Raw genomic sequence first — 288358 nt, 5'->3', positions numbered from 1 at the left:
GAGGCCAGCACCCTCCTCTCTACAACCTCCTTTCAGGTAGTTGTAGAGAGCAATGAGGTCTCCCCTCAGCCTCCTCTTCTCCAGGCTAAACAACCCCAGCTCTCTCAGCCGCTCCTCATAAGGCCTGTTCTCCAGCCCCTTCACCAGCTTTGTTGCTCTTCTCTGGACTCTCTCCAGAGCCTCAACATCCTTCTTGTGGTGAGGGGCCCAGAACTGAACACAGTATTCGAGGAGCGGTCTCACCAGTGCCGAGTACAGAGGGAGGATAACCTCCCTGGGCCTGCTGGTCACACCGTTTCTGATACAAGCCAAGATGCCATTGGCCTTCTTGGCCACCTGGGCACACTGCTGGCTCATATTCAGTCGGTTGTCAACCAACACCCCCAGGTCCCTCTCCTTTCTCTGCATCCATTCCTACAATTCCTTCACTTTCTTCTCATCTTTATCTGCAGTATTTGCAGTAAAATGATAGCTTGGATAGCCTTACAAATAAACTAAGGCAAGATGTTGTTTCAATGAACTACAGAAAAGTGAAGTTATTTGAAAAATATGAGAGAAATTCAGTAGGTTGGGGATGGTATATGTTCATTTTGCTAACATATTATGTGCTCAGTTAAGGATAAAAGAAAATTCATACTTTCTGCTATGTCAGCTGATATTTCTTGTATTAAAGGAACATAAATCAAGGTATACCACTCAGCATGTCTTGTACCTGAGACAACAAATGAAGAAGAAGAAAAATGTTGGTGAAGAAAGCTTGGGAAGGTATGGGATTAATTTCTTTCTTACAGATAATATTTTCCAAAATCTCAGTCTTAGGATCACATATTTCTCATGTAAATAAGTCACAGCACTGAAAGGTGAAAGGAGATACAGGTCTGGGGTTGCAACTGAAGACTCCCTGGAAAGAGCAATGCTGCCTTTATCTTCTACTATACGGCAGCTAGCTTGCTAAACGCAGTTGTAAGACAAATAATGCTAACAAATACTGTCACAGGCATTCTCTTCAGTGTCCTGAACTGAATTCAGAACAAGGAAAGGAAAGACTGTTTGCTCCAGAAAATTAATCCCTGGAAAGCTTAGCCTGTCTCCAGTGGAAAAATTCCTGGGGTGAAAATCCCTCCAGGTGGACAGCCAGCACAAAGGCCATATACCATTAAGCAGGAAAACCCCATTCTTCCACCACTGTCAGAGGCTTTACTCTTGCTTTGTGTTAGGTTTGAATATTCTTTCCACAGAGAAGACTGGCCCTCTAGGACTAAGCGGCCATTTCCTTTGCTGAGCACTGCTACACCACCAACAAATTTGAATTGAGGCTTCAAGCAAGCATGAGTGAAATTCTGGGAGAGGCATGGAGAGTGGAGGGAAAGGGGGACAGGCAGTGAGTTCCAGTGGAGGACCAGGAGGAATAAGATATCTGTGGTACATGCTCAATCCGTAAAATAAAAGCAGTAGTATCTTCCTGCAGTAAGTACATTGAGGCAGGCTGTCCATGTAAACACTAAGACTACTACTAGATATTACTCCTTCAGTAATTTCGTTCTACTCTCCCCTTTTTCTCAGTATGACAGTGACTGTAGCACAAGCCCAGTAACTGGATATTCTCATGCCTCAAATTGCCTTGTATTTAATTTTTATATCATTCTCAGAACCTATCACATATTTGTTTTGATTTATTCAATATTGATCCTTTCTCTGACTTTCGAGCAGCTATCACCTTCTCCGCCTGTTCCCAGGGAATCTGCCAAGCCAGCAGTTTGTGATTTTGTCATAATACATGTGTTTCGTTTTCCGAGTGACTGTCACAAGCTTCTGGATCTCACAAATGTTACATCCCCTCTTTTTATTCACATGTTCTGTATATTAAATACTCACAAAGATGGGCTTTTTGTGTGTGTGTGCAGAAGCAAGGCTTTTCATATCAGCTTGCAGGGTACAAATCTAAACCTGATTTAGTGGAGAAAGGAAATTGAATTTTGCTGGATTTGAATAAATGCTGCTATGCTGCTCTCTAAAATACAGTATGGACATGAGAGAAAGAAAACAAGAAAGCTGACAGAGATGAACCTAGAGCAACAATTTTTTAAGTGTCTAAGTGACTTGGGTATGTTTCACTTCATTAGTAGACACTTGTATTTTGCTTGCTCGTGGTACAACTCACCCAAGCACCTCCTTCACTTCAGGAGATTGGACTGAAATATTCTAAATTGAGTTCCCCAAAACTGTTCCTTATTGGTTCTGAATCTCGCAGCTGGTAATCATCTCCAGTGTGGCCATGAAAAGAAGGTCACATACCACCAGTCAAAGCTTTGTCCAGTTAGGAGCTAGCCCTTTCCAAGAGAGAATAAAGCAAAGGCCATGACAGATTATGATAAGAGGTGCTCAACCACCAGACCAAGCGAAGTACTCATTTCTCTCTATTCAGCTTCATCTGGAGTATCAGCTATGGGTTTGAAGTCAAAGAGGATGCCGAGAAACTGGAGAGGTCTCAGCAGAAGGCTGATCACTGGGGCCAAAGCACATGAATGCTGAGGAAAGATTGAAGCAGCTAGGCATATTTAAGGTGAAGAGTAGGCTAGGAAGGGGGGTTTCTAGTCAATATTTGAAGTGCAGTCACAAAGGCAATGGAGCTGCTCTTCTTGACAGTGACAGGCAGTAAAAGAAGGAGCAATAACAGGGAGCTGTAGCTCAGGAAACTCAGAACAGACATTAGGGAAAAGTTACTCACCAGAGGAGTAGAGCAGGAAAGGATTACATGAGAGCCGATACATCTGTCCATGGAGGATTTCAAAACTCATTGAGAAAAAAACCCACAAACCCAGAGCTGGTTTCCTTCCTTCCTTCCTTCCTTCCTTGTTTCCTTGTTTTCCGGTTTTCTTGTCTTCCGGTTTTCTTTCTTTCTTTCTAATTCTACATTCTGAGATTTTTGGGGTTTGTGCCTTTTCTCTCAGGAACATGCCACCCTGTGTAAACCCAAGATCTGCCTCCTTATCTCAAGTTTTTCCACTCGCGGCACCTTCAGAAATAATTGGTTAGTTAGAGGCATGTGGTTGTGTGCTGTGTCCATTTTGACAGTTTATGCTGTAGCACTCAGGGTAGCAAGGTGGAAGAATCTATCCTTTTCTATGGAGGGATATCTTTTTGTTTGTTTGTTGTACAACCCCAAGCAGCTTACAAAGCAAAAGATGGGTTTGCATGTGGGAATGAAGAGATGGGATAGACTTTTGTATGGATCCTTTTCAATAAACATTTCACTGCATTACCATTTATGCTATTGCGTCCAGTGTCACCAGGGAACGGTTCAGCATAAACACCTCCTGAGGAACTGTTCCAGAGCCTAATGCCAACCTGAGACAGCTGCTGATGCTGAACAACATCATCAAGGGCCCACTGTCCCTTCCTGCCACTCCTCCTCCTTCACTTCCAGTGAAAGAACTATGAAAAGACCAAGAGCTGGTGTACAGCCAACAAGAACTAAAGATCTTGCAGCTGGTTGTACCACCTGTGCCTTGTGAAATTCCAGCCAAAACAACGTCCCCTCCCTCCCCTCAGATAACCTCTTTATTAAAGAGCAGGGCATAACATTTGATAACTTTATAAGCGGGAGTGACAAGTGCACTGCAGCAGATACGGAAGGCAAATGCTCCTGCTATTGCTAGTGGCTATGGACAACTGACCGTCTTTTGTGGGTGTTCAGAGCCACGCTGGGTGAGCTGCCTGGTACGTTCAAATCCACACACAGTGTGTAAGCCACATTGTGCCAGATATATATATAGCTATTCAATGCCACCCTGTTGAGCCAGTGCCAGGGGAGATCACATGATGTTTGCTTTATCTGGGCTCGTTTGAGGGAGATGTACAGAATCCATGAGTGAAAGCACTGATACATGCTACTGTGGCACAAAGGGAAGAATCCTTCATTTAGGGCCGTAGAGTAAATCCAATGTTCTGGATTTCCCCATTAATATCAAAAGACATTATATGTACATATTCAGAGCACATTGTCTCAGGCCAAGTTATATCACGCAGCTCTGCGAGGGGAATTTTGCTTGAAGAATTATGTAAATGGTCAGTAGCCCTTAACTGATAACATCCATCAAGTGGCAAAATATTAGGCCTATTTGGTTTTACGTTATACTAGCAATTCATGTTTTGATCAATAATTTTATTTTCACTCAGATAGAAATGAGAGTACAGTTAAGATGGAAGTGATGCATCTTCACGCCATCTGATTCACATGTATGTTTCTATTTGTGTGTTTTCACACGTAGCATGAGCATATACTTTTTGCCTGCTTGTGTCCATGTAATTTAGATTCAATACTGATGGGTTCTAGAGGGAAAAAGACCCTAAACAACTATGTCTGGGTACAACCAGGGAATCGGTCATTGTCATTACAGTGCACACACTGGTGACACTAACAAGAGAGGCAAGACCTTACTTTTTGTAGACACTCCGTCTAAAGAGAGTCTCCCAATGCCAGTAGTAGCCCTGCCTTCAAACACGTAACTGGACATATCTGACTCTATTCAGTGAAGGGCAACAGCATTCATATACAGTGGCTTATTAGAAAATATCAGCATTACAGCTTTTTAATCCAATCAAAACATCTTGTACTAGGGTGATCCAGCTGGCAGACCATGGATCAATACCAAAGTTGTGGAATGGCTATTCCCAACCCACCATGGCTGCCTCAGCAGAGACCAAAAAAGGCTGCTAGAGCAGTGCTGAAAGCTGAGCACCTCTGCTGCATCTCTGCCCAGTCAAGGGTTTCTAGATATCACTTGGACAGATTGCTGTCTGGGGGGCATAGATGGAGGCCAGAAGTGTAGGCATCTCCTCTGCCTGACCCACAGCAGGGAAAGGTGGGCCAGGGGCAGGAACACCAGCTCCTCTACCCAGGAAGTTTGGTTTTGTCCTGTAAAAAGTAGATGGAAATCTGCTGTCTATTAGCATCCAATCTACTGTGGGTCACTCAATGTTGTACTAGAAGTACTGGGAACATTTTTAAAGAATCCTTGAAGATAGGAACTACTTGGCAAGAAGATTTAATTTTGTACAGTTGGTTCTCTCTACCAATTTCTGCCACAGAACACATACTCTCCGTTATTGACTCAACAGGGTGATACTGAGAGGAAATACACCATGACCTTCATCAAAATAAGAAGTACTGTTAATACAAGTCTGAATCTTTCTCTGCTTTTCTCAGAGTTAAGTGAGGTGCAGGACTCATCAATTTAAATGACTGGGTCAGCTTAATGTAATAAATCTATTAGTTCATATCATCATATATTTGATTTATACTACCCTAGACGATTACTAGCATGTCATTTCTTTGTTTAGGGATTTTTAATTTGAAAGTGTTCTAATCCTTAGTGTCAGCTGTTCCTGGTGGGTGATGACATATCTACTGTGAGTGAAACATTCTGATGACATATAGAGTGTAGGAATCAAATGTCATAAGCATAAATATTTAAGCAATAAGACATGACAGGTAGAGCATTTCTTGGCGATTATCACACACCTCGGGTGGTGTTATGATGAGGCATTTGTCCAAAGGCCAACTGACTTGAACACACTAAAAGTAGGATGATCGCTTGGAAATGTGCTGCTTGAAGTGTCTTATTGACATTTTTCCTTCTCTTGATAATTTCTTCATCTTCCAGTGGGAGGCCCAAGGAATTACCATTCCCTTCCTCTGAGATAGGGAAAGCTTACACCTTACAAAGAACTGAGCACCCGGAGCTACCCAGAAAGGGGATTTGAATGAAGATGGACCTAAGCCTTATTAAAAGACATGTGCTGCCCACATTTAAAGTTCAAGTGTGGTATTGAAATGGCAAGTCTGGCATTTCCTACTGTAATAAATGCTTCCTGAATCAAGCAGACATAGTCAGCATGGCAATGAGGAGATGAGCAATTTCTTTAGCAACATTCAAGCTACAGACAGTGCTTGAGGAGACAATACCATATCAGTTACTTTCTATAATTAATTGTTCTCCTTTAATAGCATTACATTTTCTGTGAATGATATGATTCCATGTTATAAAATATAGAGGTGTTGGACTTGAATGAAAGTAGCACACAAAATGCATACTTAATTTAAAGTACATGCCTTAATTTAAGGCATGGCTTTAATTCAACCCATTCAAGACTGCCAAAACCCAAACCGAGATAAACCAGCCTAGCTCCACTACAAGCAGCTAGACTAGTCATACCTCTAGAGCTCTAGTCTCTTGCGCTGTGGGACTAGATTTTTTTTTTCTGACTAAATTGGATTATGATAAAAAGAACATTATACACAAAAATAAATGTTGTGAACCTTCAGCACCTAGAAGTATTCTTTCCTATTTGCCTTCTGCATAAGAGAGGAGACAAATGGAGGAGTTTCCTAATTTGGCCAAGTCTATACCATCTCTAGTGATTTCTGCTGTGATCACAATACCTCAGCTTTTTGCAGAAGTACTTAGCCAAGCTTAATACAAGTAGGTGGAAGAATATCTATAAACATCTAGTGCACCTCACTGAGAGAAATTATGGGCCACATTCATGATATGAGATGATATTTGCAAACAGAATTTTAGGCAAAACTGACTTCCACAGCAGCTCAGTTCCTTGGCAATGTGTGAGCAGAGCCTGGTTTTAATTTCACAGATTTCAAAATCATGCTTAAATTTTTGTATTGGATCAAAAGGAAAATCCCACATTCTTTTATCGCCAAAGAGCTCACTGAAATAACAAGGAGTAGAGGTAGCAGCTATGGAAGCATTTGCCTGCTCCAGCAGAGACACTGATGTTTCTATGGATGACTTTCAGGCTAGTGTTAAGGTGAGTCCCAGTTTTCGTGAAGAAAGAGACATTCTTTCTGGTCTGTCTATAGACTGTCCCTTCCTCAGTTGTCGCTCCACTGCAGTTTCAGCACTCAAAGCTCGAGTTTGTTCCCCAGCGTGCCAGAAACATCAGTAGCACTCAGCCTTAGTGGCCTTTAACATTCAAATCACAGGAAGACCAACAGGACTATCTCATGCAAGAAAGTAACAGAAAAATGCAGAGATGGAAAAGACACCAGCAAAGTTTTCTTTGTGATCATTGTTTAACACTCTAAGTAATTAAATATTAATGAAAGTATGCTACTTCCATTTTGTGAGCAATTTAATTCAATTAAAAATAAATGGATCTCCTTGGCTCAGTGGATATACTGATATTCTGCACTGCCCTTAACTTAGTTTCAACAGCATTTAACTCCAGCACAGCACAAAGTACAGCAACTGAAATATAGCCCCCAGCTAACATTGTTAACTCCTTAAGTCCCAGTGGCACGATTCTGTCACCCTGCTGAACCAATACGGCCTCTCCCAGAGAGTATTGGCTGTGCTGTTTAACTTGCAAGAGCAGTAATTTTTACCCAGTGTGTTAGCGAAGATATCTTGCACTGGAGCACTGTTTTCTTGAATGGAAGTAATTTCAGAAAGACTTAGGAGGCCTGCATGGGTCTGAATCTACTAGTGTGCCGTGATCTGGTTAAGTAATATATCTAGTAACTTCATGTCACATAACGTAGAACTATTCTTTTATTGCACTGAAAGAGCTGTTTTAGATTCCCTCTGAGCCCATAGGCCATGTCTTTCTGATAATAAGAGTGTTATCAATGCTTTAATATTGAACTCAAATCTCTGCGTGAGAGAGCATCTAAGAGCTATTACTCAGTGCTGAAAGCAAAACCCAACTGTTCTGAATGGGGAGGAAAATGCCAATCTGTTGACAAAAAGTTAAACAGAGGTGAAATCTAAACTCTGGCCAACATTTTACAGCCTTAACGCATTGTTAACTTTTCATCTTATCTGTCAGGAGTAGGAAACTAATGTTTAAAAACAATGTATTGCTTTTACGGGCAAGGTCAGCATTTGTTAGATTTCAGGGTTATATCGAGCATAGTCAGCCAGTGCTACACAGAAAGAATTGCTCCAGCACCCACAGGCTGAGATCTTCCAAGAGTTAAAATGTACAAACCAATTTAATTTCTATTTTTCCATGCAGCCAACAGGACCTCTGCTCTGACATTTTTTTGTTCAGTGTCTGTTTTCGTGTGCGATAGTGCCAGTGGTGACTGGAGGTTAACATCCTCCAAAAGGTGCTGCTGAACAAACCCTAGGTCAAAGAAGTGGCTGCTGCATTTTGCTTTTGTGAGAGCTCGGGTTGAGGGTCACTCCGTTCTCTTCCAGGGGCGAGGTCCAGATTTGTGCGCCTGCCCCTTGGACAATGCCAGGCTTTGTTCAAGCAGCAAAGCATCCTTGCTCAGCCATGCAGTTCCCAAGGAGCTGCGTAGGTAAGATAATACAGGGGAAGTGGAACAGAGGGTCATTCTCTGCAAGAGAGAGACAGATCTCATTCAGAAAATGCAGCTCAAGGATGTTTTCCTTATATGCCTTTATGTTATACAATCCCACCTCATATGCTCAGAAAGCATTTGCTTCACGGGGCAACCATACAGACTAGCAGATCATGATGCCATTAGAAACAATCCATGTGCATGTCCACTGCACAGAAAACAGGCCAGCAAGAGAAAAAGAAATTAGTGTTATGCAAAACAAAAGAACTTCCAAAACACGTGCTGTGTATGCTGCCACATTCATGAATTTGTTTTCCTGACATATACAGCCTCTCTCTTTCCTTAGCAGTAAACATTCCAGTGGGCAACACTTGCAAGCCTTTCTGTGCAAGCAGTAAAAAACACCATGAATACCAGCATAGATGAATTTTCATTGAAAACCTAATAACAGAGAGGCATTTTTCAACACTCAGACAGAAACAAAATGTACTCACCATATCATTAAGAATATTTGTGGGTTATATGCAGATAAGCAAAATACCATTCAGTAAAAAAAAGGTGTAACAGCATGACATAGGTGATCAATCACACAGAAGAGATTATAAATTGCAAATACTAAAAAATGATCAGCTTTTGAACAAGTTGTACACACAACTTGGCTTACAAAACCCTAATACTTAAATACAAGCATAAAAGCCGAACAACAACAAAAAGCCACAAAAGGTCTCATTACATCAGCTAAAGGATTTGGGATAAATTATTTGACTAGCTCTAGGTAGGTATGTTTTGTACCTTCTGCCCCATGTGCTTGGAGACTTCCCAGCTTGTTTTAATCTCTCTAAGCAAATGAGAGCCCTCAAGGCTCATTAGGGCTATTTACACAGTTCTTAACTGGAAAAAATTAGATCTACAAAAATGAATAAATAAACAAACTGATGTGAGATACAAATGGGAAGTCATTTTTAAAATAGATTTCCAAGTTTGCTACCAACATGGACATCCCTGGGGCTACTTCAAAGAAATAGCTGTGGGGAGAAAAAGAAAGGAAAAGTGAAAAAAGAAGAAAAAAAATATGATGAAAAAAATTATAAGAGTTAAAACTAAGGTTCATGACAAACCAGAGATACCAGAGTCTGTAAAAAAACCCACAAAAATAGCTCAGAGAAGAAGGGAATCTCATAACCAAATGACTTGTGATTCAGTCTTTGCTCTCTGAGAGTGGCCAGTTTTCAGATCTTCTGCCCATTATTCATAAAATAAAGACAATGGCACCTTCTTTTTCCTCCAGGTTATTGGTTCTGTTTCTCTAAGTATGGGATAGCTCTCATTGTGTATGTGCAGTCCCATGATTATTAAGGAGGAGAGACTGAGACTCTTGTTTTATGAGACTAGAGGAGCATTTACAATCATATTGATCTCCCAGACATGCAGGTGCAACTACTCATGGCCAGTCAGTTCCTGCCATCCATATACATGTGTTCCTTTGAATAGCAGCTTGTACCTACCCACCCACCCCAAAATAACATCTATCTGATTAGCATAGCACCTGGACCATCCACATTTTCCAGTGCTAAACCACTTCCTGGAAAGCAGGCCGTGGTTTCTAGAAAGGAGAGGGGGAAAATGGATATTTCAATATAGGCTATAAATTACCAAGTGGCCAATACAACTGATGTGTATGAAAGGATTATCTTCCTCTTACCTTTCTCCTCAAATGCTGCGATTCCATCAGCAGAAAGAAGTTCATTCTTAGCCTAGTTCTCCTTCTAAGTGCATTGTATCTATCTGTGTCCCTGCCCTCTGCAGCCTTTTAGTACTTTCAAAGTTTGACTCTCTGCATTGACTCTGTATGTCCACATTCCCACATCCACCAGCACAGGCATCAGACATTAGATACCTCCCAGTACCCTACTAAAACCATTTCGGTTTTCCAGCAGTCCTTCACTTCAGTGACAGGATTGCTCATTTCTTCTGCTTAACTTCACAAAGCTTACGTAGCATATGCACTGATGAACTACCTATTTCTAGTCTTCTTTACTGCCACAGTAGGAACAACAGAAAAGGAAGCTTTTCAATCACCCTTCATGGCATTACCAGCCCAGCAGATAAAAGTTGCTCTAAAAGCAGAAGTTTAAACTGATCCCTTTACGCCTTTAGAAGGCAGAACTGGAGTATGACCTAGAAGGATGCATTTTGTGGTCACAGGCACCACAGCTGAAGTTCTCGCCTGCAGTGGTCTCAGATGCACAATCATCTTCACCTGAATCAAGAGGAATCACACATGAAAACCTAAATAAAAAGTCAGTCTTGCATCCATAGTGTGCACTCCGGATTGCATCCAAGATATATATACTGCTGAGCAAGGTGAAAGTTACAGCAGACTTGTAATCCCATCAAGCAGAGTTGAATAAGTGAAGAACGCTTACTGGGGACACTCAGTAATTCAAGTTTATACTCAAGTATTCTCCAGAACTGCAAAATTTAGGGTAAGCATCAGAAGCTCTTCCTTGAGAATTCACTCCATCTTCAATAGTGTTAAAAAAAAAAAAAATCACAGATTTCTAATAGCATGTGAATAATAGGATACAAATACCATAACATTGTTCAGCATTAACTATTAAACATGGCCTGCAGCTGTACCACCTGGGGCTCTGATCTTGACAGCTCTCACAAGTTACAGAAGATTTGAATCCAACCAGAACTTGGACAGAAATCCTCTAAGGAAAATGTAAATGCTACAGAAGAGACTTTTTCAATTCAGTAGGAGAAAATTACCTAAGGAATTTCTAGTGGTTGCAGGTTGTTGTAACTGATGGCTTTTGTAGGCTCTTCCATTGCTTGGGGCAAGGGTGTTACCTGCCACATTCATCCTCAGTTATAAAATGACTTTCTGCCTCTCTACATTCTCCTGCATGATTTCCACATGACATTGAACAGTCCAATGCTAAATTATCAGGTACTGTGTCTGTATGATCTCAAACAGTTGCTGCTTTTCACTCCAAAAGTAACTGCATCTCCACAGTGTAAAATCTAAGGTAAATTTCTTGGGATCCTTTGAGACAACATATGCATAAAGCAATACTGTTAATATACTACCAGAGCCCAAGTAACAATTATATGAAGCAAAGATGGCAAAACCTCTGCTTTTTTTTGTCATTTTGGGTTTTGCTCCTTTCACAGCAAAATCACAATTTGAACACACCTGCAGAGTTAGGTAAACGACTTCATATAATCTGACAACTGGAAGTGTTTTTCCCTCCCAAAAGCCCTTTCAAAAGCTTTTGAGCTTCAGATCTGTTCCCTGAAAGAGTTTTCAGCGTGAGAGGTGACAGTCAATTCATTGATAGCGATTACATTCTTTCTCCTGCTTCCCTTGCTTTCCCTGGGCTTGCGATGAAAACTCACTGCAACTGCTCCAAGGAAATTCTGTCATGTGCTAACATTTACCAGGTGACAACAAGGTCGGGTCAGGTGTTCAATACCCAGGTTTTGCATATAATTATCAGGTATAATTACAGGTAGCTGAGGCTCAGCACATTTAAAGAGGTTACAGTGAAGCAGCTCCCTTACTTGTCTGAGCATTTTCTTGGTAGGGTTTTTAAAAATGCAGGTGGAATTTTATTCCTAATCCTATGCTTCTTGCGGTCAAACTCAGGGGTTGCTTTTTTCACAACTAAAAAAAAATGTGAATAAGCAATGAGTGAATTTGTGAGCCCAGAAAAGTGATCGTCACTAATATTCCTGAATGATAAAATATGCTATGAGATTTTGATATCTGCCACCAGATTTCTTCTCTGATGTTAACAGATCAATCCCCATCCTCAAAATCTTCTTAAAACCTCAAACGAGTGCTGCTTTCAACTCTTGAAAGAAAAAACTATCCACTTTCTATTTTTTTCTTCTATGTCCAGAAAACAGTCCAACAGAAGCTTCTTAAATCAACGAGAAGCTTCACTTGGGATTAGAGTATCAGCCCATGGATCTGACCAGACTGGAGTTAAATTACATTTCAAAACAGCATTTTAGATACTACAATCACCATTTCTGAGTCTGTCTGTGTGGATTTCGTTCTGTTTGGTTTTCTTTTAAGCTCAAAACCTTGCCGTCGCCGCAAAGTTGCTGTCTTAAGTGTAAATCTAATCTAAATATTTTCCAATAGAAGGAAGAAGAAGAAGGGAAAAAAAGAAAGGGGAGGAAAAAAAAAAACCCACAACTTTCTAAATCGTGCTGGAAGCTTTGAAAACGATCCCGCGGGCAGGCTCTACCGCCGTGCTTTGCATTTGGCGGCGGGGCGGTGGGCACGGAATCCAGAGGCTCAGTGACACCCAGCGGCGGCGGAGAGCGCAGCGCCCGCTCCTGCTGCCCGGCCAGGGGCGCAGCGGCTCCCGGGAGGGTGAAGTTTCATTCCGCCTGACCCCCGGGCTTCCCGAAAGCCTGAAGCGTATTCCTCTGAAGGGTCGCTGTGGGAAGCCGTGCTGGGAGAGGAGAGCGCTGCCCTGCGATTTAAGGAAAAGGGTTTTTTTTCCCTTATCTCAGACACCTCTGCTATTCGCTTATAGCTCTCTCTGCTGCTGCAATATGAGCAGCTCTTACCAGGTGCTGAGCACTGGTCCCTCCCTCTCTAAGCAACATATTTTTTTGAAACCAGCATCACAGAATCACAGAACCACTAGGTTGGAAAAGACCCACCGGATCGTCGAGTCCAACCATTCCTATCAATCACTAACCCATGCCCCTCAGCACCTCGTCCACCTGTGCCTTACACACCTCCAGGGAAGGTGACTCAACCACCTCCCTGGGCAGCCTGTTCTAGTGCCCAATGACCCTTTCCGTGAAAAACTTTTTCCTGATGTCAAGCCTGAACCTCCCCTGGTGGAGCTTGTGGCCATTCCCCCTTATCCTGTCCCCTGTGACTTGGGAGAAGAGGCCAGCTCCCTCCTGTCCACAACCTCCTGTCAGGTAGTTGTAGAGAGCAATAACATCTCCTCTCAGCCTCCTCTTCTGCAGGCTAAACAACCCCAGCCCCCTCAGCCACTCCTTGTTTTTTTCATCTTGCAAAAAGTCTAACAGTAAAAACTACCCAGCCTTTCACATTCCACAAGAAATTATATGCACATCCCTCCCAAACAACAACCCAATATTTTCTGTTCTCAAGCCTCTATTTTAAAAGAGTTTGCTGCCCCAGAGAGAAGTAACCTTTTAAAAAAACACAAATCACATAAGCCGGCTTTCCACACAATAGAGGAATATACTCTGGAGCTGTAGAGATGTTCTTCTAATCACCTGGGCAGGCGTCCCTGTGATTATGAGAGCTACGGTATTTCAGGGAAACAGCTACTGATCATCTGAGGGAAAAAATAAGACTAGGACTCGGAAGAAGTGGTAAGAAAAACACAGGAGGAGGAGACCAAAAAGAGAAAAAAGTACTTTAAAATATACCAAGTATTCAGCCTCCATTTTTTTGAGTCCTACACAAAGGAGGCAAAATAGTTGCATGAAGAAGATAGTTGAAGTACCCACAAGAAGCCAAGTATCCAGTTCTTTAAAAGAAACTGTATAAATTTGTCTTAGCCTTTAGTGTCAAGTACCTGAGCTGCCCTGCTGAACTTCCTTAAGCTCTGAGGATGTCCCTCGTAAAGGAGCTGCAGGATTGGATGCCCAACCAAGCACGTTTGTACATCTCCAGCAAAGACAAAAGGCATCTCCAGTGCATAGATGGGTGTAACTCTGCTTTTGTCCAGGATTAACAGCTCACCTTTGCAAAGTGCATATAGCTCATAGCAGCAGTAAGAGAGAGCTTTATTTCTTTCACTACTAGCATTTTTGCTGTGCTCAAAACCACGTTTCTGAGTGCTTTACAGATACTAAAGGAACAGTGAAAATTCAGTCTCTCCACACAAAGTCTTATTTCTGTCCTCCAAATTTTTCAGTCTGTATTTTTTCCTGGAGCAGTACAAGGAGGAATTTCCTATCTTATTTTGAACTTGCGAGTGTTGGGTAGAAAAGACGTGGTTTTAATTTTGCTTGCAGTTTGTATGAACAAGATAAACACTAGCAGTGTGGGATGCTGGTTTAAAAACAGTTGTATGACTCTGAGTTGCAAGAGGTCTGTGGTCATGTATTTCTCTTCAATTGCCTATATGGTGGACAACTTAACAGTTGCTGGGTATTTCACAGAGCATGCTGGAGTGTCCTTAGAGTAAATGGAAATTCCCTGTTAACAGCTGGAGGTGCAAGGTGGCCGAGACAGGGTTGGTCTGGTCTAGTACAGTCCAAAAGACAACAGAAACATGAACTGCTCATAGTGTGCAATTGCTTTCCCTGCATAGGTTTTTGGTTTATTTTCAGATGTTACTGTCAACTTTTGCAATCTTAAAGGCAGGAGGTTTGTTCCTTCCACAAGAACTTGAGTGACAGCCCCACATGTGACACTCACATTTTGACAGAAAATTGCTTCAGACTCTCTTTAAGTGAGAGTCCCAGCAGTACAAGAGAATCTGGAGACAGATCAACGAAGAATTTTTGACAGAAAAGTAATCTAAAATATGTGGGATGTGGCCCTAAGTTACAAAGAATAAAATATTTTTTTCTTTTTTTTTTTTTTGGTGGAGAAAATAATTCTCTTGTTCTCTTCTTTAGCAATTTGCATTTGAATAGGTGGATCTGTTCTTTACATTACTTCTGAGAGCCTGCATTTCCCAAATTCCTATTACACCACTGGGCTTTCAGGGACAGGAGGGAAGCCAAAACATTTCAATCTAATGCAAACATGGATTACTGGAAGGATGTTCTCATTTTTTAAAAATGCACTGCGAGCAAGAGCCAGGTTTGATAGCACCTTCTCTGCAAGCCATTGCTTCCTTGGCTTGCTGCATGTAGAGAAAGAAAACCTCACTAAAGGGAAAGGGCAGAAGTTCCTGGAATGCCACAGCCTACAAAGAATGCTGAGGAAAGTGCTACCAGGCAGGCAAGCACACCCACAGCAGCTGCAAGGAAGGTTAGCACACTGTCTCCCAGTGAAATCAAGCGCACTGATTGCTGGAGGACCTTTCCCATCAGTGTCTAGTTAGTCAGCATCCTGTCTATATCTGTGGAAGGCCATCTCCAAGATAAAAGATCCAGCGCAAGAAAGGGATATATTTAAAATATCATATGTTTAGCAGAGCTGAGACTTCAGCTGCAACTGCCCCCAGGCAAATCCAAGTTTCCAAATGTTCCAGGTGTGGTTCCAGGAGGAATCTTCAGTTCCAGGAGGCATCTTGAGTTCCAGGAAGCAGATCTCTGTGTTAGCAAAACTGGTGTCCAAAGCACTTCTTCCTTAGAGTCTAGATGGAAACTTCATGTCAACCTGAACCATTCTTCCAGCCAATGAATACAACAAAGTCATGAGAAGTACTGATGAACTGATTGTTGCCACTGTGTGTGTATATATATGTACGTATAACATATGTACATATATAAAAATAAAAGTATATTGCCTCCACTTGTCCCTTCCCCTGTTCCCAAAATTTTGGGGAATCTGGGGAGGTAGTCAAACACAAAGTGAGAGATCTCAGAGCATGCTGCCAATGCTCCATCCCTGCAGAACTCATTACATGCCAGTTGCTGTACTTAGGGTGGATTGGGAGGGGGGTCTATTAGAGAGAAAAAGTACAGAGTAGAGTTAAGAAGCACTTTTTTTTTCTTCTAACTGCTGGCCTTTTATCTGTTCTCCTTCTCATGTTTCTGGGCTTTTATTTTTTTCTTCTTCCTTCTCCTTCATCCCATGGAAGTGGCACTGAATGCTGATGAGATAATAAATGGTTCAACCCCAGGCAATCATTTTAGGGTAATTAGTTCAGCTACTGAGCTTTGAAGAGTCATTTTTTTCACCTGCCCAGCCAAAAAACTTGGGTGGTTAGTTACCCCATCACCGCTGAATGGTGTTTGGGGAAGGGGCACTCAGAAATACAAGTACTTGAGCTCCTGGATACACCACGTAATCTCTAATTAAACCTAGCCCTGGCCTAGATATTTAATATTTTATTTACTTTTTATGAAATTCCTTACTTGTGCCAAAACCCAAACGTCACATCCCAATAGGACTAAATCTGGGATTTGTTGAGAGGTTCTCTACACAATCACGCCCAAGATCACAGATCAGCCAAACCAGTTGGAATAGCACTACCGTAGGGAACTTGGGGGGTGCCCTTTTTCTGTTTCAAAATAAACATTACAAAATTTCTGTTGGAAGGGAGAGAGGAAAATCATGGCATTTGGTGTAATGACGGGAGATCTTCCAGCTTTCCCCTTTCCCAGGATGCTCAGCTTCTTCACTCCTTCGAAGCCCGGCATACCAGTGTGCATGGGGTTGCACAGCCTGGGGCTGGGTTTTTGTGAGCACTGGGCTTTCCCAGCTCCCAGCCCTGTAATCAGAAGCCCATAAGCCCTAGGGCTGTTGACCACAGAGCAGGCTGCCTTGGAGCTGCAGGCTCCAACTCCAGAGAAGTCCAAGCGATGCAGAAGCAGGCCCTGGAAGCCCACCAGGTGAAGCGAGTGAAAGCCTTCCTGGCAGGCAGGGAACCTTTGCCTGCGTTTCACTGGCAGTTCTCCAAACTTGCCTAGTTCCAAGAAACATTCTGATTCCAACAATTTGGCATTTTCTGACAAAGATCTCTTCCATCTGGGAATTCCTGCTTGGCTCCAGTGTACCCTCAGAGCTGCAGAGGTGACCTCTGATAAAACGAGGGGAGGTTTGGGCTTCTGGATGTATAATTAGCTGCTTCGTGGCAGAACACGTGATAACCAGGTCTGTGGATAGGGAGAGGGAGTTCTGTGGAGGTGAATTGTGGGGTCTTTTGCCCTCCCTTCTGATGCTGGTGAGCATTACAGGCAGAACATAGGATTAAATAAACCAACTGTTTGTCTGCTTTGGTATTGGCAATTCATACTCATTAGATCCAAAAGTAAAGTCGAGCATCCTGGAAACACAGGATTTATCAGGCACTTCCGTACTTCACGAAGCAGCAAAGGAAGGATGCAGCCACATTTCTTCCCCCACACAGAGCTTCTTCAAGGGTTTAGTTTTAAATCTTCATTTTATAGTGCCACTCTTCTTTTTTTTCCTTTTTCTCCTCTTAAAGTCACCTTGGGTGACAGATGTTATCAGGCCTCAGAAGAGCCACTTGGATAAATTGGTAAATAATATTCATGAAATAGTACATGGTAGCATATCCTGCCTCTCTTTTATCCGTTCTAACAATACCAAATTCCTCATCCCTGAGACTCACATAAAGCCCATGACAGAGGGTTCACATTCAAACTCCAATCAGCAATTCACAAACTAACACAGAATGATCTAGCTGATTTCACTAGGGACCTCCATATGGTGATGAAATTTATTCTGAGCCATGTTTAGATTTTGTAGTTGTGGGCACCATACACTAACCCTGAGAGAAACTCAGATTTTTAAAGCTGAGCTGGGAATTTACCATTACAGATCCTACAGAAATAAATGGATGTCATTTGCCCTCAAAATCTCAGTCATCTTTGAAGCTGGACAGAGTCCTGTATCCTGCACATTTACTTCTCAACCAAAACAAGGATAACCTCCTTCAGCCTTCTGATCCTCCGGTTTACTACAATTTCCTAAGATGTACTTTTTTAGACAGTATTTTTGCTGTTACATCCTGGAGGTAGACATGTCTTCTCCAGTTGTAATATTTTTAACCTATAAATTTTTCATATTTCCCAATTCTTTGAAGCATATAGCAAATATATATTTTCATAGTATGGTATAGGTGTGAAGTCTGTGTGGCTTGCCTTCAAAAGAAAATAAAACTCCAGATACATTCTATTTTTTCTCCCTACAGTTTGAAAAATGGATTGATTTTTTTCTTTGGGACTAGGGTTGTTTTTTCTGTATTTTTCCCTTCAGACAGCATATTTTCCTGATGGAACTCCCCTCCCCCCAATACACAATGTGCTTTTCTGATTTACCAGCTCTAGCATTTTCTCAACAGTCATGTGAGCAAGAGCAAGGACAATATTTTTAGACACTAGAACTAAGCAGATGGCAAAGGATGTAGAAGATCAATAACTCTAGTTTTAGTAAAGTTTACAGCTCTGCTTATTTCAATGTATTTCAAAATGCAACAAGAAGAATATAAAACTTCACAGAATGAAATCAGAAAAATCTGCACTGGCCTGGGTGCCTTGTGCAAGAACATTTTCAAGCTGTTCTTTGAAAGCAAGCCATGCACTTGCTTCAGCTTTAATTGTGAACTTTCCTTTTGTTAATTTAATTGTACTTGTGTTGCTGTTTGGTTAAAGATCTTGGACACATGTGTGCTCATCTGACATTCTTCCAAGCATGTCTGCATGGTCAGACTTGAAAGGTTTCTGGGAGCTGAAAGTCATCCTGTCAGGAACCAGAAACAACACCATCTGCTTTAGGTGACTAAGCACACTTCACGAATAGCCATCTCCCTCCTTCTGGGCTCATGCCTCCACACTCTCTTGGGCTTTTCCAGTGGAGCAGCTGCCCTTCAGAGGAGCAGAAGAAAGGGAAACCATAAAAAAGTTCTGGTCACAACAGAGTTTTCAGTACCACTTCAGAAGCCTGAGGGCTTAACTGAAAACCTTATGGAATCAGGCAGTTGCTCAAAACCTGATTGGCACACTGCTGGAAGTGGGTTCTCCATGCCCAAAGTAGGGAGAAACCAGTGCCTTGTTTTGTGACCTTAAGTGAGTCCCTCCATCCTTCTGCGCCTTCACTTTCCAGCTGCAGAACAGGGTAGCACAACCTTATTTCTGTATTTCCTTTCCCTATACAAATGGTAAGGATGGCAGGGCAGGCACTGACCAATTGACCCATTGACCCATGACCCATGTGCCGTTATTTGCCTTCAAGCATTGTCCCGAATTAGGAAAGCTGGTCACTAGACCAACCATTGACAGAAGTTGGAGGGGGCAAACAAAATTTCCCCAAAGTCATTAAGACAGAGTTCACATTAGCAAGGGCGTTGCTGGACACTACCTGGCAGGGCTGTGGGACTACAGAGCAGGCACCTCCTACCCTTCAGCAGTATCTGCCGCAAGCTTGGTGTGAGAGATAAATGCTGGCAACAAAAAGGCTGGTAGGCAAGCACATCCTTCTGTAGCTTTTCATCCACATCTGCTGACCTTTTCAGCCCCATGGCTTCTGTTTGTTAACAGGAATGCTCTCATCATGCTGACCAGGAGCAACTGACTGGGAGCCCTTCATACATTTCCCTGAACTTGGAATGGAACAGTCACTAAAATTGGAGAATGAGGACAGGGCCAAAGAAGATGAAAACACACTTCGGTGCTTTATTTTCAACAGACATAAGACAGCTGAGGTTTACATGATATTTTTAGGTCTTGTGACATCCTCAAGCTCTTTGTGCTCGGTGCTGGCAAGTCAAGTGTCACACAGATGCCCCCATGTATCCAGGCAGGGCCAAGGGACTGGAAAGCCTGGGACCAGCAAGGCTTCTTGTACACATAGGAGGTCAGGATGAGACACAAGGGTCAGGGTGGCAATGCTCTTTTCACAGACACTCTGAAGAGTTACTGTGGAGTTTCCAGCTTCCAGCCAGATCATCACCACCCAAAGCGGGGCCCTGTTAAGTGTCTCTGTGCTGTCTCTAGCAGCTGTCCCTTCCACCTGAGCAGTGTGAGTCTTGGAGCTGGGCCAGCATCTACGTGTGGAAGCCGTTCCCTCCTCCAACCTTCTGGACCTTAGGCAAAAGAGCTACTAAATGAGCCATACTGACACCAATACTGCAATCAATTTGTTAATAAGGATCAGAGACAAACTGCTGCTGGGAGGAGGAGGAGACGGGAAAGGAGATCATTATTTTTAATTTAAATAAACCAATATGTTAATAGAGGAAAGGCTGCACCCCATACAAGGATGGAGGAAGGGGAGTATAGTTTGGTTGTTTAGTGGTTTGGGTTTTTTTAGGGGGAGGGGCGGGGGGGGATGCCATGTAGTTGTTCACTAGCCTGGATTTAAAAGAAAAAAAAATATTTAATACAAAAATACTGGGAGTAGACAACTTTAAAAGTCCAGTAATAGCAAATAACTAATTATACCCATCTGCGGCTCAGAAGCATGCCTGGCTCTTTTCTTTCTTTAAAACAAATTAAAGAAAAAGGAAACCTTGATTCCCAGGAGGGCTTATCTAAGGCCTCTCATCTCTAATACACATCTAAAGGGACAGGTAAAATATCTTTTATCACTTAAATCTCCCTGAAATTTAAGACCAGCTGGGAATTTTTTTATGTGGATATGATTCATTAAATTCATATCATTCCAAAGAAACCTTCCTGCCAGTTTATCTTTGCCACTGCAGTCATCTCTCCAGAAAAGCACAGTTTCCTGAATGTTGTCAACCTGGACAGCTTAATTTTTGGCTGAAGGTTAGATTTCATTTGGAAACTATGGAACTGGCCCCACATATTTCTTTTCAGAGAACTGGTATGTGCAAATAATTCTCGAAGACAACTTTTTCCCCTCTGCTGAGACAATAGGAAAATCCCACACCACCGTACTGATTCAAGCCATTAGGCTTCTCAGTCCTGAGAAGTGGGGAGTTTTATTTTCACAATACATTTCAATATTTACACATTGTACTCGGGTATTTAGCGTCTTTGATCAAATATAGGTACAAGAGCTCTGAAGGCTTGGCTCTGAGAGCTGGCTCGGAGAGCAGCCGCATCCAGCTTCCGCTGGGATCAAATGCAGTAAGTTTGTATTTCAGCAATCTTTAGAGCTGCTGTATAGTGGAGTGATGTACGAGCTGAAAAATAGAGGGCTGTGGCGGAGTTAATATCCTAGTCTAATGTGCAGCCGCTGAGACGATCTGAGCAACACTTCACAGAGTTCTAGCAGTGAGAAAAATGTATGTTTTACATAATGAGCTCCTTCACATATAGTGCCACAAAAGTTACTAGGGAGATGGTCCTTCTTAAGCGCAAAGGAAAACAAAGAGAAGTTCACGTGGCAAGATTGCTCCTTGCTGGCTCCGTCTCGCAGCCGATGTGGAGGGTGGAGAGGCACTTCCAAGGGCAATAGCTTGAAAAGCGGAGCTGAGCCATGGCACCCGGGTGGCGGGGAGTGAGAGGCTTTGGAAAGAGGTCAGGCAGAGGGCAGGGTGGATCGAGTTCAGGGGCGGCTGTGGAAGAAAGGACGCATGGCCCCGACAGATGCTAGTCGCGTTGTTTGGCGCACTGTCAGAGGGCACGTGAGTGCCATGGTGATGGGTGCGCTCTGACATCCCCAATAAAGGAGCTCCAAGATGCGGGGGGGAGGCTCTGGTGAAGAGGAAAGGGGTTGTATCGCAGCCTACGTGAGTACTTCAAATCAGAATGGACCTCGCACTCGTGAAATTAAAAATAACTACAAGCAATTGCATAGAATTAAACAACTCAGAACTCCCTGAATTTATCCCAGGGTAGGAGAGTAAACAGTTTTCACCTTGGGATTTTTCGTCTCTCTCACCCATTAAGCAGATGCACCTCTGCATTTTTAACATCTCTGTAGGAAATAGCTGAGAGTGGGAAACTGCCCCAGACTCCTCGTTTTGAATGCTCCTTTCCCCAATCAGGTACCTGGGCATACCCAGCTTTCATGTTTTTCTCAGTGAAAGTACTATTTGTCCCATTTCCTGTTTTGCTCTGGCAGAGCTCATGACTTCCCTGCATTTTAGTTCGACATATTAATCGAAGATTTACAGCTATATTTTTAAGGTTCATAAAATTCAACTCATGCAAATACCCTCTGTTAGTAAAGGCTATATTATCTCAGTTAGGTATAGATGCACTCCTTAATTTCAAATTAGATTTTCTATCACATTTCCAAAATCCACACAGACCTCCACTATCTTGAACACAGTGAACATGATTAAAAGTAGCAGCTCCTCTCGCCAGATTCCTGTGGGAGTATCAGATCTAAACTAGATTATTAGGCTAAACCCCTGCTTTTCGATTCAACCCAAGTTAGCACTCAGGATCCTCTGGTTACAATTTGAAGCTATCATCAGCATTTAGCACCCGACTTGTACAGGAATCACCAGTAAGAGCTCAAGCCACAGATTTACTTTGGCTTTGCAGCTCCTAAACACGAATCAGCTCTCTGCTGATCTCCAAATGCAGCCAGGAACACGAGCTAGCAACATTCACTAAATATTCATAATTTATTCTTTTTAAAAAGCTTGGCAAAACAAGAATAATTCTCCTACTAGAATAGTTCTCAAATTAAAAAATCTCTTTACTTATTCAATGACGGCTTTTGCTGTAGCACCTCATGCCTTCATCACAAAAACAGTTTTTACCAGCAGGCAGTATCTTGCTGCTGCCTTTAAACCAGCAATTAAAAAAACTAACATATAGTCCAGACAATAGCCAATTTATCTGCAGAAAGAGAATTTGCATTTTCCTTTATGTACCTTATGTTAAAGATACGCAGTACCGTACAATAATTATCACTATATAAACAAATTACAATTCTAAGGTCTTCAGAGCAGCGACCTTCCATTTTTATAGTGCACCTCCATAAAAGCTTCTAAGCTGTTTAAAATGTTTTGAGCCTCTTGTCCATAGCTTTTGACTACTCCTATGATATAATAACCTAGTGGTTACATATATACAATATACAATGTATAATTAGTATTAAAAATATATACAAATAAAATATACAATTAATGTGTACACTAAAATACATTTACTAAATATTAATTTATATAATATTGAATATTATGCCTTACATGTTATATTACATATTTTAAATGATATGTGATATATTGTATATCTCATAATTTTTTAATATATAAGTATATAAAGCCAGTATTTCACATGTCTCCACACACAATCAGACAGGTACATATATTCACCTGTATGTGTTGTGCATACATACATCAGCAGCATGCTATTAATGCATAAAAGCACTTGTGACTGCTGTTTGATAAGCATATGGTTTAAAGGAATTTCTTTAAGAATGGTCAGAAATTACATAAATAAAATAGATTGTGACAGTCTACACTGGTATCAGGTGTTTTCTCTTAAGAAAAGTACTACAGAAGATGTATTAGTAGCTGAACCTAATTATTGGTGGTGAAAGTAATTTCACATCAAACATCCTATTAACTAAAAGCCATACACAGAAATTATTGGCTGCTTGCACCAATCCCCATTATAAAAACCGGTGAAATCCCTTTGCAAAAAAAGGGAAGACTACAGCTTAAACCTTAAGTACTTCGATAAAAATATAAGATCAATTTCATCCCAAAGTACAAATCCCAATCTCCACCTAAAACTGCCTGACCCTAAAATATATTCAGAGCTTGTTCTAATCACAGGAGATATATTCTGAATAGGACAGCCCTCTATCATCTGCTAAGTCTCTTTAAGTCATCGTTTTCACTGTATCTGAAAAATTAATTCCTTTTCAGAAATATTCTCATCTTCTAGTAAAAGAAAAAAAAAGCTTTTTTGATGTAGAGTGACAGGATTATGAAGTGACCCTTCAGGTCAGAAGGAGACTTTTCCTTTTCTCATCAAGGAAATCAATTTCTAAGTCCAAGTCTCTTAAAATAATATATTCTTGTGGCACGCATACAGCTTTTTTTGATCTGCTATGAAAAGAATAAGAGGTAAAGAGGATCAGGGGTGGCGATGGAATATTATAATCTGCCACACTCACACATCAGCCTTTCACTAAGTAATTCCAGATAAATTGAGGATTTACATATTTAAGATTAAATGGGGAAAGAGTAGCGATGCATAAATAGAAGAATACAAAGATACAATTTAGGGAAGTTAACTCTTAAAAACTTAATGTTACTTGATGTTTGATACCCTTCCTCTGTCCCACCCCGTCTTTTTTAAATCACATAATGTTTATTAGGAAATAACCAGGATAATCTCTTTTAGATCAACTAAGCACAAGCACAGATGCCTTAGGGTTTCTGTCCTCCACCCCTCCCACCTTCACTACTGAAAAAATACCAATTACCATGACAAGAAACAGTTAAATGCCTCCAAAGACACATACACACAGCAGATGGAAAACAGGAGGAAACCAGCTGGAAGTGTGTTTCCCTTAGAACTGTTTTTAACAGCCTGTGCACAAATAATGTCTCACTAATACGCAGATAAAAATAAAACATAAATATTTAAAAGGTGACTGGTCAAAGCAACAAGATGGCATTTGATATGGGAACTTTCTCTTTTTCGTTACCTTCTGCGCCCATACTCCAGGTAACGATTCAGAAACATCCTGAACCAGGTCTCTGATTCAGGGAAGGTGACTTTAATGTGAAAGCTCTGGTAGTGTCTGTAACGTTTTTGTAATGGTATTTGGAAGGCACATGGGCTTGCCTGGCTTTTTGTTACTCACCTGTTCAGCCTTTGATTTTATGTTGCACTTACTGTATGGAGGGCTTCCCAATGCTGTCTCCCAGCACTGCCTGTCCCAGCTGAGCTCGAGGAGCAGTTGTTCACACCAGTAAAAAACAAAGAAGCCAATCCTTAACAAAATTCCTTCTGCTCTTGGCTGTTCAAGCAAAAGCATTTTGAAGGAACTTTTTTTCCAGAAAATACTAAGCACTTTGTGATAATCAGGTTATTTTTAAGATATCCAGCATAGCAATCTGAGATCCCGGTAATTCATGCTTACCATCAAACATCTTGGCCTGCCCACCTAGAGACCACTTAGCACCCATGCTCCCTTGTACCCTTGTGGCTTTGCTGTTAGGGAGATCAAAATCGGTGGAGATGTGGGGAGATGGAAATGCTCATGCCCCTTTCTAGCTGAAGCAATGCAAGAGAGGGCAGGAGAAAGCACAGGCATTGCTTGTAAGAAGTAAGAAGGACTTCCAGCACTATAACCAGGGCAAAGGCAGCTGCAGGGAACAGTGGAGATGGAAAGCCTACAGTTCTTCCCTAGGATTCCCCAAGTCAGAAGCATTTGTGATATATCCTGCTTGTACTGTCTTTGATCTTAACAAATGTATTATCAGCTAGAACAATTTTAAGCAGTGCAGGTGGGATTGCCATCACATATTTAGATCCTCTCCTTTACAGACCCTTCTCCAATGAATCTAATTGGGCAGCCCTCTTACACTCACCAGGAATTCCACAAAACAGATCCTTAGCTGGTGTTAATTGATCTAAGTCCATTTACATCGAAGAAGCTGCTCTAACATATATTGCCCAGAAATTTGATCCAGTTTCATTTCTCTGCATAATGTGGTCTCTTGGTGGAGGAGCAGATGTGTTCCTTCTGCTCTGGGTCTGAAGCTTTAAGTCACTGCGCACATTTTTGAGAATCCAAGAAATCTGGACTTTTTGAGCAAATAAATCCTGAACGTGATGACTTATGCAAGTGAAGGCAGTTGGAAGCACCAGAACATAATGGAGAAAAGTAACAATATATCATGCTGGTCTACCAAAAGCAGAAAGAACTAGAAAATCCATTCATGAGACATCTAGATAACAGGGGAAGGCAAACGAACGCATAAGCATCTGGAGGAAACTTGGCCTGAATGACATGAGGCCATCAAACATGCTCTCAAGACAACTGGTCAAACAAGTAATCAAGAGTGATTTGGCCCAAATAATGCTTTATTGATTTGTACCAGTAAAAGATGGTTGCATGTAGTCTGATTATTCAAGGTAAAACATAAGGCATTTTTGTTTTGTTTTTTGTTTGTTTGTTCATTAATTACTTTTTACAGCTATTTCACATGCCTTCAGAACAATGAGACATGAGTGAGCCTTGGCCAACACCATTTTCTGTTTAGGAATAAGCCTAGCCTGGTTGCAGAGGGCAGCTGTAACACAGGCAGTAGCAGTGAAGGCAGTGGGAGGTAAAAAAGGAGGATGGGTAATTGCTAGTCTGTGAGGCAAAGGTGGGGAGAGAATGGTCTTACTCAGGTGGCATCATGAAGGTCAGCAGCTAGGGATGAACACTTCTCAGAAGCTTTTCCTATTAAAATTCTGGCAGCACATCACTTGGTTTTACCAGAATATTAAACATAATTTCAAAGTTGTTTTTAGTGCTCAATTTCCTTGTTAAAAGTGAACAGAAAAAGAAGGATCTGTTTCCTCTGATGTTTCTTTCCCTTCATGAATGAACCATATTTTTGTCTGTTTTTATTTTTGTACTGCCATATTTACACCTAACACCTTCAAACACATATTATTTTAGAGATCTGATACCATCTAGTGTTATTGCTGGCTTTTCACATCTTACACTTATCAAGTAACCACAGTCAGCAATATGTCAGAGTTCATCACTATATCACGTCAGTGGTAAAATAAAACCTGCTTCCCACCCAATATCTATATTTACACACCCCACAGGTGGGTGGTGAAATTTACAGTTCATCTAGGAAATTTACTCTTCTTTAAACTCTGGAAATTAGTTTATCTGTATGTATACTTATCATTATCATGTAGTGCCTAGCCACTGATTTATTTCAGCCTCTGTAGCAAATAGGCTGGGATTATTAATAACAAACACACATATTTATAAATAGCCTGTATATAATCATTGGCACGCTAAGGTCAAGGGCACATTTACTTCAAAACAACCAATATTTCACTCTTTTTCAGTGAATCAGAGGAGATTTTAATTTGCAAATAGTAGTGACTGGTGTAAAGTCTTCCTAAATATTCATATTAAGCTGGTGCTGTCCAGGAGGGAGATGCTTATATGATTTCATACTAAAAGAGGACAAGATCAACAAGAAGAGCCAATCTCTGCTGGGCAACATAGTGTGTTCATCTGTTTGGGCACAATGAGCTTTAAAATACAAAGTGTTGCTGAGCTGAAAATATACAGAAATACAGTATATTCATAAAGGTAAAAAAGAAAGAAAGGAACAGTGTGGTTAGTAGTATAAAAGATGGTGGATTAGTATCCATGGAGACTCCTTTCTTTTCTTTATTCACCCAATATGTACAGGACGATTGGTGATTTCTATACAACATCCCAACACTGCCTTAATCTGGACAGAGCAAACACCTCTGTAGCTAAGAGGGTAATTTGGACTCCCATGTCCTTTAGCTCGAGGCCTCTTTTCCTGTGTAACTGGGATGGATGGCAGTTATGATAGTGATTTCTGCAGCAGGGTCAATTGCCTAATTTGGAGGTAGACTGGTCGACATCAATACTTTCAAGTCACTCAGCAACCTAGATACAGTGACTTATAGGAGGTTCATATCTATTGCTATTTAGTGATGGTAAATGGCATTAAATCCAGCTGGAGGCCAGTTACAAGTGGTGATCCCCAGGGCTCAGTGCTGGGTCCAGCCCTGTTCAATGTCTTTATCAATGACCTGGATGAAGGCATTGAGTGCACCCTTAGCAAGTTTGCAGACGACACTTAGCTGGGTGGAAGTGTTGATCTGCTGGAGGGTAGGGAGGCTCTGCAAAGGGATCTGAACAGGCTGGACCACTGGGCAGAGTCCAATGGCATGAGTTTTAACAAGGCCAAATGCCGGGTCCTGCACTTGGGGCACAACAATCCTGTGCAGTGCTACAGACTAGGAGAAGTCTGGCTGGAAAGCTGCCTGGAGGAGAAATACCTGGGGTTGTTGGTTGACAGCTGACTGAATATGAGCCAGCAGTGTGCCCAGGTGGCCAAGAAGGCCAATGGCATCCTGGCTTGTATCAGAAACGGTGTGACCAGCAGGTCCAGGGAGGTTATTCTCCCTCTGTACTCGGCACTGGTGAGACTGCTCCTCGAACACTGTGTTCAGTTCTGGGCCCCTCACCACAAGAAGGATGTTGAGGCTCTGGAGCGAGTCCAGAGAAGAGCAATGAAGCCGGTGAAGGGGCTGGAGAACAGGCCTTATGAGGAGCGGCTGAGAGAGCTGGGATTGTTTAGCCTGGGGAAGAGGAGGCTGAGGGGTGACCTCATTGCTCTCTATAACTACCTGAAAGGAGGTTGTGGAAAGGAGGGAGATGGCCTCTTCTCCCAAGTGACAGGGGACAGGACAAGAGGGAATGGCCTCAAGCTCCACCAGGGGAGATTTAGGCTGAACATTAGGAAAAAAATTTTGACAGAATGGGTCACTGGGTACTGGAACAGGCTGCCCAGGGAGGTGGTTGAGTCACCTTCCCTGGAGGTGTATAAGGCACGGGTGGTCGAGGTGCTAAGGGGCATGGTTTAGTGTTTGATAGGAATGGTTGGACTCGATGATCCGGTGGGTCTCTTCCAACCTGGTTATTCTATGATTCTATGATTCTGTGATTCTACCCCTTGCAAACAATTTCCTACCTCCAAAGGAAATTATTCTTTAATGATCAAGTGCTTCACTGGAATCAGGGGGAGGAGAGTTTATTATTTTGTAGCTTTGGGGAACATAAAATCAGGATACTTTTAAGCATTGTTTTTAACTTGCTTTCTTATGACTGCTCGCAGTGGGTAGTAAGTGCTTTTACATGCTGAAGGTGAAGTTTTCTGTGGTGTGTACACATAACAAAAGCCTGAGGGCTAAGAAACAGATACCTGCCTTCTAAGAACACTCTTCCAGGCAGCCATTTTATCATACAGGCCATATAAATGAGATCAGTTTAGCAGGAAATTCCCTTTTGTACCTCTAGTTAGAAGGTAAAGAATAAGGAAAAGAGGGAGAAAGCCTGTCTAGGACAAGACTGCCTCCAAAAAAAAAAATAATAAAAATGAGGTGTTGGCATATCAACGTTAATAAATTTTGATACTGGAGAAACAATTCAGCAGGCAGGAAGAGTTGCCTTATGCTTCTATTTCCTTCAAGATGTATGGTTAATTTATAACACAATCACTGAAAGTAAGCACATTTCATATGTGACTGTCCACACTTAGAACAAAATCGCGTTGAACACTAAGTTAGCTGAAGCATGTCTGCTGTGCTGCACCTCCCCGACATAGACCTGGACACATCCTCCAGACATTGCAGCACAGTCCATCAACAGCTTAATCAAAATTAAGGAGTTGTCAGAGCATACCACGAACTGCTCAGGTGTGGACACACCTGTTGTGAGAACAGGCATGATGGAGAGCTTCAACGGAAAATAACACACTACTAACTTCAGAGAGTTCAGCTCTCAGAAGCTTCAAAAAGGCTGGATCCAGCAGACAGGCTGTCCCAAGGCAAGAGGAGGGGAACACGTTTTTGGATACATTTGTATCTATCATGGAACCTGCAGCCCACTTTGGACCCTCCATCCAGAGCTGCACAAAATTACACTGGTACTACTTGCTTCCAGGGTCTTTAAGGGTTTGATCAACCCATTTATAGTGTAGTAACAGAGTATACAAAGGTTACAAAGACAAGAAAATGTCAATAACAGAGAGAGACAGTCACAGCCTCAGGGCCAACTGTTAATGAAAATTAGCAATGCATGTGCTTATGCCTATTATCCACAAACTGAATAACACTAGTATGTATGATATGACCTCAAACTTTAGTCCTCCACTCCTCAGCTTCATTTCTGCTCTAGTTTCCCCTGTTATTCCAGTTACATTTCTTTAGTCCACGTTGGGCATATCTCTACGGCTGTTCTTGTGCTGCTTCTGGCAGTGTACACGCAACAGTTCTGTTGGAATGTTTTCCAGAGGTAGGCTGCCTGAAAATAACAGAGGTGGTTTTTTCTTCTGTAGTAACATTTTTCAAGGGCTAAGAACTGGATTGGAGATCATCTTTTTTTGTTTCTCATGGAAAAAGATGTTGACAACTTCTATTTTGGAACAATACCTTATCAAAGAAAAAAGAAGAGAGGAGCTGTTTCACGCTCTTCGGAGCAAAAATGACTGAACTATCTCATATTTTTTATACTACTTAAATATTCTGTTTTCATTTATATGACAAGAGGACTCTGAGCAACCCCTCTCCTTTGACCTGACATTAATTTTTTTTTTTTAAGTGACACCTGTTCTGACTGAAGTCTTGAGGAATTCCAAATCACAGAGTTCTCTCCTGCGAATGTAAGGCTTCGATGTCACAAGCACATACAGCAACAAATATATGTATATGTCAACAACATACGTACATTTTCTTCACTCTCGTAGCACACATGGGCTTTCCAGCCACAAGTACTTTCTATGTTTAAATTAAACATATACTATATACTGAAATGCTTTCCTTGTGAAAGGTTGCTTGATGGACAGCAATAATTATGTGCTTTTACATAGTTTCAGAAGGTGCATAAAAGCCCCTCCCATGCCCTTTTTTTTTTTGAGAAAGCAAGAGCTTTTAAAGTATCCCTATTTTACTGGTGTTACGACACTAGCAGCTGAAATGTTCTTATCTCTTTGAGGTCCATCATGTCACCTATAGTTATTTGAAATGCTGTTCTTAATTCATTATACACAGAAATAAAGATATAAACCTAGTCCTACAGTCTTATTTTACATGACAGCTCTCAGTCACTTGGGAGGTATATACCACCAAACGGTATTTATTATCAGTCTATATTAAAAGCCTGTCCTGTACAAGTATGTGGATTAGAAAACGTGTTTTCTGTACATGCCTACAAACATACAGTCCAATCCATATTCCTTGCTCTAATACAGATCTAATAAAAAATGTTCACAAAATTCTTAAGGTTTGCTGCCTTTCAATTTCTCCCCCTCAGGTGCTTTCATCCCAGGAGACTGGTTGTTTTAAAAACAAATCTAACTATGAGTCTTGTTTTTCCTAGAAAATCTCCAGATAAGCACAAGGTGAAATGGCATTTTTTTTTTTCATCAAAGCTATTTCTTTATATCTTTGACATTGGTTTTGTTCTGTTAAATTAAAAGGGGAATTTGTAAATCTCTGAAACTGCAAAGAACTGAATTGCAGCTCTGTCTGGCAAAGGCCATGGTTTAAGGCAAAGCTTATTGCTGTGGAGTTGAACATGCAGGCTCCCAACTCACACAGCATGTAATGGGCTTTCCAACCCACTGCATTAACAGCTTATTTCTCTGTGTATAGGTGTGGCCACTCTAAAGCCCTGGAACAGTCCAGTAATGTTAAGTCATATGTTGTGTGGATAAGGTCAAGAGAGGAAAAGGGAAAATGTGCCATTTTCCATCACTTTCCACCATTTCCAAATTTAGAAGTGAGGCAAGGTATCTGGAAAAAAGGCATTACCTCCCTTGATTCCCTTCTACCATTAGACCATCATGCCTACAGTACCACAACTGTTATAGGCTTAGAAGTGACAGGAGTTTAATTACCCAGATATTCAGTGAGGGAATCTTCTGGACTGTTGAGCTGCATTCAGAAGACCTGCTCTAAATTAATTTGAGCTGTATGCAGCAGTTCCTCTGAGAGGCACTCTGCTTTGTTGAATTCATGTAGACTTCTTCTCTCTAAGGTAAGAAGCACAAGTGCATGTACTGGCAGAAACCACATGAAAGCTCAGAGTTGCTCAGGGCTTTCTTGACATGTTTGCATAATTGTGGTTTTTTAGACCAAAAGTGGAAGGTAAACTTCATTCATGCCTGACCTGCTGGCCTTCACAGCTGGAACATGTTGAGAATCACTTCTGGCACTGAAAAGGTTAATTGTCTCCTGCTGTGAGGTAGGAGTCTAGGAAAGGATACCACTTTTGGTGGGAATTATAGTAAATGAGGTTTTCTTTATAGCACTGCTCATTCTCAACATGTTGAAAGGGCATTAGTTCACAGTCACTTTCTCTGGAATTATCAAATCTGCTCAGGAAGCCTTCATTAGGATATTAAACAAGACTTAATAAGTGAAAGTGATTTGCATCACTGATAATCGTGCGCATTAATCAAGCAAGCTTCTGTCTCTCCCTCTGCAATATGTTTCATGTTCCATTGTAAAGCCTCTTTAATTCTGTAGGGCTTCTTAAAAGGGAAACGTTACATTTAGAAAGCCATTTTTAAAATGATTTATTTAGCAAAGATCACTATAAATAATGTTCAACTCACTCCTCAGCTTTAACCATCAATATAATTAATACTGAGGGGTTTGTATCAGGGATATGGACCAGCTGTGTTCCCATTTATCAGATATAGATTGCACTTACTCTAATAAATGTGTTTTCATTCTGAGTAACTTTTGAAACCAAATAACTGCATGTGACACTTTAATTAGAAGTTACAATTTTAGGCTAAGGCATGTATCTCTCATGCCATGGAGGACCATGCAAGCTTTCCCTACATCATCTCACACACTAGAGCCACACCTGCAGTTCTTAATGAAACTGTGTGGCAAATAATCTCCTGCTGTTAGGTAATTCCCAGGTAACTTTGCATGATCTACTTTTAGCAGGTAAAGCTTCTTCTCAGCAGCACAGCAAACTAGCACAGTGTAATTAATACCTTACACTTCTCCACTATCTTTATTCTGAGGATCCCACAATGTGTATAAACAGGTTTAATTTTCAGAATACCCCACAAGACAAGCTGTCTGCACGCAGGCTAACCAACACTCAGGGGATAAGTGTTTTTACACCAGCAAACTCTTGAGAGAACAAAATTATACCCTTAAAAAGTCTTACTCTGCTGCTCTTGCTACTAGCTGCACTATGCCAGTGTTAGCTACCCCCCTCTAAGAAACACCTCTAACAAACATCCCCTCCACAAACAACAGGAGGGCTCTGCACGCTCACAAGTGCCACCTGGATACTCCACAGCCATGGGAATATTTTTAACAAGAAAAATGATATTGATAGTACTATTCCTCACTAAATGTCTCAACAAGGATAGCCTTAAGGAAAATCTTGTCACAAGAATCAGCAGCCATTGTGAAAAATGTGGCAAACTGAAAGGCTAATTATTGTTTGTAGTGCATCAGGAAAGATTATGGCTATGGTCTGTAAATATACAATAGTGACCAACATTGTAGTCTAAGAAAGGAATAGTATTGGTGTCAGAATGAAGAAATGAATCACGGTATCTAAACAAACTCACCCACAGGGCTGACCTCTTATCCACCAAAATGAGTGAAAGCAAGGAAGTGATCATGCATTTGTTTAGGTCGCTAGATCAGAGCCTAAGCAATTAGGATCATGTTAGGCTCTTGTGATGCATCTATGCTTCCATTTCTGAAGAAGAAAGAGTGGTGGGAATTACTGGCGGGCAAGCAAGGTCTCGTTTTTCTGCAGGTCTGATGATTTAGTCCACTTCCCGGAAGGAGCAGCCATTGTTTCTCATTACTTGCTGCATGGACTTTTTGCAGTTGTCCTTACTGCATTTCATGCCATTTACATTCTCCTGAGACCTGAAAGCATCATTTAAGAAATCATCACTAAAATTAAGACCATAAGAGTATTTATTTTTTTGCTTTTAAGAAAATGCTGTTTCCTGAAGATCTTGTTTGCATTCACTCAGGCTGAGCACATGGCTTAAATGGAACTAAAGAGATGATGTTTCTGTAAAGTTGCGGAGACTCAATTCATTCTAATGGCCTGAAACATGAATTATGTGCCCTGCTTCACTACCTTCATAGTTCAGTAAGCTGCTATAGCTCAGATGGAAGAATTTATCTGAAGAGAGAAAGGTGTTCTCTGCTTACTGCTGATTTCCTTTTATTTGTGTCTGTGTGTTTGTGTGGTATTTTCCAGATATCAGGAGTTAAGCTTCATAGGTCTCTTTGAACAGTTTTCTTTGTTTTCTAGACAATATTTGAGAAGATCAACATCCAGTAATTCTCTTCAGCTTTCAGAAACGTGTTTTATGGTTGGATCATTCATGTGGGTGAGAAACTCTGCCTATGAGCTTTGAAATCAGTTACGTGGATTCACCCCTAATGATAACCAAATAGGAAAAATATTTCAGTGTCCACTAATAAGAGCACAAATGCAACCATATTTTTTCCTAACTGCTGGATAAAAGTTTAAAATTTTCAGAACAGGACCATAAAGTTTAAGCTCCCAAATCAATGCTTTGATGTTTACATGGACTTGGCCATTTCTTTTTCAAGTATGCTGGGAGTTGCGCTGGAGGTCAGTGCAGCAGCCTTGCCTGAACACAATCCATTACCCGCTGCAGTATCAGCAAACATGGAATGAAGGGACCCCTTCATTATCACACAGAAGGAAAACTTTGGCAGAGACTAAAAGAAGGTAATGAGTATATCTACAGTGAGCAAATATAGTGCTATATGAAGATACCCAAACTAGCTCTAATTGACCAAATGATGTTTCTCTATATGGCATCAAACTGTGCCATGTAAATACAGCCTAAACCTATGTTTATGGTTGTATGTTCCCAGGAGTTCTGGGTAAAGTTAGCTTTAGGGCCAAGATCCCTTCCATCTAGCTCTGACAACAGTAAGACTGGAGACAGTGCTAATGATACCCCTCTATCCTGAATTATTGTTGCCAACTGTATTAGTCTTACAGCCCCTACTCCTGGGATCGTATGATTTGCTGAGAATCTCTACTCTCATTTACTAATAAAAAGGTAATTTCCATCAATGATGCAGAAGGAAGCTTGGAAGCATGACCAGAATGTGTCCTAAAACCTCTCCTCTCCTGCCAAAAAATTCCTCAGAGGTAATAAAAGGAGCCTAAAAGGTATTATTTTTAATCTTCCGATATTTAAGCCAATGACATAATTCTCTGTGCTGCAGCATCTTATGGTTTTTGGGTACTCACAAGTATTAATAATGCAGCCTAAAACAGATATTTCTGAAAACACAGCATTAAATAGCATTGGGGAGAGGCACACAAGGCCTTCAAAATAGCATGGCAAGGCTGGGAAGGAAGGGAGGGGACAATGGACACACATGCTGTAGGAATATGACTAAATAAAACAGGCCCTAGATGCTTCCCTGTTTAGAGGCCAAGTGGAACAAAATGGCTGATGCCCATATACATCAATTTGCTTTCCCACAAAACAGGGTGGCTGCATTCTAATTGCCTACTGAGGCTAGTCCCTGGATAATGCTAGGGAACTGTGGCATCATCTGGGAGAGAGGTAATGGCTGTCAGCTAAATGACATCAAGAAGCCTGTTGACAGTTGAATCGTATAGATAGTCACAATTGTGTGCTTGAGCCCATGCCCAGCCCTGTTTTATTTACTTTCATACAAGCTTCCAGTATAATAAGAAGGGAGAGCTCCAGAGCTGCAGACTTGAGTAGCTGGGAAATGGGGAACATGCAGAAGCTCTCTGATCCACTGGTAGGCATGAGGGGGCTGCAGGATGATGTAAAGGCATAAGAGAAGCACAAAGTGAGTCAAGGTCTGGCAGGTGGTAAAAGGAAAGCATGAAGATCCAGGAGACAGCAAAATGTGCCTGCCACTTAAAACTAAACCGGAATGACTTTCTGAACAGGGAAGCATAACTGCCCTGTTCTTTTTGCTATCAAATGTTATTACATAGATTCAGTTTCCCACCACCTCCCTCTCTTAGCACTAGTAGAAGTTTTCTGATAAGGCCAGGCTGGAATATTACCCTGAAAGAATTCTGTACCAAGTTTTAATTTAATCTTTATACGACACATTGAACTATCAGGCAAGATGGTATCAATCAGCTGCTGCTAGGAGAAGAAAATCCACAAGCACACAAGAACTCACCTATAATGAGGTTATTGATTATAGGCTTAATTGGAGCAAATGCTGTTATAAAAGTTATGTGTATATCATTTTTCAGACAGAGAAAATTCTTGAGTAATATTGATGTCAAATACAGTTTTGTATGATTTTAAAATGGAGGAATATGTCCAAATATTGGGCCTGATTCTATCTGCATTGTCTCTGACATAGGTTTTCATGTCCTGAGATAAGGATTACACTAGAGACAAATACACCAGTTTGGAGAAAAATTGGGATGTGAAATTTTTGGGTGGGCTCATCTCACTACTTCAGGCCGTGTCTAGGAAACCTTTTTTATAACCATAGGGCACAAATACAGAGGGATCTAGTCGCAAACATTTTTATTTAGTGGAAAAAGTAAAGCAGAAAGCTCTGGTCTTTGAAACACAGGAGAATGCAAAGAAGTTGCTTGAGCTAATATAATCAAAGCACCTGAAGTCTTCCAGAAGCCTTGGACTTCACCCAATTTTAACTGTGAGGGCCAGAAGGTCAGATATAAGCTGCAATAATCACTTTCAGAAATTATAAGAACAGTTAGCAGTACTTCTCATAGGACACAAGTCTGATTCTAGTGATCATGATATTCAAATAATAAGAGGACATCCTTTCAAGATTTTGTGTAAGCATTCCTGTGGACACTCTCATCCATCAGCTTTCATACTGTTATGCATTAATTGATTTCTAATCTCTGATAGCCCAGTTGCACTGGGATTTGCTTCTGCAAACTGACTCCTCTCAGAAACCCCACTCCCCTCCCCAGAGGCACTTTCTGAAGCCTACAGAAGACAATAGCTTACTGGTAATTTCTATAATGATGTTCCAATGGTACTAAGATACTTGCTTTCTTGCTGGAAGCACTCGGATGACCTGTCAGTATCTGTTATGTTACGATGTCATATCATATTTTATGTGACACTGCCTACAGGGCTGCATACATGGAGTTTCATGAGCCCCTTTCCAGTGGTCATGAGTGGTGTTTGGAACAATAATATTTTTTACAACTTCTGGAGAAATACGAAATATTTTTGGTTTTAATATAATAAAACTGACCTCAAACAGAGACTTTGCCTGTTGGCCTGATGTATGGTGTATCATGAAAAGGACAAGAAATGTGCGTGCTGTCCTTCACAGTGAACTATCACAAGGATTCAGCAGCCACATAAAATTGGATTCTGGCAGAGTGATCAACTCATTTGTACTCATATTTTCTGTCATTTGCCTCGTGATCTGCTTAGCAATGTCCTCTTGGTGAACCTCACATTATATCATATATCTACAGGTCTTTATTTTTCGCAGTGGTATTACCAATCTCACATGCTGCAAATTCAGCATTGTGATGAAAAGTACTCAAGTAAGAGAAAAACACAGATTAACCAGTCAGTATAAATTAGTACACAACTGAAATAATTAATAGCAATGAGACTTCATCATAAAGGCAGTAAACTGAAGGAGAGTCACCATTATCCATTCTTCAAAGTAGGATTTAAGGTACACTAGTACAAGAGCAACTGCATCTTCCTGTTGGAGATGGACTATGTACAGAGAGGAAGAGAGAGGATGAAAGAGGAAGGAAGGAAGTACAACTGATGTTATTGGCTTTTTGTTTTGATATATCTGGCAATACATCCCATGCAAGGAAAGTTGAAATACCAGTAAAGACTAGACACGAATTACCAAGATTGTGGGAGACCAGAGTTAGAACTGCTTTCACACCTAACAAAAAAAAAATCTTAAATCCTTTCACAGATTGTTATTCTTTTACCCACATTTATAAAAAAGCTAATCACTTTTTTGTCCTTCAGAGGTGAGGATAACATCTAGTACATTCAGGCTGCAAAATGCCCATGAGGATGACAGAGCCAATGATGAAACCAAGGGGCTGTAAATCCTAAATCCTTGCTCTGACAAATAGTTAACACTTCTCCTCAAACGTGAGAAAGGATGATTTTTCTGGGTTATGTTATCTTTTAGGGCTACATGTTGTCTTATACCCAAGAAATTAGTTGCTCAAGCTCCAAGAGAATCAACAGGCTCCAGTATGCACACTGTCTGTGATAGCCTCCACCTCTGAAGAAAAATGTTCATTTCAAATATGATTTCATTACAAAAGCAACAGAAAAGACTCTTTTCTTAAATGAAGTCATAAAATGATTTTTACCACATCCTTCTGCATCTCCTTTTTTTATGGATCAGAATGACAGGAACCAGATGCTAAGCCAGAAAGGACATTGTTCCACCTGCAACATCTGGCCCCTTGGCGAGCCATATGGGAAGCTTCAAAGTTGCATCTCTGCCTCTCACGTGGTAAGGCTGCTGGCCGATTGCTTTATCTTCCTGGAGATAATTTTCCTTTGATTCACCTATAATTCTGAGGAACCAACGCATTTGTATCCATTTTGAATAAGGTTCTGTATAAATGCCATATTTGATCTCTAGGAAGGTTCTTTTATTTCCTTTCATATGTTCTTTACTTTAATTCGTGCACTGGCTTTACTGCTGCTCAGCTATATCATGGCTGATACCTGCACACACACCATAGCCTTTTTCCCCTACATGAAGTTAAATATCCAGGCTCTAAGCCATGTAAAACAAAGTAGAACTTAATTTTTTTTTCTTAATATCACTCTTCGCTGCAGTGAGGCATTTTTAAAGGAGAGCCAGCCTCCTGTTAATCGCTAACATTCCTGAATTTCCTCAATTCCTCAGTCCTCTTCTAGCAGTTTTTTTTCCAACTCTGTTTCTTGAGAGTATTAAATCAAGTAAGTTAAACATTTAAGTAACTTCCATATGAACCAGAAAAAACAAGATGACGGTAAGTTAATACTGGGCACCACTCTGCTCAGAACGAGCTGGTCTAGCAAGGTAACTAATTTCAGCTGTTTCCAAGCACTTTGATGTCTAAGTATGAAAAAGGCCTTGTCCCTACAAAACAGTGAGATAATCAAGATAGCAGAGAACTACACAAACCACGTATTGCACAACAGGTTTCTGGCTGGGCTCTCTAGAGGCTGCTGTGAAACACTCTGTTAATTAATAGGAAAGGAGTAATAATTCATTAGCATTCATTCATTTTGGATTTACATCCTGATTAGAAATGTATCCTGCCCTACAGCTATCAGTATCATTTTTCTCTGTGCTGAAATCTGGGAAAGAAAACACAGTTCCCACCTTCACTCTGCTATTCCCTTCCTCCACCTGCATCAGCCATCAGAGTGAAACCTGTTTTCCTAATTACTGTATCCCTGCTCTGAGGTAAGTCATATGCAGCCCATCTTAATGTGGGATAAGGTGAAGACTAAGAAATTTTTTTCCGTAAAGAGCCATTTTTTTTCAGGTTTTCTACCTGCTGCCAACCAAACCCTGGCAGCTACTTCAAAACAGCATAACCTGTATCAGCAGGGCGAGTCATTAATAAAAGCAATGAGCACTTTCCAGAATGTGGCCCAGAAGTATATGCTTCATCTATTTGCCTTAAAGACATTGGGTCAGGCGCTGTCTGGTGGTGGATGGACACAGACCTACTTCTTAACAAGTAAATCCCAAGAGAGAGGGAATTGCAGCTTTGCTTATGTCTAAGTACCAAGTTCAAGGATAAATGCCTTACTACCTACAGACAAAGTCTTGAAAAGTAAAACTAGTGGAGGTGAAATGAATGAGGATTCATTAGGTACAACTGGCAGAAGCATGACCCTCTATGTTCTAGTTTCAGAAAACTCAGCAGGAGTAAAGGAAGCCTACATTTTTCTGAATTTAAATTTATTTGAAAATATGGGCAGAAAAGTACCTGAAAATTGTTTTGCCTTTCTGAGTTTTAATGATAATTCCACTCTGAGTGAGAAAAGCTATATTTTCTCCAATTTAAAAATTTGTTGACATGAAAGTTTCTGGTCATGGCTATTACATTCAGTAACACAGGAAACTGCAACTGAAGTTAAGTCCCAGTTCTCCTAGGTACTGTACAAGCTCAAGGTAAGAGATGGTCTCTCATGCAAAAGACTAGGAATGAAAATGACATACAGAAGGTGGCAATGAAAAGAGAAGCACAGAGGTGAAGTGACTTCATAAGGTTACGCAGCAGAGCTAAGAGCAGAATACAACTCTACTTGTGCCTTCTTGAGTACCCACTAGAAGAGGCTATAGACATCTTTCAGTGTTTCCAGGCAGACCCTCAGCATTTGTTACCCTTGACTGGATGCCTCCACTTGGTCTTTCTGAAAAAAAAAAAAAGGTCCTTGGACTGTACTTTGCAGTGTTGCTACAGTAGTTTACAATTATAAACAGCTACAAGTGAGTTTGAGCTCATTCATTATTTTTATTTTACCCATTCTGAGCATTTATGTGGCTGGTTGTACAAGAATAGAATCCTATAGAATCCTACAATCTGTATGGACCACCTTTACAGTCTAACAATATGGCACCTATACCTGATAATCTCCGTCATGAGGCAGCCACAGTTAGTCTGTGGAGGAAGCACTTTGTCAGCATTTGCTTGACTCAAAAAGAAAATAAGAATCAAATATGATCTAAAAGTTCCATGGAAGTATATACATGCTTTTCTGTCTTAGCAGAAAAGCCAGCTAGAGGTACAACATCTCAAGCTTTCTCAGACAGACAGTAAAGAAGAACTTAACTCCATTCACTTCACACAACAGCATAGAGTAAAAGGGAACAGACCTATGCTGCCTTGCTAGCTATACAGATGCTCTTTTCCTCTTGTGCAGCTACCAAGATAATTCTACAATGTTGATCTTTACCTTCTGAATGGAAGTTCTTATCTTGTGTCCAAAAAGATGCAATCTTTCTTTCCGTATATATGATTTAATGATTTGTCCTTCCTCATTTACAGTAACACTGTAGTTTCTTAATGGTCAGAAACCTAGGGCCGGATTTACAAATGTCAAGAACCATGAAAAATCATTATTCCCTGTGAAGTGAACAAGATCTGTGTGTGTGCTCAGCACCTTTGAAAATCAGGTTCTCTTGTGCTTAGCTATCAAAATGATTGGCACCAGGCATATCCCTAGACAGTGCGATCTATGTAAAAGTATTCCTCCTTCAAAATCTTGTCTCTAATTCCAAATCACATTCCTTCAAAACCCTGTTAAATATATATTAAATTTCTACATAATCCAGTCTAGCTATTCTACAGAAGAGTTTAATTCACCCTGTTCATCCTGGTTAGGCTATTCATATTCTCCATTCAATTAGGCCAGCTCTAGTTTTGATCAACAGAACAAATATCATTTCCCAGACATGGTCTCAGGACATTCACCTTTTAATGTCTCCACTCAAACTCTGCCGTTTTGATGCTTTTTCTTATGTTCCCCAGACCTCTTCCTACATTTCATATCGTTTTCAAAGGATCTTTTTCTATGGCGCCCTGCGAGACTTTCCTCCACCGTCTCATGGAGCACCTCAAAAGTGAATGGTGATTTGCCTTATCCTCAGACATTATCCTTTACATGTACATTTGTGAAATCAACAGCATTCTCTTTATGAAGGCAATGACGCTATTCTTTCACCACCAGTACATCACTACACAGAAAGTGGAGGAGAACACACCTGGTGGTGCTAAGGGAGATATGGGCACTCTGGTGCTAGCTACTCCAGTTACCAGGCAATTGGGAATGAACTCTGTTCCCTCTAAGAGGGCTGAAGGCTCGGCAGCTCAGCTGAAGTGAATTTACACCAATGCATGCAGCATGGGGAATAAGAAGGAAGAGCTGGAAGCTGTTGTAGGGCAAGGAGCCTATGATGTCATTGCCCTCATGGGATGACTCATGTGGTGGGATGACTCATATAACTGGAGCGCAGCTATGGTGGGGTACAAACTCTTCAGGCGGGATAGGAAGGGTAGGAGAGGAGGTGGGGTAGACCTCTTTGTAAGGGAGGACTTGGACTCCATTGAGATAGATTGTGGCGATGAGGAGATTGAGTGCCTGTGGGTTAAAATCAGAGGAGCCCACCAGAAGGTAGATTTTGTGATGGGAGTCTGTTACAGACCACCCAGCCAAGGAGAAGCAGCTGATGAGCTCTTCCATAAACAGCTGGGGTTAATCTCTAGATCAATGCCTCTCACTCTTGTGGAAGGCTTCAATCTTCCTGATATCTGCTGGAAGTACAATAGAGCAGAAAGGAAGTAGTCTAGGAGGTTCCTGGAGTCCGTGGGAGACAACTTCCTTGCACAGCTGGTGAATGAACCAACAAGGCAGGGTGCCCTCCTGGACCTGCTGTTTGTGAACAGAGAAGGCCTTGTGGGGGACATGGCAGTAGGTGGACGCCTAGGACAAAGTGATCATGAGATGATAGGGTTTTGTGTTCTAGGAGAAGTGAAGAGGGTGGTTAGTAGGACAGCAGCATTAAATTTCCAGAGGGCAGACTTTGAACTCTTCAACCAACCAGAACTCTGCCAACCAGAAGGCTGGTTGGCAAAGTCTCATGGGAGACAGTACTTAAGGGCAAGGGAGCCCAGGAGGGCTGGGAGCTCTTCAGAAAGGAAATCCTAGCAGCTCAGGAGAAAGCCATCCCCATGTTCCAGAAAAAAAGCCGACAGGGGAGAAAACCAGCTTGGTTGAACAGAGAGATCTTGAGTGATATCAAGAAGAAGAGAAACGTTTATGGGCTCTGGAAGAGGGGACAGGCCTCTTGGGTGGACTACAGGAGGGAAGTGAGATTGTGTAGAGAAAAAATCAGAAGGGCTAAGGCTCAACTAGAAATCAGATTGGCAAAGTCTGTGAAAGATAACAAAAAATCTTTCTATAAATATATAAATAATAAAAGGAGGACTAGGGAGACCATACAGTCCCTATTGGATGCAGAAGGAACAACAGTGACAGGGCATGAGGAAAAGGCTGAGGTACTTAATGCCTTCTTTACCTCAGTCTTTAATTGTAAAGAAAGTCATTCCGTCTGTGTACAAACCCAGGAGCTAGAGGAGCAAAATGAGGCTCCCATGATCCAAGAGGAGGTGGTCAGAGCCTTGCTAGCCCAGCTAGACACCCACAAGTCTATGCGGCCGGATGGGATTCATCCAAGTGTATTGAAGGAGCTGGCGAATGTGCTGGCCAAACCCCTTTCCATCATCTTCCAAAAGTCCTGGAAGACTGGGGAAGTTCCACTGGACTGGAGGCTGGCTGAAGTTGTGCCCATCTACAAGAAGGGTCGCAGGGAGGATCCAGGGAACTACAGGCCTGTCAGTCTGACCTCAGTGCCAGGGAAAGTCATGGAGCAGGTGATCTTGAGTGCTATCATGAAGCATATGCAAGAGAACTGGGTGATCAGGCCCAGTCAACACGAGTTCACAAAAGGCAGGTCTTGCCAAACTAACCTGATTGCCTTCTATGTCAAAGTGACTCAGCTGCTGGATGAGGGAAAGGCTGTGGATGTGGTCTTCCTGGACTTCAATAAAGCCTTTGACAGAGTTTCTCACAGCATTCTGCTTCGGAAACTGTCAGCCTCTGGCCTGGACAGGCGCAAACTCTCCTGGGTGGAAAACTGGTTGGATGGCCGGGCCCAGAGAGTGGTGGGAAATGGTGTGAAATCCAGCTGGAGGCCAGTTACAAGTGGGGTTCCCCAGGGCTCAGTGCTGGGTCCAGCCCTGTTCAATGTCTTTATCAATGACCTGGATGAAGGCATTGAGTGCACCCTTAGCAAGTTTGCAGACGACACTAAGCTGGGTGGAAGTGTGGATCTGCTGGAGGGTAGGGAGGCTCTGCAAAGGGATCTGAACAGGCTGGAACACTGGGCTGAGCCCAATGGCATGAGGTTTAACAAGGCCAAGTGCATGGTAATGCACTTGGGGCACAACAATCCTGTGCAGTGCTACAGACTAGGAGAAGTCTGGCTGGAAAGCTGCCTGGAGGAAAGGGACCTGGGGGTGTTGGTTGACAGCAACTGAACATGAGCCAGCAGTGTGCCTAGGTGGCCAAGAAGGCCAATGGCATCTTGGCTTGTATCAGAAATGGTGTGACCAGCAGGTCCAGGGAAGTTATTCTCCCTCTGTACTTGGCACTGGTGAGACCGCTCCTCGAATACTGTGTTCAGTTCTGGGCCCCTCACCACAAGAAGGATGTTGAGGCTCTGGAGCGAGTCCAGAGAAGAGCAACAAAGCTGGTGAAGGGGCTGGAGAACAGGCCTTATGAGGAGCGGCTGAGAGAGCTGGGGTTGTTTAGCCTGGAGAAGAGGAGGCTGAGGGGAGACCTCATTGCTTGCTAGAACCACCTGAAAGGTGGTTGTAGAGAGGAGGGTGATGGCCTCTTCTCCCAAGTGATAGGGGACAGGACAAGAGGGAATGGCCTCAAGCTCCGCCAGGGGAGATTTAGGCTGAACATTAGGAAAAAAATTTTCACAGAAAGGGTCATTGGGCACTGGAACAGGCTGCCCACGGAGGTGGTTGTGTCACCTTCCCTGGAGGTGTTTAAGGCACGGGTGGACAAGGTGCTGAGGGGCATGGTTTAGTGTTTGATAGGAATGGTTGGACTCGATGATCCGGTGGGTCTCTTCCAACCTAGTTATTCTATGATTCTATGATTCTATAAAACACTATTAGTATTTCTTGTGTGTTTTAGGTCTTTCCCAGGAAAAACCAGATGACAGAAGGTGTCTCAACAGTGGTTAGGGAAGTCTCACTATTTTTGTTGAGCGTGCTTACATCAGACAGCTTTGCATGTGCACATCCACCCACAAGCATATATATTTTTATAGCAAATTCAGTCCATCTAGTAGATTAGATAGAAATCAAAGGGGCTGCACTACTCTGTGACACATTTACCAGATACTCAGGAGCAAAACTTGGCATTAACCTTCAATAAAAGAATAGATTATATTGCAAATAATAAGATGGCTAAATATAGGCATAGTCTATGAATTAAACGTTGTCTAACTTTGCATGATGCTAATTTATTTTGGCATATCTTGATGATTGTGCTATGGCTGTGTCCTTCTGAATGCTTTTCAATTGTCTAGTGGTTGTCCTTTATAATCCAGCTGCTGGCTACAGTAAAAATACAGTAATCTACGTCAACACTAGATACACAACTGTATACACAGTGCATACCAGACACGGATTATACTTTTGTGTGGTACAGGTAGACAGACAGGCATACATGTATGCAAGGCCTTATTAATTTCAACATAAATAAAGCAAAATTCCGTTTATGGAACTGATTAGAAATACTGTCAGCAGATTAAATGTTTGTGTATATTATGACTTGGGACAGAAGTTCTATTTGCATTTCCAAAACACAAAGCACTAGCATTCTCCATACAGAGAAATTTTATGTTATTCTTAGGAATAAGATAATTCTACAAGATTCTATATTTGGCCATCTTTAAAAATTAGAGGCCTCTGCCAAGATAAAAGCAACCTTTATTAGATGCTGTACAGCAACAGAAGGATGAACCACTGCTCCAAAGCAGTCTAATGTACAAAAGAGATAACAACAGGTAGAAGGCAAACTCTCAGACACAGGACTTGCCCGAAGTCCTAGGTGCATAGCAGGTATTCAGTTCCTGTCAAGTTCTGCTTGAAAACAAGATGAAATCAATACTGACCAAGAGATGGAGCAGCTGCTGGTGGGAAGGCAGCTATGGGAATAATTATTGATCACAGAGGCTGGTCAAAAAAAGAAAATTCAGAGGGGCAATATAGAGCTGATATGCCCCATTGCAGGTTGCAAGAAGTCCTGCACTGAGACAGGAGGATGTGCTGAACCTGCCCCTGGGTACAGGGAAACGGCACTTGTTCTATGGCAGAAATATCCCTGTGTGTACACATAGGGTATACATTCACCTACATGACGCCTGGCATCATGAGCACCTTGGTAGGTACACAGCACAATCATTTATAGCACAGCCAGTATCATATGGCATATGACTTTGTCCTCACATATTCATTTCAAATACAGGCACACTGTAAGCGCTGTGGTCCTTTTAGCCAGAAAGACTGTTTGATCCATAAACATGCTTTTTACTCTTTTGCTCCTCTTAGAAGCCCACCTGTGCCTCAGAACTAATTCTTGAGTGGGACTTTCAAATGCTCCAAGGGTGCTTGGTCCTCTCTCCGCTCCCAGAGCTTTACCGTATCTGTTCTTCTCTGCGTCAGGAAATGCACCTAAGGAAAATGTGCTGATACTTTCATACACAATATCATGCATATCACTGACATGAGGCTAACAGTTCTGCTAAGACACACATATGCAGTATCTCCTATGTTCCCTGTGTTCTAAAAAGATGGTCACCTGGAAGGAAGCTGCAAAATCAAGCAAGTAAAATATATTTACCATTTCTCACTGTTAGAGGACATATAGCACCCAAACTATTATAACCTGTAAAAGCTCCTGCACCAAGGCAGGCACAACATACCCTTGTTTATTGTCCTTCTCCGTAAATTCATTTATGCAAATACTGCTCAAGTTTCTCAGGTACCAATATTAATGGATCAATTCGTATAAATAACGGCTGGAGGCAGTTTTGGCTCTTTAAATTTTGTCTTTGGCACTACCATTTTTACTAAACTTTTCCTGTTATTTTCTTTCCAACTCAAAATATGGAATGTTTTGTCACTTTAAATCTGCAGGTGGGAACATTAGCCAGCTTTAGAACATGGAAATGTGCTTCTAAGCAAGTGGCAAACACTGCCTGAAACATGCAGCCCTCAAAGATCTGCTCAGTAAACTAGTATGATTTTATTTTAATAAAGAGATGAGCTTCCCTTTGCTCTCTCTCATGTAAAGCTCACTATGAAAGCCCGTTTCACAAGTTCACCCTCGTGTTTACCAAACCTGTATACCAAGAGCTCAGGGAAATAGAAGAAAATGCAGAAGTATATAAAATAATAAATATTGGAAATTATGTTTAATTCATACAGCAAATTACCAGAGATTACTTGTACAAGTAGCCTGCAATGTCCTTAAAAATATTCTTTAACTGAGGAAAAGTTTTCTGACCTTTGGAGGAAATGCTTGCTTCTAGCTATGACTAAAAAGAGATTTCCTTCTTTCTCTGTTGTGTTAAGAATCTTTTCTTCTTATAAAGAAGGCACCACAGTGGTTTATAACTGTCATAAAAGCCTGCAATCCTTTTGAGGTTAAGCTACTCAGCTATTCAACTTTTACTACAGAAACTTTGAAATTCAAAAAGAAAAAATAATGTAAGTTTTTGAAGGACATGTGTTGCTGTAGGTGATCCTGTTAATTAAAAGTGATTGCCTGCTAGGAAATCATACTTTAAAAAGTTTCATGAATTTATTAGAACCCTGAAGGTATCTTTGTATGCACAGGGCTTTACATGCCATTTATGCAATTTTGTTTCAGATCTGTTTAAAGCTTCACTGATGCTCCCAGAGCAGGGAACAGCACTGCCAGCATTTGTATGTATTTTGGCTAATTGAATTATGTGAAAATACATACTAATGAAGCTTTGCCAGTGATGTTTGCTGAGGATAGTTTAAGTGTCATTGTCTTCTATATTAGCAGTATCTTTCTGTTGCACATTTACCTTTCTGAAAAGCGCAGATTCCTATAGCTTTTTGTGCAGAGACTAAGTCCCGTTTTTTGCAGCGTTATTTGGAAAGTAGCCATGTGAATGTATATGTGAGTGTATGTCAATGGACATACAGCTTTTAAAAGAAAGAAAAAGAAGACAAATAGTAAATTATGATTTGAGATTAAAATATAGTTGTTCGTTATTAGCTATGAACAATTTTAAATGGAACATCTACTGCAGAAATTCATTTTTCCTGGTACTAGATTTACAATTTGTATTTTAATTGGTCATTAATTATCCATTTCTGCACAAATCCATCTGGCAATATTCTTATACAGACTTTTCCTCAGCAATGTTTGCTACCCCCTTGATGATGGTGTTTAAGAAATAAATGGCTGAGACAGAATAATTGTTTGTTGTGTGTGGTTTTTTTTAACCTGAACCATGGGAAATATCAAAGCTGAAGTATGCGAATCTATTGGATTTGAGGTGGGTGGGGATCCAAATCCCTATGCTTACCAACTGACTGCAGGTATCTCAAGTTTTCCACTACTTCACAAAAGCAATCAGCTAATTGCCTAATAAAAATTGCAATCGGGTATTTGCTGCTCACATTTTCTTTTTGAGGTCACAGACATTAGAAAACTCTCTCTCTCTCTTTTTTTTTTTTTCCTTTTCTATCATGTCATTTTTGTATTGCATAAACTAACTCAACATGTAGGCAGCACCCTGCCTTGGTGTAATATCAAATACTGAAATGTTAAAAGGAAATAAAAAATCCTCTGTGACTCTTACCAGCCAAGGAAAAAGAGGAGGCACAGTGCCCAGGGTAGAACGCTGAAATGTAGCTGAGTGCCCATGTCGAAGTCTGTAAGCAAGCTCCCCAGACACTGATCATTCGAAGTCAATCATGGCCATGATTGACTTCGAATGATCAGTGTTGGGGAGTTGTTAAGACTTGACTGGGCACTCAGTACCATTAGCGTTCACCTGGAGCCACTGTGCTCTCTTTTGCTGAGCTTTTCAGATTGACACTATTTTAATTAATATCCCAGCGCATCTATAGACAATGTGCATGATTTCAGGGGAAAAAAAAAAGCATATTAATAACAAGCAGGAGAAACTGTCACTTGGTATAACTCAATCCTCATTTTTAAAATTCCAGAGTTCTTTTAAATCATTGCTCTTTGCTTCATAAGGACTGGAATTAATTTTTTTCAAGCTGAGCTTCCCAGGCTATTTATGAAATTTAATGGCAGCATCTTTAGAAACTTAAATATTTAGGGTTTACATGTGGGTGTGTATGCATATGCCCTTCAGAATCAAAGTTACAGGCTTGGGACTTCTGTCTATATTTTATATTTTTAAAGTCAGAATCTGCATTTATCTGATACATCTGCCAGCTGCAGCATGGACAGTTTGTTATGTAATGTATGAATAAAGGATGCGTGCATTTGTGAATAACAAAGCCAAGAGTTAATAGTTTAGAGGGGAATATACAGTAAGAGAAGCAAATATGCGAGTTTCATCATTATTTTTAATACCAGTACCATCGATCTAGACTATAGTGTCTTTGAGGATTACATAAATGTGTCAGTTCATCTGAATGACTGAGAGAATAATGTATTAATGTGCATTTGATGTGCACATTTACGAATATGTATCTGCCAAGCCCAGTAAAAACATCTCCTCTACAGAGACTCTTTTTTTTTCAGAAATGATACCTCTCAAGGCATTAGAAACAAACAGGGCTTTTCCCTCAAGCTCTTATAGTCCCTCTTCACCTTCCAAAGAAATCAGATAAACATTATTGACATGTCAGCAAATTCATCATTAAATAATCTCTAACTTCCATCACTATAATAGCAAAGTGTTTCAGAAAACTTAAATGAAAGAAGCCTGCAGGTTAAAGGGAAGACTTTGTTCAGTCATGCAAGACATACATAATGTGGAAGAAAGCATCCAAAACCACCCTGAGCCTTTCAAAAAATCTAAAGCTTCTGACCAACAGAAAAGAAGTATATTTTGCATTTTGTCTTATTTATCTGTCATGTCTCTCTGCTCAGTACTAGCATCTTGTAACTGCTTCTGCAGCAGGAGTCCCAGCCAGTTCTACTACAAGTTTTCTGCCATCAGTACACACTCAAATACTCACCAGCTGTTTTGCTCTGAAAAGAAAAAAAAAAGACAACCTGGTGTTGTTACCAAATGCCAAGACCCTAGTTGAGATGCAGACAATGTCTCCAGGCTCCCATTATGTTGCTTCAGCCCTGAGCTCTGAAGAGTATCGATAAGGGGCACAAAATAAAACAGGGAAATCAAGAGACACTGAGTAATAGACCTTTGGATCTTTGCTATTGTTAGATTTACAAATAACACAAACTGATTTGGGTAGGGAAGGGAAATCAGTTTGCAGTTCAGCATTGGCCTTGGTACAATATAATTTCTCATATGTGGAAAAAAGCATATTTGAACACAGAGAGTCATCCTGGTACAATGAAAGTGAATAAATCATGGCTGCTGTATTAAAGGGTCAGCCTCTCCATACCCGTCTGAAAGGGTTAGCAGTGTTCATGCTAATGTAAAGCTTATCCACCTGAATGCATAGTGTATTATACGTGCATTGAAAGAGAATAGTTTTGTCCTGAGTATTTTCTGTCTTGCAAGATCCTTTTTCCTTTGTATGAGGCATTTTTCATCTCTCTTTATATTTTGCCTGCAGCCAGTAACATCTTACACTTTTGAACCCAAATGAAGATTTTCATAGAAATTCTGGATTTTGAACGAAAAGAATCTCCAGAAGCTGAAAGCCTGTTTTGTGTGGATGTCAGCTTGTGCACATTTGCATGCAATTGTTCAGCCTTCTAGAAAGAATGTATAGTTACATGCTCTTAAAAATATCACCAAATTCAAAACATTTTAAGCAAAGTACACTATGCTTAACTAAAAACTAAAAAGATTTCACCCTAAATGCTCATAACTGAAAGCCCTTTCCTGGAAGAGATGGTTGGCACTCATCCAGACAGAGGGCTTAGCAACCTTTGTCCCTGGGTACCGACTGTCTCTGAGGTATGTCTGGGACTGCTGTGCCTTATTCCCAAGTCCTTGCTACTTCACTACCCTTTACCCATTCCAACAAAACTGTGGAGGCATCGTAGTCCCACCTCCCTGTTCCACTGGTGCTTAGCTGCCGTTGTCCCCAGAGCAGTAGGCTTCCAAACGCAAACAAACTGGGACAATCATGAAGTCAGTATAGGTCAACTGGTTTAGATGAATTGTAGGCTCAGATGGACAAAATTGCATTGCTAAGATCAAATTTTCACCATTTCTGTACAAAAATGAAAGCTAAAAATAATGTATTCAAGGGAAAAAATGTGGTTTTGCCATCTTTGCATGACTCTGTACACACATGGGCTTATTGTGCCACTACTGAACCTGGAACTCAGTCTTCCAAACACATCCTTGGCTTCAAGTAGGATTGTTATCTGCCTGCTTTCCAATCACACTGCCCAGTTTGGCCTACACACATAGACTGATTTGTGTCTGCACAGCAGCCCTTTGTCTGAAGTGACTTGGGTTTTGTACTTCCAAGGTATCAGCCCTAAATGAAACAATAAATATTCTTCTGTGGCAACATTTTTCTCCTTAAGATGCAGCTTGCATCCCATTATTCTTAAGGTAGTCCACTGAAGCAGGCTATTGCTTTAAGGCAAAACCAAAAGAAAGCCAGCTCTGTATGTAGTTTCTGGGTAAAACACACCATAATTTCCCACCAGACTGATATTACAGTAGAGATTTAATCCTTTCCCGAAAGATCCATCTTTCTTGAGCCTCAGTTCCAACCACTGAAGTAAAGGATGGGTCATCCAGAATTTTTAAAAAAAGAAAAAAAACCAGACATGGCTCTTTGCAGCTTGCAGTCCTGATATAACAACCTCTCCAGCCTCTGGGGGATCAGGTAACAATGGGGTTTGATAATACTGCCGGAGTTTATTTGAGGGATGTTGACAAGCCTAATTGCTTGGCAGCTCAGAGCAGCTGTAGGGCCCCTGGCTGGTCTGAGGGGGAGCATTAACTCTTGGCTTGCCTACGGGGTTCCTCACGACAGCTGAAACATTGCCTAAGAGAGGGCTATGGTGACATCGAGCTGTAAGAAACACTCCTGCAAAGCCTTTGAGTCCAAAATGTGGGAAGTGACTAAGAACGATACTGAAAGGATGTTAATGGTACTAGAAGAATGAAAAATGGTTTTTAAAAGGACAGCAGATCCAGAAGTGGGCTTTCTGCATGAGTTCTCTGCACATTTAAAGTAATGTGCAGCACTGTCAGTTCTTGCCATAGAAGCTTTTTCCTGTGTTATCCAGATAGCTATTTGCCTGAACAGAAAGACCAACCAAGGCAAAAAAGCCATGACAAATCATTTCTCTGACAGAGACAATGAGTCAACTTCCCTCAGCAGTCACTCCATTATTTATTTTTACTTTTCACTTAACTTTGATTTTTAAAGCAAATGGGAAAAAAATGTATTTCGCATTCTACTGAGTAAAAGAAGTGAACGGGTAAACATAACCCAACACCAGAATTGCTGACTGTGATATAAAATATTGTGGATATTATAATTTGCATCATTTCCACTTTGTGTTGTACCCTAGTGGAAATGGATCATTTGCAAGTGTAGCAGCAAGTATACAGCTGTAACATGGCAAGGTAAAGTATCTGTGGCAGTTTCAACTGTGTATTTTCAGATAATTTTAGTGAAAGTGAAGTCTCCATTTTGCAGTACAGTAGAGATTTTGCAAACAATGTAGCTATCTGATGTGGAAAATAAAACGCACAATCATACAATTGTTTTGGAACACAATAAAACTGCAATTCTCATTATGCAGTGACCATTTAATACAGAAATCCCTGAATTATGTCTTAAAATTTTGGATTAGTTCTTGGCATTTCACCATTTCATGGCTTCTGCTAGCAGACGGTTGAATAGCTAGAATTTTAGCAGAAACCAAGAAACCTGCAACTCGTCACCATCACTGCCAAAAGATCTGCATGGTTCTAGCCACAGTGTCTTGCTTTTCTCAATTTTGTTTCAGTTGGGAAACAATCCTTAAAATCTGGCATGCAAGGGCAGCTCTAAGTCAGCCCACTTGGCACAACTACCCTAGGCCTGAAGGATGTCTAGGATTGCTATCATTCAGAGAGACCCCAGCTGTGGCATAAAGTGTTATGACTTCTCCTTGCCACATACATGTGCTATGCGTTTTTCTACCTGGCCCAAAACACATGTATCAATTTCCACTAAGTGTAAAACCGAAATATTTTCCTTCCCTTAATTATGAATTTCTTCTCCTTCATTTTATCCTTAATTATGTATACAAAACAGTGTTTTGAATCCATCCCTTCAACATTTCTTCATGAAATTAGGAGTTTCAAGTCTGTATCATACATATGTCCTGTACATAAGAAAGATTTTGTTTTACATCTTTTTACCAATACTGGGCCTTCAATGCTAGGATTTCTAACATCCCATGGGGATCTGTGAGATATTTTTAAGTAATGCCTAAGAAAAGTAAATATATTGCAAATAGTTGTATTTTCTTTGCAAGCATCTAAGCATTCACTAGAAAGAAATCCAAGGGTTACAAATTAGAAAATGCTGAGAGCTACTGCCTTAGTGTATTCTTTCTGGGAAAGTAATTCAGATACACTTGCTGAAAAGATGACTCCCTGAGCTCTTAGAACACTAAAAGTTTCCTTTGCTCGACTCATGTGATTTCTTTGTGTTTGACATTTGCCTTGGATCAGTGAATCCCACACAGTGCATCATTTCTGATAGGAATGGCCAGAAGTGTTTATATATCAATCCACACTGTCTGCTATTTAGGGAATATTTTGGCCATGCCTCTCTTTGGTGCAGACCTTTGGATTTTTCCTTTTTTCCTTCATTTTCTTGGCAATGGATGAACTCTGACTATGACAAAGCTATTTTTAGCTGTACATCAACACGTTAAAAACAAAGAAATTATTTCCAGTGCCCATATACAAGCTAATGTATAGGAGCAGACAAGATTTGAGATAACTAGCAGACTCTAGTTGCTTTTATAGGCTCTCATGGTGACAAGCTAACTGCTTATTTTCACTGAGTAAAGTAAGAAACATCTTCATATCTGTTTTAAATAGTCTCTCCTTTCATCTGTTCTATCAGAGAAGAATACTTTGTCTTTGTTTACTAGGTGTCTTGTCCTCTTAAAGTGCTGAAAGTATTGAGAAAAGCTAATCAGTTCCAGCACTTAAGATAAAGTAAATGGCACAATTACTCTCTGTATTAATGTACCTCAAGCTTATTAATTTTATTTTCTTTCAGCCTAGTGAAAAAGAGCACTGTAAAGTAAAAGGGGCACTGGATTCCCAATGAGTATTTTCTCATTCATTCAAATTTTTCTTTCACTTGGGACCGTTTTGCTTTTGATTTTTTTTTTTTTTTAATGCAGCTCTTAATTACAGGCAACCTTACAACATAAGACACTTAAAATGGAATTTATGCCAAGATAGTAGAGGACCACAAAACTCAATCTGCCAGCAGTGTCCATGTGGTATCTAATGCATAGAAAAAGCACACAGAGCGACATAGTGCTCTGAGGACTCAGACACACAGTGCACATTAAAAATAATGTCTGCTTATTTCAATTCCCTTTGACCATAAACAGTTTTGTTCTTAAGTGGCATGTTAAGGACAAAGAACTGCTTGAAACATTTCCAGGTAAATACTTTGAGGCAGCACTAATTTGAAACACCAGAGATCTGTTCAAAATAACCTGAACACCTGTGCAGAAATCCTACACCTGGCCCTTTCTTTTTACATGCCTCAGAGTCAGTTATTTGCAATTCTTCATGTCAGTCGATCCAACCAGAAGACAGGGAGAGTTCTAACAACTCCTACAACAGCCAGGGATTACTCCAGCCTTCATTTGCTGGTGCTTCTTAAGTACCTTAAAAGCACGTGGCTGAAGAAGAACTGGAATTTTATTCTGTCATTTACTCACCCTTTGGCCTTGAACACATTATTTAGGTTCCTTGTACCTTCAGTGAAACGGCTGGAGGCAAGAGGCTTCCAAGGGATGCACTGGCCACAGTCACCACTGAGAGCACGGACTCCTTCCGAAGTCAGGCAGTCCCTTATGGTTTCCCTCTGCAAACATGGGGAAAGAGAGAGTATAAGGGGGGACAGGATGGTCAGGCAAACCCTGTGATCTGCCTGCAATCCCTCCCATTTTCCGACTCTCCCAAGGCACTGTGTACTTCAGCACAAGGAGCTTGCTCCAAACAATATGATGCTGACTCACATTATCTTGGTGTCCCACAAGCACCAACACCCACTTAACTAAATACACTGGGGCCTGTGTTTATCACAGAAAGAAGGGTCTATCCATAAAAATAAATTAAAAAAATATGGAATATCACAAAAGGAGGGAGCTGGCCCGCTTGCCCCTGTGGCATATACAGGCATGCGGACCCTGGGGAGAAGTGTGCACCTGCCCACTCATTCCTGGTTGGTGGCATTTCTGAAATCATAGACTCAGAGTTGTTTGGTTGGAAATGACCTTTGAGATCATCGAGTCCAACCACGCCTGTCCACTACAAAACTATATATTTGAGCACCTCATCTATTCATCTTTTAAATACCTCCAGGGATGGTGATGGAACCACATCCCAGGGCAGCCTGTTCCAGTGGCCGATAACCCTTCCTGCGGAGATATTTTTCCTGATATCTAATCTAAACCTCACCTGGAAAAACTTGAGGCCATTTCCTCTCGTCCTATCACTTGTAATAATTCGTGCCGCAGCCAGCAGATGTCAGCAAGTGATAACGAAACGCGAGCCTCTCCTCGCAGGAGAGTGTGAATTTGGGGTTGCCCCCACCTGGCGTGCGCAGAGTTCTCCGGGTGCCCCTGCACATAAATATTCACGGAGAAAAGTGACCCACCTCCCCCAAATCCTCCCTGTGACACCCTGTGACACCCTGTTACCAAGGGGTGGCATGGGGCTGAGGAGTGCAGGGTGAAAGATGCAGCCAGTGAGGGATGCAAGAAGTAGGGTGCATTTCCATCATGATGCAGAACGGGAGCCATGCCCACCTGCAGTCACCTTCCAGCTGCTTTCTGTTTGCTCGACTCCCTCCTGAAATTGCTTGCTGTCTTTGAAATGAGGGGAGCCGCTGTGATGCCAGCCTAGGGACACCTGGGGAAGGGGGATGCTGCCCAATAGGACACAAAAGCCTGACCCAGTGAAGGCAACTTGGCTGCTACACCTCCACTAATCAATTAAATAATGTCCTGGGATGCATCAAGCATGGCATTGCCAGCTGGTCATGAGAGGTGATTGTCGCACTCTACTCTGCATTGGTGTGACCCCACCTTGAGTAAGGGTGTAGTTCTGGGTGCTGCAGTATAAACAGGATATAAAGCTACTGGAGAGTGTCCAGAGGACAGCCACAAAGTTGGTGAAGGGTTTATAGGGGAAGCTGCATGAGGCGTGGCTAAAGTCACTTGGTTTGTTCAGCCTGGAGAAGACGAGACTTAGGGGAGACCTTATTGTGGTCTACTGCTTCTTCACAAGGAGGAGCAGGCAGTGATCTCTTCTTTCTGGTGATCAATGATAGGACCCAAGGGAATGGCAGGAAGGTGTGCCAGGAGAGGTTTAGGTTGGATATTAGAAAAAGGTTCATCACCCAGAGGGTAGTGGAGCACTGGAACAGGATCCCCTGGGAAACAGTCATAGTGCCAAACCAGACAATATTCATGAAGCGTTTGTACAACACTCTCAGACACAGTGTGAATTCTGGGGTTGTCCTGTTAGACTCAATGTTCCTTGTGGGTCCTTTCCAACTGAGGACATTCTATGATTTATGACTCTATGACATACGTTCAAAGCACCAGTGCTTGGGAGCATTCACTGGCACCTCTCGTTGTGCAGTATACTCGTAGCCAATATGTCTCTGGACCTGCTGACAAACCACTGTTAATAACAACAAAAAAAACCACCTCCAAGTGTAAGGTCCTGTCCCAAAACTCTCACTGCATGGATTTAAGAATCACCTCAAGTGGCAAAAAAATCTCAGTAATCCCCACGTAACAGTGCTTATGTCAGTGTATCTTACTTTTGTACAGGTTTATATTTTAATACAGCCATAGGCAGAATAGGAAATGGGAATGCATTCAACTGAATAACATACTGACCCTCTGCAAAACATCAATATACCTGCTGTCACTTTTCAGAAACACTACTTAACAGAAGGAGTAAGTTTTGTATCTTGCTGTGGTTTTAGTGCCCTGAGGTAACTGCTGTCTACAACTACTTGAAATGAGGTGGTAGTGAGGGAGGGTGCTAGTCACTTCTCCCAAGTAACAAGTGGTAGTATGAGAAGAATTGGCCTAAAGTTGTGCCAGGGGAGGTTTAGATTGGATGCTAGGGAAAATTTCTTTACCGAAAGTGTGGTCAACCACTGAAACAGGCTGCCCAGAGAAGTGGAGAATTCTCTTCCCGGGAGGTGTTCAGAAAATGTGTAGATGTGGCATTTTGTGACATGGTTTAGTAGGCATGGGGATGTTGGGCTGCCGGTTGGACTGGATGATCTTAGAGGTCTTTTCCAATCTTAATGATTCAATGATTTGATGAGTAGTAAATGTGAGTAGGATATCAGAACAATGCCCTGCAAGTTATTTGCTGTTAACTCTATTCCAGCCTCACTAGCAGCAACTGGAAATCAATTTTATTTATTTTAATTATTTTATTAAATTCTAATTCTTTTTGCACTTCTGGATGAACAACTCATTCCCTCATCAAGGAAACTGAAGCTGTGTGAGCATTGACAAGGCATGTGGAAAATAGATGCACGTTTGCTGGGGTTTTGAAGTAAAACCTCACAACCAAGCTTGGAGTAATCTGTGTTTGCGCTGAACTCTGCAGGCCTACAGGAAAGCAAAATAAAATCCAATGTCCTAGAGCCTGCAGCTGAAGTTTCAGGTGAACTGCTAAAGCCTGGAGGCAGGCAGGTCAACACAAACCGAGAGACAGCAGTGAGTTTAAGTCTTCTTGGTGGCTCTTTGGAAAAATATCTACTTTTCTCACTTGGAGCCACACATAGTGTTATTACTCAGATTTCCAGACTTTACAGAAGAATTGGAAAGCATTTGATTAAAGCAATCAGATTACAGAAGCATTTGATTAAAAAGCAATGAAGGGAAATTTTTAATAGCAATAAAAGATATTCAAGTGGCATCATATAAGGGTCTGGCCTTGCATCTTTAAAATTGCCTAATTAGTTTTCCTCATATTGGACTTCCTTAAGTCTCAACTACCCACAAATAAATCTTTCTCACGTAGCTCAACTGTCTGATTTCAATGAGCCTGTGTGTGTGAGCTGGATAACTTATATTGTTGGCCCCAGTTTGAAACTCCTCATTTCAGGAGGTTTGGAATTATCTGAACCTGAAAATGGATTGGAACTTATGCAGAAAAATGGTATTTTTCATACAAGCATGCCAAAGGCTTTGCCAGTTCTGCCCCATCTGTCCAAACTGTCACCAAGCACAGAAAATACCATCCCCAAAGGAATCGCTCCTTGACATTTATGGGCTGCTAAAGTGAGGTAAGACCAAATCCTTCTGCCCAGGTCCTCTCAAGGGATTGTCCAGGCAGTAACCACTTCATCTATGCTTAAAGCAAAAAAGAAGGTGACTATGGATGAGAATTAAGAATGCTGAAATTCATCAATGCAAATTCTAAATGATGTCAAGAACTTATAGGAAATTCCCTGCTGTAAACCTGTGTATGGAAGGAGTACTTGGAAAGCGGGCAATGTGGCTGAAGGGGCTGGAGATCATCTAGCAATACATGTTGCATTGGATTTAAGTTCATTTGGATGGACAAGGAAGTCTAGAACACAGGCTGGGTTAAAGAAGTTCCAGGAAGATCTATAATTTCAGGGTTATAGGACATAAAAATATTGCTGAATAAAAGTTTAAAATCAATAAAAATAGGTTTAATGACCAACTTATGGCATTTTATATCTTATTGTTAATTGGGGTGGCTAATTCTTCAGGTCCCTATATGTGATAAAACACTAATAAAAATTAGCCAAAAATCAGAAGACATCACTAACATTAACTTTACTTCAACAAAATATGGCAGAGCAGGTTCTCACTAAGCCTGTTACATAACTTGATATTTTATTTTATGCTGAATTGCTATTGCTACAGTAACCCCAAGAAAACACAAACCCAAGGATGTTTGCACAGGTGCAGCTGTGTTTTCTCCCCAGGGCTGCGGCCCAAAGGTGTAGATGCAGGTGCTGGGGGCCAGCAGCGTCCAACAGCTGCAACGTGGCTCCCTGTCATCCGACTCTCTCACCCCCTGCCTCTTTCTTTCCTCTAAAAATACCTCTGTGATGTTGACTATTTATTACAAAACTTAGCAAGGTGGACTTAATGCTGTCAATGTGATTTTTTTCCATAGGGTTTCCATGTGTTTCAGCCTCAGTTCTTAGGTTCTTCTTTATTCACCCATCCAACTTATTTGCTGTAAGCTTAAATGACCACTTGCAAGATTAAAGCAGTTGTTTTGGTTGTGTGGATAAACAGAAAGGCATTTAAATGCATGCTTAAATGATTTGTAGGCCTGAGGCCTGGAAACCCCCCAATTTCTCCTCAGTGTGAAGGAAGAATCAACAAATTACTCAAGAAATTAGTCATGGAGTTCAGAGAATAACCTTCCCCTCCCTGAAAGGAAATTCAGAGAAAAGGAAATTAAAAAAATAAGAAGAAGAAAAACAAATTCATAACTCTCCTCTAGCACTTCATTTCCACAGAAAATGTCCCTGGTTTCCAGAAGAGTTTAATCTTTTTTCCAGGATCCACCAGAATAACAACCTTTCTCAAAACACCAGCACAGATACAATGTCAGATGTGATGTTCTGACAAAGCAGGAAACAACCCTTGCAGTCCAGCAGGAAGAAGGTCATATCATCTTGCTTCTCTTTCTGCTCGGAAAACCCAGTGCTGCTCTAAGCACTCTGTTTGGATGTGAAATTTTTCCTTGTCTCATGGCTGCTCTTCTCTCAGCATGATATGGACCTACCTCAAACAACAAAGCCCTGAGCCCAACGAACACCTGGCATGATACTGCAGAACGTCCATTTTGTTCTTTCTATACATTTCATTCTTAGCCGTCTCCCTGTTTTTTGGCTTAAATATCACATTCTCCCTCCTCTAATTACATATATAACCCCAAAAGATTAGTTAGTTACGTAATCCAGAATGTATCGGATGCATTGATTTTTCTTAGTGGTATGTTTCCCACAAGGAGGAAAAGCAGCACAGTGCTCGAAAGGCAACATTCAGCACTTTACAGTTCTTTCTAAGTTATTATTCTCTATTCACACTATTTAGGTCTTTCACGTTCTTTTCTTTGTGCTGTCAGACTGACTTAACTTTTGCTGACTGAATTAACTCTAATGGGAAGTTCTTTCAGTTGTTTTCATCACTCCTGCTTTATTTTTTTCTAGACAAAACAAGGGTACATGTCAGCTGTTGATGCACTGTTCCAAACAGCCTGTTATGTCCCAGAAAGCAGGCGTTCTGGCAATGTCCTTTTACCCATGGAAACAGAGTCACACATGGTTTTCTTCAAGTTTTTCCAAGGATTTCCAGGTGTCCGTTGTCACTTCTGTCCTTCTCACCTACCTCTGACCACACTGCAGTCATCCTGAGCCCAAACCCCAGTTCAGGAAGGTTCCTTCAGGAATCCCAATGCAATGTTTGAGAGCTGATGGCAAATAACTCAAGGTGCCATAAGGTTTGAAATATTTCACGAATGAAAGCAAATTTTAGTGAGAATCCTCCACAAGCATGAACGTCAAGAGGCTATCTTGGATGCAGTCCTGTCTTCCATCAGGCAGTATATGGTGCTACCACATTGATGGAGGTATTGGAGTTGTTCTTTTGATCTTGATACTGTATATTCCTTTCAGATTTTGCTTGATTTAAGCAGAAATCCAAATATCTGTTTGGCTATAGTACAGGTTCAACACATACTTCTGTGCCTAAAACAGTATGAAAAAATAGTCTTTGCGATACCTGGGATCTCACTGCAAGGAAATGCTTGAGGAATACTGATATTTAACAGGAGGCTGAGAATTCTAAAGAACTGGCCATGTGACCAGGCTGAAGTAAGGTCAAAGAGGAAAGACATTAGCAGTCTTTGAGACATTGAGGTTCGTATCATAAGCCTGAGATAAACTGGATTTTACCTAAAGATCTGAAGAAAAACCAAATAACTCCTTAGAATAAAGCTGCCTGTACTCTCTCTTCATCCCATGTCAAGCCTAATGAGTTCTGTAATTCCTTAACAGCTATTTTACCTGCTTTTTTAAAAAAATTATTCCGTATAATGTTGATATAACAAAGTAACATTGAAAATTTTGAAGCAAAGACAACTTTTATTGTATTATTGGTACAATCTCAGACAGCTCTAAAATCATTGAAGTTGTAGTGGGATATAAGTAGCTGCATCAGGCCATTACCATGCAGGTGTGTAATGATTACAAATGAAGGTAGAACATATCCATAAAAACAGAAAAATATGGATTACAGACTCATTCTTGTGGAGGGCACTCTCAGCTTCTACAAATTTCATTAAGGGCTAGATTGTGATACTCTTACCTATGTCAAGTGATGTCTTATTACTTTATTCCAACAGGATAACTCAAAGAATTAGGTATTATTCAACTTGAGAAAGATATCACAATCTAACCTTAAAAGCTGAGTGCCCTTAATGCATAATAGCACTGACTCATTGAGGAGAAAATTAATGTTAGATTTATGAGGTGAATAATATTCATTGTGTTCCATAAATGATATTTTCTACCAAAAAATCATGGTTAACTTCTATGCTACATCCTCTGGTGGGAGAGGAGAATAGCTCCACTTTCGCTGCCTAAGTGTCTGTTCCATTTAAAGGATATTAGCTAGCCAAATGAAAAATGCATGAATCAATCAACAACAAGGACCTTGGTCCCTGAATGAGACAATGCTGAGCTTTGAGATTTACGGTTTTGCTTCCAGAATTCTATTATTTGGAGGAACAACAACAATAACAATGGGAGATGACATCAGAACAGCGAGTGTTCTTCTTATTCTTTCTTTTCCTGTTGATCACAAGATGCTGACTTCTGTGTCATTCACACCTGCCAAATGAATAAACGTCTGGTGCTTTAAAATATTACAAAATGCATGCTCAGTGCAAAATAAAATAAAAATGTCTTGAATGGAAGGGCATTATTACTACTCACATTTTGCACTGCTACTTAGCTTATCCACAGGGCAATTATCTTTTGCTAAATTTTCCCTTGTATTTCTTCTGCAGGCAGAACTCCTTTTGATTTTTACACAGAGAAATGTATTGTTGGGAGTCATACTGCACTGACGTAGAGAGCAGACAAAGATTTCATTCTGACCGCTCGTGACTCTTGTTTTCCATTTCCCTGGGGAACTGCAGGAAACATAATAGAGTTGTTCCTTAACTTTATGATATTAATTTCATGATACCTACAATGGATGAAGTTCCTTCAGACATTGCCAGCCTGACAAGACCCACCTAAAAAGCTTAAACCCTTCTGCCACAGTGACTAAAGTGAGACAAGGTTACAAAGTGATAGATTTACTGGAGGAGGCAAGAAGAATTCACGTTCACATTGGCTGGACACGGGGACACTCTCACATGAAGTGATGCGCTTGTGACTATGCAGCTGTGGCATGTCCTTCCCTGTTCAGGTAGAAGTTGTGCTTCTTACTTGTGATAAGCAACTCCTGTTTCAACATCATCACACGCGGTACATGGAGAACCAGCAGAGCAAAGATGAGGCCTTTTCTAGAGTCCAAGTCCAGACCAACCTCTGTATTAAAAAAAAAAAATCAACCTAAAGCTCTTATGTCACCTTGAACAACACCAAAACACTCTGGTTACATGTATGTAGAGAGACAGGTGAAGATAGATAAAGACTGGATGGAAATACTAAGAGGATAACAAGTTCCACTTATAGATTGTTAGTAGCCATTTATAACACTAGTTCTGACATTCCATTCGGCATGCAGCCGTATGTATACATTTCTGATAGGAGAAACAGGCAAAGTAGCTTATTGTGAAAATATGCATATATTTGAAAGTGGCAGCAAAGATCAGAAGCAGATCCATCCTTAAGCTCTCTCCAGACTAGGGGATGTTTGGATTTAGGCTTTGTTTGGTGCCTTGCATGAATGGCTTCTCTCTGGGGCTGTATTCCTTCTGCAAACATCACAGCAAAGCTCAGCCAGCGAGGCAGGAAGGTAAAGTAAAAGGATATATCAGAAATAGGAATGTCCTCGCTCTCTTACTTCAGCAGGTTATCGAAACCCTTGATATAATCCTAAGACATGAAGATAACCAGGTAAACCTCTTTCCCCGATGACATGTTCCTCATTTGGAAAGACAGTGAGTTTAATACAGAATACATCGAGTTAGGGAGATAAAGCAAGAATTACATCACTTGAAATCTCCTCACTTTTCAGGAATGAATCAGCAACTGGTTATCTGCAATGAAAATGGCAGCAGGAATAAAGTCACAGCTGTGTATATGAATGTGTGTTTAGAAAAAATACATTTCAGTGTTAAACTGCAAAACCAATGATCTCGTTTAGCACGCTTGCAAACACACCTGCACAGAACATGGCTTACTTATTCTACTATCATAGAGAAATCATCTTCAAAGAAATTGGTACATGTGCTCGCCATGAGATAAAAATTATATTGGCCATATCCAATAGCAGGAGCAAAAAAATACACATAGATGTTAGACCCAAGATAAATGCAGTAATAGACCTGTTCATAAATCCATTACTTCTACACTACCAGTCGACATGTTGTTGTGAAAAAAAGTCAAAGCATTGATACTAAACTTCAGAGAACTAAACTTCAGCAGCAGAATGTATTGTGCTGTTTGCTCAGCGTTCTTCAGAGAAAACAGTGTGCTGCAGACACAATGCCATTCAGTTCGCAGTAAGAAATCCACTTCTCCTAGCAGAAACATAATTTAAAGCAAGACAGCTTCTTCCACAGATTACTTAAACATATATTTTAATCCCCTTTCAGCTTGAATACTTATATTACATTTGCATTTCCTTTCCTAGAAAACCTTTTGTTTACCATTTCAGAATACATTTTACAGGACTTATGATAAAGACTGTGAAGAGATAGCAACTGTCTTCAACACTTCTGACCTGGGAAAAGCCTGTGTGAGGGAAATAGTAAAGGTAAGCAGGTACTATGGTTTCCATTTTGGGAGAAATCCAGCCAGTTCTGAAACAGAATAAAAATCCTTCCCAAGTTTTCCTTGAAGTAAAATGCTAACAGAAAAAAAGCATTTAAGATTCACCCAAATGTTTTGCTTTAGCTTTGAAATTTTTGAAGTGTTTGAATTAAAATACATTTTGAAATAAAATTAAAAATGTAACACATTTATTTCACTAATGTTTTTCTTACATTTTTTTTGTAATCAGCTTTGAAGGTGTTAACATTTTCCATATACAGTTCTTGTTTATTTCTGAAAACTTTCAGACAGGCAGGGAAAATAACTAGGAACAGTTACCACGGAGCTTTTAAAATAAACCCCATTGCAGCAGGTAACTACACATAAAATAAACTTTCGCTACTTCCATTCTAACCTGGTCTCAGCACAAAGTTTCTTTACCTGTCTTCATTGCTCCAAAAATTCTTCCAGATAGGTAATCTGAAGGAAGGATCCATATGGTCCTGTTGATGATGCTCTTTTATTTATCAATATATTTCTACTGAAAATGTGAATTCAGTAGCCCCTGGCCAATGGAGAAATCTGGCAATCTGGCAATCTAAAGTTAGGTTTCCCCTTTTAGCAACTTATTGCATGAACTTATGATGCCTTTTGTTTTAGCTAAGAGCATCGCTCAATTTCCAGCATGTTTGCAGCTGCAGAAAACGTCTGGCAGCTAACATAGTAATGAGTCAGTATCTATTGAGATTCACTCATTACTATTAATTTTCCCATTGCTTCCAACTGATTCAGGAACTACTTATGGAAATCTTCTTCTTCTGTCTTACTGAAATCCAGTGCTGTCACTGTCAAACCTGCCAACAGGCGCAGCAATGCTACTGTGATAAAATAAGTCCAATTCTAGCCCAATCTTGCTTTCCTAGGGAAGAACAGAACTCATTAAATAATTATCAACTGTGACAAGAAAGTAGCTGGCCAAACACTTGCTGCTAATCTAGGCATGACAGCAGGACTATACCTTTCAAAGCAGTAATTAGCTAGATGAACAACAACATAAGTACCAGACAATGACACGGAAAGGACTGTCCCTAAAGGACAGATTCATTATACATAGGCTTTAGTGTTTGTATGACTTATGAATGCTATTTTGCACTATACAATTATACTACTTCTGCTGCCTTTCTCTTTGTTTTCTGCACAGTTCATGGTAGGAGACAGAGAGAAAATCTGGAGCTGAAGCCACAAAAGAACAGGTGATGGAAGCTCTGCAAGGATTCCTTAATGTTCATGAAACAAGGGTGGCTGCATAGATCTCGCAGTAGAACGACATCATCAGCCTGTACTCCCATCTTGTGGAATAAGAAATCTGGTACTTGTACCCTGCCCTCATTTTATGCTCTGACTGATATGTACCTAATATTTGTAAATTAAGGTCTAGTAATCCTGATGACTTTTTTTTCTCAACAGGGCAGTTGGTGTAAATTGGTGTAACGATATTGAAGCCAGTGGAATAGAGTGGATTTATCCATGGTATACACTAAACCAGCAGTCTGCACCAGTGCTAGAGGTGTTGTCCTATCAGCTAAAAGAAATCACAAGCCCAAGCAGCTTCCGTCGAATGTAAAATACAGAACTATGAATGCATCTAGAGCTGATACTGGAATTATACACAGCCAAACCTGTTTTCAACTGGACTGTTGAAGTGCTTAAAGTTAAGCAAACACATAAGTGTTTGCAGGATTAAAGCCTCCATTTGGAATGACAGAGTAAATCCAAATGGAGATGGATTAGCTGGCAGGGGGCAGGTGAGGTGGTCAAAGACACATGCAGTTCATCATATGGCTCTGTAATTTACTACATGATTATCACAACTACATATTTGGTGTGGGGATATAGATATACATGCACACATGTATACACAGAGCCAAACTTTTTTGGCGCAGAGGCTACACAGTCATTTCAAATTGAGACTCTGGGCTGTACTTGTTCCAGGACTGCTTGTCTGTTGCCAGCACACTGAAGCGCCTCAGGCTTCAGTCTGAGTCTTTGTTTGTTTGCCCATTAAAGTTCTTATCCCACACTCCCTTTTGGCAGAAAATTTTGTTATTTCTGCTTTATGCTGGCCTAGGCCCTTCTCTTGCCTCTGTTCCTATTAACCTATAGGAGTGACAGCCAGGAGCAAACTGAAGCAGCTGGTTGGAGACAGTACTATCAGACTGCGAAACAGCTGTTGTGCAGAGGAGCCACCCTCAAAAACTTCTATTACAGCACTGCTGGGCCATCTTTTGGCCATTGCAGACAGGGAATTGGGGAAAGAGACCACTTTCATTTGCAGACATTTAATTGCTGAAAAATGTAGGGGTGTGTGCAGCATCTTTATTGGATGTCACACAGAAGTAATGCTTTCCAGGTATTTTATTGGCACTTCATGTCATTCTGTTCTTACTGCCAGCATGCAGTGGCCCCATGTTGCAACTCAGTGTGAAACTGATTTCCAGTTTTTCTGTTTAAATTAATATTTACCAGTTGGTTATTTTTGGCAGACTTTTATTGGTAGCATTAACTCAAGATGAATAGCCAAATTCAGTTCTTGGTTACAGCAGTATGACATCTGGAGTTAACTCCACTTTTCCCAATGCCACAGAGAGTAGACATGGTCCGTTTCCTTTCTTTTTATAGCATGACACTTGCTATGTCCTTACTCATAAATAATAGCTGGGCTGCAGTTTTAACTTTGGAAAAGTTGGGATACAGCAATGAGAATAACTGATTTTTTTTGATTGGGCACTTATCTAAGATAATTACCGGTACCTGCATCTTAACCTTTGGGAGCCAGTCGCTTCAGAATACCATTACTTATGTGCAGAAAGAGCTCTTACAAATGCAGTATAAATTAGACCTTCGCTATCAACCAAAAAAAGAAAAAAATTGAGTACTTTTGTATCCATCATCAATCAGGTGGATTAATCACTTCAGAGTTATTTTAGCTATTTCTAAAGTAAAGATGTAACAGAATCATTGACCAGGGCAAAGAACTACATTGGAATTTGAATGGAATCATAGCAAGTGAGGTACTTGATGCAGCTGTGCAGAATTTGCTGCATGTCCAGCATGGTGGGAATGTATTGCCTCCACTTCTCTGTGAATATACAATAGTCCAGGTTGCTTACACTGAATCCACTTCATTAGATATTGATACAAGGAAGTACCTTAGCTATGTCTACAGAAAATCTATAAAACTGAATGACAACGTCTATATAATTGGCATGTGGGCCAAAGCACTGCAGAGTTTGAGTCACGTCAAGAGTTGTTCTTCAAACCACGTTCCTGTTTGTAATCCTGCATGTGGGAAACCGCTAAAAGAACAAAGTCAGCCACCAAGGCTGCCAAGCTAAGTTTGCTGTGACATTGATGAATATTCAAGCCAATGTCTTTCAAATGTTATTGTGAATCACCTTTCCCTCCTTCCTTCCCCTGCTTCAGTCATCTTGCTGGCTCAGAATATTCACCTTTGTCTCAGACCTCAGCTGTCTTCACTTTATTGCATATGATTGCTATTGTCTTTGTCTCTTTTATCCGCTTCACTGTGTCTCATTTTCCTAAAGTACCTGGCACCCACTTTTCCATAACACTGTTCCTTTGTTTCAGGAAAACATAATTTCAGGAGGCAGCAAAAATACTGTTCCAAAGGCCACAGGGTGACATCCTCTCTCACCTGATCTTTATTCATATTGGGGTTTAATGGCATTTTTTTTTTCCATTTCTCAAGCACCCCGTAACTCCCTTCCTCCCTGACAGGAAGGCACATTTTCTCACAAAAATGCTTTCCTATCAATATTCTCTTCTTCAGAAGTTTCAGAGGCCCTTCTGCTAAATGTTCATTTTTTCATGTGGATGGACCTGTTGATCTGGTTGTGGTTTATTACACTTCTGACATTTTTTTCTCCTTACTAAATTTTGAGGAACTTAGACCTTTTTGTCATTCTAACTTCTGTTGCACTGGCTTCAGCAGCAATCTTCCCAAACTCAGTTTTTAATTTTGTAGTAGGAACACTTGAGAAGTTTCAATATCTGAACTAGTTACCTTTCGAAAAGTAGTATTTTTAAAGTACAGCTAATCTTGTGTTAGTGCTTCCTATATAATCTACCTGCCCTGGACATCACCGACAAAAAAAAATGCAGCTTCTCTCATTTTTACCAAGTCAGGAAAGGACACTGTTAGGCAGTCCTTTATGTACACTTTCTTAGTTCCCTGATGCACTAAAAAAAGGCCCCTCAGTCCATTGAAAAAATACAAAACCTCAATTGCTGATGGAAGTGGTATGTGATTTTCTGTGTACATTTTACACCAGAAGGTACAGTGCCTATTGTACATCCCCATTTAAAGCTCAAACACAATGGCTCATGCAGGTGGATGGTGACCTCCCAATGAAGTAAGACACCATAGACTTCCACATGAATCTGCAGATTAATGAGACAGAGAAGTATCTTCTTTTTTACCCACAAAAGGCTACTCATGTATTCAGAATGTGTTGCAGACTAAAACCAAAGTTCAGTTCGCCACAGGAGTAGAGAAGAAACACACACAGGATACACCTCAGAAACAGCTCAGCGCTTATGAAAAACTCCTGTGGAATTTAACACAGAATTATAAGCTTTCTGCAGCTTTTTTTTTTTTTGTACCATCCTATAGCTCAGATACCTTTGCTATTAAATTCTATACAATGGCTGAAAAAAGTTCATATAAAAGGTGGAGTGCTCCATAGGTTTTAGAGTAATTTCCGTCATGTTCTGTTACATTTCTATAGGACCCCCTTTTTTCTATTCCAATTACGTTACCTAGAACTTTTCATAAAACTCCTACCTTATAGTAGGCCCTTTCCTTCTCTCTTCATTTTCCTTTAAGTATAACAAAATGTGTATAGAGATATACATTACAAAGTGTACTTCTTACAACTCCATTTTTTGGCTAGTAAGTTAAATAAACTAGTAAGCAAACTACCAAAACCAGACAAATATAAATAGCAGCTGTGTTCTCATCTTGATTAGGACAATAAAACAACACTAGTGCCTAAGAGGTGAAAAATTAAGCTTTCAACCTTTTTTATATTGTAATTTTGGAACAAGGCCCAGACTACTAACATTTACAGAAACCTTTATTTGTGACTGTCCTCTCAGGACATTGCGTGGTAAGATGAAGTAAGTTGTGCAAGGGTTAATTTACCTCTTTAGATAAATAAAAAAAATCTTCAGGAAGTGTTTGGCACATCATAATCCTACAGTTCTGGTGTAATTCTTACATATCCTCTTCCGGAATACAACAGCAGTTGCCTTAGGTGTTGATCCAAGAAATTCCATGAAAATGGACTGCTTAACATTTGCCGATGTACACAAAGATAGCGGGCATTTCAACCCTGACTAATCACATTTTAAGACACTTTTGTTGTCTTTTCTTTATTCCTCTCCTATCAGTCAAAATTTTCACAATTTGCTCTTAACTACCTCTTACCCTCTTATGACTACAGCCAGTGAGCTCCATTAGAGTCACTGTTTCTGTGTTCCCACCCCATTATCTCCTGAACAGGCTCTGGATCCACCTAGAGAAGGGTAGATTGTGGTGGGAATGTGGATGCTGGAGGTATGGACAAGCTGCTTACAGTCAGCCAAGACCCAGTGCCAGTGGGATGGTAATGCTGCCAGGCAAGTGGCTGTGGCAGCCTGATCACAAGTGACCCAAACACAGAGCAAGTTAGGTTAAAAAGAAATATTTAACTTATCTCAGCCGGGACTCAGATAGCAGGACTGTGCACAACCCCATGTCTGCCTCTTCCTCATTCCAGGGCTTGATGGGGAAAGCTGAAATAAAAGATTAATGACTTGATACCTTTAAAACTAGAAGGTGGTAACCATGGGTAGATAGCTCAGACTATTGTTTTAGCTAATAATCAGAAGACAACATGATTTAAAACAGACTGGAGAAATGGCAGTAATTCAAATAGATATTTTCATTTTAATGTTCACCTAGTTAACTACATTACAATGACACTGGATTTGCTAGTCCCTGTCTGTGATGGTCAAGGCTTCAAACATGAAGTTGTCTTCACAAAGGTTGCCCTGAGGGAAGAGGGTTGCAAGAAATCCTGTATGACCTTATTACAAGCAATACAAATTGCAGTGACCAAAGAAACTCTATCTAAGAAATAGCTTTCATTACTCAGTTTTTGCATTTTCAGAGGGAGGTAGTGATCAAAATAACAATTTTTATATCTATGAAGACAAATGTTGGGTATTATAAGAAATGTATAGAAGACTTAAAGCTGAAGTAATTGGACCAGTGAAGGTCTCCCATGGTCTACTTCTTTTTTTCAATGAATTTCATAGAGTAACCATGTTTTAATCTTAAAGATGCAGGAAATGGAAGCATAAAGCAAAGTGGCAGGCTTTAGCTTACCAATTTGAGACAAATATTTTTAGTCATTGATTCTTGACACAAGGGTTACACATGCCAGTTTTTGTGGCTTAAAGAGAAGGGATCCCAGAAAGGTTCATTGAAGACAAAATGTCTTTAAAAACGACTCCAAGAAAAAGAAACAAGTTACAGCAATCCTTCTTGAGTTGACAAACTTGATTTGTTAAGCAATTATTTTGTGTCAGTTTTGAACTCAATAAGAGTTTATTTAGCTCATGAGGATGCCTTTGATGGTGTAAAAAAATCTCTGAATACATGAATCACAATTCAATACCATCCAAAGCATCATCAGATGTCATCTAAAGGGGTAAGTTCAAACTCTCGAAGTGTTTATGTGGATAATGCATCCACTTAGTTTTATTATCAAATTTTTATTTCATTCCTGAGACTACAATACCTCGCCTTACTTCTGTCATGATTGCTTCTATGCATTGAGTTTCTGCATATTTTTGAGTATTTACTTTCCATTTTTTATGTAACTCCCTTGAGAAGCAGCTTTGCGTTGGCTCATTTTCTTTCTTTAAGAAAGTTTTGTCTCTGTAGATTTTTTTTGAAGATGTTTGGAATTCATGAGCTGTGATTTCAGCACTGTTTGCCAGACTGTTGTGAACAGTAGTGTTTCATTCGTGCCATGACTGCATTTGTTGAAATTGGTACTATGGATCCAGCTGAACATAACTTTCAACTGTTAATACCATAATCCTAATACATTGTCTGCTCTCTGTCTTTCCTTTGATCTTTTAAAATATTTCTTGAAGTGTAGACAAGCCTACTCCTCATCAAGCACTGCAGGAAAAGTACGATATTAATCTTTGAGGATGTTGGTTTCTGTTTCTAGTTTTCTAGTGTTTAGAGAGATCCTGAGTTTCTGTTAATACAGTCATTATCTGGGACAGAGTTTATGGTTGATATATGTGTCCATGCACTCCTGGTTTTAATTTTATTATTTTCATGAGACAGATTAAGAGAAATAGAAACAATATATTTCATATTTGCACCAAATTCCTGGGTGGATCTAAACCCAGCTATATGACCCAGATCTGTTGCTGAATAGCCTGGTTTTCTGTCATGTACTAGGATTTTCCAAATTCTTATCTTAATTTGCTTTCCCATCTAGTCAATTATATCTGCTATACTGGCCCCTCTACATGCATGGGTCCTACAGTCCGTGTGCCCCAACTACATGTATGGAGTCTGACAACTTCCAGTCCCCTGTAGCCCCCCTTTCTCACCATATTCACAGGCTTTTCAGTGACATAAGTCAGCAGGACTGCCACCGCTTGATGGTAAAAGTTCCCCTAGTTTTATCACAACTATTACTGCCATTGCTGTTCTCTTAACTCTGAACGCTAATCAGCACTGATAAAGGGCAAAGAAGTAACAAATATTTATCAAAAATGCACTTATTCTGGATATAAAATAGATTTACAATGCAAATCTGCACAGTGCTAAATAACTTAGATCCCTGATTTGTTCTGGATTGCTCCAAGTACATCCCCAAAACAGTACTGTGGGAGTTTTGCAGGCAGTTTGCTCCAGAAAGCATTCCCAAAGGCAGTATGGACATAACTGCATTGTGATACCTCCCTCCCCCATCCTTATGATGTTCAAGCCCTCCAAGTATTGCCCTGTGCTGTACCCTTGGGATTGCAGCATTCTTTTCAGTGGAACTAACACCGAAGGGGCTGCAGCCCAGGGGCTACATTATTTCATATATATTGAAAAATACCACAAATTAAGAGTGCTCTCCTCAGGCCAAAGGCTCATCACCCCAGGCCCAAAGGTGAGTCTGTGCGAAGCAACAGCCCAAGGGACACAGCCAATCTGCTGTGATGAGGATTAGATGCAGACAGTGGGGACAGGAGCTGGACCAAACTCACCAGCTCCAGGGTCTGTGCCCAGGTCCTCCCCTAGTAGCAGCGTAGACTCAGCCAGCAGCTGACAGCATAGCTCCCAAGCGCATTTTAGCTCCCAAGCACATGGTTGAGGTGCAACTTCTTGGTAAATAACTATTACGCTAAGTGTAAATGTGACACAGTAGCTGGCCTGATAACTATCTTCCTATTATTCTCAGAGGCACAAGCCTACAACCATTCAAAGCAAAAACTCCCAGGCTTTGACTGCAGTTTTCTCCCCTGCTAAGCAAAAAGGGATACCAAACCAGGAACACCACCAAAAATACTCTTGCAAGGAGTAAGAATTCCCCAGGTTATTGATTGTAATAAAAATACTCTACATTTGGCTTAATTTTCAAATGCACTCCATACCTGCAGCTCTTGTTGGTACCAAATGTAAACCTGGGAGAGCACTGAATTTCTGTATAAACACATCCGGAGGCTTTTTAGCTGCTGCTAGTGTGAGTGGGGTTGCTTACAAATAGTCAGTACTCTGATGGACCCGAGTTCATCTTTCAAGAAGTAAAAGTGCCTGTCATCTGATGATGGATAGCGCCTTTTCTTTTCTGTGTATTCTCAGCTTCCATCCATGTGGAAAACCAGTTAGAGAAGGAAAAGCAGACAAAGTGGCTGCAGAGGAATGACCAAATATGTGGATATAAATTAACCTGCAAAAAGACGGGCCCATCAGTCAACAGGAAACACCTGAAAGGGGAGTAAGAGGAAGCTGGTATCTTCAGTTTCCAGAATCCATCCACTCAATGCTTTTTAGAGCACTGGGTGCAGCCAAGTCACTCATGAAGTTAAACTGGGGCAAGACAGTAAGAACAATGTTAGTTATAATCAAAGAAACACCTGAAATCAGCAGAATTAACTTGTTTCTTCCCCTTCTCCTTCCAGCTATTACTTCATTTTGTAGGATGCAGAAATTAGAAGGAGGAATAGTGGCCTGCAGCAAAAGGAAGAAACGGGGGAATTATGATGCACAGAAAAACGGAGTTTAAGATATCTGCGTACCCAGCAGAGTAACGAAAAGAGGACAAAAGAGTATTTGTAGTACATTATACACAGAAGAAATCCCTGCAACTGAGTCAGCCAGTTACCAGACAAATGTGCTACAATATTTAATATCTAAGAAAGCCATATTCAATAAACATGTCTCTCCACAGTTTGGAAGAAGGAGGATAACAGCAATATCATATCAGGCAGCTGAAGCTTTTTTCAATCCATTAGTAACCAAATAGGATGTTAAACATCCACTTGTGATAAAAACTTGTAATTCATCAGGCCCAGATACGCTGTACCTGAGGATTTTCAAATAGTTAGTGGAAGAGATTCTTCCTTCAACACATTAATTTTTAATGGATCTTGAAATAATATAGAGATTCTAGAAGACTAGAAGAAGACTGATACTTTGCTGCTATTCAGCAAGGACGAACATGATGACCTTGGTAAATATAAGCCAGCTAACCTAACATCAAACTGGAGAGGAGGTGAAAGGGGAGCAAAATCACAGAATATGGGATTCAACTGATAACGAATGAAAGGATAGGAAGTAATTAATGCCAGTCAGCATGGTTTTATGGAAAATAGGTCTTGATAGACAAACCTGATTAGATTACAAATTTGGCTGAAAAGGTAACTGCTTCAATGTAATATACTGAAACATTTGTAAGGCATTTGATTTAATTTTGCAAAACATTCTGATTAAAAAATAATATTTTGCACTCTTGGTGAAATATCCACTAGCAGAACAGCAGTCTTAATAAGCAGCAAATCTCAAAAATGAGTTATCACTGGGAAGCCTTCACTGAATAAAACTATTTTTAGCAAGGCTTAGGCCTGGCATGAGCATTTTTTATTGCTGAGTTAAATATAAATTGCTGTTGATTGTACTGTTAATGTGATCTTCGCACATATAAATAGAAAACCAACCGATACGTATAAGGATATGATATAACATCTTTATACAGCATTTGTGTGGCTACTGAAATGCCACACAGTTTCAGTGATCGCACGTATAATGCAGCTGAAAAAAAATCAGAGGTTTGGAAAATAGCTGCAAAAATCATAGAACAGAAGAAAACCCCTTACCATTAGAACTTTGGAGAATATGGAGAGGTTGCTTGATTACAGTGTGTAAATACCTTCATCAGCAGAAAAGCAGCTCACCCACTTTCTTTTTCCAAGGACGAAAGAGGTGCACAGTCTTACGGCCCAGGTCACCCTGTAGGTTTTCTGTTTCCACATCAGTAGCAGGACAAGTTAAGCACAACCTGGTGGCGATGGGGTGTCCCTCATGTCAGGAGGGGTGCCTGACCTACTATACACAGCACCATTCATGCCGGTCTCTGCATCTGTGAAGGCTCCAAGACTTTTCTCTTGCCTGTAATCCCTCTCCAAGTAAAAGGGCAAATAAAATGACCCTGGATAACTCAGGAAATGTCCTGGCCAATTATCTTAGGGAGCCTCAAGGAGTTATCAGAGGATCAAAGACCCTTCTCTAGTCTTCAACGGAGAAAAGTTGCAGCTAGATGACAAAAGGAGAGGCAGGGAAAGTATGTGACAACTTAATGATGCTATAGTAGCACGGGGTAAGATCCTCAGCTTGAGTGAGCAGCTGCTGCTCCTTCAAAGTCAGTGAAGAGATGCTGATTTACACCAGTGGAGAATCTGACATCTTGTATTTTTTTATTTGTTTGAGTCCTGCCGTGGCTCCATAAGCAAAGGTTAATGCAGGTCTGCCAGGGGCAGGCTGGAGTTAACACAGAATGGCAGTTGTGAGGTTGCTGATTCTGATAAAAGCAAATTGTGAACTGCAAGCATCTGAGTGTTGAGTGTCACATTCACACCTAACAGCTGCCCTTGCCTGTTCCCCACAGTCATCCAGTTCTGTCATCATGATATGTTCCTGAAACCACATTTGTGCTGCTGTCACTTTTTGTCTTTGGAAATTTGTGTACAGGCTTTCTGTAATGACATACTAAAAATGCTTGTAAACTTCAAATGAGTGTATTAAAATATATTTAACCCAGGCAAATCACCTCCATATATTGGGCAGAAACTTGAGTCTTAACTTCTTCCAGGTCTGCACTCTCTCCTTTAAAGACCTGCAGTAGGGATGTTAATATTTATAAAGTTGTTGGAGGTATCTGATGGATGAGGGCAGAGAAGAGTTTCTTCCTTTCATGAAAAAAAAAAAAAAGGAACCATCTAGATCTCTGGGTCTTTCATTATCACAAATGCCGCTAAAGAGAAGAGACAGACGCCTCTAGGGGGTCACCTAGCTTCTCTGTTTCCATTAGTCCTCTTTATTTTGGAGCAGCCTGACTACCAATAGAGCCAGGGCGTGTCTAAAGCATTTTCGTCTGTGTATCAGTACTGGGCAATGTCAATACTGTCAACATGTCAACAATCCATGGCACAGATGTGGAAGATAACACAGGGACAGATTTTGAATGTCAAGCCCAGGCCCCTCCAGGGCTGGGAGCTAGGAGCACACTAGCCTAAGAGACACACTGTCGACATGCTGTGCTTGCAGTCCCTACTGAATTCTGAAGTCATTGTCATTCCTGAACTCTCACCATGCAGGTTATTTCCTAAAAGTGATTAACTGCACTTTTCCTCTTTGAAAGGCAGCACTTCCCAGCTCCTGCTGAGTTTTTACCTTCACACTTAATCCCTAGTTCACAAAGAATAATGTAGACTTGCTTAAAAGTTGCAAATCTCTGAACTCAAGCTACCCATAAATTGCCAAGATACCAGAAACAGCTGCCTAGCTACAGCAGGACAGAGTTTAGGGTGAGCCATGAAATCTGCCACAAAGTCTATTAAACAGGCTTACACTGAGTTTTTTGTTACTTAGACCACAGTGTTGTACATGCTCCCAGCTGCCCCAGCTACCCCGTACCTACACTGGCCAGCTGAAAGCAGCTTATGGTACCAAGAGTTTGGGGAAAAAAAATTTTAAAAAAGAAAAAAAAAAAGACAAGATGAGTGAAGCAGATCTCTCTGGAAATAATTACGTTAAATATAGAAAAGGTTATATATAGTTTCCTTTGTCCTTTCTCTCTCCACAGGCTGCTGGCCTATTATCATTCCTTGTACCTACCCTGTAGCTGATTTTATTGTTTATTCCTAGCTTACCCACAAGTGTGCTCGGGGCCTTGTGTCTTAGCGATCAGCTCCACACTCCCTTTCTAAGTTCAGAACCTTTCTGGCTGAAGTCTGCAGTGACACATAACTCAGAAAGACAGCTCTGGGCACAGGGTGCACAGCCATTCCTGGAGAGCAGAGTCTGTAGCTCAGCGGTACCATTTCTGGAAGATTAAGTGATTAAGCCTAACTAAAAGTGACTTAACAAGGATGGATCTTTTCCTGTCAAATACAAACACGCACAGTTTTCCATAGAGTGGCCCCAAGGTTGTGAATGAAGGTGAACAGCTCTGCTTTTAAAGATTCCTTAACTTAAAGAAATTTAAAGAGCAGGCACAATCACACTTTGTTCTGTGATTTTCTTAAACCTGCACCCTACTTCACACCCTTTCAGAAGCCATCATCTTTCATATTTAAAACAGACATAACAGAAGTTAAAAAAAGACAGAGGAGATGAGAAGTACAAGTCTCTGCAGATGTAAGCTATAATATAGCAAAGTGTCACTTCCACCCAATCCTGCCAGGTCCTCAACACATCCTGCGCGGTACAGACTTCTCCGCTTGTCTTATAAGCACTAGGGAATGAAAGCACTCCAGCCTTTTCCTAGTTGCTTGAAACTCCCTGATGTTGACTAATTATTCAGCAATTGCATGCATATTTATATGGGGAAAGCTGCGAGAATCCTCATAAATTGATTAACTACTCTGTGTTTTGCAATAAACAGTATTTATTTAGGCATTCAAACTGATTCATAAAAAAACATGTTCAGATTATCTAATGAACACAGGACAAAACCACATAAAATAGGGAGAGCCAAAAGAGCATGTTTTATTTATAGATTTTGTGCAAATATAGAAAAAGGGGGCAGGGTAAATACACTAGCGAAGTAGTTACAAAACTGTTTTCATTAATAAATTATCAAACCAGTTTCATTTCTTGAATGCATCCAAAGTAAGCTAAAAGCTATGGAGGCAGCTGGCTGAATTTCTCCTGGAGGGTTTGAATGGGGCTGCAGGCCGGTGCTGAATTTCACTCTTGTGAATACATTCACACATTATCCCTTGGAAATCACCATTTTTCAGGTGGAATAATGCCTATTTAGTAAATTATTATTATTGTTTTTAAAACTAAATGACTGTTTATTAAAAAAGAGAGATACTGGAGTTCAAATTTTTCCTTGTTACCTGAGGCACAGTCAAATCGTCAGCTGTTCAACAAGAGTAATAATGTGGGATAGAAATGTTTGACATCATCCCAGCTGATTCCCCAAAAAGAAGTCTCCTCACACCCTTCTCGTTGGTAAGCCCAACGATGATCTTAGAGAAACAAGGCATTGTTTAAAAGTAATCTTATAATGCTCATGAGTTGTTAGACCTCTTTCATTTGGACACAAATTCATCTGAGGCAGAAATTAAATTCTAACTTCATTAAAAAATGTAGGAATTTGTCATTGACTTCAATGTGACCAGGATTCCACTACTGGAGTATGTAACACTACCGTTTCTGATTTCAGCAGCATAGACTGAATAGTTTCATTTTACTAACATCAACAAGTACTAATGTAGAGAGAAAAAAGCTTAGAATTTTTCAAAATAGTTTCTAATGTTATAATGAGATCCAGCAGCTGAAAATGCAACTGGGTTATATTAAGGGTAGAAACTAGCTATACATGTTTTGTAGTGTAAAACCTCTTATTAAAGATATTTTAAAATCAAGATTGGCTGTTTCCTAAAAGTTTTGCTCTACTTTGAGAAGGAATTAGTTCAAGGAAGTCAATAGCTTGTGCAGTGTAAGAAGTCAGAGGTGTGTTTATGAGCTATAACTCCATTTGTCTATCTAGCACTGACCCATCAATTAATCAAACTGGACTGAATGTAAGGGCAGTTTCCTAATTAATGCTAATTCATTCATAAAGTGAATACATTATCGATCACTATTTTAAAATATACTTAGTTGTAGAAACGCCTATAATTAAGAGTCCAGACCTTTGAGCTAGACATCCACAATCTACACTGAACTGGGATACGAAGAGTAAATGGCAGTCACGTGCAAGATGCAGTAGTTTGTTAGTCAATTAGATACTACTTACAGTATTCTAACTGGATACACTAACTCCATCCCTGCTGTCCATAGATCTGCTGTGGGTCACAATTAACATTTAGCTCAGTGGCATATTTTTCAACGACTGAACTTAATGCCATTGCTCACTCTTTCCTTCTAAAAAGGTGAGTTTTAAACTAATTCAAATAATGCCAGTCCAGAAAGATACATTCTTTTTACAGTGGCTCAAATAGTCTCATCATGTTAAAAATACGCAATTGGATAGAAAATGTTAGTTATATGGAATAGCTTATTCTTAAAGGCCTGAGGATATGACTAGACCTTGTTTTCCCTTGCCAGCCTCCCTGGGGACCCGCACAACCTCTGCACTTGTCTCCTGCTGCTCCAGACCCGGAGCCTGGTTAACCCCCAAGCCATTCCCAGGACTGTTGATGGACCCATTTCTAGCACATGGCTTTGTTTGTCCATCTCCAACCCTGTGGGACCTTGCTGTAATGGGCAAGGAATCTGGCTTCAAAATAGGAAGAGACTGGGGTTTGAGGAGGTTGAATTATTGTCCTTAAACTAGAGTACTTCCAAATTCTGATTCTCAGGGTGGCCCCACAAATAATTGAGCTAACCCATCTAGGGAGCTGAAAATGGAAAATGTGAGGGGTCAGGGCAACACACCTATGCTGTAGCTCAGGTGGTGTGAAGAGTCAGCCCCAATGGAGCTAATCTGAGTGCTGACAGCAGAGGATGACCAGCAGCACCCACCCTGCTGGACATCCGTGATGGTGGGGAAAGTGCCTCACGCCTCCGTGTTGCTTTTCGCCCCCACCGTGACTGTCACTCTGTGTCTGCAATGAGGTGGTGTGGAATATGTTACATTTTTTGTTAATTAAAGTTTGCATGCTTATTTTATCCGCTGTTATTTTAGTGATTCTACTTTTACTTAATTGAAATTATCCAGAGAAACAGACTAGGTTAGAATATTAATACAGAATAGCTGGAAACCACTGCTGCTATTTTAATTTAGGATTAGATTCTCAGCTCAACAAAACAAGAGTATGTTTAGCAAAATAAATAGCTCCATCACACACTGCACTGTTACGAATATTAAAATCTAGTCCTTTCATCTTGATCCTACTGCATCAGGTTTTATTTTATTTTATTTTATTTTATTTTATTTTATTTTATTTTATTTTATTTTAGTTTAGTTTAGTTTAGTTTAGTTTGGTTTAGTTTAGTTTAGTTTAGTTTGGTTTAGTTTGGTTTAGTTTAGTTTATTTAGCAACATCCTCATAGCACGTTTGCAAACTAATTGATTATTTTAAGTGTGCTTCTTCAATGTATTTCTTCTCTTCCCACTTTAATAATTTATTCCTCGTGGATATTTTGAGCCTCGAGTTTCAACCGGTGTGTTTAGTCTAAAAGGACCCTACCAATGATTTACTGCACAAATAATTTAACACGAATTAAATACAGATACTAATAGCAGAGGTTACAGCCTTTGGAAGCTCAGATCAATCTACACTGCTCATGAACTACAAGTGGCACCAAAAACATTCTCATTCACTCCAACACTTTATTCATATTTCTGAAAGATATTTTCTCTTAGTGTTGTGTCAAGGTGTTGTACAACCAATCATTAAATGCAAAATACTTAGGCACAAAGCTGTAGTGGTTTTCTTAGTACAGACTGCTTTATTGGCTTCCCTTGGGTTGCGCTTGGATTTCAGTAATAGATTTATTACCAGTAACTCTAAAATAGGAATTCTTACTCCGCTTAAATTAGTATTTCCTTGCTCTCGGAGGTTTTATTGTATTTACAACAAATGGCTGTCACTGTCCTAATCAGACTTCTTGTTTGTTTCTTTGCTGATTGAGTGATGCATTATAAAAAGAAGCCCACCTCTTATGACCTATTTTCATTAATTCAATGGGATTTTTTTGACTCAGACTACAGGATATTACCCTGAAACACTAGGAGAGGACAGTTAGCTTTCCGGCCTCTGAGGTGTAACCTAAATCTGGCATCCACAAGACATGCACAGCAGCGCTGTGCTGGCCAAGGCCTTGGCCTGACTCCAGAGGTCCCTTCCCCTCCTGTTTTGGGATCTCCTGCCCACCACACCATCTTCACCTTGCATCCTTGCCCCAGATGGGTCACATAGGAGTCCCTCTGCCCTCACAGCTATGCTGTGGGTGCAGTTGATTGATAGCCTTTACAGATTTGTACCCATATATAATAATGATTGCTTAGAGTAATGTATATCCTTGCATGTTTGAGTTGTGTAAATCAAAAGAAAGGAGCACTTTGTGACTGGAAAGCCAGAATCAGAGGGCTGCACAACATCACCTTAACTACACATGCCCAACAGGCCAGTTTGACAAAAAGATACAAAAAGTGATTCCTGAATACCAACAGAGAGACCCTACCATTAGCGATGCCAAGCATAATGAATACACCATTTCTAAGATTAGTTCCGAAAAATAGTGTGAATATGTAAAAACCTTCCAAGAAATAAGATGCATATGCACATAATGAGAAGATAGAAAGCTCTAGTACTCGCATCTGGGCGTGCATGTCTTAGGAGGAGCTGATCCCCCATGCACCCAATGCAGAATAAAAGATTGCCTGCTTTCTAAATCTCCAAAAAGAGTCTTTGAGAGTTTTATTTTGACTGACTTCTATGGTAACACTGTAAGCCAGGATGGGCAGTGGGGAAACCGTTGAAACAGGTCCAGAGGAGGGTGACAAAGATGAGACAAGCTGAGAGAGTTGGGCTTGTTGAGCCTGGAGAAGAGAAGGCTCCAAGGAGACATTATAGCAGCCTTCCAGTACCTAAAGGGGCTATAGGAAAGCTGGGGAGAGACTTTTACCAGGGCATGTAGTGATAGGATGAGGGGGATGGCTTTAAATTGGAAGGGGGAAGATTTAGATTGGATATTAGGAAGAAATTCTTCACAATGAGGGTGGTGAGACACTGGAACAGGTTGCTCAGGGAAGTTGTGGATGACCCCTCCCTGGAAATATTCAAGGCCAGGCTGGATGGGGCCTTGAGTAGCCTGGGGTGGTGGGAGGTGTCCCTGCCTGTGGCAAGGGGTTGGAACTGGATAATCTTTAAGGTCCATTCCAACTCAAACCATTCTATGATTCTATGAAACCTAAATGGCACCATGAGCCAAGTTCTGCCCTAGTTACCAAGTGGGCTGTGACACCTGAAACCCCTGAATGGCAACCCCCCCACCCATGACTGAAGTGCTTTGTCTTGGGAGGCTTTGCTGTGACCCTGGAGAGGGGCTGTGAGGCTGGTGGGGCCTTCCCTGGGGCCCTCGCTGCTGGTGGAGATCGGTCTCAGGGAGGCTTCTACCCCACCTGCAAAAAGAATAATAAAAGAAGCAGTTGCTACTAGAAAAAGTGGAATACTTTGTTTTAAACTAAAGTAGAGTTAAGTAATCTAAGTAACCATCTAAGTAATTGTGTTTCTTAAAAGTTAAGACAGAATGTCCCTCTGATAGCATGTTTTCTTCCTCTGGTAGCACGTTTTCTTTTAGACAGTGTTTTTCCAGACACTTTATTCTTTGAAGATGGTAACACCTTGTGTGAAGTACAATCTGTGCTGAGCAGATGTCCCTTCTGTGATCATCTCTGTTTGGTGTTTCGTCATATCTTAGAGGCAACGTCAGGCAGGGAGCTGGAGCCAGCTCCAAATTAGTAAGTTTTGGCTGTTGTGAAGTTTCACAATAATATTAAAATTAGACGTTGGAAAGTAACAGAATATGGATAGGAGTTCTTGGAAAAATGATCCATGTAAGTGGTAGATATATTCTGTAACCACTTCTTGTCTCGCCACATGTGATTGATGGAGATTGCTCTTGCACATTGCCCAGGCCTGATAAAGGATGCTTGCTTCCTAAAACCCCAAAAGGAGTCTTAGAGAATTTTATTTACCAGAGAGATAAGAGCTATGCCTGGGCAGCCCCGTTCCCGCTGCCAGCCTGGGATGCTGGGCTATGGCTCGGTGCCGGGGTGTGGTAAGATGCCGCCACTTTTCCAGGCGAGCAGTGGGAAGATGATCTCAGCCGGGCAGTGGGTAGAAATATCTTTATCAATATCTTTATCAATGACCTAGATGAAGGCATTGAATGTACCTTTGGCAAGTTCACAGATGACACTTAGCTGGGTGGAAGTGTTGATCTGCTGGAGGGCAGGGAGGCTCTGCAAAGGGATCTGAACAGGCTGGACCGCTGGGCTGAGACCAATGGCATAAGGATTAACGAGGCCAAATGCCGGTCCTGCACTAGGGGCACAACAACCCTGTGCAGAGCTACAGACTAGGAGAAGAGTGGCTCGAGAGCTGCTTGGAGGAGAGGGACCTGGGGATGTTGATTGATAGCTGACTGAACATGAGCCAGCAGTGTGCCCAGGTGGCCAAGAAGGCCAATGGCATCTTGGCTTGTATTGGAAACGGCGTGACCAGCAGGTCCAGGGAGGTTATTCTCCCTCTGTACTCGGCACTGGTGAGACCGCTCCTTGAATCCTGTGTTCAGTTCTGGGCCCCTCACCACAAGAAGGATGTTGAGGCTCTGGAGTCCAGAGAAGAGCAACAAAGCTGGTGAAGGGGCTGGAGAACAAGTCTTATGAGGAGTGGCTGAGGGAACTGGCGTTGTTTAGCCTGGAGGAGGCTGAAGCGAGACCTTATTGCTCTCTACAACTACCTGAAAGGAGGCTGAATAGAGGAGGTAGATGGCCTCTTTCTCCCAAGTGACAAGGGATAGGACAATGGGGAATGGCCTCAAGCTGCATCAAGGGGGCATCAGACTGGGCATCAGGAAAAAAATTTTCACTGAGAGGGTCATCGGGCACCGGAACAGGCTGCCCAGGGAGGTGGTTGAGTCACCATTCCTGGAGGTGTTTAAAAGACTGGTAGACGAAGCGCTCAGGGACACGGTTTAGTGTCACATAGGAATGGTTGGACTCGACGATCCAGGAGATCTCCTCCAACCTGGTGATGCTACAACTCCACGGCTCCAATACTAGCAGACCGGGCCGCAGCCACACGAGCCCCGGGACGCGCAGCCGCCCTGCCTCCTCCCTCCCCGGCGGCTGCGCGGCGCGGCGGGGGCGCTCCCCGCACTCTCGGCGGGCGGGGCGAGCGCAGCGCGCTGGGACCCGGCGGGGAGGGAACCCGCCGGCCCCGGAGCCCCCTTAGCCGGGATGCGCTCAGAGGGGGAGCCGCAGCCTCCGGCCGGGCTGGAAAGGTTCGCCAGCGCCGGGAAGGGCCGGGGGCTGCGCGCACGGCGGCGTTTCGCCCTGGGGGAGCTGCTGTTCAGCTGCCCGCCCTACGCCGCCGTGCTGACCGCCAGCGAGCGCGGCGCGCACTGCGACGGCTGCTTCGCCAGGTACGGGCGGGGGCGGCGGCGGCGGCGGCGGGGGGGCGGGCGGCCCCGGGGCGGCGGTGGCTCGGCCCCCCCAACCCCCCCGCGTCCCGGGGTGGGCCGGCCGGCATCCCGCAGCCTCAGACCACCCCCACCCCCGGCCACTGCACCAGTCAGAAGGCGCGGGCCTCTCTTTCTGTCATCTGTTGATACGATTTGTGGACTATCTTGAGGCTTCACAACGTGGAACGCTTTGGTTGAAGCGGAAGCGTAGTTTCTTTTAAGCCGCTGTGGGTTTTGGAAGTTGGAATGTCCCTCTTAAAGCATGTGTTCTTCCTCTGGTAGCACGATCTCCTTAAAATGGTGTTTTTCAGACACTGTCCTTTCTTTGAAAATGAGAACACCTTGCATGAAGTACGATCTGTGCTGAGCAGGTGTCTCCTCCTCTGTAATTGCCTCTGTTTGGAGTTTTCATCTGTCTTAAAGCCAAGCAAAGAGCTGGAGGCATCCCCAGATTAGCAAGAGTTTTGTCTGTTGCAAAGTTTCATAACATTAAAATTAGACCTTGGAAAGTAATAGAATATGCATAAGATTTCTGGGGAATTGTATCCATGTGCATACAAGTGGGAAATATATTCTGTAACCAGCCTTTATCTCGCTGCATAGGATGGATGGAGACCATTCCCACATGTTGCCCAGGCCTGATAAAGGATGCTTGCTTTCTGAAACTCCAAAATGAGTCTTAGAGAGTTTTGTTTGCCGGCATTTTCAGTATCCCTGTCAGTAAAAGAAACAAACAAGAAGTCTGATTAGGACAGTGCTGATGTCAGCTGACATCCTGCAGTCTGAGCCCTCCCCTAAACCATTGCATCATTGAAGATGTGTCATAAGGCATGGGCCTCTCTTTTTATAGTCAGTCTGTTCATACAATTTGTGGAATATGTCGAGACTTAACTAAGTGAAATATTTTGATTTAAGCAAAAGTACAGTTTCATCTAAGCAGTTGTGGTTTTTGAAAGTTAGGCAGAATGTCCCTTTGATAGCATATGTTCTTCCTCTGGTAGCACGATCTCCTTAAAACGGTGTTTTTCAGACACTGTCCTTTCTTTGAAAATGAGAACACCTTGCATGAAGTACGATCTGTGCTGAGCAGGTGTCTCCTCCTCTGTAATTGCCTCTGTTTGGAGTTTTCATCTGTCTTAAAGCCAAGCAAAGAGCTGGAGGCATCCCCAGATTAGCAAGAGTTTTGTCTGTTGCAAAGTTTCATAACATTAAAATTAGACCTTGGAAAGTCTAAAGAATATGCATAAGATTTCTGGGGAATTGTATCCATGTGCATACAAGTGGGAAATATATTCTGTAACCAGCCTTTGTCTCGCTGCATAGGATGGATGGAGATCATTCCTGCGCATTGCCCAAGCCTGATAAAGGATGCTTGCTTTCTAAAACTCCAAAATGAGTCTTAGAGAATTTTATTTGCCAGCATTTTCAGTATCCCTGTCAGTAAAAGAAACAAACAAGAAGTCTGATTAAGACAGTGCTGATGTCAGCTGACATCCTGCAGTGTGAGCCCCCGAAAAAACACTGAATTAATGAAAACTTGGCACAAGGAATGGGCCTTTCTTTATAATCAATAAGTCAATGGGCAAAGAAACAAACAAGAACTCTGATTAGGACAGTGTTGGTGCCAGCCAACATCCTGCAGTCTGAGCCCCCTAAATCCCATTGAATTAATGAAAAAGTGATGGGCTTCTCTTTATAATCAATCAGTCACTGGGCAAAGAAACAAACAAGACATCTTATTAATGGCTTTAAATTGGAGGGAGGAAGATTTAGACTAGACATTAGGAAGAAATTCTTCATGATGAGGGTGGTGAGACACTGGCACAGGCTGCTCAGGAAAGTTGTGGATGCCCCATCCCTGGAAGTGTTTGAGGCCGGTTTGTTTGGGGCCGTGAGCAGCTTGGTCTAGCAGGATGTGTCCCTGCCCATGGCAGGGGGGTTGGAACTGTATGATCTTTAAGGTTCCTTCCAACCCAAAATATTCTATTCAAAAGCTTCAGTCTTCTGGCAAATAACTCTTAGTAGGGCGAAGCACAAGCAGTGTGAGTGGCCCGTGGCTGTGAGCGTTTAAACTGCCAGGTGACCTGTGCTGACAGCAGGTGAGCCACTGCATCTTTCTTGGTTCCTGGCTCTGGCAGCCTGCAGGGCCCTCCTTGCCTCTGTGGAGGGGAGTTTTGACCTACTGCAGGTATTCTAGTAGTTGCTGTAAACCTCTCGGTGTCAGCTACTGCAGGAAAAAGAAAAATGCAGAAAATTAGGCATGGATGTGACTCACTGGCATGTCACACCAGACTGCATTTTTAAAAAATGTAGTACTTTCCTGATGTTTGGCCATGTACTGAAGAATCACAGTGCATACTTGGTTATGACTCGGAGAAAATGCTAGTGTTTGCCTCAGTAAAGGAAAACAACTGTTGTACTTCTGCTCTTTTTATCGATACATAAGTATTGCTTGCATATGTAGACAGAGAGGCAGGCTGAAGGATATAATTATTACACTGTAATAGATCTTTTTATCTCTTGTCATCTTAACTCACTTATGCTTTTAATTTTCTTCTCTTTTCTCTTACTTTTTTTCCTTTTCCTCATTATGTTATATACTTCTATGACTTATTCACCGTATTCATCACTGTCTTTGCATATGAGCCCCTAATGTAGTTCCTAGTGAAGTTAGTGAAGCAAGTCCCATAGACTGGAAGAACTGTAGAACTGAGGCGATTTGCCGCCACTTCATCACACTAGTAGCTTTTCCTAGACCCTGACTTCAGGTTTGTTTTTTTTTTTCTCCTGTGCCTAACCACAGATTATTTGTGCTAAAGAAACTGCTGGGTTTGTTTATCACATCCAGAAGATTTCTGTCTGAAAAAGGACCAAGGAATACTTACTATGCTCTGTTGATGTGAAGTAATATTGTAGACATAGTAGTTGCCTTGTGGAATAGCTTTTAAAGATCATCCCAGAAGCCACTATCTTTGAATGGTGCTTGTTCACAATACAGGCTTCTTCCATGGAGCTCTCAAGGAGCACTGTCATCAAGGAGTATACTGAATGCAGTACCGTAGCAGTTACACTGGGGTAGTCTGAAACCTATTTCACACTGGAGTGATGACATTCCACCATGAGGAAAGGTATCTCGGTGATGTAACTTGATCTACTAGTGCTCAGAAATGTATTTTGTGTCTGTGCCCAGTTGCATCAGTGCTGAACTAACACAAATTGGATTCTGATGCATGTTTGTTGAACCTACAAAGAGTGTTACAAGGAAGATTGTGGGCTCAGCACTAGTCTTGATAAGAGAAACCTTGCTAGGTGATCATAAAACTGTTCCAGTAAAATAGATAGAATGAGACTGGAACATTGTATTTGTATCTGATAGTATTTGTTACTTTAAATACCCAGCTGTACTTCAGGTACCCACTGTCAGCAAGCGGAGTCTTGGTGTTAGCCTGACTCACTCACATTGCACCCTCTACTTTGTAAGAACAGAGGATATCAAGACTTGCTGTGTTTTATGGACTCTAAACGCCAGTGACCTTTGAAGTGTTGTACGGTGTCGTATTGTATAAGGATGCTCACCCTTGTTTTACTTCAATGAATTTACCTCAGTTTAAGACAATTTTTCTGCCACTTGTGCTGGGTAGGGGGTGTCAACATCATGGAGTATTCAATAATGCTGAGAGATCCCTATTGCTGCCACACCAAAATGTGACATGTTGGTTAATGCATGCTCTGTTTTTGATGGGATCAAAACACATGCACCTCGAAGCAGAAAAGGACCTTCCTTTTGGCAGTTCCCAGTGCTGGGATAAATACAAATATTAAAAAAGGAGAGTACAAGCCTTAGGTCACCTTATAATACACAGATATCAGAGTAGACATTAGGGGAACAGTACGAGGCTGTATGGTGACAGGAGATCAAACATCATATGTAATAGTGCAATGTATTTTCTTGGTGTTGGGAGGCAATTACTCACAAAAAAGCTGTCATGCTTTCTGTAACCAGGCAAAGCAGCAATGGAACTATCAGAACAAAGGGTTAATAGCAAGTATACAGAGCAATTAGTAAGTTTGGAAAACCAGGAAAAGTTAGCTATATATGCATCAAATAGTGGCCAAAAATGATGGTGTCTGTCAAACAACATAGGATACCGCGTTTCCAAATCTGGCAATTTATCAGGACAGCAGAGTGCTTTTGCATAATAACGGTTGTTACGAAAAACTTGCTTTTGAAACTAAACAAATAAAAATAGTGTCTGCTTTTGAAAGATGGAATTCAAGCTGTAGTTGTAGTATTCTAAAGAAAATACAGTTTTAACTGTGAACTGCAAAATATTGTGCAAAAATTATACAGTATACATTCACATTTAATTCAGATTTATAGACTAGAATAATTTCTGTTTTCTTTTTAAGGAAAGAAGGATTGTCCAAGTGTGGGAGATGTAAACAGGCCTTTTACTGCAACGTGGAATGTCAGGTATGGTAATGCAATTTGTGAGGATGCAGGTGTAAGGAGGGCAGGGGTTGCTGAACTCCATTTTTTGTTTGTGTGGCATTGATAGTCTCTAATTGTAGCTACGGTTAATAGCAGTCCAGTGAATTTCAGCATCCCACAGATGCTGACCATGGAGTTGTGCATTGGACAATTACAGGATTTGGACATGGTCTGCATGAGTATTTCAAAATCAGTAGCTCCAGGGCTTGGTGCCACTGAGACTTTGATTAGAGCTGCCTGTCAGCCTGCTAATTATGTCTGTATCACTTCTTTCTTCAAGCACAAACCAAATAATTTAACATTAGGTCTCTAAGCTAGTAAGAGAATCTGTGTCTAATGGAAAATAGTCGCAACCATTTGAAACCTACCATGCTTGCTTCTGAACTCATTCATTCTGGCAACTTTTATTCTTTAAGTATACTTTGTTTTTTAAAAGCCCCTGAAAATAGAATCTAAGCATACACTAAAGCAGAGCAATATGAAGACATTGAAAACATTGGCTTGAAGTTCTAATTCCATTTTTACTTCGTATTAGAATATGCACTTTTCAAAAAATAATTTTTGCTGTGGGCTGTCAGCTTGATGTGGAAGAATTGCCCAGTTTACATGTGAGAAACTCAACATGATTGCTGGCTAAGTGATGTAATCTATGTAAGATGTGTGTTGGGTGCAGAGTTTGTGAAGGATTTGAGTCACCAAAGGTCTGGCATGCAACTATGTGTTATCTGTAATCTAAACCTCCTACATGGTAGCATGCTGTTGAATGTGAGAGTTACATGCAGAGTATGCAAGCTGAGAGAGTTGAGGTTGTTCAGCCTGGAGAAGACTCTGAGGAGACCTTATAGCGACTTTCCAGTACATGAAGGAGGGCTTAAAGAAAGCTGGAGGGGACTGTTTACAAAGGCTTGTAGTGATAGGACTAGAGGCAGTGGGTATAAACTGGAGAGGGGTAGATTTAAACTAAACATAAGGAAGAATTTCTTCACCATGAGAGTGGTGAGGCACTGGCACAGGTTGCCCAGGGAAGCTGTGGATGCCCCATCCCTGGAGGTGTTCAAGGCCAGGTTGGATGGGGTCTTGGGCAGCCTGATCTAGTGGGATGTGTCCCTACCCATGGCATAGGGCTTGGAACTAGATGATCTTTAAGGTCCCTTTCAACCCAAACTATTCTATGACTCTATTCTGAATTCTATGACTCATTTTCTGAATGGAGGAGATGTGGTTTGTACTGTTCAGTTCCCAGGCGCTTTGGAGATGGTTACTCCTTTTATTTCAAGGATGTGTCTTATTCTCTCATTGCACAAGTTGCAAAGCGAGCCTGGCCTTTCCTTAGTTTTCTTTCTGTTTCCTCCCTAGATTCCTGCTTTCCCACGCTGTCTTAATGAATTTTGGGCTAATCAAATGGCTTTTTGGTTGTGAAGCACCAGGAGGCCTCAAAATGCTTAAAAGAAATAAATTTTTTACCGAATTTGGAATAGTTCACAGAATATTGGAAAACTAACAGCCAGAAAGAGAGCACCTAGGATATGAGCATCCTTAAGGCTCTTAAGGTAAATTTGGATGAGTTTTAAAGACAGCATAGAGAAAACCCGTGATGCATTCATGAGAAATGCTTATTTTTAAGACATGTTTCCGTACAACATTATTTCTCAGGAAGCTTTTAGCTAGACGAGGGAAGGAAATATTTGAACAAAGCAATTTATTGGCTATTTAGTGCTATTTATCTGACTTGTGAGTTTCTTCTCTTACCACATAAAATTCAAAATCATTTATGAAGCAGGTAAGCAAGATTTACTGAAGCAGGAAAGCTCAGTGATTTGTGCTAGGGGAAAAAAAAAAAGCAAATAGATATCATGGTGGAAGTAATAGAACTTATTTCTGTTGATCCACAGTCCTTTGCTTTTACCTCGAAGTCCCTTCTTCAGTTCCTCCCTCAGTGTCCTGACCACTAGCCTTGACAGTGTATAGTTTTATGTTTAAGAACAAAAATGTTTATGTTTTTCTTCTCCTTCCTTTGGGTAAAGTCTCGTTGCATATATTGCTTTCTTAATTTGACTTTTTTTTTAGTGGTCAAAATACTCTTTCTCTAGTGGGGCATATTCCGAGAATATAAAACTGAACTGCTAAAACTGAGTGTCTATAAGACTGCAGGAGATGATGCTCAGCAAAAGCCTGACATGTTAATGGATTAAAACCTTTTCTACCTGTTGATGTGTAGTGGGAAGTTTTAGCTATAACGACACTTTTTAGGTGTTGTGATGTCTAGACAATAATGTGACAAACACAGGTACTAACTAGCGCTTCAGTCTTATAGGTGATACGTGTATGGCTTTTGACTCCCTAGTTGATGTAACATTATCTTGCATGGTTTTGACATTTCTGAGCCAGTCGGATGAGGTTTATGAATGTTGCTGAGACTGAATTCTTTGACATTCTCTCAAAGTTACCTTCAAGCAGAATATTCTCTAGAAGCTGGTCTCCACTGACTGTATGTGCCGCGCAGACAATCTGCACTGCATCTTCATCCCTGTCTTGTTCAGAGGCACTTTTCAGCAGCTCAGCAATTCTTTTTCAAAGCAGGAAAGGACATCTGTGCCTTGATGCTGAACTTGTAACACTGGGATGTACAGTAAGTGTGTCCCTTTTGCCTCCATGGATGTGAGACTGATAAAAGGGCAGGGCTGTACTTGAGAAGTGTGATGGAGTTGTCCTTTTGATTAGTTTTTTTAAAATTAATTTTCTTTGTAAATCCATGTTTTCTTTGCTCAGTTCAGCTACTAATTACATGTACCAAACAAAGACATGATTTTGATTTTGTATTTTGATTAGTACCATGTTAGTCAATATAATTCAGTTTGACAACTGTTTGCCATGTGAAGTATACTGTATGGGATAGAAAACAGAATTTTTTGAGCTTACTCTTTTTCACTTTAAGAGCTACTATACTGCAATGGATAGGAGTTATTTCTAGGGGTGAGGAGAGATGGATCAAGAGAAAACAGAAAGGTACCAAAGCGTGCAGCAGCAAACAAATTCTTTTCATATAATTTTCAGAATTATAGATTTCATAACTGCAGACATCTTCTTTCTAGTGCATTTCTGCTGAATGAGATTTTTTTTCTTCTCTTTCAGAATAGTGTGGTTATTGAAAGTAAAATTTGTGACACTGCATGCATTTCACACTCTGCTTAGCCAAGCAGTATCCTTGTTTTGAGGTTCTTAAAATACTTCCCAAGCATTTAATGAATAAAACCTCACATCAGCCTTTGTGACTTCTGTTTTTGCAGATGATATATAGGTACACAAAGATACGTTTACTTGCTGAAGGTCCCCGAAGTGGTAAGAATGCATCTCCTGCCATATGGCCAGATGTTTGATGCATTGACAGAGTCCTGCTTTGCAGAGTAATTCCTCTGCCTTGGTCACTGGGAAAGGTGCTGTCATGCTGTAGTATGAGGGACTGAACCCAAGGGAAGACAAAGTCTTGCATTTATAGAATGGCTGATTTGTTTAGGGGTCTCTTTGTACACACACATAGGCACTTGTGCTGGCCCTGGCACAGTTCCCTTGGTGCTAATTTATGGATTTTGCCTGTTTTGGTCTGTGATTTTGCTTTTAAGTTTGATAACCTTATGTTTGACCTATATTAAGCTGGCTGTTTGCGTAGGCATAGTTCTAGTCTTGGATGAGGGGCATGTGAGAGTGGAAGTTGTCTTCACTGCCTGTCCTTACTGCCTTGAATGTTTTATGGGTTGGTAGGATCTTGCCTGTGTTTGCTTCACCTTTCTTTTCCCAGGCCCTAATCCAGTTCTCCTTTTAAAATGGTTTGTGATTTCCAGCTGATTCATACCATTCTGCTCTCCACTATTACCTCCTCGAAGCACAGGCCTGTTATTATAGTAGTGGCTTTCAGACCCCATCTGCAGCTGTTGGGGTCTTGACTTCTTAAATTATAATAATTTTAGTCAAACAGCAGGAGACCTGTGCTCATTTTTTTCTCCTCAGAAATTAGCTGCTGAAACACTCTGAAGATAAATGTTTGAAGAGGGTTATGTGGCTGCAATTGTGGAACTGGCGAACTTGAACCAGCTACTGGAGCTGCCCTTTCTGTTATTACACATAGCTATTATTTATCCCAGGTAGAGTGGAGATCAGCTAGCCAAAGCACAGAAAGAGATGTTTTTGTCACGATTTTCCATATTTGAAATACATTTTGAACAAAATATTTATGGATGTTTCTTAACATATGTTATTGAGTTCTGCAGTAAGTTCTTCTGGAGCAAGGGAAATGTGTATTTTTAACCAGCTAGTAAACCTCAAAATGTAAACCTGGAGTTAGCATCAAGCAGATGCGTTTCAGATAGGACCTTATAGAAATTGCCTGCTCCTGTTTGATGAACTGTAAAAAATAAGAAATTCTTGCTGTAGTGATTCTGCAGCAGAAGAAACTGACACTGCAAGACCCTGCTTAAGATTGCCTTTGGGAAGTGTCTGTCCCCCTATTCAAAAATGTTCTCCATGTAATTTTCTTTGATAAATCTCTCCTGTGAATCTTTTGAAGTCAGATACCCTGAATGGCCCAGCTTTGTGTAAATGATAGTAGGGAAGGATGGCTGTGAGGACATGAGAAACACTTGCCTTCACTGCTTGATGAAGGAATGTATCAGAGAACTTACCAGATAATATCAGACATCAGAACTTGCCTCACTGAAATTCAGTTAGATTTGAATGCCATTTGAGCATAATTAGGCCTTAGAATCATAGAATCACCAGGTTGGAAGAGACCCACCGGATCATCGAGTCCAACCATTCCTATCAAACACTAAACCATGCCCCTAAGCACCTTGTCCACCCGTGCCTTATACACCTCCAGGGAAGGTGACTCAACCACCTCCCTGGGCAGCCTGTTCCAGTGCCCAATGACCCTTTCTGTGAAAAATTTTTTCCTAATGTCCAGAAGCTTAAGCTTTTGAAGAAGTGGGTTTAACCCCTGCAATGGCTTGCCTTGTATTTCTGTCTGGTATTTGTGTGTTTTATTCAATCAAGGGAAATACAACAGCAATTTTAAATCCTATTGAAAAACTCCATGTGAGGAAAGAGGTGCAAAGATATTTCTTTAGACTTGAGTATTATTTTTGTGAGCATTATGTTTTGAGTTGTTTTGCTGTTTGTTTTTTTTTAAATAGAGCTGAGCTATATGACATTGTTCTGGGAATTAATCCAGTAGTCCTGAATGGTGGAGTCATTTTGAAGAACTTGGTGGAGATGATTGTTTCCATGCTTTGATGTGAAAAGCATAAGCTTTAAAGAGCTTTCCTTCCAAAAATGTTGTCACTCACTCCTAAATGAAGGGAAAAATACTGTGGATGTAATGAAAATAGGCAGAAAATATTAATATAGCATTAGGGATTCACTAGAACAATGCTTTCTGTTATAATTCAACTACTTAGAGAAAAACATGGAAAAGAATGCAAAACACTGTCCTGCTGTGATCGGAGGTAAGGCTGCTGTCATAGAGTTTCCATCCCAGGTATAACTCAGTCATCAGTACTCTCTTTTCTTGTTGTATTTCGGGCTTTTATCTCGTCCTGCACAATTCAGCCATATCTTGTCCCTTTAGCCTCCCTACTAGTTCATGTATCTCAGTATGATTCTGCCTGGGGAAAGATTTTAATTAACAATGGCTAAAGAATAAAAGGAACAAACGGGTTTTTCAAAACACTGCTTTGAGACAGGCATGCGATTTTACATTTTGATTTTTTGTTTTATCAAGTAATTTCTCCAGTTTATTTAACCAGTGTGTATGGATGTAGGTCTTAGCAAAACTTCAGGTTCTGTGCCTTCACCTGGTATACCCAGCAATTGTGCTGAGGCTGATGGGTGTCATGGGTGTGCAAGTAGGCATGAGAGATGAATTCTCCCTCCGTTTGTCTTCTTAGTGTTTAGCCTGTGGATTCCTATGCAAAGGCTATCAGGAATTTTCCAGAAAAATGTCTTGAGGCATAGATAGGAAACAGGCCTCTTGGGGGATTCATTTTGTAGTGTGACAGCTGTAGGAGAGCTGGGAGTGTAATTTCACATGACATGATTACAGTGTAAGATACTATTTTGGTTCTCCTGGTCTGTATTGCTGTGTCCTCTTAGAACATTTACACTGGAGCTTATTTCAGGCAGCCTGTATGCAGGCTGTTTTGGAAGTACCATACTGAGATATCAAGGACAATGAAGTTGACATTGTGAGGGGTTGAATACTCTTGCAGTATTGCACTACTTCAAATCCTGCATGAGGTTGGTGTGAGTGTTCACCTTTCTTTTTCTGATAAAATAAGCTTCTAAAGCTGCCTATGCCCAAGGGCACTTAAAATGGTCATTTTCAATGAAAGAATTTTTAGTGTACTAACTCTGAAGTTAGTGATCTCAGCTTTTATTTTGATCTGCAAAATCATTTTATTTTGATCTGTAGATAAGTGGACCAGCCAAGGCAGGAGGCACTGGGGAACCTGATTCAGCTGGCTGTTTGAGGTGCCTTGGGTTGTCCTACATGGCCTGTAACTGTAGCTCTGACAAGGAATGCATCTCCCAGTAGGCCTGTGATGCACTTAATGGCCCTGCATAGATGTTTTAGATAGCCTAGGGTGTCTCAAATGGCTCTTGCCATTGGTGGTTAGGCAGCTTAGAGAAACTTTCTGTTCCTGCCACTCAGTCACTCTGATGGGCTATATTTTTTTTTTTTCATTTTTTTTAGAGTTGGCTAACACAGGGGTTCTGTGATACTGGGTGAATCACAGTAAGGGAAATGAAGAAGTTTCTGGAGACTGCAAAAAGTTTTTTAAGTTTCCACTTACTGCCAATTATAAATTTGTGGGATTTGTTTTGATTTCTTTCCTCTGCTACTGTTTTCCACCAGTTTAAACCTGTTCTGAAAACAAGACTTGGTGCTTCCAATACAGGCAGAGCACTATAGATCTGTTCTAACAGAGCTGTTAATGTGTGTCTGAGGTGAGATATAGAAATAAGTAATGTGCATTACTCAAATATAGAAATAAGAATATTTCCATGTTTGCATAAATAAATAAAATGAAATTTGATGCCATCTGGGGACAGCCCATGCCAGGCTCTGAGTGTAAGTGCAGAGCATTAATCTGTGATTCTGTGCTCACCTTTGAAAGAATCTGTTGCTTCGCAGAAAGTCTGTAGAGTGCCAAAAGCCAATGACTTGTGCTATTACTTCCAAGTGTTATTGTCCAAGGAGGTTATCCTCCCTCTGTACTCGGCACTGGTGAGACCGCTCCTCGAACACTGTGTTCAGTTCTGGGCCCCTCACCACAAGAAGGATGTTGAGGCTCTGGAGCGAGTCCAGAGAAGAGCAACAAAGCTGGTGAAGGGGCTGGAGAACAGGCCTTATGAGGAGCAGCTGAGAGAGCTGGGGTTGTTTAGCCTGGAGAAGAGGAGGCTGAGGGGAGACCTCATTGCTCTCTACAACTACCTGAAAGGAGGTTGTGGAGGGGAGGGTGCTGGCCTCTTCTCCCAAGTGACAGGGGACAGGACAAGAGGGAATGGCCTCAAGCTCCGCCAGGGGAGATTTAGGCTGAACATTAGGAAAAAAATTTTCACAGAAAGGGTCACTGGGTACTGGAACAGGCTGCCCAGGGAGGTGGTTGAGTCACCTTCCCTGGAGGTGTTTAAGGCACGGGTGGTCGAGGTGCTAAGGGGCATGGTTTAGTGTTTGATAGGAATGGTTGGACTCGGTGATCCGGTGGGTCTCTTCCAACCTGGTTATTCTATGATTCTATGATTCTGTGATTCTGTATGTTGAGCTAGGAATATGCTATCCATTCATCCATTCTTAACTAAAGTCTTTTTGTCCTTATTAGTGTGCTTTCACTGCCTAGCTGTACTCTTATTCTACAACAGTTAAGGAAAAAATGTGATAATTCTATTTAGTAGGTCTGGTTTTGACCTTACATATACCAATTCTTACAGTGATTGTGAATCCATTGACTTCAGACATATTACTCCTGATTACACCAGGGTCGCCTCATAATGAGGGGCCAAGGTGTTAAATGGAAATGAACCCAATAAAGCCATCAAGCTCAGACCTACTCTGTCCTCACGTGCTTGATCTGAACAATAAGAACTGGTGGTTTATAAATCATGTTGTCTGTTTGCTTCTTCGTCATTTAATCCTTTTTTTCCATTGAATAGATGAAGATGTTCTGACCTTAATTCATCCCTTGTGCATTTGTTTGAAAAAAGCAGGATAGCTGTACCTCTTAAATGTGGTTCAAGCTTTTGTTCATATTTAGTGAGCGTCATCTTATTTTTTTAAGGGAAACACATTTCACTTGACCTCTAGGATCTGGCAGGACTTGCTGCATCCTCTTTTTCATCGCTTTATTTTCATGGCTTATTTTTTTTAAATATTTTTCTGCATTTCAGAAGGAAGACTGGCCAATGCACAAGCTGGAGTGTGCTGCCATGTGTGTATTTGGGCAGAACTGGAATCCCTCGGAGACTGTAAGGCTAACGGCGAGGATCCTTGCCAAACAGGTGAGCAGGAGGACAGGCTTGGGAGATGCATTCTTACTCTAAGTGCCAGGGAAGGCAGGAAAATGAAAATTGACTAACAGTAACTGTCCTTGCAAAGTGCATACATACTAGCTTCCTGTGTACAGATGGGTGTAATACAGAGCATGAGCAGCTGAACAAATTGACCATCAGACCACTGCAGCAGTGTTAGGGCCATCAGAGTCCATCTTTTGAAGTAAGATGGCAAAAGATTAGTGAGGTTTTAAGCTGTGTAGCTGTAACTTACGGCCAAGATACTGTTGAACAGTGTCTTGGAAAGTTTACTGATAGTTTCATAAACACCCATAGCGTTTCAGCCTCTGATCTGGTAGGTCGGAGCTCTTGGTTAGCACCAAGGCTGTGTTGCTATAGAGAAAGCAGACTGAGACTGCATTTGTGGTTAGATTCTGAGGAATGCTCCTACTGCTGTTAGATCTGCAGGCACTGATGTCTTTATGAGCAGTTGCCTTGTTATACTATTTTTCATCTATAACTGCATAACGTTGTGTAGTAGACACAATGTGTAGTAGACATTGTGTAGTAGACACCTCCCGGTATATTTGTGAGTCGAGAACACCTTGAGGTATTCAGGTATAAATGTCTACGGTTACTGGAGTAACTGTTGAAAAATAGAAATTGAGAGAGAGATCTAAGGCCCTTGGTCTTTGGAGGAAAAGAATATTATTAATAATGAAATAAGATTGCAATGTCAGCCTCCATTTCAGTGTTAACTGACTATACAGATACTGAGTATAACAAGTGCTTACAGGGAGGGGACAGGATTCATGAGTTTCAAGGTTATTATGCTGTGTATCTTTGTAGAGCTTTAAATTCTCTCTGCAAAAACAAAACCTCTTTGAAGCATATTTGTGTGATTGAGGTCTGCTTATGTGACAAGGGCAACCTGGATTCTGTATGTAGTGAGGATTTTGGTGGCCTGCTGGGAAGGTAGCTGCGTACTTGCTGTGTGGGTAGATGTGTGTGTGTGAATGTGTGTGTGACTTAATTAAAGTGTGGCTTAGTGGTGATCCACAAACAAAATCGAATGTTTAATGACAAAAAGTCATTGGAATAAATTTGTGCATTTATCACTTACAGGGAGGGGAGAGAACACTACATGTCATATAAAAGCTAAATATGCAAACCATAGTCCCTGAACCTCAGCTGCTGGGCCACCTGCAAAGCCATATTTAATGGCCAAGATTACAAAGAAGTGGCCTTAGGCCAACAATGGAGCATTGCTTTTGAACTCTGTCAACAGTCAGTTTATTCACTTTCCTCAAAGCAAAGCCTGTCTCCTGCCTGCTTGCTATTGTTAGCAGCTTTCTGGGTGTCTAGAACAAAGCAAATGACATATTTAAAACACTGTTCTGTTTATGTATATAAATTTGATAGGAGTTAATCTTTGGCTGCCTATTTTGGTACAGAGACAATATTTCTATGGCTTTACTAAGAGTAGTCAGTTTAACTCAGTGCTGCTCGTCAACTTGTATAAATTCCATACAGTGTGGATTTGGGTTTGTTTTACAGGTAGGAGTTCCCAGATTACAAATGAGTAGACAAAACTGCCTACTTCAAACACTGAAATATTTTTTTGTTGCTTTTTTTCCCCATGTTACCAGAAAATTCACCCTGAACGAACACAGTCAGAGAAGCTGCTTGCTGTAAAAGAGTTTGAATCACGTAAGTAAAAAAGGCTTGCGGATAAACAGAGGCAGTTATCTATATTCATGATTTGCTTTACTCTCTGTAGCCCCTCTATTAAAACCTTTCAGAGCGTCTTGCTCCTGTTGGAGGAAGGGAGTAAACAAAGAGAATTGTGAGAATTGTAGTTCTGTGGTTTTTGAAAGTGCTCTTTTTTTTTTTTTTTTCCCTTGGTGGCTTGTGGGGGCTGTGAAACACGGGTGAAAACCTAGCCAGAATTAATTATGTAGTATACATCCATCTCATGGCTTTTCTGGTACTCTAGTGTCTTTTGAGAATTGTAATGTTGTAAAATTAAAATAGCTAGTATTTGTTACCAGGAGGCATAAAATCACAGACAGCACAGTTGCTTGATGGTGACAGTGACTAAGGGGCTAATTGCAGAACCCCCTGGACTGTGCTTCAGTATCTGTCACTGCCAGTCAAATCTGACATGTTATATATGATTCTGTTGAAATCCCATGTCCTAAATGCTCCAAAATAATCCAAGGAAAGAAGTGAGGCAGTGGCTTGCTTTTAACTAGAAGGCTACTGTTCACACGTGGCGAGGCAGAGTTAGAAGTTGAGCAACTAGGGGACTAGTAACCATCATGGCATAGTTTTCACCAGTCCATTGTTTCGGTCTCTCAATGCTGGGGGTAATGTACAAGAAGACAATAGGTTTGTATATTCGTATTTCTCACTCTGATGGTTTCCAAAACCCTTCATGAAATGCTGAATAAATGCAGTCATTTCTAGAACTTGCTCAGAGTAACTGAGCAAATTAAGATTTCAGTCTTATTTGCTTCCTGGATAAAAGCTTTTGTCACAGCTGTTGGGACAACTTGGGTAATAAGGGGTATAGATGCCAACATTTGACTTGGCCTAAGGCAAGGATAATTTTTATAGGTAGGTTAGTAGGATTGAGTTGAGGAGGATGGCTGAGTGCTGACGTAATTTGTGTATATTCTTCTGCCTTAAAGCTTGTCTTCAATAATTTTATTAATTTTGGAGTTAAAAGGCTGAAATATTTGTTGCAGTGTCCCTTTTGTCCTCTAGGAGTCCTCATTTTGTTTCTGGTTTTGTTACTAAGATCCCCTTGTTCCTTCTGCCTTGTTGACTCTCCTCATCTCTTAGTACACTTTTGCCATGTTCAGCGGTTGCCTTACTCTGCAATGCCCTGCACAGGAGAGGAAAAGGCACCTGTTGGTTGGAGGCTCAAAATTTATCCTAATTCTCATCAAATTGTCCCGTTTCATTTTCCTCATTAATTTTTGTGTCTCTCCTGTCATTCATATCTGCTCTTACAAATAATTTCCCCCTTCTTCCACTGTTCTGCAGCCTTTTCTCTTCCTGCGTGGTTTTCTCACCACTATTGTTTTGAGTTGGAGAGTAGAAACTGGTGACTTGATGGTTCTCTTAAGGCAGGATTGAGTTGATAACACTGCTTCTGTGAGAAAGAGGATTAGGGAATAGCTTTGCAACACACTGTTCTTGAGGAGAGAGAAGGAACCAGGAGTTTATGATCAATCACCTAGCTTGTTCTGTGTGGGCTAGGCAGAAAAAAGTTCAGTAGCCACAGCTTTGGCTAAAACCTGTCATGGGCCTGAGGGTAGAACTCTGAACAGTAGTGTATTCCCATAAAGGAATGCACTTGGCAGGTGTGCCAGGACGTTTCCACTAATGTTCCAGCTGTCTCCTGTTATCCTCAGGTATCTGCAGCGACAACACACCTCTGTTGATGGTCAGTCTCCACCCCTTGGAGATATGGATGTTCTCAGATAGTTTCTAAGGCCATGTTAGACAGCTGAGGATAGCTACCCACAGTTGATAGACTTCCAGAGAGCTGGAGCTGACTGGTCTGTTTACTAGGGTTAACAAATGCTTTTTTAAACACTGTAGCCATTCTCCCAAGGAAGGACAATTTGTGTCCAGTTACCTGATAATGTAAAGCTACTAGAAAAAGCTTTTTAATCCTGCATGTCCTTGTAGTGCACGTGTAGATTTGGCAGAAGCAGCATGACGTTTATGGAAGAACAGACACTTCATGCAGTACTTCTAAATAGCTGTTCCTCTGTTTAAGTCTGGGCCTGTTCTAACCTGAGTCTAGCTGCACTTCACGGGGGAGTGTTCCTGTTACTGAAATGGAATGTATTCTTTGTCCACAGACCTTGACAAACTAGACAATGAAAAGAGAGAGCTGATTCAGAACGACATTGCTGCTCTTCATCACTTTTACTCAAAGCACTTGGAGTACCCTGACAATGCTGCCCTTGTAGTTCTCTTTGCGCAAGTAAGTTGGCTAGAACACAGCCTGCTTAGGTGAATGGTGCTGTAGGATTTTAGCCTTTGTGAAAAGGGAAAAATGTTAATGGTGATGGAAATGGTGGGTCTTTGCTTATCTTAGGGAGAGCTAAGTGTGCTTGATGGAGAAGATCTCCTTCCTTGCCCATAAGTGGCTGGACATGCTCCATTTCAGCGTGAGGGGAAAAGACTCTTGTCTGCAGACTTTTTATGAGATGCTTCTCAGACACTGAAGCAAAGGAAAAATAGCTTGTATAAGACCCTGTCAGTGTTGGGCTTCTTGTGGGCCAAGCATAGTGCAGCTGTTGTTGGACTTAACCTGGTTTGAGACCTGCAGAGGCAAAATGTTCATTCAGGCTTCAGTCTTGTGGAAATCCTAGCTGGTCAGGTCATCATTCTGTTTGACCTTCACAGGGAGTAAACTTCAGAGAAGCAGAAAGAGCAGTCTGAAACTTTTATCTGGTGTGTGGCTTTCAAATGCAGTCAGGTAGTTTGGTCATCTGGAGAGATGAAGGAAAGGCAGGACGTCTTCCTAGATAACTTCTGAAATGTGTCACCTCTTTATTCTCACCTGCTTTTCATACACATCTAAATTGAATGTATTGTAGTGGATGGAATAACACACCAGTGGAATACTGAAAGATCCATTTTCTCCTTCTTCCTCCTGTACTTGAAAATAAGCTCGTTTTAAACTTAAACGTCTAAGTAAAAGGTTTAATTTTTCTTTTTTTTTAAAAAAAAAAAACAAGGCCTAATCTTGACTGCTGTGATTAAAGCTGAGCTAACAATACCTTGGTTGGTAGCTGGGCATCTACCAACAAGGAGGCACAGTCACTGTTATCTTAGTACAGAGGTACTGTTATTCTGTAGACGAATGATTCTTTAGCATGGTTAGCATCTGATTGTCATCCATTGTGTTGTTTCTAATTATATGTTATCCTTCAATGGAAGGGGTTTTTTTCTGTTTTGAAAAATGTACAATTTATATTTGTCAGAGGGGTACTTTAAAGACATCAGTACATCAATTTTCTTGTCATGTTTCTGAGTGGTTTTGTTAGAACGTAGGCAGAATCCTGAGATATTACATTATTTTGGCTGCAGTGACTTTCACTTGGTGTCTTGTCCTGAACCAGCTCCACCAGATCATGGTACTTTCACTGATTTCTGTGAATTACTGACTCCCAATCTGACATTCCATCTGATCTTCTCTGTATCATAGAATCATCGAATCACCAGGTTGGAAGAGACCCACCGGATCATGAATTCCAACCATTCCCACCAATCTCTAAACCATGCCCCTCAGTACCTCATCCACCCGCACCTTAAACACCTCCAGGGAAGGCGAGTCAACCACCTCCCTGGGCAGACTGTAGATGTCTAATGTCACCTTTAGGTGTCATCTTAAGCTCATCCTGATCATTAGACTGCTACCTTCCACTGTGGACATTGCAATTTTTTAACAAAAATCTGAAAAGGTTGTCTGCATGCTCCTTAGAAATGTTTTACAGAACACAACCCTTTGAGGTTTTAGCTCCTGCATAAATCTTTCTAGAAGAAGGAGAAACATGCCTGTACTTGATATGTACAGATATGTTTCCTAGTAATTAGGAAATCTAAATCTAAAACAATAGTATGGATATGCTCCTTTGTTTTGCTTCAGTGCTTTCTGTGGCGTCATGTTATCTACGTTTTTCCTCCATTAGACATTCTTTCTCCCTGTGGCTCAGGGCAATTGTTTGGGACTTGGATGCCTCTGACTCCTTGCGCACTGCCTTTTGTGACCTTTGTCTGACGTTGCTTCTTACTTAATAGCTAACTTATGATTGGCCCTTTTGAGAGGAACAAAGATTTTTGTCCAAACCATCCTTGCCTTTCACCGCCCTCTTCCCCAGCTGTTGCTATCATTCTACTCTCTTTTGTCCCTGTGGAACATAGCTCTCAAGGCTGGAGCGCTACCTCTTCAGTCTCACCTTGTCATACTCTTCAAACAGTATCTCTTATCTGGAGTTCCAGTGTCTCATATTCCCTAGAGGACCTTGCATAATTTAGTGCCTCCCTTTGCACATGTTCTCTTCTCTACTATTGGGAGCAACCATGAGCTCTCCTTTTCTCACTGTTGCCTCTTTACTCCCTCCACGTTGCATTTTTTTTCAGTCGTGCATTCGTCTGGTGAAACCAATGGTATCTCCTCCCTTGTAATTCTTGCTCTTGTGTCATTTCTGGTATGATGCATTCAAGAATGGATTGTCCCTGATTTAGTGGAGGGAGGCTGGTGATAACTCACTAAATATTTTTCGTATTTCCCTGTGATTCAGGACCATCAAGCTGTTCTTTATGTAAGCCTTTGTAGCCTTATGTTTTTCCTTGCTGTTGATATAATCTTCCCCTTCTATTGTTATTATATTCAGCAATTACATTTTGGTTTTGGTTCAGATATGCTCATGCATTGGCTATTGCGGTAGCATGCTCATCTTGAGAGATAGGGAGCCTTTGAATGACACCTTGCTAAAAACAGCAGGATAAAGATAAAGCAAAGATAGTAAAGATACTGATAAATGAATTGGAGGAACAGAACACTTTGATTACTTGTGAACTCGTCCTGAACATTTCATACCTGAGGAGGGGCTATGGGTAGCATTTGTCTGTTTCTAAAATCTAGTCTGAGCTGCATTCTAGCTTGTAGGTCTATCATTGTTGGTATTGTCTGTCATCAGCTCTTACCCTTCCAGAACAAATACTTAATGTGCTTTATTGAGTGTTCTTTGTGCCCATTGTACCTTCAGCTGGACTTGACCACATGATAGTAGTTGTTTTAGTGCTTTCCTGGCACTTCTGTGAATGTTTTGATGATTGTAGGGAGGTGCTGGTGAATGCAGAGAAGGTTCTCTTTATGTTTTAAAACCTGCTTGGATCTATTCTGTAAGAAAGATTTGTGAACAAGCTCTTTTGATCTTGCATCTGTTTTAGTTAGGAATAAATTTCCTCTGTCCTTTTTCTGTCCCCTCCTATTCCATGCCTGTTTTAGGTTCTAGTCTTTCTCACTGCCTTTGTTGTTCTTTATATGTTCTTTAACTGTTGCTGATACGTGCAGCCCTTGATGACAGATGTCATTGTGGCAGGTCTCTGTAACATATGCTCCATCGAAGCTCTCTACTGCCCCAGCCCAGCTGAGTTTGCTGCTGTTCATCCCCACATTGCTTCGGCCCATTACTTGTCATGGCCAAATGAAGTCTCCTTGCGCTGTAGTGTCAGTGTTAGTTTCATGTGTGCAGTGGTCTTGCTTTGTCTGGCACTTTCTAGTGCTCTTTACAGGCCCTGTTTCACTTTGTTTGCCTTCCAAGGAGCAGTTCCCTAGATGGGTCCTGAGCAGGTGCAAGTATTGGACTGTCAGTTATTTAGTGTCCAGCACATTCCTTTCGATAGGGACTTTGTCCTCACTTCACTTTTTGAGATGTCCTGTAGCTCTCTGTGAATACTGGTGAGGTGGAAAGAAAATTGGAAGCAGATTACTGCAATCGACTTTAAAGTATGAAAATAATGATGTGTGAGTGTGGAGTACTTAGCTAACCAAAAGCTGAGCTATTTTGTTTCTCTTTTTCCTTAGGTTAACTGTAATGGCTTCACAATTGAAGACGAAGAACTCTCTCATTTGGGATCAGCAATATTTCCTGAGTAGGTTGATTTTATAAAAATAAATTATTTAAAAACAAAGCTTCTTATGCATGTATGGAAGTAGATCTGTACTGAAAAAAATAAAGCAAGCATTTAATAGCAGTTTGTCATTTTAAATATCTTCAGTTAGCTAATAAATTAGGGCTAATGATTTGCAGCAGTTTTTCTTAAAAATCTGGTAGTTTTGATAGAAATGCACTTGTAATTTGTTTTGAAGCTTAGATTTTGAACTATATGCAAGTTGGTAGGAAACGATTACTTAGCAGCTCCTGGACAGGGACATCGTGTAACGATCAAAGCAAAATAAAAAGAATTGCAGGTGACTTGCTCTATTCACAACTTTCTGTTTTGCCTGAGTATAATCCTTCACCTGGTGTTCTCTGAATAACATCCTTTCTACCTTTGTTCCTTTGCAAACAGTAAATCCCTTTCATAACTTCTTTCAGCCTCTTTAGATGTTTCAAAAACTGCAATGCTTTATGTTGCTATGACAGTGGAAAATTATGTACAAGCTCCTCAGCTTTACAAATAAACTGCAGATGTTAGGTGTTAACTGTAGTTTGTTGATAGGGGCACACAGCTTTCTTTAAGGCTAAGAAACATTTCTTTTATTTCAGCTTGTCCTTCCCAATTAATGTTGTAGCAAAGGAGGATATTTTCTACCCCTGTTCTTTTCATATCGCATACTGAGAGTATTATCACTGTCTGCTTAAGCTGACTTCCTTGTGAGGCATAAGTTACTATTTGCTTATCTGTGTGAAAGTAATATGAAACTTGCAGTTGCCCGGTTAAAGCAGGACCTGATTTTGCTAAGTGCTGCATGCAGAGAGTGAGATAGTCCTTGCTTCACAGACACTCCTTCTTCAGGCAAGTCTGCCGGAAGTCCATATCAGTGATCTACAGATTGGAAATTAAGGCCTTGAAATCCAAGATCAGAGTCGTGGTGGGGAGAGGAGAGCATTAAGCCTTGGTGTTCTGGAAGCATCCAACACCATCCTTTGTTTGTAAATGCTGAGCATGCAAGAGCCAGATCTTTCCTACTTGACTGTTAATGCCTGTGAGCCAGAAGGTCTGAAGAGACATTTCTTATTTTAGTAGATCGGAAGAGAAATCAGCAAATTGTACTTTCTTCAAGCTTGGTAGGGTGTAGTACTTTCCTCTAGCAGTCCAAGTTTTTGTGTAAGTCGTGTGCTTGTGTAACAGGGATCTTTTCTCTCTCACTTCAAACATGGAGACTTTTTACATTTGCGCAGAAGAGTGCTAGAATTTTAATGTCCATTTTAAGTTGAAATGCAGCAAATTATTTCTGTTTTCCCATATTTGCTTGTTTCCTTTAGGTTAAATGAGTTTCTTTCCTTCTCCTCTGAGGGAAATAGTCTTGGGTATCATGGGTACCTAAATAGGATGTTGATAATTAAGCTAGGTGATCACCCCTATCAGCTCTCCTGTAGCACTAAAAGAATGTGAAAATAAGAATTTGGTTAGTCCTGCAATAAAAGGGTTTAAAAATCATGCTGATTTTTTAGCACAGCCATAATCCATATCATTAGAATAAAAACCAGTACAACAGATTTTCCCAAGATTACCTTCATATTAAGCCTCAGAATAAAAACAGCCTGCAGAGAGAGGCTGACTCAATCTTTCACACTTACTTGTTCTGTGAAGTGGTGCTTAACTTTTGCCTGTCGCTTTTGATGGTGGGGGAGGAAAAAGGTTTACTTTTCTGCTTTTACAGTGTTGCACTGATGAACCATAGCTGTTGCCCAAATGTGATTGTTACTTACAAGGGGACCTTGGCTGAAGTCAGAGCCGTTAAAGAGATTGAGCCTGGAGAAGAGGTAACTGTGCTGTGTTTGAATGCACTCTGTATGCATGCATCCTAAAATTAAGATCCGTTCTACTTTTCAGGATTCATTTCAATTAGATGACAATTTAATAATAGTGGGGAAAGATCTCCTTGTTTCTCAGGGAAGTGTAAGATGTTACTTTGGAAAAGTTAGGGTGGCTCTGGAGGACTGAAGTGATTCTTGGAGACAGTATCCTATTTTGTGCTAATACAAGGGAAGGGCACCAGCAGCAGTCACTGCGTATCTGCCAGCTTCTGTCTCAGTTTTCCAAACTGTAAAATGAAGAGTTTACTGATGTTTGGCTGGTGCTTTGAAACTCCAAGATCAAAGCAAATTATTACTGCTGTAATAGTTCCTGGTATAGTAGTAATGTATTGAGATTGAAGCCAGAATAAACAAGGTAAATGAGTGCAGGTAAGTCCTTTGACTTCTTTTTGGACAGGGCATCCACAAAACGTTAGGCTTTGTCATATCACTTTACCAGCCTTCGGCTGGGAAGTCACAGAACAAGAGTGTGGTTTTAGGTGGAGTGAAGCTGAACAGTGATGGATAAAATTCTGTTAAATTGAGTAAGGTTCTGGGTTTACCTTGAAACCTTCTCAGTCAAATAATGAACTTGGCAGGGAGTCTTCAGCAGCAGAGCTGCTTTTTGCTTTAAAATAAAGAAAAGAGATGTTAAACAGAGTTGAGGAGGATGTTCAAATATCTGCAGGGGATGAAGACATAGAACATTCTCTCTGGGGATGGAGTTTGCATAGAGTTTCAGAGGTTCATTTGTTCCTGTTAATTTAGCAGGCAAGACTAATGCTGATCAAAATAAGCAGTTTTGATTTTGATAACTCCTACTGCTTTCTGAAATACGTGATGCCAATTTTGAAGAAGGAGAGGGGAGTTTTTTTGCGTGGATTATAGCTATTCACCATAGTGAATAAAGCCAGTTTAGTTGCTAGAGCCAAGGGTGAGTGACTTAGGTGAGCAATTTCTCTTTATGCTATTTGCTAATGATTTATCTGTGATTTTGCAACGCAGATGTGTTGTGGTAGTAGACAAGGACTGATTTTGGGTTTGGAATTTTGCAGTGGAATCCTGGACGTTTTCCCCATTTTTGGGGAATATTTATTGTGAGAGGGGGAAATGAGGAGCATTTACCTTGCTTGGCGCCTTCCTTTAATAGAATTGTGTCTTAGAAGCTGCATTGGCTCTACAGGACATCATGGCTTTTGTGCAGTCTCTCTTCTGACACTTAAGAATTAAATAAATGAGAGCTAGTGGGTTTGTGTGGGCCCTGTGTGGTCTTATGGCCTGTGTCTCCATCTTCTGGTTCAACGTAGGCATTGCATCAGAACATTATTAAAGTTTTTGCTGTAAGTGCAGTTCCTGCATCTTGCGTGCTTTGAAAATGGAGAAGGGAGGAGAGGGGCGTGAGGGAAAGTGTGAGATCACAAAGACTAAGAAGAACATGTGCCATATGAAATTAAGTGTATGTGTACATTTTACTTTAAAAAATTAAGAGACCTTAAGCATAGAGACTGAGCGAAACATTTCAAGTAACTATAAATGAGGAAATGGAACTAAAGATGTTCCTTGGTCTGTAAAATTATCAGCTGTGCTGTGTATATGACATGTTTCTTGGGAGAGATCTCATTTTAAAAACAGAGCATTAAAGCTACTTGTAGGGGTTCTTTTCTGAAGACCATTGAAGTAGAGGAAAACTTAAGAACAGTATATGTGAAAGGCTTTTAAAATGTTCAAAAGCAGGTTTTCTTTGCTTTAAAATATTGGTGCTGAAGTAAATCTGATATTCATTCTCCTAGAACTGGAGCACCGGGCCTCTCTTCTTTTCAGAGATCTAAAGGACTTGTCCTAAGTGTCTAAAGCTACTAGTGACTGCTGTTGCCCCAATTTTTGTAGGTTTTCAGAAAGAAAAATTTGAGATTCCAGCCTCTGAAAAACCAGGCCACTGATTTATCCTAGGCTGGATACTCAAAACCATTATTTTACTTCTGAAAAGTAGGCATGTCTTTGTAGTGACAAAAGCCTGAGATTTCTTCTGTTTTCCTTATCCGCACCTGAATCTTGCTGTCCTGGGTTTAAGCCAGAGTAATATTTGAGGGAAATTCCATAATGAATAGGAAAGGAAAATTTTCTCTGTCAGATTGCATTCCTAAATGGCAACTCCTGATGCTGCTGGGAGGCTTGGAATGTGAGTGAACAAGCAGGTGATCTGGCTGCAGGGATCCACAAATTGCATGAAAATGTGATAGTTGGACTACATATACCAAAACTAGTAGAAATAAGTATAGTTAAATTTGTTTTCACTGACTACTGTGTTTTTGCCATTTAGGTTTTTACCAGCTATATTGACCTGTTGTATCCCACAGAAGACAGGAATGACCGTTTAAGAGACTCGTATTTCTTTAATTGTGACTGCAGAGAGTGTGTTACAAAAGAGAAGGTAATAAAATCAGTGTGAAATAGATTCTGACCGTCAAGGCACCTACCCAGGTTCTCAGATGTAATATTTTATCTGGTTTAATTACATTTTGGAAACAGGATAATAGAGGTTGGTTTTGTTTTTCTGTCTAGAAGACTTTCTGGTGCTCATTCTTTCCACTGTAATTATGACACATCAGGAAATTTCCTCGTAGAAGCTTATTTAAAGTTGAGCTACAAAGCAAACATGAAAACTTATCTTTTTTTAAAAAGTAGATAATTATGCTATGTCTGCATTGCCTGGCCAAAAGTCTTTAGCTCAGAACTTGTTTTTATGTAACTGCATGTTTTCTACCAACTCCCAGCAAGTGAGTCTTGCCTGAGGCATTTCTGGGGTTGAGTCCTGCCGCAGTTGGGACATCTCAGTCAATTCTAAGTGATGTTTTATGACGTTGCTGGATGATTTGGAGACCCAGCAGCATCTGCGAAATAGGCTTTCCTGCAATGACATCATATTGATCTTCTTATGGACAGGGTGGTCCTGGGTTGCAGCCCCTTGTGATCTGTAGGCCAGATTTATGTTCATTAGACATCACCCGATGCCTTTGAAAGAGTAAAGGCAGGCATCTAGGCAATGTTCCTTAAAACAAAGTGTTAGTTATTCTGAAGAAAAGCACTTCTTGGGGAAAAAAGGTACCCAGACCCAACAGATACTGAAACTGCTGTGCCTGTACAACCATTTGGACCTACTTCACTGTAGGTCCTAGGAGAATTGAGAATTTGTGTGGCTCATCTGTCTGATTTTGGCTGGAATGTCTGTCTGGCATAATCTGATCCTTAAGTTCCAGATAATTTCCCTCCCCCACCAAGTTTCAAAAAGATGTCTTTTTAAGGCCCGGTTCCCAAAACAGCTGGACAAATATCTCCTTCCTCTAAATGGTGTAACCTTTTGTAACTTTTTTCCAAATAGTGCCCAGTATTATTGTTTGTAGCTTTGCTGTTGATACCGTTGCTGTATTTTTACCCACAGTTAACCTTGATAATTTTGCCACTGAGTTTAATGAAGCCAGGATTTCATTTGTGATTTCCAGCAATATGCTACTCTTGGAATCACTTGTCACTCAGCCTTCTTCAGCTTTAGAAAGAGTCCCCAATAGCCATCTCAGCTGGCAGATGAAATAATGAAGGAGGAAGAAATCTAGCAACACTGTGAGGCTTAAACAGCAAAAGGTTGTCTCCATGTTGCACCTGACTCTTCATGAAGTAGTAAGTTAGATAGATGGAAAGATAACAGTAAGTGGAGCTGTCCAGCAGAAATTACAAAGTATGTGGAAATGTGATTTTGTCTGTAGATGTGAAGGATCCTTTTCTGTGCTTAATATCACCTCGTTCTCCACTGAGCTATTGCTTGGTGGTAGGCCTAAGGTATTTGGACTTTTCTAGCCTTGCAAATAAATTTGTTTTAATCCCTAATCTCCTGGAAGCAGGGAAGTTTCCTGTGTAAAATTTCTTTCATCACAAAATCGAAAAGCTCTTGATCTTTCAAAAGAAAGAGGATTCATCGAAGTAGAGAATGGCAGATGAGCTGGAAGGCACAGAGGATTCTAGGATTACCAGCCAAGGGTTTAGAGAAAAAAATTGCAGGTGCACATTCTACCTTTGTTTTTACATTCTTTGAAGAGCTTAAGTTCCCATCTGTGTCTTTTTATTAGAGTAATTTTGTGTGGCAGGTGCACATTTATTTGTGGGCTTGGAACCTGCATTTGTAACATCCATTGTGTTTCCTTCAGGATAAAGAAAAACTGGAAATCCGCAAGCTGAATGATCCACCATCAGCAGAGACAGTTCGGGACATGATCAAATATGCCAGGAACGTGATTGAGGAATTCAGGAGAGCCAAACACTACAAATATATCCTTTGTCTCATCCTGATTGCACTGGCTTGGTGTGTGACCTAAAAATTGTACCTTGCAGATTGTTTTAGAAATATTTGCAGGAGGAATACAATGACCGTTAGAAGTTAAACTTACTGCTGTCTTCTTTGTGTCTGAAGAGTTCTTCCTGGAGACACAGGGAAGTTCAGACCAGGCTATCTCATGCCTGATTCAGTGCCCACTGCGTGTGGAATTTCAGTCCCTCTTCTTCTGATACATTGCTGGTGCTCTGGTGATTCAGGGAAGGTCCTTTTTTATTGCTTTTTAAATCTGAAAGCTAGTTTTATAGAGTATCTGAGAGACAATAATCTCATGAGTAGAATACCTCTTTAGTACAGAATGCCACTCAGAGTAGTTTTGGGGTTGTAGCATATGGATGCTGTGGTTCCATTTGAGAGAAAAGAGGTCTTCTGAGGGCCATTCTCCTCAAGTTGAAGTCGATTCTTCTTTGGCATTACCAGGTAGCTGTCTAACGAGAGGCCAACTGTTTATCAGGTTCCTTGACTTCTTCATACCTCCTAGTGAATTACTGGAGATCTGTGAATTCAGCCTGGACAAGATGGGGGCAGTGTTTGAAGACAGTAACGTTTACATGTTACATATGATGTACCAGGCCATGGGTGTCTGTCTGTACGTGCAGGACTGGGAAGGTGCACTGCTTTACGGACAAAAAATTATCAGACCATACAGGTAAATATGAGACTCTTTGGGGTTTTTTTTTTAGTGCTCTAATTCAGTAATTGAATACTTAAGGCAAGTTTGGGCAGAGAGTGCTTCTTTCAGTACATATGGTATAAACATGCTACCCATGACATCACTACTGAAAACCAGAATATTTAAATGCTGGGACAGATTTTGTTACTGTCAAAATACGGCCTGCAATAAATGGCAGAAGGTGACCCTGAAATCCTCACTTTAAGTTCTCAAAATAAGTTTCTACCACCTTGGGTACTGTGCTAACTCTGCTGAGCTAGATAAATACTGGTTTTTTTCAAGATCCTAATGCTCTAGTAAAGCAGAGCTTCAAATTGTATCTGCAGTCAGTATTTTGTAGAAGGTAAAGGAGGCAAAGCCAGCTGCTGCTGTGAACCTGATGCCCTCTCCCAGTCCTTCCTCTCTGCAGTAGCACAGTGGTTATGGTTGCAGGAATGCTGAGCCCTGTCCCAGGGCTGGGGCTGAGCAGCAGAGGGAGCTGGAGCCGAGCTCAACTCCTGTGCTTGGAGGCTGCTGCCCTGAAGTCCCTGCTCTCTGCTGCCCTAGAACTGAAGGGACAGGAGAATGTGCAGGCTGAAGCCCTGTGTGGGACAAAGCAACGTGCAGCCTCTGCAGGAAAAAATTAATGCTCTCTCCACTAAATTTTTCTGTGTGTTTAGAGTAGTGATCTCATTCATTAAGGCCAGCCCACTACGCACTAAATCTCATCCTGCCATGAATCTCCCAAGCAGAACCTCATCTTGCCAGCTGAGGGGAGCGCAAGTAAAGCTCTCCCTTTGCAGCAGATGCCAACGCAAAGTCACAGATCACTTGGCAGAGAGCAGCGATACAAAGAGGGAGCCAACATTCTCCCCCCGGGGGCTCAGTACTACTTAACTTCCCTGGGACTTGCTCAGCTCCTCTGGCTCTGAGCCTGGTATTCCAGGTCAGCTCTACTGAACCGGACTGTGCTAGCTCACTGTGTGCAAGCACAGAATGGCATGTGTGCTGTACTCACTGCTGAGGGCCCCTCGCTTTCCCTTAAAGACTGACTGTTGTGGAATAAGCAGTTACTTCTGCGGGTGTAGGGTGGCTCCAAAACCTTGGAACAATGGAGTCTCTCTCTGTAGCTGGCTGGATGAAAACTAGTGGCAGAAAGTCATTGCCATCTGACAGCTGTTCAGAGGCATATGGTAGTTTCAGTTCAATTCCCAATTGACAGGCATCCCCATCCCAGACACAATTGGCACTGACTCTTGGCAGTCATGGCAGAGGGGATGAGCAGTGAATGGGTAGGGGCGACGAGAGGCAGCTTCTTGCCCCCTGAGAATAGGGAGGGGGCTGGGGAAATGCTATGAAGCTGCCAGGTTTGATAAAGCTGAATTTCTTTCTCTCTTGCAGTAAGCATTACCCCTCCTATTCACTGAATGTTGCCTCCATGTGGCTGAAATTAGGGAGACTCTATATGGCACTGGAGAACCGAACGGCTGGAGTTAAAGCCCTGAAGAGGGTATTTATTTCTTGGTTTCTTCATTAATAAAACCAGTTCAGGAATGGGAACATTGAAACACTATGTGCTTCTCTGTCAGTAAGCCTGGCTTGGTAGTAAATGCACCATGTGTTGATATATTTGGTTACTGGATTTTTGGCTCATTTCTGATTTTTCCAAAGATGCAGAATGGGTCTGTTCTCGCATACATGGGGTCTTACCCTTTCACGGTGGACTTCTGCTGCAGCAGCTGGAGTGAACATTACGCTTAAACATTTGCTGTACATTCTTTACTGAGCTAGAGCTGTACTAGTGTAAATGAAGCAGAACCCTAGCTTCTCCTCACTTGCTAGGTAGGGACTGAAAAAAATGCTTGGCTGTGATAAAATGCACATAGTGTTTCATTGAGGTCTGTGATTTCCATATCCAAGTTAAACTAGGCATGCTTTTGGTGGTTATTTGTTCTGGAACCGATTGAATTTTAAATAGCTGAAGAGAATTCAGTGCATCTGGTAATGCAGGAATTGGCAAATACAGCGTTTGGTTTTACATTTTTCTTCACCCCTTTTTATTAGTCTGTTCCTTATTCTTTAGGTTTTTATTGTTCTACTCTTATTATTAGTCGGTACCATGTTTCTTTACTTTCTTCCTCTATTGTTGTTGGACAGAAGTTTATTTTAGTTTCCTAAGCATCAGTGACTGCTGTAGCATATAATGACTTGGTGTGGAATGTCATTATTGGTTTTTTTTTCCTTTTTAGATGCTGGCAAGTTTTTAGCTGGCAATAACAGAGCCATCCAGCCGTGGTGAAAGATACTCCAAGAATATATGCTCTAAAATTTAACTGTTACCTAGTTTAAAATTAGCATAGGTTTACCTTCACTGTGGTGTTAAAGCTTTGACACAAACTGTGATTTATGCCAGCAGGAACATGGGATGGGGGCTGGGAACCAAAGGTAGATCTGTTGGCATAGTTGGCTTCCTAACACAAACATTGTCTAATGACTCACTTGCCTGCAGGAACTGCCCAAAGTTTTCCCAGCCCCTGATGTTTGGAATTCAGTGGAAAAACAAAAGCATTGTTCTCTGTCAGTTTGTAAGGAGCTCATCCAGAAGGCTCTCATTTCTTCTTTTGGGCAAGAAGGGGAACAGAGTCATTTCTCACTGCTGCTGAGGTGGAACCAAAGGCTCTTGTGCTACTGACCTAACAAATACAAGAGGATAATTAATTCCATAAAAAATTTTCAAAGGAGAAAATGACCAAATCCTGTGATGGCTTGGATGATGCAATTCCTTTCTTTATCTTAGCACTGTGGTATTTAACTGGTCTCAGACTTGCTCCAAACTTGCTTCTTTCAGTCCTGTCTTCTGCTACCATTTATTACAGCTGTCTGAGGCCACTGCTGTCCTTTTCTTGGGAGGAAATCTTGCCTCTATACCCACTCTCCAACGCAGTGTGACTAGTGGCAAGGAAGTGCAAGTCAGTGGGTTTGGCAGCCTGAAATACTCTTGGGCCCTGAGCAGAGGCTGTAGGTGAAACAGCAGGGAGTTGGGCACAACAGCGTCTGTCTGAACCTAACAAGGTCTTGCTTTCACCCTCAGAGGTTGCCTAAGCAATCACTTCCCTCATAAAGCGTTGGTAGCCCCGGGAATGGGTGGAAGATTTACAGAATCAGAGCTGAAATTCCTTAACGTAACTTCTGCAATGGGCCTGCTTGTCAGTCTGGCAGCTGAAGGATAAGTTGGTAGGAACAGAGCTCTGTCTGATACTGGTTAAGTCCTCTGACAGAATATTACCCACCCCACGTGCAGTTTTCTGTCCTGAAGCTGGTTGCATTCAAAGCAGTTTTGTCAAGAATATAATTTTGAAAGGTGCTTTGGGATCCTTTAAGATGAAAGATGTATTCTCTGAATGTAAAACCTTTATTACTTAGTTTTGAATTTCATTTTATTTCCTACTGGGTTTATGACTACAAGGGGACAAAAAGTAGCTAGAGGTGTCAGACTGCTTCAAACCTCCAAAGAGAGTATTTATAGCCTGGTGTTATATATGAATCAATTGTGTGAATATTTTTTTCTTTTCATAGGCAATTGCTATCATGGAAGTAGCACACGGGAAAGATCATCCATACATTTCAGAGATCAAAAAGGAATTAGAGGACCACTGAGCCTTTGAATCTATGCAATCCTTCAAACCTTTATTTAAAAAGCCTTGTTATGGAAACCTTCAGGAGTGCTTTGAAAAGCGGTAGAGTATGAACGCAGTTCTGTCCTATAATTGGAATGACAAACACACTTGGGCCTTGCAAAATGTTCCCAGCTTCTACACATCTACAATTGCCTTTTTTTCTTTAATTTTTTTTTTTAAGGAAGCATCCATGATTTAGCTCATGCTAAAATGGCCATATTTTTTCTTTATGGATTTTAATGTGTGTCTTATTTATGTAAAGTAAATAAAGTGGTCTTGACCGCTCTTAATGCCACTCGTACAGTTACGTGAGTACAATAGTTCTGTGCCATCTACTTATGCCTAAGTCATTTCATTTAATCTGACAAATTAATTAGCAAAAGCTGTACTTTTTCTGTTGCGGTTTAGTATCCAGTTCCTCTTTTCACAAATAATTTTTTTTGCAGTGGTTTAGCTGAAAGAAAGGGGAAATGGGGGTGATGAATTCTGCACATTGTACAGCAGAGCCACCGTTGTTCCCTCCGCCAGGTCATCTGCAGCCAATCACTGCTCCTGGCAGGGGGGGATTCGTCACTGTAAGGACCCAGAGCTCGGCATGTCTTGCACAGAGAACACTAGCACCTGACCCGGAGCTCAAAGGTGTGCACAGGACACGAACTGTGCAGCTTCTGGCTTTTTAATCCCCTTTACAAGACAAAGTGAATTTAGAGAGCTCATATTTCCTCCGAGCCCTACTTTTCAATCCACTGGAGGCAAACTACTGTATTAATACATTAGTCTTTACTTTTGATAGAGAAACAAGAACATTTTCTGATGAAAAACGCAGGACTGACTTAGCATCCTCTGCCCATAAATAAGACTGGGGAGTTGGGGATCTTTTTTTCCTCCATTTGGAACAGTAGCAGGAGCTTGCTCTTAAGGACAGGGAAGGAAGAAGAGCAAGAATGTGGCTGTGTACTTCCAGCACCGAGGGTGAAATACATTGTACAGCTTAGAAAATATAATGAGAGAGAGAGAACACATCACCATTGAGAACTGCATCATATTTTCTTTCTTGTAATTGCTACTCTGAAAATAAAACTACTCAAAACCAAGGGTTTGTCAGCTTGTTTTGCTGAAAGCTTTCATTGCTTTCTTGCCAGCAGTTGTTTCTGGAATAGATAAATCTGCAGCTGATCTTATGATTCCAGAAAGCCAAGGCCACTTAACTACAGCCTGGCCTAGGAAGAGGGCACCAGTTGACTGGTTTTAGCCTAACTTAAAGCCTTGTCCAGGAAAATGGCATCTTCATTTCAGAAGGTCTGGCCAGCGCTCAGACTTGTTCTTCAACGCTGAAGAATTGGATTAGGTGAGCACGCGCACCAGTAGGAGCCTTGCCCCTCTAAAACTTGTGGATTACTGTTTACAGAAGGTTCTTCAAAGCTCCTGTGGCCCTGGCTGTGCCTAGCTATTTAACATTGGAAACTTAACACCAGCACAGTAGATGCAAGTATGAAACTATGGCAGTACAGGAAAGAACACAAGCATTGTATTCCTTGAAAAAAAAAACAACGGTTTATTGTATACTGTGAATATGAAGGACAGCCTTACCAAAAAAATCCTTAGTGACTGAAGACATTCTCATATTTGCACAAGCATATAAGAAACTATTTACACAAAGGCAGTGAAAGGGTAAAAAATTATTGCAGTCAATTAATGCTGAATAGAAGTTTATAAAAAGAGAAAGAAAAGAAACAGTGCAAAAATACTGTCAATAGTAATCAGTTCTATACACAAGATAAAACTGAAAAGCATAAGCTTATGTACTGATATGAATAATACATTAGAATATAAAATAGCATGCATAGATTTATTTTTTAAAGGCTTTCAATAGCATAGAATAGTTCTGCCATTCAGTCCTAGCAGGAGGGAGTGGGGGCCAGGAAGGGTATATAACTGATGTCTCATTTCTCTACAAAATGTGTACATACAATGAGGTTTTGAGATTCAGATCACTGTTCTGTGCTAAACTGCCATGTACAGAATTACAGAACAAATGGGAAGCATCAAAATACTGAAGTAAAACAGGACAGTAAAATCCAGTGACATAAAACTTAAGCATGTTGTTTCATTTAACACATCCCACGCAATTATATATGGGGAGTATTACAGTCGTCTGCATGTGTAAACTTTTTTCCTTTGTAAAATAGCCAAGGAAAGGTACTTTACTAATGAGGAAAACATATTTTCCATATGGAGCAATCTTAACAGGATAAACATCCAGTTAACAGTGTCTCTAGCACTAAAGATCTCTTTTCTTTTAAAGAAAAAATAATAGAATAATGGAATAGATAGCAGCAGCAAGAAAATACTTTAAATTAACACACACAAAAAGGAAGTTCTTATAGATGTAATGTATAATTAAGTTGTAGAGCTCACCACACAGGACATTGTGAAGGCCAGAGGAATAACTGGGTTTTAAAGAGGAAACGTCATTCCTGGAGGATGGATCCATCAGTAGTTACTAAACACAGTGAGCAGGATATAACTTTCACCTCAGGAAGCCCCTAGAGGGTCACCAGGTGTGCTAGAAGAGCTGAGCAGCCTTTCCTAGACGCATTCATATTTCTTCCTTAAGTAGCAACTAGCAGCCACTGTTGAAGACAGGGTGTGACCTCTAGCCTGCCGTGGAAGTATCTTGGAGGAAGCCTTCCTCTTTTATTCCTGCCTGCCTTATCAGGGAACACTGTTCCTGAAATATCTGAAGTTGCGAGTCCAAAACACTGAGTCCTTACCCAGGTGATTTGGAAGAGTAAAACTGTTAAGCACTATATTGATTTCAGGGATCAGCTGAAGCATTGGTCTTTCCCTTGCTGTTCAGTAGTCCTAGAATTCTTCAGTGAAAGCTGCTATTTGACCACAGACTTCCAGTTCACCCTCCAAAGGCAAAGTTGTGCTGTTGTAGCATATAGAAAACTGTAAGTGAGGGCGCAACACAAAACACAGGCATCAGGACTTCAACACACAAACAAAACCACCAACCAAAAAACAGCTGAGAGGAACCAAGAGAACTGTAGCATAAAATACTCTAAAAACACTGACAAAATTTATTTACTTTTAAATACATCTATAAATGCCACAATTTCCAACCTGTACATTAAGTGTTCTGTTTCACAATCTAACAATAGTTTATGGCTAAGACTTCCACCTTCTGTTGTTTGCCTGAGAGTCCAATCAGCCAGCTGTTCCCTTCCACAGATCACAGTCCTTGCAAGCCAAAGCTACATGCAGCTACATGCATCGTGTCCTCTCCTCTCTGAAGACTTAGATGGCATCTGTGTGTCCCATAGCACCAGATTCTACAAGAAAACCTTTCTAGAAGGCCAAGAACAAGCCAGGTACAATGGCCTTGGGGTTTTGGACTGCAGCCTTTCTCTTGTTAGCATTAAAATCCATTCCCAAACTCCATATAATTAATAATATAATATAAATTCCATTTTTCAAGGCCAGGGTGGATGGGCCTCAGGCAGCCCGGTCTAGTGGGAGGTGTCCCTGCCCATGATGGGGGGATTGGAACTGGATGATCTTTAAGGTCCCTTCCAACCCAAACTATTATATGATTCTATATAGCTGGACTATACATCAGCAGATCTATATCCATTTCTGTACAGTGGTGGACAAATAATGTTTTCATGCAGCGCTTCCCTTTCAAGGTCTGTTCTGAGTATTTGTTCCTTCAATATGATGCATCCTTTATTTAACACAGTGAATGCCATCCTAGCTTCCTAGATTTAAAGCATTCTTTTCCATAAAGACAAGCAATAAAATTCAATTCTGGCCTCTCTTAGTGATGCAAGAGCTGCTACAGCAGTTATCAGTCCTACTGACGCCTCCACTTTTCTGAGCACACTGTTCATAAAATGTTAGGAAGACTGGCAACAGCTAAATAACTCATCACCTCCTCCCAGGAGATGTGTGGGAACTCAGCTGTTGAGAATGCAGTATGGTCAGTAGCTGCTGAATTTTCCCCATAGATTTGTGTTCTATATCCACGTGAGAGATGGCCCATCAGCATTTAATTCAGAGTTGCTGAGACATAGAAAGCACCGGATGAAAAAATAATGTATTAGCTTAAAATGACCTCTCTCTGTCGAAGCACTGAGACTTACTCATTCTTTTCCAACCAAACTTTTGCCATTTGCATTTCTGTCTGTTTAGAAGAAAGTCATTTGGAAAAAAAAAAAAGGCTCTTGAAATCATGCAAATATTTAATAATATTTGTAGCTGAGGCAAGTGATTTAAATAAGTGGAACAGACATGTCCTTCAGTTTTCTTTTTTTTAAAGACTGCATTAACAGTAGGTTGAGTAAGTTCTCATAGCTGTGTTTCCTGCTAGCTGAAACTAGATTAGGGAAAAAGTATTTCCGAGACTGTTAAGCATCCTATATAGGAAAAAGTTTGTGGGATCAAGCTTCACCTTTCCTCGGTTATCATAGAATCACAGAAGAGAATCACCAGGTTGGAAGAGACCCACCAGATCATTGAGTCCAACCATTCCTATCAAACACTAAACCATGCCCCTCAGCACCTCCTCCACCCATCCCTTAAACACAGGAAGGTGACTCAACCACCTCCCTGGGCAGCCTGTTCCAGTGCCCAATGCCCCTTCCTGTGAAAATTTTTTTCCTAATGTTCAGCCTAAACCTCCCCTGGCGGAGCTTTAGGCTGTTTCCTCTTGTCTGTGCCCTGTCACTTGGGAGAAGAGGCCAGCACCTTCCTCTCCACAACCTCCTTTCAGGTAGTTGTAGAGAGCAATGAGGTCTCCCCTCAGCCTCCTTTTCTCCACACTAAACAACCCCAGCTCTCTCAGCCGTTCCTTAAAAGTCCTCATCAAGGACAAGAGGTGCCAAAGCAGGCCTGTGGAGGAGCTGGAACAAGTAGGACCTGAGCAGCTAATCTCTGCCACCCTCCAGTGCAGCCTGTGGAGGATGGAAACAGGATGCCCACAACACTGAGCAGCATCAGAACTTGTCTGTCATCTCTCCCATCCCTAAACAGACAACGTTAGGTATGAAATGCTCAGACTGTAACTTTAACCAAAAATTTAATGCCAGCAACCTCAATACTATCATTGGGAAGAGTTTAAAGAAAAAAAAAAAAGCTGTAAAGTTGCAAAACTAAATACAGATTGAGAGTGCACAAAAAGGAGAATACACACAATGGATTCCCAAGTCAGACTTACTTATCCATTCCAGGCTCTCTCTTGGAAAGAGTCAAGGAGCATAGGCTAAACATGCCAGACTGCAATGTGGGCACTTCAGAGCTTGTATCAAACTTTTTAAGATGCAGCTCCGTTCATTGACCATTGATGCATCTTTGTGAGGTTTTTTCAGTCCAAACTTTACTCCAAATGGATGAAACCGGTCTCTTAGAACCTACCCACTGCCATGCTTTGATGTTAAAAACTATGCCACACAACAGGCAGCAACTCCAAACTCTCCTCCTTTTCTACTTAAGGACTCTACTGTTAAAGCCTGTGGGGCAGGAACTAAACAGCTCTGTTGCTTTAAGTCTCATGCGTTCGTTCCTGCTATGACTAATGAAATTGGATGCAAAATGCATTTTCCTGTCACTCCCTAAAGGTTAGGAAATACTGCCCAAGCAATTTAGGCCCGATAAAACTACAACAGGTTCAAAGTAAAGAAGGTTCAGTTTTTCCCTTACAAAACACTATCACATTTCAATCATAAAGCATCGGCATGCTGAGGTTTGCTTGCAAGCTGGGGTGGAAAGGAACCTCTGAAGCCATGCACAAGCCCAATTCACTTATGATATTAGCAGATCTAGTCAAGATAAAATCTAGCAGGAAAATAAATACATTGAAGTCAGATGAAAGGAAAAGTTTAAAATTACCATTCTTTGACAATGAAAGGGAAAAAGTGAGTCACATCGGCCTCTATCTACCATCCCAGCCACATTAGGAGTTAATTGGAAAAGACCGTTTACTATGTAGCTATTTCTTTGCCTCACTAATAGGCACTGACTTAATTTGGGAAGGATTTTTGGTACCATTTTGTAATTAATATTTTTCTAAGACACATATGATACATCTTTACATAAAAACCATTTGCTTAATTTTCTTCCTTTTAAATTCAGCTCTTTACATTCTCTTATGCAACAACTTCCCTGTGCTCACTGTAGAAACAGAAGGGTATGTTTCAGCCAAGAGGAGCTGAATAATAAGACATAGGAACAGATTCTTTTCCCTCCTGATTTTCTGCTTCTCACGTCCAAGTGGAGCAATGGGACTTGACAGCTCTGAGTTCAAACTTAATTCATCATTAGGAAATTATTCAAAAAGCTATAACGAGATAACTAATTTAATACACTTTGCTTCAAGGTTTATTCCTTGGCTTGTTTCCCAGATATAAAGCATCTCTCTGCAATTATCATGCAGATGCTGCTGAAAAGACTTTAAATGGTTGCTGCTAATTTAACAAGTGAGATGCTGGCATTGGCAGAAGAAATTAGAGAACTGAAGTTGACTGAAAACTCAACTGATCCCTAAAAGGAACATGGTCAAGATACTACAGCTAAGTAACTCCTCAGCATTTGTTGGTAGTTAAAAGTCTCCATCAGAATCCTTGTCGCCTCATTAGGCCAGTATTGCAGAGTACCAAATCAAACACAGCAAAGTTTTAAAGACATTTAAGAAACATTCTGGTACAGAGCCGCTCCCGCTGATTTTAGGGACAGGTAGGTGTGTAGGACCCTTTAGTGCTGAAGTTGAGAGAGCTTGTAGGCTTCGGGCTTCAGAGATGGAGATGCCAAAGAAAAGCAATGATGTGACTAAAAGATTAAATTTGTCTGGGGATGGATAAGAATAAGGAGAATTTCACCATGACAGAGTAACAGCATTGCATCAGGTGACCTGAGATGCCGCAAAATCCTTGGCATGTATGCCCTTGGATATTTCTGAAACTGGAAGTGATCCCGGGCAAGCTTAACGAACTTTAGAGTTAGTCCTGGGGTGAGCAGGGCTGGGGCCAGAGACCTCCAAGTCTCCCCTCCAGCCTGACCCATTCTCTAGTGTTCCAACAGGACTACTGAGTCAAAAGGGGGCTGGACTGTCCATAGAAAGGTGGCAGCGTGCAGAGATGGGAAAGAGAAGGGGAGTAACCTCAGTGCAGGACTTTTCCATCTGTTAACAGCATGGGAGCCCCACCACAACTTGCTAAAGCATTTTATTTTCTTCTTAAACTTTTTTAAAAGTACAGTTATTACCACTTCTACATAACTGTAAGTAAATACTACCACTCACACACTGCAGGGTAATTTAGAGCAGTTTGGAGATGGGGATATGCACTGAGTTGTGCAAAACAGCCAATGCTGAGGGACAGAGGATGAGGAAAAGAGATGAGGACAGGCCTAACTGCTGAGATAGTTAAAGGACATGTGGATTTTTTCTTAGCTCTGTCATAGGTTTCATTGTTGGCCTAGGGCAAGCCAGTTAAGAATTTATGCCCTATCTATGCAGTACAGGAGTTTTGTTTCCCTTTTCTGTTCTGATAGTAAACTTCATGCAAGGACTGTTTCTCCTGTATGTATAACACTTATACATCATCTTCCTAATGCTAACTGGAATGCCTGAACACTACCAAGATAAAATAGTAATAATAAATAGGAGGGAGAAACCAAAGTGTCCAGACAGACAAGACAGATGATCTGTGCAATTTAACACAAAGAACACCCAAGCAATGTGAGGTTTTCCAGCACCAAAAGGAAGACGGCTACATATGTTCACAAACCACAAGACAGTGACTGGTGAAGAGTCGAAGCAGACTCTGAGCTAAAGCTCTCAAGAGCCACTATTTGGAGATCTCAGATATGGAGGAAAGACCATATTAATAATTCTGACAAAGTTCAAATTACTAGAAAGTAAAGTTATTACAGCGACGAAGACAACAGTTCATATGGGAAACGAGGACAACTGGATGTCTAAGTTAAATGAGATTCCTTTTCTACAGGAGGTGAGCCTCAAGGCAATAAAACTTTCAGTATAATTGATGAGGAAGTGCTTGATTTGATTTTTTTCCAGCTGCATTTTGTTGAAATTCCTCAGCTGTTCAGCCGAAAACCCACCACAGTTACTGGAAAGACTCACTCTCCGACTTCAGCCTGCTGTGGGTCACTGCACTTCACCCTGCACTGCTTCAGCTCTTACAAATCCCTTAAAGTATTGCAGGCAGTAGCAAAGGCCTCATTTAAAAGATCCAATATTGCTTTTTTCAAGGATTAATCCAATACCATTCTTGTGGAATTTGAACAGTTCAGCACCCAAAACTCTGCCCTCACAACGTCCTGCGTTTGAACCCTCTGTAACACGCCCTGCTGCATGTGCAGAGGCTTGACTGTCCCTGCTCCAGGAATGTGTCTCCTCAGCTTCCACTCATACAAAGCTGTAGTTGGTATCTAGCAGATCTTACAAAGTAAAAATACCACGGAAGCCACATATCTGGGTCCAAAGTGTTCTTACGTGAGAAGAAGCCCACTGCCAAGTAACTGTTCATTTCAAAAGCTGTGTAGTAAAATAGAAGCCAGTAAACTACCTTTACAACGGACTGTTTTCCTTAAGGACATGTTACAATGCAGACCAGTCATGTCAAATGTCGTTCAATTCAAAGGTCACTATAAGTTTTACAAGTTATTAAGGTAATTCACAAGTTATTCCAAGAAAAATAAATTATATCTTGTATAAAATAATGCACTGGAGACTAGTAAAGAACAATCATTCCTTACTTCCAAGACAACTTTACAAAGTGCAATATATGCACACAGTGTTGTCAAGGCAGTTCCCCTTGGTTCAATCAGATCCACAAATGTGGGTCTGGGATATTTGAAAAGATTAAATAAGTCTGGAGTTTTGCAGGAACTGGATGAGCACTTGATAGACAAACTTGTACTGGGCGATGGTCTGAATCATAAACATTCTCTGCTCCCGCAGGTGTCTCAGCATCACAGGAACATCCACCTTCTGCAAAGCAAAGGGGGGAAAAAAAAAATAAGCATAAGGATGTAGGTTCATTAAATCAAACAATTATTGTCTCAATTATCAGTTACCTGACATAGCGAACTGTATTATAGTTCTATAATGTAATGAATTTTAACCAACTGTAGTGAAATACTACAATTTTTATACGCCAGCTTTTGAATTATTTCAAGGGACATTACAGTAGTATATAAAGGTTACTTCCCCACGAAAGCTTACGGGAATTTCTGGACTGATGTAAATGGGCAGATGACTAAAGAATCTTGTCTTCCAGTTTTGTGCCACCAATTACCTCTCGTGCACTGAACACATAATAAAAGGTTTCTCCTCCTTGGAGTCTTTTCTGGACCAACGTACCTATTTTCAACTCAGCTAAATAAACTAATATGTCATATTACTTCAGGCAAAAGGCTCAATATATTGGGAAGGCCTCATGTGAAACAGCCAAGATTATATAGCTCTATTCAGGCTCTACCACTGAGTGCAACAACAAGCCCTGTGGCCACTTACACACTGTGCTCTGAACCATGATGAAACTCATTCATTTTTCAAAAGGCAAGCCAGCATCAGGATAACAAAAGTTCCTTAGACAAAATGAAAGTGTAGGCAAATATACCGACCCTTCCACTACAAGAGAAGGGAACTCACTGTCATCAAAAGATTCAGAAACCCTGTTCTCCCACAACGAAGTCTATGCCAGGAAATAAAGCTCCAGAAGAAACACATCCGTAAAGTGAAACGAGGACCCACTATCCACAATACATGGTTTGCAGACTTTGGTTCAGCATTGGTCTGTTATCATCTACTGAACATCCACTAGCAGCCAGGACACGTTAGGTGTTCTCCAAAAGGAGAGTTAGTTTCATTCAAAAGAAATTCACTCAAGTGCCCTGAAAATGCTCTGCAACAGAAACTAAAGCACAGGAAATGGGGAAGGGTCAGGAGATCCACTGTGAAAGAACACCTCTAACCCTATCAAGCACACTGGAGCACATGCACTCTGTAATAGTTGAAATCAAAAAAACCAGATGAATTGCACGAAACAGAGGCCCATAAGGTAAAGTGTTTGAAATCACTGCAAATTTAATTAGCTGTTACCATCATATTTACAGCTTTTAGGGAGCAAGCAACCTATGATTTTATGGTGTTTTATGTGTTACAACAGGTACATGAGGAGCTATTCAGAAGTCATTGAGCCATGAAGCTCAGCCTGTCAGGCTCAAATTCAAAAATCCTGTAATATGACCCAAGATGAAGGATACAAATTTTCTATGCCAGCAGTAAATACAAGCACTAAGATACATGCTCCTTTTGAGGAAGCTCTTAAGCAGTTCAAGATATAAAACTGAAGAACAATTACTCTGTCAGGCAACACAAACTGCACTTTGTAATAGCAGTTTGCCATTCCAGAAACAAAAAGGAACTTAGGAAGTCTTTGCCTGAGACGAGCAATGTTACAACCATAACGCCTGGACAAACGGACAGAGAAACAAGTAAAGATTGCTGCTAACCCTTGGAGGCCCATCTGAGCAAGGAGTCTGCTACCATGCACACTGGAAGTTTTCTTGGATGTTTCAAATCATGCTGCATATCAATTTCTGTCCATGTATATAAAACACAATGTCCATTCTGTGTAAGCAAGCCCTCACAGGTTATCACTTTCTGAAAACAAGGCTAAATATTCTGCCACATACCTCAACAAGCTGTTATAAATGGTCATCTCTAGAGAGCCAACAAACAAAGATTTGTGATGAATCATGTCATACTATTTTCATACAAGTGCAAAAGAAAACGTAAGCTCTTCCAGTTAACTCGACTAACTCACAAAAAGCCTTCCTGTGGATCTGGTTTACAAAAGCCACGCGGTCCTTGCTGAGCAGAGTCACGCAGAATCTGATCTCACCTGAACAATTGCAGCAGAAATGCAGGCCAGCTTCAACCTGCATGTTCCTGTTCCAGCAGTTCAGTTCTTGACAGCTGTTTGATTTTTACTGGGCACATAGTGATCTGTGCACCTCCTCAAAATGGATGAGGCTTTGATTTACCTCAGAAATGAAAGAAAAGCCCATCCTGCCTATTTGACACTTCACTATTTGTAGTTAACTGAGCATTTTACTCCAGGCAAGAATCTTCAAACTCACCCTCATGGCAATGCATATGTCAAAAAAATGATATGTAATGCTTTGCTTAGGTGGCATTTAAAAAAAAAAGAACAAACAAAAGTGCTACCCATTTCTGACTCCCAGACTAAAAGCTCTCCCCTATAAAAATGCACTGCAGCTGCAATCATGAGTTAATGTCCCAGTGCCAAGACCAAACCAGAAGTCTGTGGAGCAGGATCTCAATTACTTTCTTGTCCTATGCATCTACAGCAGTAAGGATGTAATGATGTGAAAAATTATTTATGATATAGCAAGTTAATGAAACTATATCCCTGCAATGAGATACACAACTTAAGACTCAACCAGCCCAGAACCCACAGTGACTTAAGGTGTACAGAATTTCATTAAACATGGCTTTTTACCTACACTTGAAATCTCAGAATCACAAGAGTTCTGGTTTTAATTCCAGTGCTGTTGCAGACATTCCAAGATGGTCCATATAAGTATTTTCAACCTCCCCCCCCTTTTTTCATTCACTGCTAAAATGTTGATATTAATACATTTACTTACTAGGACACTTCTGGGGAAATCTATCAACTCATAAGACTGAAATATTTTAAGTAGTCATTTTACTGCAGAAAAAATGCAATTAATCTGACCTCAAAATAAACCAGTAAAATTGCTCTATGAAAAGGAACCCTCTCTGTGCAGAATGCAGTATCTGTCACAAACTGAAAACCTACTGCTTAACTAGTGACAGAATCTTAAGTTTTGGGTTTTTTTTAAATTATATTTTAACAAACAAAAAATATTAACTTAGCACAATCTAAAGCAACAAAGCCCTTAAGGAAAATTGTCTTTTATTTTAGAATTAATTATTATTTCCACCATTAATCCAGACAAAAGAATGCTTTAATTAAGCAACATCAGAGAAATCCCTTATTACTGAGCACTGCCATCAGCTCCTAGTGAAGTTGATGAGAATTCTTCTGAACGTCAATGCTCAGATGTTCAAGTATGGCCTTTATCTGGACTTGGTACTCAACTACTCTTCGTCAAATAGGTACCTTCCGTAAACCACAGACAAAGTAAGGTGGCCAAAACGTTGCTCAACTTTTAGTGTTTGTTCCTGGCACACCACTAGCATACAGAGGTTACTGTAAAGTAGACACAACTATGATGATGCTCACAAGCAATTCAGGTACAATTCTTTATCCAGACTTCCTTTTTCTTGCAAAAATTCCATGGCTGCTGCATGAACCACAGAAGCAGCCACTTCCTGATCCCAGTGTGTTAGGAAAGAAGTAAAGCAGGCTTGAGAATCAGAGCTATTGCCCCACACAGCAGTTGTTACTGAACAGCAGCCAGGGCAGGAAGGCTGCAGGATTCCCAAAGCACATACTTGTGGGTCCCCTCTGTCCAGGCCAGCTCCTTCCCCTTCCTCCCCACTTATCCCACCTCTCAAATAAAAAGAAAGTGTAAATTGTGACACAAATCCATGGGGCAGCTTCATCTCTAGTGAAGGCCAAAGACAGCTAGAGAAAGTTCATCTCAGCTGAATGGAGTCCAGGATCACTAGATGGTATTGTGACTACAGAATGACAAGCTGCTGAAGGGAGATAACAGAGTAGAGAATAAAAAAAAAAAATGACTTCTTTGCATCGCTATTTTTCAAAAATAGCGATGTAAAGGAAAGCACATTGGTACTTGCCTGCTTAAGGACTCAGGTTTTTAACTAGCCTGAAAGTTGCACCTTGCATAGTGCCTTGCACAGACAGGCTCCAGTCTATAACTCTTCTATAGTAACACAGAAAGTAGATGAACATTTCAGGTGTGTACATACAGTCCTGCATTTCAAGCAACTCATCCAGTGGATGATTAATGAGAATGGTGGATGATAAATGTCTATTTGCCACTCTTGATGCATTTTTATCTCTACGTGAGGTTTTGGTCTTTGTGTGGTTTCTTTGACAATATAAATCCCCAGTTTCAGTAGCTGTCGCATTGACACTGTGTGGCACATTGTTATTCAAGATGTGATGTACTTCCCAGACCGTTCCCCAGTGACACAAGACACAGATGAAGAGCAAGTTGTTACACATGGTTACCCTGCTGGTTCTCTTAGTCTTAACTCCAGACTGTATTACTAGTCTTGTAGTGATGGTTGCAGTTCTTAAAGCCCTATTCCCACAACATACACACACCTTTTTCTTAATACACAGTTAAGTGTTATTCCATATGAGAGTAGAGACAATACAAAGGAGAGAAGGAAGTCCAAAGAGAGAATTTAGAGAGTAGAAAACTTTAGTTTATAGAGCACAGAAGCCAACATTATTCTCTAGCGTCTCTCAGGTAGTCCTTGTAAACACGCTGTCTCCATATTGTTAATTGAATCCAGGTATGAATTAGACTAAATCCTTAAAAGAATGAAAAAAGCCTTAATTTTGAATGTATTAAAATAATGCTGATAAAAAAATGCATAACATCAACTCAACAGAAAAATACAACAAGTAAACTGCCGAGGGAAATCTCTGCCTGTTGTATATCCCTGTTTGTTTAGAGATATATTATTTAATAGTGGACAGGTACAGTTGGGCTTGATGATCTCAAAGGTCTGTCCCAACCTAAAGATTCTATGATTCAAGGCCCTTGTCTCACAAAGGTAATAGAAACAAAGTATTTCAATTCCTTCTAATTTTAACCTCAGAAATGTAGTTTGTTAGACAAGAAACGAGCTTGGGGTTTGTCTTGAGAAAGAAGCTGACTTACTTCATTATGCTCCAAGCATCCAATCATCAGTTCTGTTAGGATAACCACTCCGGTCCTTCCTACCCCAGCGCTGCAGTGAACCACGATAGGAGGGTTGCAGTTGTTGCTGCTGTCCAACACACTGTTGGTATGGCGACGCACCGACTGTATCTCTTCCAAGTAAGCTGCAAGATAAAATGCAAGACAAGGTTGCAAACATCTGTATGTCCAAATGTAAAAACTGGGGAACAAATAATATGGAAGACTCATTCTTTGTCAAAGTGGCAGTAATTTACATGTTTTACAACATACTAATTATTTTGGCCAGGGTGCACTGCACAGCGCTGCATCCAGCAAGTACCAGCTGGGTGTCCATTATTACTTGAGAGGCTACTCCTTTAAATTAAGTAGTTCTTTTAAAATATTAAATTCTGTTTTCCCCTCCGCAAATCTCCAAGTCCCCTAAGCAGATGATTCTAGACATTACTTACAGCAATTCCTGCTATTAACAGGCTGGGATCAAAACAACAGCTAAGTCCCATTGAAACTACTGACTGTCAAGACCAATATCAGATGGGAAGCGAGCATCCATCTGCCTCATTTCCCCCCTCCCTACATCCTCCCTTCTAGAGTGAGTCACAATCTCATTCACTTCTCTGCTCAGGATGTGTTTCTCACCAGCTATGAGACCTTCTGGAACTCACTGTCTTTGTTTTCCCTGAAGCCATTTCTAGAAAGTGTATGAATCCAGAACACTTGCTTTGTGTGGCTGTCCTAGTGTTGTTGAATGCATTCCACTGTCAAATCACACAGAGAACCTTACATACTGGAAGCTCTCCTGGTTACATAAATACACCATAAAATACATCTCCAACTCCGACCTCTAAATGTCATTCCAGCATAGTACAGATGCACAACAATGATGATGGACCTCACCCAGAAAGATGTATCCAGGTTCATAACTCTTAGACACTTTGCTTCCCACCAGTTAAAGCAGGAAATAAGAGCTGAGCCATACTCTCATGCCCTGTCTCCTGCTGTCATGGCACTGCAGCCCGAGCAGTCTTTTACACACAGGAAGGCTGTGGCTGAAGGCTTACCAACATCAGAAAAGCTGCATTTTAATACACACAGTGAAATGTGACTGTACGTGGTGGCAAACAATGGGACAGGGGAAATGGAGACAATTAGGTTCCAATTACTATCATGCCCAACCACAGCTACATGAGTGGGCGGGGAAAATAAAGCATGAAACAAACTAGGAATTGGGCAATAGTTTTGCCTTAGAGGCAGATACCATGGCACTCCTTTGCCAAAGCTGAAGTGTGTTTTTTCTCTTCTGCCCCGATGAGAGAAATGGGAAGAGAAGAACATGTTATTTACATCAAGCTCATACCACACAAAGGAGAGTGGATCACTAAAGGACTGTAGCTGTGTCAAGACTGAAGTGGAACTTAAGGGCCTTCCTGAGAGAAGACTTAGCTGCAACAGAACTGTGCTGCTGCAGCTGCAAAGCTTTCAGGAATTAAGAGGGCAGGCATCTCCAATCCATCAAGTATGCCATGTACAGGTTCCTTGAGTGGTAACATAAAGATTTCTGCAGCACGCTCTACTGTAGTGCCAGAGCTGTGGCTTTAGTTAAATAATGGTTGAATTCCTGTTACTTAATATTGCAGCTTTTATTACTTGGTAAGAAGCAGGAACTTATTACAGATTAATTAACTCATTAGAGATTAACGTAATGGCTGTATTTTCAGAAATCCATGAACCAGGACCATACTTAATTGAGAAGACCCTTAACATCTCCTAGGTACACATAGTTAGAAGGGCAGCAGCAATTTTAGACTTACTTTCTATGTGATGGAGCCCTCTGCTCTTCTGCAACAAGTCCAATGCATCTGGACTACTAAATGCTGACTGTCAGCAGTAAGGGCCTCCTGTAAAACTGCAGGAGTTATGCCGTATTTCACTAACATCTAAACCTCTCTCACCCAGGCACCTCTAATCACATTTGTGTGCAGCCTAGCATCTCCTACACTCATTAGGTAGCTCAGAAGTGGCAATAACTTATACTGACAGATCCACCAGCAGAGGTATCCAAGTATTTAGCACTGCTGCTGCCTCTGATTTTTTTCCTGTTAGGTCAGGTCTTTCAGGACCAATATGTTCAATCACCTTAGCTTCTACCTCTTGAATCTCACTCTTTTTAACTCCAAATTGCAGCTAAGTACAATCTAGTTGAGGGCTTTGTAAGCTACAGCAATAACCATCTAAGACCAATCCTAGCTTTACTAGGTGCACTGAACTGAATCCAGTGTAAGCAACTTTTCCCTCAATGTATTTTATCTTGCAAGTTAAAAGAAAACTTACACAAAAAGCCTTGGACTTCTTCTGGACACCCATGGTCTGGCCAGTCAGTGTACTGCAAATGCCACACTGTCCTCTCTTGTCCTGAGAGAAGATGCTTGACCTTCAGACCAGTAGTTGCATAGCAGCCAGAGTCTGTGCGGAACTTAGTTGTCACCTTGAACTTCCCGTAAGTGGCTGAGCTGTGCTTAGAGCCCAGTTTAGGCCAGTAACGATGACTCTTACTTCTTCCTCCCTCCTTAAAAAGCAAGCAACCAACAAACAAATAAACAAAAAAAATAACCATTAGTTCCTGTAATTATAATTCTCTACAAATAGAAGTCATAAAATTCTGCATGTAAGCCAAGTACTCTTATTTGAAATCACTGGAAGAGCAAGGAGAATCTCACAAAGTAAAGAAAATACCCATTAAAACTTTTAAACATATAGTATTTCTAAGCATAAAAATGCTTGAAGAACTAGCTCTTGTCTTGTGACAAAAGCCAGCTACTCCCTACAATTCCCCTCATGAGGAAGCCTCTCCTTTAAATGGAAGAAGATTCTATTCAGCCGCTTCTAAGTATTTGTTGTTGAACAGTCTTTGGAACTGGAAAGTGCCTTGATGTGCTATACCCTGTGTTTGCTAAAAGCAACCAGGCACAGAGCAGAATGCAGTATTAGTTAGCAATGTGTGTCAGTTTTTATAACATAGCACATAGTTCTTGGATTACAATAGAAATAACTGTTTTGCTTGGCATAAGAATAAAAAGATCTCTTTTTTTACAGGGACACTTCTACGGAAACAACAGCTCCTGGTCTCTTTTCAGCTGATAAGAATGATGGTATGCAGAACTGTCCTTGGATGGGGTGGAAGCCTGTGTCATTTTAACCAGGGACAGTTCAGCATTCTCACATGGTTTGGCCAAGCTGAAGTGAAGCAGGGGGAAGGGGGAGCTCTGTATGTTTCACTTGTTTACTTGCCAAACCCAGGATCAGAAAGGTGAAAAGTACAGTATTATAGTAGTACAAGCATATGTTCAAACAGAGTTAAGAGGAAAAAGTGTTATTGATATAAAAAAAAGGTTACTGGTGTGGGAAGTGATGATAACAAGAGATTTGCTCACATCAGAAAGAACTGTACTCCCAGATTTTACATACCTCTTCAGCTGTGACCATGGCTATAACATTCACCCCCTGTTCCCACACCATCTGCCAGAAGTCATGGCATGTGTGAGGCAGAGGCCCTTGGGTAGCAATGTAGTGCCACTCCTCTCCACCTACAGTCACCTGGGAGTAAGGAGAAAAAATAAATAGAGTCAGCACCCAAATTCTCAGCAGCATCTGCGCCAGAACTGCCCTTTAAACAAAGGAGACCACAATAAAACCTTTACTTCTTCGTTCTTCCACTTTTGTTCAAAATTTTGAACAAGAATCATCCTTTCATTAAGAGCTAATCTGACAAAATGGAGAGAACAGCGAGAGTTCATCTAGAGTACTTGAGACCTCATCTGGAGTATTGTGTCCAGTTCTGGAATCCTCAGCACAAGAAGGATATGGAACTATTGGAATGGGTCCAGAGGAGGGCTACAAGGATGATCTGATGGCTGGAGCACCTTCCTTATGAGGACAGGCTGAGAGAGTTGGGCTTGTTCAGCCTGGAGAAGAGAAGGCTCCAAGGAGATCTTATAGCAACCTTCCAGTACCTGAAAGGAGCCTACAAGAAAGCTGGGGAGGGACTATTCATAAAAGCTTGTGATGATAGGACAAGGGGGGGATGGATAAAAGCTGGAGAAGGGCAGATTTCGACTGGACATTAGGAAGAATTTCATCATCATGAGAGTGGTAAGATACTGTAACAGGTTGCCCAGGGAAGTTGTGGATGCCCCATCCCTGGAGGTGTTTAAGGACAGGTTGGATGGGGCCTTGGGTAACCTGATCTAGTGAGAGGTGTCCCTGCCCATGGCAGGGGTGTTGGAACTAAATGATCTTAAAGGTCCCTTCCAACCCTAACCATTCTATGATTCCACAATCTTTGGTGTTTCCAAGTCCTTTCTTGATGCCCATAAACCTAAGTCTTTGAGCAAAATGTCATCTATTTTGCTTGCCATTACATCTGGATCATACTTTTTTTTTTTAATTGAGGCAGCATTTCTGATATGGTTGGAATACGATTAAACAGCTGACTGACTTCCCTGGGCTTGTGACAGACCCATGATGACAGAAAAATTGAGCACCAGAAGAAGTTTCTACATATATTAAAAAGGCATTGCATTGCTGCATATTAACACAGTGGTGTAGAAAGCCTGAACACAAATGACATTTTGCACAAGGAAAGCTAAAGGCCTCCACTGTTTAGGGCCTTCCTCAATTATTTTCCACTCAGGCAAAAAACAATTTCTTAAACAGACTCTTATTACACTGATCACTGTAGAAGATTTGGCAAAGCAGTTCCCAGAGGATGCAGTTAGGCACCCACACTGTACATAACACAGAGCTTGCATAGGCCTGTTGCCAGCTAGTGATGAGATCAAGACAGGCTTCAAGTTACTCTTCTTCACTCATCTTGGGTTTTCCTTTTCAGAAGCTGCAAACTACTATAAAGTGAATCGAGCACATTAAATGGCTTTCAAATGCCACGTGAAATTTAAAATAATTTAAAGCTATAGACATGCAAGTCTATTTACCAATATACAACAGGATTACCAACCAGATCTTGAAGAAATATTTGTCTATTTTCATGAAAACATGTCATGAAATTATCTTTAAACCACTAACACAGAATTACACACTATAAATGATCTAGTACCCTGAATAGACCCAGTAGTACCTTTTAGTTAACCAGTATAAAACACTGCATCACCCACCTGACTGAGGCAGATTTTCATACTTAGGCATTTAAAAAAAATCACTTACATGTAAAAAATTATTTTATGACAGATTATTTGCTAAACATTAAGAAATGTTTATACAAAAATAATTTTTTTCCAATATTTCAGGTAAAAAGCCAAACCACTTCCAGAGCTACTAGATATCATTTTAAAATGTGCTTGCCAGCAGAAAGCAAGCCTAGATGAACTAATTATTTTGGAAAGTTAAAATGTTTTTCCTTCTCCGGCTAAGACCTCCTAATTCCACATGTTTGCCCAGAGCTACTTCTTACAACAAAGTTATAAATCCCTGAGAAGATTTACAACAGAAATGCTGACACAACCATAAATATCAAGGTGCTGGTGGACACCGCTACAAGAAGCGATCAATAACTGACAGGTTTAAGCTTATGCTGTATTTAAGGCATAGGTCTTCAAATGCATTTCCAGAAATAGAATCTATTTATTTGTTATGCAAACAGCTGTTCATTAAGCTAAGTTACTTGGCTTTTTACACGTGTAACTAGCATTGCATTTGTATGATGACAAATTTTTCACTCCACTGAAAATGGTTTTCAAGTCTGTACACCAGTTTGTTTTCTTATTTCACACTCTGCAGCATTCTCTATGAATGGTGGTTAAAATCTGCAAGACCGATGCAGGTAAAGTCCTTAAGTTCTTCTACTAGGTGGGAATGAATGTAAACTGCACAGTACTACCCAGCACCTCATACTTGTGCCAGTTTGCACTTACATGCTTGCCTGGAGTGATGAGTACTGGTGTAACATTATTGAGCTTTTTCAGTTAATACTGACCTGACCCAAACAGTCAGATGAAATAGTCTTGTGAACTTCTTGTTTAATCCATAAATTTAATCATAATTTATCTCTCTTAGAATCTAAGCAGCAAATGTCAATGGTAAATAAGCAGAGAAATACTGTAAAACTGTGGGGCTCGCAGACAGAGCTGGAATTCTCCAGGCATGGATCTTATCAGGATGATAGAGGAGTTTTCTTTGTTTATTGACTTCTGGTCCAAATATCCAGCCTCCTGGCACAAGATATGAAAGGACCATAAATAGTCTAGAGGGAATGGGATGCCTGGAATGTTTACTTCATTCTAATGCCCTGACTGCAGGATATTAAAAATTGAATACTGGGCTGCAAACACACACACTCTGTGCTACTGAAGTAAATTTCACAGATGCGATTTCACTTCCTAAGCAAAAGCACATCTGCTTGGCTTCCATATGCGCTACTACAAGTGCAAGCGGAATATACTGGCAAGGACCGGGTCCAGGCATTAAAACATTTCTATGTATTCCTGGGTGCTTTATGAATGTGATATGTGTGCATGTCCAACATTGACACACAAGGTAAAATATGGACTCAAAATTGGGCAGGGAAAATTCTTTTCCGGCTAGTATTGCTTTGTGGGCATAATTTATGTTAGGAATCTCTTTTTTTGGCCTCCTAACAAAGTAGATGAAATTTTTTGGGCTCAGAAATCCATCATCATAGCAACGTCTGATTATGCAAAAACTCAGTATCTGCTACCTACCAGGCTATGTAGAAAAGCGATAACCTGCCAGGATCTTGATTCAGAAATTGTTTTGAACCAACACGATTTAACACTGCAAATCACAATCAAGAAGGCCAGCAAATCTCTTTAAACTTTTTAAAAAGCTTTTAGTCCAGGAAAATATTCATTTAACAGGAGATGTTATTTATTACTTTTGAATTATTTCTTTTTCATGTGGATTTTGACAATGAGAAAAAGCATACAGTCGTCTCTGACAAGAGAATCTGTCATTTGAGGGAGAGGAGTGCTGTTACTTCTCTTAGGGTAAAGTAAAAGCCAACAAAGAACTCTGCAAATAGTACGGGAAGCTTAAAGGAGAAACAATCATTGCAGCCACTGCGGGATAGTTCACTGTTAAAACAGGTCATGTTTAAAAGTAACAGAGTCAGATCACACCTTAAATTATTTCTATGTTGAATTAACAAGAAAAAAATCCTAAGTATCTTGATAAAAACTTATTTTGAAATACAGAAGTCTAATGCAATATCCAATCAGAGACAGGGATCTCATTAGTAAGGGGTTCTTTTTATCAACACATGCATAAAACACTTTTTTAAAAAAAAAAAAAATCACTCAACTCTCATGATAAAAGGAAGAGCAATATGTTATTTATATAAATAACTGCAGCACCACATAAATATACATTATGCACAACTATGTACTTTTTCTTTGGACATGGAACTGGGTACATGGAGGTACATACCCTTGATTTTTAAAAATTGTATCCTACCTGCTAGTAAATGGAAAAAATATTTCAGTCACACCTTATGGCGTGTTTCTTTCAAGCTGCCCTTGTCAGTTGCAGGGGCACATTCTGCGTGGGTTGTGGCAGTCCCCCAGCGGCCAAGTAGAAAAGATTGCTTCTAGCTGCTTCTATTGAAAACTTCCACTCGTGGAAACCGAATATATTCTTCACTAGGAGTAACAGCATCTTGCCATGCACTTAGCTGCTCTTCCTCTCAGGTACAGAGTCATTACAACTGTATTCCATTTGAGGTATTGGGGCTGACCTAATGCATTTTCACGAGGTGCGAAAAACATAGCATAGAGACATTGCCCAACCATCTAGCAGAGATGGGCATAAAAAACTAAGAATGGCTCTTCAAAATGACTTCCCATTCTCTAGCAAATAAATCAAATCATGCATGTTAGTTGACAGGGGACTTCAGAGTAGCCCATGCTGACACAAAGGTACAATGATGCATTCTGACTAAGCTTTTCTGAACTTCAAGAGTTACAGAAAATGCTGCTGTGCATCCAGAGATGCAAACAAAGCTTTAACATATCTTCATTTGCAAAGCAAAGCTCAAGAAAGCTTTTACCTTTATGTGTGAAGCATTGATGTAGCCTGTGTTATTTTCTTTGGTTGGCACCAGCTCTACTCTGTTTTCCTCATAAGGTATGACCTCTCTGATGCGGTTACGCTCAGTGTTTTCAGGCAAGGCAGCAGTGGTGGAGATCCCATCTGCCTTTTTCTTTGGAATCTGCTCATATTCTGTAAACACCATCCCCTCTTCCAACTTCCTCTTCAAGATCTTGCACTAAAATTTAGCAAACAGGAATATCAATCCATTAATTCCTCCAGAAAGAATGTTTATCACTAGACCCACCCATCAGTTCTTTGAATTTCAATATGTAGCAATAGCATTCTCTTGGTCGCTTCTATTTTTTTCAGTTACAGTTATCTGCGGAAACATGACACACTTATTTCAACTGAATGAAATCACAAGCAAATTTTAGAACTTTACATTCCACCTCTGCATTTTTCAAGACTGATACCATAAAAAGCAAAACCATGCTAAATGAAATCCTGGTTCAGTATGAATTTATATGTGATTTCTCCACAACAGATACTTGTAAAACTATTTTAAATGTATCTTTTTAGGAAGACCATCACACTGCAAGGAGTGTGATGTAGTCCATATTTTCAAAATACTCCCTAACTTGCACATGTGGAATTTCTGTGGCTGAGCAGAACTCCACACATGTACAAGCAGAGGTCAAGTCCCATTGTCTGCATACCAGACAATACAAGGCTGCAAATTTCTATTCAGAAAGTCAGTAAGATAATTTGCAAATATGTCCCTCAAATCTTAATGGCCGCAACTGTTTTTAATTTCTGAAATTCCACATACATGCACACACCCGCATGCCCAAACATCAGGAAGCAAATATCTTTTTTTTTTTTTAAAAAAAGTAATAATCCCACTAGCGACATGAACTGAACTCCTTAGTTGTATCAGAACACGAAAGATGGTATCTACAGATGATCACTGTACAAAGACTACCTGATGGAATGAAAAATGTGGAAAGTGTTAGACTTACAGCTTGATCTGGTATGACATTCTATGGTCATGTTAAACAGTGAACAGTCTCAATTTTCACCTACTTCAGTAAATGTTCAAAGCATGTAACACTTTTAAGGGCATCCAAAGACACACCAGTGTTAACCACAGACTTTTCCCATTGATGGCTCTGAAAATTTTTAAGATAATTGTTTTCACCTTTTAAAATAAAATTTTAATATTTTAGAAATTTAATGCTGCTGGGAACAAAGTGAATAAGCAACATTTCATAAGGTTCCATCTTACCCTCTCATCCATTGGCACCTTGGCGACTTCATCCTGGCTGTCCTCCGGCACTGGAACCCTAGCAACTGAGAGTCCGTTCAGTGCTGCCAACATCAAGGGCCTCTTCTGGGCCTCCAGGCCTGCCATCTTCTGCTTTTCTAGATTCTTTTGGCAAGAAAAGGCACGTTTTCATCTCTGTGTGATTATTTATAATGCCAGTAAAATGCTGGAATGTTTTTTTAATCTCCAAAATCTGCAACTCTCTGGCCAAGGAATGCAGATGATCACCATTAGCATCGTAAATTCAAATACAACCTCTATTCTTCCTGTTATTCCTCAAAGGCCTGCTCCTACATGAGCACAGAATTTTAATTTCAAAGAAGCGATCCCAGCATATAATACAGTTTACATGCCATCATAAGACACACAAATACAATCTTGAGCATTTTTCTGCAAACATTTTTCTGAATGTAGGACACACAAAGAATCACCCCGTTGTGTTAAAGCAGTGCTACCATAGCCAAGGTACCCGGGGCATCTTTTAAAAAGCAATAATTTCAACTTACTGTAACAAACAGTAAAATACAGGACAGTTGTTTCTCTTCTCTGATGGTAATACTTAAAAGCGAGAAGCCTTCTGATGCATTTGGCTGTTATGGTGATTCAAATGGCACCCGTGATATATTTCACACTAAAAACTGAGCTCACAGATCCCAGAAACCAAACATAACAGCAGCTAGGGAGGGATATCATCTATCATATTTATGTATCATATTACACTGCAACACAGAGGACTCAAGTATGAATTTTAAATTCATCCTGCTGCCCTCATTATACCTCCTTATACTGAGCCTTAATGCCCTCAGACCTATGTAAATGGCTTGATTTTTCAATACCCTGTAAGCTTTTTCCTCTGCACTGGAATCTTCCAGAGCACTAAGTAAAGACCAAACTGAAAAGCAAAACAAAAATGTAAAATCATTCTGCTTTCTTTTCTTACTTCTAGAAAGCAGAGAAATGCAATTATTTTTCCTTTGTTTGGGGATCTTCTTATTATCACTACTCGCATGCTAAAATAGAAAAGTCTGCCTAAGTTACTGCCCTCGGCCTGCATTTGAAAGATCAACGCAATCACAATTACCATTAGATTAGTATAACATGATTTCTACGACCAAAAAAAGATCTGCATGTATTAGGACTGCTGATCTACACTGAAATCACCCCTTTACTTTAAAAGTAACAACAGCAGCAGAACCTTTTGACCAAAGGTTGATCTGAAAAATTATTCAGGGGTAGAGTACCCAAACAACATCTCTAATCTCTTCTTACCTTTATTTCCATCCTAAAATCCTTTGAGTCCTGCTTCTCAACAAGTTTTCTTTCCCCAGAAGATCAAAAGAGTATATCTATACTTGCTACACCAATGTCTACACTATTCATTCACGAAAGATAATGTTTTTTAGTCAGGTATCTGTTCTACGTTTAAAGTTTAAGATGGTGCAAGGAGCAAATTCAGTCTTCATGATACAACTTAGTGGCCCAAGTTTGATACCTAACCATTACATCAGCTTAAGGATTACCAACAAACAAGAAGTGCTAGACATATGTTTAGAAATGCTTTTCGAATTTACAGTAGTATTTAAATCTAACTAGTTACTGATCTAGTACATTACAATTTCTCTTCTGCTCTGGGCCATTTAGATGAATCATTAATTTGTTTCAGGATTTTTTTTTGCATAAGATCTCAATTCTGAAAAAATAAAATAAAAAAAAAGAGCCATGGCACACACTTTGCTTTCTGTAACTGCACAAATTGCAATCCACATTCTATAGCTACTGGTGCCTTATTCAGATAACTATGTTACATAAAGTAGCAGGAAAGGCAACCAAACAGACCATTTGAAAAACGCAAGAGTTTACATTGTTATATATTATGCGATACTTGATATACCTGCAAAAAAAGAAAATGCTAGTGCAAACACAGTCTCCTGCACACCTTCACACACACCTTTCAGGCTCCTTCTGTCCTCAAATCTGCAGAGGCTGGAGTTGCACAGGCGGAAGGGGAGCTCTGTGATCAGCCTCCTTACCACCTGCTGCAGGCTCTGCCACCCACCTCGGGCTGGAACTGCTGCCAGGGTGGTGGCATCATCAGCTGGATCAGTTGCGGATCTGGTCAGCAGCTGAATAACCACAATGGGGGGAAGCAGACCAGCCCAAGAGCAGTGCACAGGACTAGCCCCTTTGATAGCCATACAGACCCATGAAACCAAATTGTACGTGGCATTTGATATCACATTTCCTAACTTCAAGTAAATCAACATCTTCCCACCCACGTGTTTCCCACAGTTTACTGATCTAACAGTTTTCTGGTAGGGAAACTGACCTGTTTGATTACTCATTTCCAAGAAGCCACTGCAACAGAGTAAGGCACTTACCCTCATCATGATTTCTCTTTCTATAATGCTGTCCTCAATAGAAAACATTTCAGACACGGGTCTTTCCTTGACAGGTTCTTTCTTGACCCGCTCCTTCACACTTGTGAGGTCAGGCTCTGAGATAGAGGGCCCGAGTGAAGAACCATTTATTGCCATTTGATCAGTTCGAGAGACACTAATGGCTTTGGAAGGTCCTGGCCTCATAGCCTTGGCCCTGGCTACAGCCACAGAAATACTAACAGGGTCCTGCCTCAGGGCTCCATTGCTGACACTTTTACGAGGCCCAGGATACTCTGGAGGAGGTTTATTTGGTATTCTAGCCAAGGCAGCTTGCAGCTGAGCACTATACTCCATGTTCTCATGGAGGGCTGTTATCTGTGACACAGATTCTGAGGTTTCTTCTTCCTCTTCACTTTCACTGCTGTGTATCAGCATTGTGGCATTAGAGAATGTCTTTTTGTGATGATAATGAGGAACGTGCTGAACTTCATGCCCCATCTGAACTGACTCTTCCGGCTGCACCTGCTCCCGCAAAGTGTTTCTGCGTGGCAGAGGGGCATTTAAAGTTTTTAATGCCATGGCTTCTATACCACGTACCATATTGCTGATGACCTCCAAACTATGGCGCTTGTTCACAGCTGCATGGTGCTTCACTGCCATTAGGGGCTCACTGACCTCCTGCAGTGACTGACGGACGACCGGTGAGCTGTCCTCTTGGAAGGTCTTCACTGAGAGCTGAACTTTGCGTGTGACCAAGTCAGGACTGCTCCCACTGACATACCTGTGCCGGTGGCTTGCCAGGTCCGGCGTGCTAGTGGCTGGACGTGGGCGTGGGTACGGAGGTGGGGGTCTGAAGAGATAGTTCTTTAACATGTGAGCAGTGTTGTAACTCTGGCTGCTCTGCAGCTGCATGTTAGCCAGCTCTGGTGTGCTGACAGTGTGGGATATAGCACTAGCTGCTGTCTTATTTTGCACAGTATTATTAGGATTTATTTGGTCTGATGGGGCCACAGGCTTGTTATAGCTACTGCCCTGGGGCCCATATGTAATTGTATAAGGATGTCTCTCTCGAATCTCAGGCTGACTGTAAACTAGGTCTTCTGCCTGCTTATAAGCATGCGCGTTTCCAATATTGAGATTCCTCAAAGACTGACTTTGGCTATCCATCTGGATCACCCCTCTCTTCATTTGCCTCATAACAGTTTCATAATCTGGAGTTGGCCGATAAGATGGTACTATGATTGCACTATGTCTGTGGCTGGGGATATAGTCTGTCCTCATAATGTCACTTCCAGGGATGCTCAGATTTGAGGACATTGGAGACGCCTGGATGAAGTTCTGTGAACGGTTGAGGGAGTTCATGCTGTGGGCACTGCATACGCTCCCATTGGGTCCATTACCATTCAAGTAGCTGAAGTCCATTGGACACCTGTCCAAACTGGTCTGAGACCTACAGTAGAAAGTTTCTTCATTTCCATGGAAAATGCTATCTGTGCAGAGCAGAGATAGAGACATTGACAATTTTAACATGCAAGGACTAATTCAGTGTTAACAAAGCTTCAAATACAGTCTGCACAAATGATTATGCAGACAGTTTAATATGCAACAACTGTAGGGAACATCTGGTCTTGGGAGCATCCTTAGGTCACTGAAATAGAACTAAAACAACACTACTTCCATAAACACTCTAAATAGTCAGCAAAATATGGTAGCTCTGAACCTTGTGGGAGACATGAAAGGGGAACGAGAAGAAGTGGTTTTGCCTGAAGTGACAAGAAAAAATAAAGGGGCATCTCCTCCCTTAGCATCCTGGAAGGATTCATTGCTGCTGCCACCTTAAAAATCCAGTGCTGTTAGCCTATAGTAATCTTAAAAATTCTCGTCTTTACTATTGATGCACTCCAAACTGTGATTTGAAGTAGCAGAGGACTGTGGAATTGGAAACCCTACTTCAGACCAACCAATAGTTTTGAGGTATATAGTATTATAAATGGCAGGATGAAGACTTGGAGGGAAGAGAAAAAGCACACACTCTGCAAATGTGAGCTGCAAAGAAAGTAGTCTAACAAACTTGGCTACATGTATTCCGAAAGGTAGTGTGCTTAAGGGTGTGAGACTTAAGGTGTTTAGGTGCTGGGCTCTATTCCCAGCCTTGATCAAAGTTACCTGATAAAACCTCTTAGAAAATTTATTTGTGAAACGAAGCGGTAAAAATAGTTAACTCTCCTTAAGTCTGTAAGGCTAACAAAGCAGGCAAATGTTGGTGAAAAATCAGCAGAAAATATTATCTAAACATATAGTTTCATGACCAAGACACTACAATTTCTCCTACAGTTAAAAGATATTTGCTGTCTCTTTTTCCCTTACTCCCTGGCCCCAGCTGGCACTGTCTTATAGAACACCCATCATACTTCCTTTAGAAATTATTTTTTCAGCTCACTGATCTGGAATACCAAGTTTAAGGTCCATATAATCATGTACAGACATTTTAGAGAAATTTGAAAACTGAAATTGGACTTTAAACAGAAGACTTGCTGTAACATTAACTATAAAACCGCTAGCTCTCCTCCACCAGCAACTCCCATTTGACCATGACAGCATTAGACACAAGAGGCAGGAGCTTCTTTGCATACACAGAAAACTGAAGTCCATTAAAGGAAAAATATATGTTCTAAGTACCTTGTGAATTATGTGTTTCAGTGTAGTGTTCTCCACACTGGGCATGCATAGGAGACAGTATAAATGGATGTTGCCTTGGCTGAAACAAAAACATAAGGGGCAAAAAAAGCATTAGGAACTTTGTTTACTACAGTTTTTGCAGCTGAAACAGAAAAATGGTTCTATGCCCTTTCCACTGAATACTGTTCTTTCTTATCCAGCCAAAACCACATGGCTTGGCATTTCTTTACAAAACGGGGAATGACATTTTGTAAATTGTTTGCTAAATTTTGTCATGGAGCCCAAAGCTGACCAGTTGAGACTCCTTTAAGCTCAACTTCACAAAACAACATTCAAATTACCAGCTCACTTAAACCTTTTTAAAAGTTTATTAAAGTCCTTGCCCTTGAAGAATTAAAACAAAACACCTAATCAGAGCAAAAGCAAGAGGTGGAAAAAATTCAAGATCCTACAACACTGTTACATAAGCAATAGGACTTAAAATATGGACTTAAAATAACTGCAAATTACATGAATATTGGATTCCCTAGATGATGAATTGGAACCTTCCTCCAATGATCTGTACCACAACAAGCTTTTTAACACTACAAGTATCACAGGGGGCTACTCTGCATTAAATCAGCAGGATCATTTACAGCGAAATAAATCACAGCTGACATTCACCAGCTTTGTTCATTGGTAAACTGATGCATTTTGCAATCACATTTTCCTGCCTGCGCTGTAATGTCCTGTCTGGTGTCACTGAGCAAGGTTTATGAAAACAAACTTTGATATAAGAAAGCAAAAAGAGAAGGAAGACATTCTTTTCTCATTAATTTGTCTTCCTTAACAGTGTAATAAGGGCTTTTCATCTAGGCTGATTGAAGTAGTTCAAATTATTAAGAAATACCATGGATGCCCAAGGCAAAAAAGAAACACCAAATCATTTACCTTTGCATGCACATGCACAACATGAGCACCACACAAGTCAGCTACTGAAGAGGGGGTGGGGAAGGGATGAAATTTTCATTTTCTATGTAAATGGGGAGACAGAATGAGAATCAAAGAAACTGAGGAAACATGAATTGTTGCATCCAAAATGGCTGTGCTAAGCCAGAGCTGGAAAACAACGTAGGATATATTTCTGTTCCAAAAATTACTTTCAAGGGCATAAAACCCTACTTTCACTGAACAATCTGGGCAAAGGAGCCTGCTGCTGACAACCCAATTAGCGGAGCTTAGCCTGAAACAAACAAAGACACTGGAAAGCCTAACAAATGAGAAAAGAAAGGAAGAAGTGACTTCTATTTGAAATGCATAGATCTAGAGCAGGAAGTTATCTTTGTGATGGATGTTATGGCAGGTATCTGCAAGAAATTAGGGATTACTCTGCTGTGGATTTTTGTTTTTTTGTCTGGGCTTTTTTATTTTTTTTGAGGCGGTAATGACAGGTTTGAGGTGTTTTTTGAAAGCCCATCTGCCTCTTCTGACAAAATCAGAGAAGCTTGAGGTCTGTACAATGTCAATATCCAACATTAGGATAATTCAGACTCTTTTTTTTTTTAAATCAGATAATTAAACATGCCACCATCATAAGATCTACACTGAGGAGGTTTTGCTGGGAAATCAATGTTGCTGACAGGAAAAAGGAACAGTATAAAATGCCTTTCAAGTAATAGTTAACAAAATATAGGTTCATCATGACGCCAAAACTGCATAAAGTGTAATGAAAATGATCCTCAGAGAAATGACAGAGCCTCACCCAAAGGTCCCACTTCACTCCCAATTTATGCCTATTGATTTATTACCATACAAGACAAATGAATAGGTAGGCGCACAAAGGTATTTTCTCCCCAAAGAGAACTGTTCCAGCAAGTAAACAAAACAATAATGAAAAAAGCCCAAACAGTTGAAAGTTCAACATGAATGGTTAGCCGCCCAGTCCACTTGTTAATTGATGAGCACACACTCCTCCTCTTGATCTTCCTGAGACTGTTTTTTTTTAAAAAAAAAAAACCACCAAAAAAACCCCACAACAAACTGTTGCATTCTTACATTTAAAACAAAGAGAGGCAGCAGGATCAGCTTTTCCTTTGAAAAAAGTAGATTTCCATTTTTCATATCTAATATAGAAGGCAATTCTCTTTTTCCCCTTGTGCTGTACATGAAGCCATAGCATAAGAATGCAATCCTTATTTTAAATTTAGAAAGTATTCCATCTTACACAATGACCCATATTAGAAGTAATATAGACATTCTTAACAACCACACTGTGGCACATACCAAGGATGACCTACTCCAAGTGGGCCGTCGTCGGATAGGAGGAGGAGAACTTGATTGCCTGTGGAAGAAAAAGAAAGAGAAATACTAGAAATGACTAATGTATTTAAATTCTGATTCAAGAATGAATGGGGAAAACAAGAGATGAAGAATCTCTAAGTGTTGATCATTAATGAGATTTAAAAGAATATGAATGAATGAAAATAATTCAGGTCCTTCTCTAAATACAGAAAGTATTCCAGGTAAAAAATACACATACCTTCTGTTCATTAACCTATTTGGCTTACTTGGAAACATAAGAAAGAAAAGCTCTGGTTTAAAAATGAATCAAACAAGTCTTTTAAGCAACAAAAACTGAATAAGGCACACAGGCACAGTCTCAGGTGACTTAAGGTGAACGTTAAAACAATGAAAATTGCATGAAATTCATATCAATCACTCCAAAGCAATGTGCACAGACCAGGAGGAGGAAAAAAATGCAGCTGGTTAAGATAATACTATCATAGCCACAAACAATGTTAGAGTAGCCAAGTGCAGTGGAATGAAAAAGGATTGTAGGAGGAAAAAAAATGAGGAAAGGAAAGAAACAAGTTGAAGGAGGCAGAAATATAGTGCTTACGTGAAGAGAGGAAAGGTGGAATTTGTCCTCTTACAGTTTCTGATCTGGTGAATGATGTTATGTGCGATTAGAGGAAATGCACACAGGAAACCAAACAACTATCATTTTAACAGAAGGCAGGTAAACTATTTGGCTAGAAAACACACCATCTTAAATATCTGTGGCTCTAACACATAATCTGATACCACATGAGACTGTGGTAAGATGGAGAGCTGTTCTGATGGCAAGGATGCATTTAAATTCCAGTTATTTCAGTCAGTGACCTCATGGCAGGCCCTGTATTTGTTAGTCAAAATATGTGTAAGTTGTATATAAAGCAGTTCAGGGTACCCAGATACTTATGACTTAGTGTTTAGAAATAAACACTGTCAAAAACTATTGCCTCTGTACTCTGGATGACGAACAGTAACAGAATAGTCCCCTTTATTGACCCCAATATACAGCCTCAAAGCGGAAATATTCCAAGAAGACAAGTTATGGTATTCTTTTTTCCTTCGTTGACTGTCACGGGGTAGACAATCAGTATTTTCCTTTCATTTCCTCTAAAATCAGCAAAATTAAATTTAGTATTAGAATACTGAAATGCATTATACACTGTAAAAAAAAATAAATCCTTTTCTGGTCTCACACTCACCTCCTAAGAACTGTAAACATCATCTGAAATCTAATCAACAATCTCTTTACCATAAGTGAAATGATCACTGCAGTTTACCTCATTGGTCTCTCCCATACTCTAACACACCATATGTTAATATCCTATGTGCATATGTAATATTAGAAAGTTTGACCTTTCAGTCTTCTCTTCATTATTTTGCTCTATTTTTCAACAGATAGCATTACTCAGCTAAACAGATGGGATGTCCAGCTATAACTAGAGCAGTTGACAGAGCTTTTGATAGAGATGAACTTCTTCAGATCTTTCCAGCTAAGCTGATAAATTTTTCAAGGGATTGACATTCTCATTGCTATTCAAAGTCTACACATCATAAAAATTTCTCAAAATTCCAAATTTCACAAAGCAAAATCTATCTCAAATTAAAATTGCTGCATGCTGCTGTAAATTAAATATACTCAACTAATAAACTGCCTTTTGACTTATAACTAATGCCTCATGAATTACTCCTTCAGTTAAAATGTAACCACCTGTGTGAGAGGACTAGCTCCAGGCCAGTTCCTTAAAATGTGCTCAAAACAGAGCCTAATGGAGAGTTTGGGTTCAGATTTACAGTCTCTACTGTGCCGTGCTAGTACGGCTATGCAGATTAACGTTCCCAGATGTCCTCACTTGTTTGTTGCACATAAGGAGATAAAATATACTGCCCAAATTAGAAGATGACAACCTGAGTTTTCCATTGACCTTAGCTGCTAGATGAGTAGTGCATCTTCAAAATGCTACTGCAATTCATATTTTGGCCTGTTAACATATGTCACCTTTCACTCCAGTTTATATTAACATACTGGGTTATGAATGGCAGAGACCAAAAGCTTCAATTTAAGATAGTCAGACTCATCTGCTTGAGGAACATCAAGCCTCACATGGCCCAGAACAAGATTTCATTTACAACTATCTGTTCTTCCTAGCGCTTAAAACAGAACAAGAAAAAAAATAAGGGAAAGGGGATAAGAATAATTGACACAAGTGACTAGAAAAAACAAACAAAAAAGAGACACCAAAACTCAGAGCAATTCCAAAGAAGGGTGTTAGAAAACTACTCTGAAGAAAGAATACTCACTCAGTGCAGATTTTGTTCTGTTTGTAAAATTTGTGTCTTGCTGTGAACAACCGTGAAATATATTTAGCATTTTCAAGATCGTCCTTTAAACACACAAAAAAAGAAAAAGCAAAAAAAAAAAAAATCATTCATTGTGTTATTCTTACCAAAAAGAAACAAAGAAGACTTCTAAAAATTCGATGCCTGGTAAGGTCCATCATGTACAGAATCTGGCTGCCAAGAACATGCCTAGTGCCCTCAAGAGCATTCAAGGCATTAAATTACTGAAATATAGTGGCATGCCATTACATGCTGCCACTTCACTGCTAAGTCACAGTGGGAGGGGAGGAGGGACAACAACAGAGAAAAAAACCGGCTCAAGCTAGCTGTTCCAGTTTTTATACTGGCCTTGAATCAGGGAGATAGGGAGTAATTTTAAATAGCACTGAACAGCACTGCAGCCCTCTGAGTTCCAGTATGTGCATGCATGGTAGTTTATGCCCAGTTTCTCCAACTGCTTATGCTGCTATATTTATCCCAGCATGAAAAACGGTGTGGCATTGTGGATGTTTCATCCAACAAGCACTTTGTTTTTTGCAGATTTCTCATATAGTATACTTTGGGATGCTTGGAAAAGAATATAAATATTGGTAGCTAAACAAAGTTAATTTCATTCCTCACCTAAAGTAAAATGTGAACTTTGAGGGGGGCTTGTGGTAAGTGAGCCCCCTTCAGGAAAATGGAATTTTAAAGGTTTCTTTTTTATATAAGTAGCTTTCTTGATGATATTGATTAGATCATCTTCTTACCGTGTGAAAGAGCACATTCTCTTCTTTGTTGACCAACTCTAGAACAATTGAAGACTTGTTATGTGCTATATTAGCAATGTCATTCCACCTGTAGAGTAAAAAAAATGTGGTAGTTTGCCAACACATACATTCAAACACTTCACAAACATATTAAGAATCCCTTAGTCAACATTTGTCTTGTTTTATGAGAAAGAGAAAGCTTTTCAGTAGAACTTTGGTGAATAAAGTTAGTTGGGAAAACAAGGAAGTCATGCTCTTAATACAGAGGAGAGGAGTTAAAAGTTCTCTTTATAAACACCTATTTGAAGACACAATAGAAACATTGTAAATATATTAATGATAAACATGATACTGAACTGTGGCAATTTTTAACTGATTGATTTTAGCAACATGTAATAGAATTTTTTTTAATAGTGCCTTTCCTCCTCAAATGCCTTTTACAACTCTTTTCCATTGCCAACTCTTCCTAAAGGGGTTAAGTTGGAAGCATGGTTATGCAGGCCAGGCACACCAGGTTAATACTCTGGTTTTATGTTTGCAATGCTTTTTTTTTTTTTTTTTTTCAATTGTCAGGTTACCCAAGATCAGAGTTATAATCTTCTTACAAATAGCTGACAGACATTTGCGTACATTGCATGCAATCCTTGGGGATGGAAAGGACTTGTTTGTTCTGTTTGCAGCATGCATTCCTCTTCATGTCATGGCAGGATGGTTTAAGTGCATATTTCCAAACAGTAAGGAACGCAGCACCAACTATCACTTCCAGATGTCAAGAGACTTCTTGACTTTGTCACCTGGCACAGTTAAAAGGTTACCTAATTTCTTCTCAAAGTTAAATATGAAAAATGTCAGCTATGTGGAAAAGGGAGTCCTAACACTTTTGAAGATGACCACTGAAAGGCTTTTTAAGGCAAAAATACCCTGACATTTCAGCTTAAGTCTGATACAAGCCTCAGCAACTGACTAAAAATTAGAGCTGCTCATAAAACACTATTTTTTGGCTGCACAAATGTTCATAATCTAATAATGGGGATCTTAGAGGATTGGCACTATTGTAGTCACATATGTAAGAAAGAAATAAACCCCACACAAGGAGCTCTGTAAACAAACTCGCTTAAAGTACAGAAAACCCTAGTTTTTACCTATAAATCACAGTTGTCCTTCCAATTCTGTTTTTTATGAAGATTCCCATGAAGAAAATACCAAGATGAATGTCATTTCCATGATTATCCTGCAGAGAAAGGATATATTTTCATTTTAGTAAAGAAACAGGCCAATACATGTATATAAATGCATGCTGAACTACCATACAAGCTCTGCTTCAGGATGAATACAGGACTAACCCTTGACTAATATAGACTTTGCTGATTGGACTCTGATTTTCTGTATTTCAAAGCACTCAACTGGATGCATTCTCTTGATTACTGAGGACAAACAAAGGCTAAATAAGTCCGAGGTTCTCCTGTATCAAACAACACACCACAAACTGCCATTCACTGTATTATATAAATACCCTACATTCTCTATCACTGTGATTATAGTTCTCTAGAGTCCATATGACTACCAAAAGCAATATTCCTCTTTCACATTCACATCATTTCTCCAGTCACCTGTTAAAACATGTTGAGATTTTAGAAAGCCACACCTGGAGATGGAATCCCTCTCAAAAGCTATACCCTTCACGGTTCCTCCTTTAAGTGCTCTGTGTCACAGTTCATAGCATGACACTGTAGAAAGTACTTGTATCCCAATACTGATACATCCTCCATTGTTTTTTAATTATTGGGTTAAATATTCATCTTCATGCACCACATAATACCTACTGCTCTTGCACTGTTTTCCAGACTTTCTACTGGTTTAAGTGCCTACCCATTGTCACCTTGCAGGCTGTTGTTTGAAAACCATGAGTTCCTGTTCCATTGTGCCATTAGTTGTTTTCTTAAAACTACTTTTTCTTTTTTTTCCGCTATAAAAACTTCATGCTGCTCACAAAGAATTTTTTCTACATTTATCAACAAAACCAACTCCCTCTCCCATGCATACAGAGTAATTGATTCACAACTTAAAGCAGTAAATAAAAATCATGCTAACACAAAGAGCATGGTTAAAAAGAAATGCTAGAAGAAAGGATATGACAGAAGTTAATGCACTATGCATGAGCAAATTATAGAAACCATAGGGCGTCCTTGCATTTTAATAGATCAGATTAGAGCTGCTCTCCTGGCCTTGTGGTACCTGATCCCCAGAAGGCAACAACAGAGTATCTACACCCATTTTTAACTATTAACACCTAATTGTTAGGTCTCTCACAAACAAATGATGGATGCCAATTTTCAAGACCCAGCCTATCCATTGATTCCAAGTGCTGCATACACCAGCATTCTTCCACATATATTACAAGTCAGCAGAGGTCATGTGGCCAACTGTCTTCAGTTCAGTCTGATCAGAGGACTACACATTCCTCTGCCTTGTCCCAGAGGCAGCTTTATAAGGCAAAGAGACTGGGAAAATGTTGGGGAAAATATATGTATTTTTACATGTATAAATGTATTTATGTATACACACAAATATCTATAAAGAAGAAAGACAAGCATATTTCTAATAGCATTTTTCTAACAGGAACAAAGGAGAAATCACTCATTTATCCCTTTGAACTCAATTCTATTTGTCTATACAGCCAGCATGCTGCTCTTCCATAGAAGGGTAACATCCTTCTGCAATTTTGCAAAAGGCCCACTGTTCATACTTACCTTACTGACATGCAACAATATCCAACATAGAAATATTTTCCAGCAGCATGTAACATAAATCCAAATCAATTTGAGAAAAACATTTATTTCACTCATTGGCAATAAGCATTCCATATTTTCTGTTGTTGGGTAGAGGTTTTTTTACCATTCAGCTCCTCCCATTCACACCAATTTTGAAATTGGCCGATGTATCAATTTTGACTTTAGCTTTATTGTTTGGTGTGGGGGTGGGTCTGTTTTTAAATTCCAGGTCAGCTCTGCTTAGCAGAAAACACACTAACAGTCCACCATTTATGGTGTCTGCGTTGGTTAGCAGAGAGGAACGTGTCATGGTGGTAACAGCAGTTTTCAGATTCTCAGCACAACTTTTTCATGGTGGCATCTGCTCCATAAGTTGGGCAGACCGTCCATGGCAGAAGAGGGCTTCCAGCAAAGGGAAAGCGACTATAAATGTAAAGCCAAACTTGAAAACTCCACTCTATTTTAAATGTCTGGAGGACTTGTGGGCACGTGTAAGATACTAAGGAAAAGTAAAGTTAATGCTTGGTAACTGGCAACTTAGAAAGGCATGAAAAGGTCTTATGTCCCTTTCCTGCTAAAGACCAGTGCTGAAGTTCATTTTTCCCAGCCACTCTTCCTCAGACAGCACTCAAAGAAAATCAGGAAGTATCTCTGCTTCCCAAGTGAGCAGGCCCTAGCATATAGCAACCTCTTCTGTGAAAAGGATGTTGGTGTAAGAGCTGTAACACCACAGGCCTATGATACCCTCATGCTGCAATGTCCATTTGAACTACCAGCAGTCAATTCATCTTTCAGAACAGTGAAACAAGCCCTGTCTCTTTTGGACAAACATAACTTGCATGCATGGCTAAGGTCGCAACAGACTCCTGCATCATTCGATTCGTAGGTTCTTTTGTAATATACAGTAACATACCCTCACAGGGAAAAATTCCTGTCCAAATCCATCAAGGCGTTCCACTTCATTGATGTACATTATCTCAGCTTCTGCTGCTGTAAGGCCACTGTAATTAGAGTAAAGGCAGCAAAATGGTTCAATATTATATGCACATAAAAATTACCAGTGAAAAAATGGGATATTCACAAACCACTTTAGAAGACACTTCGGAGATGCTGCCTAGAAAAGCCCAAAACAAAACTAATTTTCATCATTAATGAGCCAGGGAAGGAATTTTACTAAATGTTGCTAATGTAAAGTACAGGAGGAATAAAGCGAACTGTTCATATTACTCAGTTGCTTCTGCACGCAAATATTTTCAGGCTTTATTAAAACATCAGGCCATTGCATCAGGTTGTGCCTAGTTCTGGATGACCAATTTGAGCCATAAGGATTCTAATTTGCATAAATAGTATACAAATCCACTGAAGTTGCTTAAAACTACTTAAAAGGGAGGACCTACATTTTCCTTCTGGCTGTTCAAAAACACAGGCTCTAAATCAAACGGTGAAAAGATTCTCTTTCATAATAGAGGACACATCACCTGAAAACTTTTACACACATGTCTACACATGCTGCTGTCACAGCTCAGGAATTCAGATTTCAATTCTCAAAAGCAGGTCAGAATATATTGCAGATTGCTCCAAAAGAATTAGTGGTTCTCCTCTTTGCTCCTCCGTACCACAGTTTATAAACAGAAATATAGGAGCTAGACCAATATTTGGGAGGAAGAGAGAGAGAAAAGAGGTGGAAGGTGAGCTACCTGCTGAAATGAGGATAAGTATTTGTTCTTTGTGTTGCAGAAATAGCACTAAAGAGAATAGCAGGGGAGGGATATATTTGCTTTCATGCCTGTGAGTTAACCAAGATCACACAAGCAGCCCATGGCAGAAAGAGAACTGCACCAGGTCTGTTCATGGCCAGCTTGGAAGCTAACTCTTTGGTTGCATCAAAGGCCTAAGCTTGTATTGAAACTTGGACTGAGAACGGCTTTAGACTGAGAGACTGGTATTAGCCTGTTTACAACTAATTTTTGTCGTACAATGGGGAGTGCTGCACCCTTCACATAATAATCCTATTCCATTTCATGTAATAAATCTTTAAATGCAAATGCATAGTATAACACAAAAAAATAGTTCCAATGACGTATAGGCGTTGCCATTTTTCTAAGAACAGCATTCTAGAGCTTTGAATATTTCTACTACGAAAACACCCAGATGACACGAAAGAAGCCTGTTTACAAAGAAGGTGTTGGTGCTGAAGCATTAATACATACAGTCCTAGCTCATTAATTAGTAACAGTATATTGCATCTTTTCCATAACTAGACTTAAAATGCAACTTCCGTTATTTTCATTTCCATTAGATTGAGAGCATGTGTATCCTCACCTCTCTTAAATGAGAGAAAACCCTTGAACAGACCCTTGGACCATCCTTGATCAAGTAACAGGGCCTTTCACCATCAGGATTTTAATGAAACCAAGAAGAGAAAAGAGTCTACTACAAAATGCAAGTAACATTACACATTGTTATTAAACATTATGGTGCAAATGCTCATTTATTTGGGATTAAGTTCCTTGGCCATTTTCTGTTCACAAGAGGCAGATAATCTTTTGTAACAGACTAATTAAAAATCCAGCAAGATGTAGCATAGTAGTAACATGAAGATTGGCTTGTCTACCCCTGCCAAAAAAGCATGGGAAGAAGGAAAGTCCTAGGAGGATGATGACAATAGAAAAAACAATCCAGATATTAACATGTCAAGTTGACCTGTGAGTTCTGTGCTCCTGAGCAACCTTTTGAATCAGCTCCTCCAAGACAGCTTCATCTTGAGTCCAGTCCTGTAAGAACAAGAAGTAGTATTGAAAACTAGTCATCCAAAGAGAGAGACTACAGGATACAAGACAGGAATTATGATGTTTCAGGATTGTTTCCTGTTTGCTTTCTGCCAGGTGAGAACCTATCACCACCTGCACTGAAAATTCAGAGCACAGGATGCTGAAAATATTCAAGGAGAACAAGAGGGTCTGGGATTTTGATACCTTTTTTTGGGAGGAGTGTAAAATAATACGGTTAAACAGTAGTAAGGTACTTATTATTCCAAACTAAATAACAAAGTACAAAGCATGGATAAGGACTAAACATGTTTTAAAAACACTTGGAAGTCTACAACTTAAAATATACCTTCTAAAACCACCCCAAATAATGCATAGACCATGGAAAATGAAGTCACGGTTATTTTCTGTCCTGCAACCCACAGGTATTCCCTTTGCCATGTTAAAAGGGATTGAAAGTTTTGCTACCTCTTCAAATATGTAGTAAAATGTACTTTATGCTTGCAACACATTTCTGAGCAGAAATTTTCATCCTCTGCAAATTCAATAATGTGTGGTAGAAACAATTCTGAAATAATTGGTAAGTTTATAAAGAAATTCTGCTCATAAACGCAAGGCAAAAAAAAAAGGAAGCTGAAAACTTTATTGCAAAACTTTCTTATTCTTATTTTTAAAAGCCTTAAGGCTGCATGCAATGTGCTTAAATACACTGCCTGTTTCTTGCTCAATGGGGCCCTCCCTCTGATATTTGCTTCTGCCACAAAAAAATGTGAAAGAGGTAGCGTGCTAATGAAAAATGGCATGATACATGCCTATGCATAGCTACACACCTGTGGGGTGTACTGTGTACATAACTTTGTTCTTTTCACTGCTGAAGAAATGCCATTTGACACACACTGTATCCTCACAAGATCAAACAGTACAAATGTAGCTGCCCCTCCCTCATCCACCAGCTCACTTCACTAAAGAATTTATAGCAACGTTCTTGTTGGAGGCTCTTTCTGTGCCTGAGATTCACTCAAATCCTCCCACTTGCTTCAGGACTAGCTTATATCAGTAGCACTTTGCTACTGTCACTGAACTTGCAGTGAAATATTTCCTATTATGTTATCCACTCCTCCCCAGAAAAGCAAAGACAAGTAGTTAAAGAAATGCCTAGAGAAACAGTTGATTTAAAAATAGGCTGTAGGAAGCAGACACTTTGCAGAGATTGTTAAATTTAGCAGTAGTAGCAAAGGTGAAAGGCAAGATACCACAAAGTGAACATGTGCAAAACACAAGAGCTGTCTACAGCACCATGTAGACAGCTGACTAAAAATTGGAGGTTCTAGGAGATGCGTCCAAACAGTAAACTCATCAACGAGATCGAAATATAACTACCTGAAAGCTCATCTGGAGGCCTCATCCCTCCCTATTTTTTTTACTAAATAGAAGAATTATATCAGTATGTTGAAAGAAGCTTGCAGAAGTTCAGTAATTTGCAAAGTGACAGCTCAATGACACATTTCTCAGTCTATATTTGCAGTCATCACCTTCCCACTTACACCATTGTGCACAACATCACCTATACACAAGATTATCAATTACTTATGAATAAATAAATGTGGTGTATCAAAGAAATTGGGCTCCACTGGTCAGGCTAACAGAATTTTCTTCACAAATGTCAATTCTGAAGCCCCATTCTAGCTACATAAAGCATATTCTGACCTCTAAATGTTACATTAATTACCTTTTTCCCTTCTGACTCTTTTTCAGGTGGTATTCTGCCTACCAGCTAAAAATTGCACGTTCATTTCAAGACACTGTGCAGCTGTCACCTCTTTGGACTTGAGAATGGGCTATCTATTGCAGTTCCTGTACAAAGAGTGCCAGTAAGCAGGATGAAATGCTTCTGGAAGTGCCTTTCTCAAGCCTTCAAATTACAGTGAGATGAATCATTCTCCCTCTACCGCTCCACTAATTGCAGAGAGAAATCAGATGCCTTAACTTCTAGGCAGTTACATTCAGAGCCTGGGAACCCCACCCTACTTCCAAATTTTTTCTCCAGTTCAAAAGAATTCCAAAATCTTTTACATTTTACGATGATTATGTTCAAGACTTGTGCTGATGGATTTCTTCATTTAAGATAAAGCCAGCCTTAACCTCAGTATGTTTTTTGTTTGGGTTTTTTTTTTTGCCAATCCAGCCTTCCAGAGAGGTTCAATATCATGGAATGCAAGTGCTTGACATATGTCACCAGAGCTTCTAACACTGTTGGTGACCTAAAGCACTTTCCTCAACATTCAAATTATTTGTTAGCTTACAATGTGAACTTAAACCAAATTTGGAGTGTAGTCCCTGGAGAACATTTTAAGAAGACCAGGTTCAGACTTTAGTCTATTAATCAGCTCATATAAATTCACATTCTTTTAAGGGAGGGCTGCATAATTTGTCCTATGACACAACATTTACTACATCAGCACCCTATCCCCTTATTATGCTATGTTACTAATACTGAAGTACTGCTAATATACAGCTTTTCAAATAGTTGCATCTTCTATTTCGATTCCAAGTACAGTTGTTCTGTTGACACATATTCCTAGTAAAGGCTTAATAAAAATTGAAAGAGGGCTAGATTTCCATAGTATATATTCATTCAAATACCATTGCAGGTTTGGGGGAGCAAAGTTTGTTTCCACTATTAATAGTTCAGCACTTTTACTGTGCTTTTACTCTATTATCAACAAAGACATCTTTGAGGCATGGAGAAATTATTCTTAAAAGACCACAAAAGAGAGAGAGAGAGAACTCACCATAGGGAACAAGACATATTCTCGAAGGAAGTCATGAGATTCAAACTGGTTATAGTCTCCAAAATCCGCTGGAAAAAACAATACAATTACTCATTTTAGCATTTTCCACACATGTTAAGACCACACTCAACCTTTGCACAGATGCTTAATTTCAAGTGGGCGAGTTCTCTCTGAAGCCAAAATCCAGGACAAAGATTTCTGCTTGTACTCTAGCTTTTAACATGGAGGTTTGAAAATAGTAGTGTTATTACCAGAGATCAAATAGCAGCCAACAAGTAATTTCTCTCTTTTGATCTCTAATATTATGACCATTTGCAACGCTTGACCATCAGGAGTGCAAGAGTTGCTTCCTCTGTAGCCTCCATGAACTAATACCATCATGTAACAAGGCTGGGATTGCTCAGCCTCTTCAAAAAGGCTGCACACTTTTGCTACTCCAACTTCCCAACCCTGACCGGGGGGGAAAAAACAAATTAACATACCTCTACTACAGTTCTACACAATTGTACAAAAGATACCTTATTTTACAGCCCAGGAATTTAAAAAGAAGGATGCTGAGGCTCTGGAACGAGTCCAGAGAAGAGCAACGAAGCTGGTGAGGGGGCTGGAGAGCAGGTCTTACGAGGAGCTGCTGAGAGAGCTGGGGTTGTTTAGCCTGGAGAAGAGGAGGCTGAGGGGAGACCTCATTGCACTCTACAACTGCCTGAAAGGAGGTTGTAGAGAGGAGGGTGATGGCCTCTTCTCCCAAGTGACAGGGGACAGGACAAGAGGGAATGGCCTCAAGCTCCACCAGGGGAGGTTTAGGCTGGACATTAGGAAAAAATTCTTCACAGAAAGGGTCATTGGGCACTGGAACAGGCTGCCCAGGGAGGTGGTTGAGTCACCTTCCCTGGAGGTGTTTAAGGCACGGGTGGACGAGGTGCTAAGGGGAATGGTTTAGTGTTGATAGGAATGGTTGGACTCGATGATCCGGTGGGTCTCTTCCAACCTGGTTGTTCTACGATTCTATGAGTCTGTTAAAAACTGTCAAATATGGACTGGGGGAGACTGGTCATATCCTTCTGCAGCCAGTGTAACAGTGCAGGCATTATATCAGTTTAATTGACTGTCTGACACTTTTCTACTCACTTTCCTACTTCTTCTGTGGCTATCTAAGAAGTATTCATCTCCATGCTCATATTCATTTATCTGTCAGGCTGAGGATTCTTCTCTAAATGTCCCTGAAATTGTGGCATTTGAAAATGCTTCCTAAAGGCTAAATTGTATTTAAAAAAAAAAAAACAACAAAAAACCCCTAGGCCCCAAACTAAAATAAAGCCTACTATTTATCTATCTGTTAAATATACAACAGCTTATATCAAAAGAATATCTTGCCAGGAGGTTTTTATTTTATATTAATTCAACTGGATCAAACACCATCTACAAGATTCTCATATTATAGAAGCTGGAAATCCCCACCATAAATCATACATTCTTTCAAAGCTTCTAGGCAATTTCATGTATTGCAAGATGCCAAAAATGCAGTTTCATTTTGTTTTCACCTCAGAGTTATGTTTTAACATAAATAGAAAGAAATCAAAATGGACATGAAATAAAGCCTGTAAGTTTAAAAGAAATAAGTATTTCAAATATCTTTGATTGCATCACATGCAACTGCAAAGGGAGTAATACAAGGTCAGGAATAAAGTGAAAAATATTAGATGCAGCATTCTGATGCAATAATATTTGAAATATAATTGATTATGTGAAAATTCAGAATAAAAGTTATTATTCCAAACTGATTACAAAGACTGACTCACTCTCAAAGTTAGCAAAAAGCCCCAAAAACATAGGACCGGTGAAACAATTTCAAAATCTATTTAGCCCTAACTCACACACAGGAAGAACTTCGTTTACTTAAATTGCAGGATTCAATATAGAATCTTATACATATATTTTCCTTTATTAATAAAAAAATTTCAAGATTTGACAGGAAACAATTTTTCTTCAATTTTTAACCAAGAAATAAGATAGCAAAAAGGAATTTCTGTTGCCCTAAGAAAGTTAATATTAGCATTACCATCCACTGAATCTTTAACTTTCAAATACCTGATCTTCATGTTTGTTATTTATGTATGTTTTTCCCCCTTCTCTCTCATCAGGGGACATGCCCAGAGCATGATTGCTGAAACTCTACCTTAGATTCTCATAGTAAGTCGTGGATGGACTAAAACATTCTTTCTCCAAATACAGGGGTTCCTCCTCTGCCCATACACATTATATGATCTCACTTTTATGGATGTCCTTAGGAGGCTCAGAATAAAAATCACATTATAAGAAGTAGTTTATTACTAATTTATAACTCACATAACAATTATGGTCATGTGTTCTTTCATACTTCAGAAAGCACTATACAGTGAAACGAGCTCTTAATTAAAGGCAAAATTAAAGCTGTTGCTATGCTCTTTGATGTAATTGCATTTCAAACCAGAGAATGTGAAGCAAATTCATTACTGCAAAGTAATCCGTGGCTGGGGTTGGAAGAGCTGGAGTTTAGTTCAGATTCATTAATATGGATTTTAGAAATAGGAAAGTTGAACACTGTGATGTGGACCATCGGTCCTTCTCTGAGGATATCAGTATTTCATCAACAGCAGTCTACCTACGCACTTTTAAACCAATAGAAAGCCCAGTGTTGTCAGAAGCAGTCATACAAGGCCATAGTTAGTGACCAGTCAACATTTAGAACAAAACAAAGAAGACAATGCTGGAAAAGGGCTATCAGGTCACATCATCTTACCGTGCACTGCCAAACCAGCTAGTCGAATTCTCTGCTCCAGTGAAGAAAGTAATCGGCCATCGAGAACATCTTTTTTCACTTGTAGGTAATACTGATATCTACAAAAAAAAAAAAAAGCACAAATTAGAACACTTACATGTTTGTACATTTTCTACAGAACAAAAGCCTGCTGGAAGCAAGAAAAACTCACTACAAAAAGGTCAGGTTGTTACACAGCAGTTTGTGTCTGGCTTCGGAAGTTCCACATTGCCAATGCAAATGACTACAATCCCTTCATGCACAATGCTTCCAGGTGGATGAAAAAGAAAAGAAAAACTTCAAATTTGTGTTTCCTAGACTACATAGAAAAGGGACATCTGCTGGGTTTACCTCCTCTATCAGTTTTGTAGAGGTTATTGCAGATCGTGCAATCACCAACAGAAAAAGAGGCTGTTGCATATTAATTCTCATGGTTTTGCTCCAGCATCACCAGTTCAACAGAAGGAAGAGCTTTATCATTACACATTGGCCTATTGACATAATTTAATCTATGGCCCATATAAAAGATTTTTAAATTGGCATCTCTCATCTGTAAGGATGACTTAGACAATCAAGCAAAACCAACTTCTACTATTATGTACTTGCTAGTCCGCGGTAAGTAACCACAGGACAAGCTATGTTAGTTTTAACGACAGCAACAGAATTCACACATTTCACCTTAAAATTGCAATAGAGTAGATAAAGACAAACAAGAAGCTTTCCACAAAAAGCTTAACAAGTTACTGTTCTCATCCACGTATCCCTCCCATCTGCTGAACTGGACCAGACCAACAGCCAAGCTGGCAAAAGCAGCAGGGCAAGGACATGTACCAGTCCCTCTGGCATATCAGGTTTGAAGTGCAGTAGAAATAGCTTCATTAACAGGCCACAACTTTTTATTCTGCAGTCACCAATGCATATTCCCTTGAGCTGCCTGTATGCATTGGGCAGTAAAACCAAGCAGGGGCAAGACTGGCAGCTGAAGAACTTACAGCCACAATTGCAAGGATGCCGTATTGACCACTGACGTGCCAATAACTGAATAAGGTTAACAGTGATATAATGTCTTGCCTCCATTGGCTCAAACTTTTGGTGCAGACATGTGTAACCTTTCCCAGCTAAAATGAAACAATTCCATCTCAACATTCCAGCCCCCATCAGGGTCTGAGCCCAAACATAAAGGTATTATGCCAGTGTAGCCGCAGTCCATAGCTGCACTCAGCCTCATGTGCCCACCCTCCAGACCTGCTGATAGCAACTGTTGAAATTGGGTAGCCCAAGTTAGGAAATGACCAAAACTAACAAAGCAGTTTCTCAAGCTGTGACCAGACATGCCAGTCTGGCTGCAGCTGAACCAGGTTAGGAGGACACTGCTCCCTTCAGCTGCGTGCCTACTCACCCCACCTTTAACAGAAAGGGCCACCCCTTAGGGTGGCATGGATTTATAAAAATCATTAATTGACATAAACCAGGCTAGAAAGAAATGGTACACAAGCATGCCGGCCAGCCTCAGAAACCGCAGCCCCCGCAAGGCAGACAGCAAAGAACAATCAGAAAGACTGGAGACAGTAAACTCCTAACTGGACTTGGCTGCAACCACCGCATAACATATGACCTTAAATTTGAACCTTTGGGAATAGCAAAGAAACTATTTTGATCTTGGTTTAGAGTGTAAGTCACTTTCTCAGTCCCAATGGGAAAGGAGAACCACTGTGACATCGCTGCACTGCCTTGACTATTCTCACCAACATTACCATTTAATTCTCTTTGGAGGCATTAGACAATACCTACGTGTCTAAAAACCAGCATAATTGAAGCCATGCTTTGAGGGCTATAAATCAAATACAGTGTTCTACGTTTTTGTTCAGTTAACTCTTCTGTCAGTGATGTGAGATGCAGTAACTTACCACTAGACAGCACCAATGCTCTGACCAGACTTGTACTCTCAAGGCAGCATGCTATTTAGAGGCTGCAAGCATGGCAGGACAGAGAAATCCTCTCAGCAAAGACCTCTGCACACACTCTTCTCATCTGAGAAGTCCCTTCCTGATTTTACAACTTTTAGGTGCACTTAAAAGGTAACTGTTAGTTTACTGGTTTTTGGCTTCCTCCTCCCCGTCTTATTCCCTAAAATGGCAGAAGAACATTTTCAAACAGGAAAAACAGAATTCCTTTTATAATGCTTAGATTTGGCTTTCACAGAGTCTAATGAAGATTAAAAATTCAGGAAATTTTGAAACTTGATTGAGAGAGTGCTTCAGCCCCAGGTTTCGCACTTACTCAGTCTGGGATACAAACCAGTTTGTTTCCACTTTTGTGTTTGACATAAGCTGCTTTATCAAGTATGCAAGTGAGCAAGCATTTGCCGAATCTGGTCTCCAAGACTTGTAGTCCCAAAGCAGGATATTTATGTCAATGCTACATATACATGCACAAGTTATATATCCTAGTCTATCAGAACAAAATCCACATCTACCATGAAGTCAGAGCTATTGTTAAAAAAAGCACAAAGTTAAGAGAACATATGAAAGTCAAAACAGTGTAAAAATCTTGCAGTGACACCCTAGCTCCAAAAAGTCAAGAGTGTCACCAGGTGTAGTGCATCTATGATTTCAACAACAGCACCCACAAAACTATAGATAAACCACAGAAAAGATTATTCAGCTAAGCATCATCTAAAATACAATATCAATGTCGTTACTGTAGCATCAAATATTATGACCAAGACTTTCAAAAGAAACAGGTATGTGGACTTTTAGTTGCAATTTTAGAAAAATTGTTCTAAGACAGCAGTCAACACCAATTTTATGAGAAAGATGCCCATTTACAGGTGTTTCGCTGTCAGAAACAGGTCACGCTGAAAAAAATTGTGTACTGGCAAAGACCTCCAGTATGTGAACGCAGAACAAGTCGGGGCGAGTACACGTCATGACGGAAAAGATGTAAACAGCACTGATGGGTTAGATAATCTAAGGACCAGTCATTTGAGAATGAAGACTATTCCCTTTATGAGAGCTGTGGGATTAACAGCCCAGCTGAAGTGCATCTACCCCAATGCAAGCAGCATGGGCCAGAAACAGGAGAAACTGGAAGCTATTGTAGGGCAAGGAGACTATGACATAACTGCCATCACGGAAACACGGTGAGACAACTCGTATAATTGGAGTGCTGCTATGGTGGGATATAAACTCTTCAGGAAGGACAGGAAAGGTAGGAGAGGTGGTGGGTTAGCCCTCTATGTTAGAGAGTGCTTTGATACCCTTGAGCTTGATAATGGTGATGATAGGATTGAGTGTCTGTAGGTAAAAATCAGAGGAGTCCACAAGAAGGCAGATATTGTGATGGGAGACTGTTATAGACCACCTAGCCAGGAATAAGACGCTGATGAGCTCTTCTACAAACAACAAGGAGAAGTTTCAATATCGCTAGTTCTTGTCCTTGTGGGAGACTTTAATCTACCAGATGTCTGCTGGAAGTACAAAACAGCAAAGAGGAAGCAGTCTAGGAAGTTCGCAGAGTGTGTGGAAGACAACTTCCTCACACAACTGCTGAGTGGGCCAACAAGGGAAGGTGCCCTCCTGGACCTGCTGTTCGTGAACAGAGAAGGCCTTGTGAGAGACGTGACGGCTGGAAAACGCCTGCAGCAAAGCGATCGTGAGATGATAGGATTCTCAGTTCTAGGTGAGGTGAGGAGGGGTGTTGGCAGAATGGCCATCTTAAACTTCCAGAGGGCAGACTTTGGACTGTTCAGAAGGCCGGTTGATGAAGTCTCATGGGAGACAGTCCTTAAGGGCATGGGAGCCCAAGAGGGCTGGGTGCTTTTAAAGAAGGAAATCCTGGCAGCGCAGGAGCAAGCTGGCCCCATGTGTCAGAAAATGAGCCATTGTGAAAAAAAAACCAAAACAGCTTGGTTGAGCAGAGAGATCTGTGTGGACATCCAAAAGAAGAGGAATGTCTACGAGCTTTGGAAGAAGCGGCAGGCATCTTGGGTGGACTACAGGGAAGAAGTGAGATCGTCTAGAGGAAAAATCAGGAGGGCTAAAGCCCAACTAGAACTCAGACTGGACAATTCTGTGAAAGATAATAAAAGATCTTTCTACAAACACATCAATAGTAAAGGAGGACCAGGGAGACCACTCACAAGTCTATGGGGCCAGATGGGATACACCCAAGGGTATGGAGGGAGCTGGCGGATGTGCTGGCCAAACCCCTTTCCATCTTCTACCAGCAGTCCTGAAAGACTGGGAAGTTCCACTTGACTGGAGGCTGGCTGATGTTGTGCCCATTTCCAAGAAAGATTGGAAAGAGGACCCAGGAAACTACAAGCCTATCAGCCTCACCTCAGTGCTGGGGAAAGTCATGGAACAGGTGATCTTGAGTCCTATCATACAGCATAAGCAAGATAACTGGGTGATCAAGCCCAGTCAACATGGGTTCATGAAAGGCAGTTCTTGCCAAACTAACCTGATCGCCTTCTATGACAAAGTGACCTGCTTACTGGATGAGGGAAAGGCTGTGGATGTATCTTCCTGGACTTCAGTAAAGCCTTTGACACAGTTTCTCACAACATTCTGCTTAGGAAACTGTCAGCCTCTGGACAAACGCTCTCCTGGGTTGAAAACTGGTTGGATGGCCGGGCCGAAAGAGTGGTGGTAAATGGAGTTAACTCCAGCTGGAGGCCAGTCACAAGTGGTGTTCCCCAGGGCTCAGTGCTGGGTCCAGCCCTGTTCAGTGTCTTTATCAATGACCTGGATGAAGGCATTGAGTGCACCCTTAGCAAGTTTGTGGACGACACTAAGCTGGGAGGTAGTGTCGATCTAGCTGGAAGGTAGGGAGGGTCTCCAAAGGGATCTGAACAGGCTGGACCACTGGGCTGAGCCCAATGGCATGAAGTTTAACAAGGCCAAGTGCCGGGTCCTGCACTTGGGGCACAACAACCCTGTGCAGTGCTACAGACTAGGGGAAGAGTTACTAGAAAGCTGCCTGGAGGAGAAGGACCTGGGGGTGTTGGTTGACAGCTGACTGAACATGAGCCAGCAGTGTGCCCAGGTGGCCAAGAAGGCCAATGGCCTCTTGGCTTGTATCAGAAGTGGCGTGGCCAGCAGTTCCAGGGAGGTTATTCTCCCTCTGTACTCAGCACTGGTGAGACCGCTCCTTGTAATACTTGTTCTCCAGCCCTTCCACCAGCTTTGTCGCTCTTCTCTGGACACACTCCAGAGCCTCAACATCCTTCTTGTGGTGAGGGGCCCAGAACTGAACACAGTATTCAAGGAGCTGAATTCAAGCGGCTGAGGGAACTGGGGTTGTTTAGCCTGGAGAAGAGAAGGCTGAGGGGACACCTTAATGCTCTCTACAACTACCTGAAAAGAGGTTGTAGAGAGGAGGGAGATGGCCTCTTCTCTCAAGTAAGAGGTGATAGGACAAGGGGGAATGGCCTCATCTTCACTAAGGGTGGTCCAGACTGAATATCACGAAAAAAAATTTCACAGGAAGTGTCATCAGGCACTGGATCAGGCTGCCCAGGGAGGTGGTTGAGTCACCATCCCTGGAGGTATTTAAAAGATGGGTAGACGAGATGCTTAGGGACATGGTTTAGTGGCAGATAGGGATGGTTGGACTCCATGATCCAACAAGTCCTTTCCAGGCTGGTGATTCTATGATCTTAATAGAAATGCTTTACAATACTATGATACAGCATTGCACTTCCTAATCCTGCAGTAGGATAAAAGTTTAGGATTTATTATATATTGTAGATTGACATGCCGTAAGAATTTAAGACGTATATAATCAGCTGTCTTATATTAAGTAGTATATCCATCACAAAAAATCTCATGGAAGTTGTAACCTTTCACAGGGAAACACACTGAAAAACAATCACCTGCTATTGTTCTGACACATTTTTCAATGGAAGTGCCAAGATAAACTGAAGAAGATTGAGGCAGAACCTACAGTCAGTACCAGCTTGATATTTATCCCTGTACTGACAGTGACCAGGGTCATCCACCTCAGATGTCCCCTGACATCTGCTTTCATAGTGGTCACATACAGCACAAACTGAGACACCTTTTTTAACAAAGCATCAACTGGTGTAGCTTATTTCACTGTCAAGGAAGAGTAGGAGTCTACCCTGGTGGAAGCTCAGTTAGGTGGTTCTAATAGATCTACCAGCCACAGATACATGGCTCAGCCTTGCTGCAAAGCTGCGGTAAGGCTCTCTGCCCAGACAACAGAGAAGAGAATTTGGCCCACATTCTGTCAAGGATTTGAGGCTCCTCCATCTGAAATGATGTTAAATGCTGTTATTATATCACTATGCTAGCTGAGACTGTTCTTTGCTTGCTTGGATTGCAAAAGCAGATCTATAATTTGAGGGAAATCAAGCATTTTTAAAAATGATTCAGCTATAGATTCACTGAGGTGGGCTGTTCCAGAACAGCAGATAAAAACATGCATTTCATAAGCCTCCTATTACGTGGTTTAGTTGGGAAACCATATGGTAACTGAACAAAAGAGAAGTTTGAAATCTGCAGCCCCAAATAATAAAAGACAAGAAATTCAAAATTAAGAGTTACGTAGCTTTAATCACAGAGCCCTTCTGGCATACTAGGGGGGTGCAGGGCAGAAGCGATATGACCATGGCCAAGTGGGCTGAGAGCTGAAATCTCTCACCTTCATTGCTCATTTTGGGTTAAATGTTTTTAGCAGAGCTGTTGTATAGTCAATATAATAAAGGCTACTACAGTTTGCCAGCCTGTAGATAATTCCAGGGGGAATGGGAGTAGACAACAAGTCTGAACAAAGCCATAATCATAAGGATATCATTTCCCACAACTCTATTTAGCCAACACCGAAAACGTTGAAAGTATATTTGCATCCATTGCATCAAAAAAACACACTTTCTGTAAAGTAAATAAGCTGCAACTGGACAACTATGAGACACCATCTGAACTCCTGAATCAACATCTGTATTTTAGCAATACATACCACATCAAAGGGGAAAAAAACCCCAAAAACCAAATAGTGTTAGTAAGCAGAAGATAAGGGTACTGGTTTAAAATTTAATTGCAGCACCCAGATTCAGACTCTGGTACAGCTGTGTAAATGTAGAGAAATTCCATTTGCCTGTACCATTCTGCATAGACCTCCCAAGATCATGATTTGTGTTTGTTCTCCTGTCACTTCAAAAAAGAATGTGAGTGTTTGTATAGTGTCATTGAATTCATTGTACCCCTCCATCACTACTGTTTTCTAATGTGTAACCCCTGTTGCCTTTTTATATATGCAGTAAATATGTGAATTAATTTTACTGATCTCAATTCTGCTCAACAACTAGTGTTTCAGACACCACAAGCCATGCAGAACGTGACCCAATCACGATTGGAAGTTAGACCTTTGCAGAGAAATTAAAGGATCATTTACAAGAGTAAGAATATGGGTTAGTTTTGCAGAGTGATTGCTCCAGTGTACTTTATCTTCACTATTTTCCTGCTAGTGATATCCACAAAAAAAGTTCAAGGCACATACTTCATTAATAATTACTTAATGTTTTTTAGACCGAGTAGCCTTAGTAATCAAGCAGCATCCAACTCTCCTAGGAAATGCACAAGAACAGAACAAAAAACTCTTATTGCCCCAGGGATTTAAAATCTAAATAGATATTTCATGCATATCCATAGATATATACGATTATACAAAATGGCGACAGGATCCAGAAAATAGGGAATAGTATTGTTTGAATGCTGTGGAGCTTTGTTATTTTTCCCTAGTTTAGCTTTCCTTCTATGTACCTCAGGACTAGGAATGGTTTGCAATATACACATTATCTCTAGTGCAGAAGGAAAACGTCTTTTAAAAAACTTATTTCTTTTTTTTAAAAAATCAGTCAGTGTGTTTTTCTGGAAATTTCAAGTCATTATTTACCTTGAGTAGACCTGAAAATACACAAAGCAATACAAAACACGTACTAGTTACCCAAGAGGTACAACTCCTTTAAAATTGTTTCTAATGATGCAATTACTGGCATGACTAACTTTTTTATAACTCATTAGGTGCCTTTTTGGCACCAAGCCTATCTATTGGATAACTACATAGCTATGTAGTTTAACTTCTCTGGAGGAAAAGAGAACTGCTTTACCATTTCATATCTCCAAAATAGGAAGTCTTTAAGACCCAAAAGAGAAACAGATTGGCCCACAAGTGGTTTAGCTCAAGACCTTTAGCTCTTTTCCAACTTAAAAAAAAATAAATCTGCAATTAAAGTACAATATGGTCATCTAAAATTAGTAACAGAATAAAAGTCTCATTGATTCACAATAACAGTCCAACTCAGCTCATTTAGGTTTATCTTAGTATGGTAATATACTTCTGAGCAGAGATGCTGCAATGTACACTTATGCAACAATCTGCCCACAGGGGAAGTATTTTCTCAAGAACAGAGGCCTTTTGTCACTTAATAATATTACTTTAAGCGTAAGCTTTGATATTGACATGTCTATTGTCCATCTCACACCATAAAAATTGCCATGATCTTGGCTTTCATACTACTTAGCAACAGGATTTCACAGATATCTATATGTTAAGTTTTAAAGAGAAGCTCATTTTCTATTTTAAACACAGGGTCTTTCATATTTTCTCAGCCTTTCAGCCCATGACTTAGCCATTCAATGGGCAATCACAGGAAAAAATTGATAATGACCAAAAGTTTATTTTTATTTAATTATTACGTATTTGAGGCAATCATAGTAACACTTAACTCCTACTGGCTGCTTTTCTGAGAAAAAGCATGCTTTAAATAGTATTAAATCATTAGCCTAATTTTATAAATAGAATATCTGAGGCACATGGCTGATGAAGTTACTTATATAAACTTGGGCAGGGAACCAAGTCTGATTTGGGAGATCCAGGTTTTGTTCCCAAGTGTCAATCCAGAGTTCTGCTTACTGGATGCTACTTATTTCATTGGGGTCACTCAACTGACTGACTGCAAACTTGGACTGGATTTTACATGGCAAGAAAGGCAGACAAGACTGGTCTTCTTGGATATAATGTTCAGTATATTGGCAAAGATGATGTTATGATTTCTGGGCTTGAGCATGCTGAAACACACTTTAGATGCTAGGATTCAATCAGCACATCTTAATCTAAAGGCACTTTAAAAAAAGATGTACGTGCATTGATGATGTCATTATCAGTAATGCAGTGCTAAAGCCTTGTCTTTGCCATTGTAAAAAACTTAGATGGTGTTGATAAACAGAACATCTCCAGCTTACTCCTCTGGAATTTCATCAACTTCTCTCCCAGCGAAACTGATGTTTTGCAGTACTAGACAATAGCTATTTATCTAGGATTTGTGGTGGAATTTGAAAAGAAATGTCTGCACTTCCACTACTAAAGTGTAATACTTTTGGAAGGGTATTATTGAGAACACATCTACCACAGTCCATCACAGAGGTTCAGAAAAATCAGGAGACTTTCCAGAAAAAAAAAGGGAAGGAGATGAAAGAGCCTTTGTCATAGATGCAGGAGGAAATTCCTTCAGAAACCCAGGCTGTCAATGCCAATAGGATAAATGCAGTCATAATGGTTTCTAGCACAGGAACTTCTTGATCATAAAAACCTTATAAGGCAGGTCAAGGTTTGCTTAAGGTAACTGAGAAATGAAAACGTTCAAAAGCAGCATTGAACTGCCTACATCCTGGTTTCTTCCAGCAGCTGGATGGAAAATATGACTGAAACTAAAAATAAAATAAATAAAATACATGGAAAGATTTGTGTCATTCCTTTTCCCCTTCCTAATGAGACAGCACAATGCTGGGTTAGCATCATTTTCACACATAGGACTGAAAAAGGAGGACAGATCAAAACAGAATTCATATCACCTACCTCCACATCACTGAATCTCTCTCTTTAAACACAACAGTTTACAGCTAGGGGGAAAAAGGGGATTTGGCTAAAACAGGCTAATTTCATAACGACAGTCACTTTCCATTTGTTTTAATGTGCAACTTGTGAGCATAAGGACAAATAATACACAACCTCCATGGCTGGCTTGCTCCACAAGCTGCAATGAGGTGCACAAAACAAGCCAAGCTACCACATCTAACTACTGATACTCCAACCAAATACCAATGCCTTCCAAACATTAAGGTCCAGATACACAGGCAATTCCTGGCTAAGGATACTAAGGATACTACTACAGCAGGAAAACCTTCGCACACCTAAAAAAAAGTCTAATCAGAATTTAGCACTGCTTGGTTGTTGTTTATCATCTCTATTTCATCCTTTTACTGCTTAAATGTTGTTCAATTGCATGTACTTCCCAAACGACAGTCTATTAAAACTTCAGATCTCCACCTCCACCAATTCTTTACACAGCTGGCAGAAGATTTCAAGTGGAAGTGCAAAGTATGAACATTTTAGGAGCAATAAGCATTTTTTTCTGGTGTGAATCAGTCAATGAAGTCAAATTTCTGCAGTAAAATGAAGCATTCAAAAAAAGAAAACAATATATATATTGCAAATTGATACGGGACAGTTTAGGAAAGTAACACACACTTTATAACCTCTCATGTATGAGCAGCTGCTTCCAGTATAGCCTGGTATCTAAGTGTAGTGGTTCTTTGGCACTAGTGTTAAATGTATGGCTAGTGAAAACCTTAGCAGTTAAGACAGATAACATCACATTCGGCATTCTCGCTGGTAGCAAAAGACTGAGCTTGGGTTGTAAAGTGCTCTGCAAGTGTTTTTCTTTTCCTGCCATTTCTGATGGGCCACAAGCATGGACATGCACCCCAACATTGTTGCAGCCCACAGGCATGACACAAGCCTTCCGAAACACGCTCTCTTTCCGCGAGAGGCTTAGCCAGCAAATGCAGCTTTACAGTATCCACCAATTTCTCTAAATTTAAAAAGGAACTCTCCAACCACAACAGATTCCTCCTTGTACATTTTGTTAAGTGTGTATCATACCTTTTGGATACTCCAAGTTCAAATAAACCCACAAATACAAAGTTAAACCTTACATAAAAAGGCCAGTAATGGCATGCTATAGCAAGAAAGGAAGGCATGCCACAACGTGATTCTGATTTTCTGCCCTTGAACTCTTGAATTAATTATAACAAATTACAGGGAGCCCCACTACAATTTATAAGCACAACAAAACTCCTTTAAAACCACCTATAATTTTATCAGAGTTAATCCAAATACCTAAAGAATTATACAGCGCAAAACACCAACATGCCTTTTAGAGTAGAAAAAGAAAGGGGGGAAAGCCATATTCTCTTGACTTACAAGCCCTCTCTCTCAGCATACGCTATGTTTGGTCTCTGCAAGCTGAAGCCAGCAAAGCCAAGCCCCAGTGACACCAGCATAGCCTTCATCTTTATAAATACTGGAGTGGGTTTGCAAAAGTAAAGCTAAACAATCAAAATCATACAGAGCAAAGAAATCTGCATTTTCAGCTGAAAACCAACATTCAATGCAAGTATAAATACTACGTGGAAACACCAAAATAAAACATTTGTGAGTGAAGAGTTCATTAGCCACACATCTTTGAAAAAAAGCCACATATCCATCTGGACTAGGTTTTAAGCAGAAACTAAAAGTGCTGTTGTTCAACATGGCAATCCTGTTGAAATCAGACTACTCAATAGTTAAGCCTAAATATATGCTCCACCATGTGCTCATGTCTCCTGAATTAAGCGAAACACTTTCATTTTTGGTCATTAAAAAAAAAAGCAGAACTGAGTCAGGGAGGTAAACGAAGGTAGCAATGCTACATTCTGCTTTTCGTACGCAGATGTTAAACGCTGTAGAAGATGAACAGTATTCTTCTACGCTATCACAAACAACAACAACAAAAAAAATCACAGTGAGAAAATAGAAGTCTTGTAGGATGCAACTTCCTGTAATGGTGCTAACTGGACTGCCTCTTCACCAGCAGGGTCCACAGGTCAAATTGATATCCAAGCCTGTCAGAAAAGTTCCTCTTGCTAAACTTCCTTCAGCCTTTTGTGCAGTCTGCTAGAATAAAATATCAGTACTCAGCGGTGGGGGGTTTTGAATGCAAAGCCACAAGGGCTCATACAACTGCTGCCTCTACCTTCACCTTCTTACTATCATAGGATTTCCATACAGGGTCCCAGGGATCTTTCTCCTCACCCTGGTTTATGTGTGCCAGATGCTGCTATTGCTCTGGTGCAGAACTTTGAGTTACTAGGGCTTTTGCGTACAAAGCTACCATCTTGCTCCATAGCAAAATCAGAAGGACCGCTCTACAGAGTACCACCCTATCACTTCGCAGAGCAGTTCTACCAGCCAACAGCCCTCTTTTGCTGCATGACACAAAACAAACTCCAACTGCAAATAAGAGCTTCAACAACATATAGGCTCCACCTATATATAGGTCCTCAATCATACGACATGTCATGCAGCCCATGTGTCATTTCCCACTTAATTAGTGACAACCCCAGAACATCAAGTCCCACACACAGAGAGCAACTCATGCCCCCAGATCCTTGGATGGCATAAAAATAATGGTAGTTGTGAAGATCCATCCTCACAAAGATGCGAAATGGAAAGATGAGCCATGGCTGTATGTATGCTTTAGACTATTAAACCTCACACAGAAAGGAGCACCAAAAAAACTGTTGGTTTTTCCCAATTTAGAATCAGGTAAGATTTCAGTAAAAATGAGATTAGACCCCAAAAAGTTAATAACAGCTTAGATTTACTTCCTTAGATTATGTGCTGACTCAGTTCAAAATATGCTGTTTCTTGCCCAGAAAAGAAAATGCAGCCAACCTTCAAGCTGCCTCCACTGTGGGAAAAAGTGGTTTAAGTTACATATGGAAGCAATATGAGTCAACAGTTTAAAAATTCTCCTGGTAGCCAGCCAGGTTAATGGCCAGGCAGGTTAGAATATCATGCTGAAAAAATGTGGTGAGTTAACCAGAACATATGTATGCTCTAGCTCATATTCTGCAAGACTGAAAATAAATAGATAACACTCTTTAAAAACAGGGCGAAGCACAGGCATAACTCTAAACTATTCTTTGGACACAATGAAAAAAACATGAAAAAGGTCCAACTGTTCCATGCTCCATCCCCGCCTCCATTATGGTAGCTGGAGTAATAAAACGTGCCACATACACCCCATAAACCCTGTCACATTTTTCAATATATATTTTAAATATTATCCTCCAGTAGTGCTCTAAACTCAGCAATGACTGACATCCACCAGCCTTTTCTCATTAAATGTACACTGATGCAAAAGTTGAACACAGTGAACACATACCGGTGAACAATCACTATGCGTATGTAAATATCCAGCACATCATAAAAGGATTAACCAATCCTGTGTATGCAGAGCATCAAGCAGGTGTACTCAAGTGTTACTTTATTCAAAGAGCAAATGAATACATTCAAACTCACAGAACGTATGCTTCACCTGAACTTTACAAAATAAAAATGATAAAAAAAAAGCTCCAGTAGCCTGCAATAAAAACTTGTTCATGAATTTACGGAACTCATTCAAAAAAAACCTATCAGTAAAACCTTTATGTAGTATCCCAGCCTCTCATAATAAATGTCTGAGAAAGCTCTATTTAGTGGAATTTTACCTTGTACGGAGATAAAATCCAGACTATTCACTACTACCTTTTACAGCAATCTGCCCTGGCAATATGACAACACTGCTTGAAATGTCACTGCTTGAAATTTGCCACCTATCTATAGGCTATGATTACAATAGCTCATATTCCAATGAAAAGACTGTTGAAGCACCTATATTGGCACTCACTGCTAGCAGAAAACAGGAAAACTCAGGTTGTTTCCATCTCCCAAAGTGCTTGGTGACCTTACTGTTTTCACAGGAATTGTTGAAAACAGTTACCTCATGCATTAGTAAATAATGCAATAAAACTATGGCCCACAAAGTTCTAATGTCCTGGTGAATGCAAGCCTACAAAACTGAACACAGCTCTGATAACAACAGGATGTTGCCAGAAAAATATGTGAATCAGTGCCCTGTTAGGTGGGTGAAGTAGATCCCATTTCATGAAATGAATAATTATTCTTTGTAAAAGCTGCAAAAACAGCTGCCAAAGATAAAACAGTGAACCAGTAAACATCTCACTGCACAGGAATCTGCCATCTTCTAACACTGAGATTTCTGCCAAATTCTTGTTGAGGTTTTCAGCTGCATGAGGGCTTCCACACAAATGCTTCTTTTAAATACAATCAGAGACTGCAGGATTGTACTGACATCCAATTGCAGCTCCTGTAGCTTTAAACTCTGCCAGCGAGGCAAAAAATATTAAAGGTATTCAGCTCCCTGAAAAGGGTATGCTTAGAACTAGTTTTCATGGTTTGTGTCCCAGATATAAGAAAAGGGAAAAAGCTTGCTCCAGCCTGCAGTACAACCGTCAAAATTCACTAAATTTAACTGAAGACTGGCAACACTGCTGTAACTAAGATTTCCACTGCTTATTGAATTCTCAAAATTTAAAAAGCAGTCAGAAACCCCAATGAAAAAGCATAGGCCTGTTTGCTCACAAGTCACTGCTACTGGCTTGGTCCCCTTCTGACACTGTAGCCAAATTTCAGACATCTATCTGGGCCTTCTAAATAAAAGACCAGTGAGTTGCAGTTTCCTTTTCAAAACATGCAGTAGAAAAGAGAGAATTAATCACCTGCGGAAAGCAATGCACAACAGAGGAATCCTGAATCATGCTGTAGAAACACCCATTTCTTCTCAATGTTTACACACTAAGTCTAGAGCAACCTCAATTCTTGAGGCTTTATCAGGAGAAACTACATGACTGAGGTAGTATTGGTCTGTGTCATGAAGAGTTTAAGCAGTATATCCCATAGGAGTCTACCCTTCCCTAAGGAGAAACAGCTAGTCACTGCTACTGCATCACATGGGAAGATAAACAGGAGAATACTAGCCCGAGTCTAAGTAACATACTCATCCATCAAAAACAATGCCTTAAACTACACTGGGAGGCAAGTCAGAAGCAGCATACCAAGCTACGAGGCACACCATAATATTCACTGTACACACAGTGCTCCTTAATGAATGGGCAACATAACTCTGCAATGATATACAGTGCTACTACACCTTAGGGGGAAAAAAAGGCAGTCAAGCACTTTGCAGTAGTCTAAATGACAAAGGCAGCAAGTGGCAGAGTTAATAGATTAGAAGAGGAATGATCCTTTTCATCTTCATTTGAGGAGATGAATAAAGGTTAATGGACATTTTCGTGACTCAAGCAGCTAAGGATGACAAGCATTTTCCATTTTTCTTATCCTTTCTCCTGTAAACAAAAAAATTGATGAGAGTATCTTCTTTTCTCTGGAAAGCAAAATCATTCCATGACAGTAACTACCTCAAGAGCTACTATATCAAAATTTCACAGAACAAGAAAAGAACAGACATTATGAATTTAGTAATTTTAAGAATAACTCTCTAAGTCCTCACTGTCAGCCGTAAGAGAGAAATTAGAAATAGATATTTGCTGAAATAACTCACTCCTTTCTTCTGCCTTTATTGTTTATGTGACAAATAATTTCATAAACATGTACACTGCTTTCACTGCAAAAAAGCTTTGCCTATTGAGACCCTACTGCAATAGGTCAGAACCAAGCTCTGAAAGGCTGGCAAGGCCTTGGCAGGGCAATTGCAAGTGAAGTGGATGATAAATTGCTCCTCCTTCTTAAATAACCAAGTGTCATTTGGTCTTTACTTTGAACTTGCCTCATTTTATGCAAATGTTCTTTCTAGTTTATGGGTAACAAGATTTTATTTTTTCCCCCTTTCTTCTCAATTAAAGAAGCAAAAAGAAACAGTTCTAGCAGCAGCATGTCTCGTTTGATACTAGAACACCATAGGACTGTTTATTTTCATGCAACTGTATTAACATGTGGGCTATTTTTAGGCTATCAAATTACTTGTTGCATCTCTTCCATGCTGCTACAAACCAAGTCCTCTGCTCTGTGCAACCTACCAGTTCAGAGGGATGCCTACAAATACAATATTAACACTGATGTAATGTAACAACACACCAACAAACCAGAACTGCATCCGCTGCACACTTAGCAAGTGCTTCCAGACCCTAAATACTCATACTTGTGGCCAACCCTACTGGGAGACACCACTAACACCATCCAGCAGATCTGAATCAAGCCCTTTAATGCAGTTTGAGACCACTGGAAACACTGAAAAGACAATAAAATGGATGTCATGAAATGCTGCCAATTTTTCAGCACATAGTAGCATCCCCATTAGAAAACAATATTGTCCTTACACATTTTTTTAAATATTTTAACTGCTGCATAGCAAAGTTAAGGAAGTACCTTCCTCCCACCACTACTGCTGTTCCAGGAATATTTCATCAACTACAATTAGCTCTTCTCAGTGCTCTTTGTGACACCAATATTAGATGAAACAAATGGTAAAAGAGATTTTTAAAATGGTACCTTAGCTTTAAAGAAGTTTACTACTTCATTCCTCAATTTAGTGACAGTAAAGTTAGTTCAAATTACCTTTTCATGCAATGCAGGACATCATGACATCTGAATGAAAGGAGCTATTCTGCCTTACAAGAAAAGGAAAAAAAATTCCTTTACTTCCTTTTAGTTCTGCCTGCCTGGTTTAAGATGATGAAAATACAGTAACGACCTTCAAGAAACAAAATCCATCAAAACTGATCCTATTGAGAGTCATTCCGAGAGCCACCACAGCAAAAGCTTCTTCATTAACTTTAGAAAACCCTCCCAATGAAGCTCAGTCTTTGCGTCAGAAAGAAAGCAACAAAGGCAGCAGAGAATCCCCTATCACGGTGATGGCAGTGTGCTTCCTTCCATCAGGAAACATCAGACTTGAAGTTCAAGTCTACAGAATATTACTTCTGCTTAGAAATGAAACTGTAATAAAGCAAAGTCTGGTTTTTGTTTATCATTTTTTATCTCTACATCCTATCTAAGCCTGTTAGTCCTTGGGTGTAAATAGCTAGGCAGAAGGTTTACTGCAGAGTCTTCAAGAGCAAGTAGATCTACCTGGGCCACGTTATTAAATATGGCTTCGTCTGACAAATCCTCCAGCCATGTAAGCAGAAACTTACTATGCATACGCTCATCCTCTCACCTTAAGACAGTCTACAGTTCAAAGAACGAAGGACCCAACTTTCCACTTCATTCCAAAAAGTCGCAGTTTTCATGAAGTTGCTCTACTGCCAATTACAGTAAGATTTACAATAATTTTTCACCGCTATTTAAGACAACCTGCTACAAACACATAACAAGAAAAAGGAGACATGTTCAGATCATACAAGTAGACTTTAAATTGGTTTTCCATAAACACAAACACACAAAATAGGTAGTTTACAATACGCAACCATATGTGTGTGTGGCACTGAGAAATTTAACAGGGAAACCCAAGGGCCGAGAGGGATTTAAACAGAACTGATCCACATGGGAGAAGTGTTTATCACCAGCAGCAGTGAGGACAGCTTCCTCAGAGGCTGAGAAACAAAAAAACCGTCAGCGTGACTCATCCAAACACACAGCTTCATACATAAAGCAAGTTCTTCACTGATAAAAACAGAAGGCCAGATTTCTAGCCTCAGCACCATTTCAACTGTCAGATCTCACAGAACAAACATATAGAACACTCAAAAGGTCTTCCTTTCCTTGCAAGAAGGCAGAAGGCACTCTCTCTGCATCAGAAGTTGGTTATACTTCCAAAGCAAGTGTCAAAATGCTTCATTTATTTCCTTCTATTTAAGGATCATAAAATGCCCTAAGTGCCAGGTTCAAACAGTCTCATGTATGTTCAGCTCTTCTTTCTGGAATTAAGGTTCAATCCTCACTGAGCTATGCAATTCAAGACATTTAACCATGGTGATTTGCAGCTGTGTTGTCATAGGCAGTTGCTTCCTCTTGTGACCAGGAATGGGACACAAGGAAATGAAGCTGCATCAGGGGAAGTTCAGATTGGACATTAGGAAAAGGTTCTCCATTGAGAGGGTGGTCAGCCACTAGAACAGGCTCCCCAGGGAAGTGGTCACAGCACCAAGCCTGTCAAGAGTTCAGGAAGCATCCAGACAGTGCTTTTAGTCATCTGATTCTGTTTTAGGCAGTCCTGCACAAAGGAGGACTCCTCCAGGGAGTTGAACCCTGTGATTCTTTTAAGTCCCTTCCAACTTGAGTTATTCTATGATTCCTCCTCCATCTTGCTGCACGTACCTGCATTTTCTATCCATCTAGTCCCTTCTGCACTTCTGAAATGGGTGCATAATTACTATACTGTCAGCTCTGACGTGTCATGGGCCATCAGTCCCCTTCAAAACCATGCAAATATTCAATAGAATCATAAAATGGTTTTGGTTGGAAAAGACCTTTAAGCCATCGATCCAGCCCTGCTAAGTCCGCCACTAGGCCATGTCCCCAAGTACATCATCTACTCATGTTTTAAACACCTCCAGGGATGGTGACTCAATGACCTCCCTGAGCAGCCTGTTCCAGTGCTTGAGAAATGATACTTCTTTATTTAGTAAAGCCAGGTGCTCTTTTTCCTTCTCATTTTTAAAAGCCATAGAATACTTGAAGTCATACCTCTCATTCCTATGTTTCCTTACAGTGCTACAAACCTAGTTTGAGTTTTGTTCTGAATATCTAAGAAAATCCCAGTCTAAAATTCATACCATTACCTCATTTCAAGACCTGCAATTTTAGGGAAAATCCTAACATACTCAAAAATCATAAGTATGGACAGAAAAATTGTTACATCATTCTATCCAGGTGCATAATTTTCAGAAAAAAATCTGAATAATTTCTGGTTCCCAACTATGATAAAACCCATCCACATTCTTCACCTCTCAGCAGGAGTCAGCAGCAAGAGCAGCTCTGCATTCAGTGCAAGCTCAAACTATCAACCGACATACAGCTTCAGTATCTCCAAAAGCACAGCCCAGGTGGAAAGGAAAGAAACATACAACGTGCTTTTTCCCAAGTGCATATGCCTCCACCAGCATGATAGGCACGGAAGGATTAAAGCTGGTCTGCCTGAAACCAGAAAGGAAGCTCCAGCATTTTGTGTAAATGGTGCATCTTTATCAGGTGAGAAGAGTAGAAACTCAAAGTGTAACCTCTGTTACTGTTTAAAAGGACCCAATAAAAAGTCTAGAGTACTCTATAAGTATCTGTTCTACTAAAACCAAACATGCAAATAGTTCCCAGCAGGACAGCGATATGTAAGAACACGTGACTAAACCCCAGAATATAAAATAATACTTATTTCCTCATGATCAGCTGTAAATCTGATACTGCCTAATGCCAAGACATTCCTGTTACAACACTTCTAACCATCACAGCCACTGCCTTCAAAACACACTAAAGCAAGGATGCAGCCTGAATGCTGTATTTATAGTTATGCAACACTTTTTTTTAGAGTTGCTACATACGTACTACCCAACCACACACATGAAAACACATTCACTTTCTGGTCTAAAAGCACAGTATAATGTAATAGATTAGATCTAACCATCAACAATTTCTTAAAATATCTGGCACAAAGAGTTCAGCTTTCAATAACCAACACACAGAGAACAAGCTCCCCATTCACTGAAGAAAGTCAGCTGGGAGAAGGGTTTGCCCTCCTCAGCAAATTATTTTATAAACAGGGAATTAATGTTGAATCTTAGGTCTGCCTGGAAGGAGTTCTTATTTTTTAAGTCAAAGTTTAAACATCCACCGAAATACACATCCAAAAAGAACTAACTCAATAATATTACTGAAAAGCAAAACAACACATATGCTTAATATGAACACAAGAAGACCCAAGCAAATATTGCACATTATTTGTTGTTGCTGTCCTCTAAAAACAACATAAAGCTAATTAAGTATCAGCTTGTTTACAACGAGGCAGGCTACAAGCCTAATGTGTGTTTATTATGCAGCTGTAGCCACTAATATTAAAAAAGCCTAATAATTAAAACAAAATAATAAAACCATCAAAGGAGCACCAAAATGCAAATACCTCAGACTGTCTAAGCCTGGGTGGCCACCCAGGGCTCTTAAGATTCATCCAGCTTGCAAGTAGTTCCAGAGCTGCTGCCCTGCCTGGGCTACATGAGCTCCTAAACAGGAGCGGGGGTGGCTGAGAGCATTGCTGTCTAGTTCCTAATTCCTGCAGCTGGAAGAAAAGAAAAAAAGAGCTTATCTTTCTCCCAGTCCTAGGCAATATAGTATGCAGTTCCAGTCATGAGACAATCAGCACTGGGACCACGATCAGGACCAGAACCTGCAGAATCAGGCAGGCTGGCCACCACAGTCTGAAACAAAACAGGATTCTGTTTCAGTAGAACTTTCTTTCCCTCCCATCAATTTATAACATTCCAGCTCCAGAGTTTCTGCTGCTTTCCCTGAGAGACCCCATCACTGTGTCTCATGAATGTTTACATTGGTACTTGTCCTAACTCTTCTTTTACTGTGTTTCACAATACAGCACCTACCTACAGCACTGTATATTAGCTATTTAGCTAAAAAAGAAAGAAATAGAACTACCACATATAGGTCTGTTGGCACCCCATGCCACTTCACAGTTGTTCCTCAATATTCGCCTTTAAAAGAGGCGAATTCATTCATTCAATAGAACTTCCATGTATGGTAGTGACTATCTTAGTTCATGTGAAAAAATTAAAATTACAGTCCATTGACTTATAGCTCTTTATAAAACAGAAATATGATATGTATAAAATATATATAATTGTAAAGTTGGAAATGTTCTGTTAGAACAAAGGAGCTACACAAGGATCCAGCCCAATATAATGAAAAAAGAGAAGCCAAGAGAGACTTCCTAACTGGAAATAGTGAAAAACATGAAACTGTTCTCATCATTAATATCATATTTCTGTTGAAGAGAATAGTCTTGCTTCTTAGTGAAGAGGTGCATCACCCTTCCAGCTGGGCAAGCCACATAGCTCTTTCTAGTGCCAAGAAAGGGCTATGTGTCATGGCCTTACTTACATGGTGTGAAAAGAGCTGCTCTGTAAGCATGGCACAGCTGACCAGCACACAAACTGTAGTTATGACATTTTCCAGAAAAGAGAGCAATAAGAGACTGGTTGCATTAATTTCTCTGGAAGGTACGTAGCTTCCAGAAACCATCTCTCCAAGAGCAGACACACTCTTAAAACATGTGCAGGGAAGAATACTGTAAACATGGAATGATGAAGGTTCTTGGCAAGAGCTAAATTTGGACAAGGCAGTAAGGCTTCCGCTGCCTGAAAACCAAACTTTTTTCCACCCCGTTACACCAGCAATACTGACTGGTTAAATCCTGATTTAAATCTCCAAGTGTGAGAGACCAGACTCTGGCCTTTTGTTTCTTAAATACCCCACCTTCCTACTTCATGTACATCACTTGACTCTTGTTCGTTTGCTGACTCAACCAACTTAACCACACATCTCTTTTCTCCTCCTATCCTGCAGGATATTTCTCTGTAATTTCATTGAAAAAAGATATTTTTAATGTTGCTGAATTTTTAAGAACCATTGGCATTAAAAAAACAATCTTATGGGTCTACCAGAGGTTATTAACAACCATGACCATTCAACCTATCACAGCCCATCATTTCAGGCAAGCACAGTCAAGGCTGTCCTGAACTCAGACGGTACATGTTGTGCTGTTTTTTTCTGACACACTGTGATATAAAAAATGACGATTGTGGACAATGAAGTGACCACAGTGCTCAAATCAATTGTCATTAACTGAAGGGTAGACATGGATATTTCTCAAACTGCAACAAGCTGCAGGTGTGACCAAGCATGAAAAGCAAAGCAGCTTCATGCATCTTATAACCTTAACAGCCAAGAGAGTTCCACATCACTGAGCTTGCCACAAAACCAGGCTGGCACAGGAGGATATGTGATATCCAGCCTAATATGGCAATTAAAAGCACCACATAAAGACAGCAGTGACTGGTACAAAACTCCAGCTGATTGTACTTGTATTAAAAGCTAGCAACACAGGAGGATGTGAAACTCTAGCTTGCTCCAAGAATGAAAAGCAAAGCAGACTAAAAGCAAAGATAAGCTCAAGTAGGTGAGACATTTAAGGAAGACTTTTTTTGACAGGAAGGAAAAAAGGTCTACATTTAAAAAAAAAAAAAGGTAAATTTGGCAGAAGATTTTTCCCTGTAAATATGAAGCAGTCAAACACTTTTTTTCCTCTGTACTTTTTTCTCACATGCTTTGAAAAAATGCATACAGTCTTAGAGTCTGTAGGTCTGTATATTTTAAAGCCTCCATTTAAAAATTCTTCACTTAACACTTGAAAAAAAATAAAGAAAGGAAAAGGAGGAGAATAGTGAAGAAGAAATATTTCCTTAAAAGACAAACAGAATAAAAGAGCTAGAAGTAATGGTGACGAAAAGGGTAAGAGGAAATAAATGTTCAGTAACCTAAAAGGAGGATAAGTTTGATGCTGATTTTTCACAGGTCCTCTGGAAAAGAGGTCTGGAAGCCACAGGCTCTAATTTTCCACCTGCAAATAGAGTAACTCCTACACTTTGCAGGTGCAGCCATTCCATTCCAAACACTCCATGTTTTCTTTCACAGGAAACCTGTGTACAGCATGTTCTTTGGGGAAAATGCAGAGCTTGACGGCTGAACTTTGGGCAGAGGTCCAGTGCAGCACAAGGCAAATCCTGGAATATGCCGCTCCCTACACAGTTGTGCATACTGGTGCCACTGTGCACAGCACTATAGGGACCCAGCTCCACTAGTGCCACCCAATCTAGGAAGTGCTCTTGTTTTTCAGGATTATGCCCCAGTCTGCAACACCATCCCGTATTACTGGACACAGAGCACACAGTAAGATACTGAAAGCTTCTTCCAAGAAACAAAAAAAGAAAACTAGACCACAGTACACCTTCATTCCTTTACAGGAGACACAGCAGTATCACATTTGAAGATAAAGATACTGTGGTGAGCAAAGCGTAACTTCAATTTTCTGCTAGAACTGGGAAAAAAAAGGCTATGGATTGTCTGATACTCCTGCAGAAAGCAGCATTGAACCCACATTTTCAGAAAGCCACAAGAGTGTGTGGGTTCTCTGTTTTTGGAACAAGAGCACAATGAAAGCAAGCTTGTTTACTTTACACACTGTACAAAGACTTATTTTTTTAAAAAATAAATGGTAGAAAGGATGTCTCCCCTCTGAGGAGTTAGCAGAAAAGAAAAGGCAGATTTATACCTCTAATCTATGCAAATATCTACTCTACAAGGCATCACAAAGACTGCTTTATATCAGACAGTATGCAGATCCCAGGTGCTTTAAATATGCCAAAAGCATGCACAGCATCTCCACCTGCAATAGCTCCTCACTCTGAGAGCAGCTGGATGACTAAAAAGAGGTTGTCTAAGTAGCCTTCCATGAAAAATGCTTTTTGCTAACATGCCAACCCCCACACTCCCACCCAAATGACTCCTGCTGTAGTTGCCATCAAGTCTAGAGCGCGTATTTTTGTTTGGTTGGATTTTTTTAGTTTGATGTATCTCAAATTTTTCTAGAAATTTTCAAACTATAGCAATTACAACATGGTGAAACTCCTACTGACTGATAACTTCTTTAAGAAAATATCATGGGGCTCTAATTCATAATTCCCCCTGGAAGATGTCTGTTGGACTGCTTGCAGGTAGAATGCCAGGACTAGAGGTGGGGGAGATGCAAGAGTCACTGAGATCTTGGAGGAGATAGGATTAAGATCAGGGCTAGGTACAGATGGGACCTTCGACCCAAGCCAAAAGAAACAGAGTAAAAAGAGCAGGGAAATAAGAGGACTAGAGAGTAGGAAATAGCTCTCCTAGGAAAAGTCTCAGTGCCAAAATTACAATGCTATTATGTTGAAAGGCAAGCATAGCGATAAGATTTATTTCATTTCCATTACTAGAGAGAAGAGGCAGATACTCTACAATTGGTGGGTACTTTCTATGTGTTTCCCTAGGACATCTACAGGAAGCTTCTGTCACAGGTCAAGAAACATAACTGTCCTGAAAATCTCATCATTCACATCCAAAATCACTAACCTAACAAGACTGTTAATATCCTGCTGGTGTATCATCCTGTCCCAATGCTCCACTTAACTTTGTCTGAGGAGGAAAAAAAACCCCACCACACCAGTAATGTTTGAATCTTTAAGCATCAGTTTTGTAAAAAAAGAAGCGAAGACCTGCAAGCTGCAGAGTCAGATCTTACACACTAAAATGATTAATGTGCGCCCAGAGTATTCTTCACCTCATCTTTTCTCGTTGGCTTTAAAGATCCCAAAGATCCCACAGGTCTTTCCTTCTTGTATTATCAGAAGTACTCTTACAAATTAACACCAGGCATCCCACAGTAAGTCATGACTGTGCTTGTGTTTATATGGCAGGTACCCGACGCTCTACAGGTCCTCAATAAATAGGTACATGGTCAACCCATTCACCCACTTGGTCACTCAATACCTATCCACACCTTTGAAATTATGAGGTCATTTGGGCACAAATTGGAATACAAAAAAATCCTTGTAAATATAAATGCCGCCTTCTTTATTGCAAGGGTGATTGAGCACTGGAACAGGTTTCCCAGAGAAGGTGTGGAGTCTCTTAATCCATCAAGATATTCAAAACCGAATGGGACAGATTCCTAGAGCAATCTCCTCTAGTTGACTCAGCTCTGAGCAGACAATTTCCAGAGGTACCGTCCAACCTCAACCGTTCTGCAACTCTGTGGTTAGCACTGCTACTTGCACTTTGCTTCAGCAAGTCAAGTGACACTCCCACATTGTTCCTCCGTAGGACAGCACTGACTTCTTATTAGATTACTATGTCACTTCTTTCCCAGCATGTTACATAGGAATAGGTTTCCGTAGTCTGTTCGCCACTGGGGGACAGAGCACTTGGAGTAGTGTTACTCACCCTTATTTCTGCATTCACATTTGACTTGTGCAATATAGGAAGTTACCAGGAAAACCACAAAGATGTCCTGACTACTACCAACATCTGCAGGCACCTAAAATCCAGGAGCTCGCAGGCATAATTAGCATTTCAGACTTCCAACAGTAATGATAAAATATAAAGATGTTGTGATTCGCACAAGGATCCCTCCTGTTAGTCCCAACTGCCAAAACCAGCAGAACACAACAGGGTCCACAGATTGTTTTAAAGAGTCAAATGGTCTTTCAAATAAAAATTATTAAGGAGCACTTCCTCAGAGCCACTGACCAACCTCCAAGTAATGCTCCTCTCAACCAAACAAACCTAAACACCTTGGACCATTTTCCCTCTTGGTGATGACGGCATATAAGGTGCAGGGGGCTGCAGCTGCTGGAAGCAGGGAAGAATATTCAGTTTGGGACAAATTTCTCAAAACCAGCTGTCAAGCCAAAGTCTAAAACCCTACAGACTAGAGGCAGAGAAAACCATCTTGGTAAACCAATCCCTTGTTTTTTGAATACTTGTGGATTATGTAAGTGTTTACTGAAGTATTCTCAGAAGCCTTTATCACCCTCAAGGAGTATTAATCAACTCTGGAAATTCTGGAGACTACAATTAACTAAAAGCCTGGACTGAGAGACAGGTTTCACTTCAAGTTCCAAACATGGCCAGGCAAGCTCAGGGCTGAAGATATTGCTCCCATGGGAAGGTTACAAAGGTAACAGGCTCACTGCTAGCAGTGCTGTCACTAGCATTGCAGCTTTATCCTTCAGTGATGGTTTTGTTTTGGGTCTGGGTTGGTTTGTTTGCAGTGGTTCTGCAGCTTTCCAGTAGAAGATGAGTGTCTGATCACGAGTTCTGCATTTAAGACAGATTTGTCATTTGTGCATAAATATAAGTCAAATACATAGGCACTGAGTGGCTGACTCTAATGCCTACCTCAGCATCACAGGCAAGTGTATCATGATCAAGCCTAATCCTAAAAGCTGCCAATTTCTCAATTTCAAAACAAATATTCAATCAATTTACTATGAGCCAACAAAGCTGTACAAAAACCCCACCATCTGTCTGTCTAATCCCACTTTAGACTAAGTCTCCTCCATCATTTGAAGAGTCCTCTATGTCCCCACCACTCATTGCTTCAAACATGACATTTATGGCATCCACCTAGAACTGCACAGTTGTAGGTTTGCTGCCATCACATCATCTACAGTGAAGCAATTCCACTTCAGGAAACAAACAAACAAAAATCTTAACAGGCTATTCTGTATCTGAGATCCATTCATAAATTGTTTGTTTTACTATGGACATTCAAGGAAACTTTAAGAGGCACTTGTAAGATGCTGCAGCTTATGTTATCATTCACTTCAGAAAGCAAAACAATTCAACAGCTGCTCCAATTGAGAGTGCTGTGGAGTTCAATTGTCACAGAAATGTTTTGTTATTACCAGCCTGGGCAGAATGAGCAAATACACCTCTGCAGGTGAGCTATGAATGAGCCATCAGCACTGCAGGCTGCAGCTTGAAGAGATAATAGCATCCAAGTTACTAAAGTGCTTCTTTGCACACAATAAGGCCAGGACTGGGCTGACAAATGCAAGCGACAGAACATTTCAGACATTCCAACTGCCTGTTAAATAATTCTGGAGGAAAAGGTATGAGGCTTCCCTCTCCCAATGCGTACGAAGAAGGAACACACAGATACAGACAAGCATTGATGTTTAATATAAACCCAGGGAAATTTAAGTTTTATGATGCTTTCAGTCCCGTTTGGCAAGAATTCTGCATATGCAGTAGCCAAGAGACTGCTTGATAGCTGTCATTTTAAGAAACAAATCTTTCACATTCTGCCAAAGTCAATTCTCCTGTTCAGTGTAATGAAAAAATCCTTAACATACACAATCTGCAATAAACAAAACAAAAAAAATTTAAATCCTGCACATCTTCTAACATTACAGCCACTCTTTTCCCACTTTTTTGACATGATGACCGTATGGTGACTTTCATGTTTGCCGCAAGAGAACATATTTTCAGTGAGGAGTCTTCAGTAGTCCTCACCCACTTATTCCAGGCTTTACCACGAGCTGAGCTGATTCAACTTTGCTCTAGATCAGATAAATTAAATAACTTTGGTCAAAAAGAAAACAAGCCCACCTCTTTCTGTGTGAAGTGGGCTTTTTTTCCTCTCTCTCTCTTTTTTTTTTTTTTAATTTAAATACAGCACAGATGTACAAAAAGCAGAGTGATGTGGTTTACAAGAATAGCCCCTCTGAACAGTTGCATTGTTACAACTGCAGCATGGGGCTTTGAATAAAAGAGGAATTCCCACTGAAGTTGTTTGCAAAGGTGCACCCTGGACTAATGCTTCAACAATTTTAATCCTTTTTGAAGCTTGAGGGGGAAAAACCATGAGTGGGATGATGCCAAAGTTCACTTTCAGCAAAGCACAAGTAGACATAAAAATAATAAACTAAAACTGTATATAGAGGTCCTTCATCTATGGCTTCCTTTTAATCAGTAGAAGATTACAGAAAAAGTGCGCGGTCACCACAGTCTCTTTTAAAACTTATGCCGGTTTTTAAACATCTATCTTTTATTCCCTTTTTGTTTCTGCAGTTAGTCACGTATAATAATTCACCAATATAGCTTTTTTTTCCCTCCCAAACAAATATAATCAAGTGGTGACTTCTCTCACTTTTTTTTCCCATTTTGACAATCAGGAAAGAAAGAACCAGATGATACCTAAGCAAATACTGAATGTCAGAAACAGAGCAACAGTCTGTTCCATCCCAGTTATATCACAACAGTGTGAACACAGGGAAACTACATACCTTGTTGCCTCCTGCTGCAGTCGGGAAACACTGGGCACATAGAACATTACCCCAAAGAAAAGCAAAGGCTCATTGGCAAATTTGTCCAGCTGCTTCTTCAGAGGCTTTTCCAGTTCAACCCAGCGGGCTTGCTGGCTCTTGCTGAGGAACGAAAGGCCGAAGTAGTGTGTCTAGATATAGAAACAAAATAGTGTCAGTTTACCTTTTTCAGCTAGATCACACATAATCAATGACACAAATGCAAATAAGAACAGATGGCACTGAGCAAGTTTTTCTCTATGCAAAATCAGATTAAGTATTTTTGTGTTGACCTTCTTCATTTTTAGGACAATCTTTAAGACAATAAATAAGCAATACTGCAATATAATACTCTTCATGGAGTACTACCTGCCCCTTACCATCTCTCCCAAATACATATTAAAGAGCTCTAGCTGACATTATGGCACAGATGACATAGATGATTTACAGGAAGCGTCTGAGTCTGTTTTCTTTTACACCTGTGTCTTGTGAACAGACAACAAACACTAAGTCTGGTTCAAAGCACAAAGGCTTCTTGAGACTTTGCATCATGGCCAATGCAGACAAAAGACAAGGACTCTTCCACTATAAAATAGAATACAAATCCACATGCATATGCCAAAATATATCTACTGATATAAGAACTGTTTACCCAACAAAGAAAATGTTTACTTTTTTTTTAATGCACTCACAAGGTTTTATGATGGACAAGTATTAAAATGTGCATCATACACACACAAGTTGTTTGCTCTACACTATTACAGAAATGATAGGTTAAAAACCTCAGCTATTTCCTATCCTGTGTAAATTTCAGTGGCTGTGGTACCTCCTGCATAAGCCACATGGGACTGTTCCTGTGGGGAAGCAATTAACAAGGAACAGTGTTCAGAACTAGTGTTTCGAACCTCTAAACTGTTATTAAGCAGCTGAAGCAATAGCAAATCCATCATGAAGGAGTCTACTGAAAAGCCTTTAAACCACTGTATGAAACACCTGATCTACCACTGCGGGCAAACACATGCTATAATAACAGTATGTACCACAATTAACAGATCAAAAGAAAAGGTGGAAAAAAGGTGTTCGTGTTTAGCAAAGGAACTAATCCAATAGTTTCCTTGAAATCTGACTGTAGCTCTAATGTGAACTTTGTATCAACATATTTGTCTTCAGTATTTCAGCTGACAGCACGTGGAGATTTCCAGCAGTCTTCAATATAAAATACCACTCTGTACTAACACTGGAATGAATGAAACAGAAACTGTGAGAACTTTTGTGGACACCAAGTAGACCTAGGATCCGAAAGTGAGTTCATTACTATTTCTGCACATTGCTCCCATTTTATTTCAATAAACTTTCTTGGGGTTTAATCCAATTAACTCCCTATTCAATGAAAGCTTTCCAGTATTTCCATAGATTAGATTAATCCTAAACAAATAAAAAATGTATTTTGTTGTTATAGGTTAACTTATCAGGACAACAATCACTCAACAGGCAGACACAATCCTTTGTACATAGTACCACATTTTAAATAAAGATGCTTGAGACAAAGAATAAGAAAAAACACTGTTTGCTGTTTTATTAAAAATTATTACAAATGAAAGCTTTAAGTACCATCCCTGGAGATATTTAAAAGATGTGTAGATTAAGTGCTCGGAGATACGATTTAGTAGTGGACTCAATGATCTCAAAGGTCTTTTCCAACCAAGCAATTCTATGATATTAAAAAAGTCTGGCCTATAAATAAAACCATCAAGATTTCACCAACCAGATTTCCCAGATGTTCATGCTTGTAATTATGAAATCCTCAAAAGAAGAAGACAAAATACATCCGTTACACTTTGCAAAAGCCACCATCAATAAGCTGTTTCCTTTTGGTAAGGATACTTCTCTGGAAACAATTGCACGTACCATGACTTAGCATACAACACAAGAGCAACTAGTGCAATGTCAAAAAAATAAAATGAGTAGAAACAAGCCAGCAGGGGCAACATCACTCCAACCATTTTATAGTTAAGGTCTTGCAAAGACTCTGAATTGGAGTACAGGTGTATTTACTTTAGGGTCTCACTACATTTATGTTTTCAGCTTTGGAGAATTCCCAGACTAGCATTTAGCTAAGGTGATAACTCATTCAGCTTGATTCCTCAATTAAGCCTGACAAACCTGCAGTACAGCTGGAATGCTGCTCAGTCCTTTTGCTTTAACCATAGTTTGGTACAGTGAAGCAAGCTAGTGCTTCTTGTTTAAGAGAATCAATGCAATATTTCCTTTTACAACTTAAAGGCATCTTCAATAAATCAGTCAGTCCAGGGCACAAATAAATCAAGAAGTCAGCACCTCCCACAGAATTAACTTAAAACTAACCAATTCACTGGTGCATGTCTACTTTCTGTAGTCATCACTGGATAAAAAGTTATTTCTGACAAGCTCACCATGAGAGCAATTAGATTAAAATGAAGGTAGGAGAAACAGTGGACACAAAGGAAAGGAATTCATGTGAGGGCAGAAAAAAAGCACAACAATTTTACCACCTCAGAAGGGAAATCCTTTAATGCTCATGCTCAACAAGAAAGAGTGCAGAGTTGTGAAAACAGATCTTCCATATTACTTTAAAAAGCAAACATTCATAACAACTAGGAGTAAAATTTGCAGTGTCAAGTATTTGTAAAACATCTAGCAACTAAGATGATTCGGAGTTTGACGTCTAAAAGAGTTATTCAAGGGATTAAGAGTATCACAATTAAATAGCTCATATCAGCACTGTCCCTCGCCTTTGAGTGGGAGCAGTATGACAACAAAAATTTAGAATTGCTGCACTGGGATGGCTCTTCAATTACCAAATCCAGAATTCTGAATCACTTCTAAGGAATAAGAAGTGAAGAGAATACAGTGTTTAAGCTTCTAGACTACAGCAGATACACTGGATCAAGCATGGCAGTATGCATTTCACACAACTGAAAGGTGACTCTTTTCCTGGAAAGCATCCTGGAGCTGATCAAGCAATTGCAGATGAAGCACAGGGACTGCAGAACAGAGCTGAAGTCACAAATGCATGCATGTTGGGCAGATAACCAACTCAGATATCAGAACACCAGTTCCCCGTTGCCATGAACTTCACTTCTTGAAAACGTTAGAATTTTTTTAAACAGACCACAGAGGGGAAGGACTTCTGTAGCCACTATTGTGAATGCTTGAAGAGACTCCCTCCCCTTGCAACATAAGTAATTCCTAAAAAGGAATGGAGGAACACATGACTGGAAATGGCTGGACCATGACATGACTGTCCAGAAGGCTTTACAGAATCTGAATCCTGCACTGCCATGCACTCAAGTCCACAAAACATTTTTACAGTACAGGCATCCCACAAATTAGATGGGGGAATATAAAAAGGAATTTTCTTTTCTATAAGTACCTGATCGAAAGCTAGGTTGATTCCAATAGCTGGTCTGTTTGTCCATCTGTACAAAGCAAACCACTGACTTTTCTCCAGTTTTTGTGGAATAAATACCTCTACCTACCCCTGGTAGGCTCTGAAGTAACATGGGCTGGTCTAGTAGATACATCAGCAAAGTGGCAAAGAAAGTGAATGATGCTTTCACTTCTAAAAAATAATCCTTCTTCTGATCACAGTTGACACACTGGTGATATTTATGGAAGGAAAGCTTTCCATAATGCTAAACGTCTGCAATATGGATGTGTGGATGTGTGCATACAAAGAGATTCAGTTGCTAGTACTTTTGTCTGCCTAATGTGCAAATACACAAAGAGCTCTGTTAGAAATGAGTTTACATTAATCTTTTCTCAAGGTCTAAAAATTTGTCTTACCTACCACACGACTTCATACATGGTACAAGGAAACTGGCTTACACTCCTCCAGGAACTTCAGTCCTCTGCTAAAGTATGGAACAAGCAATAGAGTTCCTGCATGCCCCAACAACACTACATGAAAAAGCAATCTTCGGACTATGACGCATCACAGGAGAAGACTGGATGTGATGCACAAAACCTTCACTGAGAAATCTTAAAAAAGACATTAAAGCTGACAGTCCAGGAAGGAATATATTCATTTTGGACTTATACTTAGCTCCACTTCCAAGTTCAGAACTACCCCTGCCTTTATGTTAGGCAAGGTTTGTAACAACAGGAGATGACAGACACTCACTAAACCAGCAAGTCTCATACAAAAGGACCCAACAAGACAGCCTTGGTGTTTATAAAAGCATCTGGTTAAGCAGCCAACTAAAGATTTATTTACCCTTGTGAAAGAGGCAGAGTTCCACCTCTGCTAGGCAAAAAGTATTAAACCCTGCCATCCTGGAGGTGCTCACACAGAGGGGAAGTCTCCATTTACAGCAACCAATTGTTCCTGGAAGGTCTCTTGTCCAAGCACTGCTTGAAACCCATCCCAGATTTGCTGGCAAGGCGAGTCAAAACCAGCCAAACTTTGAGGCAACCTGGCTGCCCAACACAGGTTTTCAGTTATGCTCTATGAGGAGGAGACACCTAGGGCACAAAGAAAAGGTCAGAATGGCAGCAAAAGGTCACCCCTGCACAGCAGCCAGCGGCCGCCTGCAATGCTTGGCCCACCATCCTCCTGCTTTGGTTTGGCTTTAGCAGCACCATAGTGCTGCAAGTACCATTGTGAAATTCAGCTCAAAAGAATAATTTTGGTTGGAAAGGACCTTCTTGCTGCTTCTCTCCCCTCTTACAATACATCAGAACATCGTATCTTTAAATTTTTATAGTTTTATAAAGCAAATTAAGAAGAACAAAAAGGAGAGAGAGACAAAGTCTTACAACAGACTTGTACAGATTACTCTGCTCTTTCAAGCAGGCTCACTTAGTCTCACTTGAAGGGAAAAATGCCATTATGCTGGGGGAAAAAAAGTCCTATTTATAATCTCCACACATACGTACAAGACTGTAAAATTATGTCTCTGGTCTTGTCTTTCCTCTCTTTCCCTTTCTCCGCTCTTCTTGTCTTTACTTGTCAAGTAATGGCATAAGAGCTAATTTTATTGGAATAAGTAACTGTTCAACTAGAAGACCTGACACTTTGTCAAGAGCTTTGCTGAAAAGGATAAACCCAGATTTTACAGTAGTTACATGGCTACGCTTTCTACTGACCTATTCCTGAACCCTGACTCAATCAGGGAGGGAGTTGCATTCCCCAGAGATCAAACAGAAATATCCATAATCCATTAGATACTGTTTTTCAGTCATGTGTGGTATAATGATTGACACTACTTCAGAACAATATATACTGTAATCTCAAACAGTTTTGCTTTTTAGTGAAGGAGAGACAGTTGGACAGCTTTTTGTTTATTTCTAAGAAATCAGCTTCAGTGAAACATGAATGTATTCCTGACACAAATGCAAAAGGTGGGGTACACCTGGGATTTATTTAAACGTAAGATCAAACTAAAGTATCAAACAAAAATTGATCTTTACTTTTAAAAGGACACACATTCTTACCTGAGACTGCATGGAGAAGATAAACACTGGTTTAGTACTGTTTGTGAGCATAGGATTTAATGAAGCTTAGATTTTCCCTTACTTGTACATCACAGTTTGCTGATCAGAATTTCTACACAAAGGCATATTCCAGCTCAACTTTTTGCTGCATTTGGGGAATTTAAAAAGTCTCTCTCAAGTGGACACTTGGAAGGATTTTCTCCTCTGTACACTTAATGGCCTTTTCTCCTCTACTCAGCTATCCAGTCTCACACATCTCGTAGAAATTTGAGCTTTGTCAAAGTATTTTTAACCCTGTAGAATCTGATTGGCCAGCAAGTTAAAAAATGAGGGTAAGCCTAGAGAGGGAAGCAGACAGTCACCAAATGACTGCAACAGCCTAGTTTCCCTATATGCCATGGCAGAAATACTAGAGGGGCAGCAGAATAATTCTGAGAGAAAGCTAGCTCTGATTATTCATCATTAAAGGAGTAGAAGACAATATGGAGAGATACTCTTAGAGCTGAAAGAGGCCAGTAATTCTCTGCTGAAAATTTAAAGCAGCAATGGATGCTACCAGAACCAAAAAAAAAAAAAAAAAAAAGAGAGAGATTAAAAAAAAACCACACAACAACTACTGTAAAAAACGCTGTACTGTTGAAATCTGAACTTTAGAAAATTGGTTCAACATTGCCAAAAAATTGTTTAGAAAAAGAAGTGGGGAAGAGTGATGAAAGAAGGGCAAAGTGTTCCAACAACATCAAAGCATTCTCTTCTATGTTGTTAAAATATTTTTATCTTGAAACAAACTTTTTGTGCTGACATATTTCTTTTTTTGCATGATACAAATAATTTAAAAATTAAAAAAGCTAAAGCAATATAAATTGAACACTGACCAAAAAAACTTTCCTTGTTATTCCACAGTCCAATCTCTTTTCTCTGGAAAATTTTGAAACTTCAGGCTGTGTTCCAAAGTGGAACAAAACACGTTCTGAAATCGCAAAATGCCTTGTGGAAAAGAATGCTAACCCACTGATGGTGCTATTGTTTGCAAATGCAGGTGGAGGTCCAGAGAGAATCATTAAGCCCCAGACTTCTGCTGCAACAACTAGATAAGCCCATAAGGAATAGGAGGAGAATAATTTCATTCATTTTACTTCTTTCTGCACTGGAAGAAAAGAGAAGGATCTAACCTCTCCATAAGGACACCCTTAATCATCATCAACAGAAAGGGAGAGAAAGAAAAAGCAAAAAGTAATTTTTATGAAAATTTCATCTTTAGAAGGGGAGAAGGAAGATGATTCTACTAAAAACTGCAGTAAAAAAGTACGGAAAATCACTATGCAATATTCTGACTATCTGTCTTTTTTGCGCACACACACACACAGAGAGATTTCTCTCCCACTCTTTATGATTATTGATGTACAAAACCACAGATTTAGTTTAGTTTTCATCTGTACTAGTTATTTCCTTGCAGCTGCCACCATTACAAAGGGCCTTAGATTAACAAATGTAAGGAACCATAAGACTATTACATTTCCCAGCTGTGCTTACAGAAAGCATCAGACAGGACAGTCAAATGATAACTATTCCCTGGAAATCATTGTGTTTTCAACTTGATTTGCAAAATCCTAAAAGTATGCAGGGTATACGTAAGGGACCCACATAAGGTAAGTAAGGAAACACAGTTCATTTGTACCACGCACCTTAGAGAGGCATTTCTAAAAAGTTCTCAACATTTAAAATAAACAATGAACTCTACAGCAAGAAGCAGAAAATAAAGGATTTCAGTCTTTAATGAAGTAAGACTGGGTTTCTTTGGCCTTTTCATAAGCACTCAGAATGTAAAAGAAGCGTTTCAGAGTTTCAGGTGTGAAATACCTCAGTTAAACAAAAGGAATAAAAAACTCAACATCCTCAAGTTATTACTAGTTGCTCCAGCTACTAACACAATTGTTACATTTTTCAGTATGTTAGTAACAAGACTATATTTATATGAAGGTGGATATTTAAAAGCCAGTGGTCTCCTCCTCATTGGCATAATTCAGCCAGCAGTGTCGGTGAAACCAGGGTTTACATTCATCTAGAAGTTACTGTAACTTGGCCCTTGACATCATATTTTAGAAAGTAACACCCGTCAAGTTCTAAAAAAAAAAAAAAGAAGAAATGCCACCTCAGTATCACAAAGAGCTATCAAAGCTATGACAAATGAGCAACAGCACAAACCCCCCTGAGTGCTATTCTACCTTCAGTTTTCATGCAACCATGTTTGTCCAGGCTCCAGCTGCTGATCGTATTTGGCCAGCTCTGAGAATAACATGATTCAAACAAACAGAGTGCCTGAGCTAAAAATGTGTCGAATTATACAGTGACAGATGGTCTTTTGGGTTACTCTTACCTCACGTAATTCCAGCCTCTGAGCAACAGCTTCCAAGCACTCCTGCCCCGTGCTCTCCACGGAGAGGGTGCATTCAATCACATTGCTGTCCAGCAGACGGATCCTTGTCACAAAGCAATTCTTGCTCAAGACATTGTAACGTCTGGTCCGCCGCAGTTTCAGCCCAAAAGGCATGGTTGTTGGCCTGGAAGGTGGCCCCTTCCCTGTACTCTTCCACGGGTTATCAGCACACTTGTTGACTCGCCTTGAAGGCTTCTTCAGTTGGCACTACTCTCCTCCAGAAATGGAGGTAGCTGTCCATTCCCAGTGTGTGCTTCAAGAGATTCCTGCAAAATACATATAATAAGTAGTAAGCAGGAAATAAGATATTATTAAAGATCAGTGGAAAAGAAAAAACTTAAAGGAAGAGAGTCATATTTAATATAATAAGTATCTCCACATACAGGATTGCCAGGCACTTATTACATCTCCGAAAAGAACATGTCATACAACAAATCTTTTAAAATTCCATTTTGGCACTGAATTTAAAGCATGGATTTCACTGCAAAGCTGTTCTTTGAGAAGCTCAGTACAACCAGCAGCTCTACAGGGCACACAACCAGAGGTGCTAACTCTCCCACCATTACCCCCTCCACAGGGGTCTATAACATAATCTTCAAGTTAAGTTTTGGTGCCCTCAGGCCAGCTTTGAAAGCTAGCTTAAAAACCTAAGAAATAAAGGCATTTGAAAGAGGTGTGATTTTGAAAGAAGAAAGGCTGGCTGGAATCAGCAGGAAATGCAGGAGCTCAGCACCTCTGAAAAATCAAACCTAAGGTATGCATGTGAAAGGCAAAAAGCATCCCAGCTATTTCAGAGAAGGCTCCTCAGAGGCAATCCCTGACATTTTGCTCACTTCCAGCTCCGAAGCAAATCTACATTTGACTCTGTCAGGTAGAATGATTAATTGCAGGAGCCACCATCGGAGACCAGGATAAAAATGAGTGGGAAGGAAGAGAACAAATATTCTGGATGTTGTTTCTAATTACTATTCCTGAAATTTATCAAGGACACCTGCAAAAAACACAAAGTAGGCAGAAGAGCTAGAGGTACGTAAACAATGACATTTAAGAAGCTATGATCCTCATCTGTGAGATCCAGATTTAGTTAGGAAGATCCAGATTAGTTAGAAGATGCAGATTTAGTTAGGACAAGGTTCGAGATAAATCGAAACAAAGCATTTGCACTGGCACAAGCAGCTTTAAAATGCCACTTTACACATAGAGAAAGGGATGAAATAAAAACCAAATTACTTGCTACCAAGCCTTCCTGGTTTTGTTTGAATATTCTGGAGAAAGATATAGAAGGACACTAACACTGGTATTTAATAGTCCATTTCCCTAAGGAGTAACACTGCAAGCAAAACTCAGCCCACATTTCCTTGCTTCAGATTCAACAGAAAGTATTGCCAGCAAAGGATGCATCATTTAGCTGTATGTGACATTTCAAACATTGCTCACATATATCAACTGGCATAGAACTGCATGATTCAGTTATTTGCACTTTTTACTGAATATAGTTGCTATGCAGATTATTAGAAGCGAACTGATTGACTACAGTGATTATCATTATGCTAGAAATGCAACTATCAAATATTTGGTAAAGTGTATTTTTCAAAGCCACTATATCTTGGCATTTATTAGGGGGTTAAAGCAACATAAAACAAAGAAACCCCACACAAACAGAAAACCACAAGCAACCTCTCACTGGTTATGTATGCAACTACTCTGATAGTCTATGAGCTTTACCAGAGGTTCATGTGCTGTTTGACTGAAGTGCAAACAAACCTTTCAAATTAGCTGCTGCAGTTTCCCATTTATAGTCTCCCATTTATAATGTTCATGGGTACAGATATAATTTTCACATCACTGCTCAAGAGATCTTTTATACCTTGCATCACTGTAACATCAGAAGCCATCAAAGACACCAATACATCCTCACAACAACCTGATGAGGCAGGGTTGTGTCACCCATGACTCACAGAAGAAGAATTGTAACAGCATTAACCAGCTTGTTGTCACTCAGGATAATGGCTGACCTATGTACTAAAACACAGAGGCCAGAGTAGTGCTTTAACGCCAAGTCAACTGCATGGCAATTACCTTGCCTACCAACCTATCCAAAACTACAACATGAACTAGAAAAGTAGGAAGCATGTATGGAAATTTCAAAGAAGGAAGGGTGTGGAGGACTACATCTTACCAAGAAGAGCATTTTTATTCAGTCTCTGGCTTTGCAGATTGCTCTAAGTCACATACACAGAGACTTTTAGCTAGCCAACTCAATTTCAAAAAAACCAAAATACATAAATATCTTATCTTGCATTACTGTTAGTTGCACATGTTTCTGCACAGAACAAGAGCCATCCTCTCTACAGTAGATATACAGCTAACAGCTAATTGTGTAGCCTAAAGCTGAAAGCAATGTTAGTGAAAAAAAAAAAAGTGATTGGCCTTACTCATCAGGCATATTAAATGTCACAGCTATCACACGATAAGCCATCCCAGAAGACTTGTGTGCAAATATGCTACTCTGGAATAAATCTACCAATTCCTGAATAAAGTAAATGTTCACATGGATTGCAAATTAAGTTATATCATATGCTTCGGTAAACAAGGCCAATAATTCCTCCCTTTTTCAAGAAGGAGTAAAGTAAAAGGAGTTTTTCCTCAATTCTGCTGAGGGCAATCAGTGAGCACTATTTTCTAAAGACAAAGGCAAACAAACGGATTAATGGATGCACTTTTCTCTTTTATTTCACTTAAATATACTTGAATGCCTGATGACAACTCTTTCACACAAAATGTTGTGCTTTAATTAGTTTCCAAGTAAAGAAAGAATTGCGATGGTGAAGCTCAGACAGTTTAAACCAGCTCCAATTGGTCCAGCCTATAACAAGTATTAATTCTCTAACCAATGCACACGTTTAACTTTTCTGTTTACAAATCTTCTGGATGTTTGACCAACTTTCCACTTGGGTTTTCTGTTAAGTTGACACCCACAAAGCTTCTGGTAAGCTTTCTAAATAAGATCTCAAAAGGCACTGGTCACTTACAGGTTCCTAAAGTAAACAAGGTATTTAGCTTCTTAATATTTGTTTAATCTTAAAAGCATCAGAAGCATCCAGTTTTATTCACAGTTACTTAGTAAACAATTAAAAGAAGAAGACCTGAGATAAAGGGGTTTGGTCTTCCAAATGAAGGATTATTTCATTGCAGGACCTCCTTTCTAAGTTAAAAAAAAAAGTTGCCAAGGAGCAGCAACACCCCTACCAAGTTAGCCAAACTATGTAGGCATTCACAGCACTCCCTTCCTCAAACTCATACTTTCACTACAATTAAAGCAAAACAAACAGACAAAAAAAATTAAACTAAAGCAAGCCTATAAAAAACTAATCAGATCACCATGAACTCATTCTGCTTTTAAAAAAGGATTTATTTTGAGAATGAGGTCAGACAAAAAAACCTTGTAATTTTTTATTTAATAAATTAAGAAAATCAACTATGATCACCTTCAAAGCAGTTCCCTTCTGAGTTAACACACAGCCACACATGATGATGCCAACATTCAAGAAATTCCACAGATCATTCTCTGAAAGGCTTTTGAGGATCTCCATAATTTTTGCTTTCAGATCCTCAACTGATGAAAAATGAGTTCCTTTGAGCATCGACTTGATCTTTAGGATCTCTTCACTGTAGGCCACAGTTAATAACTGAAAAGTTTCCATTACAGATTTCTTCAATTCCACAAGAAATCCGATGTTAACTTGCTGTTAACTCTTGCACATCAACATTTTCTGACCAAGGGTAAGAAAACCTATATATCTGAACATGCGTCCACCCGTTCTGAGTGAAGTGATTGAGTTGAGCCCTGTCTCACTGTGAGAGGTTAGAACAGGTTTTATAATCACAGAATCACTAGGTTGGAAAAGACCCACTGGATCATCGAGTCCAACCATTCCTATCAATCACTAAACCATGCCCCTCAGCATCTCATCCACCCACCTTTTAAAAACCTTCAGGGAAGGTGATTCAACCACCTCCCTGGGCAACCTGTTCCAGTGCCCAATGACCCTTTCTGTGAAAAACTTTTACCTGATGTTCAGCCTGAACCTCCCCTGGTGGAGCTTGAGGCCATTCCCTCTTGTCCTGTCCCCTGTCACTTGGGAGAAGAAGCCAGCACCCTCCTCTCTACAACCTCCTTTCAGGTAGTTATAGAGGGCAATGAGGTCTCCCCTCAGCCTCCTCTTCTCAAGGCTAAACAACCCCAGCTCTCTCAGCCGCTCCTCATAAGACATAACCTTCTCCTTGTCTCTCCCCTCCCACTCCTGGTTCCCAAACTACAGGGTCAGTCTTGGGGAGTTTTGCATCAGCCCTCGTATTTCAGGTGTGAAAGAAACAGACGTGACAACTTTTAAAGTGACATCTATTTAAGGATTTATGTTCCTGGAGGGAAACTAGACTGAACTCTTCACGAACCTGGGTATTTTTCATTTTTTTTTTTACTCCACATATGATTACTTTGGATACTTTCTTCCAGAGGCCACCCAGAGAGACCCATATGGGGCAGCAGGACACAGGGCTGGAGACCACCAATCACAGAGCTGCAGCAAGGACTGACGGCCCTGGAATAACATCAAATGGAGGTCCCAGATCAGTGAGCAGAGGGTTGTGTGGAAACCCCAGGTGAGGTTCGTCAGGGCCATTAAGGCACAGAAGTATCTTGGTGGATTCTTGGTAATCTTTAATATTTTCTTGTTTCAGCAGACCAAGAAAAAACCTGAACAATAAACCAACTCCTTTGTTATCGTAGACATTGGCATCCTATTTCTATGTTATTTACTTGAAAAAGCCATATGGATAAAGTCAATGGCTATGGGGAACATAGGGAAGAGTGAAGATGGCAAAAGAGCATAAAGAATGAAAACAGATTCAACACAGAATAAAACTAAACCTTTAACTCACAATCTCATTCCAAACACAATAGAAGTTGTCTTGTTAGTTTTCAGTAGAAATCAGCTTAAAGCTGATCAATCGATGTCTTGGATCAAGACTTGCTTACTTATCTCACTTGATATTATACTAAACATGGAAGCCTTACCAGCATATTGCCTATGCAAAGGCAGCAGATGAGCGTAAGATCTCTCCCCAGTGGTATTTGGTTCCCTCACAACACTGCTGCATCAGCAAGGGGACAGAGGAGAAATCACTGAGCAAGAAGTCCTTCCATGAACAAAAGGCTTCAAGAGGCACCACTCCCCCATCATACACACAGAGGTAGCAAAACCCACATCTTGTATTACCAAGAATATCTTCCCAGCACAACACTGAAACACCTTGAAGCCACAGATGGCACAGCTATAGCGGTTTAGGGAGAAAAACACTTATCATGACCTGGAGCAGTAATGCTACCTATTATCAACCAACCTTCTTCACTGGCCAGTCCTGTCTGAAGAACTAGGTCAGATTCAGACTCTGATAAGTAACTCAGAACTGCTCCCAGCTTTTAGGAAAACTTGGTTAGTTTCTATATAGAAGTCTCCTGAAGGGTTTAAATTACTTGAAGCAGACAAAAATTTGTGCCTTTCCAAATCAGTATTTTTTTCTTTACAAGAAATTGCAGTGAAACCAGGTCAAACCGCTGGTATGCAAAAAGCAAATAAATTAATATTTTACACCTTTGCCAAACCTAAAACCAAAAGAAGCCAGAAATATGATAAATTTTTCCTTCATTCTCCCAAAGTCAGCTGGGGCTGGCCAGATTTTGTTGTTGGTAGCTTTAAAAGACAGACTAAAGCGAGTGAGTGAAGTGTAGTTGTTGCGTAAGAAAGAGACCTATGGCAGAAGCTGCTTTGTGTGGTGAAGGGCACTACTCCAGTCACAGGGAATTCTCCTGCTTCCTTAAATGCATTTAAAGTCTATGAGAAAAGAAAGGCTTGTAAATAATTAAGGCAAAGATAACTCTCGGGCCATTTCCAAGTATGTGACTTGCTCCTCTATTACAGACCTCATATATTTAACCATACTACATTCAAAGGAACTTAAAAAAAAATAGCATCTGATATGAAACGCACTTAAAACAGAATGTTTTCTCTCACTTCATTTGCTTTTGTACGTAATTTCTGAAACTCCAGGAAGAACGCAATTACTGTCAAACTACAGCCTGTACTTACCAACTGCTCGTGGCACCCCTCCAAGCATTCCTAGCACCACAGGAGGAGCAGCGCACCTAACAGAAGTATGTAACCCTGGGCTGGGCACAAGACCGCAGCATTTGATGTAAGCTGCAAGTGGTGTGCAAGCCTGCAGTTTTAGGGGAAGAATAAAAATAACAGTGTATGGCAGACGGAACGTCTAGGACAATCCATCTAGTTGAGTTATGTCTAGAGAAGGAAATCTCTCCCTGTGAAATGGCTTTCTTTCCCTTGATTGCTCTCGTGTGAGAGCTTCCTGTACCTAACAAAGTATTCCTTTACCAAACAAAGTGCATGTATCACACCTAGTTACGGGCAGAATTCCTATCAAACCTGATAAACCCTCAGCAGTCAAATTCATCTCTGGACAGATGAAAGCAGTTTTTAACCCTTACATATTATCAGCCTTCTGCTACAAAGCCACCATTTTCAACTACTTGTTTATGCAGTCCCTGGCAAGATATGGACCTCATCCCCAGGCATTTAAATCTTTAAGAATTCTTGAGGAGATTTAAGTATTACCATAATCCAAATAGTAACAAAACCGATAACATTCTCACCTCTACATTCTTGAAAGAGTAAAATTATATTTTCATTTCATTTTTAGCATTATTACAATATCCTGTACAGAACTTCCAAAGTCTCTAAGCATCTAGAGATCCTATACCAACGTGTATGACCAGATGCCAGGGACTCTATGACATTCAAAGCAGAAAACAACTGCTACTGTGACTATTGGATTACTGTGCATCATTAGACAACAATACAGACTGACAAAGATCAAAAATCATCTCAATTAGCACTTCTGCTTTCCCAATTCCTTCACAGATTTCCCTCCCCAGGAAAATTACCATTTTCCCTCAGATCCATCTTTGCTGTAACAGATTTTTCTGTATCTAAATCACTGTGTGTTTTTACTGTATTCCACTTGGGTCAGATTCTGCTTTCAGAGGTGTTAAATAAAGACAGAAGAGTCACTCCAATTTGGACCAGTTGAATTTCTACCCTTTCTTTATTCCCTTTGGTTCCAAAACCTGCAAGAGTATGCACTCGCTGACTTTGAAGTCCATAAATGTTAGTACATGTACCTTTTATTACGCCCTCCTCCCCTGCTAAAGCACCACTCTCTTTTATGTAAAAACACCTTTCTTGTGCATTCATAGAATAATTCTGTAGAGTTTTGTGGATATAAATCTATCATGCAGACGCTTAATTACGCTTCTGCATCAAGATGTACAAGTATCAAGTATTTTTGTAGACTTTGACTCTAAGTCAGTGTCTGAAAAGGTCTCTATCAAAGAAACAATGTGAACTTCCCAAACTGCAGCTTAGCACCTTATCCACTACTGCCTTACTCATAGCACCAGAACACTTTCAACAATCCAATAGGTTTTTATAATGCAGCTACTGACGAAGGACTCATTTTGTTAGTGTAGATATTTAAGTTAGGAGTATTGTCGGCATAAAGTAACATATCTGACACTTGAGTTACCATTGCAATCAGTTTTAATCCAATAAGATATAAACAACGAAGCTGGAATTTTTTACTGCTCACCTGTACATCTTGTAGAACTCTTTGCTGTAAAGTTAACAAAACAAAATGACAGTAGTTTTCCTTCTTGTGCAGAGTATGCTCCCTGTCTGCCCATGCCAGGTGTCAGCAGCAACTCCACCTCTCTGCTATGGCAAGGTTACAATACTGCAGTTAACCATTTACATTCCGCTCACACCTTGGCTATTACAAGACCTCAAATTAGACACAGCCAAGAGGGATCTGTGCCTGGATGGCACCTGTCCAGGGATGCAATTTCATACATCAGACAGTCTCACCCAAGTGCTCACTACTGCCAGGAATGGGTGGGAGGTCCTGCTCTTCTTTTTTTTGTTTGTTTGTTTCTTTTTCTCCCTTCCCACCCCCACCTCCTTAATTCTAGAGTATATCACGACATCTTGTTTCATGTCAACTCTGGAAAGATGCTGGGACCTCCTCCTGGTTGAGCTACTTCACCCTCCTTAACTTAGCAATACAATAGGATCCTTTTCAACTTGGTTAGTGAATTTAAATAGCTGATGCTGGACCTCAGCTCACCTGAAGAGAAACACAGTCTCAGAGAAGGAAGAATAAGAGTAATTCTGTCTTAATTGATGGAAGTCAGTGAGGTCAGCTGAGCAGTTTGTGAAATCCCAGCCTAAGGAAGGTCTGTGGTCTCAGCAGGTAAGAGACCTCCATGAGACACATTCCCCTCTTCCTGTGTGGTAAAACTACATCAAAATAAAAAATTGCTTTCTCTGAAATAGCCAGCTGGTTCAAAATGCACTACAATTTTTTTTTTTCCAAAGGGAAGCAATTTATTCTGTAATTGAATGTCCATAAGAGGAGTTGACATTGTAAAATCTGTATGGGTTATGTTTTCTACATGGACAAACGGTTTAGAAGAAGAAAAGTGAGGCCAGCATTTGAGTATTTTGGCACATCCTTCTTTTAGATCTGGTATCACACCTGTTCTCTAAGTACCACCCTTTAGAAAAGGCAACAAAGGCACAAGGCCTTGCATCCTACATCTTTACTAAACAATTCCTAAAAAAATCAAAGATCAGAAAAATCTGTTATCACACGGGTCAACTATTTAAAATTAATTCTATTCAAGGACCTTAGAACCTCTCAGAGGATTTGTCAGGATTCTTCACTATTTGTCCCTATTTTACCCCACTGGCTACAATCAGAAGTAACATAGTATTGTTGCCATTTACTTTTCCCTTCAGTTAATCAACCTTGTGAAAGGTTTTCAACTCCTTCAGGCTCGTTGAGGCTATCGTGACTATAAAGGATTACATTTCCTTCTAAATGTGATTGATAGGCATGCAAAACCATTATAAGAACAGTGAAGAATATGCTTAGTAAAAACCACAAAAAAATCCTTATAGCGCATTTTTGTTAATCTCTCATGTTACAAAGATGTAAGTAAAACTGCAAATAAGAGTTCTAAGCGTAGGATACATAAAAAGCAGAAGTAATGACTCTAATAGAGGCAAGTAATTGAATTGGATATGGAGTACATTATACACCCCAATACGTTCATGCTAGTTAAACATATAGTAGCACAAACTGATGCCAGTTGTTCTATAATTTCAAATGATAGAATAAAAAGTTTGTTAAAGACAAAAGTTCAAACCTCACCTATCCTGGTTTAGTGAAAAATTATCTGTTCTCAAGAGCTGGCTGCAGTTTCATTTCTGTACTGCGATTTTTGCAATGGGATGGTGACAAGAGATCACTCAGAGATGAAGAAGCAAACAGACACAGTGCGTGCAAGATATGCTTGCAGGTTGTTGCATGGATACCACTATTCCAGTGTCAGATGAAGACTGGAAGCTGCTTACCTGTGTTCATTGCAATGCTGCCCTCAGCTGAGACCCTGCTGGGAAGCTGCCTCATCCCAGCAAAACACAGTCCTATATACTTAATAAAGGTGTGTTATTTCAGCTCCTTCCTTTCTTCTGCTTTATATATGGCTTATACAACTTAGTTGCTACAATTTCTGCTCCAATAGTGGTCATGCCTGTGTATCTCCCATTCTCCTTCACTTCCTTTATTTTTTATATATATATATATATGGAAGATTATAAATTCTTTCAAGTGAGCAGAAACTAGGAAACCTTGAGTTATAAAGTTATAACTACAGACTTCCAAAATGCATCTTGCTACCGCTAATTCTAAAGACTGCAAAAGGCACCTATTTAACATAAGGAGGTTCCAAGACATTGGGATTCCTTGGCCTACCAGGAAAGAAAATGTTTTCTTAAACGAATAGGTCTTATCAAACCCGAAGAATCACATGTACAATGGGTAGAGAAGGGAAAGATCAGCAAGAAGCACTCAACTTGCAACAAATCAATTGGGAACAGTGTGGTGGCCCCTCCAAACCGCAAATTTGCTCTCTCCTTACGATACTGAGATCCAGCACTGCCCCTACTGATGTCAGTAATCAGACCCTGGCACCAAGTGAAGCAAAATCCATATCTGCAGCCTTACAGTAAGAATAAAACTTTGCCCAGTTTCTTGAAGTTCAAAGCAATGGCTTACTTCCCAGAAGACACTCAATTTCTCCCATTCAGGTATTAAGACAATGAATCAGGACAATACAACAGAGCAAGTGTGGCTGCAGATAAGCAATGACAGCCAAGTATGATGAGGTGGAGGAGAAACGGAGGAGAGAGGGAAAAAAAAAAATAAAAAGCACACATACTATACATCCTAAACCACAACAGGGTACATTTAGTTACATAAGCAGATACTTCATACAAGATCGTAACATGAACTTTTGAACCTGCATGGAAAAAAAGCCTCTCCACTACTCAATGCATTACAACATTGATGCTACAAAATGCTGGAAAAATCCTTCAAGTTATACCAAAGGAGGATTATATTGTGGGCATGGACATGAAGAAAGTAAATCTGTTATCATTACTGAATATAGGCCTTGATGTAAATCACACAGCCACAGCCACTGAATAACTGCATTTGTTTCGACAGAAAAACACCTCATCTGAAATACAGAATAGCTGCCGGAAATGAGCTAATGGTACTTTTCTTTCTGTATTAAAGGATTATTTTCCAGTGCCCACTGTGTGGGCTTAAACACTGGCTTGCAACAGTCAAAATACTTAGAAGTAAGATTTATGACTAAAGCGGGGGGGCAGCGGGGGTAGGGGAGACCTTCTTTGAAGCAACTCACTTCTTTGTCCAGTGCCTCAGAATTACAAGGCTACAAAAGACCCCTCTCTGTGAGCAGCCCTCTGCATTCTTCCTTTATCTATGTGGCAGATCATACTGATAAAAAAAAATTTGAAAACAATTACCTGGTCACCAGGAACTGATATATTATTAGCAACAGATATCATGGGGTTTTTTTCTAATAATTTTTAACAGGGAATCTCTTATGCCTCAAAGCCATCAATATCTTCAGCACTAGTACGTTTTTCAGAAGTGTCCAAGGAAGCTTGGGAGAAAACTTACAAATTTACTTCCACAGCATTCGAGATGGTGCGGCTAATTGCTTTGATAGAGGAATTGTGCAAACTGTAATCCCATACTGTTTCATTGTATAAAAGTGTAATTTTTCTCTTTTAGTCACGAAAGTACCCCAACAGATAAGCTTAGGTTGACAGCTTATTTCCTCTAATATTATTTTTAATTAATTCTACTCAAGAGAACAACTTTTTGCTGAAGGCTAGTAAAACTCTGCTAGTTTTGGAGTGACAAATACAAGCTGTGGCTTTATACACAAAACCACTGTACTAAACCACAGTTTTAAAAACTGCCGCATGCCATTCTTTGCTCAGCTTTCATAATAGTGCTTCAATAAATGCTTCACTGACTTACCCCATAAATCTGGACAAAATATTCACCCTTTACATATTATGTTAGCTTTATTTGGAATCATACTTAAGGTTATCAGCTTTTAATGAGATTAAAGCCTAATTCTTATTAACTGACCCCACAGAGAAGGTAGTTGCTCTGTAACATGTCAGAGAGGGAAAAAGTCCTTTCCTAAAACTTTTACTCAGTCATGAGCTGGAAAGAAATTCTTTTTTTTTTTTAAATAAAACTTTTTCATTCCTTCCACAGATTAATATACTGTAAGGTTAACATTCTAGCATACAACTGAAGCAACAAAGGCCAAAAATGACTTGTAAGCTTGTGACTCTCCCTAGCTCACAAAACAAACTTTGTATACTAAAATAATAAGAGGTAAACTAACATTTAATGTTAACATTTTCTTATTTTGCTGGTCTTTACAAGCAATTTGGATTTAAAACAGAGTAGTTAGTATGATTTTTAGTTCTCATACAAAAAACAGTGAGGTTACTCCAAATTTAAACACAACTTGCACAAATCAAAACATCTTCTATATGACCTCAGGTAAGCATCTTTGTTGTAGGTGCATATCAAAGTGGCACAACAAGGTGTTTGATCCATTGTGGTGGTCATTGAAATGCTACTGAATGCGAGCAAAGAAAAACATTAACTACAGATTATGTAGGATTTTCTTATTCATAGGTAGAAAACCTAAACATCAGAACAGAAGAAAATGGAGTAAAATAAAAAGTGGTTTAAAAAATCACTCCATTTGTATCACTTTCTCTTGTTTGGTGTCACATAATTAGACTTGCAGGGATGACGTTTCTCGAACATTTACACTCAACATTAACTTGAACACAGGGAGAAGCAAAAGAAGAAACAAGGAAAGAAAATAAAGTGAATGGAGAAAGCCCATGTGGTACAGCCCTTCCACATTCTGTCTCTGGTTAGCAAGTTGGAAGCATCTCATTTCTTTAACATGAAGCCTGATATTCACATTCTTCTGCAGCTTAATGTGGACATGGACAACAGATCATACTCATATCTTAAAGGAGCTAAGCAACTTAGCACAGCAAGCCTACAAGCTACAAGATGGATAGCAAGAAACCCTATGTTTATGTCCACTGTGAAAAAAAAGGAAATTAAATTTTGTGATTCCCAGTTCTTCTGCAGAAGTAGCCAATACCATATAGATGTACTGGTTGGATTAAATAAAAGAATGTAAAATCTGTCCTAAGTTGTGAAGACACTGATGCCTATTGAAGTACTGTTAAGAATAGCCACCACTCCTGTGAAATCAATTCACCTGTATCTGTGCAGCACAGGAGTAAGACTCGTCTCACATCACAGCCTTTCTCGAACCAGTGCTGAATGGCAACAAGTTGAACAGAAATCAAATTGCAGATGTGACACTGCTGTGCATTTTATTCAACAATTTACCACAAAGATAAGTCCTCGGTAATACAATTTCCTGTTATTGTGGAAAAGAAAATTGCCCTATGTGATGAAAAAATGCAGCAGACAAACCAATGCATGATGCTGTCTTACAGCAACATCTACCACATAGAAGGCAACAGTGTCAGTGGAAGGGAAAGAGAAGTGCTCCCTGCCAAGCAGTCAGTGCACTACAATTCCATCTCAGCTATTTATTACTACTAAAGTTCATCATTTCCATTTGCAGAGACAAGGCTCTGAGACAAACTGGGCAAGAATTAACTAGTTTGTCTCTTTTATAAAATGATTAGCTGTGGTTTTAAAAGAGTTACTAAGGACCAAGGGGTCATAGGTTAATCATTTACAGAACTGATGCCAGGGATGAAGTGACAGATAAAGCCATTAAAAAGACAATGCAGAGTAAGGAATGAGAAACTCCCACAATTTGTTGACAATCTCTGTCAACTGTGATTCAGCTCAGCGACACCACCAGCTCTGCTCTTCCCTCTCAATACTGATAGACCAAAATGACAATACAAAATTTGACTCAAGACCTCCAGTTCTCCACTTCTGTGTTCACACTGCAACTACTTGAGAAGAAAAAGAAGAAATCTAGCACACCATATGGCAGACACAAAGAAAAAATGGTTGTTGCCTTGCTTTGGTTTGGAAAGGTATTCAGATCAATTATGACAGAGTTCAAGTATTCCCTTTCACTTCAATAAAGGCTACATATGCAGTAAAAACTACTGTCCTGCATCTCAGCGTAAGGTGGGATAACCTGCTCTCGTGAGAGGGAGACTGGAAACAGTAGAGTTCAGCCTTGACTCTCTCAAAGGAAACAGGATAATTGGAAAGGAGTTTTAAGTGTCCTTGTGAAAGGAACACAGCTCAGATCTTCCCCAGCCGCTCACCCTGCCACTGCAGAACACAGGACACTCAGACCAGAAATATTTTCAGTGCCTAAATATAAACACAGGCATTCACGTAGCATAAATAGGAGAATCTTTCTGAAGGGCTATCTTCAAAACAACATCCATTTCTCAGTAAGACTAAAGTTCAAAGTCATATACTGGCATGTCAAATTCAGGATATCCTCAGAAGAATAATTTATTTATTGTTATTGTACCTGGCTATTTTTATAAAGTTTCTAGAAGCAAGAAACATGCTCAAATGACTACTCATGTACCATCGTGTTTCTCTTCAGTCATAAGCCAAGAATATTTGATGTAACACAGCTATAACCTTATAGGATTTCATAACACCAGTTTTCATTGGCAACAATTGGTTACACATCCCAAAACCAAGTTGCTACATTTTTTCAGTCTTTTTTCTAAACTCTGATATATAAACTTGTCAGAGTAAGATATAGCTGGTCCTTAATACTACAGTTTATGCCAAAAATAGTAAGAAACTATTTGAATCACAAAGCCTATAATGTAATCGGGAAAAAGAATACTGCAAAACAGCCAAGCATAAACATTATACTTATGTCAAGAAAGAAAAAGAAAAAAGTGGAGGTTGTAGCCGAAAAAAAGCTAATAAGTTAAAATAAAACAAAGTAAAAACCCAAACCAAACTGAACAAACAAGCCATCACACAGAGAAGACTGAGAGGGAATCACAAAAGGTCACAGAAAGACAATCTAAAAGGCAGTCCGAACCCTATATCTTGCTATGATCCTCCTACTCCATCAGGTATTCTGGTAGAGAAAACGAAGCATTGCTAATTTCCCACTGAAGTGTCACTAGGGAACATTAAATGTCATGCTATAAAAGGATTTGTTCCTCTTTCTAACCATGTTATCCCATCTGAACAACCACGTTCTGCAGGACACAACATTAGCAGTTCACAGCTATCAAAAGCAGTAACCCAGCTGTACCACAAACAACTGGCAGTGAATCAAACCCTTAAATGTAACAGGTAACTTCAGTTCTTACTGGAACAAGTATGCCAGCTTGGAAGTAGCATCCTGACAGCAGCTACTCATGACAGATGAATTTCAAAAGGTACCTCTAAACTCCCTCTTACTATCTCTAAACCCTCAAGCAAACCAAGCACTTTAACTGGCAGTAGGATGTGTACACTGGCAGATACAAGTCTTCTGACTGTGAAAAGACAGCACAAAATCTTCTATCACGTTTTCACAACTGAAATTAAAATAAATTAATTAACAGACCCACAAGACCAAGTTCATATTGCAGGATCCTTCTTCAGGTCACTGGGCTAAACAATTTTGCCTGCTAGTAAGACTCAAACAGCACCTTCTCCTTATCAAGAAGTAGGAATGTATTTAGCCTTACAGGCAAAAAAAACCCAAACCCAACTTTAAAAAAAATAAAAAAATAGAGTAAGTATTTAGTTTGCAGAGGGGAAAAAAAACATCGCTTTGGCATAAGGTGGAGACAGAGCAGTGAGGAAAATAATGGTTGGCAAAGATAAGCAAAGAACATACGGAAAATATTTCTTCAGTGCAGATAGGAAAGGGCAAAAATCTTTCCAGCTTTTGTCCAATTTGTACAAGTTTTCTAAGTGTTCTGAAGAAGTAAAACAGGGGGTGGTATGAATCCCATGAAACACAATTTAGAAGACCAGACCCTTCTGAACTCTTTTGCCTATTCAGGCTGCACTATTTTTTCACTGCAGCCAAATCTACCTTCTTTGGGTTTTTGTAGAGAGCTAGTGAAGAAGTAATTCTAACTCATCTTGCTTGTGTTCTAAACAAAAAAAAAACCTGGGACTTATGCCACTCATCAAATACAAAGCTAAAAACCACCTCAACTCTAATTTATCTCTTGGCTCCTTCAGTACAGAGGTCAAACATAACTACTCATTACCCATTTTCAAGAGTCAGGCTAATCCATTTATGTAAGTTATTATTCAGAAAGGAGAAGAGAGCAATTATAGCACTACATGAAAATAAGTTCACATTAGCATATTGCTATCAACTCCTGAAAGTTCACTTCTGTTCATCTAGTACCTCACAGAAGTGAGAATGATATATTTTTGTACAGATATGAAAAATATTACAGTAGTTTCAAAAAGTTATCAAGCTGAAGTAGCCCATTCTGGAATCAAGACTGACTGCTACCCTAGATACCAAATAGTCTCCTGACTTCTCAATTTCCTTTTCCTTATAACAGTCTTCATGCATCTTAAGGGGTTCTAGAAAACAAAATTAACTGCTTTTATAGCCAATAAAAATAATTATCTACTACATAATCTTCAATCACCACTACAGCTACTGGTGGAGTCTTAAGAAATTACAAATACAAGACAAGATTATCTGGGATCTTGAGAACCAAAGTGGATGTTCAGGCAAGAAGACCTACATTAAAGAACAGTCCACATAGTTGAGGAGGTTTGAATACTCTCTTTCAGCTGGAAAAGCAAGACAGGAAGATCACAAAAACTCTCCAGTAGTATTAAAATTATGTGCCTTAGCAGTATCCCACATGTAGTTATCTCCCCTTCATAGGGTAATACCCTGAATATTGCACAATGAAAACAGATGAAGAGTTTGGCTATAGACATTAATATAATCTTGCATTTATAAGTATTGTTTTCTTCCTATGGAGCAGAGAGTGAAGTATTCCACATAACATTTTATTCTCCTTTAAAAGAAGAATATAGCATGTAGACTCCTGCAGTGGAACACATTTTTCTTTTCCATACGCAATTTTAACTGCCAAGTTTAAACAGAGAAAAATATCATATGTATCCATGGATATCTAACTTTAGAAAGACAAACAGTTCTGCTGCTCCACCAGCAGCGAAAATGATGGTAAGAAACAAATAGTTATTACAAGTCACATGGGAAGGAACTATGACAGTACAACTTGTGCACAGAAGATAGCAAGGACTGAGCTGGGCACGTGTCCATGAGAGAAGCAAGGCTTCTATGGACTCTGCATCTGAAATGGACTGCCTACAGTCAAAGCCATCACATCTTATTGGCAGCTCAATAAACTATTTTTTCTAAAATGGGAAAGCTTTGAGAAAGATAACATCGTAGGAACCTCTGCAGCCATTTTCAAGCCCTATGCCATGTTAGTAAGCACTAAGATCAGCATTATTATGGCTCCACTAAAGGAACTGCAACATCTGCATTTTTCTGTAAGTCACTGCGGGTTTGGTATACAGAATTTGGCCAGAAGCCTTCAGAAACTTAGCTGGGAGATTTTCATACCTAGATTCTGAAGCAGAGAGCATCTAGAGATTTCTGATGAATGCAAACATATCTTCATTGCAACCGAACAGGAGTAAGACCCAGCATTTGAAATGTACTATGAACATCCCAGAAGGAATACAGACTAAAAAAACATTGTAAGAGACAGTAAATATTTGTTTCTTTTCTAAGTAAAATGAAAGTCACATTTCTCAAAAAAAAGACCTTGGATATAAATATAGATGGTCTGTAGCACTATAAGCAGCCATCAGATCTGCTTAAGCAAGTAAACTAGCCAGAAAACATAAGACACTACTAGTAAAGATTTTTCTGAATTTGAAAAGTAGCATTCTTTTCATTTTTTAAAAATTAGAACTGGCAACACAAAAGCTTCTGTGAGAATGCATTTTCTGTTGACACAAAACTACAGAAAACCTTTGGAGATGCACTGTTTCAAAATATTTTGGATGCCAAGTACAAATTCTTTCCCATTGTAACTGTAAAAACAAATCATCCATGCTTGAATTTTAAAGTTTATTTTCTACTTTAGTTTTAGGCAACATAATAAACATATTGAAACTTTTAAAGAAAAATATTTATGTTCACTATAAGACATGTTGTTTCTGTATAAAGAGGTCCCATCAAACAAAGGCAAGCATCTAAGAAGAGAAAATGGATAAAACTCATTGTTATGGGTTCTGGAGCAGGAGGCCAACTCGCCTTACAAATGGAGTGTCAGCGCTGGAAAACTGCAGCCAAAACTAAGATATGAAAAAGACCCTTAGGTCTGCCTTAAGCAGTAAAAAGGTAATAGTGCTCTGCCTAGTAAAAGACACTAGTCCCCAGTACAAGCAAAATTTATTCCTGTCTACAGAATAGGATTTCTCAGAATTGCAAACTGCCTAATTAGCAACTGAGTTAGCTAGTTTCAATTATGAACAAGCTATATAATTCAAATATACCTTAAGGTAGTATTGTGCAATTTATAAACCACTTTCATTCTTTAAATGTACTATTAACTAGATCCTTTAAAACAAGAATTGCTATCTCACCTTCAGAAGTGAAACCTGCCTTGCATTTCTAATCTCTTGTCCAGAATCAGCAGGCAAACGTTTACCAGCCTTCAAGGGATACTGAATCCTATTTCAGTATGGGGGCTGAAAGATATTTCAGTATGGGGGCTGGAAAACAAGTTTTACGAGGAGCAGCTGAGAGAGCTGGGGTTGTTTAGCCTTGAGAAGAGGAGGCTGAGAGGAGACCTCATTGCTCTCTACAACTACCTGAAAGGAGGTTGCGGAGAGGAGGGAGAAGGCCTCTTCTCCCAAGTGACAGGGGACAGGACAAGAGGGAATGGCCTCAAGCTCCACCAGGGGAGGTTCAGGCTCGACATCAGGAAAAAAAAATTCACAGAAAGCATCATTGGGCACTGGCACAGGCTGCCGAAGGAGGTGGTTGAGTCACCTTCCCTCGAGGTGTTTAAAAGACGGGTGGATGAGGTGCTGAGAGGCATGGTTTAGTGGTTGATAGGAATGGTTGGACTTGATGATCCAGTGGGCCCTTTCCAACCTAGTGATTCTATGGTTGTATGATTTTATTTAAACTTTCCAGGTCTTCTGGACTTAAAAATAATGTTTAGTTTGCCTCTGCAGCTCTTGCATATAGAAACTCCCCACAGGAATGTACCAATCACAAATACTTATGATAAGATTTCTTATTAGCCATCTTGGAATGATCATAAATGCTTGTTTTTATTTGTTGACAATATCATTAACAGAAAGCAAAAGCATCTTGTCCAGAATGACAGTGAAAGGAAAAATAATTGGATTATCATTATAACGAAAGTATGGCAAGGCTCATGACTTTTTAAGGATGAACACTGAAAATTTAATATCCAAACCGAAAAGTTGCTAGTGCTAAATCCCAAGAGATATATGCTCTGCCTTTATGCTTAGTAAAATATCGGTCAGAGATGCACCTGTTGTTCAATGTGATTTGCAGCTTCATTATATTGATTAGCAAAAACATTCAAGTACACAAAACTACAACAAATTTCATTTAAATAGATGGTCTGAGGACAAAGTACCACCCACACACACCAAAAAAAATAAAGTTCTGTCAAAAGTCCCACTGAAAAACAAAGTAACAAAGGACTTCTTAAAGGGCATATTTGAAATTCACTATGAACTCTAGAAATAGTCACTGAACTATTAAAATTATGAATTTAGCTTGTCAAATTACAACTGCACTGCACAATTTCAGTAAGTTATGATGGATCGTATGCATGGCACTAACACCCCCATCTCAAAGTCCTACCAAGACCTTATAAAATACAGACAGGGGATCTCGCTCCTCTAACTCTGTGTTCTTTGTTAGCGTCTGGCTCAATTGTCTGTTTCCTCATTTTTATCACATATGAAATACTGAGATATTTTGACTACTTATAGTTTTCAAAATGGTTTTGAATGAATGTAATCAAAAGAATCCAAATCAAATCACTCAAGGGAAAATAACAATAAATGTCACTCTCTTCCCTCTGTTAAAACCTTGGGTTTTAACCCAAATTTTATCTGCTAAACGTTTACCAGACAGATTTCCTCCCCCTGTTCCAGCCACTCAGGAACCGCAAAGTGGCTGAATCTTTCTCCCAGCAGCCAGACAAGAATTCCCTAATTTCTGACACATGCAGTGACACAGGTTGGAACGCCAGCCCAAAGATGCCCTGACAGTCAGGTAGCCCTTGTTTTCCATTGTCTAAGCTGAACAAACCTTGACACAAGTTCATCTTTTTAAACAGTACAACTTTAAATGAAACAAATGCTCCTAAAAATCCCCGTTAACTGGGTGCTGAAATGTTTTGATATGTTCATGAACACTAAAAAAGAATTCTGTTAATGAACCCATCCACAAAGTTCCAACCTAAGCCAACTAAAAATCTTAGAAATCCACCCCATCCATGCCCAGTCTGCCAATTTCATCTGCTCACAGAGCACCTCATCTAAAACTTGGTATAAGCTAGAGGACACATTTGGAATCACTGTGCAGCAGATTTTGTTGGGATAGGTGCTGTTCAGCCACCCAGACTCCATTTTCCTTCAACAGCAGCATGTCTGATGCCAATCAGTTTTGTAAAGTCATTTCCATGCATGTTTGTAACCGGATATTAGGAGCTTCAAAGGCAGTTCACATCCAATTGGCTGGAGTCTCCGCCTGCCACATCAGATTTTCTATGTACAATAGATTATTAAATACTAATGTCCAGTAATCCTCAAATGGTTTCATCCCTGAATTTACATTCATTCCTGGTATATAATAACTTAACCAGTTAAATATAGCTCATTTTGGTCTATAGCCTGTTGGGTGCAGTAATAATTGAGTATAATTAAAAGCTATCATGATACACAGACTTGGAAGTTGTAAGGTACTCTCTAATGCAACCCAATAGGGCTGAATGTAATCCAATATCTGGCTGTCCGAACATATCAATACAGACTTGGGCAGCATGGCTAACATTAGGGTGGTACATGTACTGTTCAGCTTTTTCCGATAGCCACAAAGACCATTTTGATAATGTCTTGTAGGGGTTCTACCTTTATTATGTCTGACTGATCAAAGTGTTCAGGCTTCACCTCCTTGCTAAAACCTTGTACTCAGCTAGGGACTGAAGCCTTATACTTATGACACAAGTATATGCTTCTTAAGGCATGGTCAAGGTCTGTGGCTTGCCCTACCCATAAATGACCATCAATATTGGAACAATTTATCTTGTTGGTACAATTCCATAACTTCAACTTCACCAGTTTCAGTTGAGTGGGGGTTTTCTCATCCATTGTTTCATTCAGTTTCTATGAGCTGTTAATGGTCCATACACAAGATAAATTGTTAGACTGTGGACCACATTCAGACCCATCTGTAGACTCAAAACACCACTCAGTCCTCAATGGAATATTATATTCAAGTGCAATAGGTGCACCCAAAAAAGTCTCATGTGGTAAGTTAACCAAGGTGCCCCAGTACACAGGGTTCTTTCAGGGAGATTGGTACGTATTACACTTTCATTGAGGTCTCAACTGTGGAGGTTTACCCTTGTTGCGGCGAATACAGTGTGTTGCATATAGCATTCCAAATATCATCAAGATTAAGCTTCTCAGGATAGATATAGTTTAGGGTAGTAACATTTTCCTTCCCATGTACATCAAATCCTGTACTGACAAGAAATTACTTTGCCATAGATCTAATAATGCTCCCTTTTGGTTCAGCAGAATTAACATAAAAGGTAGTGTCTCTTGAGGGGTTGTTGGCATCAGTAGACATATAGTACCTTGGGTCCAATTCATCATCCTTGCAAATCCTTGGAACAGTGTGAAAGCCAGGTTTTCCTGCATCATTGCTGAGGTTCTTTTGCTTCTTTCATAGAATCATAGAATCATAGAATAACCAGCTTGGAAGAGACCCACTGGATCATCAAGTCCAACCATTCCTATCAAACACTAAACCATGCCCCTTAGCACCTCATCCACCTGTGCCTTAAACACCTCCAGGGAAGGTGACTCAACCACCTCCTTCGGCAGCCTGTGCCAGTGCCCAATGACCCTTTCTGTGAAAAATTTTTTCCTAATGTCCATCCTAAACCTCCCCTGGTGGAGCTTGAGGCCATTTCCTCTTGTCCTGTCCCCTGTCACTTGGGAGAAGAGGCCAGCACCTTCCTCTCTACAACCTCCTTTCAGGCAGTTGTAAAGAGCAATTAGGTCTCTCCTTATCATTCTATCTATGGATTATATATACAATTGCTGCACCTAGCACGCATACACATATTAAACCTACGCACATCTACCTACAAATACATACACATTATAGTAGAACTACATATGTGTTTTAAAACTTCAGTCACCACTTTATAATCAGTAACATAAGCAAAATAACCACACAGAAACGTATCAGTAATCCTTTGTAAGTTTTCTCCCTGTCAACCTAGCAAGTATTTCTTAAAGTATTTTTGGATATACCAGGATGCCAGACCCATAAATACACCAATAGGCAAGGATTTATTAAAATTTTGAAGAGTCATCCCTCCATATTTTAATAAAGCCTGTTTTGAGACTTCCCCAGTCACCTCTGGGGTGCTCATCCAGTCTCTGCCTGCATTCCTGCACTTTTGCCCAATTTACCCCAATCTCAGCACATGCTTGGATTGCTTCTATTAAATTTCCTATGACTTGTTTTTATGCTGTCTTAACATTTACATCATTAAAATCCCCATGTGGTTACTCAAAGAAGAGAGAATCCATCCTGCCCCAGCTCCCTGAGATGATTCTGCCTCCTTTTGGAAAATCTTTTCCCACGCATCTGCTTTAAACAACTCTCAGTAATATCTGAGTATCTTCCCAATCTGGGTTATGCACAGCACAAATATTTGGAAAAAGTTGCACATAGCAGTGGGATTCGGTATTTGCCTGCAGGGACACAGGGTAAATCCTTGCAGGTTTTGGGGTGTGGGCCTGCACACAGCAGCAGAAGCAGATGGAGCAGCTGAAGTAGAGAAGAACACCCCAAATGGCTGCAGTGTGCAAAGCTGGGGGAGGAACATTTCTCACACACACACTGCTGCTGTCTGCTGCATTGCCAGAGTATTCCAGGGTAAAACTCAGCAAAAGCAACAAGTGATACGGCGCGCAGAATATAGGATGGTGCAGAGATCAGCTCTGCAGGCACCTTGGTTAAATTATGCACAATTGCTGTAGCTGAAGTTCTTCCTTAAAGTCATATTTGATTTTGACTATCCTCTTTATGGTGGTCATATGCAAATTATCCCATAAATATCAATAATCCATTTGCTCTGGAAATCTATCTTTAAGTAATGTCACTAAAAGGTGTGTTTCTGCTAGTCAAAAAGCTGCTTGCAGTGCCACTGTCATGAGGGTGGTTTTCATGCTTAGGAAGCCTGAACCGTTGTAATGAGTATGTGTTCAAGACCCAACAGCTGGAGTGGTTTGAAACACGATACAGTCTCTTTGATATAGCTCACTGGTTTAGAAGTGCAGGGGCTGTATCCTATTAAAAATAACAGGAAATTGACCACAGCAATAAATCTAAAGCTTTGGCTGCTGCAGTTTCTTATCTTGCAAGTGCAGTTGTTGGTGTGCAAAAACCATGCAACTTTTTTAAATTTTATTAAATGAAAACAATCAAACAATTAAAAATCACTCCAGAACTGGAGCTTCCACTTGGTAACACCTTACATCGGCCAGTCACAGCCTTGAGAGACCTAGGTCCCCAAGACCTTCTCCCTGTCATAGAATTATAGAATAGTTACGGATGGAAGGGACCTACGGTTGGAAGATCATCCAGTTCCACCCTCCCTGCCATGGGCAGGGACATCCCACTAGAACAGGATGCCTAAGGATCCATCCAAACTGGCCTTAAACAACTCCAGGCATGGCATATCCACAACTTCCGCTGGCAACCTTTTCCAGCGTCTCACCACTCTCATGGTGAAAAAATGTTTCCTAATGTCTAGTTTAAATCTGCCCTTCTCCAGCTTATATCCATTCCCCTTTGTCCTATCACCACAAGCTTTTATGAATGGTCCCTTTTCAGCTTTCTTGTAGGCTCCTTTCAGGTACTGGAAGGTCGCTATAAGATCTCCTCTTCTCCAGTTTGTCCAGGTCCCTCTGGATGAAATCCCATCCTTCCAGTGTAGCAACTACATCACTCAACTTGGTGTCATCTGCAAACTTGCTGAGGGTGCACTCACTCAATCTCACTGTCAATATCATTAAACAGCACTGGTCCCAGTATGGACCCCTGAGGGACACCACTTGTCTCAGATCTCCATCTGGACCTTGAGCCATTAACCACTACTCTCTGAATATGACCATCCAACCAGTTTCTTATCCACTATACCATGCACCCATCAAATCCATATCTCTCCAATTCAGAGAGGAGGATGTTGTCGGGGGCCATGTCAAAGGCTTTACAGAAGTCTAGATAGATCACATCCATCAGTCTACCCGTGTCCACTGCTGCGGTCACCCCATCATAGAAAGCCACTAAGTTTGTCATACAGGATTTGCCGCTGGTGAAGCCGTGCTGGCTGCCATTAATCATCTAAATGTCCTTTAGCATAGCTTCTGGGAGGATACGTTCCATGATTTTGCCAGGCACAGAGGTGAGGCCGACAGGTTGGTAGTTCTCAGGGTCATCTTTTCTGCCCTTTTTTAAAAATGTGCACAACGTTACCCTTCTTCCAGTCACCAGGGACTTCTCCTGTTTGCCATGACTTTTCAAATATCATGGAGAGTGGCTTGGCAACCACATTGACCAATTCCCTCAGGACTCTGGGATGCATCTCATCAGGTCCCATAGACTTATATATGTTCAGGTTCCTCAGGTGGTCACGAACCTGATCCTCCTTTACAGTGGGAGGGAGTTTATCCCCTTGATCACCATCTTGCATTCTGATGACCCAGGAGAGCAGTTATTGGTGAAGATTGAGGCAAAAAAGTTGTTGAGTACCTCAGCTTTCCTCTCGTCTTTCTTCTGTTGATATGAGGTCACCATTTCCAACCATCAGTGGGGGTACGTTCTCTTCGACCTTCCTCTTTTGATTGATGTACCTGTAGAAGCCCTTCTTGTTAGTCTTCACTTCCCTTGCCAAGCTGCGCCTTGGCCTTCCTGACTTCCTCCCTACAAAACTGGGCAGCATCCCTATACACATCCCAGGTTACCTGTCTCTGCTTGCACTGCCTGTGTAGTTCCTTCTTCTCCTTCAGTTTAACCAGCAGGTCTCAACTCAGCCACGCCAGACTCCTTGCTTTCCTGCTTGATTTTCTACATACAGGGACTGTGTGCTCTTTCACTTTATGGAACACATCCTTGAATATTTTCCAGCTCTGTTCTGCTCCTTTGTCTCAGAGGACCATGTCCCAGGGGATCCCACCGAGTAATTCCTTGAAGAGCTGGAAGTCTGCTTTCCTGAAATTCAGTGTCCTGACTGTATTGCTCACCTGTCCCATATCCCTCTGGACTTCGAACTCCACCAGTGCATGATCACTGTAGCCCAGGATTCCTCCAATCCTAATATCACTGAGTTCGCTTTTATTGGTGACCATCAGGTCCAGTATTGCATTTCCTCAGGTGGGGGTCTCCATCAGCTGGACTAAGAAGTTATCCTCAATGCGCTCCAGGAGTCTCCTGGATTGCCTACAGCTTGCTGTGCTGCTTTTCCATCATATGTCGGGGTGGTTGAAGTCCCTGAGTAGGATGACAGCTTGTGATCGAGTCATGTCAGGATATCCTGTTATATTTTGATGGCTTACTTCTCCCTCCAGGCAAAACCACATCACTGAGAAAGTTAAGTAGGTGCACTAAGACTGACAAGTCCCAAAGAATCTCAACAGAAGTTTTGGCACATGGGACAGGACTTGAATTACTCTTTTAATGCAATTTCTGCAACCAAGTAATATCTCTGATATGATTTTTCTCTTTATCACAGAATCACAGTATCACAGAATAACCAGGTTGGAAGAGACCCACCGGATCATCGAGTCCAACCGTTCCCATCAAACACTAAACCATATCCCTCAGCACCTCATCTACTAAAGCACCTTATCTACTAAGGTAGATCTCAGCACCTTATCTACTAAAACAAATTAAGATCCAAGATAATTGCAGCTTCTCCAAATGGCTTACTGATGCTTAAAATGGGTTCTACCAGCTGTGTTATCTCCATGAATACCACCAGTGGAGACAGTTTCTGCTCAGCTGGAGAAAATGGGATGGAGGCAGAGAAGTAGCCAAGACTCTTATTTGAAAGGAATAAAATACATACGCCAAAGGATTTCATTCAACTGGCAGAAACTACTCTGAGCCTTTTGCCAGCATAACTGTGTCTATTGTGGGTATGACTTGTTTTCCCACTCCTAAAAGTCAGAGCTTTGCCAACAAAACTTTAAAGACCAAGAGCAACAGTGTGGGTGTGAGATTCGGTTTGTTTTCAGTACACAAGTAAAGTTAACTATGGTCCAGTTACCTGCCAGTCTAATCCACACATCATATAATCCCAGTATTTTCTTTGTCTCTTATTCTGATTAGGTCCTACAAGCATATCTGGAGCAGAGTTTTCTTTTCAGGTCCTCCTCTGAAGCCCTTTTTTCTTTTTTTCCAAATCCCAGTGTAAGACCCTCAAGGTTGGAAAAATATCAGGGACAAGTGGTTCAACACAAAGAACAGATACCTACATTAATTGCTAAAAGTGCTTCCAAAACATGTATATTTTACGTACCTCTAGACAAGCAGGACATGCTAGTTGTATGAGGTATTTACAATGGAAACATCAAATCGCTACACCTACTGAAAAAAAACTAAAACAAAAGAAAAACACTCTTTCAGCCCTAGAGACTTAAAAATCACAAGCTGAACTGCCTTGCAGTAGAGCTAATTATAGCAGAGTAGTTACAACATGTTTGGGGATCACCTCACCTATGAGTACGTGCCAAAACCAGGGCTCAGTTCTCTCCTCCTACCATCGAAGAAGGTCACGAGGTCCAACACAAAAAACAGGAGACAGTGTCTTTGGTTGGTTTTATTTAACAAATTTAAAAAATCAACTACAATCACCTTCCAAAGAGTTCCCTTCTGAGCTGATACACAGCTGCTTATGGTGCTGCACACATTCAAAGCAATTCCACAGAATATTTTCTGAAAAGCTGTTGAGGATCTCCATCATTTTTGCTTTCACATCTTCTGCTGATAAAAATGGGTTCCTTTGAGCACTGACTAGATCTTTGGGCATAGGTAGAAATCGCAAGGAGTCTGCTTCACAGTGTTCTGGGCTAGCACATTGTCTTGATATTGACTCACTGTTCATCTACTCATTTCAGTCACTCAGTTCAGAATTTCAATCAGTTCCTGATCCCAAGCATGGGGAAGACATCACATATTTTTCAGTTTTGCCAGAAAGCGCAAAGGCTTGTTAGCCAAAGGTTCCATTTCTTGACAGTACTCCTGGATAGTCCCTTCTCTAGCATCAAAAGACCTAGTACAGAAGTCAAAGTCCATGGTGATCCCACTGGCAAGAAAATTACATTACATAGGCAAAGGAATCATCATCAGGCCACCACTTTCCACTAGCATGTTAGAAGGAAGGTTAGGGCTATGAAATTTCTTCATACTTGAGGGCTAACTCTTAACAACATCAATGCATCTGTCATACATTGTTTTATGTCTGCTTTGACTTCTTTTTGCTGAAAAAAACCCCAGCAATGCACTCAGAAATATTACAGACCATCAGATTTCTTCCATATATTATCAAAGCCAAACATTGAAGCATTTTATGGAGATTAAGAGATTAGTCCCAGAGTTTTTATTCTTCTGTGTGCAAAGCTCTCTCCTTCAATCAAATTAAAAAGTGGAGTTCAAGGTATGTTGTTAATTCCTGAGGGGAAATGATACATAACCCACATGCACAAAGAAGTTGGCTTGCATGCAGTTGTTTTTACAGCATGGAATCTGTTTCAATCTATGTTTGTTTAACAAGATGCGAGTCTAACAATGGTAATTTACTAAAAGCTTGTGCACCAAGTATGTACAATACCAGAAACAATGGTCATAACTGCTTCCAAAGATACTAAAGCATCTACAAAACTACCAAAACATAAGCACTGCCCTGGATTAGTTTTTTCAAAACCCCACATTCCAAACAGCTTCATCATTTCAGTAATCCATCTATAAACTAACTAAATTTGGACTACTGTCACAATCCAGCAATGAGCTACTGCTAGTCAATCCAGCACGAAATTTCACTATTTGTACTTTCATTGACTTTTTTTTAATCCATAGTAACATTACTATTTGTTCAGACATCTTTGCAACAGTAAATCTTGGCTTAAACATTGTACTAGAGACACTAATCGTTTAAACAGCTATTTACTATTAAGCTCCTCAATCTATATTTAAGCACTTGAATAACCAGCTGCTTGTACAACTAATGGTCAGTGACAACACAGCTGCAGGGGGCCAAGTGGCATTCTGCTTTTTCAACAGGCCAGTTTGTCAATGCCCAGGCTCAACCTGTATCCTGCAGGATTACAACCATAACTGCATTTTTAAATGATTCATTATTTACAACAGTCGTTTGAAGCTTACTAGATGATATTCTGTTCTCTTTTGAAAGCCGATATAGCTAAATGAAACTTAGTGATGACCAACAAACTCTGCCTTTAGCTGCTGCATCAGAAAGGTCAAAACTTCTTCAGTCCCTACCCTGCATGTTCCCAACAAACGCACATTACAGAACATCTCTCACCATGATTTGTGCTAATACCTTACCTGCCTACTGTCTATGCCAGAAGCCTGAACTTCTCATTGTCTTCCCGAACATGTGGATCGTAAAATAAAAAAAAAAATTGGTACAACACTTGCATTTTGCTTTTACAATCAATTTTAAGTCAAGATAGCATAGAAACTTCTAAATGGGCAAGTTGCTTCATTAAAAAAAAGAATCAACCAGAAAACAACTAGGTGTAGCAGTTCTCACGGAGGCTCGTTATCATTAGAAAACAACTAAGACCAACAATGTTTAAAAAAAATACATTAAAAAAATGTTAGAAATACTTGCTTGGGAACAACAAGCATACTAAATGCACTAACCTACGCCTACAGACAACAGAGGGGGGAGGTCATGGATAGTTACATTGTAGTAAGGTCTGTAAACCATGGGTGTTTACAGAGCATTTCTTACTATCATCAAAAATAAAGTGTTTCACATTTCAGGTACATTTGGTCTTAATGAACTGCAGCAATCAATTAACCATCATTCAATCACACAGACTTGGAGGGTGACTCATGAGATGTCAGGTGTTTAACTTAGCATGTTCCTCAAGCTGCTGACATTTTTTCTGCCCTGTCTCCAAAACACTATGCACAAATGATCATGGTAGCAGAAAATTTGCATCATAGGATTAATATCATTAGCTATCATGGTTAGGATTAATATCATTAGGAGAGATCTACAATGCCATAACCACTCTGAATCATATAAAAACTATGAGCTAAGCGTCAAGTTGTCTCTGTAAAGAAAATAATTAAGGGAATGGAATTTCCAAGATGATTTGGAAATCCATTCTTTTTGGTAATGTTCTACTGCTCTGTTCTTCAGCCAGTACAATGCAGGCATTATAATTATTTTTTTAAAAAACATGAATTAAATTTATAAATTAAATAGATGCCACCTACTTGAAGTAGATCTTGTATTTTAATTTAGGACATTTCAGAAGTGTAGCAAGTCATATATTTCATTGTTTTTACCATTACTGGCAGGTGTCTGTGCATTTGTAGAACACATGGTTAGCCATATATGGCAGTCTCCAAGTTTTGGAATTCCTTTCAGTGCTTCTCTAAAAGAGAACTGCTCTGATCTCCAAGTTGGTCCAGATGGTATCTCAGAGTTGTCCTACTCCTTTTGACATAGCTGCCACTATTGTACCCGAGGAGCAAGCAAACAGGCTTTTCAAAGCAAGCCATCACACTACTGGAGATGATCTAAGGAAGTTCGCAACATCTAAATTCTCTAATAAGCAATGACAGGAGAGTTTTTTTTAAAAGACAACTATTTCTCCAATGTGTTACATCAGAGCTTTGAAGTGTCATGCAGTTGCTGGGCTGGTAGCACTAGGCAACGGATTTCCTCAGAACTGTGTGAGTACTGATTCTAAAATCACAACACACAGCCTACATGGTTGGCTGGGACCGGAGGGCTTGGACTGGAGAGCCTGGTCCCACAGCTCTCCAGAATATCAGAACTTGCATGGAAAAATCAACACACTGAAACCACTTCACAGTAATACAAGGAGGCAGGAGAAGCAATTCTCTAAAAGTAAATACTAAAGAAAATACAATTCCCATTACTAAAGCAACCTGTGCAATGACTCATGCGCCTAGCAGTCCTCTTCCTGTCTCATCAACTCAAGACAACACCAAAAGTCACAAAAAAAAGAAAGCCCAGAATATCTCTCTGTAGCAACATTTAAATACAGGAGGCACAGCAACACTGACAATCAATGTACAAAGGGAAAAACAAGGTGCAAGTCAAGCAAGTTTCTTCCATTTTAGTAGCGCCTGTTGTCTCCAGGAATGCTGCCATTAAATACTGTGCAGGCCAACCTAAGCCAAAGCCTTTCCTCTTGCTACTTTGCTTAAGCAATAACTTAATGCAACTCATCACATAACCAAATAAACAAAACACTTTTTTGACCCTTCAATAGGAAAAAAGTTCATATAGATGTACATGCAGAGTGATGCATTGAGAACTGAAAGCACTGCAGACTCAAGCCAGGCTTTATGTACCAAGCAAACGTAAAAGTGAATTATAAGACTATCCTTCACCTCTTGCAAATAAGGCCAACTTTTCTCCAAACTGAATAAAAACCAGTGATGTTAAATGCACCAGAAGCACCATATTTCTGCAAACCCCATACAATTTAATATAAATATGCGTATTTTACAAACAGGGGCAATTTTTAGCATTTTAATACAATAAGAAAAGAAATGCCAGTACACATCTCGGTCTATAACTTAATCCCAGTTACTTGCACTGAATTTTCATCTAGACTGGACAGCTATCTGAAATTGCATTTTGCAGCTGCTAAATAAATTTTGAAATAAAATACAGAACTGTTTATTTCTACCTTTTGGATGAAGACATATTAGGGAAAGCATTAGAGAGTGTAACTTGATTAATACCTTACAGTATATAGAAAAACATACTTGGCAGTATCTTTTCTACCAGAGTGATGGCACACTTCAGGGTGAGGGGAATAAAAATCAGATACTATTATTATTGTTAAAAGAGTTATTATTAACTCTTTATTTGAGATAAAACAACCAAGATGTATAAGAGGTAGAAATGAGACACTCAAGGTTTCCTAATAATCATAACCAATCAAAGAAAACAATGCTTCTCAACACTTTGGAGAATTCCTTTGTCTAATCAGAAATTATCCTTCTGGAAATGCAGAAAAAAAATGTTTTCTTTAGGGAAAGAGTGTCATTATTCCAAGAAATGCTCCAAAAATAAATCCCAATGAATGAAAAATGGAAAATCACCTACTCTCCAAAATGACCAGACCTGATTTGGAAAATACAGCAAGTTCCTCAAATAAGGCAAAATATTTTGAGGTATAAGAGAACTATCGAAACAGTTTGTTAGATAAATCAGGTCAATTTCTGCAACTATTCATTACCATTTTACTTACCTAAATATATAAATACATTCTTTCACTTGGATAAATGTTTTTCAATTAAAAAAAACTGACAAAATGCCAAAGCCCATTCTCAGTTCTGTGACCACCAAATATTGACTCCATTAAAGGGGTATGGAAAACATACCCATGTGCAAGATACTCTAATTTTTTTTATAGAAGGATTCACTTTGCCAGTATCCATTCATCTTCTTTGAAAGATGTGTTTTCCATTCACCCAAACATGAAAAAATGTAATTTTCAAGTATGGCTCATAAAGCCTATATACCAAATGCTGTACTTTGTTGGGGTTTGGTTCTTTCTTTGGCTTGTGCTCTAGGCCAACAGAATATATTTACTCAATATAAAATGGCAGGCTAATAGTACTTCATGCTAAAATTTTACAGAAATTAACTCCCTTGTGAATGTCACAAATACCAATTTATGTTGCATCTCAGCATCAAAACATTTTGCTTGGAATTGTGGTTAACACTGCTAACTGTGGAAATCAAAGTGAAAATGTTTAAGCTTGTTAAGATGGGTTAAATGCAAAGTTTACTTTTCACAAGCTTGCTACCTTTTTCCATCAGCCTTAGCAATGTGGCACATACAAGATGGGTGGTAATTCTCCTTCAAGGTCTGAATCTAATAACTGACTTTCTGATACCATCAACATGAGGATACATCACAGTTAAAGGCAGTTATTCCACTTATACTAAGGTCCTCCCTATCTTGCCACAGAACAATGGGAACCCTCACTTGCTGTTTCCCTTTCCTATTTGGTGCTGTTGTGATTGAGGCCCATGCTTTCTATACCACCTGTCCTGCTTCCCTATTGCCATTGCAAAATCACTCTTGCAGCAGCACCAAAACTGCTTTGCTGGAGAACCTTTATCTTTCCTTTTGTGTTCACTGAGGGCTCTCTGAAATCACTTCTCTTTGACGTCCTCCCAGTTTCAGGACACAGGGTTGACACCCAGGGTCACTGTGCTAGGGCCACTCCTTGCTTTCCCTTCTCCTTTCCTGTAACTTTGCATCAGTTCTTTGACATGACTGCTCTGGAAGGCTTGAAGAACAACCCTGTACCCTTTGTTGTTTGCATATATGTTGCTGTACTATACACATAAAAACAACAAAATATTTTTTAACTAGAAAAATAAGTTACTCTGCCTCAGACAGGCTTAGACTGTGAAATTCAGTTTAAAGGAATTAACTAGATCTTTATTTGATGGTATCTCTTGATATTTTCCAATAACTAAGATTAACTTCTGATTTTTGTAATTTTCACATTGTAAATCCAAAAAGCAAAGGTACTTGAGAAAAGTAGCCTTAGATAGAAACCTGACATCTAGGGAAAAGCAGTACAATCTAGCAAAGGGGCAAAGAGATTGCTCAAAAAGAAAGGGTTTTTTAACACCTCTTCTACCCAGACATGCAAAGTTCACATCTAAAGAAAGTATTTCTGAATGCTAAAATCAGTGGATTTCCTAGAAGACATTTTGGAAGGTAACACTGATATCCTTCAGAAAGGTTGTCCACAGCAGAATCCTCTGGGTACAACAGATGCCTCTTTCATTGGTATTATTGCATTGCCTTACACAGTGCGAACTACTGGACCTTCAATGCACATTACCGCTCTAAGAATACTAAAGCAAAATACTGAACTAGGCTAATTTCCAACAACAGAACCATACCACTGCAGTTACACCTAACACAAACCTTGAACACTAATGCACTTCAAAGGCCCAACCCTGGCTGATGAATGCACTCACACAACAAAAGACACAAGCAATCTATATTTCTGTGTACACACATGCAGCACAGACAGGGTCTTAAACTCCTAGTGGTGTCTGGTTTCATAACATATGTCCTTCCTTATCAAATGTCATTTGTATTGCCATCCCCGCATCTGTCTCCACAGATGTCATCCCATGTAATGAAGCATATGGGCTTAAGCTGACATTGTTTGCAAACAGGAAGAGCTTTTGGCAAGAGGAATGGAACATAAAGTGGTCTGCAGGCTGCCGCTCTTCATCCATCTTTGCTTGGCTCCTCTGCTCAGCTGAAACTGGTCAGCTACTTTCTGAGAGGGCAAAATGCCAACCTAACAGATGGGCAGAAGTAAAGTCATGCCAAAGAACTACAATGTGCATCTAATTTGATAATTAGGGCCTGAATTTTCCCTTAGAAATATTACAGTGGCAGTGCACACCAAGTTTCCAAGCTTAAGGCTCAAAGAATATGCTTCATCCTATCCAGTTGGGGGTTAATTCTGAAAATGAAAAAAAAAAACCAAAAAAAGTGAGCCATTCAAGAGGGAGGAGACCAGCCATGCTCTCCTATCATTTAGGATTACTGTTCTTCAAGGAGAGATGAAATAGAGAGGAGGGGAGGAAAGAAACAGTAAGATTAAGCCTTTATCCTGAAATAACTGTCCACAAGGGACACCTGCAAATCTTGGCCAAAACAGTTCTGTGGCCTTGCTGAAAATAATTTATGCTGAATAGAGATAAAAGCAAGGAACTGATGGCCACTTTACAAAGCATTAAACACAGCTTTCCTGTCCATGAGGAATAGCCAAGCCAATAGCTAGGAAAAGGCAAAGGACAAAGAGTGTTTATGGCTCGGTGGAAATCAAACATAATAATGTACACAAGCACTTGGAACTGCAGACAATTATTGTTTTGGCCTTGGTAAACAGTGATACAGAGCTATGGCTTGCAAATAAAACAGTTAACAGTAAAAGAGAGAGAAAGTTGGGGATCCGATTGAAATTATCTTTTCACACTTTTTACAGGTTTCCATGCAATAAAGCAGCAGTCGTGTAGCTGTTCTAGAGAGTACTGTTGAAGCAGGCTCTTCTGGGCCATTTCCCTCTTCATCTCATGTGTTTCCTCCCCTTTCTCAAACCACTTTACTCAGCAGGATGAATGACAACAGCCATGCAAGGCACAGTATGGAAAAAAACACATTATTCTAATTCATTCTTCTCTTTCCATTCCTAAAGGGACTCTTCAGATTTACAACTTTAAAAAAAAAATATTAAGAGTAATGACTATGATGGCTTCAATTAAGTGGAATATACAGACCTATGTTTTGGATTAAAGAAAGAAAAATTTTAATTCTTTTTATCATACAGACCTGCATTGAAATATTCCATGAAGCTAAGAGGTTGCTCACTCTTACCTCATCTGCTTTCAGACAAAGTTTTGAGGCAGCTTTCAAGTTGCTGGTGGATGGAAATTAGCTCTCTGCGTCACATCTTTGGAGCAGAGCAGAAGGCTCAGCCACAGACTTAAAATAATTTAAAAGTGATAGGTGGTAACTGCCTAAAATCACATGTGCTACTTTGCAGACCTCCACTGAGATCCTTTCCTCTGAAGAAATTTGTCAATGAAACATTCTTTGTTCTACTGTCAAATTCTGGCAAGCTACTTCCCAGTATAGCTAGCAACTTAATTGGGCTTTTGTCTCATTACCATCAAGACAATGACACTCAAATGAAGAACACAACATAAGCAAGTGAGTGAAAACAATCAATTAGGATGACCTTGAAACTAGCTGACCTTGCAACTATCTTTTAAGGGAAACGAAAGGCCTGCTTCTTACTGTGGTCACAGGCTAAAAATGCAAACTATAAACCTGCCACTTAGTAAAATAATAGGTAGCTTTCAGAAGCAAGTAAATTAAATGACAGTAACTACAGAGAAAAAGCATGACTATGAAGCAAGCTCAAGATTTTATGCCACGGTGCTGCTGCCACAGCTTAGGAAAATACAGAATAGTTAGTGGGTTAACGTGAATGCTGGTGTCAAATTGGGGTAAACTCTCCCATTCAACTCTACCACAAGTGTCATATTTGGAAAGAGCCTAGATGATATAATAAAGGAATCAACAAAAACAGAAATAAAATATCATGGGTAACTTTAGGTAACAATTATGATGCAATGAATCAAGAAACTTTTAGCACCCCACCCAAAAAAATATTTAAAACTCAATATAAATATTATCCTGATAACTCCCAATTTCATTATTATATTTGAAGGCAAAAGAACATAAAAGTAGCTAATGAATACTCTACAGCAATAACACAAGAGCTGACATGAAATCCATGAAGAAACAAAGTAGGAAGGAAGCAGCTGCATTTGCAAAGCAAAAGAGTTTAATCAGAGGGGTAAGACCTCAAGACAAGCATAAAGACCTTCACAATCAAGTGTTACTTCAATCTTTACTTACACTAAAAGTTGCAATCTCACCAACCTTATAGGCAAACATATACCCTGACAAGCAAATGACATCTGTTAATGGAAATTGAAACTTAACCACAAGGGACAAGCAGAGGGTCAAGCAGGGCACACACTAATGGCAAGATGTTTGCCCATGGTCTAAGTTAGAGCTGTCCTGGTGAGGTTCCACCCCATTGTTCTTAAAATTCAGCTCTGCTGTTTGCTTTAAAACTTCATGTCTAGATTTATCTTTTGCTTTGATAAGTAAACAAGCACATGTGAAATCCAGCAAATCAATTATTTTCAGCACACAGTTTCCATGCTTAATGATAATCTAAAACTTACGTATTTCAAGACTTACACATTTCAAAATCGCTACCCTAGATGAGCCAAACACAACACTGTGCATCTCAGATACTCATTCTTTTTGGCCTGAGTTGACAGCTGAATTGTCATCTATTAAACAACAGCACTTTTGCCACGAGAAGCCAAGAAAAGTAGCATAACGGTTGTTTAAAAGAGGTAAAGAACACTGGGCCACTTTTGTTGTCCAACTTGACATATCATACAGCTGAGTTTACCCTTCTTCCTGATACATGGACATCTAACAAACCTAAAACAAGCAACCAAAATACCCACACCATGATGCCATATGCTAAGGACCTCTTTTGGCTCATGCAAACTGGAGTCATCAGTCTCTGGCACAGTGACTGTGCAGGGACACTGCTTGTGCAGCACATACACCACATTTGAAAGTTAATTTAAAAGGCTGGGGTACTTAACAGAGAAAGAATAAGAAGTAATACAGGTGAAAAGGTTGTTCAACTTTTTGTACAAATTATAAAAGAGTACCAATTGCAGACAGAAGTACTATCATGCTTTCTTAGCCTATATGTTATTATGATAGCATTTGCCATTAAAAAAAAAAACAAACTGAGAAAGTATCATAGTTAGAAAACTATTTTAGACAAAGTAAAGAAAGTGGAGAGAAAAAAATTAATAATCCCAACAGGAAAAAAAAAAAACAACAAAACAACCCACAATTTAAGTGAAACCTTTATTACAGAAACATGATAACAGTATCTCCTGAAAGGGATTGAAAACTAATGGAAAAAAAACTCCTGTGAGACGGGAAGCTTAAACAGTGCTAATCTAGTGATGACTTTCATAACACAGGAAGCAAGCATGCTACCAAAGAGATGACAAAACCAGAGATTATTTTAGGTGTTTATTTATTCTCAGATCTAGCTAAAAAGTGTGTTACAGGAACTCAAGTTAAGCACATCAGTCTTATCACTACAACTTCTTGTTTTAAAATAAAACCATAGCAATTGACTTTGCAAGTAATAACCCTCCTGGTTTAATACAACAGAACTTACTTTGCAACAAGTTGTCAAGAGTTACTGACCCCTTTCACACACTCACCTCTGGAAATGCAATTTCCTGTTACAAACTGATGCCCTGATCCTGCAAACCTCTACTCAAATGAACACTCTGGTTTGTTAAGCAGGGCTATAGGTGACAATAGCAGCCGTGGGACCGGTAAGCATAAGCCGGAGGTTTTGGGATACAGTGCTTACCAACTGGACTTCCTGCTTGGAGCTTACAGTGCCAAAGTAAATAATCATGATACCATATTGACAGATGTGTCAGAAGTATGAGGTATTAACTAGATTTACTACAATCTTGAATAACTGAGTTGTAATTTTCCACTCTCCTAGCACAAAACAATGATGCGAGGTGTGTTACAATGTCACTATGTACCCAAATGCAACACTTAACCTTTTGTATCCTAGAATCCATGTGGATTGTACTGGCTTCCCTTGCATAAGACTCTAAGCCCATTTGTCTAATTATGCTGGTCCAGAACTATCTCCAGGAAGAGGTGTGAATTTAACTTAACCAAGTCTCAATTACCTATACCTTATACTCTACTTGGTCAGGGGGCATAAAACACAATTGTCATTATTATGACATTATCATGTCCTAGCAGGACAAGGATAGAGTAATCAGTGCTCAGTCTTACCAGACATGGCAATTGGCCATTCTTTTGTTTTTCCTTGTAAAGTTCTCACTGTTCATGAGATAACACATCTACATTTAAACAAACTCAGTACACAAACTGCTTCCACATACTCAATGTCTTCCTCTTAAACTTCCAGTAGATCACCAGAGCCACCACTCATTGTCGTATTTCTTGAGTCAAGATGAGATGAAAGTATACAAATCACTGAAAATATAATATGAAAGATTTGACATGTAGTCTTTAAAGGCATATACAGACAAATACTGCAATAAAATACTGTAATTGAATCCAGTGTTTCAGTCTCCTAAATACAAAGGGATCTTTTCTTTGTCTGACACATTTCTAACTCCTGAGAGATATGAACTGCAGAGGTAACACAGCCATGTCTAGACATCACTTTTCCAATGCAAAACAACAGTTGTAGTGATAGGCAGCACACGGCGTCATTGTACATAGCCTGTAATAAAGCATATCACATTTAGGAAACTAGAGATTAATAGTTTTCATCAGTTGACAGAACTAGAAAAAAACAGGATAATTCAAGCTCTCCTCAGTCTCTTCTCCTAACAGGCAGAAGACTTAATGCACAAAGACTTAGTAAAACACTCAACACTGACAACATCACCCGGAACAGATTGCGTACTGTTTGGTGCAGTCCCTTCCGCTGCAAATAGCACTTGATACGCAGCACTATCAGTTTTTTACACTGATCGAATTCTTTTAGGTTTGACTCCTGCACACAAAGATCACCACACTTGCCAGTAAAATAACTTCACCAAGACAGCCGAGGAGAAAATCTACATGTAAGTCATCACACAAACAGTTCCTATCCATGCTGCTTTTCCATTAGGTGAATTTAGCACCTTGCTTAAAGCATGTTGTGAAGAGCAGGTCTGCTGATGTCTGATGAAACCTACTGTAAGAAACCTGGCGTACAAAGCATCCCCTGTAGCTACTGTGAAGCTAGCCTAGGCATCAACCCTCAAGACAGCCATAGCTAAGGCAGGAATATACATGGCCTATCAAATGTCCCAGGATAAAGCAAATTAACTGCCTATCAAAGTAGGGATACAAAGGTATGAAATACTGCAAAGAAGATCACTTTGTTCCTGAAAGCCTCAAAACATCACATGGCCAGACCTATTTACTTAAAGGTCTCTGGATTGGCTTTATACTACTGTCTTACCAGACTTTTTGCTAACAAAAGCGCATTAAATGCCCAAGCAAAACAAACAAACAAACAAAACAATGCAAACAACCCTGACTTTTTCCCAGGTTCAGTAACCCAGCTCATCTTCATCCTTAATAGAGCTGTGGAAAAATTACAATTGCTGGAGCTAATATCACATGGTTTTAATTTAAAAAACATTTTATAATTTTTCTCATTTCAAATGACTATGAAGACAGAGACCTATCTGTTTACAAAGTCAGAACCCTGTCTGTTATTCTGACAGAGACCCAGATTCTTCACAGAATGCTCCAGTGGACTGTCTTGTGTTATTTTAACAGGAGCCCCACAACAAAGCTACTATTCCTGAGAGATTAATACAGTAAAACATAGAGCTCATTATCTGGAAGCTGTTCCTGATAAACAATCTAGATTCTGCCTTAATCTTACAAAATTATTTTATTCACTGCATTCCAAAAGAGCCTTTTTCAACATGTAAGTTTTAAACATTATTTTGCTTTCATTCCCATATTTTAACTTCTGTAAAAGGTGTTCAACAAAACTTAATATGTTCTGCTCTCCAAGCTGTGGCCATAGTGCTCTCAGGCTGCAGCAAAAAGCCTTTTTAAGATATCCATGCACAAGTCCATTTTTTCATCCTAATAAACTACTGGAATAATTGAGGATATCCTTCCTTGTCACCGTCGTACCCTCCATCGCTCTGTTGGACTGCAACACACAATATGAAGAGACTGAGAAACGCATTTGCCTTGATTCCACCCCAAGTAAAAAATAAATTAAATTACATAATGAATCCACACTACTAACGAGAACAGAGAAAGCAAAATTAGGTGGTATTTAACAGCAGTCGGTGCCATCTGAAGTTAGCTGAATACCCCATTCATTTAACAGATTTACTTGCATGGAACTTACTGCATTATTGCAAGCTCACAGTCCTGCCACTCACAACTATTTCAGTGTGATACTCAGGGCAGGAGGTGCAAAATTTCACAGCTATTTACAGAGTTAGCAGTACTCCTCAAGGACACTGGACACAAAGCAAACAAAAGTTAAGCTACATGTTAGCAAACTTCTGTTGTAACGCAAGCTGAATATACAAAAGTAGGAAAGAAACCTTATATGACATCAACAGAAGTTGACACTACTGACTATAACAGAACAAAATGACTAAATGTCTGCAATGTGTGCCCACCCCTTGTCAGCTGTTTTGATAAATTAATCAGTGCATGGGTGACAATCTTCATACTTAAGTCAGGTTCTAAGAAAACTGTAAGAATATATCAGTATCTCTGAATAAACCCATTTGTACATCAGAAAAAGCAACTAGGCCATCATTAAGCAAGGTTTGATGTTTTCTAAAAGAACACCCTACCCATATTAATCATTTACCCTTTCAGCAGTGAAGAGTTATATGCAAATACACACGACAAAAGCTCAGAGCTGCTTTGTGAGCAACTGTTTTAGGTTACTACACCAGCAACAAAGAACAAGAAGAAAAGTTGAAGCAAAACTAACATACAGCAAGTAGAGAAGGCCTATCTCATCATCCAAGCTGCTGTGTTCTCCTTGAACATGCTTCCCTCCATTCCAGCTCCAGGGAAACGTTCATCACTTCATAAGGTCAGGTCCTGAGGTTCTATCAGTAATTTCCTTCCGAAACAACTGTCTCTTAATTACTGAACTGTAAATTTGCAGGAAATGTGCCTTCTTAAATTTGCATATTCAAATGCTCATGTTTATGACAATTTACCAATTAATTACAGAAACCAGAAAAACTTCTGAGAAATGAACCAGCTAAATATGAAGACAGCCTATGATGAAAGAAACCAAAATCCTCAGATACATGCCAGCTTTCCCAATGTACCATTTGCCTGTTGCGCAAAAGCATTTCTTCTCTTCTTCCTTAGATCATAATTCAAGACATGCATTATGTCTTTTGCTACTTGTAAAGCTCCCATCACATTCTACAATGCAGAAAGGAATTAAAAAACATTAAGTAGTAAATGACAACTAACTCTCCAGATGCAGCATTCTAATTATTTAAACAGTTTTCTCTACATAACACTAAACTGCATACCAAAAGCCCTAAAATACATTACAAGCAAAAATATATTTTATCTTTAAACAGTAGCTTTTATTTCCAGCTGTCAGAAAGAAAGTTAATAAAAAAAAACTGGAAGTGAAATTACTAGCAATGAACATATTATTATTTGGATGCTAAATGCTAACCTGCCTCAGAAATGCTCTTCTGTAATATTTTAGTTCTGTTTTATGAACAAGATGTCCTACTATGCACAAATGCATTTGGGGAACCGAGCTACCAAGAGGAATGTTGGATACATGGAAGAAAACTTGCCAGAAAAACCTGTCATTGCCTTCCTCTGTTCTCAGAAAAAATCACAACAAAGTGAGCAGCAGCACATAAGTATCAATACTGTGACTTAGCTTCCTCTGCTACCACAGATTCCCACAACACAGTCTTGGCAAAGGTGCAAGGAATCACAGGACCTTTACTCAAATATATCTACATGAGCTGTTTTATTCACAAGCAGAAACTTGCCTTGTCCACACTCCTTTCTGAGTGCTGAAGCTCTGTCAATATTTCTGTCTACCAGCAAAATACCACATCAGCCATCCCCTTAAATTAGCAGCCAACTTCTTTATCTGGTAAGCTGACCAAAGCATGTTCCTAAACAGATTGGCTCTTCACAACACTGTGAAGAATGTAAATAGACACCAGTCCTACTTAGTAGCTCTTCAAGTATGCCAACCAAGAAAAGAAATAATAACAACTATGATCATTTCATATGCCTGCTTTCCAGGACCTTTGAAATAAATTCCCATCACCCCCAAAGCTCATCAGGATGCTTCCTGCCTGAGGCAGGTCTGATAACATTGAGCAATTCAGAAAGCTTTTAGGGGAGAAGTCAGATTTTCTCAGAAATGTCTCTTCCATATTTGGGGTAGGACTTTCAAGGCCTGCTGCCACTGATGGCACCAGAAAGCATCCCTCTCCTCTCCCTAGGTAAACAACAGGCACAAAGTTTTCTGCAGAAATTCCTTTACATGTTCTCATCTTTAAAGCCCCTGAGATAAGCACTGCATATCACATACTCAGAAAATGCTGTGTTTCCACTAACAACAGGATACAACACACCAAAGTGCTGTGGGAAGGTCTGGAAATGAAAATGGCAAGTAGCAGTAGACATCAAAAATGGGATCTGGCTTCCATTAGTTGAATCTCTGACTGGCAAAGTCCCGTGATTTTGCCCAGACTTGTCCAAAAACCTAGCTTAATTATCATCATCAATAAAAAGCTAAAGGCATTTTATCTCCAAGGTAGTGAATGCCTCCTCTCAAAAGAGGGAGTTCCATGATAAGAGCTAATCTAAAAAACCTGAGGAATGCAAACTATTTTCTAAGTTGTAAAAACAAGAAAGAATTGCACAAACACAAGTTAAAACAACTGCTGGTAACCTCACACTTCTCCTTCACAGCCAACCCCTCCTGGGTTAAGGCCCTAGCCAGTGTCCTTTGGGCAGCTACGCTTTGAATGAGCCCAGTGTTCAAAGGATGAAGCCTCAAGAGAGGGCAATACTCGTATGCATCTTCACAAATGCAGGCCTTCCCATTAACCTTATTTGCCAAGTTCAGTAAAGCAGTGCAAGACTACTTTCAAAGCAGCTTCAGCCTTTTCAATGGGGAAGTCAGAAAACCAGTCCACATTTTATTTTGTAGATAGCTGGCAGACAGAGAGCTCATTCAGACCACTTAAAAGTTAGAAAAGGCTTCACTTTATATACTTCCAGTTATAGTATAGTTTTCTGAAACTGCTACAGACAAAGCTTAACTGTGCTATACCCTACATACACTAATCTGTTAACATGAGGTGTTCATTATTAGATCAGTCACGGTGCCTGCTACTAAATCAATTTTTCCCCCCAGTTTCTTTTCTGTAACAGGTTAACGTTAACTGTCTATAGATGCACAAGAATTCCATGGTGTTGGTACACTATTGTTTTGACAATATTTTCTTTAAAAGACCCTCTAAGCTGCAGAAGATCTAGTTACATCCAGAAATGGTAAGTAGCCCATCTATTTGTCAGTCAGACACACAACTGCCACTCTTACAGAATTCAAAAATATTTATATTAACTACATAAATTACAATATATTTCTTGCCCATTAAAACACATACTAGAAATCACTGATCATTCTAATCAAATTGACTAATCATACACACCAATGCTAACTGCCTTTTAATGAAGCCAAACCACCATTTCTGTTCTTCTCTATGCCAAATCAGGCTGCAGCAAAGCATGCCTCACTAAGTTAAAACAACTTTATTGTGTTAAAGAGCTGAAGTCCAAACAATACTTGCTATGAAGCCTGAGCATACCTTAAAGAAAAATTTTTCGATTCCACCTGCATTAATATTTAATTGAAGACACCATGCTGCACAGTACAATAGAGAAATTAAATTGCAATAGTAGCTCAAAACATCAGCCAGATACCCCGTTTCTAACAGCAGCTTACCCTATGTCCTCCAGAAGAAAACATATGACACTAATAGCATGATTGTCCTAAGGCAAATTTCTTAATCCCCATCAGACACTGTTGATTTATGCCATAGAGGATCACAGTTAACATCCCTTTGTCTGTACCTGTGACTGTTCTTTCTGATCTTAGGAACGGTTCACTCTTCTTTTTCATCCTACCAGGGTCTTGGTTTATATGCTCTTCTTTGGCAATAAGTATTACAATTACTCATATTTTTTTAATGAACAGTGATTTAGGAATATTATATACATTGCCTTTCAAACTACTCCCTATAACTAGCCATTGTATCAAAGGGTAATGGAGTTATTACGGCCAAACATTATTCTGCACATGTATATCCTACCTCCTCTAACTGACCCCCTTGAAACAAAGTTACACTAATATTTTTGGTTCAACTTCATATGAGTATTTTCCAACCTATCTTCTTTGATAGGTCACAAACTGATTATTCCACATGACATTGAGCACCAGTTCAATAATGTCCCTCGTGTTATTAACACAGTATTGCACAACAGCTGTGGTATTTTTTTCTGCCCGATGTTAAGCATTAAGGAGGTGCACAAGTTGAAATAAAGCATTGCTGAAATCCTCCTCCCCACCTTAACAGTCAATTTACAATCCAGTAACATTAGGGAGTAATTTGATTGTTCCCTCTAACGTGCATATTCTTGAATTTATCAACATCATCTGCTATGCTTCCCTTTTACCCAACTTTCTTGGATTCCCTTTACAATTTCTAAGCCTTCTTCAGTCTTGCCTAATCCAAATACTTTTGCATCATTAGCAAGTTTTGGCACACCATCATTCATTTAGTTTATTAGATCATCAACATACACCTTCACCACCCTTTTTTCAGAGATGTTTCTACATCACATGGTAACTTAAGGTTTACATAGTTACTGACAAAAAAAAAAGTATTCTTAGTCAGAAGAAAAAAAATACACTTTTGAGAAATAGAAAAGAGACTTGCAGTTTCCAAAAGATTTGCTTGGTGTTGAGCAAAGCTCGGTATCTAAATTCTTCATGCGAGCAGAACACAAGATTGTCACAATGGCTACAGTGCATCAGACAGGGACAGTAGGTCAGTGTTCTCTTCTTCCCAGGACATCATCCATCCAATATGTGACATATCTGACTCCCCCTAGAAAAATCTTTTGTCTAGAAAATCTTCACGTTAGCTAAATCTATGCTTAGTTAGTGCTAAGTTTATGGTCTTTGAGGTATTTTCAGGAGTTGTTCATACATAGTTGACTATAATACATACACCTGCTTAATAGTGCAGCAATGACAGAGAGGAAAATACATTCTAAACCAAATATGTATGCTCCTTCTATGTGCTTTGTGCTGCATCATAGTTTTGCGTCCTTAATTCCAGATAGCACTTTTAGCATTGATTTGCTGACCTTGAGAAACACTCTAAAGAGCAATCTTAAAGCCTTCTTTACTTTCCTCTGCATCTAAAGCAAAAAATACCAATCAATGTTCAGAAGGCAAGGAGTTGCATTTACACAGTTACATTATCTTTATTTCACCACAGTCTAACCTTGCTAATTCACTAAAACTGAGTCAAATTCCATTATATTATGCACAGACATTGAAAGTCAAAGACAATGAAATTAAAATGCTCCTAATACTCCAAACCTTCACATGAAGTAATACTTGAATTCAGTGAGTTTGCTTTAAAAATTTATTCCATTATAAACTAACAAGTGAAAAACAACAGATTTAGCTAGTGAAAATAATTTTCATTCATTCAAAAGAAAAATAGCTCAAACTATGCTATTTCAAGGGAATCAGTTAAAGCAATACTGAGATTTCTTGCCTACCAAAGCATCAACTGTGAACAAACAGATTAAAATTACCTAAAGGTTTATTTAAGCAGAAGAGATGCAAGCAAAGGAAAAGGGTAGTGTGTACACATTTAACACAGAAAGCCAAATCTGACTTTAATCTAAAAAATAATAATAATGTCATTAACAATTTTGATTCCTCATATATTTAAGACAAGCTGTACCTTTAAGCTTTAAAAAGCTTACAGGAAGCTCAAATTTTGTGTACTGGTTGCTTATTGTTACAAAACTATGCAGACATTTTGATCATAAGCTCCACTTTGTCAGTTAACTTTACAGTAAAATAAAAAAACAAACTATCCCCAAAGACCAGAGAGTTAAGCCAAATACTCACACAAGACAGGAAAAAAAAAAAAAAAAAGAAAATAACCACCCCAATAATGCACACAACCCAAAAATAAAGATGTAATGTTACTGCCTCAAAATCACACTATTTCACAAAAGAGATGAAGACCACATCATATAAACCTCTATAACCTGACAATGTCAGCTTTTGGACACACGGACATTCAACTCTTTGATCCTTTCCAGAGTCCTCCTCACTCCCTCTGACAACCAAGAGGAAAGAGGAAAGTGGAAGAGTCATGGACTGCAGTTCCTGCTCCCAGGTCTACTTCCACATTCGTGAGGAACCCTGCTCCTTCAGTGCGTGATACATCTCCTCATAGATCACCTCTTCAGCTCCAAGTGCACAGCAAACCAGAATGCCTTAAGCAGAAGATGGGCACCCATATAGGACAGGTTACACTCTGGACAGACTGGATCCAACCCAAATAGAGGAAGATACCAGTACCCACTGAGTTCTGTGGTCTCCTGCAATATGCGCAGAAGGATAAGGTTAGACATCATGCTTCTGTCATGATCTAGGACTTCAGGACAGGTGTGTTTACCTCAGTTTCTTTAGGATCTAGCCTTTAATTTTATTTATTTATAATATATTTTTAAAACAATCTAGGGGGTGGAGTCAGCAGCTTTCACAGAGTCTCTAAACAGAGAACCAGTAGATTTAAAATATGGACACAGACCTCCTCACATAAAGAATCTTGTGCACAGACAGACTCCTCACAGGAGGAACGTCTACTGGGTAATGGTTTGCTTTCAAAGATCAGGAGCTGTTCCAGTTGAACTCCATGAAGTACAATAATAGGTCAAGGCATGCTGCACTTCACAGTGGACTTGGACTCAGACATGAAAAAGACTTTTATGGCATCTGCTCAGCATAAAAATTAAGCCTTTATTGAAATCTTCTTGTAATTGGGCTGGATACACATGCACAAATATATTGCATAGTAAGCATTATAGCCTGGCTCCTGCAAAGACTTGTATACAAGTTTATTATTATGTATATAAAAGAGATTCCGTGGTTTCAAAAGCACTATTCATGAATGCGAATTTAAGCACATGGGTGGGTCTTTGCAGGACTAGGGCCTGTACACTACTGAGCAGCACTGGCTGCTAGAAACTTTTTACTTTTTGTATACTACCAGCAGCTTATAAACCCCCCTCAGCTGAGTAATCCTGCAACAGAGTAACCCTGCTTCTGGCTTAGGAGTTGTAGTACACTTTTCACACTGCATACACCTATGCTAAACTTAAATCCAGATTAAAATGAGCTACTTAAACAACATTTAAACACATCTTCACCAGATATGAGGAGCAACAGAATGAAAAGCAGTCCCTTCTGCTGTAGTGGTACCAAACAAAAAAAAAAAAAAAAAGAAAAAAAGAAAACATACAGTTACCACAAGTGTGTAGGCAACTTCTTTATATATATATATATATAAAAATTACTTTCTCCAAGACTGGAGGAGCCACAGGCAGCCAAAACAATTTGCTAAGTGCACAACAGCACATGTATTTCCTGGAAGGCCGTTCTATACCTAAGTTAGGATAATTGACTTACAGGCTTCTGCTGGACAAGAACAACCAGAAGAAAGCTCGGTCATTGGTACTAACATTGGTTGCAAGTTAACCTTCATGACCAACACTCTATCAAAGCTACTTCTGCTACTAATACAGAAACATTTAAAACTGTTAAGTATAATGTACACACAAAAGCTCACTTTGCTCAGTACAGAGATGGGTCCTGCAGTCCTTTCTCTGGCCTTGATCTGTACCACTAGATCCTTTTAGGTTGCATCGAGTCAGTTGCACTTTCAAGCTTCTCGCGCACAAATGCAGTGGCAGAACTGATGGCCACAAGCTCTGCCACAGATTTTGGGGCCTATCTTTTAGCTGACGGGCTGTGCTTCAAACTGTAAGTTTGTAAAGCTCCCAACTTATCTATCATGACCCATTAGATACACACAAGTGCCCTCTGCCTGTAACTCCAACACAGTCTCCTAAAGAAATTAAAAAAAAAAAAATAGTTCAAGAAACTACTGCCAATAACAGGGCAGGGCCTAAAGCTTATTTGCATTACTATCATATCAACACATGCTTTATTTTACACCATATAACAAGTACTAGATGTCAGCTGCAGAACCCCCCTAAGGGCAAGAGCAAAAGCTGTATGATTTGTATTTTGTCACTCATATTTGATAGGACCTTCTTGGCTGGATAACCACAGAGCAGTCCCTGCTGGCACTGCCTCCCTTCTCCCCCCTAAAAAAACTGACTACCTTCTCTCATAACATGGAGGTTGGCAGGTGGTGACTTGTGTGATTTGGGGGGAGCCATTTTACACATATATTTTTTCCAAACACTAAAGAACTTCAACACTAAAGAACTTCAACACTAAAGAACTTCAACACTAAAGAACTTCAACACTAAAGAACTTCAACACTAAAGAACTTCAACACTAAAGAACTTCAACGCGTTGTTTTGGAATAACCAAACACAGTAGTGATTATCTACATAAAGCTTCAAGAAAAACAAACAAACAAAAAAACAAAAAAAACCAAAAAAAACAACCCAAAAACCCCCAAACTGGCTTCTAGCAGAAGTACTTCTTTCAGCTACGTTTCAGGATGCATGCCAAAAAATCCCAGAAAACTTTCTGTGCAACAACATATCGACTGAGCCTTTACCGGTCAGTGTTTGTTCCCACCTTGTTAAAGCTACAAACAGCCAAAGAGATGCTCGTAATGGCAACATATGATTATTTTATGCAAACCGAAGATAAAACGTTCTCGATAGGAAAGCTGCGGCACGCATCACATCCACATAGCGCACATACATTATGCAACGCTCGCCCCCGATACACTCGAGCTCTTAGAACCGCATCGCCTTTGCCCCATCAGGAGCGAGGGCAGATGTCACCCTCCCCGCCTCGCCGCCTAACCCGGCGCTCACGCATCTGCCGGAGCCGAGCGGCCCGTCGAGGCTCGACCGTAACTAACAAAGAAGAAGGTGAAGCCCTCCTGGGCGGGGAGGGAGGCGAACACGGGCACGCAAACGCGAGCAGCCCCGCGCAGCGCCCTGCCCGCTCCTCTCGCTCTACGCAAACGCCGCGTTATCTGGGCGCCCGGCAGATTAAAACTCGCGGGCTCGTCCGGGGCTCGTTTTGTTTTATGGCAGGTCTGGCGTTTGCTGCCCAACCTGAGCCACGCTCTGCGGCTTCCCCGCAGCACGGAGCCAGCGGCGCAAACTCGCGTCCTTCCAAAGTCGGCAGCCCAAAACTCCAGCGAACTCCTTACCTGCTGGGGCTGGGGCGGCGGCTCCGGCTTTGTGCGCTCCCGGGGCGGGAGAAGGGGAGCGGGGGAGGGAGCGCCGGGAAGGAGGAGAGCCTGCTGCCGCCGCTCCGGCCACCGCGGGGAACTCCGGCGGGGCGGCCGGGGCCGCCCTGAGCTCCTGCTGCCGCCCGCGGGGTGCGGGAAGGAGGGAGGCAGGGATGGAGGGAGGGGACTGGTGTCCCGCGGGGGCGAGCGGGGCCGGCGGGCGGGCGAGCGAAGCCGGAGGCGGCGGGGCCGGGCTGGGGCGGCGCGGGGAGTCACAGCCCAGGAATGCCAGGAATGCGGGGCGGCCGCTGCGGCCGCGGGGCCCGGAGACGTCGGGGACGCCACTTGGGTTTTCTTTTCTTTTCTTTCCTTTTTCTTTTCGTTCTTTCTTTTTTCTTTTTTCTTTTCCTCTTTTTTTTTTTTTTTTTAAACCTATTCTCCCTCCGGCTCCCTTCCCTAAGGAAGGAGGAGGGCTGAAACCCACCCCGCGGAGGAGGGAAAAGGAGGAAGAGGAGGGCACAGGCTCCTGCCAATCGGGGCGGGTGCCGGCTGCGGCTCTCTCCAGGGGGGCAGAGCTGCTGGGAGTGGGGCGCCTCGCTCTTCTCTTCTCTCCTGTCCCGTCCCCTCCCGCTGCGGGAATCCGGCCCCCGGCGGCAGCCCCGGAGGACTCGGAGTGGGAAAGGGCGAGTGGGGAGCGGCGCTAAGGCGAGCTTTGCACCCGCGGGCCTTGGAGCTCCTGCGCTCCCCCTTCCTGTAGGTAGGCAGGGTGCCATCCTGCTTCCCTCTTGCCCCTCTTCTGTCCTTCCAGAACTCCCTCTTCATCTCCCCCAGGCTTGCGTTACAGCATCCTTACTTCTGCCCTCCCTTATCTTCGCTCTTCCTGGTTTTCCCATTCAAGCCCTTTTCGTCTCCCACTTATTGTGTGACCCTCACTTCTAGAAGGTCCCTGTAACCGGCTGCTCCACCTGCACAGAGGGCTGCTGAAGGAGTTGTGATGGAGTTACAGTCTTGGGTTACAGCATCCTTTCTTCTGCCCTCCCTGCCTTCACTCTCCCTAGTTTTCCCATTTCAGCCCTTTCTGTCTCTCACTTCTAGAAGGTCCTTATCCCTGATCCTCCAGCTGCGCAGAGGGCTGCTGCAGGAGTTGTGATGGGGAAACACCCGCACTGCAGCCGTCATGCACATGCCTTGCTGGAAAGCAAGCAGGAGAAAACCTGAAGTTTTTTGAAACGTGGCAGTTGATTACTATATGAAATGCTCAGGATGCCTGGTGCTTTGCAGATGTGGGAAAGCTCTTTGATATCTACTGTAAGAAAGAGAAGGGGCAGAGAGGCCTGGAGTACTGTCAGGAAGGCTGGGGCTGTGAAGAGTTGTTGAATGGATCACACCAGACCAAGCAGGCTTAAGAATGGTATGAGTGTTAGAAGTGATGTGTAGATGCTCTTGCCTCTCATAGCTGATGGCCAGTTTGCAAAAATATTTTTGCTTTGGACTATTATTTATTTAAAATTACCGACATTCTGAAAAGTACGTGCAAGTATATCTGGTACCAGTGGGCACCTGCAGAAATGTCTGAGGGAGGCATCCCTCTAAAACTGCGACACCAGAACGTAAGGACTCTTACAAACAGGGCAATTCATACAAAATAAATGAGAACTGATACTGAGTTTTGAGTTGCCGTGCTTTTTTTGCTATTTGTACACCTTACTGAAAGAGTATGTGAGCAGATTTGTTGGAGTCAGGATTTGTCAGATTAATAATGGTAAAAGGATTAGGAGCTGAGAGAGGGAGAAATAGCAGATTCCTGATTTTTGATAGATAGTAGTTGCATTTTAAAACTGCACATGGAATCACAGGCCTATGCCTTACCTCTGGCATAACAAGATCACAATTATGTTTTGCAAGGAAAGTCCTTTTCATCTGAGACTTTAAAACATTTTTGCGAACACCACACCTTAATGAAGTAAGTAATTATCCCCATTTTACACATAGCTACACTGAGGCACTAAGAAGTGATACCATTTAAGATTCTAGCTTGAATTATTCTCAACCACGTGTAGATACAGAACTCTGAGTAACTATCTGAAAGAAACAACAGATGTCAGAATGAGATGATAGGATGGATATCTGCGCTCTGAATTTATACAGTTCAACTTCATGCCAGAAAACTTTCTCCTACTGAGTGAAAAGTTGCACGTGAGGGTAGCGTGCTTCAAAACAAGGGTTTAAATTGTTTAGTTTCTGTCACATTCTCTCCATGCTGGGGCAGGTGTCAGGTTGTTGGTTTTAAGACAATAAATATTGTCTTTTGCATTGTGCCTCAAGATAGTGTGCTGGCTACCTTAAGTCTTTTAGTTGGTTTGCTGCTGGTCACTTTCACTTTTGGAGATCTCTAATTGACTTTCAGACACTGTATCAGCAGGTGCTTTGGAAATACCAAGCTTCCCAGAGAATATATGTAGAGAAGACTCTACAAAGAGTCTTCCACAAGGAAGTCTGTTGTGCTGGTACTACTGCTGCTTTCTAAGACCATTGAAATCTGGAATCTTTGTTCCCCAAGAGCTGCCAGGAGTATACAACCCTGGGATTAGGCCCAAAAGTCCCTACTTGGGAGTGGTTTCATAAGATGCTAAAACTAGACTAGAGGTTCCTCACACTGTTTCAAAAAAGTGATGTTAAAATTATACAAATAATTGATCTCATTCCAAACCCGCTGCTGGTTCAAATTTGTCCAGAAAACCGTGATGGTCAATCTTCTGTCAACCATGTGCAGGCTGGAGTAGGTATTATCTTTCTATGTTGCTAAAAATGATGATACAGCATTTTTTTTCTGAAAAGGTGATAACTCTGAATTATACTTAGAGACTTCATTGACTTGCTGTAGTGATTTATGGAATTTACCTACAAAATATTTCCTCTGCTCTGGTACAAGTTAATTTTTATTCTAGTTCCTTCTAAAGTTTCATCAGGATTACTGTATGAAGATGCTCTACAAAATAGTAGATAGGAAACAGCTTACTGACATAGGACTATATCTCAATTACCTTAGCTACCAGTCTTTGGTCTGAATTTGGACATGTAGCAGCACATCCCCGTGTCTTAGTTTTCTTCTCTGACAACTGGGATACTGATAGCAATCTTAAGAAAGTGTTTTTTGATTTGCAGATGAAAGCACTGTATAGGAGAGAGATACAATTTTTTCTTTTTCTTAATCGTGGATTTGACAGGCCTGGATGTTGTCTCAAAACCCTTGTGAAAATAAAAGCCCAATAACATTCAGCTTGACCAAACAGTTAACTATCAGCAGAGGAAAACTGATTTTATCTGGGTCAAGATACAGTAGACACTCATAATGTCAATGTTAAATGAAGCTATGTGCAATGAACTTTGAAGTGTCTTCGCACCTTGCTAGCTTAATCTATATTAAACATATTTTGAATGTGTTTTAACCGAGGCTAAAGTAATTCTAGAGTCTTGTTAGAGCATGGAAAAATCTCAGTCCTTGCTGGCTGGTGAAACCATGTCATAACCTGTTTCATATAAAACTGTCTTTAAACTGTGCTTAAGCAACAGCTGGTGGTTTCTCCTGTGAACAGTAGATGATGTTTAATTAGCCTTACAGTCATCTACATTACAATCAAATCAAAGAATGCAGTTGCAACACATTCCTGATTTGTATTGTAAATGTGACCCTAACTGTGTTCCTAAAATCTCTGTCATGTGCTACAGCTGGGTACACTGACCTGATTGGAACGTAAGCAGAAACTTAGTGCACTAGCAGGAATTCCCATTCTTACAATCATATTCATCCATTATAAATTGATATTTTAAAAGTCTGAAGCTTACCACAAGCAAAAAAAGGCTTACCTCTCTAGTATTCTGTGCTCTCATTAATTATTCCATTTAATAATGCTTCTCAAAATCATCTCTTAGAACAAGAATTTGGATTACACAATCTTGGAAAACAAACCTGTTGCCACCAAGCATGAGCTAACATGTTATAGTACTCTAGTGCTTATCACAAGTAAGTCAGTCAGCACCCAGCTTTGTAGACCAGAAAAAGTCTTGGTTGATTATCTGTGCAAATAAACTATGCTGCTTTGAATATTCTAGTTTGCTTGGAGTTGTATTCTGCCTGAGGACTTACTTAATACCTGTGCTTCTTTTCAACTCCTCAGTAAGAGTGGTAAAATGAAAAACTGTTTAGCATGTGAGTGAAGTAGTAAACTTTTTATTCCATGGTTTTAAGTACTCCAAATGGGATTTAGATGAGCAATATACCTTTCTATGCAACTCTTACTGTTGTCCAAACTGGAATGGTCCAATGACAGAATTAATAACATTTTTCCATTTTGTATGGATTAACAATGTCAGTACATTTAAATGTATCATTTAGCATTGTCATTAGATCTTCAGTTTTCTGAAAACAATGGTCTCCCAAGCAAAAAAGCTCACTAGCTTTTAATAGAAGTTAATTTAGCTAATTTAACAGCATCCCTAGAAGTTCACATACATCACTGATTTGTAGATATTTTTATGGCTGTTTTAGGACTTTCTGAAATTAAAAGTGACGGGTGCTGGAAAAGTATAAAAACTCACCTAGATGTATCTCAGCTTTTTGAAGCCTGTGTATTCTTTCTAATAGAGCCCTGTTTCTCATTCTCACTTTTGGTCAAAATTAACTCCAAGTAAGCTTCCTGTTAGAGTAATTTGGGAATGCTGAGAGGTATATTTAAGTATTGATTATTTTCTATGCTGACTATCATTTGTATGATAAGGTAAATACCCTGGAAAGATTTAAAGCACACACAAGCATTTTCTTGGAAAGGACTAATACAAAAATGGTAAGAGAAATGCCAACAAAACTGTTGGAATTTAGACTTGGAAGAGGTGACAAAGTCAAATGATAACCAGAGTCATTAAGATGTAGAATGCAGTTGTTTCTTGAATATTTACTTGTTTTCCTTGCATATTTACTTATTCTGTTGAATCATTTCATTTTGCAGTTCATAAACTATGGCTGTTTGAGATGAGTTTCCCACTGCAATTAGTTGGGTGGCTGAAAACTCGCCCTAGAACTTGCCTGTAAAAATGGCAGAAGTAATGTTGAGGTGGTTATGATGTGTTTAAGATAAGAAGGTATACTTTTGCCTTACCTGTTCAACCTTTTAACAGAAAAACTTTGTAAGATTTCAGATACAACATTAAGATAGGCTAAGAAGGCATTTGATTTATGTGTAATGAATGGTGTAAGTGATTTTCTTAATTATTTCACTGACTGATAAAAGGTTTGACCAGTAGATGAACGCAGTAAGAAGCAAGTATAGATTCTTAGATAATGCCCATATCAAAGTATTTTATACATATATATATATGACATAACAAAAGAGAAACAAAAGTATGACCTCAGGTCTTTAGTGTACATAGCTCATAAGAATGGGATGTTCAAACAGAGATTAGGCATAGCAATGGCAACCATGATAAATGATCAAGAACTTAGAAGAACAGAGAGGTCAACAAAAAAGCAAAACTTAAACGGCAATCATGCAGATAATGGCCACATACCACTGTGAGAGCTGGCCTTTGAGGCAAAGAGAAATTAAAAAGAAAGAGCTAGAGATGATTGAAGGAGGAAAGTAAGCCAAAGCAAAAATAGATCTAGAGAGTCCTTACAAGAGAAAGAGGTAACATCAGTGGTTGCCGCCTGCAAGCCCTATATAAAATAAAAATTGGCAGAAGATGGAAAGAGACAGAGGTGGCTATGAAAGGTATATCTCTTTTAATTTATATGTAGTGCACTTATTTCTTAACCACTGTTCTCTCTTGCTTGGAAGGAATGATACTCAGAGTAGATATACCTGTGTACAGTTAAGAATACAGTCCTAACAAAAATAGGGCCAAAGGAACTGCAAGCTATGGACCTATGAAAATCATGGAGGAGTTCTCACCTTACCCAATGTCCCCTGAAACCTGATTACACTTCACCTATAAGATACAACGGTATTTGATAGTATCATGATTATTTTTTTTTTTGTTAAAATATGCAGTGTGAAAGATTTGCTTGGTATTGCCATTTCTAGCTTACAAGAGAACTATAATAAGAGGGAACTTAACATTAAGAAGAAAAATAGTTCCAATCTTATTTGCAGCTCAGTAACTTGTAATTTGAAGCACAAGACAATATAGACTTGATGTGTCATACCATAATGTAATTGCTGTAATTATTTATCATTTTCTTTACTGCACAGTAGTTCTTTAAGTGTTATGCTAATAGCTGTATTCACAATGTTTAAAAATAATGTTTTTAGAACATTAGGAGGAAAGACATAAATACCTTTTTCACTACTGTAATCATTGCTAACAGGTGCAATTCCATTCACAGCCATTCACAATTCCTTAGGTCAAAATAGTATGTGCACACTTAAATAACAAACATTTTTTGTGTGTTTGCTTTCTTCCTCCACCCTTCTAATGTACTAACAAGCGATAAACAACCAACAACCCCTCCTTATTTTCAATTCTTTACATTGTTATATAGTTTTACTGTTTGTGGTAATATGCCTATCAGTGTAACTGCTCAGCATCTTTAAATTCAGAGGTTAACTATTAAAAATCACAATAATGCTGCAATGCATGCAAAGGTCAGAGAATATTTTCCTGTGATGAAAATTATTCAGAATAATTTCACTTAGTATGTAAAAGACACTTGAAGGAAAGCAGAACCTGCAAGACAGTTTTACCCTTGTAAAACACAGAAGTTCTAAACCACGCGAATGTGTTTACTGTACGAAGGTTTGTTACTATCATTAATGATAGATAGGTGTTAGGGATTAGAGCATGGGGACTTAGGGTCTTGTTACATAAAATTTTAACAATTTTAACTGATCTAAGCTGGTGTAACCACTCTTCCCAGCATATCCCCATTCCATCTGCTGAGCTGGGTCATGCGTTTATCTGACCTGCAGTACAGCAGTTTTGAAACCCAAGCTGTATACAACCTGATGTTACCAGAAAGGTCTTTGCCTAGTATAACACCAATTACCAGCTTAATTCTTTCACCTGGCAATTCAGATCAGCACCAAAATTCTCATAAGGGAGCAGTGGCAGTGTGCAGGTGGGGGATAGGAGGAAGGGTGAGAATGTGGTAACATTGCCTTGAGGTGTTTTAAACTGCTATGGAGCCACACCCGTGGGTTCCTGTCCAGCACCTGCATATGATTCACTGTGTCACCTCAGAGAAAGCCAGATAACCTCAGTCACCTCAGTCCTAGGAGATCTACCCACTCATGTTTAGTAGGCTATACTAGACAATGTAGTCATTAAACAGCACAGCAGCTGCAGGTATTTTGTCCACTAACACGTTCATGCAGGTGACCCTAGTCAATATGAACACTTCAGCAGTGCTTTCTCTTAGTGTGAAATGCTGTAATACTCACTAGAGAAACACCCCATTTCCTTTTTGAACAAAGTTACAGTTTATAATTTATAATTTATGATACGCTGCGTTCTCTGATTTTGTTAATGAACTGTAAAAAAGATTGTGTAGGTCACTTCAACCTTTTTTAAGAGCATAAAACTAGACAGTTAAGAAATTTAAGATTAAAAGTTCTCTATGCGTTCTAATGGCATCCTCCTTTGCATTTGTTCTTTTCACTGAACAAGGTATGAGTTCCACAGAGAAATGCAATTATATGAAGGATACAAAATCTATGTATATGTATGTGCATTTATATATATGCGTGTGTGTGTGTGTATACACATAGGTATATATACATACATACACACACATATACACAAAATAGGCTTTACCTGAGATTCTGAGTTGGGCAAGGAAGACTATAGGGGAAAAAGCTCTACCTGGTTTCTGTTCCTTGTAGCATCCAGGCAAGATGTGATTTCCTAATCAGAAGTTCTTTCCTTTTCTTTCCCTTCTGGTTTTATTCTATCATGTACTCTGACATAAGCTGCAGTAATATGAGTCCAGCTCTTAGTGGTTTGGTATTCTACTTACTGTTCTTTCTCTTTACCAAATATATATATAGAGTGCAGGTGAGAAAACCTTAACGGTGACTTCGAATGTTTGATAAGAACTATATGGAATTTCAAGGATAGAGAAAAGCCACTTCACAAGACTGAGGTAGTTTTCTCTGCTTGAAATCTTGGGGTGCTCCAAATCAGGGAATTTTGAGAGCCTCTTAGAAAGACCTCAAGAATTCTAGCCAGTAGAGATTCATAAAATAACTACAAATATTAGGCAAACTGCTGGTTGCTATTAACACCCTTTATAACTTCTTATTATTTGTTCATAGTATTTGACCTTATTCTTTTATCTTATACCTTAGTCTTACACTTACTAACATTTTCATATCTTATATTTACTTCTGAAGACAAATATTTATAATACATAGGAAGCTACTCTGCAAAATAAGGTTGATATGGCAAAAGAAAAAGCAAGTTTTGGTGTTCTTCATTAAACTTTTTATCTTTCATGAGAGTTAGTTAGATGCTGCAGTAAAGGATGCCAAAAATGAAAGAATTAACTTGTAATTTGTTATCAACAGCAACTCAGTACAAATCTGAGCATTCTTAGACACAGGTTTCTGAACAAGTGTTCTCTCATACTTATGTTTACAACAGCAGTCTGGTTTTTTGGGGTTTTTTTTGTTTTGGTTTTTTTTTTTTTTTTTAGCCTCAGCTAGCCAGGCATTCATCAGACTCCACCTTAAAAGCTCTCTAAACACCAGGTGATTTTCATTTTTCATGCCTCATAAGATCACTGAGGGCTCTCTCTACTCATTTTCCGCCTTTCAGAAAAATATGCCAGTGGTCTTGGAAGTTAAAGCTGTTTCAGTGACACCTTCCCTGAGATGATGCAGCAGTTTAAATGCTAGTGCATCCTGTCCATCAGTGGTCCCACTGTAGCATCCACGGTAACTGAAAATTCTTTTTCAACTTCTGCAATTAGGTTCCAATTGATTAAGTATCACTTGTTAATGTCAAATGAGAAACACTTACTGAATATAGTATATAATGAGTATTCAGTGGAGTTTCCTTCCCTGGACGTGTCCAAAAAATGCATAGACTTGACACTTCAGGACATGGTTTAGTAGACACAGGGGTGTTGGGTTAACAGTTGGACTGGATGGTCTTAGAGGTCTTTTCCTACCTTAATGACTCTATGATTCACTTCTTACAGATTATTTCCCCCTTGTCCACCAAGTGGAGGATCCTCTTCAGTTCTGACTGTTTCTCGGCTTTCATTAATTATTTGCCAGTACTATCTTATGTTTCTCACTCTCCTACTAGTTCCTGCTCCTCTGCTGTTTTGTGCTGTCCCCTCAGTAATGCCTGCACAGTCATCTCTAAGTATAACAGAATTTTCTAGCTGCTTTTTGTTTTTTTTTTTTTCAATTGTTTGTTCAATTTTCCAGTTGTTAAGAGGTGTTTATGCTGGATGAGTTCTATCAATTTGATGGCCTGTTGTTTTCTTCTGGGATGACTACGCTAGCGAGTTTGTTGCATTGTATTTATTTATACTAAGAGTTCTTGTGAGCTGATTGGTGAACTGTTAAACTTACCAGGGAAGATTTGTTTAACTCAATTTCCTAAACATGATTAAAAGAAGACTGTTTGTGTAAATATTCTCAGAGTAATTATGAGAATCAAGACATTTAATTAGGTGAAATAATAAGCAGACCAGTAATTCCCAGATTCTGATGAGAAACACCGTTTTGTTTCAAACTTGCCCACACCCCCCCACCCATCAAGGATGGAGGAAGGGTAACGCCAGAGGAAGCCTTTGGAAACCAGTGACAGGCATGCAGGGAAGTTCACTGCCTTACAGACCTTAAGCCTTTGCTATTGCCATTTGTATTCAATGACCTGTGTTAGAAAAGACTTAGAAAAACTGCTCCTTTTTTTCACCTGAGCTGCCGGAGCATATCCAGAGAAGGACAATGAAACTGATGAAGGCTCTGGAGGACAAGTCCTATGAAGAGCAGCTGAGGGAACTGGTATTGTTTGGCCTAGAGAAAGGGAGGCTGAGGGGAGACCTTATTGCTGTCTACAACCACCTGAAATGAGGTTGTAGGAAGGTGCGTGTTGGTCTCCTCTCCTGAGTAACAAATGGTAGGACAAAAGAAAATGGCCTGAAGTTGTGCCAGGGGAGGCTCGAGGTTGAATATTGATACAAGAACCGCGTCAGCCAGGCTTGATAAAGGATGCTTGCTTTCTAAAACTCCAAAATGAGTCTTAAGAGAGTTTAAATGCTGGTATTTTCGATATCAGATTAGGAAAACTGTCTTTACTGAAAGAGCAGTCAAGCACTGAAACAGGCTGCCCAGGGCAGCAGTGGAGTCTCCTTCCCTAGAGGTGCTAAAAAGCGTGTGGCATTTCAGGACATGGTTTAGGGGGCATGGCGATGTTGGGATGATGGTTGCACTGGATGATCTTGGAGATCTTCCAACCTTAACAGTAACATGACACTCAAGTGAATGAGTTGCCATCATCAAAGTGTCAGGGCGAGTGTCTTTTCTCTTTTCAAAACTGAAGTTCTCTGTGGGATCACTGTTCAGCTCACATTAACAGGGAAAGGCAGCAATACCACCTGGCGATGGGCAACAGCCTCCAGGGCAAACCACAACCCGCCTTCGCTCCACCGCCCCAGTGGGGCTCAAATGCTTCCTTATAACCAGCCAATCACGAGGGCTGCCGGCTTGGCACGGTGCCCTCAGTGCTAACACGGGGCGAGCGGCCAGCCAGTCAGCACGCAGGGAACACGCCGTGGCCAATCAGTCAGTGCGGAGGGAAAGCATCGTGGCAAATCATCTCACAGGGAGCGCGTCGTGGCCAATCAATCAGCGCGCAGGGAAGGCGTGAAGGCCAATCAGCGCGCAGGGAGAGTGCTGTGGCCAATCAGTGTGCAGGAAAGGTGCGAAGGCCAATCAGCTCGCAGGGAGCGTGTTGTGGCCAATCAATCAGCGCTCAAGGAAGGCGCAAAGGCCAATCAGTAGGCAGGGAGAGTGCTGTGGCCAATCGGTGCACAGGAAAGGTGCTGTGGCCAATCAGCGTGCAGGGAGCGCACCGTGCCAGGGTGTTTACTAAGCAGCCACTGGATATGGCGGCAGTTTTGAGACTGTGGTGGGCAGCGTGTCTTGTCGCTACGTGTCAGTGGCCGCCGCTGGGGGGGATCAGCTATGGGAGCTGGAGCGAAGCCAGGGTGGCTGCTGCTGGACGCCGGTTGGCTTTTAACAGTGAGCGAGTGGCGGGGTCGGGGGGGCGGTGGGATGTTTTCCCTTGGGTTGAGCTGTGTGCAGTGCCTGGTAATGGAAACGCCAACAAATCAACTCTCTTAAGACTCTTTTTTGGAGTTTAAGGAAGCAAGCATCCTTCATCCAGCCTGCGCAACACGAGGAGCGATCTCCATCCATCGTGTGCAGCGAGACCAGAGCTGGGGACAGAACATATTTTCCACTTACGTGCATATGGATAAATTTTCCCAGTAATCTTATGTCTATTCTATTACTTTCCAAGGTCTAATTTAATGTTATTATGAACTTTGCAACATTCAAAACTCTTGCTGATTTGCAGCTTTGGAGCCAGCTCTTTCTTTGACCTTGCCTTTGAGATAGGGAAAGACTCCAAACAGAGGTGATCACAGAAGAGACATCTGCTCAGCACAGATTGTACCTCACACAAGACTTTCTCACTGCCAAAGAATGGATAGTGCCTGGAAAAACACTGCTTAAAAGAAAGCATGCTATCAGAGGGACATTCTGTCTAACTTTCAAAAAAAAATCCAAAACCCAAACCATTTACTTAGATTACAATTACTTTACTTTAGCTTAAATAAAAATATTCCACTTTTTGTAATAGTAACTATTTCACAGAAAGGGTCATTGGGCACTGGCGCAGGCTGCCCAGGGAGGTGGTTGAGTCACCTTCCCTGGAGGTGTTTAAGGGATGGGTGGACAAGGCGCTGAGGGGCATGGTTTAGTGTTTGATGGGAATGTGGATTTTTGCAGGTTTAAATGCCAGAGAAGTACAATAGAGTCACGTGTCCTGATGACTTTCTGCAACTTGACAATCAAACAAGGATGTAGGGAGATAATTTCTGAAATAGAGCAGTGAAATACAATTGGAAGAATATTAATCCCATTCTTGTTAGGAGGCTGATTAACATAAGGCTTTAAAATCTCATCTGAATTGGACAGAAATGTGTCAAAATAGACTTAATATTAAAAGTTGCTGCTTGGAGTTCAGGCTGGGATACCTACAACTCATCATTGTAAAATTCTGCATCCTAATTGCTGCTAAGCTTAAACAATGAATTGATTTAAAAGAGTGGCTTATTTAACCTCTTTCAATTGTTGTTGTCTTTGTGTTTCAGGCATAGTACTATACATTTTGTATTAAACAAAAATCCAGCCAATATGCGCTGTGCTGTGGAGAAATGGAAAGAAGGTCCCTTCTCCAGAGTCCTTTGGAACATTCATGAGCTGGAAAGCCAAGTAGTCACGTTTAAAAAAGTGTGTCACATAAAACAACTCCAGTTACGATCTTTGGGGGCAGCTTTGCAAAACAGAGGCAAAAGGTAATGTAGACACTGCAGTTGTTTCTATGATATACCATTCTCCATACCAGGCACTATCTTGCCTGCATACACCTATTGGACTCATCTTTTACTTAGCTTAGGTAGGTCTGCGATTTCTCCTTGTAGAGACTGTATTTTGAATTTTTTTTTCCCTTTTTTTTAGGGCTGTGATTTTACACTTCATCTAGCTCTACCTTGTCAGCTCTTTAGCTAGGAAACCAAAGATCCTCTTGGTTAGGGCCTTCCCATGCTTCCAATCAGAAGTGACCTGTTTGGTTGAATTCTGTTTTGTTATCTTGTAGTTTTCTCTAAGTTTTTTCCCCTGAGGTTCCAAGTACTTGTCTCAACCATCCAGAGATATTGCAGTGCTCTCCAAACATAATCAAGGGGAGCACTGGAATTCTGCTAATACATGCTACTTTTCAGTCAGAAGAATAATGTTCTGCAAAGATATAGCTTGAGTGCAGTCTCCCCTCAGAAGCTAGAGGGGAGAAGAAGGATGTCTCTACTGTCAGGCTCTATTTCCAATTTAACAGTCATGACTCTTGGTAGTCATTGTGCATTCTCTGTTTAACAAATCAAGGTATTCTGGTTGCTAAAGGTGATAGGCTGGAAAGAGGACTGAGATGATCAGCGAAGAATGCAGACTAGTGTGGATTATTAGTGTTTAAGGACTGATGACATTTCAATGAGCTTGTTCCTAGTCAATAAATAGAAATTGTTAATGTAACTGAGTTGAATCTTAGGAAATGTGGTTTTGTTCACATGCAATAATACTAAAGCAATGTGTATATCAAGTTTTCAGTGCTGTCAGGATTTTAAAATGCTAGGAAGAAAATAGCTGTATATAAACATTATGTTATAAAAATAATAGTTGTACAAGTGTAGAGAGGACTGAATACATTTTTTAAATGGTGTATATTCCAACTAGGTTGAAGAACCAGAGTTCAATGGACTTGTGTGACGGTCTTGAGATAGCAAAGCAGAAAACTTCTCATGATCTTCGAGTAAAAGAATCTCAAGTTAGCATTCAGTCAGGGCAGCTGAATTTCAGCAAAAAAAGACATCAAAAGGCTAGAACAAGAACGGAAAAGATGAGGACTTGCTGTGTGTCTTTAACCTGTGTACAGTGGCTATTATTTCAGGTTTTGTTAATTTAATGCGTCCTCTATGGTCTTTTAGATTCTCTTAATCTCATACTTAATTCAGATTTTGTGACCAAAATTTCAAAACATTGACCTGGTTTTACACCCTCCCCCCCCCCCAATATATGTACTTCTACATAAATCTCCATGCTGGTTGAAACAGTTCCCGTTTAATTCAGGGGAATTCTGCCATGTCATGTGAACACCAAATCCAAACCAAACAAACAGGAAAAGTTCCTTAGCACAACTGAGTCGCTTGGCAAAAGTAAACTGCAGAGAGGTTGGAGTTGAAAGGAAAGTACATGGAGAATTCAATTCAAACACCTCAACTTAGAAACACTGTTATTACTGGGACAGTATGTGTGTCCTATCTGCAGGGGTGGAATACAACTCATGTAATAAAAGCATCTTCTTTAGTGCAGAGACATCTAAAATCCTTCATCTGAGGGTGTTACACAAGTAAAACAGCTGCCCATAGTGAAGTGAATATTGTCATCTGTTAAACTTGCTCTCATACTACATGCACCCTCTACTTTTTAATAAAAGCATTTTTGAAACTCTGTGTCAATAAGGTGAAGTACTAGGAATGCAGAATTACTGTCACAGAGAGGGATGAGTCTGTGATACCAGATTACGTAACGGTTTGATTTTGGTTTGTGGGTTAGGGTTGGGTTTTTTTCCATGGCCTAAAGTATGTCTGCTTCCTTTAACATTTGGATGATATGCCTTATACATGTTCTAATAGAAACAAATAGAGGAAGCTATGTTGGTCTTTCTGTTTTTGATTTTGGGTTTTTATTTTTCCACTTTGCCTGCCCCCTTCAGGAAAAACTAAGGATGATTGAAGTGTTTGACTGCTGTGAGAAGAATCTAAATTTCAACCAAACAATTTATGGCATGTAGAAACACCAGCTTTGTGTAGGGAGTTGCTGAGATTCAACAGGGTTGATAGATACTGAAAACATGAGAATGGTTCTACTGTCAAGTGTTGGGCCAGAGAAGCTAAGGATATGTGTTCCACTTGCCCATTCCACAAACTGAGTCTAGTTTGCTGAATTACCTCCTTCCCGTTACGTTACTTTGCATAGCTATTCACTAGAGCATATCGTTAGTTATTACATGTAGCTCGATCTTGACAATTGCTTTTGGTTTTGTGCTTGGTTTGTTGATAACTGATCATTTACCACTTCACAGCAATTGACAATCCACTGGGAGAGGATTTCTTCATGTGGAGGTGTAGAAGAGAGGGGAAAAGCAAGTTGTGGAGTCAATAATGTGATGGGCTGCATCCTGGAACCGTTGTTTTATGAACCTCTATTCACTGGGCTGGATGAAAGATGGTGTATAGCCTCCAAACCAGTTATCTGGTTTAATTGCATGAGCTTGTAACCCTTCATGCTTACAAAAATCACTAGAATGGGTCTGTTGTGTTTTGGGTAGCAAGGTAAATGGTGCACAAGAAAAATACGCTCTTGGGTGGAGAGTATTCCCTTACATTTTCATGAGATATGCATAGGTTTCCCAAAGTGCACAGTATCAGAACACAGAGTAAAAGTTGTCTTCTACCATAAAGATGCTTGCTAAAGAGTATGCACAGTATCAGAACACAGAGTAAAAGTTGTTTCCTACCATAAAAATACTTGCTGAAGAGAAAGTTTTATATTATCAATGTTAACACTGATTTGGGTGTGTTTAGCTGCACTTGCAGCTTCATACAGTGAGATCTCTAAGCAGTTCTAGCTGATTTTCCTCTACTTTGTGTTGGTTTGAGTTTGTTTTTAGCTTTGATTCGTATGTAATTTATGATATGTGTTGAAATTCTAAATAAAATATATTCTTCATATTTCCATACTATAATACCTAGAAACTTTCAGTGGACATATCTTGACTTGAGCTTTAAACTAAGTTCTTAGCCTAATATAATTTATTTCTGTATTTCAGGCTCTTAAAAATAGATAATTAACCTATTAGCTTCCATTACTAATTTCTGCTACTACTTCTTTCCAAAACAGATACAAATGTGAGCTTGAGAGAAATCGGCAAATGTTTGGTGCAGGATACTCTTCATTCAGTGGTACTCCACAGGAAGGTTTTACTGGTTCTTTAACACCAGTTCATAATGGTAAATGAATTCTTCATCTTGCACAGACAGTTAACTGTCAGTTTTCTTGAAAGGTGGAAGAGTATTTTGAACATTACACTTGCACTGAGTTGCCTGGTACCTCTTATATAGCTTATTATGAAAGCGTGTAATTCATAGCACCATAGGTTCCAAGTTTAAAAATTACTAGTGCAGGTTGAACACTTACTGCACATATTACATCTTTTCAGGATTATGGATATAGGAATAATAATAGGAATATCCATCAACAGACTGCAGCAATTATTTTGAATGCCCTTCTTCCCTAGTGTCAGCTCTTCTCTTCATGTAGTGAAGAGAAAATTTCTTCCTTCATGTACCACAGGTACTTTAACTAAAGTTCAGTCAATGGTCACGTGTTGTTTCTTTAGAAAATTAATTTTTTTTATTTAGTCTATTATTGTGCATGATAAGATGCACGATTTATGCACTGTGTTTATTCCAAAATGTCACTTCTAACTTCAAATTAGTGTCATCAAATATATTTAAAATATTTGAATGAACTGGAAAAGCAAAAGGAATTTTCCTTAACTGAAGAACTGTTTTGTAGCGAGACACCCTTATGGTGTGTATGCTGAAAAATTTTGATGAGTTCTGTATTATGCATGCTGTTTACCTCTTTCTTTGCTGTGAGCAATTGTTCTGAGAGTTCAGTATCTCAGTCTTCCTCCAATGGGAAATCTGTAATACTTTATTGCACTCTTGTTTCTTTAATTTCTTTATGCATATCTGAAAAGTGGTACAGCAACAGCAGTGTCAAGCATTTCACGAAGTGTGACACTCTTGAAATGGGGGCTACATTAAAATTATTTGAATAATTGTATTTAAAATGGTATTGCTGGGTAGGTATTTTCCTTTGAAAGATAGAATCTTAAAATTCTTTACAATCATAGAGTCATAGAATGTTGGAAGGGACCCATAAGGATCATTGAGATCCACTCCCTGCTCCACACAAGCCTACCTAAAACTAAATCATATGACTAAGAGAATAATCCAGGTGCTCCTTAAACTCTGACAGGCTTGGTGCCTTGACAACTTTCCTGGGGAACTTGTTCCAGTGACCAGCCACTCTCTCAGTGAAGAACCTTTTCCAAATGTCCAAACTGAACTTCTGATGCAACTCCATTCCATTTCCCCTGTGGTCACTAGTGAGATGAGGTCAGCACCTACCCCTTCACTGCCCTCCTTGAGGAAATTGTAGGTTGTGATGTGGTCACCCCTCAGCCTTTTCTCCTCTAAGCTGAAGAAACCCGGTAACCTCGGCCACCCTTCATAAGTCTGGCCTGTTCACCGTGTTGGTCCCCCTCCTCTGGATGTATTTTCATAATTTGATGCCCTTCTTATACTGAGGTGCCCAAAACTATACACAGTACTTGAGGTGCAGAGTGGGACAATTACCTCCCTCGACTACTCCCTAGAATGTTATAAAGAATTCTAGTTCCAGAATTTTCTTGAGTTGTAGAATTATATACTAATTCAAGAAAAGGAAAGCAAGACATTTGTTTTGGACTAATATGCTCCTCTTAAAATTTTGCTGCAAGTATCCTAAATAAATTCTTCATCCAATTCCTATTGCATTTGAAAGGATGTTGAGGAAAAGATTCAGCCTTATTTTTCAGTAATTTCTTAGTGATATTAATGCTATTTGGCTGCTGGTAGGAATTTTTTTTAAAAAGTATATAATCTATATAGATATACATACATGCATATAATGTAATGTAACACATCTGTGCTAGATATATTTGTTTAGGGTGTGTATATATATTACATACATACACATATTTTTTTAGAGAGAGCTTAAAAACATGTAAGTCTGGTGTTGGATTCTTACTTTTAACAGTTGTGTTTTCATTCTAATGTCAGGTTCTAGATAGCCCATCAGGGTACTCTGAAGTGCTAAATTAATGAACAGGTTGTATATAGAGTTATTTCTTGCTTGTGGTGTGCCACTTCTGATACCTTGTCTTTTTTATCATTTCCATGATAGCAATAAGCTAGAAAAGATTACCTATGTACTAAGCTATATTATGAAGAAGTATTTATCATGTCTTTGTAGATGCTAAGTTTGAACAGTTAGAAGAAAAATACAAGGAAGTACAACAAAGAAGAAAGCTAGAATTAGAACTGAGGACTCTCCAGGCTAAGGTAAGTATCTCCTGAGAATGGTATGTATGATATCTAAGAAAATAACTACTGAATGAACTTGGAAAATGGAGTGAAATATATTATGTGTTGCTTAGAATATAATTTTAAAAGTCTGTGTGCACTGCCACTCAGAAGTAATCTTGGAGAAACAAGAAAAGCCAGCATAACTGAACAGCAAAGGAAAGATGGACAATAAAAATGACAATACATCCTGCAAAGACTGGAAGTCTCATGCAAGCAAGGGCAAGAGAAAACTGTGTCAATTTTACCGAGTTGAATATCATAGGATTAAAAAAAAAAGCCTTGAAAAGATGATGAGAAATAACTCACCTAGCAAATAAAAACTCATAAATTTTTCAACACATTAGTAGCAACTGTATTTGGAAATCTCTGATAGATGACTAAGATTTGAAAGCCCTCAAGTTAAAGAGGACCATTGTGGTAAAAATGAAATAGTCTTTTGTTACGTATGTACTATCTAAAGGCTTAAAAAAATTTCCGTATTAGAAACTTCATTGGGGTTAAATCTGTGGCACGGGATCAAAAGTCAAAAGTGGTCTTAAAATATATTGATAAAATGAATATTAATTAAAAAATATCACCAGATACAGATAACTCTCTAAATTTAAATGGCATGTGAGGGGAACGATTACTATATTCATGGTTAGGTTTTTACATACTTTATCAATAAAGAAGTTACTTTAGAGGATTTGCAACAGTATTCTGAACCATGGAGAAGGCATGTAGTGATAGGACGAGGGGGAATGGCTATAAACTGGAGGGGGGCAGATTTAGACTAGACATAAGGAGGAATTTCTTCACTATGAGAGTGGTGAGGCACTGGCACAAGTTGCCCAGGGAAGCTGTGGATGCCCCATCCCTGGAGGTGTTCGAGGCCAGGCTGGATGGTGCGTTGGGAAGCTGAATCTAGTGGGACGAGTCCCTGCCCATGGCAGGGGGGTTGGAATGATATCATTTTTAAGGTTCCTTCCAACTAAACTATTTTATGATTCTATGATTCTATGATTCTGTATAGATTCCTGATCTTAGCACAGCTCTTCCTACATAACAACATATTGTCTGGCTGGATTGAGCAGTCAGACTGTGCATTACCTGATTTAGGGCTTTAGTTTAAAAAAAAAATTCAATGTGAGGTATTTGAAAATTCATTTAAAATGTACGATAGAGGCTCCAGCGTTTGAGGGATTTTTTTTGCTTAGGTAAGAGACAAAACACACCTAGTGTTTTGGCTCTATTTAATTCTTCTGTAGGAAGAGGTTGAAAGCTGGTACATGGCATATTTTATTATTGCAATTTGGGAGTATTATTTGTGTATAACTTTCAAAAAATGTCTGTTCTGAATTTTTTTGTGTTTGTCCAGAAGAATTAATGTGGGTTAGATGTCAGATATGTTAGTCTAGACTTATGTTTATTGCAGGTAACTTGTGTCAGCACTTGCCAGTAAAAATGTATGCTTCAGTTTTGAAAAATGTAGGAGGTAAATGATGGGATGTCTCTTGAAAAAGAAAAAAGCTGAGCATGCTACTTATAAAGATACACAGATCAAACTACATTTTTGGAGATCCTGCTTTGTGTTTATAAGAAACAGCTATTCTTGCATACTTGGGTTAAAGCTATGTAATTTAGGTAGTATAAAAAACATTATGAATCAGTAGTTTGCACTAGTGGGTGATGTGGTGTTAAAGAAGTGTGAAATGACTACAACCTACTATCTACTTATTAATAAATTAATTGTTTTGTTGTATGTTGGATATGGAGCTGTGTAAAGGTAGATCCTTTTTTTCTTGGACACAGGAAATAAATCAGCCTCATCCTCAAAGCACTTTGAATCCCAGGGAGATTGCTTGGTGCCAGGCTCCATCAGCTGTGTTTTCATGGCAGCAAGAAAAGACACTATCAAGAAATCAAGAAAGACCTGCAAGGAGTTTTGCAACATCCTCTTTTCCACGGAAAAAAGAAACAAATTCTAGTGTAGTATCAGAGAACAAGTTCGACAACAGCTTTGCTGAGAATTGTAATTCTTCATTCATGATCCATCTAAGAGCAGAGAACCAGGGTATGTGACAAATTTCTTTAAAACCCAGAAGCAGACATCTATATGTTTTTGTAAAAGTTGGTGTGTGGATAGAAGAGAGGTATTGAAATCAGTGCTTTAGCAAGGAAAAGAGGAAGATACCTGCTGCCTCTGGCAGCTAGCTCAGTTGGCTGTTTGTGTCTATGTTTTCAGTAATCAGAGAGTACATGGATATTATCCACAAGCTGTGGAACCCTTTACATAAGGGGCGTGAGAGTTAGAAAGAAGGAGCTTGTGGTTTTGGTGTGGATAGGGACAAGTGTAGACACTTGAAAATCTGAGTGCATGGAAGATGCACCTTTCAAAGCAGAAAGTATTCTTAATCTTTACTGTTTTTAAAATTCAGAGTTACGTTTCACTGTTAAAGACCTAGAACAAGAACTGCAAGCTCAAGAAAAAATGAAGAAATCCTATATGAATAAACAGCAAGAGGCTGAACTGCAGCTGGATAGGATGAAGTTGGAATTAACAGAGAAGGATAAAGATCTGAACAAAACCAAAGATACACTGGCTCAAATGAGAACACAACTTGATCAAGCTACCACACAGGTAGAATGTTGCATCACACATCTTCTGACTGTCCTTATAATTTACTCTCAGTGTCAGTTTTCAACCATTTTAATAAGAACCAAGGTTCTCTGATAATTTCATTTGCTGAGGATCAAATTTTGAGAAGTGTATGTTAGTTTTATATCTATCATCTGTAAAACTGTCAATACTTGTAAGCAGTCATCAATTTTCTGGAATGTTCTTATAGCACCTGAAGAAATATTTTTCATCCTTATGCAAGATTTACTGGAATTCTGAAAAATATTTTCTGATCAAGTTGCATAGAGCAACAGTGACATCTGGTGGCAAGTTTTGACCTTAAAGAGGCTCAGTCGTGCAATTTTGGCTGAAAATCAGTTTATTGCTTATATTACGGGATGTTGTGGGACATGGTCTTTGGGTTGTAAATTACTTATGTAAAATAAAGTCTAAGTGAAAATGCTATGTTTGATTGAGAATGTGTGTAGTTTCTAAATGGGATTTCACAATGTAATCCTAAAGAGTTTGGATTCACAGTAAATAAACATAGTCATAGTCATAGTCAAGAATTTACAGTATGTATTTAAACACATCCATATAAAACCATGCAATTGTTCAGATTTTTGCTCATAGTCATATGAAAATGAGAATGCCAGTGATTAAAATAATTTAATTGAAAATGCAGAAGGTAGCGAGTAAGAAGAGGTTTTCTGTTTTTTCCTGATTAATCAAGTTGCATCCTAAAGTCCTTTTTCACAGCATATGACAAATTCAAAAGTAATGGACTGTTATTGTAATTCATAGCATCTTCATTTTTCCATCTTTCTTTTTACTTTTTTTCTAATACTTTAACTTATCTACAGGATAGGAAAAAAAGATGTTTCTCTGTGTATCTTCTCAGGGTATAATAATTGTTATCCATCTTTGTCAGCAAGTTTCTCTATATATTAGAAAACTGCTGTTTCCCACAACTCCTGTATTGGTCCTTAAAAACCAAACTTTTGCATGTTGCGTGTTCATCAGTCTGCCTTTGAAAAGAGACAGTAACAATCGGCTGTGGCTAGCTCTGTGGGGAGCTGGTTTAGGGGAAATTTGGCTGAGGGTAAGGTGAAATCATATTCTTGACAGAGTCAGCTGACCTACCTATAGGCACTGTCATTATGGTAAATTTGTAGGAAGACAGCTGACCCAACCTAATAGCTCATCTCCTCTGAAAAAGTCTTTCTTTTCATTTATTTGATTCCCCAAATGACCCAATCCAACTTCCTAATTCGTTAGGATTTATGTATTTAATTTTGCTATGTTGATTTTCTAAGGGTTTAAGAGAGCTTAACTGTTTTACAAAGGAATCAAAGGAACATTAAATCCAGCACAAGGAAAGAGGCAAGGTTGTAAAGCTAGGAACATGCCAGGGGAAGGACAAGGAGGAATAAGGTGGACTGATCCCATTTGAATTAAGGTGCAGCCCATCTTTAAGGTGCTGCACAGCATCTTATCTCAGAAGGTTCCTTTAGTCTTGCCATCTGAAGATTGTTCCTTTCTGTTCTGTTTCTACATTTTCACGCTGAAATTGGATCTCTGCCTGTCCCCTGGGGTTTGCATGTAGAGCTGCACTGAGATTCTGAGTTTAGTTTCCTGTCTCATAGTGTGAATTTAATCTTGTGCACTTCTCTGTCACTGGTATCAGTCACAGCACATCCTCTGTAAGCAAGTATTTTCTTACCTTGTGAGGTCTGCAGCCCTTCTGCAGGCAAGTTTCCATGTGTTCTTACAGGAGCTCATAATCCCGATTGTCTTGGCCCAGTAATTGGACATCTCGACAGTATTACCTGTTTCTTATTTTCTTATGACATGGATGGACTATTATTTCACTAATTCATTAAACAGCCCTTGTGGGAAAAGAAAAATATCCTATTCAACTTTTTGCCATTTTTCTTACCCCTGGGGGAAGAAATATTGTGTGTGCTTTTTATTAACAAATGGCTTTTAGAATAAAAGTTTGTATTTCTGTTCGGGGAGTTAGGTGGACATTGCTTCCCTCTCTTAGTTAACATAATATTAATATAATAAACTGGATTAGATAACAAGCTGACATACTCTTAGTGTGGATGCTAACCTAGAACATAGGCTTCTGATTAATACTTTTTAAATTAAAGTTTAAATTGTGAAAAACACTTTTCTGTTGTTGTTGAAGTAGACTAAGATAGTTGCTTATTTTTTCCCTATCCAAATCAATGTGCTCAATGACTCTGAAATTCAATGTAATGTTCAGTTATTTTCAGTCTAAACATGTAGTTTTTTAGTAATTAGTGGTCACTCTTCAGTTCATAGCAACCCAAGGTACTGAAAATATAATTTCTGTAGCCTGTCAAAGACACTGATTTTCTGAAGATGTTATTATTTTGTGTGTCTATACGCTTGTGTGTATATATATATGCACACCTAACTATATACATATGCATATATATTCTCTCTATATGTACTTATTATCACTAACATAAGCAAGTATGAGTTTTGTACTCTGAATTGCTAAGAATTTGTGTAATACCAGTTAAAGTTATGCTTTAGGTTATATAAATGCTAGAACAATTTTAGTAGGTGAAAGCAATCTTTTATATATGAGTGCAAATAAATTTAAATAAAACATTGCTTGTGTTTTTAACGCTTGTGATTGATAACTGAATTATTGCAGGTCCAAGTGATGGAGCAAATGATGAAAAGATTGTCAGAAGAACTGAATTGCCAAAGACGAAATGCTAAGAATATTCGTCGGTCTTTAGAACAGAAAATAAAAGCACAGGAAAAGGAATACCAACAGGTGAGGCAGAAAGAACTTTTAAATTTTGACTTCCTGAGGAGTTTAAAACACGTAGCTTATTTTGTGCATCTGCCTTTCAGTTTATTGCACATTATAGAAATATAAAAGTTACAAAGGTAATTGAAAAATTAAAACCAAACATCCTGATGGAAGGCAGAGGCTGTTGGAGATGTGCAGAATTATGTTAATATTCACTAGACAATACAGAATATGTGAGACACTCAACTGAGATACAAATCCATAAGAATCTAGGCTTAATTTGGTTTGTTGTTCACAGAATGTGAGTTCAAACTTAATAACTGATTGTGGAATCTGAGTTAATTTTTCATGCATCTCACACACGAGAAAATAATTTCTAAAGGATTATTTCTCTATTCTAATTTTGGTTCATGCTCAGAAGATGGTAAAGTATGAGACTTTTACATGGTGATTATTGTGGATAAATATCCTGTTTTTTCCTTCATTGTGTTTCATTACCCTCATGCGTTTTATTGTTTTACGTCCTAGTAAACTGGTGAAACCTGTGCAGAATCACGACTATAAGGTCCAAAGTCATAGGACTTTGTACAGCTGTACAGATTTCAGGAAGTCTCTTCTGGGAATATTATTTTTTGTTAAGTTTTCATGACTGACCTTGTAAGATTATCTTGTCGCTCAGTCCCATGCTAGGTACTATTTTAAGGCTAATTTTCTTAGGAAAAAAATCAACCCTGTGGTATGGAAAGTAAATAATAGCAGAGATGGATTTGTCCACTTGTATTGTAATGTAATTTTGATGCCATTACTTTCACTGGGTTTAGACATTTTTTCCCCTCTTTCTGTGAAAGGTATGTTGCTGTAATGGAGTTCTTAAGCAGATTGCATAAATTGAGTTAGGTTCATTCTTGCCCATGTAACATTTGCAGCATGCATTGAAGTTGGTTTTTAACTATTGTTCATGGTGTGAGACAAGTGCCTCTGAGCAGGCAGTCTTAGTTAATGAAAATCGGTTGTTATCACTCCAGTAACTACAACACAGACTTGTTGCAGTGATGTGTTTTTTCTTTGCTACTGTACCACTGTTTCCTCAGAACTCTCTTGTCAGCAACATTTCTTACAAAAATTAGATCAGCAGTGTAACCAGATAAGTAACAAGCTGAATCAGGAGCTACAGCAAGCCAATAGTAATTTCAATGCTCTGAAGCCAGAATTTTACAAAGTAGTCTATTTTTATATTGAAATCTTCTATTAGAGTTGTTATTTCATAGAATCATAGAATCATAGAATAACCAGGTTGGAAGAGACCCACCGGATCATCCAGTCCAACCATTCCTATCAAACACTAAACCATGCCCCTCAGCACCTCGTCCACCTGTGCCTTAAACACCTCCAGGGAAGGTGACTCAACCACCTCCCTGGGCAGCCTGTTCCAGTGCCCAATGACCCTTTCTGTGAAGAATTTTTTCCTAATGTCCAGCCTAAACCTCCCCTGGCGGAGCTTGAGGCCATAAAGTTGTCCCAGCATTTAGTTGCCATTGAGGCCATTTAATTGTCCCAGCAGTACTACCTTAATTTAATTATACATAAAGCAAAAAAGTAATTAATGTGGGGACTTGTTTTAATGTTTTATTCAGTTTGTATTAGCTGTTTTGCATTTACTGTTTCTCACTAAAATACTGCATATCAAGTTGTGAATTAAAGGAGTTTTAAATTTTTGGGCTGGTCCACTTCCCATAGGGAAGGAAGTGGGAATGCAGGGAAGTGCAGCTAAAATAAATCTAAGAGAAGAGCAGCTAAGGCTGATCACGAGAGACACCTTATATAGAAAATATGCAGAGGTGCAGTTTCATGACAGAGCTAAGCCAATCAACAGGTACTTGCACTTTGGAACAACACCCCCATTTCATACACCTTGGCCATGTACTCCTTGTACTTCCTTTTTATTAGTGCCCTGCAGATTGCTGATACAGGAGCAAACAAGAAATTATATATAAATTAGCACATATATATATATACACACACAGAGACATACACAGGCACAAATGTTTGCTGTTAGTTTAACTCCCTGAATCAGTTCTCCACAAAATCAGATGAGTATCGAGGCTTGTATAAGGAGAAACATCAGTATAAAATTTCTGATTCTCATAGCTTAGGAAAGAGGCTATTGTATTCCTGATCTCATTTGCGTACTACAGATATCCTTGTTGTGATGTAACTTCAAGTTGGACGTATTAATCAAATTTCAGACAGAAATACATGTATTTTAGAGACATACCATCTTTCTGTTCAGAGGCCGAAGAGTGAAAAGGCAGTAAGCAATTTTCTAAATCATAGTAAGCAGCATTAGGTTCATGGTGGGATAAAATAATATAGTTTTATTTTGTAATACGACATTGGAGTTCAAGAATGGGAACTTTTTAAAAAAAGTTATATATGCCTGTGAGTACAGTGTCAGTTTTCAATGTTCTTACAGGTAATGGCAGTGAAACAATGCTTGGAATATGATACCAATGATCTCACCCAGAAGCTGTGCAGAGCTGAGCTGGCTTTATTAGCAGCCCAGGCTAAGGAAACTGATTTGGCAAGAAGCATTGAGGTAATCAATGCAGAGGAGTAGTTGATGGAATTAATAACATAAATTGGTAATCTGCAAACAATAGTACTGCTGAGTATTTACTCATTTAGTGTATTTCCCCATAATCAATCTTTAAACACTTTTATGAATTATGGTAACATTTATTTGTTGTAAAACAAAATGGGGTCTTAATGTCATGTACATCAATGCAATTTGTGGAATTGGCTGTGTGGTTAGGATTCATTGCTGTAATGCTGCTGATATTGTTATAGTTCACGTTGGACTTACCTTCTATCAAAACCAGTAAGTTTCAAGAAATTCTTGCTTTTAGTCCTGAAATAAATATATCAATGCTTGACTGATTTTAAAAGTAAATTCTAGAACCATTGACTACTGCTTTGATGCACGCTGCCAAATTTAGAGATTTTATGTGTAAACATACTATATCCTTTTTTTTTTAAAAAAAAAAAAGGATTTTCATTTTTCCTTGAAGAAACACGATCCAAAAATGTAAACTACTGTAAAAACCTTCCCCAATATGAAGATAAATTCAGAGAAGTCTTTGGATGCTACCATACTACCTCATATTTACACATGCAGAAATCTTTCCACTTTAATGTCTCCTTTACCTTCTCAGTTATATTGTTTTGCTTTGCTGCCAATTACAGCAGCTACACATTTTTTAAATTTTTACAGTTGTGCCACTAGAGACCCCTCAATCCAAATTTTATCCTTTATATAGAGAATCAGAAATAGAAAAGAGAGCTCAATACCTGTGTAATCCATGTCACAGTGTGTTTTATTTAAGCAATTGTTTTTCTTGTTGCCTGTCATGAGCAGATGTAAAATAGACTGGCATAATTTCTGCCAAAAATTTACCTGTCAAAATTCTATGAGCAAATTCAATGCAAAACAATGAATTTTATTCAGACCAGCACAAGCATTGTTACAGCTTTAATGTATTGTGAAACTTTAGGTACATTCATGCTGGTAGATTACAATATCTGGGAACATTCCCAGCTATTAGAATATGACCATTTATGCTATTAATTATTAGAACAACACTTTGCATGGCTTTGGCGCAGCTGACTGACAGTCTTTGACACAACTCCCAGGCACAGTTTGGGAGTTCACATGAGCCTGGGACCATTCCCTACAGGTGGTTTGGTTACAGCCACCTGTTTTGGAAGATAGAAGACTTCAGTGGTACAGATATGGGCTGTTCCACGCCACTTGTCCCCAGTGCCAGACAGTAGTCCTTGAAACCTATTTAGTAAATAAATATAACCAGTGCCTTCCAGATTAAGATCATTTTTGTTCTTCCAACATATCCTAGAGGAGAAAAGCCTCTATCAAGCTTCTGCACATTCTTAATGTATATTTTCATATTTTTAGAAAAAACCCAAAAGATATTTTGTTTTAGATATTGTGGGCTAATGCCCTTTCTGGCTTTGAAGTTTTAGAGTAAGGTTAGATTTGATACAGTTTTTTGACATCCCATTGTCAGAGAGCATCTTATTTGTGGAAATGTCTTTTTTCTGAACATTTTTGGGAGTGCTTCATTTTATCTACCAGTCTAGTATCCCTCTTGCTAGGCTGTAACTATAGTCAGATTTTTTTTTCATATTTGTTTGTCTTGGTCAGACAATTGAACAGGTGATGACAGCAATGTCATATTAAAGCAAAACAAATAAAAGTATGAAGAAGCTTAATCTGCGGTAGATTGTAGTATTTGAAGAGATTAGTAGCACTACAGTTCTCTCTAAAGACACACATGAGAAAGCATGGTATTGTGTCAGCAGAACTTAGTGCACGGGTTGTCTTCCTCACTCATAAACAAGTAAAATGCAAAACATTACATTGAATTGTTTTGAAGACTCGGAGGCTTTGGTGACAGTAGATTTTGTTTAAAAAAAAAAAGAATTCAAGAATAAGATTGGCATTTCTTTTCCTTTATTAAAGGGAGATTGTGGCAGTTTCATTCTGAAGTCTAATACTCAGTGGAGAATACAGTTGGTTTTCCACAGGTTAATCCACTGCTATGTTTAGTCCTCGCTGTAGAGTAAGACTGGTGTTACAAAAAAGTTGCAAAACACATGCACATGTGAGACGTACTGGATATACTTAGTCTAAGGACTACTAAGGACTACTAGCTCAGTTCTGGCATTTTAGCATATGATTTACATTTTAATGGTGGAAGCAAACCTGTTATTATTCTTGGAAAATTGATAAGTGTGTCCCTAAATTGCTTGTAAACTTGCCCTGTGAAGAGTTTCACCAGAGTAATAGTGCTACCTGTACGTAGGTTCTGGAGTTCGCTTTGGTTTGGTTTTTGCTTTTTCAAGGAACAATTGCAGAATGTCTAACTTGAGTAAAACAATATATAAGTAGAATCAATAACTGGATTGAATGGCTGGTTATTATCAGATACTTAGTCCTTTAAATTATGGTTTCCAGGGTGTTGCTAAGTGGTGTTTATTGGGCAAGATTGCACCAAATCAAAATAAATGGACCTTTCAACCATTTTAATTCCTTAAATTTGTTTGGTTCCCTTTCCATAGAACACCCTCGATTTTGTAGTGAACAGGCATTTTGCATTTTTTGAATGCAAAAATTTTGGAAATTTGCACTTCTTTGAAAAACTTACTGTTAAGATTACTAGAAAACTTTCTTCCTTGACACTTATATGTGACTGGATATTTTTTAAACTGTGAGTAGGAAAGGCTATGAGTGGAAGGAAAGGTAAATGTTAGTGACAGTGACAGTTTTAATTGTGTTCTGAGGGTGATTTATTTATGTTGTTACAAAAACAAGCCTGCCATGCCAGCAAGCTTTTAATTTTTTTCATCAAGACCTTTCCATTTCTTGAGCTTGGCTTTTGTGAATTGCTGCCCATCTGCTAGTAGTAAATGGATGAATAATTAGTGGCCTGTTTCCAATTGAGCCATGCCAGTGCCATGCCATCTGTCGTTCAGCAGCACAGGAGTTTGGAGAAAAAGGATTAGTTTCCTTAAAAAAACTTCTGTTTGGATTCCAAGATGTGATGTAATTACATAGGGTTGTTTGTTTATTTAAAAACTTCTATTTATTTGGAGGAAAATACTTCTAATGGCAGAACAATCTTCTGAAAGAGTAAGCACATCTAAATAAAATTTGACCAGAGTTGACATGATGATAATGTTCATTGGAAGGAGAACTTGTCTTTCCATAAGATGATAAGTGAAATTTGATCTATAAAATTCTTGTTAATTTTTATGCCAATACAAGGATTTATTTCCTTTGTTGCTTTGGGAAAGTAGTCTAACTTCATCAACTCAGATTTTGTAGGATATGTCTTGTTCTATCTCAATCTGTTTGGAGCAGGTCATGTGTAGCTGTTTGCTCTAGGTAAACAAGGGGCATGCCAGCTACTTCAACTGGCAACATCTCTCAGATACTGTCAACTAGTTAAGAACAGTTCAGCTGATATTCACTGGTTGGGAACCAAGGCATAGCTGCCCAAAGACTTAATATAGCCTAATAAATCTCTTTCTTTTGACTGAATTTTTTGATCATCTTGACAATTTGCATGAAATATGGCCTTATCTGGTTTTGTTTTAGAAGGTGAAGTGGGAGAAACACCTTCTTAACTGCCAACTAGGAAAAAAATTGCAAGTGATCCGCCAACTTGAAGAGGAACTTAATACAATTAGGCAGTCTCTAAAGCAGAGCCAGAATTTTGCAGAAGAGATGAAAAGTGAGTTACGTATTTTATGTATTTAGATTTGCAGAACTCCTGTACCTATTTAATGATATTTTTCCTGCAATTCTGTAAGTTTCATTGTGAATTAAGTAAGGTTTCCACTGTTGGATGTGATTAGAGTTTTTAGCCAACACTGAGCTTGTCCTAAATGGGAATGAATTTTTACCTATGAATATATGGAGTTCCTGAAGATACAGAATTTTGAAATTAATTGAAATGTACTGATCTTATCAGCAAACTGAATTTCACAGAATGTATTTGAACCAGAAGAGTTCAGTTTTGTAATCATTTTATGTATTTCACAGAGTTTATTAATAGGAAGTGGTAGGAAAATGTTATGTAACCACCAATAGCTGAGTGTTGCTTGTGGTGTTTGATTCTGATTGAGAACACAGTTTTTAGGAACTGAATTGAAATATACGTTGTACATCTGCTTGATCTGACTAAAAAAGGTGATAGATTCCCACTTGTTCCTGTACATCCCGCATCTATCTGTGCATCAGTTAAACTTCATTTAAGATTTCAAAATAGAGCTTTTGAATTTGATTCTGTTCTCCTTAAAATTAATGACCAAGCTTTTCATTGCCTTTCAGCTGATGATTTGGTTTTAATTGTAGCCTTTACCAGTGGAATGTAATGCCTTCCCCCACTCCCAGTTGTTCTTGGTGTTCTTAGTCTGTTTCTACTAAAGCACAGAAACAATTATGACAATTTATAAAATGGCTGTGTAGACTTAGTCATTCTTTGGCAGAAAACGAGTATAAGACTGACAAGAAGGCCACGTACTGGAGCAAGATCTGTCCTGTAAAAAAAAAAAAAAAAAGGAAAGAAAGAAATGTAGTGCTACTTTATATAAGAATTTGGTGAGAATCAGACACTGAAACTGTGAAACTGTAGGTAGTTACACCTGTGAAGTATGAACTGGCCGGCTTAGAGTGCAGACTTGTATCAGACTGCAGAATGGAAACTTGATAGCATATGAGTGCTCAGTGTCCAGTATCCTAAGGTGATAAAACAATCCTTTATCCAGTGAGAACATTTCAGAGTAATGCTTCGCACTATAATGAGAATTGAAAATAATAAAAGTAAATAGTAATATTTAATCTAGAAAATTATCATTCAAATTGACTGGAAAAGATTTGATGGTGTCTTGTTTTACAGATAAGAATACTTTTCAGGAAGCAGAGCTGAAGTTACTAGAAGAGAAATATAAAAGGCAGAAGAGCTCCCTTTCACTGGAGAAGCTGAAAATAGTTTTAGCTGACATGGAAAAGCAACAAGCCCAAGAGCTGCTCAAGGAAAAACAAAATCATATTAAAGAGCAAAACTGCAAAATAAGTAAAATGGAGGAAGAATTGGAAACTTTACAGAGCGTCCTTGGATTCAAAGAGAAAGAATGGGAAGAATTGCAAAAAGAGTTTACTGCTTTTTCTCAATGGAAAAAGGAAAAAGATCATCTTATACATAAACTTAAGTCTGAAAATGAAGGTCTGCTGACTCATATGAGTGACTTGGAGAATTCCCTTCAAAGTCAGCAAATCAAAAATCAAGAATATCATGAGAAACTCATTATGATGGAAATAGAAAATGACAGGAAAAGTACAGAGATCAGAGAACTTAAAAACAAGCTGGAACATAAGAGCACAGAATTAGATGAACCAAGAAAAGCTTTCAACAAACTTCAGTGGAAAGCAGAATGTTCTGATAAAAAGTACTGTAAAGAGTTAGATAATATGTCCTGTAAAATATCCCAGTTTACCAACCAAGTTGGTGAACTAGAAGAAAATTTACAATTAGTAGCAAGTGAAGAACTGCAATGGGAACAATGTTATCATGACCTGCAAGGTGAATATGAAAAAATCTCTTGTCTTGTAAAAGCAAAAGATACTTCAGAAATGACAGAAGACGGAGAAGTTAATTTATGGAGTGGTCAGGATAAAACTGTTCTAGATAATACACAACTTGCAGCAAATAACTCCATTGGAGATGATCACGGATGTGCAAGACCTCTTGTAGAAGTCAGAAAAACTGAGAATCTGTCCGTTTTACAAGATCAATTATCTTCTCTTGAGATTTTCTTAGTGGCTCAAAACCAGCTGAGTTCAAATCATCAACAGCAGATTGAAGAGTTACTGCAAATAAAGGGAGAAACAGAACAAAGATTATTTAATGTAGAGCAGATCCATGAAAGCTTCGTTACAGAAACTAAGCAGTGCATTAGTAACTTGCAAGCGAATATTTTGGCACAGCGGAAATTCATTGAAAAAACTTTAGCTGTTCTTGAGGAAAAGGATGTGCAACTGCAAGCACTGAATGAAAGATTAGAAAACCAACAAGCTGAGCTTCAGGATTTAAAGATCAATAACAAATTGCTGGAAGATTCAATAACACAACTGAAGCTCATATCTGGAACATGGGATTCAGAGAAGACAGACATGTCTTCAAGGATTTGCTCGTATACCAAAAACATTGAGGATATTACTAAAGAAAATGCAGCTCTTAGGGATTTAAGCAGAGCTTTAGAGCAAGAACAAATAATGTTACTGGAAGCAAATAAAAATATTTCTAATAGTTTAAAGGAAAGAGAAGAAATAATTTCTGACATGTCCAGAAAACACAAGGAGGAAAGACAATGTATTGAATTAAGAACCGAAGAAATTAATATAGAGCTTCAAGTTTTTCAAGCAAAGAATAAATTGGTGGAAGAAGAAAACACAAACATGAGCATTCAGAGAGAGGAGACAATTGAATTTGAGGAAAAGGATGCAAAATTAGAACAAGAGAAACAGGTATTTAGTAGGAATAAAGATATCTTATGCAAACTAACAGGCTAAAGAAGAAATAAAGGATTTGGTTCAAGAGCTTTCAGCAGCTACAGTCAGAATTTGTCAGTATCCAACATGTGCCTTCTACAGAGACTGACTGTTTAGGGCAGTACATGTTAAATATCAGAGTAGCACAAAATACAATGACAGAGAAATGTAGTATCATATTTATGGTAAGCCAAATTTAAATTCTGAAATTGAATGCATTTAAAATTGTGTCCTGCAGAAGTAACATAGTTCTTGAGAGAAAGTAGAAAAATAAACTGTACCATGAGTTCTGGTTTATGCATCACAAGGATCAGAAGAAATAACAGATGATGATGACAAGACCAATAAGTGTAGTCTGTTAGCGTTGTGTAGTACTTTGCGCTGCTTTCTTGTTTTTTCTTTAGGTCTGTATCAGTGTGGATCCTACTGTGTTAGTGAGTGTGCATGAGGTGCTGAGGAGCATGGTTTAGTGATTGATAGGAATGGTTGGACTCAATGATCCTGTGGGTCTTTTCCAACCTAGTGATTCTGTGATTCTGTGATATTGTCTTTACAAGCTTAGATCTCTGATTAACACAGTTTGTTAAAGATGCACATTCTTCAGATGTTCCTTCATGGGACAAGCAAACTAGGACTGCTTCCACACCTTAAATTTCTTTCACTATCATCAACAAAACAGAACAAGCTTGTAGAACAATTAATTTTAGTTTCAACCTGAATTCTTTCAAAATATCGAAGGGAACAAGAAATCTGGGAGTCAGCTCTGTCTTTTTTATCAGTGCTGTAGATGGCATGAAACAAGTGAACTAGATTTTGCTGCTCCTTATAAGGAGTGGCAGAGTCAGACCTTCACTCAGAATGGAGGAAAACCAGTTTAATTCTTGCATACAGTGTATGAGACTAATTCCCCTTAAAAATAAATATAACAGGTGCATTTTCTGCTTGTGAGAATTTGTTTTGACCATAAGCCTTGCGCAAGTGGCCTCCAGTGCCCTGTCAAAATAGACTCACAAATTAAATTTTAATACCACTCTCTCCATCAGAGCATCTTGAAGCTGTACATTTTGGCCAGCTGTGCAACACTAAGCAACTGTTCCTTGCAGAGAAGAAAATCTTTCACATGTATATGCTGCTTGCAATTCACATAGAGCATCCACCCTGATACATGGACACTAGAAGGGAAAAATACTGTTCCTTACCATACACAGCTGGAGCTTTTGATTCAGGTGCTGCCTTCAGACCCTGTTCTTTTTCACAGTCCTCAAGTTTTGAAGTTAATAATTTTTATTGTTTCAAATATACCCCTCAGATCATAATGTTTCTTTTTAGAAGACTCATATTTGCCTCCTGTCATGCCTTTTGTGTTCACATGTTCCATTCATTGATTACAATGTTTTTAGCCAGTGTTAAGTACTTTTTTTTTCACCAAGTTGTTTTTGGGAATTCAAAGACATTTCAGATGTAAGGCCAAATAGTTTAATGGGGCAACTGTTTCTCCATTGAGAATAAAGAAAATCAAGAATGTGCTATTACTATTTCCAGATTCAGCTGCATCTCACTATGTCAGAAAAAAATGAACCAACTAAGAGTTTGGGGATGGATGAGAAAGAACAACAAGAAAAAGAAAGTGAAATGAAGAGAGAAATATCAGAATATAAAGACAGACTACTTCAAGCAGAGAAACATCATCTGGATGCTCTGACAGAAGCAAACCAAAAGGTAAATCAGAAAACAGGAAGAATGGTGCTGTGAGTTTTTAATTAAATTCTGTGTTATTTACAACATCTTACTGATCCTATTGCAAAATAATTTGTCTTTAGAAAATAATATTTCTAAACTCTATATATACTTATCTCAAAACTCAGTAAATATTAAATTAACCTTTTTCCATATAGCAGGCAGTGAAAGTGGAATTTCACTAAATCAGAATCAGAGCTTAGTAAGTGTTAAGTGTATATGTGATTTATCTGGGAGTATGCATTTGAAAAAGGGAAAGAAGCACTTTATTACGCTACATCAACAAAGTGATAACAAGTGGAAAAAGGACTGCTCTTTCAGAGTTAATACAGCTTTCTCATAGTTAGGATGCTAGTCTTGAAACCAGTAATCTGAGCATTCATAATTTGTTTCAGATGGAGCAGGAAAAGGAAATGTTGCAGAAACAACTATGTGAACTATTAACGAAGAAGGAGCATAAGAAAGAAGGTAGCTGAATCTAGATTCACTCTTAATGCTTTCTTAGCAGTGCATTAGTTTGTAAAACTGCTTTTCTTTTTTCCCCTAAAATGTCCATTTGTATAGGCAGCTCTAATATACAGCATGATTCTTAACTGTCTCAAACATTTTAAAAATCTAGTTCATCATCTTTCTCTTAAAAGTATCAGAGACAACTCTGGATTATGAATATGTATTTTGAATATTCCATTTTTTGTAGTTAGAAGTGACTTATGGAAGAAGAAGGGTGTGTTTCTTAATTACTGAAGCTTGTGTACAAGTTCTGTTATCATTTTCCAGCAAGCTTTCCCCTCTGATTCTCTTGCTTTATCCTTTATGTTTTGGCTCATCTCATGAGATGCACTGTATTGTAAATAATACTTAAAGAATGTTAGGTGTACAGACTTGAGTGTTCAGAATGTACAAAATGACAGGGAAAATATTTGCCCATGCATTGGTAAAGAATTCTTCTCAGATGTGGCATGTTTGCTCTCTATTTAGAAAAAAAATATATCTAATGTATTACTAATTTTGCTACGCACCATCACTTATATTTTCATAGTTGCACAGTTATAGAAGATGTATAATTAAAAGATATGTGACCATTGCATTATACATTCTTATCTATGCATATCTTATTTTATCTTATCTTTTTTAATCTCAGTTATATAAATAATGTTATTTTGCTTTGAAAGGTCCTGATGAGAATGCCATTACAGAAGAAATGAAGCTAAAACTGGAAGAACCACAGGAATGTACAGAATTGAAAACCAGAGAAGTAGATGAGCACTTGGAGAAATACCACCATCTACTTGTTAAATATTATAAACTAAAGGAAGAAAATGAGATACTAAAATCACGGATCAATTGGTTGAATGCTGGGCTGAAACAGTCAACAAGTGGTGCTGTCAGTGCTTCTTTGCAGAATTCGCCTAAGCCATTGACAGTGAGTAATGAATCTGTCGAAGAGATGTGGTCAGATGAAGGTACTACTGGGCCTTCAAGTGAAAGGCAGAGCTGTGAGGACATCAGGAAAGATAATGCAGAACCAAGATTCACTGTGCCAGAGATTTCACCAAAAGAAAAAAGGAAAGATGAGATCTGTCAAAATCTGCTGGATCAGGAGGACACATACTATGAGCTAGATGGGCTTCCAGAAGTAGTGAAGAAAGGTATTTATACTGTTTTATGAAAGCAAATACTCTCTGAGCACTCCACCCTTGTGAGACCCCACCTAGAGCATTGTGTCCAGTTCTGGAACCCCGAACATAAGAAGGATATGGAACTGTTGGAACAGGCCCAGAGGAGGGCTACAAAGATGATCAGGGGACGGGAGCACCTCTCATATGAGGACAGGCTGAGAGAACTAGAGGGAATGGCTATAATATGAAGAGGGGAAGATTTAGACTAGACATTAGGAGGAAATTCTTCATGATGAGAGTGGTGAGGCACTGGAACTGGTTGCCCAGGGAAGTTGTGGATGCCCCATCCTTGGAAGTGTTTAAGGCCAAGTTGGATGGGGCCTTGAGCAGCCTGATCTAGTGGGAGTTGTTCCTGCACATTGCAGGGGGGTTGGAACTAGATGGTCTTTAAAGTCCCTTCCAACTCAAACCATTCCATGATTCTATGATACGCTGATGTATACAGCAAAGGGAACAAACAGGAGGAGCTGGAAGCCATTGTACAGTAGGAAAACTACAGTAAAGTTGTCATCACAGAAACATGATGGGACAACTTGCACAACTGGAGTGCTGCAATGGGCAGCTATAAACCCTTCAGATGGGATAGGAAAGGAGGGAGAGGTGGTGGGGTAGCCATGTATATTAGGGAGTGTTTTGATTGCCTAGAGCTTAATGATGGTGATGATAAGGTTGAGTGTTTATGGGGAAGTCCAACAAGACAGATCTGGTGGGAGCCTGCTATAAACCACTCAATCAGGATGAGGAGGCTGACAAAATATTCTATAACCTTTAACACTGTTTCCCACAGCATTCTCCTGGAGAAAATGGCTACTCATGGCTTGGATGTTATACCCTTCACTGAGTAAAACCCTGGCTGGATGGCTAGGCCCAGAGAATTGTGGTAAACAGAGTTAAATGCAGTTGGCAGCATGTCACAGGTGGTGTTCCCCAAGGCTCAGTGTTGGGTCAGGTTCTGTTTAATGTCTTTATCTATGATCTGGATGAGGGGACTGAGTGCACCCTCCATAAGTTTGCAGGTAACACCACATTGAGTGCAAGTGTTGATCTCCTTAAGGGCAGGAAGGCTCTAGAAAGGAATCTGGACAGGTTGGGTCAATGGAATGAAGCCAGTGGTGTGAGGTTCAATGGGGTCAAATATTAGATCCTGCATTGGGCCACAACAACCCCATGCAACACTACAGGCTTGGGGAAGTGTGGCTGGAAAGCTGTCCAGTGGAAAAATCCTGGGGGGTATTCATTGATAGGTGTATGAACATGAGCCAGTGGTGTGCCAAGGTGGCCAAGAAGGCCAGCAGCATCCTGGCTTGTATCTGAAATAGCGTGGCCAAGAGGACTGGGGAGGTGATCATCCACCTGTACTCATCATTAGTGAGGCCACATCTCACAGACATTGAGGTGCTGGAGTTTGTTCAGAGAAGGACAACAAAGCTGGTGAAGGGTCTGGAGCATAAGTGGTATGAGGAGTGGCTTAAAGAATTGGGTTTATTTAATCTAGAGAAAAGGAGGCTGAGAGGAGACCTTATCACTATCTACAACTACCTAAATGGTGGTTGTAGTGAGGCAGTTGTTGGTCTCTTCTCCAGTAACAAGTGATAAGACAAGAGTAAATGGCCTCAAGCTGTGCCAGAGGAGTTTCAGACTGGATATTAGGAAAAATTTCTTCACTGAAAGAGTTGTCAGGCGCTGGAACAGGCTGCTCAGGGAAGTGGTTGAATCGCCATTAGGTTAACAGTTGGACTTCATGATCTTAAAGGTCTTTTTCAGTCTAAACAATTCCATGATTCTTTGATTACTTAGCTGTTTTTAATAGAAGTTCCTTATTTTTCAGGGTTTGCTGATATCCCCACTGGAAAGGGTAGCCCTTACATTTTACGTAGAATATCCCTAAATCTAAGAACCAGTCCCCATCCAGCTTCCCCGAGTGAGAAATTGCCTTTGCCTACACAAGATACGCAAAAATGTCGACCAAATAATCTTGATAAGCATTCCTGTTCAACACCTGATGGCAGCAAACTGCAAAAGGTAACTTTAAAAAAATGTATCTGGCTATGAAAACCATGGGGAAAAGCTAATGCATTTTCTAAATATATTCATCTGGCAAGTAACTTTTAGGACACGTTATTACATTTCTCTCATGTGAGGACACATTCTTTTCTTTTGTCAGCAAGGCAGTGAAGGTAAGATCATAAATACTGAATTACTCAAACATAACAGAGGTCTTGACCATGCCAGCAGTTTGCAGGTTGTTCCTGTGATGTGATTTCATAGAGAAACCCATTGAGAAATGTAAATTAAATACAGGTGTATCTTCAGTTTCTAATAATGGATTCTAAAGAGCAAACTTTTCTTATACTGTGGTTTCTTAGGCTTCGGAAAAAGTAAATAGCAAAAAGATTTAATCTTTGGGAGTCTTGAGTTGAGGTTTAACATTTTCTGCTAAGAACTTTTCTTGGAATTCCAGAGTCGAGATGCTATAAAATAATTACAGATATTTTAGAGGCTCTTAAACATGTAAATAGGTAACATTTAGCTGGTAAAGAAACTAGACTTAAATACTACTGTTTACAAGATTTTAAAGTTATCGAAACAAATAAGCACTACAGAGTTAGATTTTGAGAGCTGATGTTTGTTAAAAAAAGTCTAGTAACTGAAATTTACAAACTTTGTGTTTTCAGTAATAAAACACATTGTTGGATGTTTCACAGGATGTCAGAATAAGTTATTCTTCCTAAGCTTATACAAATACTTTGCAGGTTTTAGAAAAACGTTCCATCTTTAGGACAGAAATCAACTTTTTAGTTGCCCAAAGTTTTTAGTCATACTGTCTCAAGCTATGCTATAAGAGAAAATAGTTGTTATATATTGATACTTCTTTACATGAAGGCTACACAGAAGTGTACCAGTTGATAAAAATTCTTCCAGGCTGCCAGGCTGCACAAAAGCATTCTCTTGGCAATCAGCGGAGTCTGCCGCTCAGACAAGAGTGAAGCCGTAAAACAAGAGTACAACTGGAGGTGCATCCAGTGTGCTGTGTCTTGGTATTCATTTCTCCAGATGGAATGACATTGTGCAAGAGGGGATGAAACCTGATCTGTACAAACCCGGAGAGGACTCTGCTTTCCCTGAAACTAAGCATCTGCCAAGCCACCTCTTGTACTTCCCAGTATGCCCTGGCTTTGCCCATAGCCAAAGGTCTTAAAATGTTAATATTTGCCTTTGTAAGTAACTTTGGTAACTAGATAGGCCTAGTCTAACTGAAAGACCTTTAAAGAAATTCAGTATTTGCCTCAAGTCTAACAAAGTAACACAAACCAAATACTGCATATAGTTCAAATGAACAAAAACTTTACATACAAGGTACTCTTCTGTAATTAGACTGACCTATGGCTGGGGTCAGGTCAGTGGACCTTGTAGCTTTTTCTTCAACATCTCTAGTTGTTTGTTGACTCAAGTATTAGGTAATTAAAGCAACCCTTGTGGCACTATGCCTAGAGGCATCTTCCAGGGAGACTGGAAGAGGCCCATCTTAAAGGACACATTTTGATTGCTTCAGCTTCTGTAAATATACCAGCAAATCTTTTCATAAAAGTTAGAATCATAGAATAGTTTGGGTTGGAAGGGACCTTAAAGAGCATCCAGTTCCAACCCCCCTGTCATGGGCAGGGCCACCTTCTGATAGATCAGTTTGCCCAAGGCCCCATCTAATCTGGCCTTGAACCCCTCCACGGATGGGGAATCCACAACTTCCATGGGCAACCTGTTCCAGTGCCTCACCACTCTCATCATGAAGAAATTCCTCCTAAGTTCTAGTCTAAATCTGCCCCCCTCCAGTTTATAGCCATTGCCCCTTGTCCTATCACTACATGCCTTTGTAAACAGTCCCTCCCTAGCTTTCTTGTAGCCTCCCTTCAGGTACTGGAAGGTTGCTAAAGGTAAATAATTTCAGATAGTTTCATGAATCTCCCAATTATTTTAGGGATCATGTGTGGAAAGGTAGGAATTTAAAAAAAACAGAAAACTCTTGATGATCACGGGTATGAAACACCTTGGTAAAAGACAGTAGAAATGAGACCTCTCAATTTGGCGATGAGTATTTCTCTAAATGCGCTCTTGAGGACACTTAGTCAAATCCGTTTGCTTTGAACTGAACACTGAATTGTATTACATTCATCTTGCTCAACAGCTCTTTATTCCATAAAGCCCTCTACTGTGATGTTAATTTGTTTAACTCCAGCAGTCCAGTGATATAGTACCGTAGGATAGATGCTGATAACAGATAACAGTACTTGCAGTTTCCAGCTGTTCTCACTGTGTGCTATTTGCACACACGTTGGTGCCAGATCAGATGATCATGGAGCAGCCCAGAAAGGTGGAAGTGGGTGGAAAGGAATGATTTGCTGCTGCTCAGAATAGTATTTTTGAGATGGAATTTAGAGTGAAAAGTAGGCCTGGGTTATCTTGCTTCTGTGTTAGCAAGGTGCATTAGGGACAAAAAGAATAAAGGAGTCAATTTAGAGTGTTAGTTTGAAATCTGTTGCTTGGAAAGCAGCACTTGCTTACGCCTTGTCAATGAAGTGATGATAGTAAGTCACCACTGTCTTAGATTTGATACAGCTTTCTCGTAGGTAGGATGCTAGTCTTGACTCCAGTAATCTGAACATTCATAATTTATTGCTATATCTGCCTTATTGGTATTTCAATTCTTGTTTTTCTGCTAAGTTAATCACCTATATGTACTCATCTGGTAAGAGGACTTCCATTTTCCTGCAGCGAAGGAGCTGCTATATTGATGTTGTATGGAAACAAGTATACATTACAGCCACATTCTACAGCTAATATTGCATAACAGTTGAGCTTCCATTTGACGTTGTGATGTTTAAGTGGAAGAATTATGTTTCTGATATAATAACTGCACTTCTTATTTTGTAGGCTGATAATATTAACACTGGAGTTCAACAGAAGGAAATTGAATTTGCTTGCAGAAAAGTCCTATTGTGGCTGAAATCCTATAACCGGGTGGAACAGGAAAAGGAAATGTTGCCGAAACAACTAGCTGAATATGACGAACTCTGAAAGAAGAAAAATATAACTATGTCAAAGTAGAAGAAAGAAGGTAACTGGATCTAGATTCAGTCTTAATGTTTTCTTAGGAGTGCAGGCATTGCCTGGATGTCTGTATTTTATTACTGTTTCATTAAGTGATGCCATTAAGTTTTATTTACACTCATTTATGTTATGTTTTCCTATAACTTTAGAAATAAACGGAGGGTCTTGCTTTTAAAGAAATTCCATAGTGCAAAAAAAGAAAAGAAGCCTTGGCAGCTTAGTAATCACCTGCCAGCACAATACAAGCTTGTTATAGGTTCTTGCTGACCAGTCAAGCTTACAAAAAATAACAAATAATTGGTAATAAATTGGTTTTAATTTAACTGGGGGAGGGATTTTCTGAACAGTCCCCTTCCTTGCCTAAACTTATATTGTATAAGTCTGAGGACAGGCAACCTTTACCTTCAACTATATAGAAGAAATTAAGATTTTGTTGTTGGTTTTCCTTCCATGTGTAAACACGCAGAAGTCACCAGTTCTAGGAATTTGTGCCCTTCTCCTTTGGACATTGCTAGATATATGTGTTTGGGTTTTTTTCAACATGATGTACATCTGGGTATTTCTGGAGGAATTGTTCACAATATGATTTCATTGTTTGTTGAAACCATCAAAATGTGTAGTTTCATGCTTTGGATTAATATGATAAACAGTGTGTCTTGTTTCTAGAGTGAAGTAAGCCTTGTTTCCTTCTCTTTGGCGGGTACTTATATGTACTTCATTTCTCACACCCAGTTTCAAACCGTTGTAAATTTCTCAAGGTGTTTAAAATGTATCCTGTCATTTTCATATGCAAATTAATTCACTTTCCTATGTGAATTTAATGTAGAATTCAAATGGAGTGTTTTGGCTGCACATAAGTTAAAACGAGAAAGCAGTGATTTCTGTCCACCTGTGTGCAAAAGAAGTGACTGTTACATTTTATGTTTGCAGAATATGTACAGGAAAAATGAAATACAGATCTCAGTATGCAATATACGGTACCTTAGTGAGCAGATTAAGAGTACTGTCTGTTCCTGGTTTAGTTTTTTTCTGCTCCTAGGAAATGGCTTGCCAGCTGTGTAGCAGGTAGTCCATTTTACACTACACCAATACAATTATCATAGAATCATAGAACAGTTAGGGTTGGAAGGGACCTTGAAGGTCATCTAGTTCCAATCCCCCTGCCATGGGCAGGGGCATTCCACTAGATCAGGTTTCCCAAGGCCCCGTCCAACCTGGCCTTAAACACCTCCATGGATGGGGCATCCACAACTTCCCTGGGCAACCTGTGCCAGTGCCTCACCACTCTCGTGATGAAGAAATTCTTCCTAATGTCTTTTCTGCCCTTCTTCAGTTTATATCTGTTCCCCCTCATCCTATCACCAAAAGCCTTTATGACTAGTCCCTCTCCAGCTTTCCTGTAGGCTCCTTTCAGGTACTGGAAGGTTGCTATAAGATCTTGGAGCCTTCTCTTCTCCAGGCTGAAGAAGCCCAACTCTCTCAGCCTGTCCTCATAGGGAAGGTGCTCCAGCCCTTGGATCATCTTTGTAACCCTCCTCTGGACCAGTTCCAGCAACTCCATATCCTTCTTGCACTGAGGATTCCAGAACTAGACACAGTACTCCAGATGAGGTCTCACAAGAGTGGAATAGAGGGGCAGAACCACTTCCCTCTTCCTGCTGGCTACGCTTCTTTTGATGTAGCCCAGGATACCTTTGGCCTTCTGGACTGTGAGCACACACTGCCAGCTCATGTCGAGCTTCTCATCGACCAGCACTCCCAAGTGCTTCTCTGCAGGGCAGCTCTCAATCATGTCATCCTCCATCATGCCCTGATCCAGGTGTAGGACCTTGCACTTGGCCCTGTTGAACCTCATAAGGTTCTCACAGGCCCATGTCTCCAGCCTGTCCAGGTCCCTCTGGATGACATTCCGTCCTTCCGATGTGATATCAAGTCTCATTATATTGTATACTCAAAGTGATAAATGTCTTCAAAGCTTCTGTATTCAGTATGTATATAGATGTTTGTAACTTCCCAATATTTAGTCATTTGCAGTAAGTCTTTTGACCTACTGCAGAAAGCTAATATAGTTTTCCATTACCATTAAACAGTACATTTTGGTTTGTGTTGCAGGTAAATGATGAACGGTCCCAAGCAGTAGCAGCTGTTCCACCGGAGAAATCTTATTCAAGGTCATCACTTTGTCTGCATAAGCAATCCACAAAAAATATCTCTCATAATAGTAGGAAGGAGTTGTATGATGCACAAATCCAAAAATTCTCTAACTGAACAAGGACTACCTGAACAAGATGAGCAAAATGAAAACTGTAAGGTGCAATAACTTGGTGTGGACTTAATCACAAGTGAAAATAATTGACTATCTAAACACAGTTTGGGAAATAAGTATGAGAACTACATGGAGGGCACCATTTTCTCTTATCTAATGATTAACGATACATGTGTTCTGCAGAGCTTGTTCTTGAATATTTACTAATACTCTAATATACTACTAATATATACTAGTATACTACTAATAGTCACTCAGACGTGTGGAAAGATAGTGAAACAATAGATACAATTGATGTTCTTCAGAATTTTCTGTAAGCAATCCTTTGTAAATCAGTTAATAAATTAAGCAATGGAAAAAGTGGACTACTAGCTACCTTTTTTATTGTGTACTTAAGATTGATTTACAGATGGAAACTAAACTCATCTATGTATCTCTAAAAATATTAGGTTCCAGGAAAAATGAAGCTAATGAAACAGTGAC

General features: G+C 39.9%; 3 protein-coding genes across 3 annotated transcripts; 2 read left to right on the top strand and 1 right to left on the bottom strand.

Annotated features, from left to right (window-relative positions):
* The first annotated feature begins 83417 nt into the window (after positions 1-83417).
* SMYD2 (SET and MYND domain containing 2) lies at positions 83418-116106 on the top strand. The gene is made up of 12 exons (XM_069852811.1): positions 83418-83670; positions 88120-88183; positions 96641-96751; positions 98392-98452; positions 100621-100745; positions 104361-104428; positions 106164-106266; positions 108620-108730; positions 110499-110619; positions 111158-111332; positions 112737-112845; positions 114912-116106. The coding sequence occupies exons 1-12, from the start codon at positions 83486-83488 to the stop codon at positions 114990-114992; spliced, it is 1314 nt and encodes a 437-aa protein (XP_069708912.1). The 5' UTR covers positions 83418-83485; the 3' UTR covers positions 114993-116106.
* Positions 116107-120157: 4051 nt separating this feature from the next.
* PTPN14 (protein tyrosine phosphatase non-receptor type 14) lies at positions 120158-244913 on the bottom strand. The gene is made up of 19 exons (XM_069852812.1): positions 244495-244913; positions 195578-195903; positions 187708-187877; positions 159881-159978; positions 157102-157169; positions 154245-154315; positions 152455-152542; positions 149913-150001; positions 148771-148858; positions 147983-148065; positions 145634-145691; positions 143372-143450; positions 140693-142182; positions 138276-138419; positions 137007-137225; positions 132395-132523; positions 131261-131495; positions 128912-129075; positions 120158-124025 (listed from the first exon to the last, which is right to left on the bottom strand). The coding sequence occupies exons 2-19, from the start codon at positions 195749-195751 to the stop codon at positions 123897-123899; spliced, it is 3576 nt and encodes a 1191-aa protein (XP_069708913.1). The 5' UTR covers positions 195752-195903; positions 244495-244913; the 3' UTR covers positions 120158-123896.
* A 12033-nt stretch (positions 244914-256946) lies between these two features.
* Positions 256947-287929, top strand: CENPF (centromere protein F). The gene is given in 20 exon segments (XM_069850893.1): positions 256947-257107; positions 258039-258156; positions 258158-258204; positions 260268-260374; positions 262449-262537; positions 264353-264614; positions 264979-265181; positions 267853-267977; positions 269047-269176; positions 270431-270553; positions 274133-274268; positions 275436-277102; positions 277104-277139; positions 277141-277272; positions 278630-278806; positions 279220-279292; positions 279997-280473; positions 282332-282525; positions 287722-287838; positions 287840-287929. Coding segments are annotated over 20 exon segments (4464 nt in total).
* The last annotated feature ends 429 nt before the right edge of the window (positions 287930-288358 follow it).

This window comes from Phaenicophaeus curvirostris, chromosome 2, assembly GCF_032191515.1.
Source record: "Phaenicophaeus curvirostris isolate KB17595 chromosome 2, BPBGC_Pcur_1.0, whole genome shotgun sequence".
Classification (NCBI taxonomy): Eukaryota; Metazoa; Chordata; class Aves; order Cuculiformes; family Cuculidae; genus Phaenicophaeus; species Phaenicophaeus curvirostris.
This window is presented reverse-complemented; position numbering and strand designations above follow the sequence as displayed.

Coding starts and splice junctions, on each gene's coding strand:
- PTPN14 (XM_069852812.1), bottom strand. CDS start 195,751: ATGCCTTTTGGGCTGAAACTGCGGCGGACCAGACGTTACAATGTCTTG. Junction 157,170..159,880: donor AGCTGGTTTGGCAGTGCACG/GTAAGATGATGT, acceptor TGTTTTTTCCAG/CGGATTTTGGAGACTATAAC. Junction 148,859..149,912: donor AGGACAACTGTGATTTATAG/GTAAAAACTAGG, acceptor TTTACTCTACAG/GTGGAATGACATTGCTAATA.
- SMYD2 (XM_069852811.1), top strand. CDS start 83,486: ATGCGCTCAGAGGGGGAGCCGCAGCCTCCGGCCGGGCTGGAAAGGTTC. Junction 104,429..106,163: donor GGATCAGCAATATTTCCTGA/GTAGGTTGATTT, acceptor CTGCTTTTACAG/TGTTGCACTGATGAACCATA. Junction 108,731..110,498: donor AGTGTGTTACAAAAGAGAAG/GTAATAAAATCA, acceptor TGTTTCCTTCAG/GATAAAGAAAAACTGGAAAT.